This window comes from Macrotis lagotis, chromosome 4, assembly GCF_037893015.1.
Source record: "Macrotis lagotis isolate mMagLag1 chromosome 4, bilby.v1.9.chrom.fasta, whole genome shotgun sequence".
NCBI lineage: Eukaryota > Metazoa > Chordata > Mammalia > Peramelemorphia > Peramelidae > Macrotis > Macrotis lagotis.
In genome coordinates this window covers 162,726,614-162,946,077 of record NC_133661.1, presented here as the reverse complement: position 1 = coordinate 162,946,077, position 219,464 = coordinate 162,726,614, and the positions used below count along the sequence as shown (strand labels likewise).

Sequence of the window (219,464 nt, the reverse complement as noted above, 5' to 3'; positions counted from 1 at the left end):
GGGAGGAGTTGGAGCTATTGAATTCTTTTGCCTTCAATCAATGGTGCTCTTTACCATGGCCTGAGGTCATTCCTCAGCTGGGCTGGTTCTTCTGCTCACATACCTGGGCCTGAGGCAGAAGTAGTTTGCATTTGTTCATTAGGGAAGAGGTCTGAGCTTTAATGGGACTCTGAGTTCCTCAGACCAGAGGAGCCCAGGGATGGTGTCTGCAGCTCTCCTGTACCAGAACTCTCCCCCCAGCCCTGTCCGCAAGCTCCTGGGGGACAGCACCAACACCAGCGCCTCTGCTCCCCAGCTGACCCAAGCCCCTGTCATCCAGCCCCACCACTGATCCAGCAGGTCCAGCTTTCTGGCCCTCAGACTACCAGCTCCAATTCAGCTGCTAATCTTGTTGATCCAGGGCTGATCCTCCCTTTGAGCCTAGACTCACCCACCTGAATTCATCCAGTGCTGCTGGGGGAGACAAATCCTGAGGTAGGTGCTCTTTCTCCTGGCTTTTCTTTCTGGGTTTTGTGGGTCAGATTTCTTTTATTTAGATATTTTTTTTTGCAAGGCAAATAGGGTTAAGTGGCTTGCCCAAGGCCACACAGCTAGGTAATTATTAAGTGTCTGAGACCGGATTTGAACCTAGGTACTCCTGACTCCAGGGCCGGTGCTTTATCCACTACGCCACCTAGCCATCCCTTTTATTTATTTAGATATTTTTTTTTGGATTTCTTTTAAGAGGTTTGTTTCATATGATAGATCTGGAAAGATCAGGAGACTTTAGAACTGTGCCTGTCTTCTCTGCCATCTTGACCGGAATGATATTAATGAATTTCATCCAAATTTTGGCATTATTTCATACAATCACTTCTTATTGTGACAGAGTTGCATTTTCCCCTTAAATTTTTTTTTCTTTAAAGCAATAGGGTCAAGTGACTTGCCCAAGGTTATAGCTATGTAATTATTAACTGTCTGAGTCTGGATTTGAATTCAGGTCCTCCTGACTCCAGGGCCAGTGCTCTATCCACTGTACCACCTAGCTGCCCTCCACTATACCATCTAGCTGCCCAAATTTGTCCCTTTTTTACAGTCACATTTCTTCTTCATAAAAAAGACAGGATGAGATAGAGAATTCATTTCTATTCAAACCTTAGAAGTAGTTAAAGACAAGATTAGACCATAATAATGCCCTTAAGAAGACATTTAGTTATTCCCTTGGCCTGTTGGCACACTTGGAACTGTTTTATTTTTTCTATTTGTATCTTCAGTGCATGTAACAGAGTAAACATTTAATCAATGTTTTTTCATTCATTCATTTAAAATGGGGGTAATTAATCAATGAGAACCCAATTCTTGAAGCTGGATCAGACATTCTTCCTGTTTTCAATCCAACATGTTGAATTCCTGAAGTTGGTTTTAGCTGTGATGTCTCAAGTCCTTACTGTGTCACGACAAAAACTTTCCAGTTGGCTTCAGAGTTGGGAGAACTGATGATTTAGGAAGCAAAGAGCCAGGACTGAGTTCACATCCAAGAGGATCTATGTACCCAATCTTGATCACTTTTGCATTTTCCTTTCTGGTAGTGATTGAGCTAAGAACTCAATTCTGCCACTGGTTGGGGAGAAATATTGGCTGCCTGATCTCTCACCTGGGCACTGTGTATCCTTTTTTATTTTTGAATGTCATTTCATTTTATTTTGACACAGGTGGATGGACAATTCATAGAAGTTGTTTATCAGTATTAATACTGCATATGGCCAATGAACTGGACCCATAACTTAAATGAATAAAAAAAGAATGAATTAGATCATTTTTGGAAAATTACAAACTTCTTTTAATGGTACAAAATTCCACTTTGAAGCAATATGGCTTCCTTTTTTATTATATAAATATAAATATTTTGTTTTCCAATTATTTATAATAGTTGCTACCTATCATTTTTTGGTAAGTTTTGAATTTTACACATTTCCCCCCACCTTTTCTTTGCTCCCCCCACCCACAGAAGGCAGTCTGATAATCTATACATTGTTTCCATGCTATACATTGATCAAAATTGAATATGTGAGAGAAAAATCATATCCTTGAGGCAAAAATAAAATATTTGAGATAGCAAAATTATGTAGTGCATAAGACAACTTTATTTTTTTTTTGCAAGACATTGGGGTTAAGTGACTTGCCCAAGGCCTCACAGTTAGGCAATTAGTAAGTGTCTGTGGCCGGATTTGAACTCAGGTACTTCTGACTCCAGGAACACTGTTCTATCCACTGTGCTGACCTAGCTGCCCCCATAAGACAATTTTTTTAAAAAAATTGAGGGTAATTGTCTTTGGTCTTTGTTTAAATTCCACAGTTCTTTCTCTGGATACATATGGTATTCTCTGTTGCAGATACCCTAAAATGGTGCCTGATTGGGGCGGCTAGGTGGTGCAGTGGATAGAACATGGCCCTGGAGTCAGAAGAACCTGAGCTCAAATCTGGGCACAGACACTTACTAATTACCTAGCTGTGTGGCCTTGGGCAAGCCACTTAACCCCATTGCCCTGAAAAAAACCTAAAAAAAAATTGTACCTGATTATTATACTGATGGAATGATCAAGTCCATCAAGGTTGTTCATTACCCCCATGTTGCTGTTAGGGTGTACAATGTTTTTCTGGTTCTGCTCATTTCACTCAGCATCATGCTAATCCCTCCAGGCTTCCCTAATTACTATCCCTCCTGGTTCCAATAGAGCAATAGTGTTCCATGACAGTTTGCTAAGTCATTCCCAGCTGAAGGACATTTACTTGATTTCCAATTCTTTGCCACAAATAGGGCTGCTATGAATATTTTTATACAAGTGATGTTTTTATCCTTTTTATGAACTCTTCAGGGTATAGACCCAGTGCCACTGTGTATTCTTGAATTCATGAACCTTTATTTTGTGTGTGTGTGTGTGTGTGTGTGTGAGTGTGTGTGTTTTCTTTCCTTATCTTAGATGAATGAGTATTCCAGTGACACCAACAACTGTAGCTAGTAGCAACTACAGCTGAGTCCTGTAAGGAGTAAGGAGAGTGGATTAATTTGTACTTAGCACTCAGTCAGGAACTGACCCAGTTGAGGAAAGTAGTGACTTGTCCAAAATTGATGCATGCCTCAAAGAGAAATGCATGGAGACTCTTTAATAGGAGAAGAGTCCTTCCAGGGTCAAGAATCAAAAGAAGTTTAATACTCACATGTTCCTTATACTACCTTTGTGTTTTAAGTTTCCTAGAGGCTGTATGTTTGAGGAATGCAGAGTATAATCTGATCTGAGGGATATTTTTGTAACTTCTGTCCTTACTATATTGATTGGGACTCAGGAGCAAGAAACAGTAATAAAATTACAACTCCTTAGAATTTTGAACAATCAGCATCCTTTGAGGACCCAACAGACCATGGTGAGTAGGGACAGGTCAACTGCTGCATATTTATTTATGGTGTCTACTCTGTACCAGGCACCCTTCCAGGTAATTTTCACATTTTCTCCTAAGAGTCTCTGGGGGGAAAAGAATGCTACAATTTTTTAAGATTATTTATACCACTGTGTTACTGGTCTTGGGGTCATAAAGTTCTAACATCTAATCTAAACCCTTTACAAGTCACTTGTGCTTAAGTGAATAGAGTGCTAGCCCTATTTTCAAAATAGACCTGAATTAAAATTCAACCCTCAGAAACTTATTGACTTTGTGACCCTGGGTAAGATACTACACCTCTGTCTGCCTCAACTTCTTTATCATCTATAAAATGGGGAGAGTAAGAGCACTTACTTCCCAGGGTTGTTATAAGGAGATAGTTAGAAAGTACTTTGCAAACCTTAAAGATAAATATTAGTTACTAAGATTATTACCATGACTACTACTACTGCTACTATGACTACTACTACCACCATTTTTGCTGCTGCTGCTACTACCACCACCATTACTACAACTAACTACTACTATTGCTACAACTATTACTATTATTACTACTGCTAATTACTATTGCTACTGCTAATACTATTACTGTTGCTGCTGCTACTGCTAATACTACTACTATAATTGCTATTACTACAACTACTACCACTACAATTATTATTACTACTACTACTACTACAGCTACTACTACTATTAACATTGCCACTATTATGGAGACCGCTACTATTACTATTACCACTGCTACTGCTAATATACTACCACTATTACTACTACTACTACTACAAAAACTTCTACTATTATTACCACTACAACCACTACTACTACTACTATTATTATGAATACTACAGCTACTACTGCTATTACTATTACCACTCCCACTACTACTCCCACTCCTGCCAATAACTTGCTACTATTACTACTGTTACTACTACTACTAATAGTATTACTACCACTGCTACTATTATTATTACTACTATGACTACTACTGCTATTACTATTAGAACTACTATTGCTACTGCTACTACAATTATTATTACTGCTACTGGTATTATTATTATTACTACTACTACTAGTACTAGTAGTATTAGTAACTAGTATTAGTACTACTAGTACTAGTACTAGTACTACTACTACTACTACTACTACTAGTACTAGTACTACTACTACTACTACTAGTTTATTAGTACTGCTGTCTTTTCCTTGTTCCTTTAGCCTGTATCATGTAGAAAATGAATAGAGGCGTATCAGAATTTATACAGACAACTTGTAGCACAGGATTACTCTTTTATTAGACTTCAAGGACCTCTGGTTCCCAACCTTATCTTTCCAGTACAGTCTCAGGGACCCCTAAAGTTTCTCCTTGCTTATTTTTGGAAATATAGTTTTCACCTGAATAATCTAGACTTTATTTTAATGACTGCTTGTGGATTGGATCTCTCTATCTGCTTGTTAATTATATATGTCAAATCTTAAATGTGATTCAAGCATTTGACCAGACTCATAATTTAAACTCTGAGTCATCCATCTCACTTACTATTGGCAGTTCTTTCTAATTAAATATGCATGGTAGATTTTGTTTGAGTGTGTGTGTGTGTGTGTGTGTGTGTGTGTGTGCTGTAAGATCACAAAAAGGGCCACCACCTAGTTTTCCTCTAATAGATTTTCTGTCATGTCATGTTGTAATGTTCAATTTGAGAAGTTGGATTATTATTCTCTTGAAATTAATGGCTATTCTCCTCGTGGGGAGGAGTTACAAAGCTTCCTGGAGGGAGCACAAGTTGATATAAAACAACTTTATCCTTTTGGCACCTTGACAATTTTCTTATGAAGGACTTGTGATTTCATGCAGCATGTTGGATATCTCTCCCATAAGAATTTTAGGAAATATCACTAGATTATAAACTCTTTTATTTTTTCTTTAGTGATTTGGATCAAATTTTATCATGAGGGAGTGCCTGGTTTGGAAACTCTCCCTAATGACAATTTATCTATGACTTATTAGTCTTAGAGAGTTAACTAGGATGCTGGAAGGTTGAATTACTTATATTATGGTCACACAGCTAGTGTGTATAGTGTGTATGTGTGTGTGTGTGTGTGTGTGTGTGTGTGTGTGTGTGAGACAGGAAGGATTTGAACTCAGATCTTTGTTATTCTAAGCCCTGCTCTCTATCCTCTATCTCATGTACCTCTTGACTAGCATGTAAGTGGACATAGTATAAAGAGTACCAAGAGAATAAACTACCCATTGTCCACAATAATATGTAGAACAACATTGTAACAAACTATCCATTGACCACACTAATTTGAAGAACAACATTAGACATATTATTGATCTTACTGAGCTGTTTTTTCTCTTTTAAAATCTTTGTTATGAGGCTTTGACTTGCTATGTATGAAAGGGAAAGAGAAATATTTGTCTTGTAAGGTAACAAAAAAAGAATATAAAAAATAGGATAAAAATTTAGAATGGAAGGCATCAGAACTTTAATCAGTGCAATGAGCAGTTGACTTCAGAAGATTGATTCATAGAGAACTCTGTCTCCCTTTTCTCAGCAGAGAACTGGTGGATTATAGGTGAAGAATAATGCATAAATTGTCAGAAATGGTCAAGAAGCTGATCTTTTTTGTTTAAATATACTTTTTGTGGCAAGAGAGTTTTATGGTGATGGTGGTGCATTCATTAGGAAATGACAGAGATGTAAAAAAATGAATCCATAAAAGATGTCTTTAAAATAAAAATTTATTGAATGGAAGTGAACCTTATTCATTCCAGTTTTTTTTAAGAAACCAAACATTTTACCTTGTACTAAAAAAATTCTTTTCTTTGGTACCACAGGGAAAAGATGAACCTTATTAAACTATTTTCCAAGCTCAATTACAAATACATTTTATGACCAGATCGTGGTTTCAAGGATAGAGTAATGGGCTTTAAAAGTCTTCAGGAGATGGAGTGGGGGGAAAAAGCCCTCAACCTTTTGGAAAAGAAAATGCTTGTATGACAACTAGGGGAGCGAAACTCTCCACTCGGTACTATACAGCTATAATGTGAAATGACTTTCACACCCTAGTAGCTCAAACATCTCATAGCCATCTTTAATCATTTACAGGGTATAATTGCTGATGGGGATTCCAATGGCTCTCTTAATAGTTTAAGTAACTTAAGAAATCCCCTTGGCCACTTTTATACTTGTTAAATCCAAGGTCTTTCCATCATACTGATAGTCTAATGGATTATCTGTTCTGACATTAATTTAGGAAAGGAAGCCATGGGCACCAGAGCCTTAGGAAATGCTCTCTTATTGAGATACACATGGATACTGTCAAATGAAGTACCACAGTACCACTTGTAGTGAATTCCAAGAGAAGGGCCAAGGGTTAGTTGAAATAAATACAGAAAGAAAAAAAAACTGCCAAGTTGTTGGGTTATTCTTTTTTAATGGCAGAAAAAGCTAGAATATCAAGCTAGGAAAAGAATGAACTTGGGTGGAAAAGACTACTCCTATAGTGGAAAAAAAGTCTGGATCTGGAGTACAGGTAACTGGATTCATCTCCTAGCTCTACTACTCATTACTTTTATGCCCTCAGAAAAGTGACTTAGCTTCTTTGGGTCTGTTTTCTTCTCTGTCTAGTGAAGGAATAGGAGTAGATTATTTCTGAAATCCTTCTCAAAGTCAATAATCCCAAGAAAATAAATTTAAACAAAGGCTTTTTTATGGAGGGTAGTGTGTGGTTGAATATCAATAAAATTACATTTGAATGTATATCAGAATGATAATGGAGTGAGACAATGATAATTTCTCACTTCTTCCTTTTTTCTTTTCCAGGGGAAATAAAGCATAGATAAATATATTCTACACTTCAGTCTATGAACTTTTCTAGTCTAAAGTGTTCCACAGGTGCTGACTGAAGGAATTGATGTGGTTATTGGGCTAGGAAATTAAGCTTGTTGTGAAGCCATGTTAATTTATTAACTAACTCATGGATTTATTGATTCATTTAGTATTTATTAAGCATCTGGTTGATGCTATCTTCATCATCAAGTGGAGGAAAGAAAACTGGTTTTTGATCCATAAAGTCAAAATCTTAAATTCTAATTCTCCTAATTATTGTCTTACCTTGTAAAGCCTTAGTTATCTTAGTTAACCATAATATGGGAATGATATTTATAATATTGCATGGTTATGAAGATTAAATGAAATATCCAGATCCTTTGTATACTGTAAAGTAATAAATTAATATTTTATAAAATCATAAAATCTCAGAGTTTTGAAAGGGACTTCAAAGGTTTCTTTGTTCACCATGTACCTGAATAGCAATCTTCTCTATAATATCCTAAAAAATTATCATCCTGTTTTCAATTCTTGAGTGATAGGAAACTCACTATTTTTTTTAAGACTAGGTCTCCTTATCTTGCCCAGGCTGGAAGTCTGCCCAATTATGAGACTGATCCCTAATCCTGATTGTTATGGGAACTGTTTTGTCTCTCTGTAGAAAAACTGGAAGTTTTCCACTCTCCACTCCAAGGGACTCACCATATTGGTGCCACACTTGGTTCAGTAGATCTACTGAAATTTAGACCTTGTGAATTTAATTCATTCATTCAATTCAGCCTCCACAGCTGCAGGGACAATTGTCATGTACCATCAGACCTAGAAACTCACTACTTCTTAAATCAGTCCATTTAGCCCTTGGATAGATTGAATTATTGGGATATTTCCCCCCTTATATTGAGCTAAAATGTGCCTTCTACTTCTTCTAACTCTCCTAGTTCTCTTCTGTGAGACCAAGCAGAATAAGATTACTCCCTCTTCCAAGTGACAATCCTTCAAATACCTGATGACAGCTATTATGTTACACCTAAATCTTCTCTTTTTTTTCTGGCTAAAGATCTTCATTCTTTCAATTGATCCTCACATGGCATTAAAACACAGTTTCCTACACTTTTCTCAACTCAATCACAGAATCATAGAAAGTAAGAAGTCGAAGTAACTTTAAAGCTTTTCTGGTAAATTGGGAAAAATAAAAAAAATTTCTTTCTTATCTGTCTGTCTCTCTCTCTGTCTCTTTCTGTCTGTTTTTGTCTCTGTCTTTGTCTGTCTTTTCTCTCCCTCTTTCTAGCTCCCTCTCAGCCTTCCTCATCTCTTTCTTTCCCTCCTCATCTCTTTTTTTTCTTCCCCCATATACTTTCCTTCCCCCCCCCACCCCTCTATCCTCTCTCACTATTATCATTATTCCAGGAAGATAAAACTCATTTTTTTTTGTCTCTTTGCTAGAAGTCTATAACATATAGAGCAGCTGAGGATTGACTTAAAAAGGAGTCATCAGAAGCTGTTGTAATTATTTTTTAATTTTAGCTTTAATTTGGTTCTTCTTCCTTAGTGATTCTCATACTTGTGGTCTCAGGATCCTTTTACACTTTAATAAATTATTGAAGACCCCCAAAGAGCTTTATTTGGTTATATCTATCCATATGTACTATATTAAAATAAAGAAGTAGTGTTATTATGAAAATAGTTTTGACCTTGAAATCTCCCTGACAAGGTTTTGGAAGGGGTCTCTGGACTACACTTAACAGCTACTCCTTTACTTCAAAATAAGTGCAAATTATTCTGAAATCTCCTCTCTTTATGTCATGTGATTCATTTCCCCAATTTACAAAAAAATTCTTTTTATTCTTTATTTAATTATCATTAATACACATTTCAATATACAGAGAACAAAAATGAAACTGATGTTCTTTTACATACAGTAGTTTTTTTTTTTTAAAATTGCTTCTTTGAGACTTGGTCTCCCTATCTCATTTGATTTGAAAGTGTATTGGTGGGGTTAGCTAGGTGGTGCAGTGGATAGAGCACCGGCCCTGGAGTCAGGAGTACCTGAGTTTAAATCCAGCCTCAGTCACTTAATAATTACCTAGCTGTGTGGCCTTGGGCAAGCCACTTAACCCCCTTAACTTGAAAAAAGCTAAAATAAATTAAAAAAAAAAGAAAATATATCGAACACTCAAGAACAAATTCTACTACCAATAGGTTCAGAATCTTATACCTGCTTCATTTCCTACTTGGATTGTTTCATACCTGCTTGGGTAGCCCAATGGCTCCCTCTTCCTCCTCCTCCTGGGGTTATAATAGTGGTGCCAGACTAATTTTACAAACTGTATAAACTGCTGAAGATCAGAACGTTCAAACTTAAGACATCTATCAGCCTCATTTTCCCCAGTCCCATGGTTTACAAGCATGTGCTACCACATCTTACTTGATATACTTAAAAAAATAACAAAACAACTATAGTTTGAATTAACACAGTAGTAACAAAATTCCTTGATTTCCCTTAGCAATTTCTTCTTTTTATTTTAATAGTTTATTGATTCTATTTTTCTTACTTTTAATACTAATTACTTTCTCCTCTCAAAAGTCCTCCTTTATGAGAAATATAGTTTAGTAAAATAAATCAACACAGCAATGGCTGAGAATGTTTGTCTCATTTTATACTTCTCATCTAATATCTGTCTTCTAAAAGATGTCCCTTCAGTTTTTCTAACTTTTTCTCCCTCCTCTTAAACACATAACACCTTTTCCAAAAGCAGGTCAGAATATTCTTTTTTTTTTTTTTTTGTGAGGCAATGGGGCTAAGTGGCTTGCCCGAGGCCACACAGCTAGATAATTATTAAGTGTCTGAGGTTGGATTTGAATTCAGATACTCCTGACTCCAGGACCAGTGCTCTATCCACTGCACCACCTAGCCACCCCAGGTTTGAGAATTCTGATAGAAATTATGATATAAAAATTTCTGACTAACCTTATTGTATCATGGATTTCTTTAAACAGTCTGGTTAAACCTGCAAATCCCTTCTCACAATAATGTTTTTGAATGCTTAAAAGAATACATAATATTATAAAGGGAATCAAATGTATTGCTTATTATGTATTCCTTTACATATTATATACACTACATTATAGATAATATACCAATTATATATTTACAGTTACCAAAAAAGGAAAACAATAGTAAAAAAAAGTTCTTGGACCCCAATTTAAGAACTTGAGCTCTAAAACCACATTAAAAAAATAGTACAATATAAGAGATGAACAAAAACCATTTACAATAATCTTCAAGAAAAAAAACAAAAAAAAGAAAAATGATAAAGGACTATGTTATTGTTGGGTAGACATCTTCCTGTACTAGAAGGGAGTTGGTATATATATCTTCAGGCTCACATTGGACTCTATCTAAGCTAAAGATATTGGGGTGCCTATGATTACATGAAGTAACATTGCCCCTATTCTAGCTCCCTATTCAGAATTGTGTCCTTTAACATTCACGCTTACCTTGCTCAATATTCCCATTATTCAGGTATGTGTAGAGGAGAAAGGGTCCAGAAACTACTGTTAGACTTCAAAACCTCTTTGCTTCAGGATGAGGACTAGGAATTCTGTTTGACTACTAGCAATTCTTCTTTCCTATCTTAAGCCCTGCGCTGAGGGATTGGTAGTACTTCTTTTGGAAGCAACTGCTGCAGCTACTCCAGCAATTGCAATGACAATAATTCCCAGTAATTGCAGAGTCAAAAGAAGTTCAGAATTAATAGAAAGTTGGGATAGGAGGATAGGGAAAACTTTCCCCAGCCATTGCTATTGGAGAGAATGAAGAAATGAGCAAATGTAAGAAAACTCTTAAATATAGTAAAGAACTTAATTGCCCTCCTCCCTCCCCCCAAAGAGAACAATTTGGTAATAAGTGCCATTTAAAATACCAGAAAAAGAGTGGATTGGACAGAGGGATACTAAGATGGGGATTGAAGGCCTAGTGAAAAAAAAAGAATACACATGAAGACAGATTAGGAAACTTTGAAGGAAGATAAATAGTAGCAGATGCTCTGAGAAATAGAATGGAAGGGGAATTAAAAAATTCAGAGCTACAAGAATTCATCTTAGTGTAAAATTAAAAGTCAGGAAAATTTGATGGCTATTTAAGGTATCTATTAGCCAAAACAACTAACAAAAGAACAGCGAAATGATTTAAAAACTAATAGCTCCACCAAACTCATGAAAAGATAAAAAATCTGGATACCAGTCCCCAAAATTATCAAAGACAAATTTTGGAATTATTGGAACCATTGGGGTGGCTAGGTGGTGCAGTGGATAGAGCACTGGCCCTGGAGTCAGGAGTACCTGAGTTCAAATCCGGCCTCAGACATTTAATAATTACCTAGTTGTGTGGCCTTGGGCAAGCCACTTAACCCCATTGCCTTGCAAAAAACAAAACAAAAAATCCCAAAATTACTGGAACCAGATGGCAAGTGGAATAATAACAATAACATAAATAATAATAGCTAGCATTTATATAGTAACCCTCAAAGGAAGGTTATAAAGCACATTACAAATACTATTTCACATTAACCTAGGGAGATAGGCACTATTATTATTCTCATTTTACATAGAGAATATAGTTTAAATGGTTTGTCCTCCTCTAATAAGAGTCTAAAACTGGATGTGAATGCAGATCTTCCTTACTCCAGGTGTAGCACTCTATCTGTTCTACCACTTAGCAGCCTATTTAAAATGGATAATTCACAGGCCACTGACTATAAAAAAACTCAAGTTTAACTTGCCCAGAAATGTATTTGCCAAATCCCAGAGCTTCCATGTTAAAAAAAATTCAGCAAGGTCTAAAGGGCAAGGAGAAATTTTATCCCAGGGAATCTCAGGCAGAAGCACAAGGGATTATTTTGCAAATTTGAGAAAGTAAATGAAGAATGGGGTGTGACATAATAAAGAATAAAAGAAAAAGGTCTATGGACCTTTGCTAGTACAAAAATAACCTATGCTGATCAACTGGAGATTAATCCTACAAAAGGGGAAAAAATGTACCTTTAATAAGATGATGGCTTCCAAGCTTTCCTTTTGAGAGAAATAATTGAGAAGTATCTTTAAAATGCAAACACAGGAGATAAGAGAAAGACAATAAGTAAAAACAGACAATTTTGCAACTGCTTATATCTGGAAATGAGAAGAACAAATTATTGCTTTTCCAGAAAATCATTTATCTCTAAAGTGAATTAGGAAATAAAGACAAATTTGGAGCTGGGGTTTAATAAAAGGGAAAAGAAAGAAAGAAGAAAAAAACAAAGGAAGAAAAGAAAGAAAGTAAAGGGAAGAAGATACCCCAGAGATGGAATAGGGAGCAGGAGAGGGGAATCTCATTATTTTTTAGTAATTTGGGCACCATGAGAAAATACATAAGCATGGATGTAGGCTGCAGGTCCTATGAAACTCTCTTAAGTAAAACAAGCAAATGACTTTGGAAGTGAGGGGAAAGGTATGGCATAAAAATATGAGGAAATAATAAATTGATAAATTTTTCCAGGAAATGGAGGAGGGAGTTTGAAGAGGAAAAAGCAAATTTAGGGAGAGAGAGAGAGAGAGAGAGAGAGAGAGAGAGAGAGAGAGAGAGAGAGAGAGAGAAAGAGAGAGAGAGAGACAGACAGACAGACAGACTACAGAGAGCTTTTATTCTGGTCTAAAGTAAGAAGGAAAGGGAAGGAAATGAATTGAAATCACCTCTATCCCTTGAAGGGCAACCAGGGGGCTCAGAGTGCTGAGTCTGGAGTAAAAAAAACCTCATTTTCCTGAATTCAAATCTTCTCAGCTATATGACCCTAGACTAGGTGCTTTGCTCTGTTGTTTCAGCATCCTCATTTTAAAGCTGAGGAAGAAGATGGAAAACCACTTCAATATCTTTGTCAAGAAAACCTCAAATTGGGTCACAAAGAGCCAGATACTACTAAAATGACTTAAGAAGAACAACAACCACTATTCCTTGAAATGCTTCAAGGCCTATCTACGCCATGAAATCTTTAATTCCTGTAGTCAGAAAGGATATCTCTTCTTTTGTGGTTCTCCCATAGCAATTTATTTATACTACTCTCATACATCTATTTCTGGGTTTCAGATTTATGTGTACATTTTATCTCCCTTAGTAGACTATAAAGGTATAGATTGTGTCTGTCTCACCTTTCTATGAAGAAACGTGGTGAAAAAGCACTGGATTTTGAGTCAGAAGACTTTGGTTTGAATTCTGATATTTCTACTTACTATCTGTATGTCCTTCAGTAAGTCAATTAATTTTTCTAGTCTTCAATTCCTTCCTCTGCAAAATGAGGGGGTTGAATAGACTCTTGTAACTTTAATCCTTTTTGTTCCAGAGCTTAACAAAGTACCTTACTCATGGTACACATTCAGTACCTGTTTGTTGGATTGAATTAATTTATAAATATAATTGTGTTTTTATCTATAGAAAGAAACCAAGTGCTGTGTCAAGTCAGTGTCTGCAGTTGAAGAATACTAGAAGATATGTCAGGGTTGGTTTTTACCTATTGAAAGTTTCAGGGTTTGTTAAAATTTAACCCTTCAACGCACATTGCCTGTTCCATTAATTTTCAAGTCAATCACAAAGTTCCCATTAGTTGTGGAAAAACAGATTTTGTGAAAGAATGGCGATCTTGACCACCTTATATTAAAAAATAATGGATTATTAGGATAGGATAACTATGCAACCAGGTGATTACCTGGTTCTACTCTATTACCTATGCAATTCTAAAATATTTCAAATGAGTCCTAATGGAAAGATAATATGACAGTATGGAATTCTGTTAACTACCAACTGAATTGAAATTCAAAGTTCTGTTTGCAACAAAATCCATGCAGGCCTTTTGGGGCATGGAAGGGGAAAGAAGAATGAGGTTTCTTTAGACTTAGATTCTTTAGGATAAGAGTTATTGATTCGAAGTTAAATTCCATTTAATGGAAGGCTCTTAGTTCTTAGTTGCTTATTGTTTTCTTATTGTTGTTCAGTCATTTAGGTGTGCCCAATTCCTCATTTCCCCCTGGAGAAGTCCATGGGGTTTTCTTGATAAAGGTACTTGGCATATGTTGTTCAGTCACTTCTGACTCTTCACGACTCCTTAGGATTTTCTTGCAAAGATACTGGAGTGTTTTCCTATTTCTTTCTCCTCTTTTACAGATGAGGAAACTCAGGGCTAAGTAACCTGCTGGTCACATAGTTACTAAATGTTTGGGTCACATTTGAATTCAGGACTTTCTGACTCCAAGTCTGACATTATTCACTGAGCTACCTCACTGCCCTTTCATTTGTATTAGATAAGTGAAATAGGATCATAGATTTGTAGATTTAGAAATGGAAAAATGTCACTAGTCCAAACTCCTTATTTTATGGATAAGAAAATTAAGGCATAGAGCAATTAAATGATTTACCCAAAGTCACATAGGTAGGATCTGAGATCACACAAGTCCTTTGATTCCAAATCCAGCATCTTTCCCCCACAGTACTGAACAGTTGAGAAAATTATCTGGATTTTTCAGGCACCCTACATACTAATTTTCTGTAGTTCAGGTAACTGAGATAACTACTTCCCCCTCTTTCAATCTTTGGGGTTCACAAGTCTAGAGACTGACTGGTCAAGACTCTTGTACAGATGGTTAAAAAGAAGATTTAAGTGATTCACCCATTATCACCTGGATAATCAGCATACTAGGTGAGATCTGAATATGGGTTGTCCAACTGCAGGATCAGTGACCTTCCACAGCATCTCACAGCCCCCTTTATCTCCCTGAATTATTCAGATTCTCAATAAAATTCTAGCCTAAGAAGAGTCAGGCTCTAACATGAGAAACAGTAGAACTGATTCATAAGGGATCTTGAGATCACAGAATTTTTGAGGTGGAAGGGATCTTAGACGCCTTGTAGGCCAACTTCTAACTGAACAAGAATCCTCTCTGTAGTATAACTGACAAGTGGTCACTCAGTCTTTGACTGCAGGTCACTGGAGAAGGGGAATACATTCTATTAATGAGATTATGTGCAATTTGTAAGCTATAAAGCATGATCTACAGAATGTTACAAAAATCTGTGCTGTTTTAAACTTTTTTTAGTTACTAAAGCTACTAAAACTGAAAACTCCACTAAGATTTTGGGAACAATCTGTATCCATATCATTGATTGTTTTTTTAATTTTTTTTTTATTCTCATTTTGTACAAATGTTTTTTTACATTAATAAAATATTCTTGTTTAAGAGCAAACAAAATACCCCCCCCCATGAATATAGACTTGCTTGAGTGATAAAGTAAAGGGGAGAGAAAAAAATTAAAATAAAAAAATAGTAATAATTGTAGGTATGGCCAGGTGGTGCAATGGACGAAGCACCAACCCTGGAGCCACAAGCACCAGAGCCCACATCCAGCCCTGTAGACCCAACAATCATCCAGCTGTGTGACATGCAAGCCACCTGATCCCCACTGCCCTGCAAAAACCAAAAAGAAGGAAAAAAAGACCCAATATAAAATAAAATAGTAATAATAGTAGGGGTGGCTGGGTGGCGGACAGAGCATTGGCCCTTGAGCCAGGAGCACCCGGGTCCAAATCTGGCCTCGGACACCCAAAGATCACCCTGCTATGTGGCCCTAGGCAGGCCACCCAGCCCCATTTGCCCTGCACCCTCCCCCAAATAATAATAATAAAAAATGTGCTTCAGTCTTTGTTCTAACACCAACAGATCTGTCATGGGTGGATCACATTCTTTATGTTAAGTCCATCATAAAAGTTACTTCCATATTTTTCCAATGTTGCCATTGCTGATCGCAACTCCCTCCTTTCGCATTTCTCCACTACCATGTACTATATTTTCTCTCTCCTTTCACTCTGACTCTGCTGTAGGGTAGCTGAGTGGCACAGCAGACAGATCCCTGGTCCTGGGGCCAAGAGGCCCTGAGCCCCCATACCACCCCTTAGGCCCAGAATCCACCTGGCCCTATGGTCCTGGACAGGCCTTCCAAGCCCAGCCCCTTGCAAGAAGTAAAAAAGAAAATGTGTTATATCTGACCACTCTCCCACCATGGTCCATCCTCTCCTCCTTTGTTCACATCCCCACCCCTTCCCCTTGCTCCCCCCTCCTTCTTACTCCAGATGTCTATACCCCATTGAGTATATATGCTGTTTCCTCTCCTAGCCACCTCTGATGAGAGCAAAGGTTCCCTCATTCCCCCTTGCCTTCCCCCCTTCCATATCATTGCAATAGCTCATTGTAAAAAAGAAAAACCTTATTATATGAAATATCTTGGCCTATTCCCCCTCTCCTTTTTCTTTCTCCCATTACATTTCCCTTTTTTCTATTGACTCCATTTTTACACCATATTTTATCTTCAAATTCAGCATTCTCCTGTGCTTCAACTATAAAAGCTCCCTCTACCTGCTCTATTAGCTGAGAAGGTTCACATGAGTATTATCAGTGTCATTTTTCTGTGCAGGGATACATGCAGTTCATCATCTTTAAGTCCCTCATATTTTCCCCCTCTCCTTCAATCTCCATGCTTCACCTGAGTCCTGTATCTGAAGATCAAACCTTCTGTTCAGCTCTGGCCATTCCAAAAGGAACATTTGAAATTCCCCTGGTTCATTGAAAGTCCATCTTTTTCCCTGGAAGAGGACATTCAATCTTGCTGGGTAGTCCATTCTTGGCTGCATTCCAAGCTCTTTTGCCTTCCGGTATATTATATTCCAAGCCCTATAAGCTTCCAATGTAGTTGCTGCTTGAACTGTGTCCTTCTGGCTGCTTGTAATATTTTCTCTTTGACTTGGGAGTTCTGAAACTTGGCTATAATATTCCTAGGAGTTAGTTTTTTCGGATCTCTTTCTTGGGGGGAATGTGTGGATTCTCTCCATTTCTATTTTGCCCTCTGCTTCTAGAACATCAAGGCAATTTTCCTGTAGTAATTCTTTGAAAGTGATGTTAAGGCTCTTATCCAGATCATGACTTTCAGGTATTTCAGTAATTTTTAAATTATCTTTCCTAAATCTGTTTTGCATATCATTGAGATGTTTCACATTTTCTTCTAATTTTTCATTTTTTTGGTTTTGAAGTATTGATTCCTGATTTCTGGTAAATTCATCAGTCTCCCTGAATTCTATTCTTTGTCTGAAAGATTTGTTCTCCTCAGAGAGTTTTCTTATCTCTTTTTCCATCGGACCAATTTTGCTTTTTAAAGCATTCTTCTCCTCAATAACTTTTTTGAACTGGTTTATCCATTTGACCCAAGCTGATTTTTAGCATGCTATTCAGCATTTTTTGCATTTCCTTGACTAAGCTGCTGACTTCATTTTCATGTTTTTCCTGCATCTCTCTCATTTCTTTTCCCAGTTTTTCTTCTAACTCCCTCATTTGATTTTCAAAGACTTTTTTGAGCTCTGTCATAGCCTGATCCCAGTTTCTGTTTTTCTTGGAGTCTTTAGATGCAGGAGCTTGTGTTTCCTCATCTTCAGACTGAGTGTATCTATCCTTCTTGGGATCATAGATAATGTATTTCTCAATGGTGTTCCTCTTTTTTTCTCTGCTTGCTCATTTTCCCAGCCTAAGCCTGTTTTTGGGGTGCTTCCTGAGATTTTGGGTCTCAGTGTGTGAGGCTCTGTCCTCCCTCCTGGTCTGTGAATGACCATAAGTGCCCCCCTCTGCCACGGGGATGAGGTGGGGGGGGCACTGCTGTTCTGTGTGGGGGCCTAGACTGCAATCAGGATCTGAATGTGTTCAGAGCCCCAGAGTCCTGTTCCAGGGGCAGAGGACAGAGCTCTGCAGTCTCTCTTCACTCCCCTCCCTCAGCTCAATGGGCTCATGCCCTGGAGGCTCCTGCTTATGGTCTCCACTTGCTTCTGTTCCTGGATCTGGGCTGTGGAAAGACCAAGCTGCTCTATGTGTGCCCTGAGGGCTGGGCTCCACGTGCTCACTCTGGCAGAGGTCCCTCGCTGTTCCCCCACTTTGTTCCCGATGCTCCCCAGGGTGTAGCTCAGTAGACTCCCACGCTGCTGTGAGCTGAGGCTCCCAGCGCTTGGGGGCTGCCTCCGGGAGGCTTCATACCATTGATTATTAAATAAAGGTTATCAGGTACCATAATGATCAGATTTCTAGACTTGGAGTCAACCACCTCTGGCCTTGAATGCTGCCTCTCATGATGCCATAGGCAAGTTAATCAGTTCAACGATCAACCAACAGGCATTTATGAAGTGTCTTGTATCCCTAGAGATACAAGAAAGTATAGTTGGAAATAAATACCAAGTATCTACCATACATAATTATTACCATGTGCCTATTAAATAGTATCTTGTTTGATGCTCACAGCAACCTTGGGAGGTAGGTTCTGTTCTTATCCCCATTTTAAATTTGAAGAACCTGAGGTAGAAGTTAAGTGACTTCCTCAAGGTCACAGAAGCTAGTAATAGTCTGATGTGGGTTTTGAAGTCTTCCTGACTCTGGGTCCAGGGTTCTGGCACCATTTAACTGCCTCAGTGAAACACTTCCTCTGATTAACTAGTTCTCTCATCTGTTAAACTATGGGGAAAATACCTGTACCATCTACCAAAGAATGTTTTTAGAAAGTTCAAATAAAATAATATGTATAAAGTTATTTGGGCACTTTAAAGGGCTGTATAAATTTCAAATTATTGTTACCTTTCCTAATTATACCTGAGTAGGCTGAAAATGTCAGCCTTTCAAGTTACCAGCTAAACACACTCACTGTATCACATTAGACAACCAGAATCTATTTGAATACCTCCAGGACTGGGGATCTCACCACCTCAAAATAATTGGTTCCATTATGATGACCTGAATGCTTCTGTTGCATAGAAATTTGCCTGAATCTTAGGGAACACTCTAGCCATTCAGCCAAAATGAAAACTGGAATATTGCCAGCGTAGTGGTTTTTCTGAAATGGTAGCATGTTCTGTGAGTGATGGATTCACTAAAAATGAATTTAATGGGGCTGGAAAAAAAGGAACTCCTTGTAAATGTTATTATGTTGCTGTATATAAAGACTAAGCAATTCTTCCATTGTGAGGGTAAGCCATGACCTAAGGTTTAAATAAAATAATGACTGTTAAATCATTTAAAGTACATTATTATTGTTGATGCTGTAGTTAGTATTATTTTGGGGGTACATTCCAGGTCATCATGGTATTTTCAGCAATTTTCATTTCCTTTGATGGGCTGCTAGGCTTTGCCTCTGTGTTGAAACCCCTGCCCAACTACTCCCTCCCCAATATCTTTGAGAATTCTCCAGAATTCAGGGTTGATGTGAGCTTGACACATTAGACTCAGTGGGAATAACGATAAAACACAAAAGTTTGATCAATGGATGGAAATTATAAGGAAGCAGATTTTGGTTTAATATAAGACAGAATTTCTTAAAAACCCAAACTGTCTGAGCAAGGAATGAGCTGCTGCCTCACAATGGAGGAAAAGCTGTAGAGGCCTTGGGAAATCATCTAGTTAAGGGGTTCTAACAACTGGCAATCTGGCTTAGTCTTTGGACTCCTTAGAAAAATATTTAAAAATTCTTAGAAAAAATACAAAGGATTACAAAGGATAACAATTTTATTGAAATTCTTTAAAGTTCATAAATACTAGGTTAAGAACTTCTGATCTAGTCCAACCTTTTCCCAAACATTTAGCAGATGACAAAACTAAGCCCCTGGTAGGTGAATGAACTTGCTTGAGGACAAGCAATGGGTTGGCAGGGTTCTTTCCTCCGTATTGTACAGCTCTTTGTTGCTATATCCAATAAAGGCTGGGATCTGATAGGATATCTGATAAGAGTTATAACAAGGATTCCTGCTGTAGATAGATATTGAACTGGTCTTTAAGATCTCTTCTAACTCCACAATTTTTGTGATTTAAGTTTTGAGTATACATTGGTGATCCAAATTGACTCTAGTCATACCCCTATCATCATCTACTTACTTCTTTCCTAATGGTGAATGCTCCACCCCCGAGATCAAGTACTGTGGGATTTGGCTCTTTCAGCTCTGAAACTCTTGCTTTGGGACCCAGTAAGGTCCTGACTATTGAATGCCTCATCTGCTCTAATTACATCTGCCTGACCTAACCATGATTTCCTTATTTACTTGCCATTCTTTTTGTCATCTGCCCTGTCCTTGAATGCAGGCCTTCACCTCTTTCTAACTGTGGGACTACAATGAAATCAATAATGCCATTACTACTGGAAAGGGTATGCCAGTCTTCTCACCTATGTCTCTACACACCATCTCCCTAGTTTGTCAGATTAAACCAAACTTACTTGGCTACCATTGCCTTATGAATGTTGTCTCCCCCTTTTAGACTCTAAGATCTTTGAGGACCAGGAACTATCTTTCCTTCATATCTGTATGATTGGCACTACCTCAGTCCTTGGCTTGTAGTAAGCACTCAATAAATATTAGAGCATTCACTGAAGCCCTCAGTAGGAATAAGAGAGTTGCTCCGGTATAAGAAACTTACAAAACTGGGTTCCTTTACTGTCTCATATTTTTATTTTTCACATGTTAAGGGTACTATATCAAAGGTCCATGCTATCTGTAGTAAATTAGTTATTATTACTACTATTGAATCATAGGATCTTAGAGTTAGAAGAGAATTTAAATACCAAGGAGCCACAGTAAGGATTACGCAGGACCTGGCTACATCAACATTAATGGATTGAAGGGCCTGGAAAGAGTTAGAAGAGAACTTAGAAGTCATGTAGTTCATCCCATAACTAAACAAGAAATCACACTGGGTGGTCATTCAATCACTGTTTGAAATCCTACAATGAAGGTGAGCCCTTGACCTCCCAAGGTAGTAAATGCCTCTTTTGGATAGCTCTAATTTTTATAAATTAGCTTGGATTTATATAGAACTATAAAGCAGAGAATCCTTACAGAAGTCTATGGGGGGGGGTGGCTAGGTGGTGCAGTGAATAGAGCACCGGCCTTGGAGTCAGGAGTACCTGGGTTCAAATCTGACCTCAGACACTTGATAATTACCTAGCTGTGTGGCCTTGGGCAAGCCACTTAACCCCATTGCCTTGAAAAATCTAAAAAAAAAAGAAGTCTATGAGGGAGGTGCTGTCATTATCCTAGTTTTACAGATGGGGAAACTGAGTCACATAGAGGTTAAGTATCCAGTGTGCCTGTGGACACACAGTAAGTAATTGAGAATTCAAATACAAGTCTTCCTGATTTCAAGCCTTTATGCTACACTGCTTCTTATTTAGAAGTTCTACCTAGGATAGACTTGGTAAGACCCTTCTCAATCTTCATTTTCCATAAATACCTAAAGCCTTTTGAAAAATGCTCTAAATTCTAAATAATTAAAGAAATACATAATAAAATAATTATGAAATTCTACCTTATATCCATCAGATTGACAAAGCTGATAAAAAAAAGAATGACAAATGATAAGGAGGCTGTGGGAAATAGTGAATGTTCCATTGATGGAGTTGGGAATTAGTCCAGTCATTCTGGAAAACAATTTGAAACTCATCCCCAAAGTTTTTAAACTGTGCATCTTTTTTGTTCCAGGGTATATGCTAGACTTATACCCCCCCAAAAATCAGTGAATGGAGGGTCAGGGAAGGAAATAAGTATATACTTGGCACCTATTAGTGCTAAGTGCTTTACAATATCTCATTTGATTATCAAACAATACTGCCAGCTAGATACTGTTACTATCCTTATTTTACATTTGAGGAAACTGAGGCAAAGAGACATTAAATAACTTGCCCAGGTTCACACAACTAGTGTCTGAGGATAGTTTTGAATTTTTCCTGATTCTCAGATGAACTGTGGGCTAGTCAGTTGCCTCTTGCTAAATGCACAGAAATCTTTAGAGCAACTCTTTTATGGCAGCAAAGGAAGGGAAACTAAGACAATCCATCAATTGAGGAAAGGCTGGACAAATTATGGCATATGAATGTCATGGAATACTATTGTACTATAAGAAATGAGGAAGTGGAAAATTTCAGAGAAACCTGGGCAAGATTGTAATGAATTGATTTGGAGTACAGTAAAGAAAACTCAAGGAGCAGGTAGGTGGTGCAGTGGATAGAGCATGGGTCTGGAGTCAGGAAGATCTGAGTTAAAATTCACTTCAGATACTTGCTAGGTATGTGACCCTGGGCAAATCACTTAATTCCTATTTGCCTCAGCTCCCCATCTGTAAAATAGGAACATATTGGAGAAGAAAATGGTAAACCACTCCAGTATTGTTGCCACAAAAACCCCCATGGACAAAGTCCATAGAATCATGTAGAATTGGATATGTTTGAACAACAACAACAGCAACCAGGAGAACAACTTATAGTATAATAACAATATTGTGAAAATGAATAACTTTGAAAAACCTAAAAATGTTATCAATGCATGATCCATCAGGGTTAGAGGATCAATGGTGATCATTCAATGAAATACATCCAGTGTAGAGTTGGTAGATTAATATGCAGAGTAAGACCCACATTTTTAGATAGTTAGTATAATGATTATTTTGCTTGATTATGCATATTTGTTTCAAGGGTTTTTGTTTTTGTTCCCCCCCCCCCCATTGGAGTGGGGAGGAAGGGGGAAGAGAAAAAAATGCTTGTTGATGAAAAAAATTTGAAAAACTTTGACTTGGCAAGTTTAATTCTTTGATAAGGTGAGACCTCATCTCATCTTGAAGAATACTTTTCTAAAGGGGTCAATAATTATATTAATCATTAATTAATTGGTAACATACAAAATTGCCTTCAAGTAACTAGAATCTATATGTTTTCTATAAACTTTACCCCCTGTTCACTGACAGAGTTTTTCCTAAATCAAATCCAAATCTGAAGCTTCCATCCATTGCTTCCAAAGTGCTGCCCTCTGGGGTCAAGCACAGCCCTTCAGATGTTTGAAGATAATTATCATATCCCCTTTAAACATTATCTTTGTCAGGTTATACTTTCCTCATTCCTTCAGTCAATCAACATGTGGTATACTACTTCAATTCTTTTATCATCTGAGTTACCCTCTTCTTGTAGCTTCTGCATGCCTTTCTTGAAATGTGCCCCACACTGAACATTGTACTCCAGACATGACTTGAGTAGTTCAAAATATAGTTGACCACTTGCCTATTGGCAGAGAGGAAGCACCAGCTGATATTCAGTTTGCTGAGTTACCATATCATTACAATATTATATTTCTTTATTAAATCTGAGATGGGTTTCTAGAGTTCTCTTCTATGTTCCTCCTAGTCAGTTGACTCTCCTCCATTATCACCTCTGAGAGATCTTGGTTGATGTGGCTAGTTAATGAGAATTTGCCAGGAAATGATTATAGCTGGTAGAAAAGGGGGTGGGATTTCCAAAATAAAGGGATGGATGCCTATTTTGATCCTCATGCATACACACACACACACACACACACACACACACACACATATATATATATATATATATATATATATATATATATATATATATATATATATATATATGCTTTCCAAATCATCTCTCCCTTTAAGTCCTTGGATTTCTTCACAAAACATTATATGTTCTTAATATGTAATTCTTCTTCATTTTTCTTTCCTCACTTCATCTAATTTGTTCCTTCTGAATAAGGGATATTTTTCCACAGTCATAATATTGTTATGAATCTCATACCACCTGATCTTAATTACTGCTTCTTTACCTTTGGTTCTCTTTAGTTCCTTTTTTTATTGCCCATATGCTGTGCCTTTGCAAATAGACATCTGAGGTTCTACTATTATTGCTAGCTCTTTTCTTCAATACTATCTCCTGTGAATTGTTGGACCTGTCATGTCCTATGGTACAAGGCTTGTCAGATTACATGGGCAATTTTTCTCCTAGCCCTTCTCCTTTCATTTTAAAGGTCTTTTGAATAGATTTTTGAGATTCTGACAGACAATTTTTTTTCCTGTTGATAGACATGCTTTCTGCCTTACCAGGTGTCCTCTGTCCCTTGCCAAGAGTATCATCTTCTGTTTTATTCCATGGTTCAGTAACCCTAAACATTTTCAGATACTATTCTTTTAGTCAGTTGATCACTTTCCAAGTATAATCCCCCCCCCCAATCTCCTGCCTGTATTTACCTGTATCTCTAAGATTTGAAGTACTCAGGTCTCAGATTCCTTTTTTGCTCAGTATCTTATATTTCTTGGCTTCACTTTCTTTGTTCATCAATGATAATAGTATCATTTGATGCATATTCTCATCTGAATTACTAGAAGTGAGTAGAGGTTATTAGGTTTGACACTTCTTGGGGCCCATTCTGTTATATCTATTGGGGTACTTAGAATGGGGGTCCTGTATGTCTTTGCCCTTGGACTAGGCCAATGGTAATAGTAATGCTAATGACCAGAGGGTATGCTGGCACATCTTGACATGCCCAGAATATGTTCTAAGGTTATGATTATGAACTGAATTCCTGTCCCAGAATACTGGAGATTTTTGTTGTTTGTATTATATTTGCTTTCTCTAGGAAGCACATGTAGTAATTTAATCACTAGTCCTCATTAAAGGACAAGGTATTATATGACTGCCATTGGAATTAACCATTCCTTGATGATAAGTTTTGGTTGAAATGTCTAGGTAATGAGGATTGTCCAGGAAAAGATTGCAGCTGATACTGGTGGAAAAAGAGGGTCTTAAACAAAGCTATCAAAAGTGGAAGAAGCAAGCTGTGGCTAATATCACAATAAATACAAGGGCAAAACCAAAGGTCAAGAATTGAATTAAGTCAAATTGAATAAAATTATCACCAGTCTAGTGGCTATGGCAGGAACTGGTGTCTAGGTTTCTATTACTTTGACAAATATGCTGGAATCAATATCCAGGAGCTCAAGTTAGTTTGAGAGGGAAAAAGCTTTGAGGAGAAAAAAGAAAAGCAAAAGCAAAACCCAAAACAAAGATGTCAGGAAAGCAAGGATGACCAAGTCAGTTTAAATATGAGCTTAATCACTGACAGGTAATTTTCTGTGTTTGATCCATGGTGTAGCACCAAGATCTTATACTGTGAATCATTAGTTTAATGTTCTAGTCCCAGCTTAACTAAATATATGACCTTGGATAAGTCACATCAAATCCTCCCTTCTCCTCCTCTCACATCTAGTCTTTCTTGATCTTCAAAATGAAAGGGTTGGACTAGATGGTCCGCTAAGCTCCCTTAGACAGAAACATCTATTAGTATGATTTGAATATATTATGAATGAAGATTTTTCTCCCATAGACAAGAGAGAAGATGGTGCCTTATTTTTTCCTTTTCATTTTAGCTCTGAATTTTTGAATTTTTTTCACCTGTAAATAGGAAATAGCACAAATGCAAAGGTCTAAGGAATTCAGTTTTGTAAATCATTTGAAGGCTTTTGGAGAAAAAAAATGAACTTACTTTTTTGACCTACAAATAAAACCAAGAAAGTAGGGCTCACCCTATCTCTCAATAGCCTAAAAACCTTGAAAGTTATGTCAGAAGGGAATCCAAATGGTGATTCTCAAGATGAAACAATCCATCAAAGAGCAAGCATCTGTTAAATATATATTATATATTTGAGCTCCAGGGATACAAAGAAAAATATCAAAATAATCTGTGCCCTTAAGAAATTTAAACTCTAACAGAAACATAATTTGGAACATGCAAAATAAGAACAGAGAATAATTATCCTTTCCATATTGTGGGGGTTTGAAGTGTGATACCTCCTTGACCTGGAAAATTCATGAAAAATCTTTTGACCCTTCCTTCATACCAGAGAAGAAATATAAATTTTTCTTTTTCTTTTTTTCCTATAATGTGTTTACAGTATTAAAAGATAAAATATGTTCATATCCTACAATACTATATATATTTATGAGGTTTTAAAACTTTTTCTGTGTCATATGTTGGTTTTGGCATGTGCTCTGTGGCTTCTGCAAAACTCTCCCAAAATTTCCATTTAATCTCTTATGCCAATCTGCAAGTCATGGCAACTACATTGGGAAAAGTCATGATGCGAAAGAGGATAACAGTTAGATAGAAGGTACAGTGAGAGAGGTACCATCAACTAGGAGGAAACCATGCTTGAGCTTATCAGGGAATCTAAGTGGTGGAAGTTAAGAGGAAGAGCATTACAGGTCTGAGGATTATCCAGTACAAAAGAAGGTGGGGCATGACTTAGGGCCTGAAAAAATTTATATATTTTACTGATAATAATAATTTTACTGATAGGAATGATAATTAGCATTTATTATGTGTCAGATTCAATATTAAGCACTTTACAAATATTACCTCATTTGAACCTTACAACCACCCTGGGAGGTAAGTGTTATTTTTATTTCCATTTTATAATTGAGGAAACTGAGACAACTAAGTGACTTGCCCAGGGTCATGTAGCTGATAAATGTCTGAGGGTGAATTTGAATTCAGGTGTTCTTGACTCCATGCCCACCCCATCCTCAATCCACTATTTCACCTATGAGTTCTGAGTATCAGTGGTGCTAAGGTAGATTGGATATCCACATTGTGTAGTACTAATACTGTGAGTCCCTCAGGGTAGAGGGGCCAACAGGCTGCTTAAGGAGGAATGAATCAGTCCAGATCAAAGCTTCTATGAGTTGTGGGGTTGCCTTGTGAACATTCTCTGTACTGCCTGAATGAGATAGAGAGAATGGATCTAGAAAGAAAAAAAAATAAAGAAATGAAAAAAAAAGGAAGGAAGGAAGAAAAGGAAGAAATTAGTATTGGCTAGTTCTGCATCTCATTGTGCTTTCTTTCTTCTTCCTCCTCATACCTTTAGGCTTCATGGGTGCAAACATCTGTATCTAGCAACTATATTTTTCTCCTAACCTAGGAGCACATATTTTAGAGCTAGATTGGATCTTAGAGAACAACTAGTCATTTTACAAGTGAGGAAACTGAGGCCTAGAAAGGTGATGAAATTTTTCTAAAGTCAAACAATAGTCAGTACCAAAGCCAGAAATTGAAATTATGTTCTATGAGTCTAGATCTAGTTTTCTTTCTCCTTCAATAGGCTATCATCCTTTTCTCTTCCATCCTGTTACTCCACCCTCACTAGTACTCTGAGTCATATCTGCTTGGTGAACAATCCCAAGGACATAATATTGTCAGTCATGGTGTAGTAGACAAGGTTCTCGACTGATGTTTTAATGCCCTCTTAACTAATTGCAATGCCTTGGACAGGTTACATAGTATCCCCTGAGACTGAATTTCATAATCTGTATAATGAAAGAGATGTTTGCATTACTAAAATAGGTTAAACGATCTAAAGCCAATACATTATAGGAAAATTAATTATAGTAGCTTCCAGCTAAGGACCTATGTTGGCCATTTGGGATACAGTAGGTACAGAGGTTAGGTTTACTTCAGATGAGAATAATTAAAAATAATAGATATTGAATTTAATTTGTTCACTTGTGCTTTTTATATAAATAAAATTTTAAAATAGTGCATCTCATTAGTATGGCAACTGACTCTAAAGTTAGGGGATCTACCTCTGACCTTTTCTACCTGTTTAACATTGGGCAAGTCATTCAACCTCCCTGATCTCAATTTTATCATCTATAAATTGTGGAGAATGATCTGTGTGGCTTCCAGGGTTTCTTCTTGCTTTAGCTCTATGATTCCTAATGTAAAAATATACTTTACCTTAGAAGTAACCAGTATCCTATTGAAATAAATGTTGAGAATAAAATTATCATTATGATGCCCACTTCAGGGCACCTTTTCTTAGGAGAAGGGATTAAGCTCATTTTTTTTTTGAAGATTAGATATCTGACTTCAGGCAGAAGCTAGATGAATCAGCAATGCAGCTGTGGTTCATTGGAGAAATTTTGGAATGAAAAGAGTTGGATTTAAAATCTGATTCTGCTGTGTGAGTTATTTAACCACTTTGGATTTCTGTTGTTTCATTTTTAACGTGAATGTGTTGTGGTGGTGGTTGTAGTCTGAACTGAACTCAGGTCTTTCCTAATTTCAAGACCAGTTCTCTAATCCTGTACTGCCTAGCTGCCCCTAACATTGGATAAATTAAATTTAATCACAATCTTGTGAATACATTAGTCCATTACTCCATTGGGAGAAAACAAGGCAACAGAATTTCTGAGGCAGGAAGGCATGCCCAATCATTCTAGGAGAATGCTCATTTGCCTGCAGACAGCGTTGAGAAGGAGGTATAATGCAACTCTTGGTGTCCTCATATAATGCTGCTAATGCAATAGAAGGACATAAAGCAAAGAGTGAAAGAGATGGAGTTAGGTAGACCTCTTGGTGAAGTAAGATAATGTGTCTGTGATAATTTTGGTGATCGTGGAAGTTGCTTCTCCTCTGTGGGTGCCAGAGCACTTTGGGGATGTGCTGATGATTTTTGGGGATAGGCAAGCAGCAGCCCAAATAGTGGCTGCCTCTGGTCAGTGGGGTACACCACTCTGGAGCAGCAGAGCTGGCCACAGGGGCCCAAATCAGGAGTCTAGGAAGCTGCTGTCCCTTCAGATTTTAGTTCCTTGTTGTGTCCCCAAAAGCCTTGAGATGATTTCCTGTTCAGGGAGGGTGCAGTAGAGTCTGAGAGTGTGACAAGCTGCCTCAGCTTATTCTTATGGCTGGCTACAGGTGCTAATTGCTTCATTAGCACTTCTTTGCCTGGGAACCCAGGAAGCACTAACTAAATTCTTTCCCTCTGAGATAATTTGAGACTATCTGAATTATTATTATATGCCACTTCCTTTTAAAATATTATTTTTATTAGAAACTTAACCAACATTAGCTTACAAGAACATTTCAATAAAAAAGAACAGAAAGGTTGTATCTGATCCTGTCAAATTCTGTTACATAATTCGTTTTTTAAAGCATATAATGAATTTTATATAACAGTAGTAGTTTTCTGATTCTTGTTTGCCCCCTTCTTCCTATTTCTCTGTATAATTTTTACTATTTCATTGATGCTCTTTTCTTTCTTTTCTTCTTTTTTTAAAATTTCTTACATTCCCATAAAATATTCTTCCCTATCCATACAAGTCCATCCTTTTAACCAAAAATAGCCAAACAAAACAAATCAATGCTGTTTATGTTGCACCTTTAGAAAGAAGTAAATACTTTCAAAGATACAAAAAATTTATTGTGCAAGCTACTGTATCTTACACTACATGAAATTATAGAACTTAGAGTTGGAGGAAACAGTAGAGATTTTCTTTTTCATCTTTTTCATTTTGCAAATAGGGAAACTGAGGACCAGAAGTTAGTAAATAGCTGACTTGGGGTTTTTGAATCCAGGACCTCTGAATCCAAATTCAATTTCCACCACTGATTCTTAAATCTTCCTATCCTGTGCCAATCTCTCTGCTGCACCTCTCAATTGCCTTTTAGACATCTAAAATAGGATGTTCAGTAGACATCTTAAACTCAACAAATCCAAAATAAAACTCATTTTCATTCCCCCACAGCCCTTGCCATATTCTACTTTCCCTGTTACCGTAGAGGACAACACTTTCCTCCCAGGCCATCAGGTTTGAAACCAAAGTGGTTATTTCCTCTTTATTTCCAGTCATGTTGCCAAGGCTTGTGGATTTCCTTTGCTGCATCCCTTGAGTATTCCTTCTTCTCTCATCTGATCCTGCCACTGATCTGGTGCAGACCCTCATCACCTCATGCTTTGAACTGTTGTAATAGCCTGGTGGTAGGCCTGCCTGCCTCAAGTCTCTCCCCTCTCCAACTCAGTCACCATATCGATCTCCTAAAGTATAAAGACAACTATATCATCCCCCTACTTAATTAAGCTCTAATGACTCCCTATCTCCTATAGAATTAGATATAAAATGTTCTCTTTGGCATTCAAAGCCCTTCATAATCTAGCCCCCTTCTAACCTTTTCAATCTTCTTACTCCTTACTTCCCATCATGTACTCTTTTTTTGAATATCATTTTATTTTTTCCAATTATATGCAAAAATAGTTTTCAACATTCAGTTTTGGAAAACTTTTAAGTTCTACACTTTTCTACCTTCCTTCCTTCCTTCCCTCCCCTTCCCATGACAGTGCATAATCTGATAAAGATTCCAATGTATAAAGGTTGATAAAGGTTACGTGTACAATAGCATCATTGTACTCTTTGACATTGGCTTTCTTGCTGTTTCATGAACAAGATACTCCATCTCTTGGCTCCAAATATTTTCTCTGGTTGCTCCCAAACCTGGAATGTTCTTTCTCCAAGTCCTAACTAAAATCCCATCTTTTACAAGAAGCCTTTCCCAACATCTCTTAAATCTAGTGTCTTTCCTTTATTAATTATTTCTCAAATATCATTTATACTCTTGAGGGGTGGGAGTATCTTTTGTCTCTTTGTATGTCCCCCAGTGGTTAGCACAATGTCTGTCTTGGTAGATGCTTAATAAATGGGTATTTCAATGACTGACCTATAACTTCAAGAAAGTATCTTTCACCAACCTTAGATTTAGAAACAAATCATTATGTTATGGTGGAAAACACATGGGCTTTGGGAATAGAGGACCTAGATCCGGTTCCTTTGGAAAAGTCACTTTATCTCAATTTCTTCATCTGCAAAATGAAGAGAGTAGATTGGATGACTTTTAAGGTACCTACTAATTCTAAATGAGGAGCTCCTAACCGGTCTTTGTGTGTGTGTGTGTGTGTGTGTGTGTGTGTGTGTGTGTGTGTGTTACAGATGTCTTTATATTGTCTGCTGAAACTCATGGGCTCTCTCAGAATAATGATTTTAATTATTTGAAGGAAATGCTAAATTTCAGTTATGAATTAGTGAAACAAATTTTTTCCACTTGAATTCTTGGATTCCCTGAAATGTATCAATGAATCCTAGGTTAAAACTCCAGCTCTGAATCTATGGCTCTGTCATTTTGGTGACAACCACTCCTGAAGTTCTTTCTCCTGAGGGAATGTTCTTCAGTTGTTCAGGTACTAATGAAGCATCCCAGTTTCTCCCCCAAATCATTCTCATTAAGTATTGGAAAATTTCTCTTAAATAAGTGGATGTAATTATTCAAATCACCCAGGCCATGTGATTTTAGATGTTGCCTATGTGCTGATATGTTTTGCTTGACTATATTTGTAACAAGGCAGAACTTCTATTTTTGTGGGTTGAAGGGAAGGTAGTGATAAAAAATGCAAAAAAAAACATTAATAAGAAAACCAAAAGAACAGAAGAGGACACAAATAAAAATACTTCTGTAATTACTTTGTAAAATTTGACATATATTTAATTTTTTAAATTTCATTTTATTATTATGCTTCTATTAGAAATGACCAAACATGAACATTTTCTATAAATAAGAACAGAATATGAAGACTATTTGTGAAAGTTAGAATTTTCATTATGTACAGCTGGTTTTAAGTTTAATAAATACTTAAAATAATTAAATTATACTGAACTTCTATGCATCTCTTTCTTGTGCTTTGTATTTTGAAATTATTGTTTGCTGATTATTGTTATATTTGTAGCAAAAAAGAAAATAAAAAAATATTTTTAAGTGGAGAAGGGGTGAGGAGAGTTATGGTTTGAAAACACCATTCTTTTTTCAAGAGAGGGGGAAGAATGAAAGATTCCAGCATGAGTAACAGCATGAGTAAACTATATATAAAGGCATACAGGTTGGAAAATATGGGACATTCAATTCAGCTCAATAAACACTTATTATGAGCCCTCTACAGGCAAGATATTGTGCCAAAATCTGGAGCTATATAGTGATGAATAAAATGTTTTCAATAGAGCATAAAGAATGTGAAGAGGGTCAAGTCTATAAGATCAGAATAGGATCTTTTCTCATCTTCTGATATTACCTAGCTGAGTGACCTTGGGCAAGATAGCTAATTTCTAGGCTTCCTAATTTCCTCAACTATTAAATGAAGTTTTTCAATTAGAGGATCATGAAGGTCCTTTTTGTTCTAAATCTTAGGATCCTAAATTTAAAACTAGAAGGAAACTTGGAGGTCAGTTGGTTCAAAACTTTCCTTTTTCAGATGAACAAATTGAGACTCAGGAAAATTAAATGATTTGTTTAAGGTAACATAGGCAGTAAAGGTCAGAGGTCAAGTCTGACTCCACAGCTACTCTATCAGCCTCAATACCAGCCCATGAGTCTCAAATTAATTCATGAAGAGGGAGTTTAGGGACATTTCTTTTATCTCTTCTAATCAATCCATCACTTGGCAACAGAAATACAAGTGAGCATTTTCCGTTATATCTTAGCAGAAAGGAAGATGTTCTAAAAATGGAGACTTCCAGAGGGGTTTGAATTTCAGAATAACTGTATTTCAAAACTAGACTCTTTGATTTAATAGAAAAATCACAGTTTAGGGCAGGAACTGAAATGTATCTTGTGCATGGGCTGTGTGTGTGTGTGTGTGTGTGTGTGTGTGTGTGTGTATGTGTATGAGTGAGAGTTTGTGTATATTGTGTGTGTGTATGAATGAGTGCGTGTATGTGTGAGTGTGAGTGTCTATGTGAGTGAGTGTGTATATGTGTATGAATCTTTGTGTGTGTGTGTGTGTGTGTGTGTGTGTGAGTGTGTGTGTATGTGTGTGAGTGAATGAATGAATGTGTATGTGAGTGAAAAAGTGTGTATGTGGGAATGGGAGTGTGTGTGGGAGTGAGTGAGAGAGAGAGAGAGAGAGAGAGAGAGAGCCAGATGCAGGGTATACATTCAACACTTCTCTCGAGAGCAGTCTATTCACCTGAAACTTTATCATGCCTATGAAGAGGTCCCTCTTATCTAATATAATGAAATGCTTCTGGCAGCATTTCTAAATCAAGCCATCATCTTGTAATGCCTGAAATGGGAACAAAAACTTTTCCAGGAGGTTTCCAAATTGTGAAAGAGACCAACATTCATGCATCATAGAGACCTTTCTACTAATTTTACTAGAGAAGATCTGACTTTGCATAATTGATTACTTAAGCATACTTCCAGCAGTAGGAAACATCTTCCCCTATCTCTCTAATATTCTCATTTTAATTCAAATCTCATCATCAGTGGGAAAGTTGGATCTTGAAGTATTTCCACATGAGCATTTCCTATGTTGCTATGTTGCAAAGTCGGTATGCAAGTATAAGCTTTTGGAGTACTGACTCTAGGCAAAAAAATGGCATTTTAACATGATTTCTTAAAAGTTTCTGAAGTCATGAAGGCCTGCACTCCAAAAAGCAGCTTCTCTCAATAACACTTCCTTGAATTGTAGCGCTAACTTCTTAGCTCCAGTCTCATTCTAATACATCCTTTACATGGTTTCTAAGTTAAATTTTCCTAATATTATAGTTTGCTCAGGTCATTCTTTGCTCAAATATGTTCAATGGCTCCCTGAAATTTCTGATATAAAACACACAAATTCATCACCAGAGATTTAGGTCCCTTCACAATTTGGCTTTATTCTTTCTCTCTCTAGTCTAGTATGATACTATTGCCCTTCACATGGGGCAGTTAGGTGGCAAAGTGGACAGAATGCTGAGCCTGGAGTGTTGAAAGACCCATCTTCCAGAGTTCAAATCTGAACTTTGGCTTTGACCCTTTTGTCTCAGTTTCCTCATCTGGAAAAGGAACTGGAGAAAGAAATGTTGGGGATCTAGAAACTAAAGCAGTCCCTGTCCTCAAGGATTTTACATTATCCTGGGGAATAATTTATGCATATATAGATAAGTAAATAAGAAGTCTATACAGAATAATAATGATTTTGGTGTAGGTGAGGCTACTTTGTATTGTATTGAATTGTACTTTGAAGGAAATTAGAAATTCAAAGAGTTTGTGGAAGGGGAGTGTATTCTGGACACAGGATTCTTGGATTGTAGAAAGACAAGATAGGAGTTGGAAAGTCATGAAGAGGAATAGCTAGTAGGTTCTTTTGACTGGAATAGAGAATGAGTGAAAGAAAAAGAAATAGGAAATAAGACTAGGTTGTAGAGAACTTTAATGCAGAAGTTTTTGAATTTTATCCTAGAAGTCATCAGGAAGCTTACCTTAGGTTTATTTTTTTTTAACAACTTCTGTAGATGTGTTTAGAAAAATAAATATAAGCATAATCAAAAGCCTTTGCATTCTCTACTCCTATCCCTATCAACTCTTTAATCAAGAATTTTTATCCAGAGTCAGGAAGATGACCTAAATCTCAACCCATAGCTATATGAAGTACACAGTAGGTGCTCAACAAATGCTAATTAAATTGAAAATATTTTGCTGGGATTTCGAGAGTGGAAAATATTTCAAAATACTTTAAAACTAGACTAAAATGTGAGTCTAGGGTGCACTTGGGTAAAGATAAACATTAATGAGAAGACTGATTCTTAAGGTGGGCCTTTTTTTTGTCCCTTTTTCATTTTCAGTGATTTAGAATTCCATTACATTTAATTAAGTCATTAATAAAGTGCAGTTACCTAAGGGATCATGATGTAGTCCTGCATTATATATATATCAATGCAATAAGAACCTACTTAGGGAGCTTTAATGAGGGAGATTCCAGAAATTCCTTAATATAGGAAGAACACCTGAATCATTTCTGTATTTATCTATATATATATCTAGGAAAGAGTAGGGCAGCAAGGTGGATAGAGTATGAAGCCTGGATTCAGGAAGACTCTTCTTCCTGATTTCAGTTCCAACCTCAGTCACTTTCTAGCTGTGTGACCCTGGACCTTAACCCTGTTTGCTTCAGAATTTGTAAAAAAGATTGGAGAAGGAAGTGGCAAATCTTTTTAGTATTTTTGCCCAGAAAGCTCCAATTTGGAATCTCAAAGAACTGGACATGACTGAAAACACTAAACAACAACAACCACAACAATGTACTGAAAAGAAGTTCATGTAAGGGTGCACTTGTTGCTAGCTCTTGATCTTTCCTTGTTGCATGGAAGTGTCATTATGATGTGATGCTTGTCCTTCATTCTCGAAGATGATTATAAATCAGGGAAGTGATGCCATGACAAGTAAGTGAATTGGATTTGAGTGAGGGAGACTGTACTAAGTCACCATCCTCACTTTCTCCTACAGAGTCATCTGGGTCCAGTGATCAGCAATGAATCAGGAAGACTGGAAATGAAGTTTCATTGTATGACTCCAAGGGAGGTAGAATAGAAATCTCTAGCCTCCTTTCCTCTCATTCTTCTCCAAGGGAGGCTTCAATTCCTGAGCCTTGTCCTTGGGGAACTATATTCTTGACATCAGAGGTTTGGGTTTGGGTGTTTTTTTCCCCTCCTTGATCTTTGACAAGAATTTCCTTGACCTAAGAATTCAATTCAGCATAAATCAACAAACCTTTAAATGCCGACTAGATACAAAACTCTAGGAGCTAGGATGAGTGTGGGGGAAGCAGGTAGTTGAGACTGAGACTGGAGGTCACTGGTCACTCTGAAAGAGAGAGAGAGAGAGAGAGAGAGAGAGAGAGAGAGAGAGAGAGAGAGAGAGAGTCCTGGAATAGGATTACTCACATTTTCTCTATTAAATATCATTAATCTAGGGAATGTGATTATGTTCAATCTAACTTCTGATGACTTTATCATTACAATTGGGGAGAAAGAAGGTCATAAGTTCTATATTCAGGGTTTGCTTCCTTTCTCACCAAATACTACTTCTACAATGAATGGAACAGTTAGATGGAACAGTGGATAGAGCACTGGCCTTGGAGTCAGGAGGACAGGAGTTTGAATCCAGTCTCAGACACTTGACACTTACTAGTTGTGTGACCTTGGGCAAGTCACTTAATCTTGGTTTACCTATTATCCAGGACCATCTCCAGTTATCCTGATTCATATCTGTCCATTGGATGCAGATGACTCTAGAGGAGAAAGTGAGGCTGGTGACTTAGCACAGTGCTCCCCTCACTTAAATCCAATATGTGTGCTTGTCATGGCTTCACCTCTTCTGGTGTCATGGTCTTTTTTGAGAACGAAGGACAAATATCATCAGCATTATCACATAGTGAATAGCAAAGAAACCCATTTATCCAAATCTATAGCAAGACAGAAATTGTAGAAGGTACACATAAAAGAATATATATTTGTGAGACAATACAGAGTGAGGACTCTCTCAAACTGAGAGCAAGATTACTCAGTTTAATCAGGAGAGTGAGATCTAGATCTCCCCCAAGGGGAAACTCCTCACTCTCTGGTGTAGTAAGCTGGGAGACTGCCAGTTCCTCTTATAGTTTCCCAGTCTTTTCCTTAAGCAACCTGAAGTGGGGGTTTTCCTTCTTACTTCTTGAGGTTATAAGTCAGAAGCACCAAAAGTGACTCAAGTTTGAAGAATACTTGAAGCTTGAAGAATCTCAAAAGAATTGAAGAAAGCTGGTATTCTCCTGCTCTTCCCCCCCCCCATATCTGATCCCTCTTGAAATGGGTTATTCATCTCCATTATTAAAGATAGAGTTCCATACCAATGAACTTGAAGACAGGGGTGGCATTTATATATCTCCATTATCTAAATCTATCTAAATATACATAGTTGTATTTGTATCTGTCTCTCTGTTTCTGTCTTTTTGTCTCCCTGTTTTTGTTTCTTTGTCTCTGTTTCTTTCTCTCTTTCAATCTTGCTAGATAGGATCTTAAAGACCAACTCATCCAATCCTTTAGTTTGCTGAAAGGAAGATTAAAAACTTACAGAAATTATATAATTCAAAAGTGGCAGGAATTTTCATGGATTGTAATGTGAGTTTTCTTCTTAACTCAGTCCTAGAATCTTACATTGCCTCCAAATTCTATGTTCTCCTATACCAGGGACCTATGGAAGGAAATAAAATTTTTTTGTTAACTACATTTCAATATGATTTATTTTGGCACAGTGGAGAGAGAGTACTGGGATTGGAATCAGGAAGTTCTGAGTTCAAATGTGAGCACACATACTTATTAGTTGTGTTACCCTGGGCAAGTTATATAACTTCTATTTGCCTCCATTTTCTCCTCTGTAAAATGGGGATAATACTTGCCTTTCAGAGTTTTGGGAGGGTCAAATGAGATAATATTTGTAAAGCATTTAGGATAATGTCTGACACTTTAAAATATTAGCCATTATGATTAATTCTCTGTATTTTATTTTATATAGTTATGAACATTATTCTGAGGATTCCATGGGCTTCACCAGACTGCCCAAGAGGGTCCAAGATAAAAAAAAAACTGTTGGAAATCTGATTCAAACTAAATGCTCCTTTAGTATAGTGTTTTGTACTTTTTTTTTTTTAACATCACAGTGTGGAACTATGCTGCAACTCACTCAATTTTTGTTGTTGTTAATGATTAGTGGTTTCTCCTGCAGAATATTTGAATCTCCTGCAGAGGGAGGTAGGTTGACATTTAGTCAGATCCTTGCTCACCATTTCAGAGGCATTCAGAACTTTGGGGTATCCCAGGTTTGGAATGTGGGAATCTCTGCCTCCTACATTAGGATTTTTTTCCTGATGCCCTAAGTGATACCTCTTTTTACCTTCTAAGATTTGTCTATTTACATATCTCTTTGTAGATGTTGTATTCCCCCTCCCCCTATGTAAGCTCCTTGTAGACAAACTCCTTGTTTCTTTCTTGTCTTCAGTGCCCCCCCTTCCATCCCAGCCCCCCCCCAGCTCATAGAACAGTGTTTTGTGCCTTAAGCATATGTTGAATTTATGCTGAATTGAATTCTTAGGTAAGGGGGAAGAACCCATCCAAACCCAAGCCTCTCCTATCAGGAATGTAGCTCTCTAGAGGAAATTTGGATCCCTGAGGCCCAGTCTGGCCCTCCTCCCTACAGAGCAGATGGGATGGACGTACTTTTGCCCCAGCCAAAAGTGAATTTGGATTAGTGATATATTAAAAAAGAATACTCTATCAAGAAACTCGGTGAAAATTTAGGATGAGAAGGAAAGGAATGTAGTAGAAAAATACCTCTGTATTCCCTACAGAAATGGTTCCGTTTCAATTTAATTTGGGGGGGGCGGTAAGGGAGGAGGGAAGGAAGAGGCAGATCTAGTAGAATCTGTCAGTGTCAGGAAGAAATCTGGGGAATGAGTTTTATTCTTAGGTTTTTGCATCATAGGATCTCGGGAGTCAGGAAAGGAAGGGCTCTGAAAGGATATTAGAATTTTGAGTCCATCCTGGGGTATGTCTTTTAAACTTGTTTATTTTTAATTTTGTAGGACTTCCAGTTCCAAACGGGAATCACTTTAGTAGAGTGACCTATTTTTCCTTCAAACTTCTCTGAATTTGGAAAGATTGGAGACTGGTTAGACTATGGTGGGCAACCCAAAGAACGCTCACACCTTGGTGGTGGAGGACCGAAGTGAGGGAGGGTGTGAGGCTGAAGAGGGGTCGGAGAAAGGGAAGCAGAGAGATGGTGGGAACTGAGGGATTTCTGGGTGCTCTGAGGGTTTGAGGAGAAATGCGGCCCGCGATGGTGAGTTGGCAGGAGAGCCCAAGATGCCCGAGCAGGCATCTCTTGCCTATCAGCTGCGGTTCCCTGGCCAACCTCCGGCTCCTTGTCATCCCTGCACCCATCTCCCCCCTCTTCTCCCTCTGGCTCCTAGAGTGAGTGAAATCTGGGGGTGGGCAGGCGGGGAGGGGATCCCATCACGTGGAGAGCCGGGGGGCGGAGCAGGGGGCCGGCTGCTGGCTTTAAAGGCAGGAGCGAAGCCGAGGTGGCGGCGAGGGAGGGACGGGAGCTGGGGAGGAGGCAGCGAGTGACGGAGCCGGGCGGCCGACCAGGGCAGCGCCGCAGCCGCTCTGCTCTGCCGCGGGGCGCCCGGCGCCCGCAGGCGGCCCTGCCCAACTTTGTGCGGGACTTGGAGCGGCGCAGGTCGCGGGGAGCTCGGGATGAGCCGCCGGCGGGGCAGCGCGCGGCTGCTGCTGCTGGCTTCGCTCCTGCACGGTAAAGCCGCGCGCCCGCTCTCCCCGCCCTCTACTCTCCCCAAGCTAACGGGCTTGGAGGTCCCTAGCCTTGGCAGAAGGGGGGGGGTCCTGGGGAGCCCGAGGACCCCTTCTCCCCTCAGCCCGGGCCGGCGGGGGGGGGCGGGACCCCCGCCTCTGCTCTCCTGGGGTCGGGGTCTAGCCGAGGGCTGGAGGATGGGCAGCAGGACGGGATGCCCCACAGACTGGCACAAGGCGAACCTGGAAGCGGAAAGGCAGCGGGGTTCCGAGGCTCCCCCGCTCCGGGTTTCTCTCTCTCTGGGCGGAGGGGGGCTGGCGCGGGAGAAGTGGGGGCGCAGGGTCCCCGCCTGGCGGACTCCGAGCGGCCTAACTAGTTCCCCGTCTCTTGAAGCATCCCTGCAAGGCGAGTTCCAGAGGAAGCTCTACAAGGAGCTGCTCAAGAATTACAACCCCTTGGAGAGACCGGTGGCCAACGACTCCCAGCCGCTCACAGTCTACTTCTCCCTGAGCCTCCTGCAAATCATGGACGTGGTGAGTCTGGGGGCTCCCCTCTGTCTTTGGGGCTTCTACGTAGGCGCGGATTCCCTTCTCCCCTCTGGCCCCAGAGGAGCCTTTCGCAGAGCCTCTGGGCCATTTGCTAAGGGCAAGTCATCAGCGTCGGTCTCATTGATTGGGTTACTTTCGTCTGGAATAGGGTGGAGGGAGCAGGCTAGTCAAATGAAGAGAATTGTTTTTCTTTTTGCATCTATGTAAGCCCGGGAGGCAAGATTGTCTAGTCCAAAAATAGTCTCAGGTGCTCCCCATGTCGAATTCTATCATGTCGAATTCCTAAGGCTTTGTGCCTCACGGCTCACCCCCAGACCCTCATTGCCTTTCCCTCCATTCCCCCCGAGTTCTCTTCCCAGTTCCCTGAGGGCCCTGCTCTCGCCTAGGTGACATTATCAATAAAATAGTCCCTGTTAGATGTCCTTACTGGATTTCGCGGTAACTGTAGTGAGAAGTTTCCGCAAATGGTAATCTCTAGAATGAGTAAGACCAACTGGGGTGCAGTTTTCACTTTTACTCCTCATTATAAACAGACCTGTTAATGCAGCATAAAGCAGTTCCATGAGTAAGCTACTCATTGCACTCATTCACTTTTTCTTACCCATTGAGGTGGGTTCCCCCCCACACACAGATGGAGAAAGGTACCCCAATGATCCGGTGGATAGATTTTACATTGACAGCCAGGCAGTTTACCTGGGCTCTCTTCTGTTGGTGCATCTGGTTAAGCTATGGAATGCACTTAAACAACAGGACTCCTATATACTTCTTGCCTTTCTGATCTGGATTAGACTAACAATATTGGACAATGCCAACCTCAGATTCTACCCAATCTATTATTTACTTGTATAATGTTTTACAACATCTCCATTGAGAATCACTTTCTTCAGGTGTTACTTGTCAAGGGGATGTTACCTTAAGATTTACTACTATTTTGTAAAATTTGATATATGCTTAATTTTTGAAAAAATCATTTTATTAAGATTCTATTAGAAATGTTCAAATGCAAACATTTCCCTATACAAGGAGCAATGATTGCCATCTAAATTCACTTCCCTCCTCATTCTCTAATGTCTCTGGAACTCTGTACTGAGTGCATGCATTCTTTCCCCTACTTGTTTCTATAATTTCCTTAACCCTGATGTTCCATCTAACTTATTTGATTAATAATACTGTCCATCTAATGTTCTACCCATTCTAGATAACTTAATGCTTCAACCTAGTTAAAATGTAATGTAATGAATAGCTCCCCTCCATTATTGCATGCATTATAGATGTGTGCTGGCTTGCTGTAGATGAAGCTAGCTTGAGTCTAAAATGTGAAAATGATGGGTATTGTTCTTCTATAGTAGAATAAAAATGGTTTGAGGGGAAACAGAAAAATAGGAGTATGGAAGAATCAGAAAAAAAAAAGAGTTGATAAAGGAAAAAAAAAGAGAGACTAGAGAGTGTTGTCTTTCTTTATTAATCAGAGTTTTATCTGGAAGGGAACAGATTGACAAACTGACCTTAGCTGAATTTTTGAGTGAGGACCTGGGAGGAAGAAGGAAAAACTCACTTGGGATGCCAGGAAGTTGCTGAAAAGATGTTTTGGCCTAAGCCCAGGGGGTTATGCTTGGAGAGTTTCCTCAAGGACCAGGGGGCTGAGGGAGGGAGAGTACTTGCTAGCTAGGGATGGAGGAGAAAGAAATGAAGCAGAGAAGCTGGAAAATGGATTTGACCATGTGGTTGTTGAATAGCAGTTTTTTCTTTTAACAGACCAGGTGTTTTTTTTTTTTTTGTAAATAAATTGAAATTAGTGGCTGAATGTAATAATGGGGATGATTTTGATGACTGGGGAATATATACATCTATATTATGAGTTCCACATAAAGTAGTGATACTGAGTATTGAAGGACTTAAGGCATGTTCATAGACTGTACAAAGGATGAGACCCACCTCTGAGAATCCTAGATGTTAGAGTTGATAGGGACCTTAGAGGAAGACAAATCCTCTGACTCTAGCTCCAATGACCTTTCCACTATACCACACTTCCTTTTTAATGTTTGTTTAATTAATGATCATTTTTCCCATACTATTTCTTGCATGTGCCATCCTTTTTCCAGACTTTTGGGTGAGTCTGCACAGCTCCTTCCTTTAAAGCTCATAATACTACTTTGGAAGAAAGCTTCAGGCAACATTTGTGTCAAAGTTTTATATGTGTGTATAGGCCTATCCTGAATATCTCTTAAAAAGCCTTTAAGATATGATCATAAGATTGTATATTTAGAAGGAGAAGGGGCCTTGAGGGTCATCTATTATAGCATTGGTTTTATAGATAAAGAAATTGAGGCATGGTTACTTACACATGTTGGGAGGGATTTGAACCCAAATCCAGAGTTAGGGCTCTTTTTTTTGTAACAAAGAGATAGGGCATGGTAAGGAAGGCCAGCATGGTGGGCATTTTGATGCTTTTCATGCCAAGTATGCAAGCCATTGACTTCATTTTCTTGTAATATCAGTCCTGTTTACAAGAACATTCTTTTTTTGCAAATTAATATTTATTTTATTGTTTACCCCTATTACATGTAAAAACAAGTTTTAACATTAATTTTCATAACTTTGAGTTTTGAATTCTCTCCTTTCATCACCCCCTCTCCCCACTCCCCAATTGTGAAAGCAAGTAATTTGATGTAGGCTAAAAATGTGTAGTCATTACAAGAGCATTTTTTTAGTTTTTTTTTGCAAGGCAGTGGAGTTAAGTGGCTTGCTCAAGGCCACACAGCTAGGTAATTATTAAGTGTCTGAGGTCAGATTTGAACTCAGTTACTCCTGTCTCCAGGGTGGGTGCTCTATCCACTGTGCCACCTAGTCACCCCTACAAGAACATTCTTAAAATAAGTCAACAGACATTTATCAATATAGGTGTTTGGGAGACATTGCTAATGTTAGGGATACAAAGAAAAGCAAAAAACCAATCCTTAATGTCAAGGACCTCACAGTCTGATGTGAGGAGACAGCATGCAAGAAATTATATACAGAAAAGATATATCTTGGATAATTTGGAGACAGTCTCAGAGGGAAGGAACCAGCATTAAGACACATCTGGAAAGGTTTCTGCCAGAAGGTGAGATTTTATCTGGGATTTGAGAGAGAGAGAGAGAGAGAGAAAGAGAGAGAGCATTTGGGAGAAAAGGAGATGGAGATTAAGATAGAGAGCATTTCAAGTTTGAGGGACAGTCAATGACAATTTACACATTTGTTAGATGGAGGAGAAATAGCAAAGAAGAATACATGGAGGATAGTAAAGTATTAGATTACTGTAGAAGTGGGGTGAGACAGATTATGATGGACTTGAAAGCCCTAAAGAAGATTTTGTATTTGATTCTGGAGGTAATGGGAATCCACTGAAATTTACGGAATGTGATGAGGGGTGATCTACACTTCTGGAAGATCAATTTGACTTCTGAATGGAAGGTGGATTGGAGTTGGGGGGAGACTTAAGGACCAATAGGTTTTTGCCATAATCCTGGTAAAGGCCTACACTAGTGTCCTGACTTGCTACTAGACAGTGTCAGAGGAGATAAGGGTGTCTTTACAAAAAGTGTGACAAAGAGTATTTCATTTTATTTTGTTTGTGTGTTTGTTTTTTTCCTTTTGCCCAGAGAGCAGACTGGTCAGGGTCAAGATAGTTTTAGTATGAAAAAACCTGGATCAAAAGATGTGGCTGTGTCTCTCTGGATGAGGGTTGTGCTTGAGTGGATTTCAACACAAACCCTGAGAGGTAGAAATACCAGTTCATTTTTTTCTTTTGTTGGCATCTGTACCTGGAATGCCTGGTGTAGATACATTGCTAATGCAGTTCAGCAATTGATCTGTAATTTAGGGGAGCAGTGTGGTATAATGGATAAAGTACTGGATAAAGACCTAAATTGGATTTCTATTTCAGACCCTTAATTGTTGGGTAACCTCTGGATCCTAGTTTCACCATCTTTAAAATGAGAATAATGATTGTTTTGTGGCTCAAATGAGATAATGTATACAAAACACTTTGCAAACCACTTGCCCTTCCAGTGGTGGTTGGGTGAAACTTTACTGTTATTTCCTATCTGGTTTACTAGTATTTCCTACCTATTAGGGTCTGGCTTGAGTTCCCCACTATTAAAAATCTTCATTTGGAAGCAGAAACATACTTCCCAGTCTCAATCTTAACATAAGATCTCAACATAACATTCTGCCATGGAACCTATGGAAGTTTCACGTGGGGAAAGGGGCAAGTGGTCCAAGATTCTCTATAAAATCTATTAGCATACAAAAAGCTGATTTGGAGGAATGTTTGCTAACTCTGTTTAGACTTATCTGTGTGTATGTATATACAATGCAGACCTCAATGGAAAGTTTCTAATGGAATGTTCTTAAGTGTGCTTTTTCTAGTTGGCACACCCTGTTCTATCTGTGATAATTAACTTTATTGTGCTGGATTGCATCCCCCTAGAATCAAGAATATGGAGGTACCATGAATAAGTACTTTGAAAAATAACTGCTATACAAATGTCAGGTTTTCTGACTAATCCTGCTACTTTCCCTGTTGTAAATGCATTTTAGTAAATTGTCTCTACATCTGCCACATTGTGCTGTTAAAACACATATGATGATCCCACTATTACTATATAAATGGGTAAGGAATGAATGTGCCATTTTATGGAACTATATCCAGAAGGCTGACATGTGAGATATTGGAGAAGATGAATACTACAAGTACGAATGGTGGTGTAATAGAATAATTTACCTATAATATTGTGATGTACACTATCATCTTATTGCTTTTGATTTGCAATTTCAACTCTCAAGAGGTTTATTTGGCTCAGAAAAACTGAGCCTGAAAAGGAAGTATCTTGCTAGGGGTAAGAGGTCTTTGTTCTAATCTGCAAGGCTCATGTTCTCTCTAAGATTCTTATAGTGACTTTCCATCAAAGCCCATCAGGTTTATAGCCTTAGATTTTTGAGATCTTATTTATAGAACATTATGTTGTATAATGCGTAAGAATGTGACTGAGTTTGAATCTTGGACCTAACATTGACTGCAGCTATATCTACTAATCTCTGTTTCTCAATTTCTTCATCCATAACATGAAGATAATACCTACATTACTTGCCTCTTAAGACTTTTGTGAGAAAACATGTAAACTTCAAAGCACTCTAAAGGTGTGAGTTGTTATAGTTATTTAGCTGAACTCGAACAATATTGCCCAATTCTGACTTTAAAACAGAAATATTCAAAATGGTGAAAGTGAGACTTAAATCCAATCTTCTTGGCTCAAGATGTGACTTTCTTTTCACTAAACCAGTTACCTGTGACACAAATTGGCTATGTGACCTCAGACAAAATGGTGTCCTAGGCAACCTTCTAAGTGAACTGTTAACAGCAAAGATGCTGAGTAGCATTAGTGAAGGGAATTTCCTCTTCTGGGAGATCACTTCACTGGTAAAATATAGGTTTCGTCCCTATCCTTTAGATATACAGTACATTTAAAGTACAAACATAGGTTAAGGCATAATTAAAGACCTTTCTCTCCCTAATAATTAGCTTAGTTAACATTGCTCATTTAATAATCAGATTTTGATATACTTCTTTCTGGAAGTCATCCTGGGCACACTCTTTCTGAAAATAGCCTAGAAAGAGCTCGGAAGGTGTTGCACTGAGATACCTGGCATAAGACCAAATTTGAAAACCCAGTTTCTGATAGCAGCTCCTCTGTACTGATATTTATGTTGTACAGGGGGACACTAAGACCCTGGTCACTGCATTTCCCTTATATACAATATTCCCTTTTAGATCAAGATTCATTGCAGTTGGTACTGGTCAGCTCCTTCCTTGATCTCATATTTCTTCTCTCTCTCATACAATTCACTTTTTCTTTTCATGTCTAATTAATTGCCACTTATGGTTTTATTCTTTCTCTACACATGATTACTGATTTACTCAGTGACCACAATTACTAGGTCACAGTGCAGGCTCCTTCCTTTACCAGACTTAGGCCAGTTTCCAAATATTGTGACTGATACAGCTGTGCAGCTTACTGCTGCCTCTTAAATAAGGATGGGAAAATGGACTCAAAGCTTCACTGATACATTTCGTTGAATTCCCTGGTAAGGAAACTCCCTTTGTCAATGTAGGCATCAATGCCTTCTCTGCAACTTGTACTTTTAAGCAGAGGTTCTTTCAATGCTTCCATTTTTTTTATTAACTATGTGTAACATATTGCATTTCACATTTCATTAGAGGAGTTTTGCTGAATAGTTGAATGATCTGAAATTTAGAAATGGGTAAAGATTTCCATTTAAAGCAGCCCAAAATAATTGCTTTACAACCCTAAAACAAAAATCATGGTGATAATTCCAGATCAACACAGGGATTAAGAAATCAGATTAGGTTTATATTGTTTTAAAAATGTGAAGCCAAGAAACCATTACTACAATAGTCCGGTTGCAAAAGGAAACATAACATCCCCCCCCCCCCAAAGAAACAGAAACCTGGAGAAAAATAAAAATGGGAAAAAGTGTGCTTCAGTTTGTATTCATACACTATCAACTCTTTCTTTGGGGTGGGTAGCATTCTTTATCATAAGTTCTTCAGAGAAATTTTTAAGCAGAAGTTCTTAAACAGGGGTCTGTGATCTTGTATGTTTTAATTTTTTAAAGATTTTGATAACTATTTCTAAATAATTGGTTTCCTTTGTGAGCCTATGTATTTTGTTTTATTCAATGTAAAAACATTTTTTCTAAGAAAAAGTTCATAGAATTTACTAGATAGCCAAAATGGCCTATGATAAAAAAATGGTCAAAAACTCCTGTCTTTGATAGTTGTTTAGAGTATAAGTGTCAAACATGAATAGAATATTTTGCAAATAAATTAACATACATACATTAAAACTAAGTTAGTATGTGGGTTTTAGGGATCTATATGAATAGAGTAGTGGACCTGATCCTATTTGAATTTGACCCCAGTGGTTTAGGGCTCTGAGAATTTAAGTGACTTTCTTAGGGTTACATAGTTGGTAGGTGTCAGAGAAGACACCTGCACCCAGGCCTTCCTGGCTGTGAGACTAGCTCTCAAATTTCCTTGTAAATAAGTCCTGGGAACAATCAGTGGTTGTGCAGATGTGCCCTTCTGCATCTCCCTTTATACCACTTTGCTGATAAGCTTCATTGCTTCTCTAATCTCTGACATAGTCTAACTCCCCAAGAATGCTTCTTATGGAGTCAGACCCCCCTTGGGTTTCTGATTCTGATTCTTCTGATTCTTTAAGCAAACTTATTTTCAAAGTCCATCTAGTTTTTCTCAGCTGTCACCTGTGGGCAATTCTGCTTAAGCAATCATTCCTGTGACTTCTGTCTTTCACAGCTGGCAGCTGAAATCATTTCCCATGTGTTGCAGCTTCTTCAGATGCCTGTCTCTTATCTTCTATATGGTTGGAGTGAAATAAATGGGGAAAATCATGTAATTTGATGATATCACTAGAAAACAACAACTCAGTAATTAATTTTTTTTCCAATTAGTAATAAATGAATTTTTATCCTCTCTTGTAGAGAAAATGAAGATACTCATTTCAGGAAGAGCTCATTTTTTTTCAGGTATTGGGTTCAGAGACAAACTATCCCACTATGATCAAAGAAACATTTGAACAGAAACAGGCTATGTGGGTATTGAATTTGGGTCAAGAAAGGATGAATTTTTCACCCTTTAATAAGATGCATGAGGAGACAATCCTGAAGTGAGCCCTGATGCTTTGTTTGATGACTATAAACCCTGTCCATGTTGAATGTTGGAATATCATTTGAAATAGAATTGCCTAGCTTTTTTGGAGTTTCAGTGGTCAATGGGGGAGGGGAAGTGAATATTTAAAAGTCTCAGTTTTTTTTTCCCTAACAGCAGTGTTAAACTTCCTTTTTCTAGTTGCTTATATTTTTTGAATGAGTGAATGCCACTGAGAAGCTAGTACATAGCCACTGATGTCACAAACAAGACTAAGTTATAAACAGAACAAGAAGGAAAATTGATAGAGAAATATGTATGTGTATGTGTATGCAAGTATATCACTGCATTGTTTTAATTTTGTTTTCACATAGCCTCTTTAAGCATTGAAAGAAGGCCAGAGGGAGAACTCAATCATAGAGAAGGAACAAAGAACTTGAATGTCCAAGCTGTAGAATTTTAGTTTCAGAAATTTAATTTCATAGATTCAGATCATAGATTTAAAGTTGGAAGGGACTTTAGAAGTCATCAAGTCCAACCCCCCCTTATTTTACAGATGAATAAATTAAACCCTTGAAAGGTTAAATGACTTGCCCAGGGTCATATAGTCAATACAAATCTAAGAATTTCAAACCATATCTTCCTGATTCTAAGTCTAGCAAATTTTCCATTGCAAAAAGAGGACTAGTCCAGTCTAGATCATGTTTGTGGACCCCCTTCAACCCAAATATTTTATCAGTCTGTGCAAAACCAAATCAAACCCCCAAAACCTAACCTCTCAAGGGGGATTTTCAGAGATATCTGCTGAAATATGAGTATAATGACTTTCCTCTAAAGTTGATGTTGCCCTGAGCAATAACATTGCTTCATATATATCCTTAGATTTAAGCTGTTTTATCAAAAGAATTCAGGATTGGCTTCTAAAAATTGGCAAAACTCTAAACATAATACACAAGGAATATTTTCTGCCTTTCTTGCTCCCCCTTCCTATCGCTATAATCGAGAGGTAAGCAGCGAGGTGAAAGAACAAACTATTAGGCTTAGAAAAAGAATTTGCTCAGGATACATATCAGAAAGTAAATGAATTCTGTTACCACACACGCACACACACACACACACACACACACACACACACACACATACATTTACATTTCTAAAAATCACCAAGCTGAAAAAAATAACATAATGAAAACTACAGGACTTATGGGAAATAAAATGTTAGGGGGGTTCAACAGTCAAAAATTTAATTAGTGACATATTAAAAAAGGTAGGAACCTAATAAAAATAGTGTCAGAGTTTCTTACATATGAAATACTTAAGAAATATGTAAATACCATAATAAATAGTGGCAGCCTGCTTGGTCTCAGTCACTGTTCAACTTACATCTGGGACTGGCAAAATCCACAGGTACTGGCAATAGTGCATCCTCTGGTGGCCTGCAACTCTGGATTCAGGGCAGGCCTTGGCCATGGTAGAAGGTTGGGGAGGAGGATGGCTTTTAGGCATGGCATAGCCCTTCTCTGCCCAGAGAAGGCCTACCACACTAGAAGATAGACAGTAAATATCGCTTTCTATTGAAAAAGACCTAAAAGTTGCTTGTGGACATGGGTATTGGAGCGGGGGGGGGGGGGTTGTAGCTAGTGAAGTGTTGTGAAGTTGTACATTTTCCTACAGTTTTTGTTGTTTCTCTGGGATAAAATTATGAATAAGCAAACCAAAATTTGAATTATGCTCAAACTGCTCCCCAATCTATCAATCATGTTGGAACGAATTCAGTGTGTTTCAAAGCAGGTCTGACTGTACTGACCAGGGCTGGCTGAAAGAAAGAGACATTAGGGAGAAGAAAGTAGAAGAGTGGCAGCGACAGGAGAGAGCAGATTCTGATTTATCTGTCGGGCTAGTTATTGAAGGAAGCCTCTCTAAGGGTGGGGTTTTAGAGCTGTAGGACTGTAGGTCACTATGGTGACAGCATCAGCAGACAGCTGTGGAGGTAACAATGTGCAGCAGCAGGTGACAAAGAAAGATAGCAGCAGAAATGAGTCTATAGGTGGAGCAGGTAGCAGAATGAAATGCAGAGTCTGCATTTGACACATACCCAGGACCAGTGATTGTAATATACTCAGATTGTTGTGGCTTCTCTTAGACATTTCCTCTAAGGAGGCCATGAGTTTTTGGTGACTAAGTCAGAAACCTTTGGGGAGGATGAGATTATTATTAAATGGTATTTATAGGGAACCAAGGGCACATCATTACTCATTACTGCATTCATTAGGGAAGCCCCGAGTTCTTTGCAGGGATTGATCTCATACCTTTAAGTGCAAATCAAACTGAGTCAGATTGTGATATTTTTCTCAGATAGAAAGTTCTAGGTAGGGCACAAGCCAGATGAGATATTGAGAACTGCAATTTAGAACCCAGTCCAACTGCCAAGAGTTTGTAGGCTTCATTGATAGAAAGAGTAGACATATATATGGACAAAGTATTGAAATAATAAATGATATTAGAATGCTAAGAAAATTATATGCTTATAGTTCACTTACCATGGAGTCAAGAGATCTGTGTTCTCTCTTTTTTTAAGGCTTTTTTTGCAAGGCAACAGGGTTAAGTGTCTTGCCCAAGGCCACACAGCTAGGTAATTATTAAGTATCTGAGGCTGGATTTGAACTCAGGTACTCCTGACTCCAGGGCCAATGCTCTATCCATTTCATCACCTAGCTGCCCATTGTTCTCTTCTTTAGGTTTAGCTCTGAACCTGCTATGTGGCCTTGGGAAAGATGAATAGCTTCTGTAGGTCTTAATTTTTAAGTATAATCTGTAAAATGAGTCAGTTAGTCTAGATAGTTTCTATTTTGATCACCAGATATGGCAACCAAATGGAAGTCGTCTTTTTTGGAATCACATGAGAGGTGAGAGACCCTGATAGCCAAATGAAAGTCTCTCTCTTACTGAGACAGCTGTAAGGGGTAGATGAAGGAATAAGGCTGTAGAGATATTAAAGGAATGCTCTCCCAGGCTGCCACTGTGGAGGTGAAGCAGGAGTGAGTGGGAGCCAAGTGACATTCTAGAATGAGGAATCAGAGAACAGCCTCCGACCTTGTCCAACTTCATCTGAAGGATTGTGTTCAGTTCTGGACAATGTGGTTTAATAAGTAGGAGGATTCAGGGGGTGGCAATCAAGATGGTGAAGGGTCTTGAGAATCAGTTGAAAGAACTGGACACATTTAGTCTGGAGAAAATAAGATTTAGGGAAGACATGTTAGCTGTGTTCAAGTATTTGAAGGGCTGTCACATGGATGAAGAATCAGATTTTTTCTGTTTGATCCTAGAAAGCAGAAAGAATGAGGAGTAATGAATAGAAGTGACAAAGTGGCAAATTCAGACCTCATGTCAGGACAACTTTTCCTAACAATTAGAGTTATTCAAAATTGAAAATTGACTGCCTTGAGAAATGATGTGATTCCCTCTCCTTGTAAGTCTTTAAGCAGAGCCTGGAGGACCATTTGATAAGTATGTTGCTATGTGATTGGACTAGGTGTTTTCTCAGATTTTTTTAGATTCTTTGATTCTATACTTTTTTGATCTGAAATTATTCCAAATTCTCCCCAGTTCAACAAATTTGTCATAGATCCATTATCTATGATATTACACATAATTAATAGATAATAGAGTACTGAATTTGGAATCAAATCTAGATGAATCTGGGTTCAAATCTTAGTATCAACAGGAACATGAGATCAGATGATTTCTTAAGTCTTATAATTTAGAGTTAGAAGATGCCATCTTATTCCACACTCTTATTTTATGGAATGAGAAACAGGCTGACAGAGGTCAAATGGCAGGCCCAAAGTCAGATAGTAAACATCAGAAATAGGATCAGGATAACAGTCCTTTGACTTCCAAAGTCATTAATCTCTTTGAGTCTCACAATGCTTCTCAGTTCCCTGAAACCAGGAAAATAAAATTGTCACCCAGCAATGCACATTTACATTACTTTAAATATTATTAAACTAAAGTAATAAGCACCATATTTTTTTAATCAGAATTAGTTGAGATTTCTTTTAGCCAGCATATTGTGAAATAATTTAAATTTGTTATATGATTGGTTCTTTGTTAATAAAATGAATAAAACTAGACATTAACTAGCACATTATCACTGGCTTTGCACATCCATAGTTTGATAACTGACATTAGTCTTAGTGGGCTTTGAAAAACAATCTTTGTCTTTCAAATTAAATAGAGTTGTTTTCTCTAATTTTCCTTTATCTAGAGAGGAACCTCTAGAATATACAAAAGTTTGGGTACTTTTCATAATCTTTTTTTTAACCTCTTCTGATGATTTATACCCCAATCTTACCAATGCTGATGCTGCTGAGAATATCTTTGAATTGTTTACCTTGTTCTTTTCCTTATTTTTATTGCCTTTCCGTTTATTCCAGAGTTTTGTTCTTTGATTCATGGTCCTTATACTTAATTTATTCTTTCTTTGTTCTCTTTATTCCTCATGGAGTTAAAGCTTCTAAGTTACCTTTTTTTTGAATTCCCTCTTGTAAAAAGATTCTTTGTTATTGTTTTGTAGATTTTGTTCCCTGAATCCCTTTTTCTGTTGTGCCTCACTCTTAGAATTATCAATTCATTCATGTGATAGAGAGGCTATAACTCCATGGTAGGAATTTTTCAGTGTCCCTGTTTGTGAAATGCATTACTAACCTTTGATCTTTTCACAATCATTTATCTATTCACAGTTTCCTCTCTGGGTCCTTGCCTTTCCTATCTTTTGGAGTTCATTTACCTTCAGGAACTCTGGGTATCTTTTTCCTGTGCTAAGATGCTGTTTATGTTAGCATCATGCTCTCTCAGAGATACAAGTATCTCTTAAACACCAAATTCCTAGAGATTGTGGGCTCCTCTTTTCCCATTACTGTATCTCTCTCCTATGGGAGCATTCTTCAAGGGGACTCACTGGCACAAAAGAAAACAATGAAATTATTTTTTTCTTGTAATTCCTATTTGAAAAGAGGTTGTTAGAATAAGAGAACATGTTTAGTTCTTCATTTTATTGGTTATGTGCCCTAGAAATCTCTGGTTTTGAATTAGATTGTTTTATTTCGTTTTGTGATTGCCTGGAAGATTGGTGTTATATTTTGAGTATTTCAAAGGTAACACATCTTTTTTTCCTTTAATGATGAACTTGATTACTCAGAAATAGTTCAAATCTTTCAGATCTTAAGACTGGGGACTAAGGTGGGTGTTCAGGCTAGAAAATATCATTTTGGGTGACCTGTGAAGAACAAGTCTTTTTTTTTTGTTTCTGAAGGAAATTCCAAGAAGAATTCTAAAAGATAGTTTGATCAATGACAGGCTAAATAGGAAGAACAGGTGACTGTTCTAGAGAGAAACTATGACTTGGAACTATAAATCCTGGTAGGCTTGCATAAAAAAAGAAAACAAAAATCTATGTCAATACTTTATAGCCACAACTTGGAATTGAATTAAACATATTTGTATGTAGATCTATTTAAAATATGAGTAATCTAATAAAAAAGATTTGAAGATTTTCCTTTTGAAAAGAACATTAAATTTTAGATACTCCAAGGGTTATATCTTATTCAGGAAATTTGGTACTAATTGGTTTAGGGTAAAATTCCAATCAAGTTCACGTTTTCTGGATTATGCGTTTCTATATTAATACAATTTATGTACACAAAGTCAGACTAGATAAAAACTAAATTATTCATGTAGTAGTTTCTATTTATCTTATATATGTTCTTGTTTGCTTATTGTCTCTTCCACTAAGCTGAGTTCATTGAGAGCAAGGACTATTGTTTGGCTTTGTATCCTTCGAACTTAAGGCACAGTAGGTACTTAATAAATCCTGATTGACTGATTGGGTAATCTATATAGTCACAAATAATCATATTTGACATGTATAGCTATCTAATTTTTTTCTGAATTATTTTTCTATGTTTTTCTGTGTGTGTGTGTTTGTGTTTGTCTGATATGTTATGTGGACTTGGTCAGAAGTTAGAAATTTATTGTGTTTGACCTCTTCAGGATTTGTCTGGAATCTCTGCAGTATTACACCTATAAGCCTATTCTGACTTGAAAGTGATGGTCTTCTGAGATCACATATCCTTTGGTCACATCTAGTTTTGTTGACCAGAATTTTGTTTGCCAAGTCTGATTTTCATCTAGATACTAGCAAGCCTAAGTCTGTGACTAGTACTGAGAACAGAAAAATATGATGTTGCAGATTTTTTTCAGGCCAAAGTAATTTAACTAGGGAGCAGAACCTGCTGCTACATTCCTCTGAGTCATGAGCAAAGAAGGCTCAAGCAAAGAACATGACTCAGAACCCTGTAAAGTCTGTCTGATTTTGACACAGCTAGAAGAGTTTATAGAGTTTATATGGTCACAGAAATGTATTCCTCCCCCAACCGCTTTACAATGTAGATGTTACTTCCATATTTATTTTCCCTGCATGGGATCGTTACCACAACTGCCATGATAAATGGGCAATCCTTTTACAATAACTGCCTAGCATACATTAAAAAAACATTGTATTGATGGCACCTTTATTGTTTCTAGGGAGGAAAAATTATGAGCCATGGAATAGGGTGAAAAAAAGGGAAAGAAATATTAATGACAGGAAACTTGTTTCTTTTTCTGAAATTTATTGCATCATTTTGGTAGCAGTTGGGTCATTGCTAATGTCCCAAGGCCATGAGAAAACTAAAAGAGTTAAACTGAATGTTATTAAATATAGAGATACTAGGTTTTTATTGAATATATGCACATATAACACACTATATCATATATAATAATTACATGAGATATAAATGTATATATACATATATGTATATATATACATATATATATATATATATATATATATATATATATATATATGATCTTTAGTTTTTACATATAATTCTTTGTCGGCAAATGCATTTGAAAAGGACAAATTTCAAATGTATTTTTCCTGGCTTTTATGATTTTTTCCCTCATTTTCTATGCTCAGACTTCTATATTATCCTTTTCTTTGGCAATTGAAGTTCTACTTATCTTTTCAAGACCACTCAAATGCCACTTCTTTCAGGAAGGATTTGTGATTCCATTCAGTTGCAAATGACCTTTCTTTCCCCTTGAACTTTCCACAATATATTTCTTGAACCTTAGTTATGTTCTTTTTTTCTTAGTTATGTTCTTATCAAGCCTCAATTTATCTTTTTAAAATTAAATTTTATTTTTAAATTTTTAAATTTTATTTTTAAAAACAAAAAATCTGCCTCCTTTCTTTCCCTCTTCTCCCATTGAGAGAGGAAGGTAAAAGAATACAATTCCTTATAAAACCAAGCATAATCAAAGAAAAGAAATTCCTATATTGACCATGCTAAAAAAGTCTCAACTAGCACTTTGAAACCATCATTATTCTGCTAGGAGGTGGGTAGAATATTTCATCATGAAGATTCTGGAATTATAGTTGGTCATTGGATTTATCAAACAGAAAAAGTGCTGCTATAAACATTTTTGTATATATAGGTCTTTTACACCCTTCTTTTGTGTTATAGTTGTTTGCATATGTGTCCTAGCTTGATATTAGCATGTAAGCTCCAGGAGAGCAGAGACTATGTCATATAAGAACTTTTTATTTCCCTCACTATAGTGCTGTGTATGGAATTAAATAAATGTTTGCTAAATTATTTTTTAAAATAAATACTTCTTTCATAGCCAAGGGTGAAAAGGAATTGTTAGGACTTTAGTTCCAAGAGGATCATTTAGAAGACCTCACTTATTTATAGCAGGAAAAAGTCTTCTTTCATTAGATCACCTGAAAAACAATGGATTAGGAGTAGGGGAATATGGGGGCAGTAGCATGGTTTAGTAGAAATAATTTTGAAGTTGGAACTGGGAAGTCTGAGTTCAAATTCTACCTCTGAGACTTATTCCTGTGACCAAATTACTTGATCTTATGAAGCTTCAGTTGCCTCAACTCTAAAATGGCACTATAGCACCTATCTCATATAATTATTATGAGGATTAAATAGGGAAGTAATCCACATTGGAAACATTAGGATATGATATAAATATTAGCTAGTAATAGTAATAGACCTCTTTGTCCCTATCTCTTCTCCATTTTTTAGATTTCTCCCTTCCTTCAAGGTCTCATTCAGGTACTTTTGCTTCCTTGGGACTATTTCTGAATCTTCTCCTTTCTCTTCAGCTTTTGCCTCCTCAAAATTTGTCATAACACCTCTTTTTTATTTATCATATGTTTCCTTGATTTCTTAGTCCATAGTTATTCTTAGTTGTGTTCTTTCTACCATACCATGCTGTAGAATAATTGATGGACAAAATGAATGGGAGATAAAATGGTGTGGTGAATCTTGAATGTCAGAATGTAAACTTATGCTCTATCTTTGATGCAATGGAGAGACTTCAGAAATTTTGATGCCAACTGATTAAAATGGTATTTTAGGAAGATTATCTAGGTGGTAGTTTGCAGGGTTGATGGGAGAGGAGACAAGGCAGAAAGATATTGAGATGAGAGATACTTTGGAGGAAGAAATGCCAGAATTTGATGGCTGATTGAATTTAAGAGTGTGAGCATATAGGATAATTAAATAGTTTTTCTGAAGTTTCAAGACCTTAGTGATACATAGAGGGCATTTCTACTGAAAGAAAGAGAGAAGTTGGGATGGGAAGATGGTACGCAGTTGGAATCTTCTCTCAAAGAGACTTTAGAAAAATTGAAAGGGAACAGAACAAGTTCAATTTAGGACACACTGAATTTGAAATGTTGGGAGAATATCCAAGTCAAGACTTGATAGTGATATTTGAGAGTCATTTGCATAAAAATGATAATTAAAGCCATGGGAGCAAATAAATTCTCTCCAAGAAAATATGGATAAAGATACACAGATGTCCAAGGACTAAGCCTTTAGAAATATTCATAGTCAGGTTTGAGAGGGAACAGTACAGGGGATATGAAGAGATTTAGGATGTTGGTTCAGAATCTGTGGAGCAAGCTTCAAGAAGGTCAACAGTGTTACATTTTGCAGAGGCCAAGGAGGAATACTGAGCAAAGATGATTTTTTTTAGACTGGGGGTTAGGAGGTAATAGGAGACCTTTAAGTCTCAAGGAAATAAAAGTTAGATTTCAGTGATTAGGTGTTGAGAAAATGGAGGCAGTGAGTGTCGACTACTTGTATGAATGAATGAAGCACTTATTAAGCAATAACTATGTGATAGGCAATGTGCTAAGCACTGGGAATACAAATAGAAAAAGCTAGACAGACTTTGTCCTTCAGGAGTTCACTTTTTAATAGGTAAGACAACACTTATATAGAAATGGCAAATTGGTCAAAATAGAAGTGAAGCATTAAGAGAATGACTGGAGGGACAGAAGAGGACTTCCCTCCCTTTTTTAAGATAACAACAGAAATAGAAAATTATAGACTATAGGAATGAGAGCTAGAGGTTAGGCCTGATAGATCATTTAACCCCCCCCCCCCTTTTACTGATATGGAAACTGAGATTTATATAGATGAATGATTTAATCAATGTCACAAAAATAGGAAGTAGCTGAACCCTGACAGAGATCAATTACCACCCCCCAGCCCAACTTTAAATCCAATATTCTTTGGTACTAGATAACCCTAAACAAAGGCAAGCTGGGAAAAGTCAGGGTATATATATATATATATATATATATATATATATATATATATATATATACATATATATATATACATGCTTTAAGGGCATACCAAACCCTGTTATCCAATGAATGTGGCGTGACCATTGACTCTAGGGAAATGGCAACAGCAGGAGACAGACCTGTCTGGCATTTGGCAAGCGGAGATGGCTCATTCTGAATAAAGCTCAGGGGACTGAAAGACAGAGCTAGAATGAGACAGGCCCTCTCAGAAGCAGTCACAGTTGTTAACCAAAGATCAAGTAATGGATACTCAGGGTATAGAGGATAGCAGGTCAGGCACTTTTTCTTCATTTTTTTTTGAGCACAAACTTTTCTGCTTTAACCAATCCTTAGAACAAAGCATGTGCAAGGGTTGGATTTTTTATGGGTTTTAGACATGTGTCAGGGTTGAAGGTAACTTAAATTTTGACTGCTATAGTAAAAGAAGTCTCATGTTCTTTACTACTTAAAGAATTTCTGAGTTGTGTCAAATATTTCTAAATTTCTGTATCATTTTCTATTTTATGAGTGTTTGGACTTCCCACTTAGATTATGATATGGTCCTTCAAGACAGGCCTCATATTTTCCCTTTATACTACAGTCCTGGAATATACAGGAGTTTCTGAGTAAATAAATACCTCTTGGGAAACCAGAGGTAGGGTGTGGGGGAAGGAAGGCTTGTGGTGGAGGAAGATCTAACAATGAGAAGGACTTAGATGTGGAGAAGAGCAATTTAAAAAAGGGTCCAATTTGTGGGGCATGACTCAAATGCCTTCCTCCCCCCCTCTACTCCCATACTGGAATAACTTTGGTTTCCAAATAGGTATTTATTGATTGATCAAGAATAAGCCCCTCCTTTTAGAGGCTAAAAGTATGGTGCCTGCCTTGAGGGCCATATCACAGTGTAGGTGGGGAATTCAGGTAAGCACACCTAAAAGATTTAGAGAATGATCTCACAGTTTAAAAATGTTTATGATAATTTTAAGTGGTTAATTATGCATTATAGATTTGAAGGATCTTGGGGCCTATGATGTTGAAAAAGTTTGAGAGTCATAGTTACTGGATAATAAATCATGAATAGGGGGTACCTAGGTGGAACATTGGATAGACCCTGGAGTCAGTAGGATCTGAGTCTAAATTCATCCTTAGACACTTAATACTTAGCTGTGTGACCTTGGGCAAACCCTATTGCCTTGCAACCTACCCCCAAATTAATCATGAATAAAGCTAGCAAATTATTATTAAAAGGAGCCAGTGACACTCTTGAATGCCACAGACCCCTCTTGGAACCTACTCAACACTTAGATGCTTTGGAAGAGTAGATTTTCCTGAGAATAGTAATCTATTCTGTTTAGTTATCAGGTAATAGGAGAGACTAAATATTATAATGAGAGGTAGGCCTATTTTAATGAGGGACTGTGACTTTGATCATGTCATTTGCTTCCAAATCATCCCTAGCCTTGGACAATTAAATCAAAGAATTTCTTTCCATCCAAACTTGAATGGGTAGGAATTTACCTTAGATAAAATTGTCTACATTTTGACAGAGTTCAGTAATGTCCTGGGCTTCAAACAAGGAAATAGGACAGGATCATCATTATTGGTTATTAATAATTATTTCTTTTAAGAATGAAGATGTTAATAGGGAGGGAGTAGGTGGAAAACGTTTTGTGGAGAATGTTGAATGTGAGCTGGGCAGGAGGAGAAGGGTGGCTGGGAAGTATACCCTAGGGAGATGTACAGTATGAACAAAGGGGGGGGGTTCAGGTTTGGGAGAAGACCTTGATGTTAATATCATAGAGAATAGATTGAAGAGCTTGTGTCTTTGGTTGGACAACCAAGTGCTGAAAATTCTCAAAGCGGTAAACAAGTTGTTTAGGACCGCTTATCTCTGAGGAGCAAAAAGGAAAAAGGATTGAGTGCTTCAAAATTGGCAAAAGAAATATACTCTAAGTAATTAAAAGTTCATCATGACCTCATTTTCTATTGCTTTTTGAGGATAAAATACAAAATCCAAAGCCTGGCTTTTAAGTCCCCTTCATAATCTAGTGCCAGTTTGTTTTTCCAAACTCATTTCTCTTTAAGTCTCCTTTAAACTACTTCAAGTCAAACTGGACTGCCAGCTGCTTCCTACACTGGTTGTTCAATTTCCCACCTCCCCTGCCATTGCTTTGAATCTTCTGTGCTTCAAATGTTTTATCTCTCATCTGCACCTTTCAGAACCTTCTTCTCTTTCCTTCTCTTCCCAGGCCTTTGTTTTCTACTGTCCTGATTTTACTTTAAGAAAGGTGACTTAGGTGTCACCTCTGCAGACGACTCCCCTGTTGTCTCTAGATATTCAAGCTTTTGCCTGTTCCAGATTTTTGTATTTCCTGATCTGTTTCTGACTATATCCCTGCAGTCAAATGAAAACTCCTTGAGGTTAGGGACTATCTCTTTCTCTCCTTTGAATCCCTAGTCCTTAGCACAGGGCTTTCTTTGTATGTTTTCTGCACTTAATCTACTGTGACACCCCTCAACCTTCAATAATTAATCACTTAACTGAGAATAGGAGGGAGAAGGCAGGAAAAGAGATTAACTACTTAGTGAGAGAATAGGCTTAGATGAGCTGGGGGAATTTAGAAAGTGGGTGTGGATTTTTGGAACTCTGCTTTATATCAAGAGTTCTCATATTACATATGGGGCATAATTAAAAGACCCTATTGATCCAAGCTGAGTCTATTTCTGTTTCTTCTATCATGGATTTGGGTTACAGGCTTTGAATTTATCTTCAGAGTCACAGTCCAGTACCAGCTAAGGAGAGGAGGCAGGGACCTAGTCAGAGCCAGAAGTCACTAAGATAGAAGAATCAAGTCACCAAAGTACAAATTTGGAGTCAAAAGTAAATTCAGGGGCTGCAAATTTAACCAGGATTTGTAAGATCCTAGTACAAATAACTCCAAAGACTGATGAACTTAGAATGACTATTTTTTTCTTCTCCAATCTCCTTCTGAGGACAGTACTAGACAAGGACTAAAGCCCTCTTTGGGTGTGTTGAGCTTCTTTGGCAGCTGGAGGTTGATTAAAGATTTGTATCTGTTTTATGTGGAAAGAATTCTGTGTAAGGAAGGACCCTGACAAGGGGAATTCAGAATTTGGGGAGAATATGGCATGAAAGGAAAGGGAGGGACACTTTTTCATAATATCAGAGTGATTATCACCCATTCATAGACTTCTAGTTGTTGACAATTTATTTCATAATCTTAGTAGGTACTACTTTTTTTTTAGTTTTTTGCAAGGCAATGGGGTTAAGTTACTTGCCCAAGGCCACACAGCTAGGTAATTATTAAGTGTCTGAGGTCAGATTTGAACTCAGGTATTCCTGACTTCAGGGCCAGTGCTCTGTCCACTGTGCCACCTAGCCACCCCAGTTTTATTTCATAATCTTATAGGAGTTACTATTGATCTCTTCTTGACTTTATTTTGTCTGAACTTCTCTGTATGTATGTTACCCTCCCTTCCTTCAGGAAGAATGTAAGCTCTTTGAGGACCAGAGCAGTTTTATTTATTTTTTGTTTTCTTTGTATTTTCAGTACCTAGTATAATGCCTGATACATAGTGGGTACTTAATAAATATTTGCTGAATTTCAAATTTTGAAGTAAAGATGCCTGGACAGTAATTTCCAGTTATCTTTTTTCCCTTTCAAAAAATTCCTCCCCCACCTCCAGGCTTACTCACATACTGTGAATTTTAAAAATAATAGCATGGTTCATTGATAATGTCAGACAAATCTCTAAATATTATGACATTCATCAAGATCTGATTATTAGAACATATTCAGCTATCCTTTGTAATCTGTGTTCAGAGACTCTCAGTTTTTATTCTACTAAATTCCCTTCCAGAGGAAATGTGGTATATCTCCTCATCCAGTGTCAGCAAAATTGGTGATCTCAGTGCCTGTCAGAGTATCTTTCCTGTTCTATTTATGAGGCAGCAAATACCCACCTTTCTATTTCAGTGCATCCATATTTTCTTCATGACACTCTTTGAAATGTCCAGGCTTGCATTATAAGCCTTCACATTCATGTTAAATATATAATAGAGGGAAAAGGGAGAATTGGTCTATACTCTCCTGCTCTAAATATAAAATTTGGACAAAGGATGACCAAGATAGGCAGCCACTGAGGATTCACAGTGAGGAACACTTAAAATATATATATATATATTTAAAGAAAAATTTACATTCAGAAATGCTTATTGATGTCTTTTATTTATGCATCAATTTATTTATTTATTCATTATTTAAACATAGTATCTTGCTTTCTCCTCCTCCTGCCTTTAATAGTTTTTTTAAGATAGGAAAAGAGATAGAAGAGAAATAATCAACAAAATTGATGAATATATTGAAAGAATGACATATGAATTGTTCTACACCCATGGAGTCACAACTGGAGCCATGTTTATTCTTCATAATTTTACTTAATTTTTTTATTCTTTTGTGGTGGTTGTTTTATTATTTACATGGTCATAGCTATTGTATATATTGTTTTCTTAGCTTTCATTATTTCACATTGCATCAGTTCACATAAGGCTTTGCTTTTCTGTATTGATCAGATATACAATTCTTAAAGTTCAGTAATATTCCATTCTACTTATATACTGCAGCACTTCAATCAATTTGTTTAACTCTTCCTCAGTCAATGGAGGTCTAATTTGTTTTCTTTGCAACCACAAAGAGGGCTATCATAAATATTTTGGTGTGTATAGAGTTATTTTTTTTTAATCAATGACTTCCTCATAGCAGCCAACTGGTATCCTGAATAGAGCATTGGATCCGAAGTTAGGAATACTTGGGTTCAAATTCTGTCAGACACTTAGTAGTTGTGTGACTGTGAACAAGTCACTTAGTCTCTGTGAGCAACAGTATCCCCCTCTATAAAATGGGAATAATAGCACCAATCTCTCAAGGTTGTTATGAGACTTAAATAAGATAACATATAGATACTTAAAACATTGGGCAAACCTTAAAAACTGAGATAAATGCTAGGTTATGCCCAGAAGTAGAATCTAAAGGTCAAAGAATATGGGCATGTTAGCCATTTTATTTGAATAATTCCAATTGCAGTCCAGAATGGTTGCATCAATTCATGGCTCCACCAACAATGCATTGCTGTGTTTCTTTTCCCATAATTCTTCCAACATTGATTCTACATCTTTTGTTACATTTGACAATTTGTTAGATGTGAAGAATATGTACATTTTTAAAATTCCTTGAAATTATTCCTTAACTTAAATTGTGGGCATTTGAATTAAGGCTTACAGATTCAGGTGGACACTAACACACTGTAAATACAATTTTCAGATGTAAGGGGAGGCAGTTTTCTAACTTTGCCTAGATAGGGATATCTTTCCCACTTACTCACTTGAATGCAGGTGTGGTTTCTAATTATTAGTACAAATAGTACCCAACAACTTATTCATTGAAGGAGGGATTAGGAAAGTAATAAGTCTGTTTCTGTTGGGGGTCCATTTATGTTGCAGTTTGAAAAAGTCATGTAAGGGCACAACCTCTATTTTTCCTTTGGACCTACAATTTAAATTCTTATTATTTATCTAGACATGTAAATTGTAATTGCAGTTTAACCATTGATGTTCTCTGCATGTTACCAGCCTGGTTAAAGAAGAAAAGCAAGACCTTGCACATTATAGTTTAATATATATTCATGGAAGATATAAATGTGGCTGATTTATGCTTCATCTATCATACCTAGGGAAGTACAAATCACTTAATGACTCTGAAATATATTTGGTAATGCATAGTATCCTTGTAGAGAAATCCAGAAACGTGCTGAGAAATGAGATGGGATTATAAAATATTGGTTTAAATCAAATCCTTGAAAAATTGTTTTTTCATTTTCCCAGAAGTTTTGTGGTACAAGAATCCATACCCTAGTAGTCGATACCCTTGGGGTTATGGAACATGAGACTTCGATATGTTATTATTGATAAATCCTTTTTTCCACATGGTAAAAGTATAATGGAAAGTTGGTGAATTATGGAATTAATCATAGGAATATGGTTTAAGGAATTCAAAAGAAAAAATATTTACCTGAATTATTCAGATAGATTTTCTACAATACCCCAGCAAATTGGATAATTGCCAACTTTCTTCTTTTGTTCCTCTTGTGATTTGTCTTTAATGTCATAAAAGTTTTTGAGCCAAAAATAGATATATGAACCTTAAATGTCATTTGTTCAGATAAATAGTTGAACTGATAGAATGTCTAGTAGTTACCTCCCTAGAGTTATTTATCCATAGCCATGTATAAATGATATTCAAAAACAAATGATGGAAACTCGTTAATAGTCAATGGTAGCAACCTAGATGAATTTATTCCTATTATAAAGCTCCTGTGTTTTGTTGATTTACTACTGCTCAGAGACATTTCTTTAGAGTACAGAATAGTTTTGGATACTTAGGGAATATCTCTCCAAGTTTCAGGTGCATTTCCAATGGGAAGTTTACATCAGCTTATCTGTCTTCTGTAATTCATTTTTTTCTCATTGTTTTGAAATACTGGCTAGAAAAGAGGAAGTATAATTTTTATGGCAAATGTAAATGAATGATATGCATCATCAAAAAATAATTGTTATAGCTCTTTCTCCAATGAAAAGACTCATCTCTCCTTCCTTCCCTCCTTCCTTCCTTCTTCCTTCCTTGCTTCCTTCCTTCTTCCCTCCCTCTTTCCTTTTCTTCTTTTCATTTTCCCTTGTTCCCTCTCCTTTTCCTTTCTTCTTTCCTTTCCTCCTTCTTTCTTTCATTCTTTCTCCTTCCCTTTCTTTATTTCTCTCCTTCTCTCCCTCCCAGAGATTATTACTTTTCACCAAAACTATTATAGCAATCCTCAGCTTTCATCTCTCCTCTGTCTGATTAATCTTCCATTTATCTATCAAAATCAACATTCTATGCCCTTGTCACAGCCTTGATCAAGAACTTTCAGCCTCTGGGATGAAGCATAAAGTCCTCAGTATAGCAATTAGAGTATTCATGTTATTCTGTGACATCCCATCTCTTACCTTGGGGCCTTTATACAGGCTCTCTGCCAGCCTGAAATATGTTCTGTCCTCATCTCCCAGGCTTGTCTCATTCGTCACTTTCTGGCAATGCCTTTTCTGATTCCCCTACTTCATTTTATTTTTTAATTTAGTATTTTATTTTCCAAGAGTTACATGTTAAAAACAATTAAAATTTTTTTTTTACCTTTTCTTTTGTAAGGGAAAGAAGTTAAGTGACTTGCCTAAGGTCCCATAGCTAGAAAGTATCAAATATCTGAGGTCCTGTTTGAACTCAGGTCCTCCTAAATCTAGAGCTGGTGTTCTATCCGTTGTGCCACCAAAGTGCCCATTTGAGTTCTGAATTCTCTCCCTTCATCTCTCTTCACCCCACCCCATTGAGAAAGCAAGCAATAAGATATAGATTATAAATGTGAATTCATGTAAAACATTTCCATAGTAGTCATGCTGCAAAAGAAAACATAGGCGCCCCCCCACCAAAAAAAAAACCTCAAGAAAAATAAGGAAAGTAAAAAAAGTATGCTTCAATCTGTATTCTGAAAACTATTAGCTCTTACTCTGTGGATGAATAGCATTCTTCATCCTAAATTCTTCAGAATTTTCTTGTGATCCCTTTAATCGTTGATGTTTTTCCTTTGTGAAATTATCCTGTATTTACTTGTTGCTCCATTCCTCCCTTCCCCTCACAGGGAGAAAGCTCTTTGATGAAAGGGACCACTTCAAATGTATCCTTGTATTCCTCATGCCTAACAGTGTCTTGTACTATCAATTGCCTTTATTGCTTAGTGGCAAAAGCACAGTGAAACAAAGAGATACAATGTTTTTGATGTAACTTAAAACCTATTAGTGATAATTAGCATCAGGTGCTTTAAATTTCTCTTTTCTAACTGCTCAATCCTTAACTGAATGTGTCTAGTCCAGGCTGCCTGAGTATCTCTGTGTTGCCTGTACAGAAGACAGATATATCTTGAGTCTGACTCATAAACACTGAAAAATATCATTTCTACAACCTAGGTTTGTCTTATTAAGGTAGGGACTAGACCTTTGATTTTATTTGTGTAAAGAATTTCCAAGTAATGAAACTCCTCTGTGTCAATGTAGGTTGGTACCTTCTCTCCACAACTTATAATTTTAGAGGGTTGCCTAAAGCAATAGTTCTCAACCTTTTTGGTCTCAGGACCTCTTTACACTCTTTAAATTTATTTAGGATCCCCCACCAACATTTTTGTTTTGGTGCATTATATCTATTGATATTTACTCGGTAGGATGGGGGGGGATGAGAACAGTTTGTTCCAACAACCCTGAAGGTATCTAAAATGAGTGCTGAGAAGGCTTTGAGCTTGATCAGACATCAAAGATGCAGGGGTCACCTGCTGCATCCTGAACCATCACCAGTTATCTTGACTTTTGTCTTGCCAATGAATTTTGATGACTAGAAGAGAGAGTAAGTCTAATGACTGTGCAACTCTGCCTCATTTAAATCCAATCAATGTGCCTTGATGTCATTGGTCCACTTTGAAAATGAAGGACAAATAACAACAATTACTGCAGGATTAATCTGAAACTATACCCAAATAAAGAACTTTATATAATGTATATCTGCTAAAATGAAATCTAAAATCATCCTTGAATTATGAAGACTGTATATTAAGGTTAAACCAGGGGGCAAGGTATACCTTATTGAAAATGGTGATGAAATAGAGCCTACATTTCTTTTACACATTTGATATGTTTTGCATAATTGTCATATATATACATACTCTACTTTGTCATTGTTTAGTCTTATTTTAAAAACCAGCAATAAATTTTATAAATTTTTATCTTTTCTTTTTTTAGGTTTTTTTTGTAAGGCAAACGGCATTAAGTGGCTTGCCCAAGGCCACACAGCTAGGTAGTTATTAAGTGTCTGAGACCGGATTTGAACCCAGGCACTCCTGACTCCAGGGCCGGTGCTTTATCCACTATGCCACCTAGCCGCCCTTATCTTTTCTTTTTTAAAATTAAATATCCTTTACTAGAAGGCAGAAGTTTCTGAACTTTTTCAGTTCATTGTGCCCTTTAAGTATTGCTATCATTTTTTCATAACACCTCTTGGTCAAAAGAAATATCTAACAGTTCCATTTTTAAGCAATTGGGTTCAAACTAAATTAAAATACTTGAATAAGTATTTATTAAGAACAACAGCTTAGTAGCCATTACAAATTAATGCACATAAATTGAAAGAAAAATAATATTTTTATTTCATTTCAAAATAACCACCCTAAACTACTAATGGGATGTGAATTTCTATTTGTCACTGTATAACTTTTCAAATCTTAGGATCAGATTGTACATAACCAGGCTCATTTTCTGTCTTAGGTTGATTTTCACATGATACTTACTTTTTATCACAGCAACTGCCAAAAACTGTTTTGAACTTTTCTTTAAAAAGTTACTATTATAGCCTAACATACAAGTAAACAAAACATAGCTCAAATATTGGAGAATTGAAAGGAATTTTCTAATATCTAAAGTTGAAACTGAACTACCTTGAGCTAGTAAGTTCACATTAGACAACCACTGTTTCCCTGGACAATTTAAAATATGTAAAATAAAATGTCTATTAGAGTGCACTGTTTGGGATCCATGACTATATAGGATGGGTTTTAGGAGGAAGGGGGAAATGTATATGATTATAACAAAAAGATATCAATAAAATTTTATTACAAAAAGAAAAATCAACAATAATGCCAGATCAAATCTCTCTGATGACTAGAAGAGAGAGTAAGTCTAATGACTGTGCCTCATTTAAGTCCAATCATTTAAGTCCAATGTGCCTCATTTAAGTCCAATCAATGTGCCTTGATGTCATTGGTCCACTTTGAAAATGAAGGACAAATAACAACAGTTACTGCAGGATTAATCTGAAACTATACCCAAATAAAGCACTTTATATAATGTATATCAGCTAAAATGAAATCTAAAATCATCCTAAAAATAGTAGATAGCATTCTAGTGGTATATACTGTTAACCTTAATCTAGAATTGAGGAAAATTATTACCCAGAAAATAATTCTAAATTGAGAAGAAATTATTATCTAGATCCAGAAAAGGGGAACAGGACCCCAACCAATTTATGATCCATAGATTAAAAATTGTGAGGGACCTTAAAGGTTGTCTAGTCCAATCTCCTTCTTGCACAAATGAGGAAGCCCAGAGAAAGTGAGTGCCAGTTCCAAGGTCACACAGGTAATAAGAAGCAGATGCTTTACCTGTTACCTCACTGCTCTTTTGGAGAGAGGAACCAATTCTGGACTTCATCTTCCAGACTTTAGTCACTATTGATCTTGTTCAGAGAGTACAAATGAATATCAGTAGTAAAAAATAGATTTGGATGTGCATTGTTTATGAGAAGCAGGATGAAGACCATTAGCTGTCTTCATGCTGTTAGACATTAACTCTTCAGCAACTGGTCTATGTAAATTTATTAATAAGTACTGTCCAATTATTTAGTAAAGAAAGAAATGAAGGAATTTGCCTTCTTAAAGTTCTCTTTACTATTTTAAAAAGAGTGAAGGCACAAGTGGAAAAGGCATTGGATTTGAAGCTCTAAACCCTGAAATTCTAATACTAGGTTACTAATGAGCTATGTTTTCCTGAACTGGTCCTTTTGGCAGAATAAGGAGAAAGTAGGTAGGAGTTGATTAAGAAGAAGCAAATTTAGACTCTATAACAGAAAGATTATAGATATCCCAAAGTGGAACTGGCTACTCTGATAATTAGTGAATTTTCTCCCTTTGGTGTCCTTCAACACAAAGCTTGACTATTTGTCAAATTTGTTCATAAAAAGATTCTTTTGGGGAGCATGGTTAGGACTAGAGTGGTTGAGGTCTCTTCTAAGCATGATGTTCTATGATTCTATTAAACCAATGAACTTAGCAACATTCCTAGAGCACTTATTTAGTTTTCTAATAAGTTTTGGAGAATACAGAGTCAGTCAAGATGATGAAAATGAGATTCTTGTGTCTGGAAGTCACTGAGAGACCTGATAAAATTTTAACCTAGAAAGGATTTTTATAATAGAATATAATTTCCTTTCAACTGAATGAGCTTTTTAAAAAATCCTCCAACTTAGTACAGTGCTTGGCAAGTAATAGACAATTAATCCATGTTCATTGAGTTGATTGAATTTAATTGAACTTGAGACTGAAAGGAATGGACAAGATAATCTCTAGAATGCAAGTATTATGATGTAGCTGTTTTGTACAAAATGGTGACTTTACTCTAGGAGTGATTATGGTATCTATTTAGGTTCTTTAAAAATAATTATTGAATTTTATTAATAATTATTTCTTTAGCAATTATTAATCTCTGTAATGCTATGAGATCCTTTCATGTTAAAAAACATGATGAAACAGTAATTTATGGCTTAGTTTGGATTCTAATTCTTCTATTTTCTCACTCCCACTTGCTTTCCACCAGCTGTTCTACCTCTTAATGAGGCAATTTTGGGAAGATGTAGTGCTGTGGGGGAATATGATGGAGCAGAATAAAGAATTGTTTTAACTGTCCTTACAAAGAAAAACAAAGATATTGATGCTTCTTGGATTAAATGAGTAAGTCTGAAGCAAAGTGATTCTAAAAGTGAAATGTCAAAAGGGAAAGTCTCATCTGATATCTTCTGTAGAACTCATCCCTATATGCAGCTGATAGGAAATGTAATGTCCTGAATAGGACTTGGTAAAGTTTTAGAACTCTGGTTATCTGCAAAAATTAGACTGTGTATGTTGATTTCATACTCCCATCCTCACCAAGAAACCACCTGATGAAAAAAATACAGCAATAATAATAATAACAAAATCCTAGTGGAAACATTTTTCAAGTGATTTAAAATGCCTTATTGATGTTTTTATTTTATATTGCTATCATTTTTTCAACATCATTATCCCTCACCCTTCACTCCCATGTGACCCTCTTTTTTTTGTTGCAAGGCAAATGGGGTTAAGTAGCTTGCCAAGGCCACACAGCTAGGTAATTATTAAGTGTCTGAAGCTGGATTTGAACTCAGGTATTCCTGTCTCCAGTGCTGGTGCTTTATCTACTGCACTACCTAGCTGCCCCAGGACCCTCTATTGTAACAAAGAAGTAGAGCTAAACAAAACAGTCCATCTTATTTACCATGTCCAACAGCATAAGCCTCTTTTTGCATCAATAGACTTCTTTTTCCCTACTAAGAGGAAGTGGGGGGGGGGGAAGCTAGGTAGCACAATCATTAGAATACCAGACCTGGAGTCAGGAAGATCTGAATTCACATATGTCCTCAGACACTTACAAGTTCTTTGATCTTGGGCAAATCACTTGATCATATAGACCTCAGATTCCTCTTCTGTAAAATGAGCTGGAATAGAAAATGGCAAATCATTCCAGTCTTCTGCCAAGAAACCACAAATAGGGTCATGGAGAGTTGGACATAACTGAAATGATCAAACAACAACCAAGAGGAGGAAGGTATTTTTCATCATGAGTCTTCTGGAGTCAAGATCTGTCATTGAGTTAATTTGAGTCCTAATATCTTTTAATAAGGGTTCCTGCCTTCCTTTAAAGGAGAAGTTCAGGTACATTCTTAATGCACTTGCCAGTGCATTCCTTCTTATATTTAACTGAATTGTATTTATAAACTTTTCATTTATACCATATATATATATATATATATATATATATATATATATATTCATTCTCTATTGGAATGTAAGCTCATGGGGACTTGTTTTATTCTTTGTACTTATATATCCCTTTGCTAAACTTGTGTTCCAGATGGCCAGGAACAATTTAGCCAGTGGGCATGTGTACATTCCTTGTTGTTGAGATGATGAGAATGCAGATTGATAAGTGACTTCTTCCTAGCCTCAGAGCCCTATAAGTACAGAGCGAGGAAATCAGGCTGATTTTTCAAGGCTGTTCAACATCTGGATGAGGGCACAGTCTAGACCATTGTTATAGATAATACTGAAGGACTGATAAATGAACACAAGATATTTGCCCAAGTTTGTATACGTAGTAAATATCTATGAAACATGATTTGAACCTCTGCTGCCAACTTCAGTTTTTTTCATCATGTTTTTTCCTCAGTAAACCTATTTCAATAGTAAGAATGATGTGAAGAAAGTCCTAGAGACAATAATGGATATTTTGTGTTTGGGGCATTGGTCAAAGAGACAAGACTCAGGAAGGTCCATTAAGAAGCTGCTTCAATAACGTGAATATTTGGGGATATTGGTTTATACTAATGTATTGACAATGATCATTCTAAAAAATTGAAAGGTCTTCATAAAACTAACTGGATACAAGAAGCTAGGAAGAAGAGTGAATTAAAGATAAATCTGAAGTTTTGAACTTATATTAATTGGGAACTTTAAGGACTAAGTTCTTATGCTATTACCTCACTATGATATGGAGCGAGGTAATTCTATGTCTTCCCTCAGAAGTTCTTACTAGTTCTGGAAAGGTTTTTTTAGTACAAACCTTGGAATGGATTTTGAGACTGTCATCCAGGGACCAGTCTAGGCTCTTTATTAGGTTACCTTCAAGGTGATAAAATTTTTGGTCACAGCAATTCTCAAAAGCAACAACTCCTCTTGAAGGAAGTAGTTAAAATATTATTGTTCTCCTATTTGCAATTGAAATTGATTCTAGGATAAATGGAATGACTTGCCTGCTGCCATAAAGGTAGTTAGTTTCAGAGTCAGGATTTGGATCTATGTCTTCTGACTCCCAGTTCAATGGCATTCCTCTGCCTTCGACAATAATTTTTACTAAAGTCATAGAAGGCTCAAGGTCTGAATTGGTGTAGATGATACTGATAGTAATGAATTCAAAGACCAGTGAATAATTAAAACAACTTAGAAAAATGATAAGATCATTGTCAGAAAAATGGAGGTTAGAAGAGGAATCTACTTGGAGGGTTAGGTAAGAAAAGAAATAAATTTTTTGTTTGTATGTGAGTAGTTCAAAGTAATATTAAGAAAGTAAAGACAGGAATGTTCAATAGACCAAAAAATACCACAGATCAATGTTTTAGTACATACCTGGTCACTATTTTGTTATGTGAGTTTGGATAAGTCACTTAACTTCTCTGGGGGCTAAGTTTCCTTATCAAAAAATTTGACAATGAACTTGATGACTTAGAAAGATCTTTTCTAATTCTGATTGTTTGTCTATCAGGTGTAGAACTGTATCATATGAGAGAAGCTAGGGGAAGGAAAAATAGATTTTTGATTTATTTACTTTGAGTTTAGAAGTATTTAGAGGAAAAATGAGAATTATAGACAGATGGAGGAAATGAACTGATGAATTCAACTCAAAATTGATCAAGTACTTTTTAAGCTATTACTATGTGCCTGTTAGACATATAGGTACAAAGAAAGAAGCAAAAACATTTCTGCCTTCAGGGAGCTTATATCTCACCAGGCTTGTGCTAGCATGAGCATTACTGTGAGTCTGCTCTCACATACCACTATGTGGGCTTCTTTAGGATCTGCTTCACGAAGGGCTACTGCCCTCAGCCAGTGTCCATAGGTCACTCCCTGGCTAGTCTACCACATTAATAAAGTCAGTCATGACCACCCAGGATGGTTCAGAAACTCTAAAGAGTTCTGATTAGGCAGGCCAAGTTTTTAAACTCCAAATTCAGTGCTCTCTCTAAAATGCTAACCAACAAACAATTCAAATGATTATATTTAGAGATTCATTAATAAAGAAAAACTTTATTTTCCTCTAATCTCAACCAACACACACATACCATATGTGTCTGTGTATCAATTTTCAGAACATAATTACTGTTAAGTTAGTTAAGCCCTGGAACCATCCTGGAAAAGCATAGTTTTGTTTTGAATATTTTATTTTTTCTCAATTATATATAAAGACAATTTTAAACATTCATTCAAAAATTTTCAATTTCCTAATTTTCTCCCTCTTCTTCTCCTCTCCCCTCCATGATATGGCTTATGTATGTATAAATATGCAAAACATATTTTTATATTAGTCAAAAAACTTAAGATTTTTCTGAGTGCTTCATGCTTTCTTCTGTGTTATTTGCAGTAGAGGCCTCAAACAGTCTATTTTTTAGGCCTTTTCACATCACAGAAAATATTGAACTGAATTTAATTTTATATTTCCTATGTGAAACCTATCACATCTTTCTTACTGCTTGCCATTAGCATGGACAGTCTACAATCCAAATATGATCTTTGTCCCAATGCTACTTGGGATTTATCCTTTATCTATGATATTCTTTGTGCATTTTTGATGAATGAAATATTGACTGCATCTTAGGCAGCCTAAGGTAAGAGCATATTAGATAATGCTGAATTAAGGGAAAACAGAAAGTTTATGAAGAAACAGCAATACTGTGGCCTTAGTGGATAAATATCAGGATACAGGTAATTCAAAGTAGTATGAACCAAAATATAAAGCCTGAGGAAACCACTTATTGAAATAGCATATCACTGAAGCCTTGTAAGTAGGTCTTGAAAGTAAAGGGGAAGGATGGAGGAGAGCCAGAGACATAGCTGAATTACTAAAGATGGTGGTTATGGTGACAATTTTTAATTAAAAGCTAAATCAGGTTGAACCATAGTTAAAATGGAGTAGGATTTTGCTTGTCCATAAAACCAAAAGGTAGCTAGTGGAATCAAAATAATTGCTATTAAACTAATCAATGCGGTTAAATTTACCACATGAGATTGGGGGGAGGAAGAAAGTAGGAGAAATCACTAATAGATAATAACTGACTTTTATATGTGTCTTTAAGGTTTATAAGGTGCTTTTTTTTAGTTTTTGCAAGGCAATTGAGTTCAGTGATTTGCCCAAGGTCACTAGGCTAGGTAATTATTAAGTGTCTGAAGCTGGATTTCAATTCAGGTATTCCTGACTCCAGGGCCAGTGCTCTCTATTCACTGCACCACCTAGCTTCCCCTATAAAGTGCTCTTCCAAATTATGTTTTTTTCCCAAGGCAAATGGGGTTAAGTGGCTTGCCCAAGGCCACACAGCTAGGTAATTATTAAGTGTCTGAGGTTGGATTTGAACTCAGGTATTCCTGACTCCAGGGCTGGTGCTCTATCCACTGTGCCACCGAGCCACCCCCAAAAGGTGCTTTTCTTAGAGAAAGTCAAGGGTAGTAAAGTGATTTTTGTCTGGTTCTATTTTGTAGGCAGGACCTTCAGGAACAAGTTTGTCTCTCAATTACTCTGCCCCATAATGTTGCTTTCCTGGATTCTTTTCTATCTAGTTTAAAATCTAGTTTATTATGTCTCCAATTTGGCTTCCCCCTACTTGTCATTCTCCTTTTCTTTGCTTTCCCATATGTCATTACATTTAGCTACCTTAACTCAAAACCATAATTTTAAATATATCATTTAATTAGATCAGCAAATGAATAATAAAAGCATGTAATCAGTTGGCTATAATAGAGCTTTCACAGTCTATTCAACCCCAGGTTCAGCCTCTCCTTCCCTTTATTCTTCTTGTTCTTCCTTCAGGTGAACACACACTCTACATGGTATTTATATATTTTCCCCTGTGGTCTGTGTCACAGGACTCCAAGAATCAATATTGGCCATAACTGTTCCAGTTTCTAGCTGCAGTGTGACATTGGAAGACACAGACTAAACTCAAAGTATGTGGGACTGCACAGCTTCCTTTTCCCTCTAGCACAGAAACTTTCAACTACTTATGATCAGCTTACCCCTCAATTTATGATCATGTTTTAAGGAAAGGGGACATTTTGTCATAGCTTATAAATCTGAAAGATTTATTTCACTTTGACTGAGGTCCATCTGCTGTATCCTTCCATACTAGTAACTTTTATGTCTTCTTTTATCTCACTATAATCATTTTGAATTACTTGCCTTTGTTGGAGGATTTAACTGTTCTTCAGATTCTACTTCTTCAGTCATTTCAGTCATGTCTGACTCCCCACTAAGAGTTTTCTTCACAAAGATACTGGAGTGGTGTGCCATTTCCTTCTCCAACTAATTTTACAGATGAGGAAACTGAGGCAAATAAGGATTAGTCCCACATATAATAGATACCTGAGGCCAGATTTGAACTCAGAAAGATGTCTTCCTGTCTCAGAAGTTAAGAGGTTCAGCACTCTATCCAATGTACCACCTAGCTACTCCCTTCAGGTTCTACCTTCATTTGAAGTAGTTGAAGCTTAAGGTCTCCAAGAGCTAGTGTTATCCTAGATCCTAGTGACAAGGAAAAGGACACCTCTATATTGGTGTGTCTCCATTTCTGTTCTTTACCTTCATGAGTCCACACTAGTCTTTCCTCTGAAGTTGTAATGAATCCTGGGAGGCTAACCAGGCAAAGGAAGATATGTGAGGAAATTGAATTGTTGAGAGAGAACTAGAATACCACTGTTACTTCAGTATTTTCATTCCTATTTTAAAAATGATATAGAGCCTCAGAGAATTAATGACTTTTGAATAGTCTTATAACTAATAGGCATGAGAAGGCTATAAACTCAAGTCTTTTAACTCCAAATTCAATGCTTTTTTCCTCCAAAATGCCTACGAACAAAGAATTCACATGATTATATGGAAATATTCATTATTCAAGAAAAGTTTTCTTTCACTCCATCCCCAACCAATATTCAAACATATCCCTTTATTAATTTGTGCATTCAATCTCAAAACATATTTACTATTCAGTTGGCCAAACCTTGAAAGCAATCTGAAAAAACAAAGGTTTTTGCAGAGCACTTAGCAACTTCTTCTGTTAGTTGCAGTAGAATCCTCAAAAACAATTTATTTTGTGGGTTCTTTCATAGTTCAAAAAGGATTTACATGAACCTCTTAGAGGCAAAAATTTCTTGTTATCTTAATGAATTTCACTTATCTGTGTTTAACTGCTATGCCTGCTAATTAACCCCCTGTTTGAAGCTTAGCTTACTGTGCTGTTTCCTTCCATGATGACCCATTGACCAACTGAAAATGCCTGGTTACTTCTCTTTCTTGGCAACTGCCCTTGATATCCTGCATTACAGTCTTCCGGTGCTTTTATCAGGTTCTTGGTAACTTTCCATGGACACACATTGGCATAGCCTGCCAGCAGTAAGCCAAACACTTTCCATGCATTTGCACAGACCATTCCCCCCACTGTTCCAAACTAATTGCATTTCTGCTTAATTCAATAACATATAAAATCAGATGTTAACTTGCTATTATAATTATTTAGTTGTTTCATTAATATAAAATAGCTACTGGAATTATTGATTGATTCATTAACATGGAATCAATTTTAGTTCACTATTATAATTACTATCAACCTAGAATCATCATTATTGATTAATCTCTTAACCAGCCTATACTTTACCACAGCAACATGTGTTCTTCCTTGGACTAGAGATGGTAGAAAACAGGGGTAGATTAGCAAGAAGAATGGTAGCCCCTGAGGTTAGGATCTGATAAAGGTCTTATAGGTTCTAAGGTGAGTATAAATGGGAGGGGTTGTTTAATGCTTATAGAGTCATAGAATAGAACTGGAAGTAATAACAGAGCTCATTTTGTTGATCTCCCTCATTTTTACAGAAGTGGAAACCAAGGTCCAGGGAAATTAGGACTTTTCTTCATATACCTAGAAAGTAGTGGACCAGGGACCCCAGCTCCACTCTTTTTCTGTAAGACCAGCACTCTTTCCACTATTCTTTATTTCTCTCTTTAAAGTATGGAGCAGGAGGGGACTGGAGCCAAGATGGTGGAGAAAAGGTAAGAATTTGCATGAATTCTCCCAAATTCTCTTGGGAAAAAACTTTAAGGCCTCAAAATGAATTCTGGAGTAGCAGAACTTACAGAAGGAGAGGGAAAAACAATTTTTCAGCCTAAGACAACTTAAAAGATTGGCAGCAAAGATCTACTGTATTAGGATGAGAGTAGAGTGCAGTCTAGTACAACCTGCAGCAGTCCAGGCCTCACCGTAGCAAACCATCAGCAGGCCTTGTGCAGTGACTTCTGTGGTTCTCAACCAAGAGATGACAAGGGCATCTGACAACTGGGGGCTTTTTGTCAGCACTGGGAAATAGGTCTCTGATGGGTTCCCCATATTCAGGTCTGAGCTTCAGTCATGGTTTGCAGTTCTAGATCTAGGAGGAGCACTTCAACTCTAGAACTTGCAGCAATAGGAGAGCTAGGGCCCTGGTTACAGTTTTAGGGTAGAAAAGAATGTTTGACCAGAGCACAGGCTAGGAAAATAGTAAACATACCTCTAATTAGATTATTTCATTTTGGAAGAACTGAAACCTTACAGATTCCCAGAACTAGCTCTGAAAACAGCTACACAAAAACACCTTGAAGCTTAGGCCAATGTCTCCTTCACCTCAGGAGCAAAGACCAACTTTAGCATAAAGTAAAAAAGTCAAAAAATAGACGGGAAATGAGCAAACAACAACAGAACTTCATAATAGAAAATTATTATGGGACAGTGAAGATCAAAACACACAGTACAGAGCAGCAAAGTTAAAATTGCTAGATCCAAAACCTCAAAGAAAAATATGAATTGGTAGGTAGCCCCAAAAGTGCTCAAAAAGAATTTTAAAAATCATGTAAAAAAGGTAGAGGAAAATTGAGAAAAGAAAGGAGAGTATTGCAAGGAAATTATGAGAAATGGAATCAACAGCTTGGTAAAGGAAGCACCAAAAATACTGAAGAAAATAATACCTTAAAAGCTCTAACTGACCAAATGAAAAAAGATGTGCAAAAATTCAGAGAAGAGAACTCTTTAAAAAGCAGAATTGGTTGATAGAAAAGGAGCTAGAAAAACTCACAAGAAAATATTTATTTAAAAATTAGATTTGGGTAAATGGAAGCCAATGACTCCATAAGTCATCAAGAAAAAAATAACAAAATCAAAAACATGAAAAACATAGCAGGAAAACATGAACTATCTCACTGGAAAAACAATGGACTTGAAAAATCGATCGAGATAATTTAGAATTATTGGACTACCTGAAAGCCATGATTAGAAAAAAGAGCTTAGACATCATCTTTCAAGAAATTATCAATGAAAAACTGCCCTGCTATTAATAAATTAGTTATAATTTAAAAAAATCCACTGATCTCCTTCTGAAAGGAATCCAAAAAATCAAAACTCCCAGGAATATTATAGCTAAATTCCAGAGCTTTCACTTTAAGGAGAACATATTGCAAGTAGCCAGAAAGTAATAATTCAAATATCATGGAGCCACCGTCAGGATGATACAAGATTTAGCAACAAATACATTAAAGAACCAGAAGGCTTAGAAGATGATATTTCAGAGAATGAAGAACTAATATTACAAGAATCACCTAGAAAATCACTCAGAAAAACTGAGTATAATCCTTCAGGAGGAAAAAAGTGAATAGAAATGGAATGGAGAACTTTCAGGCATTCCTGATGAAAAGACCAGAGTGGAATAGAAAATAAGAATAGAAAGATTCAAGAGAAGCATAAACAGGTAAACAGGAAAGAGAAATCATGTAGGATTCAATAATATTAAACTTTACATTCCTACAAGGGAATGTAACTCATAAGAGCTCTATCATTATTAGGGCAGTTATAAGGAGTCGACATAGACAACATGAATATTACCTGTATATTGGGAAGATAGCTAAAAAATTAAAATTAAGGGTCAAAAAGAAGAATACACTAGGAGAATGGGGAAGGAAGAGATAAAAAGGATAAATTATATCACATAAAAGAGATTTTATGGTGGAGAAAAAGATGAGGAAATTGAGGGGGGGGTGGAGACCACCTGAACCTTATTCTCATTGGAATTGGTTCAAAGAAGGAAATAACATACAAACCCATTAGGGTTTAGAAATCTATCCTATGGAAGATAGGAAGGGAAGGAATAAGAGAAAGGAGGAAGGGATTTTTAGAAGGGATGGTAGATTGGAGAACATGGTAGTCAGGAATAAACATTACTGAGAATGGACAGGATGAAAGGGGAGAGAGAGTAGGATAAACAGGGGACAAATAGTATAGAGGGAAATACACAGTTAATAATCATAACAGAAAAAAATTATAACAAATTTCTCTGATAAAGGACACATTTCTTTCTTTTTAAAAACATTAAATATTCTATTTATTTATTTTTCCAACTACATGCAATGGTAGTTTTTATTTTGCAATATTTTGAGTTTTGTAATTTTTCTCCTCCCTCCCTTCCCTCCTCCCCTCCCCCGATGGAAAGCAATCTAATGATATAAACTCTATATTAATAAACCATACTGAACACTGATCAATATTGAATATGTTGTGAGAGAAGAATCAGATCCAAATGGAAGAAAAAACATTAGAGAGAAAAAAATGACATAATATGTAACAACTTTTAAAAATTGAAGATAGTAAACTTTGGTCTTCTTTTATACTCCACAGTTCCTTCTCTAGATATGTGTGGTATTTTCCATCACATCTTTTAAAATTGTCTTTGAATATTGTGCTGCTGAAATGAACAAGTCCATCATGGTTGATCATCACCCTATGGTGTTGTTAATGTGTATAATGTTCTTCTGGTTCTGCTCATTTCACTAAACATCAATTCATGTAACTCTTTCCAGACTTTTCTGAAATCCCATCCCTCATAATTTCTTTAGATTCTTTTAGATTTTTTTTGCAAGGCAATGGGGTTAAGTGGCTTGCCCAAGGCCACACAGCTAGGTAATTATTAAGTGTCTGAGGTTGGATTTGAACTCAGGTACTCCTGACTCCAGGGCCAGTGCTCTATCCACTGTGCCACCTAGCCACCCCTCTCATAATTTCTTATAGAACAATAGTATTCCATCACATACAGATGTATGTATGTGTGTGTGTGTGTGTGTGTACCACAATTTATTTAGCCATTCCCTAATTTAAAAACCTCACTTCTGAAATATATAGAGAACAAAATCAGATTTACAAAAACATGAGCCATTCCCAAACTCATACATGGTCAAAGAATATAGACAATTTTTAGATGAAGTAATTAAAGCTATCTACAAGTCATATGGAAGAATGCTCCAAATCACTATTTATTAGAGAAATACAAATTAAAACATTTCTCAGGTGCTACCTCACACAATGAGATTGACTAATGTGATAGAAAAGGAAAAGGATAAATATTGGTGGCAATATGAGAAAATTGGGACTAACAGTGGAGTTGTGAACTGATCTGGAGAGCAATTTGAAAATATGTTATAGATTGTGTATACCCTTTAATCTGGCAATACCAATATAAAGTCACTTATCTCAAAGAGATAAAAAACAAAATGGAAAAGGATATGTATTTATAAAAATATTTATAATAACTATTTTTGAGGTAATAAAGATTTAGAAATTGAAGGGATGTCTATTAATTGAGGGATGGCTAGACAAGTTGTGTGTATGATTATAATAGAATATTATTGTGCTATAAGAAATGATGAGTAGGATACTCAGAAAAATCTGGAAAGATTCATGTGAATTGAAGCAAAGTGAAATGAGCAGAATTAGCAGAGCATTGTACACAGTAAAAACAGTATTATACATTGATCAACTGTGAGACTTAACTATTCTCAGCAATACAGTGATCTAATACAATTCTATAATGGGAAAAAACCTACCTCCAGAGAAAGAAAGGATGGAGTCTGAATGTAGATTTTTTTTTAAATTTTATTTTTCTTGAGATTTTTGGTCTGTTTTATTTTGTTATATATTAATATGGAATATGGTTTGTATGGTTGCACATGAATAGCCTATATCAAATAAATTGCCTTGTCAATGAGGAGAAAGGAAGAGGGAGGGAGGGAGAGAATTTGGAATGCAATCTTTTTTTTTAAAAAGCAAATATTAAAATTTTTTTGTATTCAATTGGAGAAAAAAGTTAAGTGTTAATCAATTGAATGAAAAGAAAGTATGAAGCATCAGAAAGAACATCGAACCTGCAACATTAAATATAATTTGAACTTGGATTCTGCCATTTTCTACCCTTATGCTTTGGGCAAGTAACTTCTTTTTGGAGGAATGGTAGAAGAAACTAAATGACTTTTAAGATTTTTTAATGAATCCTTGCTCTGTTACCCAATGATCATATTTAAAGTTATACCAACCTAAGATATTCAAGAAAGGTAATATTGCATAGTGAATGGAGTATAGAATGTCATAATCTAGCCCTATCCTACCTTTTTTCTTATACCTTACTTCCTTCTGTGTACTTTAACACTAACCTCTGGCTTTTTTGTCAACAGGAGACTTTGTCTTTTAACCTTGGGCATTTTTTTCTGGCTGTCCCCTGTGCCTGGCATGCTTTCTTTCATCATCTCTATCTACCTTAGTTTCCTTTATGTCCCAGCTAAAATCCCATCTTGTACTGGAAGCCTTTCCCAATGCTTCTTAATTCTAGTACCTTTCATCTCTGAATTATTTCCTAGTTATCTTGTATATAGCTTCTTTGAACATATAGTTCACTTGTTGCCTCCTCCATCATTAGATTATGAGCTAATTGAGGGCAGGGACAATCTTTTGACCATATCAGATGCTTAATGATGTTTATTGACTGACTTGAATTTATAGGATCATAGAACATAGATCTAGACCTAGAAAGGGCCATAGAGGACATATAGTTCTGTTTTCTTATTTTACAGATAAGACAACTGAGACCCAGAGCAGGTGACTTGTCTATCAATACACAGGTCAACAGAGAAATGGGATTGGAGCTCTAGTTCTCTAGCCTTTTGATCCAGGGCTCTTGTCTATCATTCTAGAGTCAGGAAGACATGAGTTCAAATACTGTTATGAATACTTGCTAGCTATGTGATTCTTAACAAATCCCTTCATGTCTCCAAGACTCAGTTTCCTAGGGTATAAAGTGGGAATTATAATGATAACATCTTTCTCACAAGGTTGATGGGAGGATCAGATAAGATAATACATGTGAAGTTGTTCATAAACTTCAGTAGTATATAAACATAGTTCAATAGGTATGCATTTCCTCATATGTAAAATTCTGAACATTCTAATTAAAATTCATCTAAAATTCTATTTTGTAGGTAGCACGTGCTCTCTCTCTCCATATATGTATGTATATGTGTATATATATATATACATACATATTTCTTTGCATCCTTATAGTGCCTAGCATATAGTGCTTATTGAGTTATTTCATTTATTAATCACATCTGATAGGGGTGAATTGAAATTTGTCAGCTATTATTATGTGATTTACTTCATTTCTTTTGTAGACTATAAGTCAATATATCCTTGTACCATTAGTTTACTTGTAAGCTGAAAAGTAACTGTGAATGTTGGACTTAAAGGATCATTTGTTAGGAAGAGTTACCACTGTAGAGGAAGAGGCAATGGAAAAGGACTGGGATTTGGAATGTAATTTTTGGTGGAGAAATAATTCCCCCTTTCCCCACTGGATAGTGGCAGGAAAGATTAAACCTCTGATCTACAAGTGATCAGACAAACAGGTCATCTTCCTGTCTCACTGTTAGCTATACATTGTAAGTTACAGCTGTTTGTAAGAATCATCACTGTAGATATGAGAATAATCATTCTTGTACCATAATTATCATGTAGAACATAATGGGCAGATAAAAATGTGCCCATGAATATGCACATTACATGGTTTATGCTTAATTAAACCAAAGGCAGCATGATGCAATGGAAAGAATATTCCCCAAATCAGGAGATTAGAGTTTCAGTCCTAACTCTTATTAGGTGATTTGGGGTAACTCACTGCAAATCTCTTGACCTTAATTTCTTCATCTTTAAAATGATGGGGTTGGACAAGATGATCTCTCAATAGGTTACTTAAAAAGGATGTCAGACACTGCACTAAGATCTGGACTAGATTTCTTGGATTCCTTTCAGTTCTAGCAGTTTATAAACTTAATAATTTTTAATTTGCAGTCTAAGGGAAATAAAGTGATTATTTCCCAAACAGAGCAAGCAAGGAGGAAAGCTGGTGAATTTCAGTTCATCTCACCTCTCATAATTCAAATTTTATTCATAAATGTAACTAATCAGTAAACTTTTATTAAATACAATAGCCCCTGCCCTCCTCCAACCTATTTGAACTGAAGCCAGAAGACCTGTGTTCAACTTCAGGCTTTGCCATAATTGTGAACTTGGATTGATTGCTTAACTTCTGAGCTCAGGTTTCCTTATCAGTGATAAAAATGATAAATAGCAATGGCTAAGACAAATGAGTCAGTGATAACACATATTCTCACTACATTGGGAGAAAATAGAGAATCACAAATCAGGTTTTATTTAAATTACACTTGGTGTTATTATGTATGATGTTTTTGGAGTCATATGTGTATCTCATGGAAAATAGAAAGATTATCTAGAGATATAATATTAGAACTGTGCCATAGTTCTTTGCAGATTACTTTAGTTTTTGATATTCTTTTTTCATTTTTCATTTTGAATTTTTTACAATTTTTCCCTAATCTTGCTTTCCTCCCCCCCAGAAGGCAATCCAATAGTCTTTACATTGTTTCCATAGAATACATTGATCTAAGTTGAATGTGATGAGAGAGAAATCATATCCTTAAGAAAGAAAAATATTGTGCCTGATTGTTGCACTAATGGAATGAGCAAGTCCATCGAGGTTGATCATCACCCCCATGTTGCTGATAGGGTGTATAATGTTCTGGTTCTGCTCATTTTGCTCAGCATCAGTCCATGCAAATCTTTCCAGGCTTCCCTGAATTCCCATCCCTCCTGACTCATAGAACAATCATGTTCCATCACATACATATACCACAGTTTGTTAAGCCATTCCCCAATTGAAGGACATTTACATTAATTTCCAATTCTTTGCCACCACTAACAGAGCTGCTATGAATGTTTTGTACAAGTGATGTTGTTTTTATGCATTACTAAAATATTCTTGTTTAAGAATAAACATAATTGGGGTGGCACAGTGGATAAAGCACTGGCCTTGGAGTCAGGGGTACCTGGGTTCAAATCCGGTCTCAGACACTTAATAATTACCTAGCTGTGTGGCCTTGGGCAAGCCACCTAACCCCATTGCCTTGCAAAAAAACACCTAAAAAAAAGAATAAACATAATACTCCTCCCCGCCAAAAATATAGACCCTTATGAGAAATAAAGGAAAGGGAAGAGAAAAAAATGTGTTTCAGTCTGTGTTCTGATACCATCAGCTCTGTCTCGGGTGGATCACATTCTTTATTATAAGTCCATCATAAAAGTTACTTCCATATTTTTCCATAGTTGCTGTTGCTGATTGTAATTCCCTGCATCTATTCCTCCCCACTACCATATATTATATTTTCTCTCTCCTTTCACTCTGTCCCTCTTCTAAAAAGTGCTGTAGGGTAGCTAAGTGGTGCAGTGGATTGATCACTGGCTCTGGGACCAAGAGGCCCTGAGCCACCTACCACCCCTGAGACCCAGCAACCACCTGGCCCCTTGGTCCCAGAAAAGCCACCCAATCCCAGCCCCTTGCAAGAAGTAAAAAAGAAAATGTGTTATATCTGACTATTCTCTCCTATGATCTATTCTCCTCTATCACCCACATTCCTCCCACCACTTCTCCCTTTCCCCCTTCTCTCCTTTTTACTCTAGATGACTATATCCTATTGAGTGTGTGTGCTGTTTCCTCTCTGAGCCATTTCTAATGAGAGTGAAGGTTCTCTCATTACCCCTCACCTTCCCCTTCATATCATTGTAAATTAAAAAAATATGTCTTTTATATGAAATATCTTAGCTTATTCCACCTCTCCTTTTTCTTACTCCCAGTGCATTTTCTTTTAGTCATTGACTCCATTTTTACAATATATTATATCTTCAAATTCATCTTTCTCCTGTGCTTCATCTATAAAAGCAGTTTTCAATATTCTATAAGTACAGTAGATATAAGTAAAAGAAGAAATGAGAAAAGTCAATTTCTTTGATGATAAAAATATGTAATAATCTTAAACCAGGTCTATAAATCTGGGGCAAGAATCAACTGAATGTAGTAAGAAATGAATGTAATTTGAGCAATTATGTTGACTCGCAAAAATCTGTCAGCTTTTATGATCATTTCCTACATGTTTGAGGAAGAATAATTTTATTTCTTGTAAACCAGAGTTTACCTCTCCCTTAAATTGGGGGGGGGGTAGAATGCAAAGCAAGAAATTTAAAATCAAACTACCTAAGTCTTGGTAAAAAGGTACAAATCCTTGTTCTTCTTCATGACTTTTATAAGTCATGGTAGAGAATTAGACCTCTAGTTCTCATGACCTCTTCAAAAGTTTTGAATTCCAAATAGGAATTATTCACAAGAGTTAATACAACTGTCTCTGCAGACTAAGATAACAAGAACCCTAATAAGATATCAATCTTATAAGTTAATAGCATAGAATGTTAATTTCTAGTGCTTACTTAGTAATTACTTCCCTAACTCATAAGACCCTATGTTCCATTGAAGTGTGCTCTGGAATCTGCTCACAATTCCCATGCAGTCTCTGTCATCACACTTTGTCCATCCCTCACCATTCTATGGCAACAAGTGGCAGATCTCAACTCTGTTCATGCATTTGCAGAGGAAGGAGAGGTATAGGAAAATGGATTGTCCTCTACCTGGGTGACAGGGTGCCATACAAGCTTAAAGGAAGGAGGACTGATTATCTAGCTGGAATTAGTACTTTTTTTCTCATAAGTCAATAGGGTCAGGAACTGAGACAAGTAAAAAGTAAATTCTCCAACATGGGAGGAGGATGAACTAACTTTGAGATCTAGCCCAGGGGAATCTGATATTAAATTAGAAGGAGTGAGAACATGAGTGATAGTTTATTATAAAGAAAAAATGATTAATGCTGCAAAGATCTCAGAAGGAAGAAAACTTAATTAAAAATCTAAAGGATAAGCTTGTAGATCAACAGGAAACATATTAAAAACAGAAAGGAAGATGCCCACAAGACATCTAAATGAGCACAAACATATCTAAATTAATATTGTAAGACAAAGAAAATTAAATCAGTATCTGATAAGATAGTGGATGCTGTGAATTCCTAAGAACATAAAACCACAGCAGGATGGTCCCATATTGTATAAGAAAGAAATATGACTTTTGAAAGCAGAAGCTGAAGAGGAACAAGTGACAGAAATTTTGGTCTATCCAATAGGACTAATTAGTAGAATAAAAAAACTTGAACAAGTTGAACACTTGGTCAGTTTTTATAGAGAAGAGATTGGGAATGGTGAATATAATGAAACAAAAGGCAATCTGGAAGAAGAGAACTAAACCCAGTAATATTAAAAGAATACAACCTCTTAACAAGATTTGATGATCTCTGTTTTTCTTCAAGTTTGGTAAAATTCTTTTTTTTTCCTGGCTTTTCAAAGTGGGTGTGGGGATGGGTGGACAAAATAGGAAGAAGGGAAGGGTTAGGATCCAAATGTCTAGTAATGAATTTCTGTGTCTATTGATACTTGGAGAGGAAGGAATAAGATTATCCTGTGGCAGGAAGGATTTGTTAGACTTTTGGAGGACTTTTTGTGTATTGTGAGATACGCTGTATTTGGGATGTCCTTTGGAGTTTTTTTTAAAGAAGGCAGATCTTCTGGTTTGGGGTAGTTTAGGCTATATTAAGTGAGATGGTATAGAGTTCAAGTCACTTATTTTATGATGAGGAAATGGCTGTGTATTGTAAATAGATATGAACAGAGTAAGAAGCCAAATTCATGATAGAAATTTATCTGGAAGCAAGCTCTCTCTCTTTCTCTCATATATGTATGGATTACATATATACACATAAACATATATATATTCATCTTATATAATAAAATTATGCATTCATAGCATCCTAGAGCTAGAATGGATTGCAGATCAGTTCAACCTGTTCATGAATAGAAGAAATCCCTTCTATAATATCTCTGACATATGGTTATTCTGTCTCTGTTTAAAACATCCAGGGACTGAGAACTCTCTGCTCCTCTTCCTTCCCCCGCCCCACTGCCAAAGCAACTTATTTCAATTTTAAACTGTTTTTCAAATTTTCAGCTTTTTCAATTGTTAGAAAATTTTTTTTTGCTTTGGCCCAAATTTCTTCCTTCTAACTTCTGGTTATTGATCTCTGGGGCAAAACAGAATACACTTAATCCTTCTTCCATATGACAACCTTTCAAATATTTGAAGACAGCTAACTTGTCCCTCTAAAGCCTTTTCTAAAGAGAAACATTTCAGTCATCTGTAGCATGGCATAGTTTTCAATCTCCTAGCTCTCCTCTGAATACCCTCCAGCTTGTCAATACCACTTCTAAAATATGGCAGTCAAAACTGAATTCAATACTTTGGATGTAGTCTGAACAGGACAAACTATAGGAGTAATATTGCTCTAGATACTATCCTTTTATTAATGCTATGTAATACATCATTCACTCCACTGATAGGTACATAAATGTCAGGATACATTACTTTCTCTCATAGAATGACAGCCTCCTGAGGATGGGGGCAAGTTCTTTTTTTTTTTTTTAGGTTTTTTTGTTTGCAAGGCAATGGGGTTAAGTGACTTGCCCAAGCCACACAGCTAGGTAATTATTAAGTGTCTGAGGCCAGATTTGAACTCAGGTACTCCTGACTCCAGGGCCAGTGCTCTATCCACTGCACCACCTAGCCTCCCTGGGGTAAGTTCATTTGTCTCCATGTTCTAGTAAACAGCATGTTGCTTTACACAAAATAAGTGTTTAAAAAATACTCATCAATTGATTCATTTAATTGAGTTATATGAAACTCATATGAAATTTCTTCTTTTTTTAGTTTTCTTTTTGCAAGGCAAATGGGGTTAAGTGGCTTGCCCAAGGCCACACAGCTAGGTAATTATTAAGTGTCTGAGGCCGGATTTGAACTCAGGTACTCCTGACTCCAGGGCCGGTGCTTTATCCACTGCGCCACCTAGCTGCCCCTCATATGAAATTTCTAACCAAGTAGGACACTTAGGTCTTTTCTACATGTATTATGAAAATAGATACATTCCCTCAATCCTATATTTGCAAAATGATTTTTAAAAAGTTGCAAGGGTGGGACTCTTAAATTAAACCTTTCTGCCTGTAGAGATCTTTTTAGACCCCACTTTGTTTATCCAATGCATTAATTGACCTTGCCAGCTTCATATAATTTAGTAATTTGATTAGCAGACTATATTTGCTGTCATTATTTGTCAGTGATTAAAATGCTGAAGAGAACAGAACCCTGAAGGCATTCTATTAGAGGGCATGTTCCAGGTTACAAGCCATTAGGTAGTCAATATCTTTGTGTTTTGATCATTAAATCACTTATGTCCTATAATTTCAGTTTACACCTCTCCATTTCATCCATGAGGCTATCATTAAACATTTTGTCAAATGCTTTCTTGAAATTAAGATACATTCCAGTCATGGCATCCCATACATATACTACATAGTAAACCTACCAAAGGGAAAAAAAAAAGGAAATGAAATTAGTTTGCTGTGGATTGTTCTTAATGAATCCATGATAGCTCTTGGAGATGATCTCTTTCCTTATTATATGTTCATAAAGTGTTCTTCAAATTACCTGTTTTAAAATTTTATTAAGAATCAACACCAAAGGGGCAGTGAGGTAGCACATTGGATAGAGCACCGGCCCTGGAGTCAGGAGGACCTGAGTTCAAATATGGCTTCAGACACTTAATAATTGCCTAACTGTGTGAACTTGGACAAGTCTCTCTTAACCCCCTTGCCTTAAATAAATGAAAACTTTTTTTAAAAAAAGAATCAACATTAAAATCATGAGCTTGCAATTCTAAGTATTTCGCTTCTTCTTTTTTGAAAACTGGTACATTTGGCCAACTCAAGACCCAGAGAACCTCTCCTAATTACCAGTAATAGATTAGGAGTTAGATCTCTAAATTCTTACTGCCACTTGGGGTCAAATTAATCTGAGATTCATGACTTAAACTCATTAAGGGCAGTTCTTTAAACATTTTTACACAGAGTTACCGAATCTATAGCTGGAAGCAACTTTAGAGACTATCTTGTTCAAACACCTCATTTTATATGTGAAGAAGCTGAACAATTTATACACCAACACCAACTCTGTAAAAATAAACAGCTTGGGGGGTAGCTAGGTGGCACAGTGGATAGAGCCCCTGGCCCTGGAGTCAGTACTACCTGAGTTCAAATCCGGCCTCGGACACTTAATAATTACCTTGGACAAGCCACTTAACCCCATTGCCTTGCAAAAAACTAAAAAAGAAAAACCAGCTTGGAAAACTGCATGAACTATGATGAATACAATGTTCACCTCTGATTCCAGAGAACTGATGATGAAACATACTATCTAGGGCATAAAAACATTAGATTTAGGGTGCAGAATGAGACATATATTTGTGTGTGAATATATAAATTTATGCCACCACTGAGGGAATTTATTTTGCTTGACTATTTTTTGTTATAAAGGTTCCTAACCCCTCCACCCTTGGTGCCCCCTCCACCCATTAGGGATGAGGAGAAAAAAAGATTTATATTGACTAAAACAAATAGAAGGGTGATGGTGTTTGTGGGGTGTTCCAAATATTAAATGTCTTTTTTTACAATAGACCACTTTTGGGCAAACACATTGATAAAACTTTTTTTTTTTAAGTTAAAAAAACAGTAATAGGAAACAGGCTTGGAGGGCTTGAACTAACCTAATTTAAGTAGTAAGTGGTAGAACAGGATTTTTAATCAAACTTAGGTCATATGACTCCTAATGTACTACATTTTCTTTCATTTAAATTGAATGTCAGCTTTCTGTTACCCATTTTTTTTGTTCTATCTTTCCCTCATTTGAAGGTCATTAACCTTGGTAGAGAAAACCTATTATATTATCCTAACTAAATAGCCTGTCACTTCCTTGCTTTTTCTCTTGCTCACAATATAGTTAAGCCCTCTTAGCATGTTTAATTGTTTTTGAAAGTTTCAGCTTCTATCAATTGGATTTCAATCTTCCTAATACCAGTCTTCTAGGTGAATCTTTTCACTTTCATTTCACAGGCTTTTCTTAACATTTCTCCATATATATATATATACATATATATGTATATATATATGTATGTATGTATGTATATACACACACACACACACACACTCTTTAAAAATTGCAATGTGCCAATAATCTATACCATTCATTCTTATCTTATTCAGGCTTTATGGAGATTCTCTGAGTTCTAGTTTGCCAAAATTTCTAATATGCTATCATTTCTTCTCAATCATGTCTTTCTTTTGATCATTTTAGTTCTTCATTTCTGACATTCTCATATGTATGAAATCATGACTCCATTTAAGTATATAATTATAATTAATATAATTATGGATGGCAAAGTAAAAGTAGTGTGGATTTTTCTTGATATTAATCAAATAATTGAATTTAAAGTATTTTCAAACTTAAATTGAGTAATTGCTGCGATTTTCCATTTATTGTGCATGTGGAGGTATCAACTTTGGTAGAAATTTGGAGAACAATGTAAAGTTAAAATTTCCTCTTGAATTTTTGCTTACTGTCTTTATTGGTTTGTAACTAGAGAAGCTTTTAAAGCAGTACCCTTCATCTTTGATTGCCTCCTTCACCCTTTGGAAACTTGGTGAATTTGAAATGATGAAAAACACTTTTTCAAGCTATTCTGGAAACCACTGGAAATTAATATAGAGTCAAGGCTAACTGAAAGACTGATTTTCTTCTCTAACAAGATTAGAAGAAGCTTGATGAAGAAAGAAACAAATAAATTAATTAATATGGAATTGGATTGTGACAACTCAAATAATTTTGCTGACAGGTAACTCCTTAAACCTCAAAAATAGTAGCTTAACATGCTGCAAAAAAATATTTTTTTAGGATTTTTCAAGTCAAATGGGGTTAAGTGGCTTGCCCAAGGCCACACATCTAGGTAATTATTAAGTGTCTGAGGTCAGATTTGAACTCAGGTAGTCCTGACTCCAGGGTCGGTGATCTATCCACTGTACCACCTAGCCACCCCCAGAAGAATAATTCTAATCAAATGTTTTGATTTTTTAAAAGATTAATGCCTTTAATTTTTATATTGCGGTAACTTTCAAATATGCTCATTTTCCTCAACCCCTAGTGAGTCTCCCCTTCTAATAAAGGGGAAAAAAATTAAGCAAAACAATCAATATATTAATCATGTCTAATTATATATGCAATGTTTCATACCAATTGTTCCCCACTTCTCCAACAAAAGGGAAAGAACATTTCTTCATATTTCTTCTCTCAAGTTTGGTTATTATAATTTCACAGCATTGTTTTGTTTCATTTTTTTTCCTTTTTATTACTGTAGTCATTATTTATATTTGTGTGTTGTTTTCCCTGCTTCTTTTTAACTTGTATAAGTTCATAAAAAGTTTTCCCGCATTTCTTTGAATTCCTTATTTTTTTTGTTTCATATGATTAAATACTATTCTATTTTTGTACCACAATACTTTTTTTAGTCGTTCCTCAGTCAATGCAATATCTACTTTGATTTCCATTCTTTGCCTCCACAAAAAGTGCTGGTGTAAATATTTTGGTTTATGTGGAACTTTTTTTGTCCTTACTTTCTGAGTTGAAGGAACCCCTTTAATTTAATGGACCAAGCACACAATATTAACATAAAGGACTTAATAAGTATTGAATCATCTATGTGCTAGGTACTACTGGATATGCAAAGAAATACAAGACATATACCTAATCAGCTAGGAACTTAAAATTTTACTGAATACAGCCCACCTATTCATATGAAACATTAAATAGTAATATAACTATATATCATTGTGATACCCATGGTTTAAGATTGGGAGGATGGTCAAGGTCTACTAACAAATTGCTTAATAAATTTTATCTGCAGACAGTGCCTGAATTTTGATCTGTTCAGTGTAGCCTTTCCTTGGGTTTCACTGCTACCATATAACTTAGTTTTCCTTGCCATGGCCTGGTATTTCCCTAACCTTCACTGAAGAAAGTAGTTATACTCATGTCCTAGATTTATCTGTTCTGGATTTTCAAAAAAAATTTATTTATTTATTTTTACATGACTACAATAATCTTGTTGTGAAAGTAAATATAAACCCCCCAACCACTACCCAAAAAGGTAGAGAACCCTCAAGAGAACTAAACTGAGAGAAAAAAAGGGTACTTTACTCTATTTTCAGATATCATGGGCTCTGTCTTTGGGATGGGTTGCATTTTTTCCCACATTTGCTATTGTTAACTCCATTCTAATCCTTGCCACTCTCATTTATTCTATTCGCTCTCTCCTTTCGCCCTGTCCCTCCTCAGAAGTGTGGTATATCTGACTTCTCTTCTATCATTTACACCCTCTCTCCTCCCCTGTCCCCTTTCTCCCATCCCTTTACTTTCCTTTTTCCTCTAGGGTCAGATAGATTTCTATATTCTATATCCTATTGAGTGTGTATATTATTTCTTCTCTGAGTCATTTCTGATGAGAATGAAGGCTCACTCATTCTCCCTCACTCCCCCCCACTTCATTGTAAAAGCTTTTTCTTGACTCTTTTACATGAACTATCTTAACCTATTTTACCTCTCCTTTCCTTCTCATAGTTTATTTCCTTTTCACCCATTGACCCCATCTTTATAATATATTATACCATTAAATTCAGCTCCTTCCTGTGCCTTGTCTATATATGTTCCTTCTGGGTGCTCTTATAAATGAGAAGGTTCATTTGAGTTATCAGTATGTTCTTCCCATGCAGGAATACAAGCAGTTCAATGTCATTAAATCCCTCATAATTAGTCTTTCATGTCCACCCTCTCTCTGCTTCACCTGAGTCCAGTACTTGAAGATCAAACATTCTGTTCAGCTCTGGTCATTTTGACAGGAAAGTTTGAAAGTCCCTGATTTCATTGAAAATCCATCTTTTCCCCTGAAAGAGGATGTTCAGTTTTGCCAGGTAATTGAATGTCAGTTGTAATCCAATCTCTCTTGCTTTGGGAATATCATATCCCAAGCCCTATGAACTCTTAATGTAGATGATGTCAAATCCTGTGTAATCCTGATTGTAGGGCCATGGTTAATGGAATTGAGTTTTTTTTTTGACTGCTTGTAATATTTTCTGTTTGACTTGAGAGTTGTGGAATAAGGCTGTAACTATTCCTGAGAGTTTTTTGGGGGAAATCTCTTTTAGGAGGTGATAGGTGGATTCTCTCAATTTCTCTTTTATCCTCTGTTTCTAGGATATCTGGGCAATTTTACTGTATTATTTCTTTTTTTTATTTAATATTTATTCTCATTTTGTACAAATAATTTTTTTATACATTAATAAAATATTCTTGTTTAAGAGTAAATGAAATAACCCCTCCCCCCATAAATAGAGACTTGCTTGAGTGATAAAGTAAAGGGGAAAGAAAAAAATTAGAATTAAAAAAATAATAGTAACAATTATAGATATGGCCAGGTGGCGCAATGGACGGAGAACCAGCCCTGGAGCCAGGAGTACCCAAGCCCACATCTGGCCCTGTACACCCAACAATCACCCAGCCATGTGACATGCAAGCCACCTGAAACCCACTGCCCTGCAAAAATGAGAAAAAGAAAAAAAAGACCCCAAATAAAATAAAATAGTAATAATAGTAGGGGTGGCTGGGTGGTGGACAGAGCATTGGCCCTTGAGCCAGGAGCACCTGGGTCCAAATCTGGCCTCAGACACCCAAAGATCACCCAGCTATGTGGCCCCAGGCAGGCCACCCAGCCCCATTTGCCCTGCACCCACCCCAAAATAGTAATAATTAAAAAATGTGCTTGAGTCTGTGTCCCAACACCACCAACTCTGTCACGGGTGGATCACATTCTTTTTGATAAATCCATCACAAAAGTTACTTCCATATTTTTCCACTGTTGCCATTGCTGATCGAAACTCCCTCCTTTCATATTTCTTCACTACCATGTACTCTATTTTTTCTCTCCTTTCACTCTGACTCTGCTGTAGGGTATCTGAGTGGTGCAGCAGACAGATCCCTGGCTCTGGAGCCAAGAGGCCCTGAGCCCCCATACCACCCCTTAGGCCCAGCATCTCCACCTGGCCCTATGGTCCTGGACAGGCCTTCCAATCCCAGCCCCTTACAAGAAGTAAAAAAGAAAATGTGTTATATCTGACCACTCTCCTGCCATGGTCCATCCTCTCCTCCATCACTCACATCCCCCCTTCCCCTGTCCCCCCCTCTCCTTCTTACTCCAGATGTCTATACCCCATTGAGTATATATGCTGTTTCCTCTCCTAACCACCTCTGATGAGAGTGGAGATTCCCTCATTCTGCCTTGCCTTCCCCCACTCCATATCATTGCAATAGCTCATTGTAATAAAGATAAATCTTATTATATGAAATATCTTGGCCTATTCCCCCTCTCCTTTTTTCTTTCTCCCATTACATTTCCCTTTTTTCTATTGACTCCATTTTTACGCCATATTTTATCTTCAAATTCAGCTTTCTCTTGTGCTTCAACTATAAAAGCTCCCTCTACCTGCTCTATTAATTGAGAAGGTTCATATGAGTATTATCAGTGTCATTTTTCTATGCAGGAATACATGCAGTTCAACATCAAGTCCCTTATATTTTCCCCCTCTCCTCCAATCTCTATGCTTCACCTGTCTTTGAAGATCAAACCTTCTGTTCAGCTCTGGCCATTCCAACAGGAACATTTGAAATTCCCCTGGTTCATTGAAAGTCCATCTTTTTCCCTGGAAGAGGACATTCAGCCTTGCTGGGTAGTTGATTCTTGGTTGCATTCTAAGCTCTTTTGCATTCCGGTATATTATATTCCAAGACCTACAAGCTTCCAGTATAGTTGCTGCTAAGTCCTGTGTGATCCTGACTGCAGCTCCATGATATTTGAACTGTGTCCTTCTGGCTGCTTGTAATATTTTCTCTTTGACTTGGGAGTTCTGGAATTTGGCTATAATATTCTTGGGGGTTGGTTTTTTGGGATCTCTTTCTCAGGGGGATTGGTGGATTCTCTCCATTTCTATTTTGCCATCTGCTTCTAGAATATCAGGGTAATTTTCCTGTAGTAATTATTTGAAAATGATGTCATGACTTTCAGGTATTTCAATAATTTTTAAATTATCTTTCCTAAGTCTGTTTTACATATCAGTTGTTTTTTTCAATGAGATGTATTACATTTTCTTCTAATTTTTCATTTTTTGGTTTTGAAGTATTGAGTCCTGGTTTCTTGTAAATTCATCAATCTCCCTGAGTTCTATTCTTTGTCTGAAGGATTTGTTTTCCTCAGAGAGTTTTCTTATCTCTTTTTCCATCTGGCTAATTTTGCTTTTTAGAGCATTCTTCTCAATAAGTTTTTGAACTGTTGTATCCATTTGACCTAAGCTGGTTTTTAGCATACTATTTTCTTCAGCATTTTTTGGATTTCCTTGACTAAGCTGCTGACTTCATTTCCATGTTTTTCCTGCATCTCTCTCATTTCTTTTCCCAGTTTTTCCTTCTAACTCCCTCATTTGATTTTCAAAGTCTTTTTTGTGCTCTGTCATAGCTTGAGCCCAATTTCTGTTTTTTCTTGGAGTCTTTAGATGCAGGAGCTTGTGCTTTCTCATCTTCAGACTGAGTATTTTGATCCTTCTTGGGCTCATATGCAAAATATTTCTCAATGGTGTTCCTCTTGTTTCTCTGCTTGCTCATTTTCCTAGCCTGAGCCTGGTTTTGGGGTGCTTCCTGAGCTTTTGGGACACTCCCATAAGGGTCTCAGTGTGTGAGGCTCTGTCCTCCCTTTTGGTCTGTGAATGACCATAAGCGCCCCACTCTGGCATGGGGCTGATGTGGAGGGGGCCCCTGCTTTTCTATTGGGGGGGGCTAGACTGCTATCAGGATCTGAATGTGGTCAGAGCCCCAGAGTCCTGTTCCAGGGGTAGAGCTCTGCTGTCTCTTTGTCTTTTCACTCCCCTCCCTAGGTGCAATGGGCTCATGCCCTGGGGGCTCCTGCCTGCTTCACTCTGCCTGCTTCTGTTTCTTGGAACTTGGCTGCACTGGCCACACTGCTCTCTGTGTGCCCTGAAGGCTGGGCTTCATGTTCTTGCTCTGACAGAGGTCCCCACTCTGTTCCCCCAATTTGTGCCTGGTGCTCCTGGTGCTCCCTGGGGCATAGCTCAGGTAACTCCCCCGCTTCTGTGAGCCATGGTTCCCAGGGCCCTGTGTCTGCCTCTGGGAGGCTGAAGTTCTTTTGCTCTGGGGTGCCCCTCTGGCAGGCTGCCCCTCCAACCCTGGGGAGCAGAGCTTTTCTGCTCTTTTCCAGCTTGCCTTGAGTAGGAGAATTGCCTCATTGGGTCCCTCTCTGCATTCTGTCTCTCAAAAATTTACTTAGAGTCCTTAGCTTATAAGTTTTATGAGAGAGCACCCAAAACAGGATCCTTTCTTGTTGCCATCTTGACTCCGCCTCCCGGCCATTATTTTTTGAAAAATGAAGTCTAATCTAGTGTCTTTTCATGTACATGACTTTCAGGTAGCCCAATAATTTTTAGATTATCTGTATCTGTTTTCCAAGATAGTTGTTTTTCCAGTGAGATATTTCATATTTTCTTCTAGCTTTTCATTCCTTTGGTTTTGTTTTATTATTTCTTGATTTCTCACAAAGTCATCAGCTTCTCTTAACTCCATTCTAAATTTGAAGGACTTATTTTCTTCAGAGATCTCATTTAGCTCCTTTTCCATCTGGCCAGTTCTGCTTTTCAAAGCATTCATCTCCTCATTGACTTGCACCCCAAGGAGCACCGGGCACAAAGTGGGGGAACAGCGGGGGACCTCTCCCAGAGCGAGAGCACGTGGAGCCCAGCCCTCAGGGCACACAGCAAGCAGCATTGTCTTTCCCCAGCCCTGATCCAGGAAACAGAAGCAGGTGGAGCTGGTAAGCAGGAGGCCCCAGGGCATGAGCCCATTGAGCTGAGGGAGGGGAGTGAAGAGAGACTGCCTAGCTCTGTCCTCTGCCCCTGAAACAGGACTCTGGGGCTCTGACCACATTCAGATCCTGATTGCAGTCTAGGCCCCCCCATAGAACAGCAGCCCCCCACCTCAGCTCCTTGGCAGAGGGGGGCGCTTATGGTTATTCACAGACCAGGAGGGAGGACAGAGCCTCACACACTGAGACCCTTGTGGGAGCGTCCCAAAAGCTCAAGAAACACCCCAAACCAGGCCCAGGCTGAGCAAGGAGAAAAACAAAAAGAAACAAAAGAAGACTATTGAGAAATATTTTGCAAATGAGCCCAAGAAGGGCCAAAATACTCAGTCTGAAGATGAGGAAGCACAAGCTCCTGCATCTAAAGACTCCAAGAAAAAACAGAAATTGGGCTCAGGCTATGATAGAGCTCAAAAAAGACTTTGAAAATCAAATGAGGGAGTTGGAAGAAAAACTGGGAAAAGAGAGGAGAGAGATGCAGGAAAAACATGAAAATGAAGTCAGCAGCTTAGTCAAGGAAATCCAAAAAAAAATGTTGAAGAAAATAGCATGCTAAAAACCAGCTTAGGTCAAATGGATAAAACAGTTCAAAAAGTTATTGAGGAGAAGAATGCTTTAAAAAGCAAAATTGGCCAGATGGAAAAAGAGATAAGAAAACTCTCTGAGGAGAACAAATCCTTCAGACAAAGAATAGAATTCAGGGAGATTGATGAATTTACCAGAAAGCAGGAAGCAATACTTCAAAACCAAAAAAATGAAAAATTAAAAAGGAAATGTGAAATATCTCATTGAAAAAACAACTGAAAACAGACTTAGGAAAGATAGTTTAAAAATTATTGGAATACCTGAAAGTCATGATCAGGAAAAGAGCCTTGACATCATTTTCAAAGAATTACTACAGGAAAATTGCCCTGATATTCTAGAAGCAGAGGGCAAAATAGAAATGGAGAGAATCCACCAATCCCCCAGAGAAAGAGATCCCAAAAAAGCAACCCCTAGGAATATTATAGCCAAGTTCCAGAACTCCCAAGTCAAAGAGAAAATATTACAAGCGGCCAGAAGGACACAGTTCAAATATCGTGGAGCTGCAGTCAGGAGCACACAGGACTTAGCAGCAGCTACATTGGAAGCTCGTAGGGCTTGGAATACAATATACTGGAAGGCAAAAGAGCTTGGAATGCAGCCAAGAATGAACTACCCAGCAAGGTTGAATGTCCTCTTCCAGGGAAAAAAGATGGACTTTCAATGAACCAGGGGAATTTCAAATGTTCCTTTTGGAATGGCCAGAGCTGAACAGAAGGTTTGATCTTCAGATACAGGACTCAGGTGAAGCATGGAGATTGGAGGAGAGGGGGGAAATGTGAGGGACTTAATGAGGATGAACAGCATGTATTCCTGCATAGAAAAAAGACACTGATAATACTTATATGAACCTTCTCAGTTAATAGAGCAGGTAGAGAGAGCTTTTATAGTTGAAGCACAGGAGAAAGCTGAATTTGAAGATAAAATATACTGTAAAAATGGAGTCAATAGGAAAAAAAGGGAAATGGAATGGGAGAAAGAAAAAGGAGAGGGGGAATAGTCCAAGATATTTCACATAAGATTTTTTTTTTTATTACAATGAGCCATTGCAATGATATGGAAGGGGGGAGGCAAGGGGGAATGAGGGAAACTTGCTCTCATCAGAGATGGCTAGGAGAGGACACAGCAAAAATACTCAATGGGGTATAGACATCTGGAGTAAGAAGGAAGGGGGAGCAGCGGGAAGGGGTGGGGATGTGAATAAAGGAGGAGAGGATGGACCATGGGGGGAGAGTGGCCAGATATAACACATTTTCTTTCTTACTTCTTGCAAGGGGACCACAGGGCCAGGTAGATTCTGGGCCTAAGGGGTGGTATGGGGGCTCAGGGCTTCTTGGCCCCAGGACCAGGGATCTGTCTGCTGTGCCACTCAGTGACCCTACAGCAGAGTCATAGTGAAAGGAGAGAGAAAATAGAGTACATGGTAGTGGAGAAATAAGAAAGGAGGGAGTTGCGATCAGCAGTGGCAAAGGTGGAAAAATATGGAAATAACTTTTGTGATGGAGTTATCATAAAGAATGAGATCCACCCATGACAGAGTTGTTGGTATTGGAACAAAGACTCAAGCACATTTTTTGTTATGATTATTTGGGGGAGGGTGCAGGGCAAGTAGGGCTGGATGGCCTGCCTGGGGCCACATAGCAGGGTGATCTTTGGATGTCGGGGGCCGGATTTGGACCCAGGTGCTCCTGGCTCAAGGGCCAATGATCTGTCTGCCACCCAGCCACCCCTACTATTATTACTATTTTATTTTATTTTGGGTCTTTTTTTTTCTTTCTTTCTTTCTTTCTTTCTTTTTTTTTTTTGGTTTTTGCAGGGCAGTGGGGATCCGGTGGCTTCCATGTCACACGGCTGGGTGATTGTTGGGTTTACGAGGCTGGATATGGACTCAGGTGCTCGTGGCTCCAGGGCTGGTGTTTCGTCCATTGTGCCACCTGGCCATACCTATAATTATTACTATTATTATTTTTTTATTTTAATTTTTTTCTCTCCCCTTTACTTTTTTTGCCCAAACAAGTCTATCTATATTCATGGGGGAGGAGGGGTATTTTGTTTACTTGTAAACAAGAATATTTTATTAATGTCAAAAAAATTTGTACAAAATGAGAATAAAAAATAAATTTAAAAGAAAAAAATATTGCTACCATTTTGGTAATCAGACAAGTTGACCTGTAACAATGATTGAGTCAAATTAGATGGACTAAATTAAGTGCCATAGGAGTTCAGAGAAGACAAAAATCAATATGATTTGAAGAAGGCTAGAAAAACTCCATTGATGAACTATTTGAGCTAGACTTTGAAGAAGTGATAAGATTTGGAATGATTATGATATTCCAGGAATGGTAAATAGTGTGAGCAAAGGAAGATAGAGAGTAGGAATGAATACATGTTCTGCAGACTATAACAGACCTATTTTTATTAAAAAAAGGGTTTGGCTAGGAAAGGGATGGAAAATAAGATTGGAGAGGTAAATTGAATGTAGCTTGTTAGTGCATAAATTCTGTCAGCAAATTATTCCAATGTATTTTACCATAGTACTTTGGAGGCATCACAAGTTTTGGAGAAGATACAATTCCCGTCTTCAGGGAACTTTTGGTCAAGAACAGGGATAATACAGAAAAACACAGATAACTATAATATATACTATTAAATGGTAAGTGATGTTGAAATGCCAATCTTGTAAGAGGTAAGAGGTATAAAATGCAGTTTTGTATGTAAGATTTGAGGATGAAAGTTGTAAAGGTTTGGATTTGTTCCTGTTGTAAATATTGGATTTTTGAGTAGGAGACTGGTAGGATAAAATTTTTCTTAGGAAAATTAATTTCAGATTCAGAAAGAAGATAAGGAAAGAAGTGTTTATTAGTACCTCCTATATGCCAGATCCTAAGAGGTTTATAAATAATCACTTGATCTTTTAACAACTCTGAGAGGTAGGTGCTATTGTTATCTCCACTTTACAGTTGAAGAGACTGAGGCATATAGAAGTTAAAGAACTTGTCCAGGATCACATCATTAATAAGTGTCTGAGGATGGATTTGAACTCAAGTTTTCCAAATTCCAGGTCTAGTCACTTAGCCTCTTCTAGGTAGAACAAAGAAGAACTCTATAGAGGAAGACAAGTTAGGCTTCTGAAGTCCAAGTATGAGATCATTTTGGTCTGAACTGGACTGGTGAGAGTGAGAATGGAAACAAAAGGACAGATACAGATTTTAGTAAATGAATAAAACATCTTTACTAATTAGATTGGGACAATTTCATGTGGGAAGAGGAAGAGATAGAGAAAGGAAGAAAAAATGATCACCGAGTCTTCAAATTTGGGAGATTATGTGTATGATGGAACCAGTAACTGAAGAGGGAAGTCAATTCAATTTAAGTCATTTGAACATTATCTATTGAGAAGTAGTGTGGTATAGTGGAAAGAGAGCAGACTTTAAAGTTAGAAAGACTTAGGTTCAAGTTTGGCCTCTGATACATGTTGACTGGGTGACCCTGGATAAATCAATTTACCTCTGAGTACTGTCAGTCTCTCAGTTCACTAGTCTCTAAGAGAATAAAGTATGGAACAGGTTGTCTTCTCTTTGGATTTATCTATATCAATGAAATTCCAGATCTAGTTCTTATTATTGGATAAGCAGTTAGGTGGCATAGCCTGAAATGCCAGACTGAGAGTCAGGAATACTCATGTTTGAGTTCAAATCTCTCACAGGGTTTTACTAGCTGTGTGAACCTGGGCAAGTCATTTAACTCTGTTTGCCTCAGTTTCCTCACTTATAAAATGAACTGGAAAAGGAAATGGCAAATCACTTTAGTAACTTTCCCAAGAAAATTCCAAATGAGATCATGGAGAGTTAAAAATAACTGAAGTAAATGAATAACAACAAAAAAAGATAAGGTAGGCAGAGGATTACATTGAGACATAGCTTTTAAAAAAAGGGGGTGGCTAGGTGGTGTAGTGGATAGAGCACCGGCTCTGGAGTCAGGAGTACCTGAGTTCAAATCTGGCCTCAGACACTTAGCTATATGGTCTTGGGCAAGCCACTTAATCCCATTGCTTTGCAAAAAAAAAAAGACATAGCTTTTGAATCTGTGGCAAAGCATCCAAACGGAAATGTTCAATAGAAAATTGGAAATTTGGGATAAGAACTTGGGGGAGAGATCAGGGCTAGGGTCATTGACTTAGGAGACACATGAATGGTGTACTGCATTTAGAAGACATAAGAGAACTATAGATAAAATAAGAGCATGTATAGCTGAAAAGTACTAAAGGAAGATGAAAAGAAAAAGAGGAGAAAATTTCTTAGACATATCTTATTAATTTGAATGGAGCTCTTCATGTTTTTCCCAATTGCTGTACTATACAAAGAGAAATTTTCTACTTTTTCTAATAATTAGGTACTATGAAGATTAACTTTCTCTGTCATATCCTGTACTGAAGAAAATGACTTTCTTAGGTATAAAGATGAATAAGTTGTGTTAAAGTCTATAGGTCCAACAAGAAGTCTTTGTCTTATTCATTTGAAAAAAAATATAGGGGATGAATTTTAAGGCAAGAACAGGCACTAGGAGAAGCCTAAAATCTATCTATATAATTATAGTAATATAAAAGGATTGAATGAGAGATGGCATAAAGTAATGGATAGAAGACTAATCTTAGAGTTAGGATTAATTGAATTAAAGTCCTTTCTCTAATATGCTACCTTTAATAATCAAGTTAATTAGCCTTAATTGTATATTTAACCTGTGCCAGACACTGTACTTAGCAGTAAAAATACAAATACAAGCAGAAAGACAGTTGCTTGCCCTCAGGGAGATTACATTCCAATGGAGGAACACAACAAATAAAATGAAGCTGAATCAGGATAGGGGTGTACCCAGAGAAGTTCAGAAAAATGTAGCTTGGTGAGAAATATAGAGATGGCTGACATGGCTTTCATCTTTATTTTACTTATTTATTTTGGGGGAAGGCAATTGAGGTTAAATGACTTGCCTAGGGTCACATAACTTGTAAATGTCTTGGTCCTCCTGACTGCAGGGCCTCTGCCCATTGAATGCCATCTTTAAATGGAAGTTTTGAGGGACATCATCCAATCAGAGGAGGAGCCACAGAAGCTGAGGATTCTTTTGAGATGTTAATTCTGGGGTTGAAGTGATCTTCCAGAATGAGGAGGTTTTTGTAGGCAGGATGGAAGGAGTCTTAATTGTAGCCTAATGAGAAATAACTTACCAACTGTGTGATTATGGACAAATTGTTTAACCTCCCAGTGCTTCCATCTATTCTCTAAGCTAAGTGTTGACCTATGTTTATTTTATAGAGGGAGTTTCTCTAATAGGAGCTGCCAACACTAATGAAATCATAGGTCCAAACCAAAAAAAAAAAAAAAGAAAAAAGAAAAAAAGAGATGAGGATGTGAGTTATTGTTTTTGTTAATGCTTAAAGATTTAACCTGTCAAATTTTCTAGGTAACATTTTTGAGGACTCGTTTCAAATCAATAAGCCTTTATTAAACTGACAAAAATGGAGTTCCTGTCCTCGGGGAGTTTATATTCTGTTGTGGGGAATAGTATACATATATACCAGCCAATAAAAACTATATTGGTTTATATAGGAAGTACTTTTTTTAAAGAGGGTAATGCTAACACCTACAAGAATCTGGAAAAGCTTCATGTAGGAGGTGGCATAGAAATAGGAATTCTAAGAGCAGGGGATGGGAAGGAAGAGCATTTCAGAGATGGGGACAAGCTATGAAAAAGCAAAGAGGTATGAGATGAACTACCATGCAATTTGAGTAGAATATATGAAGGGGAAGACTGTGGACTTCTCCTAGAAGGGGAGATTGGAGCTAGCTTATGAAAGCCTTTAAATATCCAATTACTTATAGTTTTAGCTCTAACCTACAGGCCACTGGGAACATTTTGAACAGGGGAGTAACCTGATCATCCCTATGCTTTAGGAATGTCAATTGACATCTATTTGGAGGATGACTTGCAGACTAGAGAAGTGGAATAAAAGAAGGAATAATTAGGAAAAGATTGTAATAATTCAGGGCCTACATGAATTTGAAGTGTATTATTGATCATGGTATGAGTAGAGAAAAGGGGGTGGATGTGAAAGATGTCATGGTAGTGGTGGGAAGCAAGTGGAGAGAAATAACTCAGGCATAGTCCTGAATTGGGAATAATTTGCGAATAAAATTCTTGGACTTAAATAACACTTTTTTCTTTGGTTATTATCAAATTCCAGTGACATGACTGGCTAATTGGCTATGTTTTGTTTGATTGTAAGCTTCTTAAATGCAGGGATCCTTCATTTTTGTCTTTCTATTCTCAAAACTTAGTACAGTGCATTACAACAACTACAGAATGCTTTTTGATTGATGACAAATGCAACTTAAGATAGTTTCCCTAAAAAAAGAGTCAAACCATAACTGTTCAATATGATATGAGGCTGTTTGAGTCCTTGTGTTATTGATTTCATGAAGAGGTGTGTTATTTCCACCCAAAAAGGATTATGTCACTGTTATCTGTGGATGGAACCACAAACCTTGCATTCTGGGTGATTATTTTTGGATCCCTAAGCTGTTTTCTTCTGATTGATCCTAGATACAAATACTGATTCATAACCAATAGAGTCAGTATTAATTATGTTAGTTAAATCTGGGGTGATAGAATTCAAATTTTTTCAACATATCTTTTTTTTTTTTTAGGTTTTGCAAGGCAAACAGGGTTAAGTGGCTTGCCTAAGGCCACACAGCTAGGTAATTATTAAGTTTCTGAGGCTGGATTGAACTCAGGTACTCCTGACTCCAGGGCCAGTGCTCTATTCACTGCACCACCTAGATGCTCCCATATCTTGAATTCTGTAGAGGTAGAAATACTTGGAATAGTAATTGAAGAGTACCCTATTTCCTTAGAGAATGAACTTCAGAAGAAAAAAATCTAATGCATCTCTTTTACAAATAGGCATTTAATAATAGGTCCTCTGTGATTAAAGAGTTTTAGAACCTTCCTATAAAATGATGAAGGTCTGTAGATATAGATTCCACCTTGATGGATAGCTGGGAGGACAGGGACCAGAATGTAAAGCTTTCATAATTTATCTGGAATTACTTTTGGAAACAACAACATCTACTCATTCCCATGACATGCAGTAATTATTAATGGTTGCCATAAACCCATTAATAAAATTAAATGATGATATCCGAACATAAATTTTTGTTCCTTGATCTTAGTGTGGTTAAGTGGGAATTTTTTTTCTCCAACAAATGAGGTTTTTTTGGTATCTGAAACTAATATGCTTAGATGCTAGTCTCAAGGGCTGGAAAAAATTTCTCCTCCTTATTACATGTAAATTCTCATGGACAGAGTATGAACTTTAAAGTGTTCATAGAGAAATATCATTAAATCATTGCTGTTCTTATACATGGTTGCATCTGTATGAATGCTAAATTCTTTACATATATTAAAATTCTTATTTGTACTTGTCATTCAGGTGAACATTTGAAGTGTGAGTTTGTGTTACAGTTTGTTTTGATAGTTGAGAGACATTGTGGAATGGTAGGTAAAATGTTAGTCTTAGAATTGGAAAGATCTGATTTTGAATTCTACCTCTGCCACTTCCTATTAGTCCTTTGTGACTTGGGGTAAATCAAGTTAATTCTCAACCTTTGCTTTCTTATCAGCAAAATGGGAATTTAAAAATATATATGTAAGTATTCATCACATAGGATTGTTGTGATTATTTAATGAGATAATGTATGCAAATTTCTCTGCAAAACTTTAAGTACTAAATAAATGTTTGAAAAAACATGAATGAAATGAATGAATATCAATTCTTTCTTTCTAAATGTCAATTCTTTTTTTTTTTTAGATTTTTTGAGACTATGGGGTTAAGTGTCTTGCCCAAGGCCACATGGCTAGGTAATTATTAAGTGTCTGAGGTCAGATTTGAACTCAGGTACTCCTGACTCCAGAGTCGGTGCTCTATCCATTGCACCACCTAGCTGCCCCTGAATGTCAATTCTTTTTTTTTAAATTTATTTTTTATTCTCATTTTGTACAATTTTTTTACATTAATAAAATATACTTGTTTACAAGTAAACAAAATACCCCTCCCCCCATAAATATAGATAGACTTGCTTGGGTGAAAAAGTAAAGGGGAGAGAAAAAAAATTAAAATAAAAAAAATAGTAATAATTGTAGGTATGGCCAGGAGGCACAATGGACGAAGCACCAGCTCTGGAGCCAAGAGCACCCGAGTCCATATCCAGCCTCGTAAACCCAATAATCACCCAGCCATGTGACGTGCAAGCCAACAGATCCCCACTGCCCTGTAAAAACTAAAAAGAAGAAAAAAAAAGACCCCAAATAAAATAAAATACTAATAATAGTAGGGGTGGCAGACAGAGCATTGGCCCTTGAGCCAGGAGCACCTGGGTCCGAATCCGGCCCCAGACACCCAAAGATCACCCTGCTATGTGGCCCCAGGCAGGCCACCCAGCCCCACTTGCCCTGCACCCTCCCCCAAATAATAATAACAAAAAAATGTGCTTCAGTCTTTGTTCCAACACCATCAACTCTGTCGTGGGTGGATCACATGCTTTATGATAAGTCCATCACAAAAGTTACTTCCATATTTTTCCAACGTTGCCATTGCTGATCGCAACTCCCTCCTTTCTTATTTCTCCTCTACCATGTAGTATATTCACTCTGACTCTGCTGTAGGGTCACTGAGTGGTGCAGCAGACAGATCCCTGGTCCTGGAGCCAAGAAGCCCTGAGCCCCCATACCACCCCTTAGGCCCAGAATCCACCTGGCCCTATGGTCCTGGGCAGGCTATCCAATCCCAGCCCCTTGCAAGAAGTAAAAAAGAAAATGTGTTATATCTGACCACTATCCCCCCATGGTCCATCCTCTCCTCCTTTATTCACATCCCCACCCCTTCCCCCTGCTCCCTCCTCCTTCTTACTCCAGATGTCTATACCCCATTGAGTATATTTGCTGTTTCCTTTCCTAGCCATCTCTGATGAGAGCAAAGGTTCTCTCATTCCCCCTTGCCTCCCCTTTCCATATAATTGCAATAGCTCATTGTAATAAAAAAATCTTATTATGTGAAATAGCTTGGACTATTCCCCCTCTCCTTTTTCTTTCTCCCATTTCATTTCCCTTTTTTTCCTATTGACTCCATTTTTACACCATATTTTATCTTTGAATTCAGCTTTCTCCTGTGCTTCAACTATAAAAGCTCCCTCTACCTGCTCTATTAACTGAGATGGTTCATATGAATATTATCAGTATCATTTTTCTATACATGCAGTTCATCCTCATTAAGCCCCTCATATTTCCCCCCTCTCCTCCAATCTCCATGCTTCACCTGAGTCCTGTATCTGAAGATCAAACCTTCTGTTCAGCTCTGGCCATTCCAAAAGGAACCTTTGAAATTTCCCTGGTTCATTGAAAGTCCATCTTTTTCCCTGGAAGAGGACATTCAGTCTTGCTGGGTAGTTCATTCTTGGCTGCATTCTAAGCTCTTTTGCCTTCCGGTATGTTGTATTCCAAGCCCTATGAGCTTCCAGTGTAACTGCTGCTAAGTCCTGTGTGATCCTGACTGCAGCTCCATGATATTTGAACTGTGTCCTTCTGGCTGCTGGTAATATTTTCTCTTTGAATTGGGAGTTCTGGAACTTGGCTATAATATTCCTGGGGGTTGGTTTTTTAGGATCTCTTTTTCGGGGGGATCGGTGGATTCTCTCCATTTCTATTTTGCCCTCTGCTTCTAGAATATCAGGGCAGTTTTCCTGTAGTAATTCTTTGAAAATGATGTCAAGGCTCTTTTCCTGATCATGACTTTCAGGTATTCCAATAATTCTCAAATTATCTTTCCTAAGTCTGTTTTCCATAACAGTTGTTTTTTCAATGAGATATTTCACATTTTCTTCTAATTTTTCATTTTTTTTTTTTGGTTTTGAAGTATTGCTTCCTGCTTTCTGGTAAATTCATCAATCTCCCTGAATTCTATTCTTTGTCTGAAGGATTTGTTTTCCTCAGAGAGTTTTCTTATCTCTTTTTCCATCTGGCCAATTTTGCTTTTTAAAGCATTCTTCTCCTCAATAACTTTTTGAATTGTTTTATCCATTTGACCTAAGCTGGTTTTTAGCATGCTATTTTCTTCAGCATTTTTTTTTTTTTTGGATTTCCTTGACTAAGCTGCTGACTTCATTTTCATGTTTTTCCTGCATCTCTCTCCTCTCTTTTCCCAGTTTTTCTTCCAACTCCCTCATTTGATTTTCAAAGTCTTTTTTGAGCTCTATTTCTGTTTTTCTTGGAGTCTTTAGATGCATGAGCTTGTGCTTCCCCATCTTCAGACTGAGTATTTTGATCCTTCTTGGGCTCATTTGCAAAATATTTCTCAATAGTCTTCCTCTTGTTTCTTTGCTTGTTCATTTTCCCAGCCTAAGCCTGTTTTTTTGGGGTGCTTCCTGAGCTTTTGGGACACTCCCACAAGCCTCTCAGTGTGTGAGGTTCTGTCTTCCCTCCTGGTCTGTGAATGAACATAAGCACCCCTCTCTGCCACGGGGCCAAGGTGGGGGGCCCTGTTGTTCTATGGGGGGACCTAGACTGGGATCAGGATCTGAATGTGGTCAGAGCCCCAGAGTCCTGTTCCAGGGGTAGAGGACAGAGCTCTTGCAGTCCCTCTTCACTCCCCTCCCTCAGCTCAATGGGCTCATGCCCTGGGGGCTCCTGCTTACGGGCTCCGCCTGCTTCTGTTTCCAGATCTGGGCTAAGGAAAGACCACCTGCTGGCTGTGTGCCCTGAGGGCTGGGCTCCACGTGCTCACTCTGGCAGAGGTCCCCCGCTGTTCCCCCACTTTGTGCCAGGTGTTTCCCGGGGTGCAGCTCAGGAGACTCCCCGGCTGCTGTGAGCTGCAGCTCCCAGCCCCCTGGGGCTGCCTCCCGGAGGCTGAAGTTCTTTCGCTCTGGCGGGCCACCCTTCTGGCAGGCCACCCCTCTGACTCCAGGGAGCAGAGCCTTTCTGCTCTTTTTCAGGTTACCTTGAGTAAGAGAACTGCCTCACTGGGTCCCTTTGTAGGTTCTGTCTCTTGAAAGTTTAGTTAGAGTCCTTAGCTGATGAATTTTATCAGAGAGCTCCTAAGACTGGATCCCTTCATGTGGCCATCTTGGCTCCGCCCCCGCCTGAATGTCAATTCGTAATGCCTATTTAGCAGATCTCTACATGATTATAGGTTCCATGAGGGCAGGAACTATATTGGCAAAGTGAAGTGACTCAGTAAATAAAGCTCTGTCACAGAAAGTTCAGGTCATCTCAATGAGACTGGCCAAACTGAAATGTATCCCCAGATTTGGCTATTCTGTCCTGGTAGCATTAAAGACCTTTCATAATTTGATTTAATTCTGTTATTCTATCTTCCTCTACACATTCTACTGTGTAGAATATTGTCATGCTATCCTGTCCTTCTCATTCTGTCCTCCTCTGTTTTCCTCCACTCATGTATAACTTTGCATGCTCTTCTTTTTGTCTGAAAACCTTCTGTTCTCCACTCCTTTCCCATTAAAATCTGTCTTTTCCTTTAAAACCCTGATCAAATCCTACCTATAAGTACTCTGTGGAGAGCTTCCAAAATCTTATAACATTAATCAAATGTGAATAAAGAAAAAGGATGCTATAATTTTAAATTATTGAATCAATATATGTTATAGGATGGAGACAGCATTGTATAGCCTTGGAGTGAAGAAGAATTGGATTCTAGTTCTGTCTCTTATACATAATGACTATGTAACTCTGGGCAAATAGCTTAATCTGACAGTATACCAGATAATTCTCTAAAATCATAGGATTACAAAAGAAGGAAGACCCTTAAAAGTCACCGAGTCAACCTTTTATACACTGGGATATGATATGATTTGTTATGTGTTTTGCCCAGGGTTACACAACTAATAAGTACCTGAAGGGAGATTTGAACTCAAGTTTTCCTTACTTTAAGTTCTGTATCCTTTATACTGAACCCTGCTGCCTCTCATATACAGGGTATCCCCAAAGTTTTAGTGCAGTTTTGAACACTTCATTGACTTTTGGTACAATCTGTATTCTATATCAGCTATTAACCTACATTGGGAGAGGAAGCTTTCTTCCTGTGAGCTCCACATATCAATGAAATCACAGGTTTGGAATAAAAGTCAAATATCACTTTTTTTGGGGTTTTGCAAGGCAAACGGGGTTAAGTGGCTTGCCCAAGGCCACACAGCTAGGTAATTATTAAGTGTCTGAGACCAGATTTGAACCCAGGTACTACTGACTCCAGGGCCAGTGCTTTATCCACTGTGCCACCTAGCCACCCTGAAATACCACTTTTTAAGGAAAGTTTTAAATTGGGACACAATAGACCTTGTGCAATTTCTAGCTCATTTTCTTGCCAATATTCTAAATATAGTATTTGGACCAGAGGCTAATTCTTAGAATATGATCTTTATAACCCTAACAATCCTTTCTTAAATGGAGAGGTGGACAGACATGAAATGAACTGTGCTCATTAAATACTCCATTGAATGATGAACTAAACTCATTAAATACTTCATTGAATGATGGACTAAAGTCTTCTTGACTAGTGATTTAATTACCATGTTTTAAATAGATTTGATTAACATCAAATCCCCTTTAATGAAAACCAAACACAAAAAAATAAGGGCTGGTATATTAAAGTTTTGTTTACTCTTGTTGCCTGGTTTCCATTAATCCTAATGCTTCATTTCTTTGAGATCCTTGGTGTGTAGACCAGGGTGTATTTCTGTGGGTCATTATTAACCCAACAGAGTTTGTACATCTCTTGAAGGATGCTTTCCCTTCTAAAGTTTCTATTTTATATATTTTATTTCTATTGTCTATATTACAAACCATGGGATTCTATTCAGATTACTTGAAAGGGAAAGTCGCTCATAGTTATTTAGATTTACAAAGTTATACCTAGTAGTTAAATCTTTAAAAGGAAGTTGAAATGATGACCCAAAGAATGTTCTAATTTCTTTTGGTGTTGAAAACTGCAGTAGAAGTATAAGTAATTATTAATTACACATATTCAGACAAATCTTTATGTTCCCAGCTCATGATTTTTGACCTCAATGGAATAGATAAATCAGGGACAAAAAAGAGAAGCAGACTATTGGAATTCAAAGAAACATAACATAATATTTAGGTCAAGAGCTTCATGAGTCTAACTGGAATGCAGATTCCTAAACCAAACAGTCTCTAACTTTTGTTTCTTCATTTTTCTAAAACCTTAAGAGCTCTGATGGGAAAAGGATATTAGTAAAAATTTCTGAGTAGACCAAGAGGTCTTCTATGGTACTCCCTCCCTGCTACTGATAGTCAATAATAGGTAGCATTTCTATAACACTTTTCTATATATTATCGAATTTAATCTTCACAACCATCTTGTAAGGTATATGTTAATATCAACCCCATAGATAGATAAGGAACCTGAACCCTAGAGAAGTCGAGACTTTCTGGGGTTATACAGTTAGTAAATGGTTGAGGCACGATTCAAACTTGAGTCCTCCTGACTCCCAGCCTTGCTCACCCCTACCCCAGCCACTAAAAAGAGCAGAGTGTTGTGTGGCAGAAAGATGTTATAGAACAACTGACTTAGCGATCTATCAGGTAAGTTTTGAGGCAACTCTGCCCAAGGTACAAGTAGAAAAGGATGGAAATTATGCAACAGAGATGAATGTGTATATGGAGAAATGCACATATAGAGAGGACTCCAAATCTCCTTACTCCTTCAACATGGGTATTTGTAATAATAACAGAAAACTAAATCTACTCTTCTCTCCCAATTCCCTTTTGGAGAGCCTTTGCAAAGCTGCCCAGGGGGTACCTACTGTTCCAGGGATCATGGAGAAGGAGTAAAAAAGACAAAAATGGAGAGAGCTTTTTGTCTGTATCCTTTATACTGAACCCTGCTGCCTCTCATATGCAGGGCATCCCAAAAGTTTTAGTGCAGTTTTGAACACTTCAATTGACTTTTGGTACAATCTGTATTCTATATCAGCTATTAACCTACATTGGGAGAGGAAGTTTTCTTTTTCTTTCCAGGTGGTCCCTGGAATTCCAAAATTTAGCAGGAGTCACAAACATCCTTTTGATGCTGGGGGAGAGATGAAGCATTTGGACCTCCACATTTCATGTCTATATATCTGTTATCTTTCTCTTCCTCATTCTCTCTCTCACACACACCCACACATTCTTTCAATCTCTCATTCTTTCTCTCATTTTCTCTCTGTCTCTCTCATTCTCTCTCTTCTCCTCTGTCTCTGTCTCTCTGTGTCTGTGTCTCTGTCTCTCTCCACTATCTCTATATATTTAACCAGACCTTTAATTTTAAGGGAGCAGCAAAGTGTGTGTGGATAGAATGTTGAACCTGGAATCAGGAAGACTCATCTTCCTGAATTCAAATCTGACCTCAGACACTATGTGATCTTGGCCAAATCATTTAATCCTATTTGCCTCAGTTTCCTCATCTTTGCCAAGGAAACAGTAACTTGGGCTACAAAGAACTGAACACAGCTGAACAATAACAGGGAGGACAGTGATTATCTTCTGTTAGAGAGCTTCCTGTGGAGAGCAATTGGGAGCAGTAACCAGTAATACCTAAAAAACAAGAAAAACCTGCTTGGGAAGGAGCAATAGTATACAAAGGAGTTTTAAAGGGGAATGCTGCCATGAAGGAACAAACTTTAGCCTAGCTGATGGAGGGAGCTCTACTCAGGAGAGTTCTGTAAACCATGGAAACTATCCAAATCTGAGGGAAAGGATGGTCCTGTATCCTTTATAGAATATGGGTCCTATTAAGTTGTAAATAAAATTGATCTGTTTTAAGTCTTATGAGTTGAGTGCTTGTAAAAGTAATTTGTGATTCCCATTCATTGGAAAGGGAATGACCATGCTGTCATTCTCAGATCATCTGTATGAAAGCAGAAAGAAAAAAGTTACATATCCTCAAAGTATATCCAGGAGGTCGTTAGTCTCACAGAGGTTGAAGTGTGAGAGGCAGGATTTGAAGCAAAGTCTCTGGTTTCCAAGGTCACCTTTCTTTCTGCTCTACAATGTGCAGCCATATACAGTGTAGGAAATGGAAGGTCTTAGAATTGCAATATTATGTTGTTGACATAAAAATATAACATTCCATTTGCAGATCATACATAAGTGTATATATGCCTTTGACTAGTTGTAATGATTAGTACAGATTTGCTCAATTTTTTCATTCCTGGTTAAATTAAACATAAATGCAAATGCTGCATAGGAAATAGGTCTAAATTTAGCAAGAGAAACTTTGGTGAGACAAAAAGTAGAACTTTCCTGTTAGTACTTTGGGTGAATTATGGCAAATCTCTTGCTGGAGAATAAAGGATAATGATCTTGCTATCTGGATTGGCTAAGTATATCTTTCCTATTGTCTGGGGGATAGAGAACATCATTTTGCAAGACCTATTTTTTTTCCTTATTCTAACTTTGGCTGCTGAATGAACCTGCCTAAATTTCACTTAATTGGGTGTAAAGCATTTTGATGTGCACAGTACCCTAGAGATGCATCTAAACTGAGTCCCCTGTCCTTATGAGTTTTAATTCAGGATTGACAATATGGATTCCAGCTGAAAGATTGTCTCAGGGGAAAGGTACCATCACTTTTGGAAAAAGCTATTTTAGGAAGTGTTTGGAAGAGCATATGGTATAATGTATTGTCTGGGGTGGGATAAAAGGCAGAATGCTGGGAGTAGTGGGAAAGTGCTGTGGGCACTGAAATGGGGATGACATGGAGACATCTGCTGATGTCTAAGGGAATATTTGTAAAAAGACTTCTGAGAAGAAAAAGGGAGAAGCAGCTTCGTGGGAGGAGATTGTACCTGTTGCCTTAGAATTATGCTTTGCTTTTTCAACTAATTTGTTGAATCTTCATTGTCCATATAATATTTTAGGCCTACCCATTTTCACAGATGAATGTGATGGGAACACAATAATGTCAAGCAATAAAATTAAATAAAACAGTGAAAGGGCATAGTTTTATTTTCCCAGTTAGAGGCAGGGATATGTAAATCAATCTCAAATAATGGCATGTGCTTTTCAGGCAGAAGCTTTGAGGAAAATTTGGAAGATCAAGGAGCCCAACTTAGATCATAAAGGAAAGAAAAAGCATTCTTTGCTTTCCCCAAAGTGACTAATTCAGTTTCTCATTAAGTCTTGTGTGGGCCTTCAGCCTCCTGAAGGAAGCTTGCTCAGTTTATAATGCCTAATTTGATTATTCGATTCAATTCTCTGCTGAGATTCTGAGAGTCATCTGATTAACTTTCTGAAAAAATAAGCATTTGGTTAAGAGCAAGTATACTAATACGTTTCTGAACAAAGAGAAATGCCTTCCAGTTATCTATTTTTGTTAGAAAATTCATGACTAGACAGAAAATAAAGAAAAGGAGGAGAAGGAAGAGAGCATCAATGAATCATTAAGAGAATAAACCAAAGAGAGCAGAAGAAAGGGTCAAAAATGGGATATAGACAGGGAAGTAGGGAAGTTTTGGAATAACAATCTTAATTTTTTTTTTAGGTTTTTGCAAGGCAAAAGGAGTTAAGTGGCTTGCCCAAGGCCACACAGCTAGGTAATTATTAAGTGTCTGAGACCGGATTTGAACCCAGGTACTCCTGACTCCAGGGCTGGTGCTTTATCCACTACGCCACCTAGCCACCCCTAACAATCTTAAATTTGAAATATACCCTTCTGGCTTTCCCTCTTCTCCCATGCCCAGTAAGTTATATAGAGAAGATACTCATTGTTTAATATGCAACTCTCTTTTCCCATTCTTTGTATAGGAAATGTTTATGTTTGTTGATTATTGAATTCAAAATAATGAAAAAAAGCTTTAAAAAAAGTAAATATAGGTGGTTGGAAGGCTGGGTTTGGTATGCCATTAACAGGGAGTGGTCTGCAAGAAAAAATTTTAATTTCAATAAAAATCCTGCTGAAGTCCATCCCTGATACAATGTGGTGTGAAGTTGATTCTTGGTTCTTGAAGACTATGCAGGTAGAATACAAGTTCTGTCAGGTTCCAATAAAATGAAAAACAGGACTAAAGATCAACTCAATTAAATTCAGAAGGACCCAATCCCAGAATGTTGGTATCCAAGTTTTTGAATGTTTTCAACCATAGAAAGTCATGAAGTCTTCTAAGCCAAAGAAGTCTTGTCACTTGCATCAATAGAAAGAGTACCCTTTCCCACAAAACCATTGGACTTTGAAGTATTGAAGAAAGAACTAATTCAAATTAATTGTGATAGGAAATTATGTATATACATAAAGTGTCAACTTGTACTAGTAGAGGGAGTTGTCTTTCTTTGTTAGATCTAGTTTCAATTCTCTCCCTCTCCCTCTCCCTCTCCCTCTCCCTCTCCCTCTCCCTCTCCCTCTCCTCCATTTGTCTGTTTTTTCCTCTTCTATAAGTGAATGGCTTTTATATCATTTGTATGTGTGTGTGTGTGTATATATATATATATATATATATATATATATATACATATATATATATATATTTATTAGTGTTGGGGAGGTAGACAGAGAGAGTTAACTTAAAGGAAGGCTAGTATTGCTAGAACTGGAAAGGACCTCAGAAGTCATCTAGCACCACCACCTCCTTTTGACAGATGAGGAAACTGAGGGATCAGGGACATTGAGTGATTTTTATAAGATCTCATAGATAATAAGTATGGAGGTGAGGTTTGAATTAACTATCTCTGATTTCACAGCTTATACTTTTCTCTTGTGCTTAGTAAGAAAAGGTAATTTGAAGGAAGGGATATGGTTGGCAGATTTGTTCATGTAATTTAGGTTTCAGGTTCTGAAATAAACTAGAATTGTCCACCCCTAAGAATTCTTATGTTTGGGCAGTTCTAAATAGAATGGAACAATGGAAATTTGGAGTTAGAAAACATGGATTCAATTGTATGACCTTATATAAATCACCTATTTTGAGTTCTGTTTCCTCATCTATTAAGCATTTATTTAGCTTAATATTGTATTTAGCTCCTATATATTTAAAATCTCCTGTACTCCAGGTATTCTGCTAGGCTCTAGGGAAGGACTTTTTACTTCTTTATATGTGTCGTGGACCATTTTTTGTCAGTCTGTTGAAATCTATGAACTTTTTTTTTATAGAATATTGTTTTTGGGGGCCACTAGGTGGCACAGTGGATAGAGCACCAGCCCTGGAGTCAGGAGGATCTGAGTTCAAATGTGACCTCAGACATTTAATAATTACCTAACTGTGTGATCTTGGGCAAGGCACTTAAGCCCATTGCATTGCAACCCTCCCTCCCCAAAAGAATGTTGTTTTTAAATACAGCAAATAAAATGCATGGAAGTTGAAAGGAAACAATTATATTACTTTGCAGTTGTTAGAACATTAAACAAATTCACTACCTCAGGTCTTAAGAACCTCTGTTCCTGGGATTCCAAGGAGTTTACAATTTTGCCTGTAACCATCCTTGTTGACTTTCAACTCATTCAGGATTAATGGAAATGGTGTTCTGAAGGGCTTTTTTTTTGTCCTGTAGTTTAAAGTATTGCTTATTGTTTTTTTTAAACAGAGCTAACTTCCTATGAATGCTTCCTTCTCAGGGGAATGATTCCCTAATCCGGTTATCACTGTAGTTTTCTGTTGTTGGCTGTTAGCTCTTCGTTAATTACAGATTAAAAAAATTCTCTTCTCTTCAGGCCCATGTCCCTGTGCTCCTCAGGAATTCAGCATTTCATTATAAGAAAGCTCTTTCTAAAATGTTGGAAAGAAAAAGCTTTTTAATTAGATTGGTAGTAATTGAGATCCCAAACCAAAAAAGTCTTTCTCCAAGAAATGGAAGCATATACATAATTAAAAGAAGGGAGGGCACATAAGTGGAACATCTTGCACATCTGAATCCCATTTTTAGCCAAGCTGTAATAGGTTGAGGCAGCAAATGCTGAATAACTTTTCTTGCTGGAACAGGTTATCAGTGCTTTCAAATAATATTGGGAATTCTGAGCTAAAACCACAGCATTCTTGTAATTCAAAATAAAAGTTCTTTAATAGACCATTTTCTCATCATTTATGCCTAGATATACCACCCCAATTTGCTAAAAAAGGAAAAAAGAAAAGAAAACTCCAAACCAACTCCTCAAGTCTATTTAATGGACTGGCAAGCAGGGAGATCTGTACCTTTGGTATTCCAGTAATGAGAGCTATTAGATAATAGATATTAGATATGAAGAGTCAAGCTCAGGTTGAAAGGTACAGAATAAAAGACTGCATAAATCACTGAAGGAAAATAATGAGCCTAGAGAGGATAAGTTTCAAAACTCTGTGGGCCACGTCTGTTTCCTGATTTTCTATAGATTCTAAGAACATTTCTGCCATTTTTCTCAAATAACAGATGTAAAATGTTTGTGGGTGTCAGGTGGGTGATGGTTAAGATTAGAATTAGGGACAAAATGTGACAGTGATGTGTAGTGGGGGGTCCATGACTAGGGAGGTACTAAAAATATCAGTCAGGATTTTCACTGTATGAGCCTAAAAGAAGTAGCACAGGCACACCACCTTCATAAAGGCAGATGTACTGACCACCTCTCTTCTGCTTCCCCTCACCCCAAGTCCCTAGAATGTAGTAGAGGCAGTGTAGAGTAGGAGATAAGGCACTAAACTTGGAACCAAGAAGACCTGGATTTAGATCCTTCCTGAAATACTAGCTGTATATCCTTAGACAAGTCACTTAACTCATTTGTGCCACAGTTTCCTTATTTGACTCAATGACCTCTAAGGTCTTTCCAGCTCTAAATCTATAGTATTGTGGTTTCTGGTTCTGTTCTGGGCAATATGTATGTGTGTGTGTGTGTGTGTGTGTGTGTGTAGGGGAAAGGGAATGAAAACTTTTATATATTTTTTTCCTACTCATTTATTCTAAGAATTTTTCCCTGGAAAAATACTTAAACTGTTATATTTTAGTTGCCTTTAGAATAAGGAATAAAACATTTAAAATAAAGCAATCCCATTTATTACTCCCTAAAATTCTCCTCTAGAATAGAGGTGACCTTATACTCTTGAAGGACTCTTGAAGGAAGTGCCCCAAACTGTCAGAATTACCAAATTGGAAAGGCTGGAAGTCCCATCCTGGTGACAAACTGTTCTCTAAGGACCAGCCTTTGTTAAGTGCAGAGAAAGGCTCATTGCTAGAATGTTGGCTGCTAGGTGATGAATTTTTTGGCCACAGAAGCCCATGAAGTAGATAAAATGATAAAACCATTCTCAGTTGTATATGGCCCCCTTCCATTCTGCAATGATATGGCAGAAATGGTGAAATGGCGGGGGGAGGGAGAGCACAAAAAAAAATCAGTTTTGAGACCTGCTACAAACATCAATTTAACTGTTGGTACTCTAAATGTATCTCTTTGCCCAACAACCAAGTAGATTGATTACTAGAAAAACAGAATCATATCCAGATCAACATTGCAATAAATTAAACTAGAAATTATAACTGTTCTACAGGAAGACAAGCAAAACGACTTGTAGTAATGGTTTGAGCATCATTAGAGCTTGTGTATTGCCTCTGATAGATAGTGTTTATACTGTGTTAAGGTTTGTAAAATACCTTAAGTAGTGTATCTCACTTGATCCTCATTATAATTCTGTGAGACCAGAATTAATATTACCTCCATTTTTAGCTGAGGAATGATTTGCCCAAATCACACAGTCAAGTAAATATCTGAGTCCAAATTTGAACTCAGCTCTTCCTGGTTTTTCCATTTGCCACCTTGCTGGTTCTATTATCAATTCTTGGCATGTGTATTAAATAATTTTAAATAGCCTAAGTTAAGAGGGAAGAATTAGGAACAAAGGATGAATGTTACAGAGGGGTAGATTTAAACCCAATGTAATGAAAAACTTCTTAACCATTGAATATGTCCAAAAGAAGAATAAGTTGATTAGGGAAACAAAGTTGGCTTCCTCTTTAGAAAGTCACAAGTTTTTTCCTCCATCTCAGACTCAGACCTGATTGTGGGTAGAAGTGATTAACTCTTGTACCTCTTTAACTTGGCTGTTCAACAGAGTAACATCTACAATTTGACTAAATTTCATACATCTAGAATTGTACAGGACCTCAGAAATCATCTAACTTAAACTACCTCATCTAAAAGATATGGAACTGAGACTCAGAGAGGTCAACTGTTCTTGCCAAGGTCATATAGATAGTAACATTCAGAAGTGGAATTTGAACCTGATCCTCTGTGAGTAGTCTTTGATATTCACTTAAAGGATTTCCAAAGAACATGGCATGAATGATAGGGTGTTTTGTTGCTCTTGAAAAGGCAGTACTTAGTTGGAGTCAAACATTTGGATTCACATCTGAACTTTTGATATTTATTAGCTGTGTGAACCTCTGTATGCCTGAGATAAATTTTTGGGACATCTACTGAGCCATAAGGCAATGGTCAAAGAAGTTCCCCATTTATGTACTGCCTTTTATCAACTTATAGGTAGGAACCACAATTTGCATTTATTTCTAAAACCTTAGCATTTATAGAAACATCACACTCCTTATAGACCTTATGACAGGATGAGACAAGTAACAGTATTTATATATTTAGTGCTAACCTTTGATTGGATACAATCTAAGAGATTCAAAGTACTAACCCTTCCCTCAGAAATAGCTAGGTGGTTCAGTGGATAGAACCTTGGAGTCCAGAAGATTCTTCTTTCTTGATTCAAATCTGACCTCAGATATCTATTAGCTATATGACCCTGGGCAATTTACTAAACCCTGTTTTTCTCAGTTTCCTAATCTGTAAAATGAACTGAAGAAGGAAATGACAAACCACTCTGATTTCCCCTCTAATCTTTTTGTAACTGAACCATCACAAAACCAGACTTTTCACATGTCCTTATACATATATGTGTATCTAAATATCCATTGTTAGGTGACCCCCTTACTTAGCATAATCTTTATACATAGAATCGTAGCATTTTAGAGCAAAGTCATAGTGATTCTCAGATAAGGAAACTATCTCAGAGTGGTTAAGGGACTTATCCAACATCACACAACAGAATCAGAGCAAGAAATATTAATCTTGTTAGTTCAATGCCTTTTCCACTTTCTTTAATTGATCAATTTGGAATCTAAAAAATATAACTTTCATTGTTTTACTCATATTCATTAAATATTGCTTTTTCTTAAGTTTTTGTCATCTTTATAGGCAAAAAACTAAGGTAAATGCTAGTTTCCTTACTATACATCTGTGGTTTATATTGGTAGCAATGGTTAAAAAGTTCCAAGTAATTTCAGTGAGTAAATGTTCATTTTCAATAATAGTAACTTTAATTAATGTTAGTCAGTAAGAATTAATGGTGTGTTAAAACATTGTGTCCTTTGTTCTTGAGGAGGACCATGACATCAGGGAGGTGATTCTATTATGACAAGCAGGTAAATAGGATTTAGGTAATGAAGGGCTTATACAAAGTCACCAGTCTCACTTTTTCCTCCTCCGGAGTCATATGAGTCCAGAGTACTGAGGAGATTAAAAAAAAAAGGAAGAAATGTAATCCTTATACATTTGGGGCTCATATTCTAATGCCAGACACAACATACAAATTATACATACAAGATATATAAATGGAAGGAAATCTCTGAGGAAGTCACCAGAAAGCAAAGGAGAAGAGAGGAAGTGGGAAAAGCCTCCTGCAAAGAGCTGAATCTTGAATGAAGTAGGAAATCCAGAGATATAAGTAAGGAGGATGAGGGTTCCAGGCAGGAGGGAAAAGCTGTGAAAAAGTACAGAGTCAGGTAATAAAAGAACATGTGGAAGAATAGCAGGCAGATCAGCATGGCTGAATTGTCCAGGATGTGAAAGAAAGTGATTGTAAGATGGGAAATGTAGTAAGGGTTTATGTAGTGAGGGATTTTTAAAGTCAGACAGAGGCTTTTATATTTGATCATGGAGATAATAGGTAACTACTGAAGTTTATTGAGTAGAAGGATGATCTGGGAAGACCTGTGTTTCAGGAAGAGAACTTTGGCAGCTGAGTCTCCAGAGGATGGATTCGAGTGAGAAAGATCTAGAACTGTCCAACCTTGAGGTGATAAGGGCGTGCATCCAGGTTGTGGCTGTGGAGAGAAGGGGCCATATAGGAGAGCTGTTGTAAAGGTAAAAAGGACAAGACTTGGTAAGAGTGGATATGTGGGGTGAATGGGAGTGAGGAGTTGAGTGAATGAAACTAAGGTTGTGAGTCTAGATGATTGGTAGGATTATTGTACCTTTGAAAGTAAAGAGGACAACTAGAAAGAGGGTTGGAGATAAAGATAAGGAGTTCAATTTTGGAAAAACTGAATATGAAATGTTTATAGGACATCCATTTTGAAATATCCAGTAGTTAATGTGAGATAGCTAGGTGGTGCAGTTGATAGAATAACAGTCCTGAAGTCAGAAGGACCAATTTCAAATCTGGCTTTAGACACTTGACACTTACTAGTTGTGTGAGCTTGGGCAAGTCATTTGACCCTGTTTGCCTCATATCTAGGGCCTTTTCTATTGTCCTGATTCTTATTTGGCCACTGGGCCCAGATGACATTAGAGGAAAATGTCACCATGCCTGGTGACTTAGTATAGCACCCCCCCCATTCAAATCCAATTAACTTGCTTATATCATGGCATCATGTCCCTATTGTCATGGTCTTTTTGAGAATGAAGGACAAACATAATCATCATCATCATCATCATCATTAGGTAGTTAATAATGAAAAAATTATTAAAATTATCTAATAATGAGAGAATGTGAAAAATTTTTTGGAGAGCTAGATATGTAATCTGGAAATCATCTACAAAGAGATGACAATTTCTATGGGAACTAATGAGATCATTAAGCAATATGATATAGAGGGAGGTGAAATGAGGGTCCTGGACAGATACTTGGGGCATACCCTTGATTAGTGGATGTTACCTGGATGAAAATTCTTCAACAGAGAAATATTGATTAGAAAGGCAGAGGAAGAAAGAGAAAAGTCATGAAAATCTATAGAGGACATAATATCTAAGAGGAGAGGTGATGAATAGTATCAAAGAAAGGCTACAGAGAGGTCAAGAAGGATGATGATTAAGAAAAGGCTGCTTAAAGCATTTATATAATGCTTCAAAGTTTGTAGTGTGTCTTGCATATATTATCTTATTTGTTCCTCATAATAATCCTATGAGGTAAGTGCTATTATTAACCTCAATGATAAGAGAAGACATTGATAAGATGAGGCAAAGGAGGCTAAGAAAGGAGGCTGAGAGAGGTTAAATGATTTACCCAGAGTCCTACTACTAATAAGTTTCTGAGGCTGGATCTTCTTGACCCCTAGCCCAGTGCTCTAGTCATGTATGCCACCTGGAGGCTGTGCTTGTAAATTAAATCCATTAAGCATAGTTTTGTGATAAATTTAAGTTATGCATAATACATTTTATTTACTAAACTGCCATAATTATTTTAAAAGGGGAGATGGAGAAGTTACTGCACTAGAGATTCATTGAGGGTCGTCAGAAAAGTATTCTAGAATTCACTTCTCAAATTAATTATCCCTTCCCCACGTAACTTTCCCCCCATCATGGTTTTGATTTATTTAGGATCAGCATGAGAAATTAAATGACAATTTTTGGGGGTAGTTTAACAAAAGCTGTAGATGACACTAGAAGACTAGCAGATGACAGAAAAAGTTTGGAAACTCAGAAATGCATAAAAAATATATATATATAGTATTACATAATATCAACATTTTTATCTGTTAATATAGTACTTTAGACATCTTCTCTGGTATGAAGGGAGAGCCAAAAAATTTTATGTGCATTTTCCATATTGTGGGAGTGCTGCACCTCTAACTCCTCTAATGTGTAAGGGATAACTGTATAAAGAATAGCAGAATTAATTTGAAGCACAGTGTGAAATTTATCCTCAGAGATCAATAGTCTGCTTCAGATATCTTCCTGCATGGTATTTTGTTTTTGTTTTTATTTTTGTTTTGTCTTAGACCAAGGCTCAAGAGAAATATTTAAGAAGGAGAAGAGGTATTTTGTGGGGTGGGTTGGCGATAAAATAATGAACTTCCCCTAGATATATTAGTTATTATATTAGAAAGTGGGATGAACAAATTGGCTTGCTTTGTTTTGCTTAAGAAGTTAGAATTAGCTAGAATAAGTGAAAGTAAGAAGTGGTACATTTTGACTGACTATCAAGAAAATCTTAGCTATCTAACCATGGAACTCACTGTTACTATATAAGCTAGGGTTAAATGACCCATCTGTCTGGAATTCTGTATAGGGGATCCTTACATTGGACAAGAAGTTGAACTAGATTCAATTCCTTAATTCAACCACAAATATGTCCATCAGATAATAATGAACTATGAAACAATTTACAAGTTTATCATTTTTTAAAAAACTGTAGTTGTAAAGAAAATGGAAAAATATAAATTAGCTTGGGGACCTTAGATAAGCTTTTGAAAAAAAGAAAGTTTACCTTTCAGCATTTCTCACATTCATCTTTCCCTGGTCTAATCACTTCTTTTATCAAGAGCCTGAGATCAAACACACAGTGAATGAGTTAGCCTTGGAAAGAAGGAAGGCTATATTGATTTGTAATATCAAAGCCAAGGGAAAAAAGGGTAGGAAACTGTTAAAAATTAGGTTTTACCTTACTCATCTACAAAACAAGGAGATAGAGTTAGACTGGATTTTCTCTAAAATCCCTTCTGTTTTAAAATTCTAATTTTGTCTTTTTTTGGATAAAGATGAATTTATCATATGATAGAGAGAAGAGAAGTTGAGGGAATTTATGTCTACTGGCCTTGTCCTTAAGATGATAGGAATGAAGGTCATTGGTTGAAAACAGAGGGGCTTGGGCTCTTTGAGAGAGTAGAACAATTTTGGGATAGTCACTATGGGAAATAGGATTGGTATTCAATAAGCTATGAATAAAGTCAATTTTTAAGCAACTGAGATTAGATAGTACAAATTTTAGCACTAAACTTGGTAGAATTTTGTGACTTGAATACTGACCTTGGAGTCAGGAAAACAGGAGTTCAAATCTAGTTTCAGACACTTGCTACTTAATAGCTGTGCAACCTTGAGCAAGTCACTTAACCCTGATTGTCTCACATCTAGGGCCATCTCTAGTCATTCTGACTTATATTTGGCCACTGGACCCAAGTGACTCTGAAAGAGAAAGTGAAGCTGAGGACTTAGCACAGCATCCCATCACTCAAATCCAGTTCATGGGCTTGTTATGCATTACCTCCCTTCAAATGAAGGACAAACACCATCATCATCATCATCATCAACAGCAGCAGCAACAACCTAGGAGCAGGAATAAGTGACTGAGAAAGCAGATAAAGGGTATTTGTTATTCAGGGTAAGGGATCTTTGCAAACTGGAATGTTAGAAAGTTAAAGAGAAAGGTAATCTAGTGTGATAATGATGGCAACTTTGACCCTGTTGACCATTTGCCTAGGAAGTTAAGTAAAAACTTAATGAAAATTACAGACTGGTAGAATAGAGAAGAAGGGACCAAGGACCAAGAGGTCTCAATGAAGCTGAAGAGTATGTTCAGTAAGACTTTGGGGATAGGAGAAAGAAAAGGATGGGGGGGTTGGGATAATTTCAGGGTTTAAGATTTTGGAGGGGGAAGTATTTTGAGTAATGATACAGTTGAATTGTTGAGTAGCTTGAGGGCTTGGAGTTCAAGATGCTGTGGGACTATAGTATAAAGTTATATATAATAAGAGTCAACAGAGATACTGGCATTTAGGAAGATAATGATAGGAATGGTATGGAGAGGAAGCCTATGAATTAGATATTGAGGGAAATGAGATGGATGAGAATACTGAAGATAAGTGTATTATGGTGACAGATGGAAAGAGAGTGATATAATCAGATGGCAGTGATTTCAGAAACTTTTGAGTAATAGTAGCAAAATATGTCCTCAGATACTTTCTAGCTTTGTGATCCTGGACAAGTCATTTAACCCTTTTGGCCTCAGTTCTTCATTTATAAAATGAACTGGAGAAGTAAATGGCAAATCACTTCAGTATCTTTGCTAAGAAAACCCCAAAATGGAGCCATGAAGAGTTGGACATGATCAACTCAACAACTGTAGAACAATAGAAAGCAATATGTACACATATAAGGAAACACAAAATATATACTAAGTGATTTTGGAGTGGAGGGAGAACACATACCTTTAAAAAGGATAGGGAATATTCATAGAAGTGACTTCCAAAGGCAGACTGGAAGGGAAAGGGACATCATAAGGATACTATTTTGTGTTATGAATAATTTTCATTCTGACATTAAATTTTATCTCTCAACTGGATTGTGGGCTGGGTACACATAGTCTCCTTTATATTTTTCTATGGCATCTACTTGAGTGTTTCAAATACAGTAGTAGATGCTGATAGATGGAGTTGGCCTTGATGCTTAGAATAAGCCTAGTCAGAGTCATTATGATTGTTCTTGATTTTGAATTTTTAAACATCAAAATTACCAAAGAAGGAGGCAGCATGGTATTTATTTATATTGAATTAAACTTCTTCAGGTGCATAAAAGCTACATATGGTTGGTTATTTAGGCAACAATTATCATGTGTGTAAATTGGTTCTTCTTCCTTCTCTGTACCCCTTGGAGAAATCACAAGCCAGCCCCAGTGAAGCTCTTAAAAGTAAGGGCTCATGCTAATTTTATTTTTCATATTTTACTGTGATAGGGAACTCTTGAGGAGGAAATTCCCTTTAGTAATGCACACAAACACCTGCTCTGCAACTTTAATAGTCTTCGAGAATTTCCAAGTCTACTAAGAGGTTAGGTGACTTGCCCACTGGGCTTGGAAGTCTCATTTTCATGAATTAAAATCTGGTCTCAGAGCTGTGTGACCCTGGGCAAGTCACTAGTCACTTAACCCAGTTGTTTCAGTTCTTCATTTATACAATCAGCTGAAGAAGTAAATGTGCCCAGGGTTACATAGCTAGTATGTTGAAAACAAGATTTGAACTCTGGGTTCCTGATTCTTTAGTTCACAGCATATTCATTTGGCAGTTAAAGAGGTTTTTTTTAAAACAACAATCTTGTGAATTTTTGTAAAAAGTAATTTCCCTTCTCCCATGCTCCTATTAATGAAAGACACTGTTTTTTTCTTTCTTTTTTTTTTTGTATCCCCAGCACTTAGGTGTTATCCTCATTTTACAGATGAGAAAATTGAGATTTTCAGATTAGTCACTGCCTCTGAGAGGAGAGGCTGCTATTTACTTACTTTCCAAGGCTTTTGCTTCAAATGGTGGTAAATTGAGGGAGGAATTGAGAGTCCACCTTCTTCCAGCAGGTCTTTTCTGGTCTTCCACATCCTAGTCCTAATTTTAGAGTGTAAATCCTCAGATAACCTATTCTCTTTCCCTCTCCCCTCCCCTCCCCTCCCCTCCCCTCCCCTCTCCTCCCCTCTCCTCTCCTCTCCTCTCCTCTCCTCTCCTCTCCTCTCCTCTCCTCTCCTCTCCTCTCCTCTCCTCTCCTCTCCTCTCCTCTCCTATCCCCTCCTCTCATCTCCCCTCCCCTCCCCTCCCCTCCCCTCCCCTCCCCTCCCCTCCCCTCCCTCTCCTCTCCCTCTCCTCTCCCTCTCCTCTCCCTCTCCTCTCCCTCTCCTCTCCCTCTCCTCTCCCTCTCCTCTCCCTCTCCTCTCCCTCTCCTCTCCCTCTCCTCTCCCTCTCCTCTCCCTCTCCTCTCCCTCTCCTCTCCCTCTCCTCTCCTCCTCTTTTCTCTCTCTGGCTCTGGCTCTCTGTCAATCTTTCTGTCACTCCATTTGTCCCCATCTCTATCTCTGTCTCCCTCTTTGGTTCTCAGTTTCTGTCTCTGTCTGTCTCTGTCTCTTTCTACACACACATATGTATATTAACATATATTAATATGCACATCATTATAGCTTATTGTCACCCCCCCCACTAAGGTGTGAGCTCCTTGAGAACAGGAACTGTGCCTTTTGCCTTGCTGAGTATTCCCAGTGTTTTTCACAGGTGGTTCACTGACCACCTGACTGACAGAATGGGAAGAATCAAAGACTTACCTTGGGTAATGGTAAGGTCACTAGAAACTCAGGAGGGGACTAGGAAAGGTGTTTGGGATCTGAGCCTCCGACACTTGAAGAGAGCAATGAATGATGCCTTCTGGAATATGACTCAGCTGAAGCTCTAAGCTCTTGGAGAAAATAGGATTTCTCTCTCCAAGGTGAGAAACTTCTTTTGCTACTTAGTGCTTGGGAACCCTTTCCTCTTAGTATCAGGTCTTTGGGGTGCCAAGATCTGAGATTAGCTTTCTGATATCCCTACAGTGGTGTTCCAATATCACTTCAGGGCCAGAGAGTCCAATCTCAGCCCATATCCTTTCATGACAGCAGAAATGTACATTTCCTCCAAATAGACAGTATTGCTGTGGGCAGCTCAGTTTCCTCTAAGTTGAATAAAGTAAGAGAATCTTGAGACATGGAGGATCTATCTCAAACAAGAAGCACTAGGGACATTGACTTAATCTTTGAAGTTCTTTTAGGACTAGATCTGTTTGTCTAGTATCTCCCAGAATGGGGACAAGATATTTGATAAACAGCTCCACATTGTGCCTGTGTTCTATGAAATGCCATGTATCACTGGCTTATCTAAGCAATGGGCTATCACAAAGTAATTTATAGCTTTTCAGTTTGTCCACTGGGAGAGCCTTGGTACACAGAACTATGAAAACTGACAATTTGCTAAGCACCAGGAATATATTGATGATTTATTCTATTGGAGAGAGTCTTTGCTGGAAAGAACCTTAGAGAACACCTGGCTCAGACTTCTTATTTTACAGGTGAAAAGGAAGCCCAGCGATATCATATGACTTACTCAAGGTTACCCAGCTAGTTAGTGATGAAGCTGACACTATAATTTCTAGTATCCTGGCTCTATTCTTCTGTTACATTTTCTTCTACCTCTTGGCTCTAGCTTACCTTTTTTGATGTAGGTACTCAGATGCATTCATGGTCAATTTTGCTGTTAGAAATTATGGGGAACAAGAAGAACTTTATACTTAGGTGAGTTTTCCCTAAACTCTATAACACCCCAGCTTGTTTACCTCTCACAATTAAGATTTTTTTAAATTTAAAATTTTAATTTTCAATTTCAAATTTTCTTCCTCCCTTTACCTCTCCCCCACCCATCCCTCACTATAGATATGTAATCATGCAAAATATATTTCCACATTAACTATTAACAATTAAGTTGGTAATCTTTTCTCCTGCCCCCAACTGTCTACCATATTGATATTGCCAAAGGAAAGACAATACAGAAAAAGGGCTTACTTACTAAACTATGAAGGCCAGTAAGATCAGAACAACCTGATACGGTATTGGGTTTCTCTAGGGGCTTCTAAGTACTTCTGGACTGGGTCCAATATACTAGGGTTTCCTCTCTCTTTTGAGGTACAAGGACTTGCCTATGGTCATATAGCTAGTAGGTATTAAGAGGGAATACTGTTAGTGTTCTTTCTTTCCCAAACTATATTTTATTTGCTTATGTGGAAAAATTGTTTCATCCCTTTTAATATATAAGTACCTTGTGAGTGGGGAATGTTTCATTCTTTGTACATTCTCTGTGTTTGATAAATGCTTAGTGATTGATTGAATGTAAGTTTTTTGAAACCTGGGACTGTTTTTTGATTTTGTGTTTTTATGCTTAGCATCCAGTGTATAGTATGAATTGGTAAATTCTTATTAAATTGAATATCTGATGCTAACTCCAACACTCTAATATCTTGACCATCCCCTAATCCCTTGATCACCCCCTTTTCCCATTAGTTTATTTACTTTGAGTGACTTCAAAATCTTCTGAAACTTTTTTTGAATTTATTTTTTATTTTTTGTGAGTCAGTGGGGTTAAATGACTTGCCCAAGATTTGAACTTCTGAAAGCTTTAAAGGAAGAAGCTCAAAACCCTGCCAGGTAAACTGAGTTATCCTGTGAGAGTAAAGTCAACAGTAAAAGTTCAAATCCCAGGGGCAGTTAGGTGGTGAAGTGGATAGAGCACCGGTCCTGGAGTCAGGAGTACCAGAGTTCAAATCTGACCTCAGACACTTAATTGCCTAGCTGTGTAACCTTGGGCAAGTTAACTCCATTGCCTTAATTAAATACAATAATTTAAAAAAGTACAAATCCCCTTTATGCTATAGGAATTTGAATATCAATTAACCTCTGATATCCTTTCCCCTCCAACAGCATGAAACAGCATCAATTCCCAGGTTCAGGCTCCTCATTCTCTTTCCCCAATGTCTGCCCCTGATAGATATAGAAAAGAACCCTTTGAAACCCAGAAAACCTTACTGGTTGCAGAGAGGCATTCCTTTCCTTCCAGGATTTCAGCTCCACCCAGTGGATTGCCCTTTGTCCTGCTGGATCACTCCTTTAAATCTGAATCTCCACTGAAGCTGACTTGCCTTATTGTCTTGTGGGTTTCATATTTCCTTGTACTTTACTATTGGTATTCCAAACTTTCCTAAGTTTGTATGATGACAGTTTTGTTTCCAGTTCATTCCTACTATAGGAAGTATTGCGATATGTATTTTGGGGTATATGAGACCCCTCTTTTTGTCTTTTATTTCAGTGGTAATTCTGTGTCAAATGGAAAACTTTAAGGTCAGAGACCTTTTATTCAATCAGCAGGTACTTATTAAGAACTTACTTTGAGGCAGTTAGGTGGTATAGTGGATAGAGTGCCTGGCCTAGAGTCCTGAAGATTCATCTTCTGGAATTCAAATCCAGCCTCAGACACTTTACTGGTTGTGTGATCCTGGGCAAGTCATTAACCCTGTTTATCTCAATTCCTCCATATATAGAATGAACTGGAGAAGGCAATAGCAACCTTCTCTAGTATCTTTGTCAAGAAAACTTGGGCTCATGAAAAATTGGATACACCTGAAAAATGAATGAACAATAAAATGTTCCAGTCACTGTGCTAAGTCCTGAGGATATAAAGAAAGATTAAAAACTATTCCCTGTTCTCAAGGAGCTCACAGTCTAATGGGGAAGACAAAATGGAAAGAATGAAGTATAACCACAATTTGTCCAGGATAAATTGAAGATAATCATAGAGGGGAAAGCACAGAACTTTCTTAGCAAAATTCCAATTGGTTTCCCAGAATAGTTGTATAAATTCACAGTTCTATCAAGACTTTCTTGTTTGTCTTTCCATAACCCTTAAACATTGCTTAGCCCTTCTTTATTCTCTTTGTCAGTTTGCTGATTGTGAGATGAAACATTAGAGTTATCTCAATTTATATTTCTCTTATAATTAATGATTTTGAATGTTTTTTTAAATCATTATTTAAAGACTGAAATTCCTTTCTTCAAAACTATCCATATTCTTTGACCATTTATCCATTGGAACCTTGTCTTGAAATAGGAAAACTATTAATAAAAAGCAAGTCACACATTAATTAAGTCTGCCAATAAAGACAACTTTCTTCAGTTAGAATCTTATTTGCAAGATTACAATTTTGTTTACAATTTTTTTCCCCATAAATATTAGGGAACTAATACAGTGAGAAGAAAAGAAAAACTGAAAAAAACCTGATCATGTAATAGCAATTCTGATGATCCAGCACTCAGCACAATTCCTGGAAACATAAAGTATGAACTTTTCTTTTTTTTTGACAAGGTAATGGGGTTAAGTGACTTGCCCAAGGTCACATAGCTAGGTAATTTTTAAGTTTCTGAGGTCACATTTGAACTCAGGTCCTCCTGATTCCAGGGCTGGTGCTGTATTCACTGTGCCACCTAGCTGCCCCACAAAGTAGAAGCTTAATAAATGCTTACTAACTGATTGATATTTTAGGTGAACTTCTCCCACTAAAGTGATGTATTCTCTGATGGCTTATTGAGACATCAAAGTGATCCTGGCTTCTACAAATCTATGTTAATAGGGCAGAACCTTGGCAAGTGCCACCAAACTAGAAAGGTATAGACTTAGTGATAGTAAATGAATAAGCATTTCACTATTTCGAAGAAAAGCAAAGAGAGTCTCCGCTCCCCAGGAGCCCCCAGTATGGTGGTGGAGAGAACATATATGTATGAATAAGATATATACAGGATAAAGTGTAACTAATCAACAGAAGGAAGGCATTAATTTAGGGAAGATCAGGAAAACTTGTAGAAGGTCTAATTTTAGCAGGGATTTGACTGAAAACAAGGTAGAGACTGCCAGACATAAGAATGGACTGGGTCTCTGTTATCTATGGATCAGTGTAGCTAAATTCATACAGTGGCTCAGCTCAAGGAGATTGACCCCATTACCTGAAGTTTTGTTTTTTAAAGTCATAGCATAAGATAATAGATTTAGGACAGGAAAGTGATAGTTGAAGTCATCCAGTTTAATCCCTTCATGGAAATGGAAACAGGATTACATTTGTCCAAGGTCACATGGGATTCAGAAAATTAATTCATCTGTGATTTGAACTCAGATCCTCTAAATCTAAATCTGGCCCCCTTTCCTCTGTTCCACTAATTTTCTCAAATGATTTGTCAGAAGTCATACTGACATTAAATTGCTTGGGTGGCATTTGAATGCTTGTCCTGTGACAATTGGTAAAGTGATCTTTCCACTATATTCCATTTTTTCCTTCATAGCAATTTTTGGAATCATCTCCTAAGGCATAGAGAAATTTCATACTGATGAAAGCATTGCTCTATGGAAGCATTAAGGTGTGAAAATTGCTTAACATATATATGTTTGATTAAATTTCAGTGTAATCACCATGATGCATATCATTAAGTATGTCAGATTAACTTGGCTGTAAGATTTATTTTGATTATAACATTAAAAATGATTTATGCTCAGCTTTTGCTCATGAAACATAATAGTTCATTTACAAATTAAAAAAAATAGGGGCAGCTAGGTGGCGCAATGGATAAAGCACCAACCCTGGAGTCAGGAGTACCTGGGTTCAAATCCGGTCTCAGACACTTAATAATTACCTAGCTGTGTGGCCTTGGGCAAGGCACTTAACCCCATTTGCCTTGCAAAAAAAAACCAAATTAAAAAATTCAAAAAAAATTATCCTTTTTCCCCAACTCCATAGAGTCACAAGAGAACAGTGAGATAGATTTGACTATTTTCTCTAGAAATATTTGGACCTTTTCCACTTCCATTACAAACACAAAACCTTGCAAAAGATTTTGGAACTAAGTTCCTTTATGTGGCTATTCAACTTTTGCTCTTCTGCCCCTTGAGAGGGGGATCCTGAATCTGTTCACCTGTTCAGTCTCTTCTTCTCCAGCAAATTTACAATACAAATGGGTTGGCCATTCCAGACAGGTGAGATACTTCTCTGACTAGTCTAGAGCAAAGATTTCCTGTTTCAATTTGCAATAATTGTCTTTATTTTTTCCCTCTAATCATGCTAATTCTGTTAAAAAAAATCTTCAGCATTTATACTCAGTTGTGTACATTTAAATTTGTAGCTTTTTTGACTGGCATTCAAGACCCTACACATTCTGGTGGTGATTTACTTTCAAGTACCTGTTGCTGTTGTACTCCCAACTTCACCAAACATACCCATGTAAATTTTGTCTCCAAACTCTTTGTTATATCTATAATGTTAGAACCGAGTTAATAAGTATTTTTAAGTACCCCCAAAACTTCAAATAATTAGGGGCAGGTGGGTGGTGCAATGGATAAAGTACTGGCTTTGGAGTCAGTAATTCAAATCCAGTCTCAGACACTTACTAGCTATAAGGCAGTCACTTAACCCCAAATGCCACAAAAAAGTATTTAAGTACCTACTATGTGGCACTTTGCTAAGTTCTAAGGATATAAAGAAAGATAAAAGTAGGGCCTCAAGGATTATAGTCTAATTGGGGAAGGGGGAGGCAACATTCAAATTATTATGTATGTGTAGGACATAGAATAAATTAGAGGCACTAGCATTAAGGGATTTGAAAAAAAACTCTTTGCAGAAGGTGGAATTTTGGCTGGAACCTAAAGGAAGTCAAGGAAACTAGGAGACAGAGATAAGGAGGGAGAGAATTCCAAACATGAGGGCAGACAGTGAAAAAGTCCAGTCAGAAGATGGAATGTCTAATGAAAGGAACTGCAAAGAGGTCATCGTGGATCACTTATGTGAAAGGGAGTAAGATGTAAGAAGTGGGTCATGACTTTTTATTTATTCTTTAAAGTCAAACTCATGTACCCTGAATTTCCTCACTACCCCTCCCAAACATTCTCCTTCCTCCCCTCCCCAACTCCTCTTCTCACAACCTGCCTCCCCACCTTTCTATGCAGCCCTCCTTCATATTTTTTCTTTCCCATACTCTTCATTCTAGCTAAATTATATTACTCCTGCTTCTGTGCATTCTATAAGCTCTTTCCTATTGCTTACAGAAAAGCAGCAGCATTATTATTATGATTATTATTAAAGTAAAACTCAGGTCCAGCATCACCTCCTTTGTAAATCTTCCCTGTCTTTCTGCTACATCCAGTTCTGTCTCTCATTCTGTCTTCTTCCTAGGACCATAGATAGGGAGCTTGAAAGGATTGAGTTGTTGTTCAGTTGTTTCAGTATAGTGTCCAACCCCATTTGGAATTTTCTTGGCAGAGATGATGTAGTGGTTTGCCATTTTCTTCTCCGGCTCATTTTACAGATGAAGAAATTGAGGCAAAGAGGGATAAATGACCTGTCCAGAATCACATAGCTAGTAAGTGTCTGAGACTAGATTTGAACTCAAGAAGATAAGTCTTTCTGACTCCAGATCCAGCACTCCATCTACTGGACCACCTAGCTGCTGTCCATTCATTTTTTTAGGTGAGAGCAATGAAACCCAGAGAGGTCAAGTAATGTGCTCTGGGTTACAAAAGTTGTAAGCTTCAGAGCTGAAGTGTCCAATTCCTCTACACCCAAATTCAGTTTTCTTCCCACTATCTCAATTTACTTTGAGTTTTCTTCTCTGTGTACTTGCAGAATCCCACCCTTTTCAGTGTTAATTATAAACTCCTGTAGTCAGAGATTATTTCATTTTGCCTTTGTGTTCCTAGCACTCAGTACAATGAATGCATATATTAGATGATTAATAAACAATTTTTTAATTTAGCTGAACTCATATTCTATGTTGATTTTTGCTTCCATGGATTTCTTATTTTTATTTTTTGCTTCTGCTGCCCTCATTTCTAGAATGTTCTCTCTGCTCCTACAGTATCTATCTAATTATCAATTCCTCCATGAAGTCGACCCAAACTCCAGCCTACCTTGATCTCTTCTTTCTCTTAAATGCATTGAAGTTTTTACTCAGCATAGTCTTTTTTTTTACAAATAGTATGAGCTTTTGATCAAATGAGATAATATTTGTAAAGTACTTTATCACAGTACCTGCTTATTTACTCTGATATTTACTCAGCTTCCTCATCTATAAAATGGGGGGGTGATAATGTCTATATTACCTACTTTACTAAATTCCTATGTGGAAAGTCATTTACAAATCTTAAAGTTCCATGTACATGTGAGTTATTATTATCATTATTCCTATTCTCATACTTAATTAGTACTCTCTGATGATAATGTAATTGTTACTAATTGACTTCTGTTTTGCTTTTAAATTGAAGCTTTCCTTCCCTTCTCTTTTATTTTCCTCCTCCTCTTCCTTCACCTTTCTTTTCTTCTTTCCTCTTTATTCCTTTTGCCATGACATTATGTCATAGTTTGGTCATAGAATTAGTTCTAGTACCTTCTGTGGTCTCCTACACTTTATATCAATGAGAAGTCTTTGTCATACTGTCATACTGTTTAAATGGGCCATGTGGATGATGATTGATTAAGACCTTAATATAATTAATCATATCAGAGTCTATTTAAAGGGAATATAATCCTTTACTTGCTTTTTGGGGAAGGAAGGAAACATTTTGACTTCTTTGGATGTTTAAAAGATCTATGCTTTCATGGATTGAAATCCATGAAATCATCCAATGAGATTCTTGTGTATACTCTCCCATAGATCCTTCACAGATGAGTGATCCAGCATCCTTGGAGTCTTCCTTTAGTTCTTTTTTTTTTCATTTTAGTGTTTTCATTGGAACATTTAGCCTATTCAACTATTAGTTTTCCATACTTTTCTGATCTCAATGATATTTATGCCAATTCTTGTGCAAAAGTCATGATTCAGTAATGGATTGATTGACTTCAGGGTTTGTTCAAGGGCTAGCCTCATTCAAAAAAAGGAGAGGCTACATGGCTCAGTGGATAGAGAACCAGCCCTGGAGTCAGGAGTACCTGAGTTCACTGAGACACTTAATAATTACCTAGCTGTGTGGCCTTGGGCACATCATTTAACTGCATTGCCTTTCAAAAAACCTTAAAAAAAACGAGAGGATTGTCATCAGTAGGTTGACTGCTAGGCTATTCCTTGGGTCATAACAGCCTATGATTTGACTTATTAAAGAAAACAAGTAAAGTTTTATATATAAACAACACTCTCATCCTTAAATCTCTAAACGATATTTCTCTTTTTTTCAGGATGAAAAGAATCAAGTTTTAACCACCAATATTTGGTTGCAAATGGTAAGTTGAGAACTCTCTTTCCCTTCTTTCCCTATAGAAATACTCTTTCTTTTAGTTCTCTCACAGTTTTGTTCATATTTCCTTCCTTCACACAACATATATTAGTTGTTTTAAAGTTCTCTGTGTATCTATTACACTCCTTACAAAGAAAAATCTCCTTGAGGGTAGGGGGATATATCTTTTTCATTCTTATATCAGCAGGACCTAGTGCTTAGAGATTGAATTGGTATTTAATAAATGTTTGAATAAATAGATGAATGCATTTTTAGACATCTCATATTCTTCACTTCCTATTCTTTCCCCTTAAACTTTTAACATTTTTGTGCTCATGTTTAATTTTTTTAGGTGTTAAATGAATATCCAAATATCCCATCAAATATAACTATGCTTTTTTGAACATAAGATATCTCATTCTAGAGAAATCTACAAATTAAAAAAAAGTGAAGGTTTTTATTTTGATGGCAGGCATGCCCTTTGGAAATGTCAAAGACACTTATAACATGAAGCAATAATGGTTTTACCTTACTCCTTCTCTGCTATATTTTAGATCATTAACACCTTCTCCCATGATTTATCTTTGTCACACCTTCTGCATTTTTCTATATCTTTATTGCTTATCAAAATAGAATTTGTGGAAGCTGCTTGAAAGCATAAACTAGTTGACTCCCAAAATTTTATGAGCTGGTCTTTAAAACAGCATTTTCAATTAGTACATCCTGATCATCTCAGCAACCTCATAAGTACATTTTGAAGTGGCTAGACATTTAAAGGGCAATTTAAGCTACTTAATCATTAAGTCCCTCCAAATCAAACAATTTAGCATATTGGTTACATAATCATATTGGCTAAAGTTAAACTTCATGCTCTTAGTTAAAAATGGTCAAAAGGTTAACTTTTGTTAATGAAAAAAAGAAATGATTTCCAGAAACTTTGTGTTCCAGGTACTGCTTGGATGCTACTTTTTTTTAAAAAAATTGATACCATACCTTAATGTTTCAAAGATTTCATTTAGTTGGTATGGATATCTTTCACAACTGGAGCAAATTGCAGCCTCTCATTATCTAAGAAAGGGTATTTTGGAGGTATAAATAAAAAATTCATCATATAGTGGCCAATTTCGGAATGTACAATTTACCAACTTGGCTAAGCTGGTTCTTGGAATAGAGTTAATATAGCCCATTGTTAGGTGATACACTGAACTTTGAGGACCTGCCAGATCTTATGATTCTTAGACATTGCCTTTGAAAGTCTGAGACAACAGTCAAGCTTTGGTTGAAGATTTTTCTATGTAGAGAAAAATGAGACAGGCAGGGAAATTGACAGAATCTCTATCTCTTCCTCTGATGCTCAGTTTTCTAAATCCTCATTATGTTAATTGGTTTTCATCAAGTCAGAGAGATGAACCATTTAAAAGACTGCCTTGGGGTTCTGAGAGTAAGGTTATTTTAGGTTGTATTGCTTTTAGTAACCCTGAAACAAACACATCAATTTTGTGGTCAGTCCATCAATAAGTATTTATTAAACCTTGCTATGTCCTAGACATTGTTCTAAGAACCAGAGATAAAGCATTATAAGTCCCTCTCTTCAAGGATCTTGTATCCTAATGGAGGAGAGAGAGACATTAGGGAATTGGACAGGGATTGAATCATTAGTATTCAATAAAATCATTTCATTTCAGCTCAGTTCAATGTCAGTTCAAACCAGCAAGTATTTACTAAGTGCCTTCTGTTGACCAGGGGCTAGGCTAAACTCTGTGGAAACAAAGAAGGTAAAATTCATTCTAATTCTCAAGAACTATCCATTATTATTACTGGAAGCTCCTAAAATTTTATAAAAGCTCATTTTGACCTCTGACAGTTTCTTTGGTTAAACTTTGCCTAAGGAATTCCTGCATTGTAGACTGGACATTTGCTATTTTTGAACTTTCTTGTACCAAACTTGTGCTTTCATTGGTATGGGGTGCTTTCACTAAGGAATGAACTTCCCTAGTCATATAGATTGGCACTTGTTTTTTAATTTTTATTCTTAGAGAGTTTCCCAGTTCAGACTTGATCTCTAAGGCCATCTCTCTGTCCTCTATGCCAGCTGTCTCATACCTAGAAATAGTAAATTTCCCTCTTTTAAATGTTTGTTTTTATCCACTGATTCCACAGGGATTTTTTTTGATTACCTGCTATGTGTAAGGGATATTGCTAATTACTGAAGAAAGTAGAAAGCATAGTCTAAATAATCCTGTGACCTACTGGGGAACATGGAAAATTAAATAGTAATACAAAATGATAGCATAAGAGGAATCTTAAAACAAAATCTTAAAGAGAAACCTTAATAGCATAAAAGGAATCTAAAATAGTTCTCACAGTAGGCACATTGAGTTTCACGAGAAAGAAAACCCTGCTTGGGGTTTAGGATGGAACAGACCTTAGGCAAGTTACCTTAATCTTTCTGGGACTCAGTTTCCTCAATCTGGATAAAACCAAGAAGTTGGAAAACTGATTCTTTTATCCCTAAGTGCTCTAACATTTGGTTAACATTACCAAATGTGATATTTAGGGATACAAAGTTGTGGACATCAGCAAAATCATGTATCCTTCAAGTATTGAAGTTTGTTATGCTCAGTATAATCAGTAATATCTGTTTCCAAGTCATATGTCTCCCAAAGGATAGCTTTCTAACCCATGATATTAAGTAACTTTGATTCCATAGTGTGGATTATTTTATGTAGATGCAAATTCCAATCCTTCAATGACTTTGCACCCAATTTAGTTTGATTTAGTCTTGATGAGTTGCTATCAATGTCTTAAAATCTTATCACCCTGTGGTCAACCAGGTGAAAAAGTTCTCTGTACTTAATTGTGTTCTAATCCTAAAATAAAAGACAGATTATCTGTTTTATGCTTTCAGTTTGGTAGCACTTGGCAGAGCTCATATTCTTCCAATATAGCCAATGAGATACAGGGTCATCTCCACAGCATAAACAGACTAGAACTTTATTTATCCTTATACCGTCATGGAAAACATTAATGTAAACATTATTCCACATCTACTAAAAGACTCTGATCTCATCTGAACTGAATATAATTCTGGCAACTGACCCTGAGGGTAATTTTTTTAATTGTCCCCTCCCACTCCCCTCAACTCCAGGAACATAGGAAAATCTTTAAATTTTGTGATGGTGTTGGATCACTTATCTGTGTTTTCTCAAATGTTGTAAAATAGGACTCCCATAGACACTAGATGGATTTTGGAAAGTGAACAGTTTTTATTTTACTGCAAAGAAAATATACTTTTCAAAAGAATCACAGGAACCTATGAGAAGGTAGAGAAATGCAGGATCCTCAAACAATCCAAAAAACTTCAATCAAAAGATAAACACACTTTAGCAGTCCATTCCTTGGACAATTTCAGGAAGGATTGGAAATGCCCACATATCCTTCCATAAGGAGTTGTCTTATTCCTCCTCCTCCTCCTCCTTCTCTGAGGAACATGCTAATGAGAAAATAATTATGATTTTATTTATATAGAGTTTTGTCTTTTTACAAGTTTTGTCTTTTACATTTTGTCTTTTACAAGAAGTCTTGGAGTCTATTATGAAGTCTATTATGACTTCCATTTTTTACAGAAGAAGAAAATGAGATTAAATGACTTAAATGACAGTATCACCTAGCTAGTAAGGATCAGGTCTTCCTGACTCCAGGAACAGTACTTTAACCATTCATTGTGTCAGTCAGCTCTCTTTTTCCTCACTGGCTGCACACTTTAAGAATTCTATCAATTTCCTCAGTTATATGGGTAGGGAACATAATAATATCAAACATTTATATAGCATTTTAAAGTCTGCCAATTGCTTTACAAACAATACCTCAGTTTATACTCATAGCATCCCTAGGAAGGAATACTATCATTACTTCCATTTTTCAGTTGGGGAAACTGAAGCAGGCAGAAGTTAAATGAGTCTCTCAGAGTCATTCAACTAGTAAGTGTCTGAGGTTGGATTTGAATTCAGGTCTTCCTCACTTCAGGTCCAATGTTCTATTCACTTCAACACCTGGCTGTCTCTCCCTGCTTTCCCCTTCTCAACTTCTCTATTCTGTGGCATTTCAAATTGATTGTCCAAGTTAACCTCATTTTATATACTACAGGGGTAACTTCTTGTAAGAGTCCTTTCCCCTAATTTTCAGTTACCAATAAACTCATGACAGCTATGATCCTGGAAATCAAGCAGAGGCATTCCCTTTATCCTCTCTCTAGGGTGTCAGTGTACCTTCTTTGTTCCATGGATGTGCCCTTTAGAAGCCTTCAGTCAAAGGTCTGTGCCAGAGTGAAATACTTTAGGAACCAGAGGGAAACCTTAAAAAGTTCTTTCATAGGAAGACTATCTTTAACTTCTTTGGTTTTAATATTACCCTAATTGAAAGTGACTCAAGGAATGAACAGATTCCTTAAAAGAGGGAGGAAGCTGCAAAGGATGGTTGGTCCAGTTCTGAGAAGGAGGCAATGTAGGCAGGAGGGTGATTCAGAGTGGAGTTACTCACATTCTCTGGCACGTCTCTTTCACCATGTTTCAGACTCCTGACTTCTTGTCCGTCTGCCGAACTACAACTGTACTGAATATTGACTGCTCAATTTTAAAGCACTGGAGCCCAGTCACTATAAACCACTTATCTCCTGTAGAGCCATAATAGGGGAGACAGGACAATAAAACTCAACAAGTTAAACATTCTGTTTGAATTTTGTTTTCTTTTCTTCATATATATATATATATATATATATATATATATATATATATATATATATATATATATTCCCCCCTTTTGGTTTTGACAGACTTGTCAAATATATTAAAATGTATTTGTGTAATGTGTACCACATAAAACTGTTTGCTTTGTCAAGTTCCTAAAGAGGGAACAATAAGAGCATGAAGTTTGCAGACCAGTTTCACAATTCTATTAAAACTGTCAAGTATAATTAGGTTTAAGCTCTAGGTGGTTTGTTGCCGTTGTTCATTTGTTTTCGGTCATGTCCAATTTTTCATGACCCCATTTGGGATTTTCTTGGAAAAAATACTGAATTGGTTTGTCATTTTCTTCTCCAGTTCACTTTATAGATGAGAAAACTGAGACAAAAAAATTACTTGCCCAGGGTCACTTAGCTAGTGACTGAGGCCAAATTTCAACTCAGGTCCTATGACTCCAGGTCTGGCACCTCTACTCCACCACCTGGCTGCCTTTAGTGACAGTTCGATGATATCAGAAAAGAGGCTAAAAGAGTTATTTAAGGGTTTCATAGATGATGTGTTAATTAAAAAGTTTTCTCTTATTTTGAAATCTTTTCCATTATTATGATTAGAATCTCTTCATTTTTGTGTCTAAGTTTTCCATTTTATTTTCTTTCTATTTTATAACTTTATTTTGTTTCCTATTTTCTATTTTATAATTTTGTTTTCTTTCTATTTTATAACCAACTAATATTCATATATACATATGTATGTATATATACACATACATATATCATATATCTAATAAGATGCACAGTATAGTAAAACCTAAATGCTAAAGCATCTTCCTTCAGAAACTTAGAATCATAACTAGGGTAAGGTAACTGGGCTTCTGTCCTAGAACACTTGAGAGTTTTAGGGTAACAATATGTAGAAACAACTGATATTAGTGCCTAATTAGCAATAATAATAATAATATTTAATAATAACAATGCTATCCACAATTTATATTGTTGTTGTTCAGTCATTTTTAGTTGTATCCAACACTTCATGACCTCATTTGATGGGGTTTTCTTGGAAAGGATTCTGGAATGGTTTGCCATTTTCTTCTCCATGATATATAATAACAATAATAATAATAACAATAGAAATAGTAATAGTATATGCAATTTATATAGTACTTTAAGATTTACAGAGTATTTAACAGACCTCATTTTTCTCTCACAATAATGCTGAGAGGTAGGCTCCCATTTTACAGATGAGGAAACTGCCTGCTTCAGAATCAGTAACTTGTCCAGTGTTATACTTATAAGCAGAGAGGAGAGCCTGGATCCAAATCCAGGTCTTTGTACAACAAATGTAGTGTTCTTTCTACTATTGCTAGCTAATTTTAGAACATTTAGTGTGTAACTCTTTTTATCTAATGACATCATTGATTGTCATTGGGCCTGGAAACCCAATGCAACTTCAAATGATTGCTTGGGTTCTTTGCCATGCTCCCTCTAAGGCAGTTACGTTCCCCAAATGAAATAAAGTCAAGGTTGAGTTACCTGATGTTTTCCCCAAGTGACATCAAAAGCATGTCTTACTATGGATGTCTCGTCCTTTGGCATGAACTCTAGTGGTTCTCTCCTGGATGGAAAGAAGCACTTTAATTGAAGGTCCAGTAAAATCTCCTAATGGCTCTAGTTCTTTCAGAAAAGCACTGTCAAGAATCCTCTGTTTCTAAACTGAAAATAACTAAGAAAGACAATTTCAAACTCTCCCTCTTTCCAGGTGGGGATGAGGTTAGAAAGGACATTTGCACATCTGATTTGTTAGTTGTTTTAAGGTCTATGAATTAAAGATGTCATGGAAGAGCTGCACAAATAACTCCTTAAGAAGAAGGTGTACTTTTTTTTAATCAAGAAATTAGACTATTATTGCTTTTTGTATTAGTGGCAATAATATTACATTAGCATGCTTTGTGCTGTCAGACTATATTATAGGTAAAAGAATATTATTAATCAGATTTATTTTCTAGTAATATATATTATTTAAAGTCCAAGGTAGAACTATATAATATTGAATTTACTTATTCATTCAATCATCCATCCATTCATTCTTCAAACACTTATGGAAGACTTACTTAGGTGGATCATCATTTGTTATAATGGATTCTTTATTGTGGTTGTTCAATTGTTGTATTGTCAAGATTTCCCCTACTTTTTTTCCTATTGGTATTTTACTTCTCATGTAGCATGCTCTGACCCTTCATGCTTAGGACTTGTTACAGTTTTACCCTGTCATGGTTTTCCTCTGTTAATCTAAGGAGTCTCTCTTCTCTGTCATTGGCTCAAGTCTTAACAAGACATGTTCCTCTCAATTTTAGGAGCTCAGTTCTACTTCTCCACTTACCATTGCATGGGCTTTTACAAAGGGATATTCATTTCAAATCAAGCAAGAACAAACATAAATATTTACACCCAGAACTGGGCAGGGGTGATGTTGTTCATGAGAACAACCTCCCCAACAAATAATTTATAAAGAAATGTATTTAGTAATTTAGGAGAGAGAGAGAGAGAGAGAGAGAGAGAGAGAGAGAGAGAGAGAGAGAGAGAACATTAGAAAGAAGAGGTGGGCCCATCCACCAGATTCTGAAATTTTTACATTATATAATGCAAATATATATATATATATATATATATATATAATGTAAAAGGTTATAAGTCACATATGAATTACATATACTTCATTATAGCATTTTCATAGAGAGGACAGATAGATTGAGATGGATCTTAGAAAATGTAAAAAAGAAAATTTGGACAAAATAAAAACACAGAGAACCTAAAACACAAGCTTGGGTAGACCCAAAACAAGTCCTGGATGTGGTAACCTAAAACAAGAATGCTTTGGGTGAAAGCAGGATCAGGAGTGAGCTCAAAATTCCTTAGGTATCTCTGGCATTTCTAGAGAGTTACTAAGGTCAGACAACAATATTCTGAGTGTAGATCATGTAGGTTGCATTTAAAGAGTATAATTGTTTTTCTGAACAATATAATAAATCATTTCCCCCACCATGATAATGCTTCTTATACCACCTCAGAACATTACCTCAGTCTCTGGTGAGTGGGTTGGAAGGATCAAGCTCATAGTTTAGTTCAGTTCCTACATATCATTAGTCGCACCAAGTTCATGTACAAAGTTAATAGTCCCAGCTGGTAGCCCTTGACCACAATTATACTAAAACAGAAATGAGATCAGTTTTGGGAACTGATAATTGAAGAATATTTAGATAATACTTGGACATACTAAATACTTGGACACTGGTGGATGTTATCAGGAGAGACCATAACTTTTCCTTTTCTAGCTCTTCTTCTCCCCACCAATTCCTGAAATTCCCTGGCTAATTATAATTTTAAAAATGGAATTCAAAATCTTTCATGTATAATAGGATTGTTTTTTGCAAAGGTGTCTGGCCTAATCTAAAGGAACTCTTGTAGTAGAAACAGTGCTAGGTTTGAAATCAAAGGACCTGAATTCAAATTTTGACTTTGTTCCTCACTATCTGTGTGACAATGGGCAAGTTCCTTTATTTCTCTGAACCTGTTCTAATCTCTAAAAGGAAGGATTTTAGATGAGCTCTAAACTCCTTTCCTGCTCTAAAGGGAATACCAAACAAGGTCATATTTTTGTAGTGACAGCCGGGCCTTTTTGGGTGTTATTTTCTTTAAAAATGACTGAAAAGGAAAAGCAAATTGCCAGAAAACTCTGTGATTTTAAAAATGGAGATAAAATAGCATAATAGAAAGAACTTTGGTCAGCATCAAAAGACTTGGGTTATCATCTTAGCTTTCCCATTGGGACCTTAGGCAAATAACTGAAGATTTTTGGGCTTCAGTTATTTTTTAATTTTCAAAATGAAAACCTTGCTCTGGATCAGAGATTCATAACTTTCTTTGTGTCTTAGACCCTTTCTGGCATTTTAGTGAAATCTGTGGACCACTTCTCTGAATAATGTTTTTAGATACATTAAAATAAAATTTGTATAAGATTGCAGATGAACCAATTATATTGAAATACAGCTATCAGAATATTTTTTTCCTCCCTGCCACCCCTTTTAAAAATCTCTTTGAGATACAGATCTAATTGTGGTATTGCTGTATCAAATGTATGCAGTTTTAGTGCTTTTTAGGCATAGTTCCAAATTATTCTCCGAATGGTTAGATCAGTTTACAATTTCACCAACAGTTCATTATTATTCAGATTTTCCCACATTTTCCTTTTTTTGTCATATTAGCCAATCTGTTAGATATGAGATGATACCTCAGATTTGTTTTAATTTGCATTTCTCTAATCAATATTGATTTAGAGTATCAGAATATTTTTTTAAAACCAATTTCAAGGGGGAAGCTAGGTGGCACAGGGGATAGAGCACTGGCCCTGGTGTCAGGAGGACCTGAGTTCAAATGTGACCTTAGATACTTAATAATTAACTAGTAATGTAACCTTAGTGACCTGGGCAAGCCACTTAACTCCATTGCTTTGCAAAAGCCAAAAAAACCCCCCAAAACAAAAAAAACCCAAACAATTTCAAGGGTCCATGATTAAGAACTGTGCCTAAATGATAGCTAATATCTCTTTTAATGCTAATACTCTATTATAGTTTGTGAAAGCAAACCAGAGAGAAGAGGCCTAAATATGTAAAATAGGCAATATTACTTCTAATTATTCAAATTTTTTACAACTATTATTTCATTTTGTCCTTATAGTACTTTTCTTAACATAGCCAAGAGAAAAATTCTTATCCCCATTTAATTGAAGGGAATGTTAAAGTCCAGAGAAGTAAGATGACTTCTCTAAGCTTATCAGACTACTTAGTGTCAGAGCTCAGGGAGAATTGACTTCTTTTGACTTCTAATTCTGCCTGTCAAGTTTCAGTCTTTAGAAACCTTTTGAATCCTCAGTGTTATTCATGTTTCATCTGAATTGGTCCTATCTTATTTGAAAATATTGACTGATTGGAAAGGGTGGTATGTGGGGATGGAGGATTTATTGAAATTGAGACAATCTCCTATATTAGATTGCTTTCTGTTGGGGGAGGGAGAAAAATGTAAAACTCAGAGCCTAGCAAAAGAAAAAGATTAATGTAAACTACTGCTGCATATAGCTGTAAAATAAATAAATATAAAAAAACTGAAATAATCTTAAAAAGTGGTATTTTCTTGAAAATATTCAGGCTTTCCTAGAATGTTCAATTGCCCAAATCTTGTTGCTGTTCCCTATATCATTAGCCAAGAGAAGTCAGGCATCTTGCCTATGGCAAATGCACATATGCTATGCTTACATCACCATCAAACTCTGAGCTTGGCATAGAAAATTCATTGTTTTGAACCATGCAAATGAGGGATTAATATTGCTGAATGATTAATCTGAGAGTATGTAGAAACTGATCATTAGTGAGTCCCCATCCTGAATCATTCTCACTATAGTTTAGTCATTTTGTGTAATGGGATCTTCAACCATTGGGTAAGTAACTACTTTTGTATTTCCCTTCAGATGAGAGATAGTAGGGGGTGTAGGGTGAGGGAGTGTGAATGTAGAGTGCAGACAAGAGGTTCCTGGCAATAAGAATCCTGTGTAGAATGAGAACTGAGGGTGTTAGTTGTATTCCCTTATTTGATAAGGATCCTGAAAAATTTAGGATAGGGGACTAGTGAAGGCAACTCATTTAGAGAACCCTTAAGTGGACAAATATAGGTCTGATGGTTGGGTACCCCTATAATATTATATTTTATAGACTCAGATCCTAAAAAAGGCAGACATTTGCCTTCAGTTTTTATTTAATCCCAATACAGATTCTCTGAAGGTCTATTTCTCAGTTATCATTATAATCTTAATTTTATAATCATGATGAGTAATTGACTTGAGATGGATTGTCTCCACTCCTAGGTTCCAGGACTCTATCATTAGTAAATGAGAAAAGGCATGCTTATTTAGGTGAATTTGGAATCTTGTTCCTGGTTAATTTAGATAATTCTAAGGACAGAACCTAATTCTGACTGAATTCTGAGTCAATTTACTGGGTAGCCCTGAATTATTTCTAATTATACAAATAATAATTTCTATGCTCTAAGTAGATAGACCTAGACTGTGCTTAAAATAAGGAGTGACTAAATTATTGGAGATATCTTTCTTTATATTTTGTGGAAATACATTGACAACGATCTTAGGAATCAGAGTTGTAGAGTTAGAAGGACTTTCAAGTGCTTTCAAAGGAACCCCATCATTTTACTTAGAAGGAAACTGAGGTATGCAGAGGTTGAGTGACTTGGGATTTAGATGGAACAGCAACAAAGACCATAATATCACAATAATTTTAGTCATTTAATATTTATGAAATGCATCATTTTTTCAAAAGATCTTTCTATTTCATTTGATATATTTATTTCTCATTACACTCTAATACTATTTAAACAGTCAAATAAAGTGTAAGAAGAAATAAGAGTTAATTTCCCTTTAAATAGGAGGCATCTTGAGTTTAGATAGAAGATTCTCCTTCTACTCAATCCCCAGCCTCCCCTCTAAATATAAACACTTTATGTACAATCATTTAAGAATTAAATATGGAGTGGGCACAGGAGTAGCTACTGTTCAAATATCCCCCTGAAGTACATAGGGGCTATTAAGACTCAAGAAACCACAGGATGATGGCAAGGTTGAGATGTATAGGGTGGTGAGTTAAAAGGATGGGTTGACAATTTAGCAAAACTTTTTTGGGGACTCACAATTTAATCTGCATTATTTTACAAAGAGACAATCATGGGATAATGGCTAGAAAGCTGAACTAGTCTAGAAGATCTGGGCTCAAGTCTTACCTTTGACACATTAATCAATCAATATTTATTAACATTATTATTGTGTGCTAGACATAGGCACATAGGGCAACTACATGGTACGGTGGATAGAGCACTGGTTCTTGAGGCAGAAAATCTTAAGTTCAAATCCAGTTTCAAATAACTTCTTGGCTGTATGACCTTGGACAAGTCACTTAACCCTCTTTGCCTCCGTTTCCTCATCTGTAAAATGAACTGGGGCAGGAAATGACCAAACCACTCTAGCTAGGAAAATCCTAAATGAATCATGAAGAGTCAGACATGACTGAAATGATTCAACAATGGACCAGGTACTGTACTAAACACTGGAATAACAAAAGGAAGCAAAAGGAGCTCTCAAGGAACTCACAAACACATATTGGCTGTGTGATCCTGGGCAAGTCCCAGGTTATACCTAAGAAACTCTTTAAGTTGCAGAGCAGGTAGGAATATTTATTAGTCAAGGAAATTTTTCATCAAGAGTTTTCTATAATATGGAAGAAATCACAGGTGGTACAAAAAATTAGCAATTACTTATTGAGAGTCTTCTTTCTCAGCATTTCATTTATAGTAGCTAAATAAGTAATATGGAATAGAAATCACCTCCATTGAGTTGGACTTTGGGTACCTCTCAAATGGAATATGAACAGGTAAGCAAAAATGTGTTACTAATTTCATGTTCTGTGTATGTCAGTATTGGACAGATTACTATTTACAATGGAATATGTCTGAATATCCGGGTGTGAAGAATGTTCGCTTTCCAGATGGCCAGATTTGGAAACCTGATATTCTTCTGTATAACAGGTAAGCACACTGGGAGCAAAGAAACATTTTTTTTCTGTGCTTGTATATTAGCTTTATATTAGAAATTATTCAATGTCTATATGTTCTAGAACTGATTTAGAAGTCAAAGAATGAACCCCATAGAGATCCCCTGATGCTTTGAGCCACTTCTTGCCTACTTGGTATGTGTCTTCAGGGAATCTGTTTAGCCTCATGTCATTTTTTCTCATTCTGTTGAAGGGACTATTTGTCTCAAAGGAGATGCTGTATCAGAACTGGCAAGGTTTTCAGGTCTGTGACTGAAAGATGTAAGATACTATTTCTAGTGCATACTGGGCATCATAATAAGCATCTTTGACATTTGAAAATAAATTTTAAAATGATGAGTAAATAATCGATTAATGGAGATTCTTTTACAATTATTATTTATTTATTTTTGGCATTCATTTAAATTTTCTTGAGTTCTGAATTCTTTCTCCCCCACCCCTTCCTTGAGAAGGCAAGAAATGTGATTTCAATTATACATGTGAAATCATACAAAATATATTTCCATATTATCCATGTTGCAAAGAAAAGAAAAAATAAAGTGAATTTAGACTCCATCAGTTTTTTGGTCTGGAGATAACATTTTTCTTCTTTGAGTCCCTCTAAATTGATGTTGGCCACTGTATGGATAAGAATAATTAAGTCATTCACAGTTAATCATCATACAATATTGCCATTACTGTGTAAATTGTTCAGATTTTGCATCACTTCATTTTGCATCAGTTCATATGTCTTCCCAGATTTTTTGGAAACTATTTGCTTGATTTTTTTATAGCACTGTAGTATTTCATCTCAATTATATGCTACAACTTGGTCAACCATTCCCCATTAATGGATAGCCCCTCAATGTCCAGTTCTTTGTCACAACAAAAAAGTGTTGATATCATTTTTTTGTACAAATGGGTCCTTTTTCTGTGATCTTTTTGTAGTATAGACCTAGTAGTGGTATTGCTGGGTATGCATACACTGTGATATGCATATGTATACATACCCAAATTGCTCTCCAGAATGGCTGGATCAGTTCACAACTAGTGGAGATTTATTTTTGAATCTGAGTCAATCCCAAGGTATTTTGTTGCTTCTCCCACTCTTGTGCCTGCCTTCTAATGAGGAAAGGCAGCACATAAAAGAAATCTGAAAAGGCAAAAGAGAGAAGAAGGTTGTTAGGAAAAATCTGTAATGAAACCTGGAAATGACTGAGATCATTGTATGAAAGGGTAATACATAATTATGTGACTGAAATGCAGGTTTAAGCTAGGTTGTAATGTACTTTAAATACCAAATAGAGAAGTTTGTATTTGATTCTAGAGGTAATAGGGAACCATTGATATTTACTGAGAAGAGGAGTCCTATGGTCTGATTTTCACAATAACCCTCACTTTATCTTCTCTTTACACACATGTATACCCTCTAGTTCAAGCCCTTATCACTTCTCATCTAAACTATCAAAATTAATTTGATCTTCCTGACTTGGGTCTACCCTTATTTGAATTATCTTTTCACATCGCTGCCAAAGTTATCTTCCTAAACTACAAATCTGACTATCTCAGTTGCTGAATAATCTCCAGTGGTTCCTATCATCTCTGTGACTGATAGATTAAACCTTGGATCATGCCTATTTCTGTACATGTCTTTTAATCCATATGAGAATGCAAACTCCTAAAGAGTAGAGAATATATATGCTTTTTAAAAATATTTATTTTATTCTGAATTTAAGAAAATGGTATACCATTCACATAATAAATATTCACATTACCATTCACATAATAAATATTTTTCAATTGAATTGAGTCTGATGCTATCCTCTGCTGGTAAAATGTCATTGCTTGTTTGAATCCACTCTATATATTCATTTGTGATGGACACAGTCAGAGAAGTTGTTGTTCATCCTTCCTTCTTAAAAAGGGCAAATGTCATCAAGACAGTTTGGGGCATTGAGGAAAAGCCAGAACCAAATTATGTTTTTTTAAGCTATAGGATAGGAATTGGGTATGAAACACAGAACAAGAATGAATACCACACCCAATTTTATCCTGGGCTTAATTTTTTGGTTTATTCTTTAGAGGTTCCTGAGTTCTGTTTGTAAATAGAGATCCTGAAATTCCTACCTATACTTGTTTTATACTTGGGCCATTCAAAAACCCAAGTATGAACCAGATATCTAATCTCCTTTTCCTCCTGCAAGTAAAAACATCAAGGACATGATTATAATGGATAGCATGGGGTGTTGTAGTGAGAGGCTTATTTATGATACAGCTTACCATTTGAAATGTCTCCTGCTGTAACTTTTGAGGGTCATAGATCTGCAGCTAAATTAATCAGAATTATGATCTTTAACTTTCTGCACCAGGGCTGACAGCAGGGCTGCTCTGATTTGAGGAATAAAAGTCAATAAGAGTCATGCTATCAGTACTTGAGGAGACCCCCTCAGAAGAAGGTTTGGCAAACTAGTCATTTAGCCAGGCAAATCTGCCCTATGATCAGGGGCTATTGTAGATGCAATCCCAAGAGGTCTGTCAGATCCCTGCTGGGAGGCAGGGACTCAGCTAGGCAATTAAAGCAACAATAAAGATGCCTTCACCAGCAGTCAACCATGAGTAGGGAAGAAGGGTTAGTATATTACTTAGCCTTCAATATTTCTAGGAAATTTACCCTTTTTTTGAGGGTAAAAATATGGTTTCTAAACATTTAGTGTTTTTTTAAAACTATGGTTTTTCATTTACTGTTGTTGGTCATAACTATGAAGTAAACCTCTTCCTGATATTGATCTAGGTGGCTCAATGGGTAGCGTGTTGAGCCTGGAGTCAGTAGGGCTCATCTTCCTGAGTTCAAATCCAGCCTTAGACACTTATTTGCTGTGAGATCCTGAGCAAGTCATTCAATCCTTTTTGCCTTGGTTTCCTCATCTGTATACTGAGCTAGAGAAGGAAATGACAAACCACTCCCATATCTTTGCTAAGAAAATCCACAATGGTGTCATGAAGACGCCTGAAAAATGACTGAACAACAATATTGATCAGATGCTTCACAGTTGATCTCATATATCTAGCCATCTAATTGGTCATATTGAGTTGCTACATTTTGATCTGATAGATTTGTCAGTTCAATTAAGTCACCATTTTAAAAGTGATTGCTATGAGTAAAGCCTGTTAGTGCAAGTGTTAACAAAAGAGACATAAATGGAGTAGTGTCTGTTCTCGAAGAGATTATATTCTATTTTGATTTTTTTTTAGTGATAGATTTTCACACTGGCATTTGATAAAATGTTTGAAAGGAGAACACTCACCATACCTTTACTGGTATGGCTATATTAAATGAACAATTTTTTTTTGTTTTAATTTGTTTTAATTGGATAGAAAACTGATCTCAAGAGTCAGGAAAACCTGATATCAAGTCTTGGTTTCATAGATTTAATTACCACTTCTCTGCAAATGATACTCAAATCTATTTATCTAGTCCAATTTTTCTTCTGACCTTTAGTCTCTCATCACTAACTGCCTCCTGGACAAGAATGAAATGAATATCTTTTAGCCTTCTCACTCTCAACATGTCCAAGAAAGAATTGTTATCTTCCTCTGCCTTCCTGCCATCTTCTTAGCCGTTCAGATCCCTAGCTTTCATAGTGTCCTCAACTCCTCACTTGCACTTACTCACCCATATTCATTCTTTTGCTAGATCTTGCTTGCATCTCTCATATTTGTCCCCTTTTACTTTTTATGTAATTGTATTTTTGCTTCAACTCACTCCTTACTCTACCTGATCCTTCACTCAATTTCAAAAGTGATCTTCTAGAGCACAAGTCTGACATTTCTCCCTCTTTCGATAAACTGTATCTTTCTATTACCCAACAGAGCAAATATAAAATTTGCTGTTTTTCTTTTCAAGGCATTCATACATTCCTACCTTTCCAGTCTTAATTCTTAATTTTCCTTGGTATGCTCTGGGATAGCTTTTGTTGCTACTTTCCCAAATTTGTGCTTTTTGGAGGGGGGACTGTCTTTCATGCCTTCTCTTCCTTGTCACCTCTGCCTCCTGGCAAAACAAAACAAAACAAAAAAAAACCCCCTCAACTTCCATTTTCTCCAGGAGGCCCTTGATTTGTCACTTCTGTGTCCCCTATAATTACCTCTTTTTTTTTTTAGGTTTTTAGGTTTTTTTTTAGGTTTTTGCAAGGCAAATGGGGTTAAGTGGCTTGCCCAAGGCCACACAGCTAGGTAATTATTAAGTGTCTGAGACTGATTTGAACCCAGGTACTCCTGACTCCAAGGCCGATGCTTTATCTACTACGTCACCTAACTGCCCCCTATAATTACCTCTTACTTATACTTTATATATCTTGCATGTACATAATTGCTTGAATATTGTCTCCTCCGTTAGAATATGACATCCTTAAGAATGGGGACCACATTATTGACTTTTCTTTGTATCCCCAATCCTTAATAGTAGGTGCTTAATAAATAAATGCTTGTTGATGATAGGCAGTTAGGTAACATAGTGAGTAGACAACTGGATCTGGAGTAAGTAAGACCTTAGTTCAAATTCAGCTTCAGATACTTCCTAGCTGTGTGTCCTTGGACTAGTCACTTAACCTGTTTGCCTCAGTTTCCTCATCTGTATTAGCATCTACCTTTCAGACTTGATGAGAAAACCAGAAGAAATAATAATTTCAAGGCACTTAGCACAGTGGTTGCTACATAATGAGTAATATATAAATATTAGCTAATATCATTATTAGCTATTATGATAATGGTGCTTTTTAATGATACTGGCTTATGTGATCATGCTCAAGTTTCTTAACTACTCAGGATTTCAGACAAATCTTTAAGTCTTTTTAATTTACAGAGGAGGTAATGATCTACATTAGTAAAGGTAGCTTCTCAACAGTAACTCTCAACACTAATGAAATCAAAGGTCTGATTAAAAAAATGTAATGGTTTAACACTCCATTTCCCTGGCATCACTGGTTAATGAAGGGTTCCACATCAATGAATTTTCCAGATGGTTGGAACTTACTTCCCTATATATAGTTCTTACTCTAACCATTTTTGATGTATCTTTCTATATAGGTTACATATCTTCTTGCCTCCTCAATGGCTGTTTATTGGACATTATTTATCTTTTCTTAATGACTTAGGATCATCATTATAAATATTATTTTATTATTGATACATAATCATTCTTGGTGTCTATTGAGGTTTGACTGCCCATATGGTTGTGTTTTCTGAGTTCTTTAATCTTTAAAATTTTCCTCTTTCTTTCATTAATATCAGGTTGAAAACTGTTATTCTTTGCTGGTGTCATTGTACCTACCTCTAGAAGATATATCTCTTTCTCTAGTAAAGTAAATAACATTAATCTGCAAATCAAAATATCTCAATTCTGATCTGGACATGGACTAATTAGTTGTCTGACTGTGGACTGGGCTCTCAAGTCCTCTGAAACCCACCTTCTTCATTTGCAAATCAAAAAGTAATACAGGGTCCTTATAATGATTAAATGAACTATAAGAATATATTCTGAACACTAGAGTATAAGTGATTTAAATTATCTTGGCCCAGATAAAAAAATTCAATAGTTTTGTGTAAAGAAAGAGAAGATTAGATTGTAAGTACCTTGGAAGTAGAGATTATTTTATTCTTTTGTACTTGGGCCTCCAGCACCTAACCCATGGATTACTATAATTAGCCTGTATTTAATAAACAGCTTGCTGATTAATTGATTGATTAAATAGGTGATAAGTAAAAACCCTGTGGGCCTAGGGAGGACTTATATGAGTAAAATGAATGAGCTTTCAGGCCATAGACTTTGTGACATCTTTTATTGGTTGCTTAGGGATCAGTTTTGGTAACTTTTGGTTCTCTGCATTCTAGGTTATTAAGACTGCTAAAAAAGTGATCTATGGTTAAATGCATGATCCATTAAGACTATGGATATAGAAGTTAAAGAAATAATCTAGTCCAACTTCCTCCTTTTGCCAATGAAGAAATTTAGTCCAGAGAGATCATGTCATTTGCCTAAGATAATCACAAAGATGATTTAATGGAAAGGCCAGTTCTTGTTATTTGTCTCCAAACCTAACACTTTATCCATTATGCCAAAGGTTGTAAAGGAGATTTCAAGGTTTACATTGTTCTTAATTCTGTTTTCCAAAATCAGGGATGTCTTATAATATGGTGAAAACCCATTTTATTGGCCAACTTTATACTCAACTTTCTATGATCAAGAATGGGGGTATTCTCATTAATCAATTATCCTGCTTAAGAGAATTATGGATGAACAGTTTTTGAATAATTTTGGGGATATGAACTCATGATTTCCTTGGTACAGGGAAAACAGAGTTGAAGAAATTTCTTCTACCAGTTTAGGTTGATACCTAGTCAGCAATTTACATAGTTTTAGAGAGTTGCTTAGAACATGAATAGGTTTAGTGACTTACTCAGAGTCTCATGGCCAAAATGTGTCAGAAGAAGCACTTAAACCCAGATTTTTTTTTCTGATGAAAAGGCCAGCTCTCTGTTTACTATCTTAGACTACTTGGTTTATCCACATAAGTACCCATTAGTGCATAGGCTTGATTTATATTTGAAGGGCAGTGTAGAAAGCCATCCTTAATTATAGGAAGATCTAGGCTCAAGCCTTATCTCATACGCATACTAGCTATTGTACCCTTTCGTTGTGCTTCCAATGCTTTTGGTCAGAGATGTTGAATATGAGGTCCTATAACACTTCCCATGCTACTGGAGCCAGATTAAATATAATTGGGAAATGTTTAGCAAACTAAATGAAAATATAATACAACATAATGTTAATATGTGGCACAATTGGAATCCTTCTGGGAAAAAAAGTAGACTAGTTCCTTGTTGTATTTGAGTTTGATTCTACTGCTTTAGGCAACCTTCTAAGATTATTAGCTGGAGAAAGCAACATTCATTCTACATTGGCAGATGGAGTTTCCTCTTCTGAGAATTCTTTGTTTCAATATAATCACAGGCTTAGGTTTTTATCCCTATGTTTAATAGGATTTGGTCTTTAGTTAATCTGAAATTGTATGATAATTTTGTTGTTCCTTATATAGCAGTGTAGTTGTCCCTGCAATAAAGAAAGATAAATCTAATATATTCCTTATTTTCTCCTTTTTTTTGTTGGTAAACTTTATTGTACCCCATTTCTGGAGCTTTTAAAACATTATATATTTAAAGAGCAATATTTAGGGAATTAGTTTAAGGAATTTTTTTCTTTTCCTTTTTCTTTTCTTTTATATGCCCAGGGCTATACTCCAGTTTTATATATTCCAGTGCCTGGCAAGTACCAACTGCTTAATATATGCTTGTTGAATGTTTCAAAATAAAATGCCATCAAAGAAGTAAGGAACATGTGTTTATGTAGTGGCTGGTAACACACAAAAGATAAAAACAGAAAAACTAGAATGGGACAATAAAAAGACATGAGAATTCTGAAAGAAATAAGCTAAAAGGCCTAATAAGCTGAGATTAGCACACTTGATATTGGTCAAGATCAAAGAAGAAAAAAGAAAAAGACTTAGGATGATAGAAGGAAGAGCTAGAGGTAGTGTCAGTACTGAAAAAAGGTAGTAATATATTTTTTAAAAAAGGAGTATGTAAATGGTCAAATTCATGGTCTATGTGCAATATATATTTTGATACTTTCAAATTCTCAATCAAAATGTGACAAGTAGAGAAATAGCAAAAAAGTCTGGTTATAAAGTGTTATTTTGGGATTTTATATTGTTGGGGATTTTGATGTATTCTCAATTTAATAGATTTTGCTAGCTTACCAGCATTCAAGCTAATAGGCCCATAAGTCACACATGACGGGTACAGCACCAACTCATTTACATCAGACTGTCACGGCTTTTTTTTTTTTAAGAAATAAGATGAGTTTTATGACATTGCTTATTAAAATAAATACAACTTTAATTGAAGAGTGCCAATTAATGGGGAAGAATGTCAAAAATATTCTAACAACCCTGGGAAAATGTTGCTTTTAAGGAAACACAGATTGAGGATGGTAGTGAAGCCATCCTACATTTCTTTTTGGTATCATTTTAGCTCTGTTCCAAACACATATTGGCAGCATGTCTATGATACACTAATGGTCTGTGGGTTGTAATTTATTTTCTATGCTTTGAAGAGGCTGGGCCAGGGCAAAATAGCCATCTCGGCAGCATTTCTTTGATGGGTCACTTTATTTCCTTGATGAATACAGAGCAAGTGATGGTATTTTCATCCAAATTGCTGGGGCGTGTAGGGAGAAAAGGATGTGGGTACAAATAGAACCTTCTTTGCTTTAATGCAGAAGCTGCCTTTTTCCTGGGTCTGCTGTAGTCAGGGTTGTTTTAATGCCAGAACTTCTTGCTGAGAAAAATCACAACTCAATATAAAGAGCAATTATTGGTGCCTCGTCGTGATTTTTCCTTTTGCAAAGAAATAAACACCCTATCAGAGTCAGCACAGTCTGTTGAAGGAAAAAAAAAGTCTTGCCTGTGATTAGGAGTCTTGATGCTTATCCTAGCTCTGTCCCTGAGTACCTAAGTAACCTTGGACAAGTCACAAAGACCCTAAACTTCATTCAGTAACTTTTTCTTTGTCAAACTGGAGATTTTCTATAACTCTTCTGGTCTGGCTTATTATGCTACTTTGCCTTCTTAGAAATAAGGTGCTGAAATAATTAACTACTCATTAAAATCTCCCTTTAGACATAAAATTTTTCTCAAAGGTTAATATTTTTTCACTTTTTAAATAATACTTTATTATTATCAGAGACAGTGTCAAAGTTTCTGGATTAATAATCCGAGAACCTAGTTTCAAATCTCAGTTAAATTACTTAAATATATTATCTTATTCGATACCTGTTATATGTCTGTGTGTGTATATACATATACATATACACAATTATCTATTCTCTCTCTCTCTCTCTCTCTCTCTCTCTCTCTCTCTCTCTCTCTCTCTTTCTCTCTCTCTCTCTCCATTGCGCTGGCCCTGCTGTTAGAATGGCAGTAATATGTTTGCCCAAAAAACTATTTTATGGAGAATTTACACAGGGCAAGAGCTCACAAGAGGGTCAGAAGAAGTGATATTGGAACACCCTGAAGGTCTCTCTTAAGAACTTTTGAATTGACTGTGCACTGGCATTGGACTGCACAGCATAGTGTATCCTCATCAAAAAGGGTGCTGTGTTCTATGAGAAGAAGCAGCTCAAAGGAAACATGAGATATGTAAGTTTAGAGTGACTACCCCAGATGTTTACATGGACTATTTGTGCCTGATCTGTGGCAGAGCATTCCGAGCTTGTATATTGATCTGATCAGCCACAGTTGGACGTACTGTAATTTGTCTCTAACATAGTGATGCCATTTTGGTCTTCTTTGAAAATGAAGGCCAAGAACCAAACCACCATCTCTCTTTCTCTCTCTCTCTCTCTCTCTCTCTCTCTCTCTCTCTCTCTCTCTCACTCTGCCTCTGTCTCCTACACACACATCTATCTATCTATCTATCTATCTATCTATCTATCTATCTATCTATCTATCTATCTATCTGTCTATGTATCCAATCTTTTCTTTTAGGTAGGGGTCACTGAGATTGATAACCAGTCATCAAAAACAGTTGGAACAGGGGCGTCTAGTTGGCGCAGTAGATAGAGCACCGGCCCTGGAGTCAGGAGTGCCTGAATTTAAATCTGGCCTCAGACATTTAATAATCATCTAGCTGTGTGGCCTTGGGCAAGCCACTTAAACCCATTGCCTTTCAAAAAAACTTAAAAAAACCCCCAAAACAGGTGGAACAAAACCACCTCCTATTCTAAGTGAATGAAGGCATTTATTCAAAAACACTGGGAAATGATATCTTCTCATAAGCGAATTGTTACTGGTTTAACTCTTTAAGCACTAACGCTTAAAGTGGTAGATTTTTGATGGAAATTTTCCCCAAATATACCATACTTTTTGCTGCCTTGGTAATAATTTATGTTAGTTTTTTCTTCCTGATTCAGGGGAATTATTAATATGCAATGAAAAGAATTTGGAATACTGAACTTGGACTAAGGGGAACCTAATTAAAATCCCAGTTTTGCCTCTTCTTACCAGTGTGATATTGAAAAAATTACTTAATCTCTCTGGACCTTGGTTTCATCAGTAATAAAATGAGAGTGTTGGACTTGATGACCTCTTAGATTTCTTCTAGCTCAGTATGATCAACTACTGTGTTAAAGATGAATCATGATTATTCACTGAGAATTTTAAGGGACCTTGAGGCTGCGTAGTTTAATGGGCCATCATCTGTATCTTAAACCATGCAGGGATGAGTAGATACTGACTCTAGGAGTTCCTCTGAAACTTTGAGAAAGTCTATAATATCAACTTTTAAATAGATCATTATTCTCTTCCTTATAGAGATGTAATAAAGAATACAGAGATAGCTTTATGACCTCCCAGGAAATTCCGTGACTGACTTTCTCCAAAACTAATTATTCAAATGAAATGTCTAGGTAGCTTTTTTCTAAGTCATAAAAACCACACAGTGTTAGTGCTATACTGTGCATTTTTAAACTTCCTTTCAAATTTTTAGTTCTTTATTTTTCTAACTACATGCAAAGATAGTTTTCAATTGCTTTACTATATCTTATAGATCATCTCATCTACCTTCTTCACTTTAAAGTTGAGGAATCTAAGACCTAGCAAGAGGAAAGTGATTTGCCCAAGGTCTTAGAGAAAGTTGGTGGCATCATGCTTTTTAAAAGACACTCTAAAATTATTATTAATATATCTTCAATCTTCACAATATATCATTGATTTCTGTGTCACTAATAGAACAGACTAGGGTGGAAGCAGTTAGCTAAAGTGGAGGCAGCTAGGTAGCATAGTGGATAGAGTGTTTGATTTAGATTAGGAAGAACTGAGTTTGCATCTTATCTCAAGTACTTCCTTGTGTGACCTTGGGTAAATTACTTCAGATCTTTGTTTCTGTTTCTTTATCTGTAAAATGAGATAATCATAGTACCTAGCACCTACTTCCTAGGATGTTGTAAAGATAAAATAAAGAGTTTTATTAACCTTAAAGCATTCTATAAATGCTAGCTTCTATTATCATCATTATTGTTATTACCAAGGGCACCTCTCAGAACAAAATGTGTAAATAAAGTATGAAGGACAAGCAACTTTCCCTCACCATTTCAAGAATCAGTGTTGTGTTCTAGTAGCAATATATGGCAATGAGAGTTCAACTATAAGGAAAGCTGAGTGTTGCAGATTTGACATTTCCTAATTGTGGTGCTAGACAAGACTTTTGAGAGCCCCTTAAACAGCAATGAGACAAGTCAATCAATGCTTAAAAAATAATTCACAGGGGTGGCTAGGTGGCGTAGTAGATAAAGCACCAGCCCTGGAGTCAGGAGTACCTGGGTTCAAATCCGATCTCAGACATTTAATAATACCTAGCCGTGTGACCTTGGGCAAGCCACTTAACCCCATTTGCCTTGCAAAAATCCTAAAAAAAATTAATTCACAGCATTCATTGGAAAGACAAATAACAAAGCTGAAGCTTAAATACTTTGGTCATATAATGAGAAGACAGTCATTAGAAAAGATCCTGATGTTGGAAGAGACTGAAGGCAAAAAGAAGGGATGACAGAGGATGGGATGGATAGATAATGTCTTGGAAGCAACAATCATGAATTTGGTCAGACTTGAAGATATAGTGGAGGATAGAAGGACTTGGTATATTATGTTACATGGGGTCACAATGAATGCACATGACTGAATAACAACAAATAATTTTGGGAAAACTTAATTTCAAACCTACAGATACCATTATTTCCTCTTCATCAGAAAGACACATCTATGATTATAACACCAGACAACTTATTCAGAGTAGGCACTCAGATAGTTCTTAGAAGAATGAATAGATGTTTTTCTTTTTTCTTTTTTTTTTCTTTTGCAAGGCAATGGGGTTAAGTGGCTTGCCCAAGGTCACACGGCTAGGTAATTATTAAGTGTCTGAAGTCAGATTTGAACCCAGGTACTCCTGACTCCAGTGCTCTATCCACTGTGCTACCTAGCTGCCCCAAGAATGAATAGATGATTTCTCCTTCATGTTTGACTTTTAAAAGAATTCCAGAAATAAGTATTATTAAAACTATAACATTAATGTCCTAAAGGGATTGAAACCTTTTTCTAGACCTCTCATGGTAGATCAAATTTCTCATGAAAATTTCTTTGAAAATAACATCATGAATATTTTGAATCATTATATCTTTGACAACCAATGAATAAGAATTTATTAAACATTTGTTAGATTCTAGAAACTATTTAATGTACTGGGTATCCAAAGAAAAAGGAAAAATCATGCTTGCCCCTAAGGAGCTTTCATTCTAAAGGGTGGGGTGGGAGGAGAAAATATGAGTCTAAATAGATTATGTACCAAAATGAATATATACAGGATTGCTGGAAGACGATATTAGAGAGGTAGGTACTAGGGACAGACAGAGCTACAATCAGCCACTAATCCTGCTTCCTCAGAGTAAACTCTGTGTAGAGTATAGTTCTTAAGGGATTAAAAAAATCCAGTTTTACTAATATTCAAGCCAAGATGAAGGTACTGAGATGTAATGGAAAGAATTCTGATTTTGGAACGCAACAGCCCTGACTCAGAATCATCTCTGCCATTTCCTTTGTTGGCCAAGGCATTAAATCTCTCTTTGAATTTCCTGATTTGTAAAATGATGGGGTTGGACTCTGTGACCTCTATCATTCATTTCAGTTATATAGATCTGTCATCTGGTGATCCTGACTGACTGAGAGAACTAGCAAAGAAAGGAGGGGAAAGGAAAATGAAGAGTAGATGGAAGAAGAAGAAAAGGTTCCTAGGAAGCAGAGGCAGAAGCAGAGATATGAAGCACTAGACATTATTTTGGTAGCAAGAATTGACAAGAGAAGAAAGAAAATGGAAGAAATCACCAGAAATTATAACCATTTGGCAGCTACAAGGAATGGAGGTTACTAGAATTTTGTGTATTTGAATTTTCTCTTATAAACTTTGGTGTAGCACATGGTTGAAACTGGAGTGAGGAAGTTAGATCCCACTACAGGCATTTTTAGCTGGGCAACCCTGGGCAAATTACATGACCTTTCTCAGCCTGTTTCCTCATTTGCAAAGTAAGGATTATAACAGCCCTACTTCAAGAGCAGTGAACTGGTACAGTAATACAGTTGGACCTGAAGTAGGGAAGACTTATCTCCATATGTTTAAATCTGTCCTGAAACACTTATCAGTTGTGTAACCCCAAGGAAGTCTATGTTTGCAGTTTCCTCTTCTGCAAAAAGAGTTGGAGAAGGAAATGGCAAAGTAATCCAGTATCTTTGCCAATAAAACCCCACATGAGATCATGAAGAGTTAGACATGACTGGAACAACTCAACAATAACAATACCTTAGAGGACTGTTATGAGGATGGGATTCAATAATATATAAAGCACTTTGCAAAACTTAAAGTGCCATAGAAGTATTAGCTATGGATAATAATAATAATAATAATAATGATAGTAAAAATAACATTACTATAGGTAATAACAATAGTAAACAATGGGATGAGAATTCAATATTATATAAAACACTTTGTAAGCCTTAAAGTGCTATGGAGATGTTAGTTATGAATAATAATGATGATTATGATGATGAAGATGATAATAATAATAAACAGTAAGATGAGACTCTAATGTATATAAAACTGTCTGTAAACTCCAAAATGCTATATAAAGTTAGCTATGGATAATTATAAGGTTGCTAATGATAAACAATGAGATATCTGTAAAATGTTTTGCAAACTTTCATTGCTACATATATGTGAGTCATTATTAAAAACAAATATTGGTTGAATTGGTAGGCAAATACATTATGCACACACACACACGTGTGTGTGTGTGTGTGTGTTTGTAACGCAGAATTCAGAAATCTGCCTTTGGAATGAATGGGGTAAGGCTGCAGAATAGTAAGTCCTTAAGTTTACTGAGGTATCTGCAGTTGTCATTTTTAACAGAGATGACATGACACATACAGCCCTTACTCAAAGTGAACTTATGGCAACCTATTTCTCATCTTGTGTTCATTTCAGCAGACATCCTAGTGGGATTTTTAATAGTGTTTTCTCTTCGATCCCCTTTATCCTTATATATTTGGTGCCTCAAGCTTTTTAACACATCATGTTTGTTTTCCCAGGTTCTTGCCATGTCTGCTCATATGTATTTTCATGTCCATGAGGATATGCTTTTATTCTTCTTACTGTACCAGATTTTTTAAAAAAAGATTTTGGCTTGCTCTTTTTCTTGCTGTATCATATCTTCTTCAAAATTCATGTGGTATCCCCCTTTTTTCTTATCTATTCCCCATTTTACTCTATTTTAGTCTTTTTTTCCTAATAGGCTTGAATAATAGATTATGTATATTTATTTTTCTTTTGAGATCAAGAGATTAATGCTTTAAACTCTTGAATGCAACTCTTTTAACACTGAATGTTCACTGATGATATAGTATAGATGTCTTGTTGGTTCTGGAACTTTATAATCTATGGTTTGGATAATATTTTCTCCTTCTGACAGTTGTTGTCACATCATATTTTAGGTATGTAGTTTCAACATTTGGGAAGTTGACTTCTGCCCCTTAGTTATTGCTCCTCAAGTTTAGATAAGTTACTAGTAGATGGCTGTAGTAGTTTTCTAAGAGAAAGTGTTATAAAAAATGAGGAAAAAAGCTATATGTATTTCAAACAACCAATCAACACTTATTAAGTACTTTTTATGTGTCTGAGGTAGAGGTAGGTACTGATAAATATTTAACAACCAAATCTCCAAACATATGGAATGTATTTTAAATTTTAATGTTTTCTCCATCATAGTCTTGTCTAGAAAATGAACAAACCAAATCAAACCTCTGTTTGAATTATTTGCCAGTTCCAAAATGTAAGTGCTCACACTAAAGATTTAACCTTGGGATAGCTAGGTGGCACAGTGGGTAGAGCACCAGCCCTGGAGTCAGGAGTACCTGACTTCAAATCCAGCCTCAGACACAATAATTACCTAGCTGTGTGGCCTTGGGCAAGCCACTTAATCCCATTGCCTTGCAAAAATAAATAAATAAATGAATGAATGAATGAATAAATAAATAAGTAAAATGATTTAAACTCAATGGCAAAGAGACCATTTGAGGTATGGCTTGCTTTTTCACCCTGCCCTTGACTACTTGAATTAATCAAAAAAGCCTGTTTTTAAAATATATATATTTTTAAATTTTGAATTTCAACACCAAGAAAAAGAGCATTTTCTTACTTATAGCAGAACTCAAAAAAAAAAAAGGATTTTTTGGTTGTTTTAAATCATGAATCTCCATTTCATAAAACTTTTTTTAATAAGTTAAATAATAAATCCTACAACACTTCATGCTCAAAACTGGCCTACTTTCTCCGTGTTTTCTTCTGGACATTAAAAACAATATTTTGGTGCTCTTTCTTTTCCATCACTATTGTTAACTTCTTCCTAAATCCCTACCCCATTAAAATAGAAAGGAACATAAAATCACAACAAATAAGCACTGTTAAGCAAAATGAATCTACGTGGTATCCATGTGCAGAATGTTTGTCTCTTTCTGCATTTAATGTCCCTCACCATACTGCTGCTGTTTGGGAAACATAATATCCCTTGGCTTCTTGGATACATGGTTCATCATTGTGTTCATCAGAGTTTTGAAGGTTTCAAACATATTTTTTGGTATGTGCTATCTCTGTATAGCTTGTTCTTATGGATTTCTTTATTTTACTCAGTATTATTTCCTACTATCCAGTCTCTTTTCTTGTTTCTTATGGCACAATAATATTTCATTGCATTCATATAACAATTTTGTTTTGTAATTTCTCATTTTCTAACAGGAAATCTAAGGTTCCCCATTAAATTTCTAATGATTTTCTACCCTTTAGAAAACTTTTAAGTCTTCCCTTTATGGTCAGGAATTTTCATCTGCTTGTGGTTATCTGTCCCTAATGTCATTCTCACTCTTATCCCTCTCATAGCCCTAACCTTTTGAGTTGACATACTTTTAGTTTGTATATGTTCAACCCTTCTTTGTTTCAGATGAGCTAGAGGAAGAAAACAACCAGTTATTAAACATTCCTATGTGCTAAGAAATTCACAAATATAATCTTATTTGATAAGAGAAGTTAACCTGATTCTTTCTCCCAATCCTACTTTTTTCTCTTTGTATGTATTTCTTCTCTCATTCTACTGCATCATATGAAATAACAAGTTCCATCCTATTTTTCTTCCATTCTCTATTAGTGTATTACTCTTATCTTTTCCCTCTTCAAAAACCAGACCATCCCCCTCCCCTCAGGACCCTTATTTTTTAAAATTTAACTCTTTTAGTATCCTTGGAAGATGTTAAAGTTTTGAAGGAACACTTGGTTTTTATTTATTCCCATAATAGAGTGTTCACATTTCATCATCATTTGTCCAGTTGCTCAAATAGATTTACCCTTTTGGATTTCTTTGGACTCCTGTGTTTCTATTTCACAGTTCCCACTCAGTTCTTACCTTTTCATCAGAAATGCTTTGAAGTTTTTCTATTCTATTAAAGATATATTCCCTCCTTCCCCATTCCTCTACCCTTAGGATATTAAGCTTTTCAATTAAATTATTCTTAGTTGTAAGTCTATATTTTTTTGTTTGTTTGTAATATTGTTTTTTAAGATCTTTTCTCATTTATAGTAGCAGCTATAAGGTCTTGTGTGATCATGATCATTTTCCCTTGGTATTTGAAGTGTTTTTTTTTCTGGATGGTTGAAAGATTTTCTTCTTTAAAATAGGAACTCTGAATTTTAGCTTATGATGGTCTTGTGACTTTTCTTTTTGAGGTTCCTTTCAGAAAGCAATTGGTGGATTTCTTCTATTTTTACTTTGCCTTCTTGTTCTAATAGATCTAAGTAGCTTTCATTTAAGATTTTTTTAAATATATTTTTCAGGCTCTTAAAAAATCATGATTTTCTTGAAAAAGGGTAAAAACATCACTTGTACAAAATATTCATAGCAGCTCTGTGGTGGCAAAGAATTGCAAATTGAGTGAATGTCTATCAATTGGGGAATGTTGAACAAATTGTGGTATATGTATGTTATGGAACACTATTCAGAGAAGCCTGGAAGGATTTGCATGAACTGATGCTGAATGAGATGAGCAGAACCAGAAGAATGTTGTACACCCTAACAGCAACATGGGGGTGGTGATCAATCTTACTGGATATGCTCATTCCATCAGTGAAACAATCAGGGACATCTGTACTATCTGTATCCAGAGAAAGAATTGTGGGGTTTGAACAAAGACCAAAGACTATTATCTTTAATTTAACCCCCCCCATTATATTATTATGTAAATTTGCTATCTCATATATTTTATTTTTTTACTTAAGGATATGATTTCTCTCTTAACACATTCAACTTAGATCAATGTGTAGCATGGAAGCAATGTAAAGACTAGCATTTTATTTTCTAAATTATTTATTCTTTTCTCCAGAGTGTTTTAGTGATTATCTTTCTTCTAAGTTTTCATATGTCCCTTATGGGAAATCCATTTTTCCCTTTGAATCATTGCTTGTAGATATTGTAGAGTTACTTCAGTGTTTGAGGATCTCTAGATCTACAATAATTTTTTTATACTATTAGTTTTCTTTAGTTATGTCTATAGTTTTAGTACTTGATTTGGGGGGTTTATTCCAGGGTCAGATTCCATTTTCTGAGGCACTTTTCAATGTGGTCACCTCTGCTTGGTCTTGCCCTAGGTCATAGAGTTCCTTTTCTGGCCTTCTCCAAGTGTCAGCCTCCTCTTGGTCTTCAGGGCATCTATGATGTCTCAGGACAGAATAATAGGGATCTAGGAACCCCTGAGCTTGGGGTTTCCATAGAAGAGCCTCATGGAGTATCCAAGGTCTTTACACTGGGGCTTTCATACTGCAATCCTCTGTTCATACTGCCTCAGTTCCCAGAGCCTGGTAGGTAACTCTGGATAAGTCTGGTTGTCCTACAAGTTTGCCCAGTTTATTTGCTTGTCGGAGAGGTCTCCTTTATTAGTGTCCACTTCTGTATGACTTTTTGTGCAATTTTGCAATATAAGAAATCACTTATGGTTTTCATTGAATTTAATGTTTGTTATTCATTCTGGTCAAAATTTCAGGTTTTTCCTGGAGTAGGTACGGAGGATCTCAGCTAGCTATCTCCAGTTCTGACAGAGGATTTTTGTAATGGAATACTGAAATATGAAATCCCAATTAGACTCATGTGATTTAAAATTGGGAATAATTTAAAAGATAATTCAAATATTATCTTCTTCATTTTGCATAAAAGAAAACCCAAATCTTAAAATCACTTGCCTAGTACCATTGAGTAATTACTGCCATAGTCAGTGCTAATCCTCAGTTTTATTATTTGCACTTGTATTTTATAGTATTCTTTGTTTCTTGCACAGTGTGAGATACATAGAAAGTATCTAACATATATTTGTTGGTTCATTCCAATTCTGCATTCTTGTTACTATGCCATAGCTGCCCATAAAGAATTTCTAACAGAATAAGCAGGAATATACCTATAATCCTACCTTTTCTGTGTGTGGTAAATATTTGAGATGAGAACTCAGTTGGAAAGATCAATAATTGCCAATGGACTTACTACAATTACCCCTCAGATTAAAAAGAAAGAGTCGTGTAAAGTTGGCAGTACCTACTTAAATGAAGCTCTGTTGCAGAGTTGCAAAAAATAGAATGAAGGAAGAAAACCCCCTATAACTTCCTTCCTTGATGGAGAAACCACTCTATGTCTCATTATATTTTGTTTAAATATATCCATAAATGTTATGTTCAGAGATTTGTTTGGAACTCCCTTCCCTTTAAAAGAAAGAAGTTTCTGTCAAAACTTGAGTTCATTCAGTTGAGTAAAGAACCGCTCATATAGATGCAAACTATTGATTATAAGGATGTGGGAAAGCTGGATGACTTCTCAAATGAACAACAAAAGAATGAAAGACTTAGAAACTAGTTGTCAGGGAAAATAAAGACAGCAGCTCCCTCAGATCATTGGCCCCATTCTAGCCCCCTGTAACCATAGTCCAAGGAAGCCATTCTTATATGAGATGAAATGTGGCAACTTTCTCTAACAGTGCATTAGCATCTGCCTCCTCAGCAGCTCTTGAAGACCTATAAAAAAAATCTCATCCCCAAACTCTTTGGTGCTGTCAGATAGTTCAACATCAGAAACTGATATGATTTTATTAATGAAAATATATTAAAGAAGATGCATTACCTTTTGCTTTATGGCTGTTCTAAGGCCTGCAGGACTTTTCTATCCAAATTATGGCTGATACTTCTTTTATTGTATTGTTTCCCTCTATCAGAAAGTGAACTCTTTGAGAGGAAGGACTGTCTTGGTTTCTTTTTCTCCTTCCTCCATCTTCCTGTCCTTTCTTAAATCTTATCTATTAATCTTAAATCTTATCTATAGAACTTCAGTTGAGGTTTGAGAAGAGCAGAGGAGAGTAGAATTTTCTCTTTGGCAATATGCCTCCTTAAATGCTGTGTTAGCACTACCTATTGCCTACTATGTTACACTAATGACTCAAATAGTAGCCCAGTAAAATCCCCATTATTTAAGGAATTGTCCATCTTATGCCTCCCTATTTTATGGTTTTGAAATTGAGTTTATTCATAATTTATTCAAATTACATTTTATTTGCCTTGTCATAATATTCTAGCCAATTTAAATCTTTTTGGATCTAGACTGTCATTTGATGTGTTAACTCACCCTCCCAAGTCTGGTTGTATTATGGTATGTATTATTATTTACTGAACTCTAGGTATACTTTGTCTACAGAATCTCTATGATTTGCTACTTTAGTTTTCAGAAATAAAAGTGAGGCTTATCTAGTATGCTTTCTTTTAGATGTCATGATAGATTTTGGTAATCATTATATCCATTTCTATATTCCTAAAAATTCATTCCTTTAAAAATTTTATTTAAAATTGTTCCAGTATTCCAAATCAAGCTCACCAATCCATAGTTTGAAGGATTTATAATTTTCTTCCTACCTCTAATACTATGTCCTAACTAATCTCCAGTTTCAATTTCTTCTTAACCACTTCTACTCTATCCTTCACAGTCTGAAGGTTGTTCTCATTGGTAGAGGGAAAAAGAAAAAAAAAGAAAAAAAAGAAAAAGGTCAATTCATTCAACTTCCTTTCCATTGTCCATGATAACTCTACCTAGAGTAGAGATTGTCTTCTTTCTTCAGTCTTCTTGCTTCCAATATATGTAGCTTTAAAAATAGTCCTTCATATTATCCTTGACATTCACAACAAGATTGTTTGTTCTGAACCTGAGCACTTTCAACATTTCAACTTCATTCCTACAGGATCTGAATGAATGAAAAGAATGAATTCTATTAGCCTTGGGAGATCATTTTCAAGAGAATGACTTCAAGTGAATGGCACATCAATGGTTTTGTGATGAAGAAAGAAAAAAGGAAGGATTGGATGTATGTTTCTGTTTCACTTAATTTCAGTTACATAATTGACTTTTTTTTGTTTCTTAGGGATTTGTTGCTGTTGTGGCTTGTTTTTTTTTTTTTTTTTTTTTTTTTTGCTATGACAAGTGACAAGGTTATTTACATCAGGTTCAAATACCATGAAGAATCAGTTCACTGGGATATTCCAATTCCCATAACTAGGCAGGTAGATTTGAATATGGTTAAATAATAATTTTAAGAGGGAAAAGTTAATTTTTCTTCAGAGGTAATAAGTTCTTAGGGCTTCCTAAAGAAAGAATCATCTCTCTTTAGTAACTTTAGGGCTTCTCTTTTTTCTCTGGGCACTACTAGCGGTCCCTTAAAAACTGAAGGTGACATGTTTGTTTCCATCCTCTCTTCCTTCTTCTGAATTACTCTTAAGGATTGCTGCATAGTAGTTCTTAACCTGAGAAAAAGACTCTCTCCCTTTCTTTTTTGTGGTTGTCTCTAATGGTTTTTTTGTGTCTACTTTTTGATCTTTTGTCATATATTAGGATTGATTCAGACCCTACAGGACCTGAATGCCAATTTGCAATCCTTCCACTCCTTTTGGAAACTGTTGTGTGAGCAATTGTTATAGCAATCTTTAACCTTCATATGATATACCATTTTTTTTCAGGGTTCTTTTCCAAGATTTTGATTAGATTCATCTTATTTTTTATTTAAAAGGGCAGAGCTTGGACCAATGTATTAGAAGGTGCTGATGTTATTTATTCTTAATTTTTAAAGAGAACCATGATATCAGGGAAGGGATGCCATGACACACAAATGAATTGGATTTAAGGGAGGGGGCGCTGTGCAGTCATTAGCCTCATTTTCTCTCCCAGAGTCTTCTGAATCCAATATATAAACCAGGATGACTGGGGATAGCTTCTGATGCAATGGAAGATCTTGACCTTTTTTTACACTAAGGTCTTTCCTAGGGCTCAGTTTGACTGAGGCAACTCAGATTCAGTGATTGAGGTTAGATAAGAAATAGGGCAAAGAATAATCTCTTTTATCTAATAAAAAATCAATCTAATGTTTTTGTATGGAAAGAATAGATTTTGACTCAGTACAGGAAAGAAATTTCTAAAAATTAGCAGTGTCTCAAAATGGAATGGGTTATTTAGGAAAAACAGTGAGTGCCTAATCATCAGGAATATTCAGAGCTTAGAACACTTAGTCATGGCTGATAGATTGAGTTCAAATCCTATCTTACACACTCATAATCATAAACAAGATACAGCTTCTCAGAATCTAATCCTTTATATATAACATGGGGATAATGATACTTATACTACTTACCTCAGGGGGTTGTTATGAGGAAAGTGTTTTATTAAAATACCTCTGAGGTACCACTTCACACTTATCAGATTGTTTAATATGATTGAAGGAAAATAATAAATGTTGAGGGAAAGATCAGAAAGGTGGGATATTAATGCATTGATGGTAGAATTGTGAACTGATCCTATCATTCTGGAGAGCAATTTGGAACTATGCCCAAAGGACTGTTAGACCGTCCATACCCTTTGATAGGGACTTATCTCTTAGGACTGTTATACCAAAGAGATTTTTTGTAAATGAAAAAAGAACCTATTTTTTTTTTTACAAAAATATTTACAGTAACTCTTTTTTTTGTGGTGGCAAAGAAGTAGAAATTGAGGGGATGCCTATTTATTGTGGAATTCCTGAACAAGTTGTTGTATATGATTGTAATGAAATACTATTGTACTATAAGAAATGATGAGCTGGATGATTTCAGAACAACCTGGAAAGACTTATATGAACTAATACAAAGTGAAATGTACAGAACCAGGAGAACATTGCACACAGTAACAGCAATATTATTCAATGATCAACTGTGAATGACTTAACAATATAATGATCCAAGATAATCCCAAAAGCCTCATGATGAAAAATGATGTCCTCTAGAGGAGAGAGAGTCCTCCAGCTGGTAGAGTCTGAATGTAGATAGAAGTATATATATATAAAATCTTTATCAAATTGCCTTACTGTCTCAGAAAACAGGGAAGGAAGAAATTTGTAACTCATGATTTTAAAAAATGAATGTTAAAATTGTTTTTACATAAATTTGGGAAAAATAAAGTGTTATTCAAATAAAAAAACTGAGTAAAGTGTTTAGCAATTTTTAAAATGCTATATAAATACCCTCCTGTCCTTAGTTCACTGCTCTTTTGAGAATAAAAACTGTCATAGTTTTGCCTTTCTACCACCAGAATTTAGCAGTTTCTGGCACATAAGCAGGTACTTTATGATTGCTTGTTGATTGATTTTGTCTTTGTATCCCCAATATTCTATTCAATGCCTTGCACATAGTAAGTATTTTATAATTTCATGTAGTGAGTGCTTTATGAATATCTTTTAAATTGGATTGGATTCATATTTCAGGAAAGGGTTAGACTAGATTACTTTTAAGATCTTTCTAAGCCCCAAATTTTTATTTTTATTCATGATTCTGTAAATAATCTCTGACTCTGTTTTCTGGTGTAAAGGCAAGCTAAAAGATCTACATTATTCAAAGAGCTTTAGAACCATAGAATAAAGGGTAAAAACTATCCTGAGAACAGCTCCTAATTACCCAACAACAGTTGCATTGCCTGTATCCATGGGGAGGAAATGGTTCATTTATAATGGAAACAGGGTCTCTAGAAATTGGTCCTGGAAGAAAACAGCAAGGATTTGCACTGGCCAGATTATAACACAAAAGTCTGGGGTTCTGTTGTTGGCAGATGCACATAATAAAGAAAGGAGTGAGGCTTGATGTTTCATCTGGCTTCTTTCTGCTCTAACTTTATTTACAGGCTCATTAAAAGAATCTTGGGTAGGAGATGGATTTCATTGTGCCAGCATCTATATGGCTGCTATGTGTATGTGTATTTTTTTGTGGAGGGAAAAGTACCTAAAATAGGTTTTGGAAGGAGTAAAGTAGGCATATCTTTCTTTAAAAATTTATTTATTTAAGGCAATGAGGTTAAGTGACTTGCCCAAGGTCACACAGCTAGGCAATTATTAAGTGTCTGAGCCCAGATTTGAATTCAGGTACTTCTGACTCCAGGGCCAGTGTTCTATCCATTGTGTTACCTAGCTGCCCCTAAAATAGGCATATCTTAATTTTAAATTGGACAAATGTTTGAGACTGGAATTCAAATTAGTACTAGACATGTGAAGTCAAAAAGGATGAACTCAGTCTAAGCTTTAGGAATTTTCTTGGTTCCTTGGCTTTGTGTGGTGGGTCAGGCCTTAACCAGGCATTAAAAGATCTACAGAGAGCATCTCAGCAATTGGAAAGACCAATAGAGGTGCCTAGCAAAGTCATTGACTCCAAGAGTGAGGATGTACCTTAGGTACAACACCTGGTGGAGAGCAGTACAGTTGTAGCCAGGGATACAATATAATCAGCTAAAGGTTTAGACAGAACATGAAAGAATTCATGTAAAAAGACTGACCCAGAAGAACTTTTAGGAACAAAAAGCTTTTCCCCTAAAGTGTTATTGTGATAAATAAAAACTAAGGGCAACAAAGTCTAAAGGCAGGAAACTTAAGTTACCTAAAAAACCTAAGCAACCTAAACCCTCCATGAGAGGATGCACAGTAAGGAAAGATATAGGAGTAAAAGAGGCTGTGTGGGGACTTACACTCCCCACACTGGGCAAGCTTTGTTGGAAGACAAGTGAGCCAAATGAGTAGAGGGTGTGTTTTTAAGGGGTATGTAGGAAGACTTAAGTGGGGGCAGATCCCTCAGAGAACAGAGATGAGATAATGAGTGGCATGTTTATAAGGTACATACTACTGTATCTGACTGTATCTCAATAACTTGAACAAAGGGATGAGGGTAGAGACACATATTGCCATCACCAATGTTAAATGTAAGATAGATGGTCAGTGCAGAGGGAACAACAATTATAAAACATATTTCTCTGTCCAATATTTCCTCTACATCACAGTGATTTCCTCAAGGACATTGGTTCTCTGTATTACCAGAAGTATAAGTTGCCATATTCATGTTCCCCCCATGGGTTCCTATGTATATTCTTTCCATATATGTACATTAGCCCTGTGGGTTCCTGGTATATATTTCTTTATACATGTTCCCTAAAGATATCTGTCTCTTATGTGTGAGCTGCCCATATGTGTTCCATAGTTCCTTGGTTACATGAACTATTTAGATATGTTCCCTGCTAAATATGGTTATCTCTGAGAGAGTGAACATACTCTATGTGCACACAGGAGACTGGAAGTGGGGAGGGATGGTGGATCATTCCTTGTCACAGTTTGATGTGCTGGTTGATTAAATGTTCTTTTGCTTTGAAGTAATGTGTCTTCTAGCTGGCTTGTGAAATTAAGCACATTTGTGTGGCCTCATTAGCTATAGTTTTGAGTGAGTATTGAGCCATCTAGTGCCTCACACTAGGGTTAGCTTTTCTGGTTTGCACATAAAGGGGAGGGAGCCTAGATACTATAGTTATATTTCATCTAAAACAGGTTCAGTCAGTAGATTCAAAGTAGTAAATTCTCCTCACTTTCATTGTGTACAACTGGGTACAAGCAATATAAATTGATGTATGCTGAAGGAAGTTCTCTGAGATGCTGCAATAGCAAATGGTATATTCTTTGAAATAATTAGCATGGTGCCACAGGCTTTCTTTTTATTCAGTTTAATGTTAATGTTAACTATATTTTAACCAAAGGGAGAAAACACTGTGGATATTAACTTGACTTTGAATTAATCATATAATTGATAAAATCCTTGCTAAGTTTGTTTGCTTTTTTCTTACATTAGTAAGGGTTAGGTGGTACCTTGATAGGCCAAGGAACAACAGTTCAGGATGAGGAATCCAGGCAGACCTTTTGGGCAGTGTGGACATCACACCATGGGAGCTAGGGAAGGGATGGTTACTTCATGGGTGGGCATAATGGAACATGAGTCTGAAGGTCACTGAGAGGCAAGCAGAATGCAATTCTCCAAATGGAATGCAAGAATCCAAAGTATCAAACTAAGTAGGAACTGTGCAGTTGATGAATTAGACTTCCTTCTAAGGACCAGGAGAGATCTAAGCAGTGAGGCTATTAGTTGATATTGGCACAGTCAAGGAATTAGTGATCCAGTCATGGAGAGGTTACAGTTAAGGAATAAAACAATTTAGACCCCGAAGGGATTCAGTTATAGGGTTATACAGCATACACCCAACTCTTTGGACATTGAGGTCCAAAGAATTCAATTCAGTTATTATTAAAATTTAAAGAACAACTGCAAGACTGAATTCTGGGTTTATTAACACCTGCCCTAATAATCTTTAATTGCTCTTGACTTATTGGTCCAATATCTGTTTTGAGACCAAAGATTCAGGTGGGAATTAACCAGCTTCCAAGATTAGACATGTGCAAGAGCAGAGGGCAGTCAGGGCTTGATACATCTAATAAGCCAGTTCCCATCCAAGTACCTAATGCATGTGAACTTTTTTCCCCATTTCAGTGTTGTCTTCTAGAGGACCACATCTCCTAGGAGCTTTTATTTGCTTCCCAGATTACATTCTATTTCATTGGCTGCTCTGTCTCTAACACATAGTACAATCTATGTAAACGAACTCAATGTACCCAATACTGATGAGGGAATTTAAGCACTGAGAACATTTCCCAAGATCTTGAATGTCTTTTTTTTTTTAAGATGCACATAGAAATTATCTGGGGAATTACTGAGGACTGAATATACACAGAATAATCTAATTGAAGAATCTTTATCACTTTTCTTTTTATCATTTTCAAAAATTCACTGGCTCACCAACTTCCATTCAATACCCCATAATCATTTCTTCTTATTCATGATAACAATGAAACTGGTTACTCTGTTCCTTCCTTTGGTAATGGTACGCATCTCTCATTCATTTCTAATCTAACACAAAGTTGTTTGTTTCATTCCTAAAATAAATAGAAAGAAGTGTGAACATATGATTACCTTATCAGGGATGAAATGAAACAAAATTTAAACTAGGGAAGGGCGAGGTAGAAAAGTACTCAGATACAGCTGCTAAACCAATATGATAGAAAGTCTATATAAATGTGAGCTAATAATGGGAATGTTTTGGGGGTAATTGGTTGGATTAAATGACCACTGAAGCCTCCTCTAACTCTGAAATTCTGTGGTTCTCTGAAGTTACAGGGAATAGACGTTGGCTCCACATAAAAATGAAACAACAAATAAAAAAATAAAAACTTTTAATAGATCTTCCTAGAGAAGGCTTGGAGGGAGGTGTGTGTGTGTGTGTGTGTGTGTGTGTGTGTGTGTGTGTGAGAGAGAGAGAGAGAGAGAGAGAGAGAGAGAGAGAGAGAGAGAATGAGAGAAAGAGTGTTCCCTATCACTAGAGGATGGGTGGCCATTTATTGGGGATATTGTAAACAACATTCATAATTTCAGTGGAGATTGACCTGAGATGTCCTAATTCTGAAATTCTATGAATGGTGGTTAATATTCTCCATTTATCATGTTGTTGAAGAGTATTTAAGTAGTCACATAATCACACAATCTATAACAATACACAATATGCAATAATCTAAAACTTCCCTAACAAATGATCTTCCATCCTTTACTTATGTGATAAGGAACTAACTGATGAACTAACCTGATCCACTTTAGGACCATTCTATTATTATTAGGAAGTTTTTCCTTATATTATTTTCAAATTTACTTCTCTGCACTCATGACTGCTAGTTATATATCCTTCATGGCCAAGAAAAACAACATTAATCTTTCTATGTGTTATCTCTTCTAGGACTTCAAGAATGCTATCATGTCCCTCCTATTCTCTAATCTAAATATTATATTTATCACTTCCACATAGTTGGGGTTAGGAGCACAGCACCCCTGGAATCTGGAACATCCACATGAAATTTTTTTGGCTTCGCTTTGTATCAAGAGAATAAGTCTGAATTTTTTTCTTTCTTATGGGATGTTTACAGTACCTTAAAATATATAATATGTTATATTATAAATACTTTATATATATATTGTATGCATTTCTGGGTTTCTCAACTTCTTTTTGTTTTGTCTTCTGGCCTTTGTGTGTTTTCTGTGGCTTCTGCAAAATTTTCGTAAAAGTCCATTTAATTTCTTATGCTGACATGCAATATATATCAAAACTTCAATGGAAAAGTTGCATTATAGAAGGCATAGCTGTAGTTTTTTTAAACTAATCTTCTTATGCATTGATACACAGTCCTTCTCCTCCACACTCATTACTCTCCTTTATTTACTCTTCAGTTTGTCAACTTCTATCTTAAATTGGGGCCACAAAAAGAGAATATGATATTACACTTGTGGTCTGATCAGATGGGACTTTTGCATTTCAGATACCATGCTTCTTGATTCAGTCAACAATCTTAGCTTTTTGGAAGACTGTAAAATAATATTATTAACTAATTGAGCTTGGAGTCCACCAGTGCCAAGTCATTTCTTCTCTATTCTTCTCTATTTTTTGTATTCTGATATGGAAATTTATATTTATGTAAAGTTATTTATTCACCTTTATCACCTCAGGATTTATTAATTTTGATCTTTTCAAATTTATTTTAGTCTGTTGATATTATTTCAGATCCCAACTGTTATTCAATTTGTTGTCTATGCCTCTAGCTTCATGTCATCTATAAACTGATATTCTTTCCATTTAGGAAAAAAATTTATTTAGACAATTACTTAAAATATCGAACAGCTCAATTGTATCTTCCACTGCATTGTGAACTCTTTGAGAGTAGAGAGCTTGTGTCTTTTTTTAGGGGTTATTTAGGGTTATTCCCAGAATTTAGGAGAATATCTGGCATAGTAGTCACTTAATAAATGCTTATTAACTGACAGGTATCCAATAATGGGTCATTCAGCCTTTCCTTGAAGCCCTAAAGTGAAGTGCAACCATTTATCTGCTAAGGCAGTTCATTCTACTTTTGGACAACTCTTTAGGAAGTTTTTCCTTACATCAAAGCAAGAATTCGTTTGTTTGTTTGTTTTTGCAACTTCTATATATTTCTCCTTTATCTACTCTTTGGCTAGAAATAACCTATTATATCTTTTGCATGATCCTTCCACAGTATTCCTTTTGAATGCTTGAGGACAATTATTATGATTTTCCTCATGTAGTGAGTAGAATTCATTATTTTCATTCCTAATTCTGTCTTTCTTGCAAATATTCCTTTTCCTGCCCAAGACAGCTCCATTATCCCTCTTACTGATGCTCACAACCTCAAAGTCACTTTAGACTTTTTCATCAGTCCCAGTCACCTGGCCATGAAGGCTATATAACTAGCAGTCATGAGTGCAGAGAAGTAAATTTGAAAATAATATAAAGAAAAACTTCCTAATAATAATAGAATGGTCCTAAAGTGGATCAGGTTAGTTCATCAGTTAGTTCCTCATCACATAAGTAAAGGATGGAAGACCAAATCTTGTAGGTCCTCTATAATACCTCCTTCATCTATATTCCTACTTCTGCTCTACTACCTTAGTTCAAGCCCTCAGCATCTCTTTTTTTAAAAATAGCTTCCTGGGGCGGTTAGGTGGCATAGTGGATAAAGCACTGGCCTTGGAGTCAGGAGTACCTGGGTTCAAATCCGGTCTCAGACACTTGATAATTACCTAGCTGTGTGGTCTTGGGCAAGCCACTTAACCCCATTTGCCTTGCAAAATCCTAAAAAAAATAGCTTCCTAATTATTCTTCTTGTTTCTAGTGTCTCTGCCACTCCAATCTATTCTCCTGATAACTGTCAAAATAATCTTCCTGAAATTTAGGTCTGATCTTGTCATTTATTTGCTCAGAAGCCATCAATGGCTCCTTATTACCTTTATTCTGAAATATAAACTTGTTAGCTTGACCTCAATATTATGGCTCCAGCTTGTCTTTCCAACCTTAACTCTTATCACTCCTTTCCAAGATTTCTGTGTTTTAGCCCAAGATTATAATCTTGGACTAACCTGGGCTAGCTTTTGCTGAAATCACCATTCCCTTTCCTGTTTTTTTATGTATTTGCATAAGTCTACTCCTACATTTGGAAGGCAGCTAGGTGGTACAGTAGATAGAATACTGGAGGTCAGGAAGACTCATCTCTTTCTGGGTTCAAATCTTGCCTCAGATACTTGCCAACTCTGTGACCCTGGGCTAGTCATTTCACCCTTTTTCTCTCAGTTTTCTCATCTGTAATATAAACTGGAGAAGAAAACAGCAAACTACTCCAATATCTTTTCCAAGAAAACCCTAAAGAGGCTCATGAAGAGTTGGATAAACTGAAATGACTAGACAACAATAATGGCAACATGTTCGGAAACTGGAGTTCACTCACTCCTTTCCTTTGCCCCTAAGAATTATTAACATGCCCCAAGGGTTAGTTTGATGCCATCTTTTCAGTGAAATCTTCTTTGATTCTTCTTATTGTTAGTGATCTCCCTCTTTTGAGGGCAGATACTATTTCATTTTATCATTTTTATTTTTAAAATCTTCCCCACAACTTAATTGGGGGGGGGCTTAATTGAACCAGTCCATTATTTTAAATTCTCTAGAAATACGACCACTCCAGTATTTTAAGTTGTTATCCAGAAATACAAATGTCTTTTTTAGACACCATCATTTTAAATACTTATTTGGTTCCGAAACTTGTTTGAAACCCTTACTTTAAGTTCACTAATTAGACATTGATTAATGTTTAATATCTATCACTCAGAGTGATGAAAATGCTAGTAGTGTCCCTAAGGCCTTCATTTTTTTGTTCAGACCATCATAATCTCTTATAATGTTTCCTAGGTTCTTTCTGGTGGTATAATTTTTCCCATGTGAATTGCTAGAAAAGGTTAGTCATCATTAAGTTTGAGAAATCATGTCCTAATTGATTTGCTTTTCCATTGCTCATATCTAGTTGACATATTTTTATCTTGGTACCCCTCATTAAGAATTACTAACCTCCTCCATTTGTCTTTTTTCTATTACTATTATTGGATGACTTTTTTCCCTAATGATACTTATGAATCTATATAATATATCCTTAGAATAGGAGTCCTTTTCTCCTACTATGGTGCAGAGGAAAGTATGCTGAATGTGGAATAAGAGGACCTAGGTTTGAATCCTGATTCTGCTTCTTAATAATTGTATCATCTTGGATAAATCATTTCATCTCTCCAGGACTCAGTTTCTTTTTCTGTAACATGAGGTTATTAGACTAGATGGTCTCTAAGATCTCTTTTAATGTTAACTCTACAATTTCATGATCTTCAGATGGTCCAACTTCACCTTCCTTAGGAAGACCTTCATAACTATTGAATATCTCCAGACCTTCAGTGAGCCTTCTTCCCTCCCTTCCCCAAATGATATTCTTCCATTTTCCAACATCCTTATGATGGTTAAAAAAATCCTCTTCTATTCCAATTGCATTTTCCTTTTTTGTTTCTCCTTTGCAACTTTTCTTCTACTCTTTTAAGAATAATTTCTTTTGCCCTGGTGACTTGGATGGTAGATAATATGTGATCCTCCAAACCTTTTACCTATACTAATAAAAAGACCAACTTGCATTTCATGCATATCTTGTGGGCAGGAACACAAAAATAATACATTCTCTTTGGGTCATTACAAAATTCATCCCATCCTTCATCCTTGCTTAGAACAAGTCATTAAATATTTTGTTGGGATAACATGGTGAATTCCTGTGTGCTGGACCTGTGGCTCATCTTAGTTCTAAGGTTAAGGTAGAAAAAGAAAAAATATTTATTTATTTTCTCTCCCCTGCTCAAAGAATTTCTTTGTTTTTCACTTGAAGTAGGAAAAAATTATATCCAGATATTCTAAAATTCTAAGCTAGATAACCTGGTGACATAAAGAATTTTCAATATATTAGGAAAAATTAAATAATACCTTTATACTTATGTATACTCATACTATGGGAGCTAAAAGTCCTGCAATTATCTTTGTTCAATAGCTGCTGTCCTAGGTGGGTTTAAAAACATTAGTTCGCAGATATAAAGTTTGCTATCAGTTACTACTCAACCTATCTCTGTTATAGGTAGTTAAGGAGGCTTTGGGTAGAAGCTTCAGATGATTAACCAGGGCCATTGTATAAAATGGAGATGAAACACATGGTTGGAAAAAGTCTATTAAAGGGAAAGTCCTGCTGCAGATGGGTGATGGGCCTTTATTTTGGAAATCCTTTGAGTGAGCTTCAAGGCAGATAAGACACACAAATGGAGTTCAGACCAAGGGCCTTTGCCTCAAGATTATACACTGTCGTTCCCCAGTAGGGAGGGAAAGAAGAATTGAGAGAAGGAAACTAATTTAGCACCTAAATTCTGATAATAAATTGAGAACATTAGATGAGGAGCCAACAACTGAAAAAAAATCCTTGGGGGCAGGGAAGAAAAATTGAATGAAGCCTTACTATGACCCAATTAATCAAGAAGCATTTATTAAGTCCCTGCTATGTATAAGTTACTATATTAGATTGCATTACTTCCTTCAAGGGACTTAGATTCTATAAGGAAAGTAAGGGAAGGGAACTAAATATTTATATAAGGCCTACAAAGGACCAGACCTAGATGTTAGGAAATCCTCATTGATAAACTATGTGGCCAGTGGAGAGGGAAGACTTGAAGAGGGAAGAATAATTGGAATAGTACTGGTCATATGGATTTGAGGATCTGAGAGAAACCAAGAGTTCCCTTGTGTTTGGAATCCTTCCCCTTCTTTCCTCTGCATCCTGACATCCTTTAAGACTCAGATCAAATTCCATTTTTTTTGTAGCAGTATCCCAATCTCCCCCCCGCCACTGCCTTCTAAAAATCTTCCATTTACATTGAATATCTTATATTTATCCATTTCTTTTTGTGCTATCTTCCTCATTAGAATGTGAGATTCTTGAGACCAGGGACCATATTTTATAGTGCAAAGGCAGCTGATAGTTCAGGGAATCAAATCTGTCCTCATACACTTGTTAGCTGTGTACCTTTAAGCAAGGCACTTAATCTCTACCTCAGTTTTTCTGAGTATAATAATGTCATCTACCTTACAGGATCCCGGAGAGGATAAAATAATATTTATAAAAGCACTTAGCACAGTGTCTGCCTACAATAAAAACTATATCGGTGCCTTTTGCTTTTTGTTTCCCTTCTCTTTTCTCTTCCCTTTTTCTTCCCTTCCCTGGAACCTTGTTGCTCATTTGTTCAGTTGTTTCCAACTATTTGTTGCCTCCATGGACCATATTATCCTTGAAGTTTTTTTGCAGATACTGGAGTGGCTTGCCATTTTTCTTCTCTAGTGGATTAAAGCAAAAAGAGGTTAAATGACTTGCCTAGGATCACACAGTTGGTAAGTGACTGAAGCTATATTTTGAACATAGGTCTTCCCGATTCCAGGCAAAGCAATTTATCCACTGAACCATCTAACAGCCCAGCAAGTACTTAATATATGCTTGTCGCATGAATGACTAGAGAGAAAATCAATAAGACTTGATCTATGATTGAAGATGTGGGTTGAACGAGTAAGGAGCTGAAGATTACTCTGAGATTTCAAACCTGGGTGACTAGAAGGATGTGATGCCCTTGACAGAGATGGGGAAATTTGGAACAGAATGGTTTGTTCTGTTTTAAATGTGCTGAGGAAGAGACGCCTAAAGGACATCCAGTAGGACATGTCCAGTAGGCAGTTGGTGTTATAGACTTAGGACTCTGGAATAAGACCAGGATTAGATAGGGAGATCTGAAAAGCATATTTGTCATAAAGAACAATGAAGTTTAGTGATGTGTCCTTGACTTGTATCATCAACTCTTCCCTTGAATTTCTTTAGATGATCTACTGTTCTATATAGAAATGGAAACTTATCAAACTATTTGATTAATTTTTTAATTAAAAAAACAAATTATTGTCTGTTCTTGAAAATGTACTGAGCTGATGATTATTGCTAAGTTCCTGCTTTTCTCAGTTATCTATGCCTTGACCTAGGGACAAATAGTTAAGATACAATTATGATGCTTAGGAGGAATTAATTATGCTCAAACCCCAAACCTCATTTAACAACAGCAAGTGTCTGATTAAATGGGCTTAAACAAAGGAAAATACTACCTGAATTCAACAAAATCACTAGGTTGACTGGCAACCAAATGAATTCATTTTCCATTTGTTTGGTGGCTTGATGCAATTCACATTTTATGTGTGGAGAGCCTTGAAGTCTCATTGCACTGGAAGTATCAGCAGCATTTGGTGAAGTGAATCCACTGATCCTGTTCATAATGTTAACAATCTGGTTCAGGAGCTCCGATACTTGGAAATATTCAGAAAACCCCATCTCTCTCAAGGTTTTTTGGTGATGAGCACTGAAATTCCATGCTGTCAACTATTAGTATTTGAAATGGGCAAAACCCCCAGAAATCAGTTCAAAATGTCCATTCTGTGGTTCCTCTCTCAAAGCTTTATTTCTTCTTAAGCAATTTAGTGTGTCCACTTTCTTCCCATTCACGCCACTTTCTAGCTACTTCATCTTCATTTATTGTTTCTGCTCTGTCTCACAGGGATGTTGTAAGTCAGAGAGAATGAAGGATTAATAAGAAGCATTATTAATCATACTTAGGCTTGGCACTTAAATAGTTGAGAAGCACATTTTACATCGACTTATAGAATCATAGGATTTTGTTTTTATTATTTATTCTCCACTTTATGCCCTTTTCTTTTCCCAATATTATCATCCTCTGCCAAGAGACATTTTTTTTGTATTACCTATATTCCTGCAGCCCCTTCATTTTGTTCTCTTACTGTATCAGTATTTATTTCTCCCCTCTTCACATCATTTATTTTCTGCTGAGCACTTAATCATGTTTTTTCCCTTCCCCTCTGAAAAATCAGCCTCAAGTCCACCTTAGTCAGTGTTTTCTGGTCTATTTAAAATTAAATAGATTCGATACCAAGAAGCCTTAAGGCTTGGGACTGCTGACTTGGTAATAATAATGATAGCTCACATTTTATAGAGTATTTTAAGATTTACAAATCATTTTCTTTACAAGCTCCTTGAGAATAGGGTTGTCTCATTCTGTGGATTCTTGCTATCTAGTATAGTACCTGCTACATAAGAGATGTATTTATTAAAATAAATGTTGATGGATTGATGACCAGTGTGAGTGAGTTAGTATAAATATTTTTAGCCACCTTTTATAATTGAAAAAGTTAAGGATCTGAGACTTAAAAGTTATTTGGATGAAGTCATATTGTTAGTTGTATGATAGTGTAGGGCTGGGTCCAGAATCAGGAACACTATATTCTTGAGTTCATATCTGGTCTCAGACCTGTGTGATCCTGGACAAGTCACTCAACCACATTGGCTTAAGTTTCTTCATCTATAAAACGAACTGGAGAAAGAAATGGCAAATCACTCCAATATCTCGGCCATGAAAACACCAAATGAGATCACAAAGAGTTGAACGTGACTGAAACAACTGAACAATAATAACAAAAAATGATAGCCAGCATTCAAACCCAAGTCTTAAAAATCCAAATCCAGACTCTCTTTACCATATTATATTGCCAACATATTTATATTCTTGATTAAATGATTATACTTGAATATAACTAGATCTCAAGAGCTGATTAGAAAGCTAGTTTACTTATGTTTTTATTTGTATTGATAAGAGGTTGCTTCCTCATTTTATAGATTGGATCCAAGAGAGCTGAATGATTTAAGGTAGAAAAACCACTCTAAGATTTGACAGGGTTATTCCTTCTTAACATAGTACATTCTTTATCATTACCCCACATTCATGCAAAATAACAAGAATCCTTGCTCAGTTTTGGGCAAATAATTCCCTAGATTGACTTTCGCTCATGAATGACTCAATCACCTAGTTCCTTCAAGAAATGCCTACTATTTATACTTTAAGGTCAATTCAGTGTAGAAAGAACAGTAGATTTGAAGTCTGAGGCCCAAGATTAAAATCTTGCCTCTGCTGCTTAACCACAGATGTATCTTCTAGCAAGTTAGTTAAACTGATTTGGGCTAGTTTCTTCATCTGTAAAATGAATTATTTGTGCTAAGGTCCACTGGAATTTTAAATACTATATTACTGCTTCTCCGACCCTTCTCTATTTTCTATGTATCAGTGTTTCAAGTTTTGGTTAAGGATATTAGTTTGTCTTGAAAAATATCCTTCTCTACTCCAAGAATCCTACCCAATATTCTGAGATGGTCTGAGTTATGTTCTAGTAACTTTGCTAGTACTAGTCATTTAACAAATTAGGGAAATGATAACTTAAGAAGGAAGAAAAGGTGTTCCTAGGGGCATAGTATGGAGCATTCCAGTATTTCCTAGGGGTCTATGAAAGATGAAGGTATTCCTATATTTTTAAAATAATTTTCAGTCATGTCCATCTTTTTGAGACCCCATTTAGGGTTTTCTTGACAAAATTACTTGGAGTAGTTTGCCATCTCCTTTTCCATCTCATTTTGCTGAGGAGAAAAGGCAAAAAGTGTTAAATGACTTGCCTAGGATTCCAAACTCATAAATATCTGATGCTAGATTGGAATTTAGTTCTTCCTGATCTCAGTCACTCTATCTTCTGTGCCAGCTGGCTGCCCTGTTTCTGTATTAGGGGAATCTTTATTCCACAAAAGACCCAAGTCTTTTCTTCCATTTCTTGGGATGCTACCACTGTCATCCCTGGACTCTTTGCTTTGATTGATCAATCTCTTTTCCTTGATTGATCAATGTATCAACAAAGATGTATTAAATGTTTATTATGTACCAGAATCTGAGATAAAAAGATCTAAATGAAGCATTTGTTGTTTCAATTAACTGGTATTATACTGGGGAGACATCATGCACACACATAAGTCTAAACAAGACAGGTACAAAATAAATATAGGGTAATCTTTGCTGCTAGTAGCTAGGGAAAGTAGGAAAGGTCTCAGGTAGGAGGTAGCATCTGAGGTGAACTTTAAAGAAAACTAAGGATTCTTGGAGTTGGGTCCATGCAGAGGTTTAAAATTGTGGGATGAGATATGTGTGAAGAATTCATAAAGTTCATTTTGGCTGTACTGTAGGGTATGTCAAAGTGACTTATGTATAAGAAGTATGGAAAGGTAGGTTGGAGCTAAGTTAGCTACCAAATCCCTTTGGCAGTTTCGTGGAAGATGAATTGGACAGGGGAGAGCCTCGAGGCAGGGAGAATTGTTCAGAGGCTATAGTAATGGTCCAGGAAAGAGTTGATGAAGACCTAATTTGATATAGTGACAATATGAATGGAGAGAGGGAGGCAGACACAAGATAGAGGGGGACTAGATTTGAAAACCAGAGTCTAGAATGACTTCAGTGAAAGCAGACTTCTCCTGCCACAAAATCAAGGAAATCTTTTCCCTAGAATTTTAGTCTGAAATCTTTAGGCTAATCTGGATGAAAAAGAAATGCCCTTTTTTTCTTTTTTACCCTATTACTAAAGACCAATCACTTTCTTTGAGGTAACTAGTTAGAAAGTTCTCCCTTTTGAAATCATTAGGGCAGAAGCAATGCTCTTCCCCCAGTATGCTGACTAGATTAGAATAATGATTAGTTTAAGAAAAGGGAGAAATCTTTTATTATTTCAGTTAAAGAAAGTATTTTTAGAGTTCATCCTTGAATAGCTGGAATTGAGAATGCTTGTAGAGAATGTTCAAATAGGGATTGACAATTTTAGGAAAACTGCTATCCAAGAGTATGGTCCTAGTTAAGTGAACCTTATTTTATTTGATGAGACAAATTAATTATCTAAATTCTGAACCCCTTTGCTCAATTGTAATTTTGATTGTGGAGTTTTGTCTATTGTCTGGGGATTATATAAACTGTAGCAACAAAATGACTTGTATTAGAGCATTTTGAAACAATGAGGAAACTGTCTACCCCCCCCTTCCTTCTCAGCCAGGAGTTCTTAATCTGGGGACCATGAATTTTTAAAAATATTTTGAAAATTAAAATTTATGTGACATTTATTTATACATTTAAAAATTATACATTTATTTATATATTTCATTATTATATATATAATTTATATATTTATGATATACATAATATATTTCTATATATCATTCATAAAATAGTTTTCTTTATAATCCTATGAATTTTATTTTAGGCATTTTAAAACATTCTTCTGAGAAGAGTCTACCAGACTTCTAAGAAGGGGTCCATGACACTACAGGTTAAGAACCCTTCCTTCAAGCAGAACATGCTTAAAATTAGCTTAACCTTAATAATAAAAATGATTTCTGAGAGGCTTGTGGATACAATATATAATGCAGAATTTACTTCTACATATCCTCAAAGATATGCTTAAATTCCTAAGTTTTCCAGTGAATATCAAAGGGGGAAGACTCACATGATGGCTTGAAGAACTGTTTTTCTCTTCTCTTCTCTTCTCTTCTCTTCTCTTCTCTTCTCTTCTCTTCTCTTCTCTTCTCTTCTCTTCTCTTCTCTTCTCTTCTCTTCTCTTCTCTTCTTTCTCTTCTCTCTCTATATATATATATATATATATATATATATATATATATATATATATATATGTATTTATACAGAAACAGTGGGAAGGGGACTCAATTGACTGAGCTATCATTGTATTTATAACTCTCTCATAATCCTTGTTCCAACCCTGCCTTTACTTCTTCCAAAAGCTGACTATATAAAAAAGAACTAATCAATCCACAAGTAACTGCTCACATTTGAAGTATAGAGGTGCCATCTTGTAGTGGCATGGCATGCCATTGTTGTCCACTCTATAAATATCTGGAGCTTCTTCAGACCCTCTGGAAGCTCATTCAGTGTCAGACAGGGTAGGCATTGTTCTTCAGTAGATTCAACTTGTTTTCACTTCTCTACAGAAAATGTAACAATCTGTAGGCAGATGTACTCTGGGAAAAAAATGGAATGTCGAAACTCAAGGGATCAATCACCCTGACAGTATTTTCTATAGACTATAAACTTTGGAGCTAGTGAACCTCAGCCAGAGTTATTATAGCAATAGGCATGATGTGACTGTACTTGGGGATATTTGTCTGTCTTCAACTGTTCATGATTTCATCAGTCAGAGGAAGAGTTTCTGTACTTTTCTCACATCTGCATGCCCCTCATGGTAAGGCTAACTGGGAAATGAGGCTCCATCCCTGACATGATGGCTTGGTACTCAGTACTAGTATCAGATGGATCAGAGAGTCTGATCATTACATTCTATATCATTACTTGTGATTTTTTGGTGGCCACAACTTTGACATTGTAATATCTGGCCTGGACTATAGTAAGACTTCTCTGATTGGTCTCTCTGCTTTAATTTTTCAATTAGCTGCAAAAGTGATCTTCCTAAAATGCAGGTCTGATTATGTCACACTTCTCCTTAATGAATTCCAATGGCTACCTATCATTACCTTTAGGATCAAATATCAAATGCTGACTTTGACACTTAAAATTTTTTGCAATGACCTTTCTAGTCTTTGGACAGCTCCATGAATCAGTGTGACAATGGGCTTGCTATTCTCTGTATGGGACATGCTATCTTCCCATTCCTAAGTCTTTTCCAAGGCTTTCCCCTATTCTTGAAATATTCTTTCTCCTCATTTCCACCTTTGAGTCTTTGGGTAGAAGCTTAAGATGATTAACCAGTTTCCTTACAAATTCAGCTCAAATCCCACTCTCTATAGGGGGCCTTTTCAGGTCCCCTACTGCTAGTGCTTTCCTCTTTGAGATTATCTTTCTTTTAAAAGAGATATAACACTTCATAGAGCAGCCTGAATCAGATTAAAATATCATTGTAAAATGCTTGAAAAATAAATTTTAAAATAGATAAAATTATTTTGTGGTTTCCCAAATCTTTATGTAAGACCTGTTTCTATTTGAGTTTGACACTGCTCCACATGCAAATAAAAATAAATAATATATAGATAATTATTTGCATGTGTTTTTCCCTGTTAGAATGTGAATTCCTTGGACAGAGGCTGTGTTTGTACTGCTCTTGTTATTCTCAGTTCTTAGTAAGTGCCTATCATATAGTAAATGTTCAATCATTGCTTGTTGACTACCCGACTGCCTGGCTCATCCAATCATTCATTTAGATGCCAAGGATTCACAGAACTTTATGAAAAATCACTGTATGATTCTAAAAAAAAGAATCAGGAGGACTAAAGATCTCAGAGTGAGCTGAGACTAAGGATAACAGATGTGGATTAAAGCAGCATAGGACCACAGCTTTGGATGGATAAAATGGGAATAACTGGCAGAGAAAATGGAGCTGCTCAACTTTTATTTTGTTTTTCTTTATTTTTCTGTCTTATTTTCTATTTTTTTATGTTTATTCTCTTTTCTTTGTCAAAGATAATGATCTTTGTATTGGAAAGGACAGAACAAAAAAAATGGATAATAAGCAGGGGATACCCTGAGATTATCTAGGGCATAGTAAGAAAGAACTAAATACCCTTTATGAGTTCTAGTCACTGGACCCAGGAAACACAGACAGCAAACAGATAGGATTGTTGACTTATTATCAGTCAGTCAAGTTAAGGGCCTGCTCTGTGGCAGATACTTGTGCTAAGCCCTGGGGGAGACAGAAAAAAGCAAAAAACCCCAAACATTCTCTCCCTTGAGGAGTTTGAACTGACTACAGTTGTTTGTCCTTGAAAAGACCTGTAACATCAGTAAGGTGATGCCATGAATTCCAAGTGAATTGGATTTAAATGAGGGAAGAACTGACTATAGAGAAACAGAGACATTCTACAGTGTTGGAGAAGGGCATATATGCCAGTTAAAAAAATGAAGAGAATCAAATTTGCATACTATAAGCCAGTAAACTTAGTTATTCTGTTTTTGCATCTCAAAATCCTTTGGATACTCCATAGTCCAGTTGACATATTGCTTTCATCTATGAAACTTATCCCAACCAATAGTGATTCTTCTCCCCCCCCCAATTCTCTTTGCAGCAGCAACACCAAAGATGAACCTCTCATGGGGGGGTAAGCTGAGAAAAATTATCTGAGATTTTTTTTATGGAGTAGCTAAGCAGAAGGGACCATGGATACAGAGTTGGAAGGTAATGTTAGAGGATATCTCGTCCAATCCATCATTTTCCAAATGAAGGAAATGGGTTCCAGGAGAAGTGACTTTCCCAGAATTACATGGATTGTAAATAGCAAATCTAAGATGTGAGGCCAGTGCTATTTACCTCAGATCAGCACTTTTCCCTCTCCAAGTTGGTTCTAACTTTACCTCCCTTGTGAGGTACCAAAGGGGAGTCAAGATTTCTCAAATGGAGGCTTCATTGATGAGAACTTGATTCCTGATTAAGGTTCTTCTCTTCATTGCTGTACCAGAAAACTGCTGATGAAGTAGCCAGGAGAGCTCCTAAGAGAGGAGAGATTGACATTGTCTTCCATGCCCCAGTTCAGTGGTCCAGGCCAATCTTCTACCTGAGCAAAGCTGCATTTATCCAATTGAAGAGCACATATGTGAGAATGCCAATGTATAGCCTCCTCCTTACCCCCTCAGATCTGGTATTTGTTCTTCATTCTCAAAGAAGATCATGATATCAGGGAGGTGATACCATGACAAACACATGAAGGGGATCTGAATGAGGGACGCTGTGCTAAGTAACCAGCTTCATTTTGTCTGGAGTCATCTGAGTCCAGTGACCAGATATGAATCAGGATGACTGGAAATGACCCTGGATGTGAAGCAATAAAGGTTAAGTGACTTACTCAAGGTCATACAACTAGTAAATGGTGTCTGGGGGGGGGATTTGAATTACAATCCTCTTTCTCCAAGACCAGTGCTCTTTTCACTGCACCACCTAGCTTTTCTTACCCCTCTCAGAATATTATAGAAGGATGTCTAGGGCATCCTTTGACAGCTTTATGACAGCCTAATTTCTCCTACCATCCCATCCTCAAAAGTATTGGCTACCCTTCTTATTTCCAATACCAAGTTTCATTTTTAAAGAGCTATATTCTTGATTCTTTCACATGAACAAAACTCATTTAAGAGTTGATTTTGATTTGAATTGGGCCCAGACGATTAAAAAATGGGCTTTGCCTGACTTACATTAGAAATGGATAAGGTGTATCTTCTTGGTTACTTGATGTTAAGAAAATCTGTCTATAGTCATATGCATGCAAAGTGATTCACACTTATGAAATGAGGGCAGGAATTGTCTCACTCAGTACACTGCTCAGGGAATATCTGGGTTTGTGCTGACTGTGACCAAATCAGCCCTGGATCATGGGTTGTCTTTTCAGGGATGATGTCCAAGTTAATCTGACCATATTAATTACCAATATAGGGATCACTCAGGAAATTAACTCCTTATTAGCACTGGCTTTATGAAATTAAAAAAAAATCATTTCCAATTAGCAAGCATTTATTTTCTTTTCCTCTCAATTCCATCCCCAGAAGTGTAAAATGAAAACAGAACTCTTGTAACAATTATACATAGTCAAACTGACAGATTTCTACTTTTGTCATGTTAAAAATGTGTATCTCATTTTCCATATTTAGTCTAGTGCCTCACTTTGAGGGAAATAAGTAGATTCATTGGTCCTACAGAACCATGACAATTGGCCCTTGCATTGATCAGCATTCTTAAATTTTTAAAAATTGGTTGTTTTTACAATATTGTGGTTGAGGATAAATTAGCCTCCTGGTTCTACTATTTTTCTTCTGCATTAGTTTCTCTAATCTTTCCCACTTCTTTTTTATGACACATTGGAATTTCATTATAGCCACATATCATAATTTGTTTTTACTTTCATCTCTTCCTAGTGCTGATGAACGATTTGATGCTACATTTCATACCAATGTTTTAGTGAATTCTTCAGGACATTGTCAATACCTCCCTCCAGGTAAGATATGTTTTCATATGTGTGTATGTGTGTGCATGTTAGTTTAGAAAAAAATTTAAACGTGCACTGTCCAGGTATATCACAGATCTGCATCATTGAACGAGGATTCATTTGGCTTACATGATAGCCTCATTTTGTCAAAGGTAACTCCAGTATTACTTTCCAGTAAATAAAACTACTGTCGCTTTCTCATATTGTTTGTGTTATATCTTCTCCACAGGTCAGGTCTCTCCCCTTTTGATTCTGAATCTCAGACAAAGCCAGGACTGCCTTCCACACCACATCCTTTTCCCCCCTTTAACTCATAAAACAGCTTTAAACAAAGCAGAACCAAAAGTGTTAATAAATAAGTCAATAAGATATTTTTAATCCTTATCCCTTTCTAGGTCTCTCTGAAATTCGTTCACTTTGGGATTGATTTAATTCATAATTTTTTTTTAGCATTTTGCAAGGCAAACAGGGTTAAGTGGCTTACCCAAGGCCACACAGCTAGGTAATTAAGTGTCTGAGCTCGGATTTGAACCCAGGTACTCCTGACTCCAAGGCTCGTGCTTTATCCACTATTCCACCTAGCTGCCCTAATTCATAATTTTTAAGGAAGTTTTCCCAGCTCCACTCATTCTCCAATCTGTAGAATCAATATATGATCCATTTCTCCCTTCAACACAGTATTGAGTATATAACAAAACTGTCCCCCCCAACACACACATACACACACACACACACACACACACACACACACACACACACACACTTCTTGGATTATAGGCTTCTTGGGGACAAGGACTTTGATCTTTACTATGTTGCACAAATGCTTTCTATGTTACAATGTACCCTAAAGGTACTTGATTGATAGCTATTGAATTAAGTTGGCGAATTGATTATTGTTGATACTTCTATTAAATTAAGTATTCAGAGGGTTGAGAAACTGTATGGAAATACAAGGGCAACTAGGTGGTGCGATAGCTAGAGTACTGGACTTGAAGGTGGGAAGAAATCATCCTGATGACAAATCTGACCTCAGACAGCTCTGTGACCCTGACAAGTCACTTAACCCTGTTTGCCTCACTTCCTCATCTGTAAAAGGAAGAAAACCACTTTAGTATCTTTGCTAGGAAAATCCCAAATGGGATCCCAAAGAGTCAGATATGACTAAACAGCAATAAATGGAGATACATTAAAGTTGCAATCTAATCATTAATGAGAAAGAGATAATTGATGAATTGTACTCAGATCATAGATTTAGAGTTAGAAGGGAATTTTGCAGTTATATCAACTAAATTTGAGGAAACTGAAGCCCAGAGGGGTGAAGTGAACCTTGCTCTCTAGGTCACAAGGGAGTAAGTAGCAGAGCAAGGAATTTGATTCTCCCTCTTCATTATGCAGCACTGTATCAAGGTTCCTCTTTCTTACCAGGTTTTGTTAGCCTACTTTCTAGGATTGGTTTTCATTTTAAGCAACATAAAGAGTTTGATATCAATTAAGTAAGGTGACTGAAGTCCTGGCTACCCATAGATTTTTCCTTATTAATATTTACCAAAGGAAAGTAGAATTTTATCTTTTCCAATTACATGAAAAAATGGTTTTCAACATTTGTTTTTGTTATAAGATTTTGAGGTCCAATATTTTTTCTCTCTTTCCCTCCCTTCTCTTTTCTCCAAGATGTCAAGCAATCTGTTTTAGGTTATACATTTCATTGACTTTTGATAGAAATTATTTACTTATTTTTGTGGCTATATATATTATATATATATATATATATATATATATATATATATATATATATATTTAAAGTTCAGATAGTTTCCCATTAACTTTTTTTTGGAGTTTGAACTTGAGATACTCTGCTGTTTCTGCTTTTTGTTTGTAGCTTGTACAGCAATTTTGGCTTCTCAGCATTGGCTATCCTGTAATCTGTCCCATGATGACTTTTTTGTTCTGTGTATGTGTTTTTTCTCTGTGCCTATTGGTAGCAACAACCAGTGTAAGGAGTCTTTGGAAGCATTATTCAGTCATCACCAGTGGAGAAGAACATTGATTATTCAGCTGGATGGAGCTATTTTCGATATAATTACTTTTGGTTTCTCATGGGAATTTGACATACTAGTCCAAATTCCTATTTTGGAGGAAGGAGGAGTAATACAAGCTGACTGTCCAATCCCAATTTAATTTATGAATTGATTATGTCCTCAGTTATCATTTTGTCCATTTCTCTGTCTCCACACAGGACTGCTTTTAAACTACTCCAGACAGGTGTCATTTCTTCTCCTGAAAGCCCTTAGGGAATGTCACTTGGTAACCAATTCTGGGTTTAGCAGCCCTTGTTAGGAGGAAATTTTTATTCCCAGTCAAAATCCCTCTTTTCACAATTTAAGGCCATTACATCTTGTTTGGTGTTTATGGGATTTTGGCTAGTTGCAGTGACCTTGCATATACTTTTAACTAGAAAATTGATTTCTCAACTTTTTCTTCCAAAGTCATATTTTGCATGTACAACTTTAAATTATTAAAGCTTAAATGATTAAAGTTGAAAGCTGCAATAAGGCTTTTGGGACAGCCTGTCTTTCAATCCTCTACTCATTATTTTTTGGATGCCCTGGATTTTCTCCAATTTCTTCACTTTCTTCTTAAATTTTGAAATGAGTGTGATCAAATAGGCTAGTATTGGTGAGGTTCATATTGTTCAGATAAATGCCACATCCTTTTATTTTATCTGCAAAAGATATTCTGGAAAAATTTTATTGAAAAGAGTTAATTCATCGCAACTGAATCCAAAATGTAGAAATACATAAAGTGTTTTTTCCTTAGAGACTTTAAAGGAAATAGTAGTTCTCAAACTAAAAAGTTTTCCATGTGGTTCTGTCTGGAAGTAGAGAATGAATTAGCTGACTTATCAAGGCTGTCTTAGACCTGAGAATCAATGACAATCTACTATATGAAGAGAATATTAACATCAGAAAGAACATAAAAAAAGATTCGGTTTGTGAAGCACTGGAATGAAGATCTTTGTTAAAGAAGGGAACCTTGTAAATATTTTAACATAGTGACTTCTAATCCATCTAACAAGTTAGTAAACATTTAATTTCATAATGTTTAATTTCATAATTTCACAAATGATGGATTTTGTGTATTATACATCAAACCCTTTGTTTTATAAGGACAACTGCTTGATTTGAGCTGAGATGCTGTAAATGTTGCATTGACTTTTTGTTTTCCCTTTGATTATCCTTCAATTAATCTAGGCATATTCAAGAGTTCATGTTACATTGATGTGCGCTGGTTTCCCTTTGATGTGCAACAGTGCAAATTAAAGTTTGGATCGTGGTCCTATGGAGGATGGTCCCTGGATTTACAGATGCAAGAAGCAGACATTTCTGGCTATATCTCAAATGGAGAATGGGATCTAGTTGGTAAGCCCATCATATTTATTAGCTTAAGGAATGCAATTAATTTATAGTATAAATACAGAAGATTTAAACATTCTCATTCGTGCTGGTCTAAAAATCTGTGCAAACACGTTTATTAAGAGTTTGGCATATTGTCAGGACTTCTGAGAGTTATGTAATGGATTCAAAAGTAGAAGATCCAAGGGGCAGCTAAGAAGTTCAGTAGATAGAGCACTGGCCCTGGAGTCAGGAGGACTTGAGTTCAAACCCAGCCTCAGACATAATTGCCTAGCTGTGTCTCCTTGGGTAAGTCACTTAACCCCATTGCCTTAATAAAATAAAATTAAATAAATAAAATTTTTAAAAAGTAGAAGATCCAGAACTTATCCTCAACTTATCCCTCTCTAGTCAATTCTCGAAACTACTGCCAGATTAATGTCCCTAAAGCATAACTCTGGTTGTGTTGCTTCCTTGCTCGAGAAACTTCAAAAGATCCTTCTATTTTACCTTTAGGATTTAATATATCTTCTTTAAAAATCAAGATCAAGAGAGAATAAGCAAAGTAGTCACAAAGGCAGAAAGTGACAAAGTCAAGATTTGAAACTAGGTCAACTGCAATTAAGTTGAAATTGAAAGGAGAACAAGCATTTTTCTATAATTGGGTTCCAATTAATCTTTTTAGATTTATTTCTCATTTCTCTTCCCCATACAATCTATATTCAAGTCATACTGGACTCCTTGTCATTCCCACTTTGTGTCACCCCCCCCCAACATGCAATACTCTTACTCTTTATCTCTTCCTCCTCTTGAAATTCCTATATCCAGCCAAGGTTCAGGTCAAGTGCTTCCTCATCATTTACAAGTCCCTTAGTTCTTCGTGCTTCCTTTGTATAGCTTTGTATTCACTTGTTCCGTGTGTTTGCTGTAGTTACTGCCCCATCTCTAGGGCAGCTAGGTGGCTCATTGGATAGAGTACTGAGTCTGGAGACAGGAGACCCTGAGTTCAGAATCCCACCTCAGATACTTACTAGCTGTGTGATCCTGGGCCAGTCACTTAACTTCTGTTTTCCTTTATCTAGTAGATAAGAAAATGGCAGATCATTCCAGTATCTTTCAAAAAAAAAAATCCCATGGACAGTATGGTCCATGGGGGTCAGTGAAGAGTTGGACTTGACTGAACAATAAAATTCCCTAAATTCCTTGAATAAACTGGAATCTTATCAAGTCAGAGAGATGGACATGAAAAAACTAGAAAACATTTTCAAGTCTTGATGTGAGCTGTGTGATTATGTGATCAAAGAACAATTATTATAAGGTAGGTTTAATTAGGAAAGATTGGAGGCAAATCTGGAGCTGGAAATTTAGAATTTGATTTACATGAGAGGGAGAGGAAAGTCATTTCTTGAAGGAGAACAGAATGAGAAAAGTTAGAAAGTTCGGAATAAAAAGATCAAAAGTAAGGGACTGGAATAGAAGGGCCATATTAGGGGAACATATTTAACAATTTAACCCAATGCCTGGGCCATAGTGTGCTTTCACTTAATGTTTGTTGATTGATAATTTGACACCAGGTTGGATAGCTCATAGGACCATAATTTAGAACTAAAAGGGACCTTAGAGATCTCCAAATCTAATCTGTTAATTTTGTAGAAATTGAGTATTGGGGAGGTTAAGAGACTTGCCTAGGGTCGCACAGCTAGTAAATACATTAGAATTTGACCTCAGGTCTTTCTGAAACCAAGTCCAGTACTCTACATGAGGCCATGCCATCTTTTCATAAGATAGCATCAATTTCTGACTTCTAAGTGGAAGGCAGAGGCATTAGTATTTGATCTGATGATCAATTGAAAGCTACTATAGATACTTATGCAGAAGGATAAAGGGACAAAAATAGTGTATTAAGTGATAGTTCTAACAGAGCTGTGTGAGACAGAGGGAGGAGGAAGTTGGGGCATGGTGAACGGCTAGGGGACTTTTGTAGCCATCATTGATTTAGAACTTACAGTAACCTCAGAAAACATCTTATAATGATCCGATTTCATGATTTTACAAAGAAGAAACTAAGACCTGAGAAAGGAAATTATTTGACCAAGTTTTCACAGGCAGTAAGCACAGAGCTAGAATTCAAATTCAGTTCATCTTGAAAAAATCCAGTTTTCTTGCAACTCTACCACACTGCTTGCCCCAGGTGTGATGGGATAAGGATGTGAACAAGGGTGAATTTAGAAATAAGGAGGAAGGGCTAGATTCTGGAAGGAAGGAATTAAGAAAGGAAGGATAGAAGAATTTGAAAGTTCATAAGATAAAGACAAATTTGGGGAAGGGAAGGAGGCAGAGAAAGAAGCTAAAGTTAAAGGGTAGTAAGCCTAGGAAATCTTAGAATGGTGGTTATGTGTTAATAGAAAATAGAAAAGTTGAAGATGGAAGTGAATTGAGGGAGGAAATTCAGTTTTAGATATGATTTTCTACTGCCCTCCCCAAAGCTAAATAAACTCTGTAAATTACTACTTACAACTTAAATCCACTGGAAAAGAAAAGCAGGTCATTTATATCACTTGTAGAAAATGAGAAGCAGAACTAGAATAAGGAATCATAGGGCCATAGTTTAAGATTTGGAAGAGATCCTAAATGTTCTCTACTTCAACTCCCTTATTTTACAGATGAGGAAACTGAGACCGAGAGAGTAAGCAAATTAATCATAAAGGTGATAAGTGGTGAAGTCAAGATTTGATCTCATCATCAAGTACAATTAAATTTGAATTGAAAAGACTAGCCTTTTTCTTTTGAGCTTCTAAATGAGCTATTTTTAGTTCTTTGGTTTTTTTGCTTTCTTTCCAAAGTGTTAGAAATTCTAAGATTAATAAGTATCTGGCTCTCGTTCAAATATCTGATAAAATTATTTCTCTTTGTTTATTTGCATTTTTTTCCTTCTCAAAAAAGCAATTCTTCATTTAGAAAAGATGCAGGTATTATTAAGGGAATTAAGAGCAACAGTGTATAAATGTGGGTGATGATGTGCATATGTGAATTTAAGGGAACTAAAATTTAAGATTTTACAAATCTTACAAATACAAACAAATAGTGATATGAACTTAATGAGGTTTTGATTGGGTTAGTGGGAATACAGAATAATGAAATTTTTGGATTCTACCAATCTGTTGCTCTTGTTTTTGTTTCTTGATTTTTAAAGTGTTCCTAAAGAGGAAAAAAAAAACAGGATTAGAAAGAAATGCTTTTTTTCAAGAATATGACCTTTTAAAAAATTAGATAAGCACAAAAGAATTTTTACTAATTTATTATTTTTCCTTCTTTTTCTACCTAGAAATTCCTGGAAAGAGGAGTGAGAGGTTTTATGATTGCTGTAAAGAACCGTACCCAGATGTAACATTTACCGTGACCATGAGACGCAGGACACTCTATTATGGCCTTAATCTTCTCATCCCGTGCGTGCTGATATCTGCACTTGCCTTATTAGTGTTTTTGCTTCCTGCAGACTCAGGAGAGAAAATCTCACTTGGTAAATACCATGAATAGATTGGAAGGGGGAATTCTTAGTGCAGGGAAACATCATCAAGGACAGGATAATAGCTTTGTCAGGGATGTAGAATTCTTGCTGGTCAGAAAAGAGGCAGCATACTGCTTTGTCTAAATTAAAGGAGAATTCACTATTTGAACCATAAAATCAAAATACTATTGTGCTAATTGGTTATCATATACTTCCCACAGTAGGTAGCCTTGTGATCTGAAGGAACTATTACTCCCTATGCTCCACTATGACAATGAGGGATTCTGCTTTAGGACATTGCTTAGGTGTTATATCTGACAGAAACTACCCAACAGTCACCACTGAATGATTAAAGATATGATCCTGTTTTAGTACCCTTCTCCAGGGTCATACAGAATGAAAATAAATACCCAGGAGGTACTGAACATTGATAGAGGGAACTAGAGAAGTAATGATGCTTTTGACTTTGTGTCCTAATCAAGTGTTACTATAGGTCTCCTAATGATATTTCATATATTTATATATATATATATATGTATATATATGTATAAATATATATCTCAACTTCCATTTTCTATCTTCCTGCCATTCTTTTTTCCCCTTTTTTATTCTTTCTGCCTTTTTTATAAGCTATCCCCTATACCTGAAATTCACTTGTTCCTCACTTCTAACTTTTAGAATCTCTAGTTTCTTTCAAGGTTCTGTTCAAGTATCATTTACTACATCTCAGCTGCTAATACAATCATCCCAATTACTTTACATTTACTATGTACATATTTTGCATTCATTGATGATTATTCTTCTTGTCTTTCTCAACCCCCTTTCATCACTCTACTCCCCAAATAGTGTCATAACTTCTTGAGGGTAGGGATAGGTTTTTCTTTTTGTTGTTTGTTTTGTTGACTTGATCTTACATTTAGCAGAGTTCATGACCCCAAATAATAAATACTTGTTGATTAAATAAATGAATTAATTATTTGTATCATTCATGTCACCATGTAGTAATCAGAAAGAAAAGAAGTACAGAATTAAGAAACTAGAACTGCTTTGATTGCTTTAAGACAAAGAGAATTAAGCATTTTCATAGCATATTACCATTTATAATTAATGAGATATCTTACACAGACCTGTCCTTTATCTTGGATGTACTCCTGGGATATTGATTGGTTTGATTTAAAATGAGTCTTTTTTATACTATTTTATTTTATTATATAATAGAGAGCTTGTCTCGAGGTCTTAAATTTGGGCTTGAATGTTGCTTCTAAGGATGCAATTGAAATGACTAAACAACAAAAAATACAGAATTGACTTTGTCACTCTGATTAAGTTTGCTTAACCCCTCAGGGCTTCCACTCAATTTTCTAAGACTGTAGGTCACAGAGAAGGTGCTGATCTTCACTGGGAGTTTTTTATACCAATAAAATCAATTTCAGACCAAAACCAAATGTTCTTATCCTTTTCCAAGGCCTCTTGGTACTACAATAATCCTGAATTCTCAGGAGCAATGTCAGAGAAACAAAAGTTCTAGCAGATCCTACCAGTCTGGAAAGGCTTTGAGTGTGACTCAGGTATAAACTGGATACTTGTCAACCCAGCACCAGCCTTGCTGAATTTGGGTGGGTTCATTTCTAAGTGGGCCACAGGGAGATTACTTTTTTGACTCCAGTAATTCACTTTTTTTTTTTTAGATTTTTCAAGGCAATGGGGTTAAGTGTCTTGCCCAAGGCCACACGGCTAGGTAATTATTAAATGTCTGAGGCCGGGTTTGAACTCAGGTACTCCTGACTCCAAGGCCAGTGCTCTATCCACTGCATCACCTAGCCGCCCCTAGTAATTCACTTTTAATGTGTACAAGGTTGTGTTCTGTGGATGGAATGAGGAACTACAATGACAAAAATCATGGCCCTTAAAGTATTGAAGGATTATTGTTATTTTTGGAGGACGGTTTTCAAACTTGGGTTAATAGACTTGAGTGAGAAAGTTGAAGAGATGAATAAAAGGAATTGCTCCATCCTGGTCATCCAACTAGAATTGTGATGGACTCTCCACTTTTTCCTTGCATACTTGTAAATAAGTTCTTGAAAATAATAATTAGGTAGAATCAGAAACTTTAGAGCTAGAAGAAAACATAAATAGATTAATCCAACTTCTTATTTCAGAAATGTAGAAACAGAAGCCTAGAGAGTATCAATGACTTGTCCAAGGTTGCACAAGGAATACAGCAAAAAACTTTAATGCTGACTGAGCATTTTCTTTTGGAAAGCTTTCTCTCTCTTCATTTCTGCCTCCTGGTGGCTGCCCTCAAGTCCCAGTTAGACTCCCCCGCTTCTCCAGGAAACCTTCTCTGATCCCCCTTAATTCTAGTGCCTTTCCTCTGTTCATTTTCCTGTATTTTGTTTGTGCAATGTTGTTTGCATGCTCTCTCCCCTATTAAACTATGTTCTCCTAAACAGAACCTTCTTGTTTCTTTTTGTATCTTCAGTGTTTAGATAAATGATTTGCAAATATTAGGTGCTTAATAAGTGTTTATTGATTGACAGAGGTCTGTGTACTTTAAAAATAGCATTATGATAATAATATTCAATAAAATGGATCTCCTTTATAATATAAATATATATAATTATATAAAACAAAACAGAATATTAAAATATAATAAATAATATAAAACATAAGCATATTTTATGTGAATTTAAAATTGTCCTGAAGAGTCCATTGGTTTCATCACACTACCAAAGAGATTCATGACACAAAAAATATAAAGGATCTATAGCATAAAAAAAAAATGTGTTAAAATCACAATATAGCAGAAAATAGTTGTAGAGAGGTAAGTTTTAGCCAGATCAATGGAACATTCTTACTATGGACCATTAACTGGGTCATCAAAATGTCTTGGACATGATTAAATTTTCTTCATCTGGTATTTTTCTGTTGGAGGGTTTTTTATAGACTTGGGATATCTTGAAACTACAAATTTAAATTCTAACATTCTAGTCCAGCAGCAACAATGTTTTTAAATTATCTTCTCCTGGCCTGAAAGAGTAACTGTGTCCCCTGAGGATATAACTTGCTTCCAGGGAGTGATTGAGTCCCTTTGGAGAATTGAGTCCAGTGATAAGTCACTTGCCAGGCCGTTTTAAAACAGTGGAGGGTCTTTATGGTCATATAACAAGGAAGAAAATTGGAGAAATTCCCAGTGAAGTAAATAAAGAAGGAAAAACAAATAGCTTGAATTTTTTTTCCTACAGCACTTTGAGTTTTTGAAAGTAGTACCCTTACAATAACCCCAAGAGTTAAGGAATGCAGATTTTATCATTCTCATTTTTTTTAATAGGTGAGGAATTTGAAACTTAGAGAGGGTAGGTGAGTTGTCTGATCACATAGATAATATGCATCGTAGGAGGAGTTATTCTAAATGAGGGATGGTGTCTTCAGTTCTTGGCAGAACTTCCCGCCTTTTTTTCTTTAATTCTGCACTGTTTGTTTTGCTCTAGGAATAACGGTTTTACTATCTCTCACTGTCTTCATGTTGCTTGTGGCAGAAATCATGCCTGCGACATCTGATTCAGTACCATTAATAGGTAAGGCAAAATATGCAAGAGGTTGGTTAGGGAGACACAGAGAGAAGGGATTCTCCATTATTAGTGTATTCTAGCTAATAGGAAATCCTGGAGGATTGTGCATTATGGACAGGGGAGGCAGTGGGTCATAGTGGTTGAAATACTGGGTTTGGACTCAAGAAAAACACTGAGTTTTCTGTTAGCTATGTGACTTTTGGTAAGCCACATCATTCCTGTACCCTGGGAAGCTCCCTTGAACTTCTCTACTAAATCATAGATGTGAGACTTCCCAAAGCTGATGATCTTTGTGAATTTCTTTGTACTTTATGGTCATGGAGAAAAAGATCTAATAAAAATCATAAAATGAAATTTGCTATTTTTATAAGGTTAGTCCTGCAGGTTTTTGACCCAATTTATTAACAGTCTTTAACTTTAGAATGTTGTTCAGTTGTTTTTCAGTCATGTCCCTTTTTTGTGGGTTTTCTTGACAAAGATACTGGGGTGGTTTGCCGTTTCCTTCTCCAGATTATCATAGATATGAGGAACTGAGTCAAACAGGGTATAATGACTTGCCCATGGTCACATAGCTAGAAAGTGTCTGAAGCCAGATTTGAATTCAGGAAGATGAGTCTTTCTGACTCCAGGCCCAGTTCTCTATTCACTGTGCTTCCTAGCTATCAACTTGCTACAGAAGGAGTGGGCTATTTGATTAAGGCTCAAACTTGGGAAAGTTGGATTAGATGAGAGGTGGAAGGAAGTTTAGAGGTTATTTGGTTCAATTATCTTATTATTTTATAGATGAGGAAACTGAAACTCAAAAATGACTTGCCATATATTCCTATATAGAAAATGGTGGAGCTGGACTATGAATTTAGGTTCTCTGATACCCAATTCTTTTTTCTTTCAACTGCACTATATTGTAATGCTGCCAAATAGATTTTATTTTATTCATTATGCTTATTACTTCTGATATTCATTTACTTTCTGAAATGGTTTCCAAATCCATATCTACCAAGTCTTTTTTATAACCCCCTCTCTTAAAGGAGATTACCAAATTATGTAATAATAGTAGTAATAATAATAATGAAAACATGTTTATATAAGTTCACATTTCAGTTGCTCAAATTGGTATTGAGGTAGCTAATAATAACAGTGATAATTAGAGCTAGCATTTATATAGATATTTTATATCTGAGGTTTACCAAATAGTATAACATTTTATCTCAGGATTTTACTCTTTGCACTTATTGTTCCCATGTCACGCAAGAGAAAACTAAAGGTAAGAAGGTAGAGTGGGGGACAGATGGCTGCACATGGAGTAACAAAAGTCCTGGGTCTTAGATACTAACAGCATGACCCTGGGCAAGACCTTTAGCCTTGGTTTTCTCATTTGTAAATGAGGATGATAATTACAGCTTTGTTGTGACATTAAAATGAGGTAGTATTTGTAAAGTACAATATAAATTAATATTAGTTTGAGAGTTATTCTCATTTTAATAGAAGAGGGAATTCAGTTTCAGAGAGGTTATTCAGTTAAGGAGCAGTAGAGTGGGATTTGACACCAGTTCTTCTGATGCTAAGTCCAATGTTCTTTTCATTCATTAGATCTATTTTCCTTGCAGGTACCTGGCTAAGTAGGCTCTACAAGCAGAGCTAAACTTGCTCTGCATAGACAAACACCTGGGGACATGTCATCTCCTGTCTACCAGGGGCTTGACACTTAGGAAGGTCATTGCAGGAAGGTCATTGCTCTTCAGAACTCTTTCCAATTAATTGAGATTACTTGCAGTAAATGAAAACAGAGTAGCTCGGTCTGTTTTCTTTATTATTGGTGCAGATACACACTAAAGAATTATGATGATGACTTTCTATGGCTAAGTGATTCTGTTCTCTCTGCAGCTCAGTATTTTGCCAGTACAATGATCATTGTTGGTTGTTCTGTTGTGGTGACAGTCATCGTTTTGCAGTATCACCACCATGATCCTGATGGAGGGAAAATGCCAAAATGGGTAAGTCAGAACTCTTGAAACCTGGATTCATGAACATATTTCTCCTTAAAAAATATTGGCAGCATATGAACACTTCTAAAACCACATTTACATAGTCTGTCTGCAAGGACCTATCTATAATTCTATATTTGATTTCTGATCAAAAAGTGAATTCTGATTATGGAGAGTAAAAAACAGTCACAGAATAGTCCAGAATGTCTGCATTTGAAGGAATGTTATTTTTCAGACTAATTTTTTTGCAAGGAAGCTATATACCTGGGTCTAGTGATACAATCAATATAAAAATGACCAAAGAGGGAATGTGACTTGTCTGCTTCTTCCTCAAAGGTATTGTTTTATATTGAAAGTTTGCATTCTTCACTCTTTCACCCTCAAAGCTCAGTTATTTTCCTATTTTGCCTCCCCACAGATCATCCTCTATACTTTGGAATGTTTTGCTATTAAATGAAATTCATAATTCCTACCTGTCTAAATTGATTGCTTCTGTGAACCCTCAAATCTGGCCTTGATTGTTCTTATGTCTCTTTTATGATACCATTTGTTTTTACCTTTCCTTTATTCCCAAGATATTCTTTGTCACTGCCCCACTCTCAAAATGAAGAGAAAGTGGAAAGAAGGGGGAAAGGCATTTCAACATAGCAGCCAAATTTGCTGGCATATACTGTCTTTGATTGCTGTTCTTTCATAATCGAAGAAGATTACATCAAATGAATGATGGCATGACATGCACATTATATTGATTATAGTGAGGGAAATGTTCTGCAAAGGGATCCTTCTCACTGCATTATCCAGAGCCATTATCATCCCATGACCCAATTTAATAGGAAACAGGACATCTGATGATGGCCTGGATGCTGTGGGAGTCCTTGGTCTTATGGATGTGAGTCCCTTCCATATTCTACACTCTGTATATGTTGTATTTTGCAGCCATAGCCCCCTCCACTGATGTTTCAAGGGAGATCTTGCATCTATTCTTAGGACTCAAGCTTTGACATTATAGTTCAGTTTTTGTTGTTATTTATTCTTCTTTCCTTTTACATTGTGTACACTGGTTTTTTCCAGTTTCAGGAAAAACCTGAACCCATATAAGTATTTATAAGATAGAGAAGAAATAAATATAAGGTGAAATTCTTAACCTTTTCTGGCAGTTCAGTGAAGCCTGTGGACCCCTTCTCAGAATAATGTTTTAAACTAATGAAACAAAACACATAGGATCATATACTTATATTGAAATGTAATTATCAAAGTGTTTGAAAAATAAAGTTCACAGAACCTAGAGTTAGACCTCCTGAGGTAGATGTCATTTGAAAAGAATTTTGAAGGAAGCTAGGGCATTCTAGGGATGAGAGGTGATACAAAGGGGCAGAGATGGAATGTCTTGTGTTAGGACCAGCAACAAGTGATTTTGACTGGACCATAGATAACTAAAAAAAAAAGACAAGTAATCTATAAAATAAAGTTGGAAAGGTAGCATAATGTTAAGTTTTGAAGGATATTTAAAAATTAAAAGGGAACCCTATATTTGAGCTAAATTACAACAGGGCATCATTGGAGTTTATATTGAGTAGGAAAATGCATTTTAGAAATATCCCTTTGGCAGCTGTGTTAAGGATGACTGCAGAGGTGTGAGATGTAAGGCACAAAGAACATTTAGGAGGCTATTGTTATGCTCCCCACAAGAGGTGATAAGGGTTTGCTTTTCTATATTCTTCATGTTTATCATCATTTACAATGCAGTGATATTCTAGTACATTCATCTATCATATGTTTCGCCATTTTTCCAGTTGTTGAATATCTCCATTTCTTTGCTACTACAAAAAGTTCTGTTCTTAATATTTTAGTATATATGAACTTTCTATTTTTTATTTCCTTGGGATAAATGCCTGGCAGTGAATTAGCAAGATGCTCTGCTCACCCATTTGCATGTCCCTATTCCTCTTTGTTCCCCAATTCTATTTTCAGTTTCCAAGTCCAGATAAAATACAGTACATTTTACGTAGGTTCTTACCCAGAATTAGAGAATTTCAGAGGCGGAAGAGTTCTCAAGCGCTATCTTATCTGACTTGTATTGAAATAATATACTGGACAAGTGGTCATACAAATTTTCTTAAGAGATACCACCCCCTTAATGAATGGGGACCTCAAAGGGGACTTATATCTTTGAATCAGGAAGTCATAATACTTGCTCTGTGACCTTAGGCAAAATGTTGAATCTCTCTGGGCCTTGGATTCCTTATTTTCAAAATGAAAAGGTTGAGTAAGCTGAACTTTAAGGTTCCTTCTAGATCCTAATCTTATATTATTCTTTCCCAACAATGTTATCTTTGGCTCAAAACATCAAAACATGTTTTGGAGAGTTCTGTTTTTGGAGTGTCATTAAGGTCAGTGGAAGATGAACCACACAAGTAAAATAACATCATGACTCTATTGTCATATCTCATGGTTGGGTTTTATTTTTATTTTTACTTAACCACACAATGTAATGGTATGTTCAATTTGATCACTTACTTGCTATCTAATGATTTTCCATATTCCTCAAAATGAAATCTATTTGAATTAATGTTTTGGGCATTTGCCACCTATAAAGACATTCCCCCCAAATATGTCACAGGCTTTGAAGGTAATTCCATAACAGAAATAAAAAAAAAACCTCTTTCAAACAAGAGCAAACAATAGAATAAGTATATGGCTCCCAATGTGACTGATATCTCAACAAAATGAATTTTGAACATTTTGAACAGGAGGCAACTAGTTTTATTATTTAAAAAATCAATCTAATTACATTACAGTAATATCTTATAGAAGCATACCTTCCTCATGGAAGTACTCCCTGACTGAGAAAATCTCTGGATGCTGGCTTGGTTTGGTTGTGCTCTTGGGAGCTCCAATACACTTTGAGAGGTTAGTTCAGGTGATTTTGTTTTAGTCTAATCCCTATAAAATTGCTCCTTTATTTTTTTAGATTTTTGCATGGTAAATGGGGTTAAGTGGCTTGTCCAAGGCCACACAGCTAGGTAATTATTAAGTATCTGAGAACGGATTTGAACCCAGGTACTCCTGACTCCAGGGCCGGTGCTTTATCCACTGCGCCACCTAGCCTCCCCTCCTTTATTTCTTGAAACCTATGGAACAAGAGAGGTGGGTTGTGAGGAAAGGGGAGAACTTGTAAACTCATTTGTTTTTCTTAGAAATTCTCTCAACATTCAGTCATTCCAAGTCTGCCTAATAGTAGTCTAGTCATTCCCCTATTCATTAAGCTCTAGTGGCTCCCTACTACCCCTAGAAACTCCTTTGGCATTTAAAGCCCCTTACAGCTTTTCCTTTTCTGATTTTCCCATCCATATTACAAATCACCCTCCCCCATTTTATACATGCTGCAATAAAATAAAATTGGCCTTCTTTTATTATTCTTCACACACACTGCATTTCCTGTCTCTAAGACTTTGTTCTGGTGATTCCTCACTCCTGGAAAGCACTCTTTCCTCATCCTGGCCTCTTAGAGTCTTAAGTTTCCTTTAAGGCTTAGTTTAGGTACTACCAACTAAATAAAACATTTTCTGATTCCTACTCCTGGCTCCTAGTGCCTTTCCTCTTGGAATATCTTTTCATTCATATATATTTTTGTAAATACTTTTACTTATAGTTTTTGGTATATCTTGTCTTTCCTGACCAGATTATAAGCTCCCTGAGGACAGAGATATTCATTTTTTTTTCTTTTTAGCTTCAGCACCTAACCTAGTACTTGGCACCTAGTAGCTATTTAATAATAAATGCTTATCGATTGATTAGAACAACACTCAAAATCCCCCCAACTGTTTCAATCTTCAATAATTCACTCTCTTCTGGTTCTTTTTCTGATGCCTATAAATGATCTAACTCACTATACTGCTAGATCCTACTATCCCTTCAAGCTATTTCTCCCTGGCTCTGACTCTGAGATAGTCCTGGGATAGAGGTGGTTGTCTCTGAAACAGCTGTGATTCAGAATAAAGCCTTTCCTCCCTTAGCAACCTCAAGGCAGTTGCAAGATCCTTTGGACTGATTTTAGGGCTCCAGAACCTTTCTATTGACACCTGAAAAACAGTTTGAAAACAAACTGTTCTTTGCCGAGTGAAAATACAACTCACATATATGTTTGCTAACTGATAGGGCTGATTCCTTCCCTTGCTCCATCCTGCCTTTTTATTATTATTATTATCAATCTCTTTTTTAAAAAAATTATAAAATCTGGTTGCAGTTTGAACTGTTCTTTAATTAAATGTGTGTGCTTTTTAAGCTATAGTCCACGCTTACTTTCCCATTTTTCTTGCCTGTGTGTGTGTGTGTGTGTGTGAGCAATAGGTTTTTAATGCCCTTTTCTTTGCTAGCAAATGGAAATGCTCCATATTTGATTACATAACTAAATATTCTATGCTAAGCTTGGTGGGCAGCTTTTAATGAGGTTATAGAAAGTGCTATGGCAGGCAGACATCACAACGAGGAACTTAATCATCCCTAGAATCTCATGTTTTAGTACTGGTTCTGAATTCCAAAAGCCTTATTAACTAAATTTTCTCAATTGGCGTTTCATTTCCTGTCAAAGTTCTATAATGTAGTTTGTGCCACTATTGTCCTCCTCCAGAGGTTAATGCTACCACTCCATTTCAATCAAACTGGGCTCCTTAGTGCCCTCCACACTTCATTTATACGTGCCTTTGCACTTAGATGAGGAGGAACAAGGAGACCAGTCTGATTAGGTGGGGAACATTCATTTCCCATGCTGGCCTGAACCCAGACATAAGTACAAGGAGCCTGTTGTCCCGACAAGTTATTTTATTTATTCACTAATTTATCTATTTAGTTGTCCATGCATCCATGCATGTATCCATCCATCTCTTATAATGTACAAATATGTACTTGATCCTAACCTAACTTCTACTCTATTTAGACTAGTCTCCTCATTTCCCTGGAAATGTGTCTTATTTATTGCCATCTCTCTGCCTTGATTCATATTGTTTTTCCCTACCTGTATTGTAAGAAAGTGGAAAGAACACTGCTTCTAGAATCAGGGGAACTGAGTTCAGATTACATCTCTGTTATTTCTCTTCTGTGTGACCTATGACATGTCACTTAACATTTTTGAACCTCAGTTTCCTCATTTATTAATTAAGAGGGTCAGACTAGCTAGCCTCTGAGATTCATTTTAGTTCTATATGAGGTGGTATTATCCTAGGATCTGCAAACTTAAAAATATTTTGATATTAATAAATTGGAGGTACCTATGTGGCACAATGGATAGAGTTCTGGGCCTAGACTCAAGAAGACTCATCTTCTTGAATTCAAATCCAGCTCAAGACACTAGCTGTGTGTCCCCAGTCAAGTCATTTAACCCTGTTTGCCTCAGTTTCCTCACCTATAAAATGAGTTGGAGAAAGACATGATAAACCACTCCAGTATCTTTGCCCTAAATAAGGTCACACATAGTTGGACATGACTGAAAAAGCTGAATAAAAACAACAAATTTCAATAAATTGATTTTCTTTGTACATTCTATGTATTTTAACTTTTGCTTTTAAAAAACATTATTTTGTGAAGGAGTCAACAGGCTTCAAAAAAACTGCTAAAGGGGCTCAGAACAGAGAAAAGGTTAAACCCCTCTGTTTTACATTCCATACTCCTAAAGCGTTCTTCCTGCCTTGCTTCATTATCTCATCCTATCCACATATTTTTTTCAAAGTACCCCTTCTTCTGAATACTTCTGAATACTTCCAACTGACATCTTTGAACTTGTCATTATTATTGTCTTTATTATAGAATTTAAAACTTTACAATATCTTTGCTGGAAGTAACATTCATAATAGATTGAGCTGAATATTGAATCTGAAAGACCTAGAATCACATTTGTCACTTACTAGTGAACTTTGGACAAGTCATTGAACTCTGTCTAAGAACTTTAGAACCCCTTAGAACTTTACTAAATTGTAGAAGGTGGTGATATGTGTCAATGGAAGTAATTTCCACACTGGGAGTTCAAGATGCTGATGAAACCACAAGTCCTTTTTGTAGCATGTTGCTTAATTCTTTAACTCTTTATTGTATGGAGTCTTATTTTCCCTAAGAAGATTTTTAAGCTTTTTGAGGGAACATATCTTTTTTTATTGGTATTCCCCTGCACTAGCCCTCCCATACTGTGTGAAATACTTAATAAATAGCATCATAGATTATCCAGCCAAGAGGGACCTGAGAGGCTAGATTCTTCACATGAGGAAACTGAGGCCAAAAGAGTAAAAGTACTTATCCAAGATCACATGGTAACAGAAGTAACATAAGGGGCATTCAAATGAAGATCCTTTGTCTACCAAATTCAATATTCTTTCTACAAATCATATTTCCTGGATATATTAATGGATCTATCTACACACAATCCATATGAAAATGCTAGTTTTAGGACACTAAGACCTAGAATAATGACTCATCTATATTTCCCTGATAACCAACCCAATGAGGCTCCCAGAAAAAAATTTGATTTATAACATATGTTTGTTCACATTCAGACTCATGTACATGTTGAAACTATAGTTAACTGCAGCTATAACACTAAACTCATAGGCAAAGGTCTGCTGTTTTATTTGGTGCACAGTTCTGTTTATTTTCTTTTGGAAACATAACAGCATCCCAGGGAACAGTTCCAGTGATCTGTTATTTGAAGATGCTATTGTGGGATGCTATAATATTATGTGACATTTGCACGGAAAGAAGCTAGTCTATAACCCAGTAAACCAACACTGGCGAACATAAGCAGCATTTGATAACTGTCAAGAGGATAATCTTGCTTGTTGAGATGCTTCAGCTTTGAAAGCTAGTGAGTTAGTCCAAGGAATTCAAAATAATATCAGATGTTTGAATTAGTTTGAGATTGACTGCTCCCCATTTCAGTAACAGGGAGGAGGAATATGCTCCATCAGGTGTTCAGGGTATATACTTTATTCTGGTGTCAGATGAATTATTTTGCACATGCAGGAGTGTCTTTGTCCCAATATTGGCATGGTCAAAATGATGTCCAATAATGTTTTGGGAGGCAGTTAGTAAACATTTATCTGGGGCTTACAATTTGTCTGATGATTTACTAAGTTCTAGGGATACAAAGAAAAGTAAAAACAGTTGTGGACCATCTACCCTTCTACTTGGAGAAATTCTTCTATACAACCTCTATACAAACTCAGAGACAGCATGGCAGAGTGGATGAAGAACTAAACTTAGAGTCAGAAAGATATGGGTACAACTTCTTACTTTGACGCATACTGTCTATTAGATCATGAGCAGGTCAAACATCTGAGTGCCTTCGGGCAATTTCCTGAGATGTTAAAAATGTATGGTAGCTGGTGTTTATTGACAGAGGGACTGTCCACTAAAGGAATTCTCTACCTTTCCCCTAATTAAACCACAAATCAAACATCCATCAACTTTGGAGAATATACCTCCATATTTTAATTCATGACTATTCTAAGAGCTGGATTCTTCCCTTCACTTTGGAATAGAGCTCCTATTTTAAAAATATTGACCTATTTTCTCTCACACATCATTCAAATCTGGTTTTTGGCTAATTGATGAATGATAAATTCAAAGGTTTTGCTCAGCTAGAATCTTGTTTCTCTTTATAGAGAAACTACACTATTGCAGTCTTAAACATTAAGAAATCTTAGGTAGGACTAAGTCATCTGATTTGGTAATATTGTACTTCAATGCTAAAATCTACTCTTAAGTAAATATTCTGGAACCTCAACAAACTAAGCTTAAGGGAAATTTTACTATAAATGTAGCATTGGGCAATGATATTTGGTTTATGAATATGAAAAAGAAACACTTGGATTAGCCTCTGAAATCTGATTTTGGTGGATTCAAGAAGCCCAGATTTGAATGGAAGCATCTGAGCTTCCTTGCCCTTTCTCTGTGATTGCTATGAAACAAGAGAATGAAAGTTAATAAGTTGCAGATTAAAGGTTTGCAGTACAACCAGCCTAAACCAATCTAGAGCTTTTCTTTGCTCATTTCCTTCCTTCTTTTCCTCTCCTCCCTCTCTCCCTCTTCTCCTCTCTCCTTCTGTCTCTATTTTTTCCCTCTTCTTGAGCACTATTTACTGAAATTATCTTTGATAAGGTGTCATAAAAGTAATTACCAGTGGTGAATATGCTGCATATTCAGCATTCACAGTTTCTTGGCTGTAGCTCAGATGGGAAACAAAGGTAGTCAGTTGAGGAAAAGAGCTTTGCCTATACCCACAAAGTAAAATAGACAACCAAAATGGTTATTTGATAACAGTATGAAAATATTCTTTTTTCTCACAATAAAAAAAGTAACTTAGGAAACAGTTTTTTAAAAGTTAAATTATCTACATTATTCATTAATTCATTGAGGTTAAGTTTCTCCCTTCACTTTTTTTAGTCTAGCCCCCTCATTTTTTAAAAAATGAAATTTCTTGTTTCAATTAATAATCATTTATTTGTTCTTCACTCTCACCTGTCCTGAAATAAAACATATGTTGAAAAAAGGATTTATCCATTTTCATTTACAAACCATTCACATATTTTTGAGAATATGACCATGTTCTGCTCCTGCTATTACTACTGGTGGTAATAGGGACTGGACCTGTTATTTCAATATTATGGGGAAAGCCTAGGTAAGGAAATTCCTTTTACTGATGCAGGTTGGTACCTTGTCTGCAATTTATGTAATAATCTGAATTGCCTCTGGGAAAGATATCATACATATAGCCCATAACAGTCTAGTATGTAACCCTGAACCAGATTAAAATATGGTTCCTATCTGATCTTAGTGGGTTGATGTGTTAATAAAAAAGAAATATATATATATAATATATATATATTATATATATATATGAGTGTATTTCAAAGTTGATTTGCAGCCACTAGAAAACTTTAGAATGGTTGAATAGCCCCTGTTTCTATTTGAGTTTGACATGACTAATTTATAGCACTCAGAGGTTGTGACCTTGCCTTCAGAGGCAGGAAGAGCCAGGTTTCTGCCCTGCTTCTAAAAATGGTACCTCCCATAAGCAACTCTCTAAGACTGTAAGTTGAAAAACAAATGCCTATCTGAATTGGTGGAAGGAGTTCCCTTAGCAAGACTTCTATATACTCTGGAATTAGAGGATCTGGGTTTAAGTCTCACCTCTTATACTTATTTCTCATGTGGGCAAGTCATAGCCTCCATGGGCTTTAGTTTCTTCACTTGAAAACTGGAAATGTTGGGCTAAATGACCTCTAATGGCCTTTCCTAGTCTCTAGATCTATGATCTTATCTGCAGAATTAAAGCATTTTACATATATTATCTCATTTGAGCTAAGTAACTTCAACTTTTTTCCTTTTCACATGGAATTCTACCATAGACTTTTTTAGGGAGAAGGTCATAGTTAATCCTTAATATATCATAGTGTTCTTTATATAGACTTTGGGATAGGGACTATCTCCCTGATTTCATTCATAAGAAACTCCCAGATGAGAAAATTAGCTTTTCCAGTGTAGGCCATTGCCTTTTTTGCAACCTAAAATGTTAGAAAGCTGCCTAGAGCACTGAGGTTAAATGATTCAACCAAGGGGCACATGGCTAAGTGTGTCAGGGGAAGGGACTTGAACTCAAGTCTTTCTGGTTTCAAGACTAGCTCTCCATCTACTAGACCACACTGCCTCTGTGTAATAAATCTGTACTAAAATTAAACATTTGAAGTTTCATTTCAGAAATATCACATCCTGCATGTTCCCTCAGCCAGATGTCTTCTTTAAGACAGCTTGTGCCAGCTCTTTGCTAGACTATTGGCTTCCTCAGAGAAAAATCGTTGCATCAAGGTTAATGTTATATCTTGATTTTCATTCATTTCTCTCAACCAGCTCAGCAGTCATAGCCTGTCATCCCTGATCAAGTATATAAAATCAATAGGGAATAGGAGAGATTAGATTCTGCTTCCCTCTAGAATTAATGAAATGTCTGTTTGACTTGGGAAGCACACTCATTTTTCCCCCCATTATATTCCAGCAAATTTCACTTGGGAACAAATATTGACAGATGTGTTTCAATCAGTCTGCCTTTCAAGTTCAGGTTGTTTTTGCTCCATTCCCGGCATGCATAAAGGGCTTAGATCCTAATGCATTCTGCATATCTTTCCTAGACCAGAATCATCCTTCTGAATTGGTGTGCCTGGTTTCTGAGAATGAAACGACCAGGAGAGGACAAGGTCCGTCCTGCCTGCCAGCACAAGCAGCACCGATGTAGCCTGACCAGTGTGGAGCTCAATGCTATGTCAGGGCAACCAACCAGTAATGGCAACATGCTCTATATTGGCTTCCGTGGACTGGAGGGGACGCATTGCATGCCTGCTAGTGACTCTGGGGTGATCTGTGGCAGGATGACTTGTTCTCCCACGGAGGAGGAGAATATCCTGCACAGTGGGCACACCTCTGAGGGGGACCCAGACCTGGCTAAGATCCTGGAGGAGGTCCGCTACATTGCCAACAGATTCCGTGACCAGGATGAGGAGGAAGCTGTTTGTAATGAGTGGAAGTTTGCAGCCTGCGTAGTAGATCGCCTTTGTCTGATGGCTTTTTCAGTCTTCACCATCATCTGTACCATTGGGATCTTGATGTCAGCACCAAACTTTGTCGAGGCTGTGTCTAAAGATTTTGCTTAACCTAGTACTGTCTTTAATCCTGTTATGCTTACTACATTGGAAATATATGAGGCAGAACTTTGTTTGGCTTTGGTGGGACTTTGGGATGCTAATCCCATCACATCATAGAACCCACACTACACAGATGTATCATTGTTATCATCAGTATTGTTACCTTCGATTTCTTCTCTATAATGCAATGATGGTGGAGTTTATTCTATCAAGTAGTCTGACATGTAGAATCATAGACCGTTTGAGGGCTGGAAGGGATTGAACTTTTTAGGACTAGAAAGATCTAGTCATTTCATTAACTTTCCAGTAAAAACAACACTTGAAATATCCCACACAGCTTAAATATCAATCCCATATTAAAAGATGACTAAAGTCCCTTCACCAGTATTATTGTTAATGCACGTCTGCATGTCAATTGGCCCAAAGGTCTAAAAGAGCTACATGCAACAAGTTTGAAAAGAAATCTAAATTAATTAAATATATTCAAATAACTGGCTGTTTTAAATGAATGAGTGAATAAGTGATTATTTGATGGGATTTAAATTCTTCATTTATTTATTTTTCCAACTCATAGGATCATAAATTAAAAATCTTCAAGGGAATTTAATAGATTATCTAATACAGTCCCTCATTTTATAGATCAGGGTACTTGAGTCCTAAGGAAGCGATATGTCCAAAGTCACTTAAGTATTAAGTAAGTGACCTGGGATTCGAACCTGTGTCTTCTGACTCAAATCCAGTACTCCTTTCAAATCAGTGTGAAGGGGTCATTATATTCACAAATTCCTTTAATTGTATTGATTGATTTTTAAACAACAAATTAATAGCCAAATTTGGAAAAGTAAGTTTATTTTTTGTAAACTTTAAAAAGAAAAGACTCATTTATTGTTAGCAAAAGGTTAGCTCTCCAGTTAAGCCAATCAATATAGTAAAATTATTATTTTTTGGGGGGGAGAGGGGGTATGAAACATAACTTGAGTGTGTCTACAAAGCTTCTTCATTAGCTTACACTCTCTTTAAAAATTTTTAATTTTTATTATGAGTGTGGCAAACATTAATCAACATGGATGTTTAAATATACAAAGGACAGTAAATGATTGCTTGCATATGAAACCATGAACTTTTGTTGGATAGTTTCTTTAAAATATTAAATTCAACATGATAATAACAAAATTGATTTGCTTATCTCTGTTCACCTTTCTGCTTCTTTTTCTGTGGATTTTATTTAAATTATTTGAATAATTTTTTTTTTACAATTACATGTAAAAGTAACTTTCGACATTCATTTAAAAAATTGGTGCTCCAAAGTCTTTCCCTGCCTCCCTTCTTCTCCCACCTTGAAAAAGAAAGCAATTTTATATAGGTTATACATGTGTAATCTTGCAAAATATGTTTCCAAATTTGTCATGATGTACAAGAAAACAAAGAACAAGGACAAACATGAAAAAAAATGAAGTGACAGACTCCACCAGTTTTTTTTTTTCTCTGAAGCATTTTTCATTATGAGTTCTTTGAATTGTTTTGGATCATTGTATTGCTGAGAATAACTAAATCTTTCACAGTTGATCATTGCTGTAACTGTGTACAATGTTCTCCTGGTTTTCCTCACTTCACTTAGCATCAGTTCATACAAGTCTTTCCAGGTTTTTCCTGAAATCATCCTGCTCATCATTTCTTATGTAGTACAATAATCAATACAGTCACATGCCACAACTTGTTTAGCCATTCCCCAGCTGATAGACATCCCCTCAATTTCCAGTTCTTTTCACTATGAAAAGAACTGCTACAAATATTTTTGAATAGGTACTCCTGATTCTCCCTCTCCTCTCCTTTTTTAAAATCTCTTTGGAATATAGACCTTATTGTGGTATTGCTGAATCAATGGTTCATCTTTTTTGTTATTTGACTTTAAATAGCTTTGATTTCTTCTGAAAACTGCCAGTTCATATTCTTCAATTATTTATCAATTAAAGAATGACTCTTATTTTTATAAATTTGATCCCATTCTGTCTTCAGTATATATTTGAGAAATAAAGCCTTTAAACAGAAAAACTTGCTGTAAAATTTTTTGGTATGACTTCATTGTTTATGGCACCTTTTTAGCATAGTGGAATTTCCCCTGATTTTTTAAAAATTATGTCAATTTTTTTACTTTTGCTTTATCTAAGATCATGTCTGCTACCCCTGCCTTTTATAGCAGTTAAAGTATATTAGATTCTTCTCTCTGTTTCAAGAATGCTTCTTATAAACACCATTACCAAATTCTGGTTTCTAATCCAGAATGCTAGCCACTTCCATTTTATAAGTGATCTAATCCTATTCACATTCACAGTTACATATATTTATATATGTATATATATGTATATATATACATATATATATATTTCCCTTTATCCTTGAGATTAGAACTCTGTTTCTTCTCTTTCTTTTTAATCCCGTCCCTCCTTAAAAATTTATTTTATTGCTAATAATCTCCCTTAATCCATCCTCCCTTTCATCATCCTCCCTAGCAACCTGTCATCTCCCAACCTCCCCCACTCCCTCACTGGCCCACCCCAGTTGCCTTCTCTTATTCCCTTCCTCTTTTGTTTCCCTACTGGGTAAGATAGATTTCTATACACAACTGATTGTGAATTTATATTCCTTCTTTGAATCATTTCTTTTTTTTCTTTTTTTAGTTTTTTTTTTTTTTTTGCAAGGCAGTGTGGTTAAGTGGCTTGCCCAAGGCCACACAGCTAGGTAATTATTAAGTGTCTGAGGTCAGATTTGAACTCAGGTACTCCTGACTTCAGGGCCGGTGCTCTATACACCACGCCACCTAGCCGCCCCTTTGAATCATTTCTAATGACAGCGAGGTTTAAGCACTGACTCCACCTATATTACCCTCTACTGTAAAAATTCTTCCTTGTGTGATTCTTTTTTTTTGTGACAAAGTTTTCCCTTTCTACATTTCCCTTCCCCCTCCTCCCAGGGCAATTCTCTTTCTCATGCCTTCATTTTTTTGAGATCATTCTATCATAATCAATTCACACTCATGCCCTATGTCTAGGTAAATTCCTTTTAATTGCCCTAAAAATGATAAAATTCCTAGAAGTTACATGTATCATTTCTCATTTGGAATGCAAAAAATTTAACTTTATTTTGACATTTATGATTATTCTTTCAACTTTATCTTTTTGCACTTCTTTTGAGTCTTGTATTGTAATATCAAACTTTCTATACAGTTCTGGTCTTTTCATTAGAAATGTTTGAAAATCCTCTATTTCATTAAATATCCTTTATTTTTGCCTGAAGGGTTATACTCAGTTTTGTGGGATAGTTTATTCTAGGTTATAGAATTCTAGCTTATTTTCCTTTTGGAATATCATAATCTAAGTCTACTGCTTCTTTAATGAGGAAGTCATGAATTCTTATGTGATCCTTGACTATGGCATCATGATATTTGAATGGTTTCTTTCTGGTTCCTTACAATATTTTTTCCTTCACCTGGGAGCCCTGGAATTTGACAATATATTTCTGAAAGTTTTATTTTGGAATCTCAGAAAGTGATTGGTGAATTATTTCAATTTCTATTTATTCTCTGGATCTAAGATATTAGAAGTTTTCCTTTATAATTTCTTGAAAGGTGATATCTAGGCTCTTTTTTTTTAAAACCAAAGCTATCAGGTAGTCTGATAATTCTCATTATCTCGCCTCAAACTATTTGCTAATCCAATTGGTTTTATGAGGAGATATTTCACATTTTCTTCTATTTTTTCATGCTTTTGACTTTGTTTCTTAATGTGTCATGGAATCATTACCTTCTACTTTCTCAGTTCTAAATTTTAAGCAATTATTTTCTTCAGTAAGTTTCTGTACTTTTTTCACTTATTTTGTCTATTATGTTTTTAAAGGGTTCTTTTTTAGTGAATTTTGGTTTCTCTTTTACTATTAGACCAATTCTATTTTTAATATGTTATTTTCTTCAGAATATTTTTATGCCTCTTTTTTTAACCAATTCTCTTTTCATAATTTTCTTGCATCACTATTACTTCTTTCCTCAATTTTCTCCTACCACTCTTATCTCTTTCTTAAACTCTTCTAGGATTCTGTTGGGTCTGTGTCCAATTATCTTGATTCTTTGAGACTTCATTTGTAGATGTTTTCAAATTATTGTCTTCTTCTGAGTTAATATCTTGGTCTTCCCTGCCAACAAAGTAACCTTTAAAGGCTATTTTTTTCATTGTTGTTGTTTGCTCATTTTCTAATCTAATCTTAATTTTTAACTTTATATTAAAATTTAGTTCGGTTCTTCTGGGAGTGGAAGGCACTGTCCTAAACTGTAGGCTTTTTTTTTGATGCTTTCAAGGAAATATGAACCAGGAAGAGATATGGTGACTACTTTCCTTTGTACTTAGGTCTTTACCCAAGAAGGACCTTTGCTGCCCTGCAGCTTCAAGTGCTAGTCTTCCTCTTGGTCTTGGAACTGTAATCAGAGACTATAAGCACTATTGCTCCTCTTTGTCCTGAAACTGGGACCAGGTCCCCATTCTTTTGAGATCTACCACAAGTATTCCTCTTCATCTGGACCTGAGACCCAGAAATATATAGTGCCAGCTGTACCCAGTGCCAACAAAGGGTCCCTTGTAATCTCTTCCTCAACTATTGTCTTGTCCCTTCTTACTATCTCTGGTCTAGAGAGCTCCTGAAGCTGCTTCTGATCCCGCTGCTATTACTGTAAAAGTGCGGGGGTGGGGTGGGGGGGTGTATGATCTATACAGATTTCCACCAATGTCACAGACCTCTCCTGCCAATTTCTTAAGTTTTCTGAGACTAGAAAAAGGTCATCCAGACTTTCTGTTGGCTTTATCACTCCAAAGTATGATTTGAAGTCTTATTTTATTATAGTTCTTTTGAGGGAAATGATGAGTGTTCAACTGGGTTGTTGTCTTTAATCTGCCATCTTAATTTGCTCTCTCTTGTTGTTGCTTCCAAACATTTTTTTTATTACTCTAGGATATCTGGGATCTTAATCTAGTTTCCTCTGTGCAACAAAAAGCATAAATTTTATGTTCTCATAACTCCCTGAGTCACTTCTTTGTTGTTTTTATTGTTTTTTTATAGTAACTGAAAGAATTCTATTATAATTTTCTGTACAAATTAACTTGGTATTCAGCAAAAGCAATTTGGTATAAAATCAACAGTCAGTGGGCATAACTGCAACTCAATGAACTGTCCAAGTGTTCCAAAATAATTCATGAAATGCTTCAAAGTGTTCGAATTGGTTGACACACAGCACTTTAGATAATCTGTTGAATCATCCGAATGGAGTTCATCAAATGAGAGTCAAACCCTCCTCTATCTCTTTTGGTTCAGGGATCTTCTGGAGGAATTCACTGGGTCTCGTTCTTTTGCCAAATGCAGCCTGTGACTCCCACAGCACACTAATTATCCAGATCAATTGGGGACTTAATGATCCAGCTAAAAGAGTTTTTGGGATAGCTGACTGTGTCAGCAAAGATGGAGGAGGCTGAATATTCATGGTTGGAAACTCTCCAACCATTTTAGTTTTTGCCACTAGAGCTTAGCTACTCTCCTGAAAGGATGAATCCATGGTTTTAGTCTGGTTCAATGGCCTATGGTTAATTAGTAATTGTATTGGAAATGGATGGTTTTAAGACATTAGGAATTTTTCTATTTTCACCGATGAGCAGATCATCTTTCTTTTTTTTTTTTCAGTTCTTCAATAGTTCAACTTTTCATTAAGCCATTCTACTTCTGTTATTATTGAAATAAAAGCAACAATTCACTGAAATATTCTTGTTTTACCCTTGTAGAAAGGTCAAACCAGCAATTAGGAGACCTGTTGCTGTGCAATGAGGATAGACTTTATTTGCAGAATGACATCAAAGGCAGCAGAAATTGGTAACTAGAAGATCTGGATCAAGTCTCAACTTTTCCATATACTAATTATGACCAAGGAGAAGTCATTTAACCTCTCCAAACTCCCACACAGTTCTTTAAGATGTTTTAAATTATTGTTGATTTTCATTGGTGGCAGGAGTTTCCATAATGGAAGTTCTCCAATCCAGTGAAATCAACAACAATAAAAATAAAATAAGTCAAGTTTTATCATTTATAAGTTAATAGACTCCTGGGCATGAGAAATTACATGCATTTCCTCCCTCCACATTTAAAGTTTTTATCTGAATATCTGATATATATGTAAATTCCTATGCATCAAGGAGAAGCTGAAATCTTATATAATAGATGTGTGTTTGTGAGATATGTGAACTACAGGAAGTGTCTTTGTGCCAAGAAATCTTATGAACTTAGATTTTAAAGTGAGTTAGAACATCTTATGTCACACCATTAGGCACTAGACTCAACCTTACTCCTTCTATAGGATATGTGTAAACAATGTGCAGTCTTTTCTGTGTTTTTCTATTAAAGTGTCTTGAATGTAAAAAGAAAACAAGCCTTTTTATCTATTTAAATAGTCTATCTTTTTAATATCATTATGCCAAAAATTAGTTTCAATTGTATTTTTTTTAATTAGTTTTAAAAAAATACTACATGGCATATTTAAGGACTGCTTCCAGTGGTAAATTGTTCTTTTTTTTAAATGGATCTAAAACTACAGATTTTTAAAATTTTGAAACTGTTCTGTCTCTATAATTGTGGGGTTTAAGATTTCTTCATCTATATTTGTTCCACTTCTTCCTCTCTGTAAAGTGAAAGTAACTGAGTGTCTCATATTTCTTGCTATATTACTTTTGTTGGTTAATAATTGTAAGATGGCTTTTTAAGACATGTAAGTAACCATGAAATGACATTCTAGTTAAGTCTTGCAAAAAATAAATATTTTAGATCAAAAGTATGTGTACTGTTTTCACTTTTGTATTTTAGTGTGTTTAGAAACCGAAGGGTCCTTGCAGCATCTATTTTATCTGGGTCCTTGTAGCATCCATTTTATCCTTCTCATTTTTATAGATTAGGAAATTGAGTGCCAGAAAGATAGACTAGAATTTATACAAATAACTCTGTACTTGAAGTTAGAAGACTGTGTGTCTTGGGTCTCAGTTTCCTTATCTATAAAAATGGGGAAAATAATACTTGTACTACCTGCTTAATAGTTTTTCTGGTAGAGGCAAATAAAAATTATGCAATCTTTCAAGTACCCCATTAGAAGTAACTAATTATCATTATGTCATGTGCCCAAATGAAAAATGAAACAAATTC

The 219,464-nt window shown here is 36.4% G+C and overlaps 1 protein-coding gene across 4 annotated transcripts; it reads left to right on the top strand.

Annotated features, from left to right (window-relative positions):
* The first annotated feature begins 39,130 nt into the window (after nt 1–39,130).
* On the top strand, nt 39,131–213,393 carry LOC141521711 (neuronal acetylcholine receptor subunit alpha-7). Of its 4 annotated transcripts, XM_074234543.1 has the most exons (9): nt 39,131–39,633; nt 134,225–134,269; nt 146,532–146,641; nt 189,034–189,113; nt 192,356–192,523; nt 195,822–196,016; nt 199,496–199,582; nt 201,461–201,570; nt 211,734–213,393. In XM_074234543.1, the coding sequence occupies exons 1-9, from the start codon at nt 39,298–39,300 to the stop codon at nt 212,250–212,252; spliced, it is 1,650 nt and encodes a 549-aa protein (XP_074090644.1). In that variant the 5' UTR covers nt 39,131–39,297; the 3' UTR covers nt 212,253–213,393. The 4 variants fall into 4 exon arrangements, with proteins under 4 accessions (XP_074090644.1, XP_074090645.1, XP_074090646.1 ...); XM_074234544.1 differs by lacking the exon at nt 199,496–199,582; XM_074234545.1 differs by lacking the exons at nt 39,131–39,633; nt 134,225–134,269 and adding an exon at nt 167,112–167,234 and having other exon boundaries at nt 146,560–146,641.
* The last annotated feature ends 6,071 nt before the right edge of the window (nt 213,394–219,464 follow it).

Coding starts and splice junctions, on each gene's coding strand:
- LOC141521711 (XM_074234543.1), top strand. CDS start 39,298: ATGGGCAGCAGGACGGGATGCCCCACAGACTGGCACAAGGCGAACCTG. Junction 39,634..134,224: donor TCCTGCAAATCATGGACGTG/GTGAGTCTGGGG, acceptor TCTTTTTTTCAG/GATGAAAAGAATCAAGTTTT. Junction 199,583..201,460: donor TGATTCAGTACCATTAATAG/GTAAGGCAAAAT, acceptor TTCTCTCTGCAG/CTCAGTATTTTGCCAGTACA.